Source organism: Rhipicephalus microplus, chromosome 10 (assembly GCF_043290135.1).
Source record: "Rhipicephalus microplus isolate Deutch F79 chromosome 10, USDA_Rmic, whole genome shotgun sequence".
Lineage (NCBI taxonomy): Eukaryota > Metazoa > Arthropoda > Arachnida > Ixodida > Ixodidae > Rhipicephalus > Rhipicephalus microplus.
Genome location: NC_134709.1, coordinates 28,304,061 through 28,549,880, shown reverse-complemented (window position 1 = coordinate 28,549,880; position 245,820 = coordinate 28,304,061). Strand labels below are relative to the sequence as shown.

At 45.7% G+C, this 245,820-nt stretch overlaps 7 protein-coding genes across 31 annotated transcripts; 5 read left to right on the top strand and 2 right to left on the bottom strand.

Annotated features, from left to right (window-relative positions):
• Positions 1–866: 866 nt before the first annotated feature.
• On the bottom strand, positions 867–3,266 carry LOC119181761 (endothelin-converting enzyme 2). The gene has a single exon (XM_037433003.2). It carries the CDS (start codon positions 3,264–3,266, stop codon positions 867–869), a length of 2,400 nt encoding a protein of 799 aa, XP_037288900.2.
• Positions 3,267–6,602: 3,336 nt separating this feature from the next.
• Positions 6,603–27,001, top strand: LOC119180863 (caspase-3). The gene is made up of 7 exons (XM_037432003.2): positions 6,603–6,764; positions 14,582–14,624; positions 16,562–16,676; positions 18,439–18,586; positions 20,395–20,570; positions 25,385–25,508; positions 26,608–27,001. The coding sequence occupies exons 1-7, from the start codon at positions 6,719–6,721 to the stop codon at positions 26,859–26,861; spliced, it is 906 nt and encodes a 301-aa protein (XP_037287900.2). The 5' UTR covers positions 6,603–6,718; the 3' UTR covers positions 26,862–27,001.
• Positions 27,002–44,148: 17,147 nt separating this feature from the next.
• Positions 44,149–58,169, top strand: LOC119181367 (uncharacterized). The gene is made up of 3 exons (XM_037432588.2): positions 44,149–45,238; positions 48,254–48,560; positions 49,914–58,169. The coding sequence occupies exons 1-3, from the start codon at positions 44,357–44,359 to the stop codon at positions 55,976–55,978; spliced, it is 7,254 nt and encodes a 2,417-aa protein (XP_037288485.2). The 5' UTR covers positions 44,149–44,356; the 3' UTR covers positions 55,979–58,169.
• Positions 58,170–62,333: 4,164 nt separating this feature from the next.
• LOC119181057 (uncharacterized) lies at positions 62,334–114,382 on the top strand. 9 transcript variants are annotated; one of them, XM_075875319.1, is made up of 7 exons: positions 62,334–64,088; positions 103,007–103,066; positions 103,333–103,401; positions 104,377–104,468; positions 109,076–109,896; positions 112,072–112,467; positions 113,354–114,382. In XM_075875319.1, the coding sequence occupies exons 1-5, from the start codon at positions 62,727–62,729 to the stop codon at positions 109,146–109,148; spliced, it is 1,656 nt and encodes a 551-aa protein (XP_075731434.1). In that variant the 5' UTR covers positions 62,334–62,726; the 3' UTR covers positions 109,149–109,896; positions 112,072–112,467; positions 113,354–114,382. The 9 variants fall into 9 exon arrangements, with proteins under 9 accessions (XP_075731434.1, XP_075731435.1, XP_075731433.1 ...); XM_075875320.1 differs by having other exon boundaries at positions 103,342–103,401; positions 112,072–114,382; XM_075875318.1 differs by having other exon boundaries at positions 112,072–114,382.
• On the bottom strand, positions 81,236–100,815 carry LOC119180697 (uncharacterized). 7 transcript variants are annotated; one of them, XM_075875330.1, is made up of 8 exons: positions 99,308–99,527; positions 98,767–98,917; positions 97,473–97,532; positions 96,885–96,944; positions 96,524–96,583; positions 94,090–94,220; positions 89,614–90,484; positions 81,236–83,899 (listed from the first exon to the last, which is right to left on the bottom strand). In XM_075875330.1, the coding sequence occupies exons 2-8, from the start codon at positions 98,776–98,778 to the stop codon at positions 83,816–83,818; spliced, it is 1,278 nt and encodes a 425-aa protein (XP_075731445.1). In that variant the 5' UTR covers positions 98,779–98,917; positions 99,308–99,527; the 3' UTR covers positions 81,236–83,815. The 7 variants fall into 7 exon arrangements, with proteins under 7 accessions (XP_075731445.1, XP_075731442.1, XP_075731441.1 ...); XM_075875327.1 differs by having other exon boundaries at positions 96,524–96,579; positions 96,881–96,944; positions 99,233–99,525; XM_075875326.1 differs by having other exon boundaries at positions 96,524–96,579; positions 96,881–96,944; positions 99,308–99,525.
• A 2,340-nt stretch (positions 114,383–116,722) lies between the features above and the next one.
• On the top strand, positions 116,723–168,879 carry LOC119181760 (dynamin-binding protein). 2 transcript variants are annotated; one of them, XM_037433002.2, is made up of 23 exons: positions 116,723–117,227; positions 120,989–121,166; positions 123,868–124,126; positions 125,560–126,196; positions 128,357–128,718; positions 129,728–129,759; positions 130,086–130,220; positions 132,828–132,948; positions 134,250–134,370; positions 135,069–135,195; positions 136,042–136,133; positions 136,297–136,446; positions 137,286–137,391; positions 138,553–138,686; positions 141,156–141,260; positions 142,467–142,598; positions 145,137–145,298; positions 145,915–146,097; positions 148,177–148,413; positions 150,931–151,120; positions 154,186–154,393; positions 160,894–161,515; positions 162,229–168,879. In XM_037433002.2, the coding sequence occupies exons 1-23, from the start codon at positions 117,138–117,140 to the stop codon at positions 162,412–162,414; spliced, it is 4,569 nt and encodes a 1,522-aa protein (XP_037288899.2). In that variant the 5' UTR covers positions 116,723–117,137; the 3' UTR covers positions 162,415–168,879. The 2 variants fall into 2 exon arrangements, with proteins under 2 accessions (XP_037288899.2, XP_075731430.1); XM_075875315.1 differs by lacking the exon at positions 116,723–117,227 and adding an exon at positions 117,601–117,990.
• A 426-nt stretch (positions 168,880–169,305) lies between these two features.
• LOC119180681 (lysine-specific demethylase 4A) lies at positions 169,306–243,031 on the top strand. Of its 10 annotated transcripts, XR_012886488.1 has the most exons (21): positions 169,306–169,462; positions 173,895–174,093; positions 175,002–175,177; positions 175,373–175,496; positions 176,501–176,839; positions 179,762–179,899; positions 182,434–182,612; positions 191,952–192,255; positions 192,617–192,778; positions 195,369–195,521; positions 200,126–200,288; positions 205,923–206,191; positions 206,868–207,066; positions 210,094–210,170; positions 210,889–211,053; positions 213,140–213,391; positions 215,400–215,573; positions 220,056–220,193; positions 225,232–225,324; positions 231,285–231,360; positions 239,824–239,959. XR_012886488.1 is itself a non-coding variant. In XM_037431803.2 (20 exons), the coding sequence occupies exons 2-20, from the start codon at positions 173,920–173,922 to the stop codon at positions 240,101–240,103; spliced, it is 3,492 nt and encodes a 1,163-aa protein (XP_037287700.1). In that variant the 5' UTR covers positions 169,306–169,462; positions 173,895–173,919; the 3' UTR covers positions 240,104–243,031. The 10 variants fall into 10 exon arrangements, 9 of the variants coding, with proteins under 9 accessions (XP_037287700.1, XP_075731431.1, XP_037287699.1 ...); XM_037431803.2 differs by lacking the exon at positions 231,285–231,360 and having other exon boundaries at positions 213,140–213,346; positions 220,074–220,193; positions 225,232–225,320; positions 239,824–243,031; XM_075875316.1 differs by lacking the exon at positions 231,285–231,360 and having other exon boundaries at positions 213,140–213,346; positions 225,232–225,320; positions 239,824–243,031.
• Positions 243,032–245,820: the final 2,789 nt, after the last annotated feature.

Genomic DNA, 245,820 nt, shown 5'->3' with positions numbered 1-245,820 from the left:
CATGTGGTGGTTTTGGGACGTGAAACCCCACATATCAATCAATCAATATTATTAACAAATGTGCAAGTTGCGAGAACTGGCTACGATGGTGAACTGCTGTTATAGATGGCTCGTCTCATCTGAAACCATTTTAAGAATGCGTGGCACGTGGCTAACCTTCCTTGAAGCCATACAGATGGTCTCTTTTAGAAAGCCAACTCCAGTAGATTGTCATCTATCTTGCCTTATGATCGAGCTTTGTAACATGACTCTTACTCCTAACAAATTGCGCAGCAGGAGAAGGCACCAAGACAACGGAGCTGAGAGTCCGTCTGTAACTTCGTGTCCTTGAGCTTTTCACTCAAGGTCACGCTCCCATGAGAGTAATAAGACTTCCGCTTTCGTAAACAGCTTTTCATTTACTACTGGCCACGTTTACTTAGCGTAACAATAACATTCGTGCGAGCCCCGCCGAGGTGGTCTAGTGGCTAAGGCACTCGGCTACTGACCCGCAGGTCGCGGGATCGAATCCCTGCTGTGGTGGCTGCATTTTTATTGAAGGCGAAAATGCTGTCGGCCCGTGTGCTCAGATTTGGGTGCACGTTAAAAAACCACGGGTGGTCAAAATTTCCGGAGCCATCCACTATGGCGTTACTCATAATCAACATTCATGCGAATTCGATCGCGCGAACAAGCGTTCTTCTTTATTAACTTATTAACGCCTCATTATTATACCGGCAGATAGTGCCCATGAGATTTCTGTTGAGACTGTTTTCTGAACCATAAAGAAAAATTCAATCGTAGACCACGGTGCTAAGTAATGTTCAGAACATGTGCAATCCCAAGGGTGTCGGCTGCGGGGATAATTCGTCATCGCCATCGACCCCTTATTTATGACGCGTCGTCGGCACCAGCGGCCGCAAAGATGCCGCCGTGACGGCGACATGCTCCGGCCTTGTCCCTTCGAAGAAGCGGCAACGCTTCGAGGGATTCATGGCCGACGCGACGGGACAAGTGAATGCCGCGGCGAACACCGGAAAGTTCTTCAGCGGCAGAGTGCAGGACATTCGCTGCCTGTCCGTAGGCTCGCGGGCGCACGACGCCTGGCAGAAGGACACGAAGAAGGCCTGGTCTTCCGAGAGTCCCAAGAACGTCTGCGGTCTCCGTTTTAGGAATCCCCGTCGGTTGTTGCCTTCGCTTATGGATCGCGTCGCGTTGAAGGCTGCGTACGCTATCTCGACAGCCGCCAGGCCTTCGAAGTACGAGTCGACTCTGTCGGCGCCGGCCGCGTGGCATACCGTCCGTCGCTCATACTCCTGGTACGACGCCTTGCCCCACCAGAGGCCGGAAGTCGAACCACGCCCGTCCACGAGTACGCCACGTGGGTCAAATGCCCTAGACAGGGCTGCGGCGTACTGTGCACCCAAGGCCCCCATGTTAACGGCGCGACCTCCGCCCTCGACGAAGAGCGGGCTGCGCAGACCGTGTAGCGAGACCGCAAGCATGTTCGGGAAGTAGTGATACCTGAAGAGGGCCCGCTGCTGAGATTGCGTGTCTTCGGAATAGAATAAGAAGGCGTCCTCTTCGGTTCCCCTTTGACGGCTCTTCATTCCAATCAGCGAACGGCGCGCCTTCATGACGTCAAGCCAGTAGCGAAGCATGGTGACGCCGACGCCGCCGGGTTCCGGGAACTGCTTCAAGACTTCGTCCACAACGGATTCGTTGAGGTAGGCGTCCGGTGGCCACAGGGTAATGTTAACGCGACGCAGCTTATCGACGGCTGCCGCTCGGCTCTCGCGGTCTATCCAGGGAGATTTGACGAATAGGTCGATGGCCGTCTGAGTGACGGTCATGAGGATATTGTCCACCGCGGAGTGAACTGACGCCGGGTAATTGACCAGTACGTATCCGGACAAGAAGGCGAGACCGAAGGCCCTCTGCGCCGCCCAGAAACAGTCGGCACGCCGGTTCTCGGCCGGCGACTGAGTTTTCGCGACGGGTCGACCTGGTAGCGCTGGGTCCGCCATCCAGCCGAGAAGCTGCACCAGACACCAAGCAAATTGGTACAGCAGTGTGTCGGCGGAAAAGAAGCCAAGAAGATTGTCGACGGCCTGCAGTAACCTGACGTTGGTGGCGAGCACGCCGTCCGCATCGGTCAGCCTGATGCCACTGAGTTTTCTCAGGTGCCAGTTAAGCAGCGTCAACCACTGAGCGGTGGTCAGGTGAGGCGTGGCCAGCTTTTGAATTTGCTTCAGTGGGAATGCCATCTCGATCTGGCCGCCGTTCGCCGAGTCGGACAGTGCGTTGGCGATGGCCGACTCGTCACGGCGTAGGTCTTCGACGTCCTTGTCGCTGATGGCAACGAAGTTGTTCGTTCTCAGGGCGTCGTAAAACCGACGCACGCGGGCCTTGTACTCTCTGCGGGACACCGTGGCGTCGAGAGCCTTCTTCCAGCCGCTGGAGACGATGCCGCGGCTGATTCTCAGGAGACGGCGGGCGACCTTGCTTCTGGGTGTGGCCTGGGCGAAAGGGGGCGAGATCCGCACCGTGAACCACAGGCCGAGGTTCCAGTTGAGCTCGAGGTCTAGAAGAACGTCCAAAGGCTCATGCGCTGCGGGCGCTGAGGTCGCCCTATCAGGCCACGACAGCGACCGGTTGGCGAGGAACTCTCTGAGCATCACGACGTCGGCCGCGACGTCGCCGCCGCGCTGCAGGCAGAAGTGGTACGCACGTTCTGCTCGATTGCGTTCTTGTCCGGGATGACCGGTCGGGAGTGCTGTTGCCCTGCCGTTGGGCAATATTGTCGCCATTCCCGCCTGATCGTACGACGTCGTCGCTGACGTGGCCGGTGTTTCGAGGTACCGGATGAAGTCTAGCTGCGCTACGTCCAGAAGGTCGCGAAGAGCAGTTTGCGCCGCGCTAACGCGCGGCTGCCAGGCGCCGCAAGCGAAGCGGTAGAAGTCGTCGCAAGGGGAAGTGCTCCGGTTCAGCGAGTCCCTGAGCCTGCGGAAGTGGGCCAGGCACAGCTGTGACTGGCATGTGTTCCATGAGCCACGACCCACGTCACCGAGGGTGTCGCGGTTGTTCAGTCGGTAGCGCAGCACCGACAGGCCGACTGTGATGGCGCTCAGTGTTAGCACCACACCCAGGAAGGATGACGCCAGGGGACCGAGGCCTCCTCCACGCTCGGGTCCGTCTTCCTCGTTGGATACAGTTTCGAAGTGGGGGCCACGACGCCTCGTTTTCTGCTGCATGGCTGGCTGGTTGGTTGCTTGCTTCCTCAACATCTTGGCTGGCGCAACCCAATCCGGGGGATAGCTACAGCTGGTCGGGAACGCGCGTGCCCTCGGAGCTCGTGATCCGCACTTGCGTTAACAAGTCTGCTTGCTTGTACCTCTGCTTTGGTTCGTACACACTATGGGGGATAGGGTAATAAACTTTTGGTTGAATATTGGGGAAAACCTTTAAGTTCAGAATGAAAATTTTAAAAGTGAATTAATCAGTCACTTAGAGAATATGAACAAAATGAAGATTGGTAGGGTTACGTACGAATGAAGCATAGAACTATTAATGGAAGCGAAAAAAATTAATGAGAAATTAAAAGTGCTCAATATTGATTGGAAACAACCCATAGGTATGACCTAGCAAGTAATTCTTCTTGTGTCTCTAGGAAATTGCAGATGGCTACGTAAACGTTCCTGTTGCTGTGGCCCACAGAAGTCTGAAGGGAAAGAATATTTTCAGAATCTAACTTAATCTACTGAATGAAATTTCGAATTCTTAAGTGGCTTGTGAAACGTCGGTAAGTAAAATGTGATCGACGTCTTCAGGCTCTTGGCATTAAAAGCGAAGGGAAGATGGCACCTGACGAGCCTATATAAATAAAAATTATAAAAGTTAGGAGGCGGAATCCGACATCGAAATTTTGTGAATATCCAATTTTCAAGTGGGGCACAATTTATCCTTGATTTATTGGCGTACATGACAAATGCCCACATTAAAGCATATTGATGAAGAATATACGTAAAAATTATATATACAGCAATAAAAATATAAGGTACGGTTATATATTCTAGTAACGTCTCTACTGCCCTTGCAAAGTCATATAAGAAGGGAACACAAGAGCGCCAAACATCGACAAATATGGCGTACAAATCGGGGAAATTTTACTACTCGCCACTGCTCCACCAATGTTTAGAGAAATTGAGACTACGGCAAGAAGATGCATGCTGCGCGTTGGTTTAAACGAACAAGCAGCATGCATCTTCTTGCATAGTCTGTTTGTCTCCTCAAGTTCTCTCACGGATTACCCATGCGGCAAGCCAGACAATGCGATGCATCCTGCGGCAAAAAAAAAAAAATTCCGCCATATCCACGAAGTGAATGATGATGAGTGGGCGAAGCTCCGGAGGTAAACCTGGTAAACCATGAATCCTCTGTACATTTTGCCCACTCGATTTTATTACATCGCTCCCCCTAGCGTACGTCGCCGCACTAAATCGAACGATTGCCTTCAACCAATGACACGGGCCATATGTGACATCATTCCTATTTTATAAGATCTCGCGTCTTTCATAACTACAGGTACCGCTTTCTAGTTTATAACATCTTGCATCTTTTCATCATCAGCTACAAGTACCACCATCTAGTAAACACTACAAGAACTAAACGAGAAATGGCTACATACAGGAGACGGTACCGCCATCTAGTGAACACTGCAAGAACTAAACTGGAGGTGGCTACATACAGGGGACGGTACCGCCATCTAGTGAACACAGCAAGAACTAAACTAGAGGTGGCTACATACAGGCTGCAGGGGACGCACAGCCCACGCCCTAAGGAGCTTCGCCCCTAAAAAGGCATATGTCGCTCAAATGGAAAACATCGAAAGAGCCTAATCAAAACTCAAAAAGAAATTTCTGTACATTTCGTCAATACTCTACGTCACCCAGGCCTGCTGACCAGCACGTCGCGAGATCGAATTTGGGCTACGGTGGCTGCATTTTCGATGGAGGCGAAAATGCTGTAGGCCCGTGTGCTCAGATTTGGGCGCACGTTAAAGAACCCCGGGTGGTCGAAATTTCCGGAGCCCTCCACTGCGGCGTTTCTCATAATCATACGGCGTTTTCGGGACATTAAACACCACATATCATTATATCTGCGTCACATCTGTGCCGTGCGCCACACAGCTTCGCTGGTCATCTATTTTCACAGGATGGAACGCCTCATGATTTTTCGTTTACTAGTACAAGCTGAAGTAACGTAGTTAACCCATAATGAAATGCGAGCTCATTGCACTCTGGGGCACTGGCAAAGGGTTGCGAGTAGTTCCATATGGAATAAAAAAAATGGCAGCATATCCACGGAGTGAATGATGGAGAGTGGGGCGAAGAATTCGTCCGTCCAGTCGTTCTTGCTTCCTCCGTCCGTCCATGCGTCCGTCAGTGTGACCGTCCATGCGTTCATCAGCCCGTCCGTGCGTGCGTCTGTTCGTGCGTCCGTCCCTGCGTTCGTCCATGCAGCCGCCCCTTCGTCCGTTCGTGCGTCCATCCATGCATCTGTCTATGTGTCCGTTCGTCCATCTATTCAACACTCCAAGTACCACCATCTCGCATCTTTTCATCATATATTCCCCATATAGAAGCACCGCCATCCAGCGGACATTCCAAGGACTAAACGAGAGGTGGCACACGCACACTTTCTTACGGCTTGCGCTTCGGGTCCACTTCCCAGCTTTAACCACCTCGAGTTCATGGTATATACTAGTTCACTGTATTCATGGCACTGCGGCCGAACGCTCGCTAAACCTTTCGAAAACCAAGGAGGTTACGCCCAGCGAGTATGACGTAGCAAACTTTTTCAGTCAGATAGTGCTCAATGGACATGTCAATGGCTGCTAATGGGAAATGAGAAACGGAGAATTCGGCTTTTACTTTCTTACGGCTTGCGCTTCGTATCTACTTCCCATTTTTAACCACCTCGAGTTCATTCATGGTATGTACAAGTTCATTGTATTCATGGCACTGCGGCTCAACGCTCGCTAAACCTTTCTAAAGCTAAGGAGGTTACACCCAGCGAGTATAACGTAGCAACCCTTTCTTGTCAGATAGTGCTCAATGTACATGCCAATGGCTGCTAATGGTGATCGCAGCCTGCGCTTTAACTAAAAGCCAAATGCTCCTGTCTCTCATTCCCCATTATCAGCCATTGACATGTACATTGAGCACTATTTTTTATTGTTCAACAACGCACAAAAGATGTCTCTCACCGGCACCACCTTGGAGGTCAAAATGTTATACTTGTTACATACTACGGGGGACGAACGGGTGCCGCTATAAGGAGTTTTGCCCTTAATAATGCAAGTAAAGATTTTAAGCTGCCGCCTCATTGTGGCTTCTCATACACGCTCGATATTGGCAGAACCACTTCAGTGTCCCAGTAATTTATCCCGTAGACTGTTTCTTGGCATGTTCAATGCTTCTGTACGTCCGACGCGGAGTTGAATTAGTCCGACCCGCAAAAATTTCGTTCCTTCAGTAACTTTTGTGCAAAACGAAACCGAGACACGAAGGCGAAACTGAAACTTGTGGGGGCGCTGCGGTTTTCAGCGGCGTTTTCTGTTTGGCGTTTGTGTTTTTTTGTGTGGCGAGGTGATTCATCGTGTACCGAGAAAGTTTGAACTCTGTACAGGAGGTCAAACATTGTTGATCAAGTTTTCCTGCTCTTCAAGTATCGCACAATGTCCGGCATGAGTGGGGACGACTTGCAAGCGCGCGACCGAATAGGTATGGCAATTGTCGCAAGTTAATGACGATAATGTCGAGCTTCGTTGTGGAAACCTTCACGTCAGCGTCCGTTGTTCAGGCGTAGCGCCATGTGCATTTGTTTGTGGGTCTCTGTTATGTGTAAATGGTAACCGTGTACGAATGCAGTTATGTGTAATGTACTTACGGTCTGCACTGCGGAGACTCCAAGAACACTGCATCGAAGACGGAAGTACGAGTGCCCAAATACGTGCACCCCACTCCTCCACAGTATGATCAGTAATGGCAAATGGGGGCCATCCCTGCGTCACAAAAATTATGACGATTTACAGCGTAGTGTGTATACATAAGCGTGCGTATGGTTCCCCTTGAGGTGAGGGGGGGGGGGGGGGGCAAATGTTCGTCACAGTGCTTCCTCCCTGTTATGTCAATGTATGGGACTGACTTTGCATCCCCTCTTCCCCCCGTGTGTGGGCACGTTTGTGAGTGTGTACCTTGCAACTGTACTTGTATTAGTTGCCAAGGAAGCGTACAAAACCCCCATGATCTGTTTTCTCGAAACCACCATAAAATTACCTCTCTCTCTCGTTAACCTATGTGATATAGCGTAGTAGAAGAGTAAAATAATGACCCCGCATCACGGAATGCAAATTAAGTCACTAGTGAGTCATTTAAAGGTTCCAACCTGTTGAAGAGGTTGTTGTTGTTGTTGCCCCTTCGCACTGGCACATACCCACTATGGGGGATTGGCCATGAAATCTAGAAGTATCCTATATGAGATATATTAAAATGTTTATCCTTAATGAAAAAACTAATGATGTAATAGAAAATAATAATTAACTAAAAAGGAATATTAAACTAAACAAATAATTGAAGATCGAATCAAGAAGAGAAAAGGTGAGGTAATACTACAGTGGAAGACAGAAATTTTGAGTAGACCAGACAATCGAGCTTATCTCACCCGGTCACAATCAAATGAATATGCAAATTTCATTCAAAATTAGACAAGTGTCTTCAGAAATATATTTAAGCAGGCATTATTATGACATGCGCTTTGATTCTCGAATGAAATTGCATACAGCATCGAATACGCTCCTGTGGCAATGTCCCAAGCTAAAGGCACCGAAACTTAGAACATTATCTGCAGTTAAATTTAAACCTACTGCTTGAAACGGAACAATTAAAAGTCTTTTCCTAATTAATGAATAGTTTTTACATGTTATAAAGTAATGCTCTATTGTTTCCGTTTCTTCACAGAATGGACACAGGGGGGATATCGCCAGACCAGCTCTGTGCAAGTAAAAGTTTAATGGAGGGACACGACATCGAAATTTGGTTAAAATAACTTCTAACTTTTTAGATTGACTCCACTGAGGTTTCCAGGGGTATGTTAGGTGCTGATAGTCCGTATATTTAGTAATATTTTCCATAATATCCGTATAAATAGCCCATTTTCTATATCTGATCGACACTATGTGTTCCGATTCTGGTAGTACCGAGATCACAGGGCCATCAAGTGTGGCTCGAGATAGTGAATCGGCTATTTCATTCAACCGTATGCCACAGTGTCCCGGGACCCAGACTAACTTCAGGAACTTCACATGAGGTGGAACTAATGTTTGTAATGTCGCTAGAGCTCTTGATTGTTCTGAAGCTGTGAGAGTAGTACACAGCGAAAGAGAATCAGTAATTATCATTGCACTCTCTTCGTTTGAAGGAAGTTTTCGTAGCGCTAAAATAATAGCCAGGAGCTCAGCTTCGAAAACCGGAGTGAAGTCTGGTAGTCTTACCGAGAATGACCAACCGAGGTAATCTGAGACGATTCCTACTGCTGCCTTTTCTTTATTCACAGAAGCGTCTGTGGCTATTATGTTCTTTATTTCCGCATGAGCTATGTAGTCTTCTAACCTGTCATTTAAGTAACTCGAAGATTGAAACTTAGATAGTGGGGGAAAAATTTCATCACATTCTATCGTAATATTGTGATTTAATGCTTTGGTTCCAATTACCGATCTGATATCCACCTTTATGCTTTCAAGTTTCTTTTGTACAAAAATAATCTGGGGAGTACGAAAGCGTGGCCAGTGAGCGAGGAAGAAGGCGTCGGGGTCACTAATAAAGGCATATGCAGACCGTCTCGCTGATAAGCCGTAAAATTTCAAGTATGTTTGTACTGTTAAGATACGGAATCGGCAAAGAATAGTTGGTATGCGAGCTTCCTGATATAGTACATTAATAGCGACATACCTGGGGAGTCGCAAACACAACCGTAACGCTTCTCGCTCTAATAGAAGTAACGGTTTAATTTTGTACGTAGGGCCACCCGAAAATAATATACACCCAAATTCGAGTATTGGGCGCATGTACATTTTATATATCATTAATAAGGTGTGTCTACGTAACCCATATTTTCTGTTGCTCAACCTTCGCAATAAGCCTGAAGCTCGTTGTGCCTTTGCCACGTTATAGTCTATGTGAGGGCTCCAGTTAAGTTTCTCGTTATAAATAATGCCCAAATATTTGATAGACTCTACTTGTGGAATCGGTTCCTGATTATAAAGTACTGAAATTTGAATAGAATCTGCTATAGGGAACACCAGGAGCGCACTTTTACTGATGTTTAGAGACAATGAAATTGAATGCAGCCAAATTTCAAGAGAATACATGTACTTTTGCAATTTTTGATGCAAAGTATAAATGTCACTGTCTGCAACGAAAAATGCAATGTCGTCTGCATAAATGTAGACAGTGATATCTCGTTCAATGGGAATTGAGCTCATCAACACATTGAATAACAGCGGAGATAGGACCGCCCCTTGAGGTACTCCACGTTGCTGTTTGAATTTAGATGAGTGACATCCATCCTTTGCACAATAAAATTCTCTCGATTTTAGAAACTCTGCTACCCAATCAACAATATATCGCGGAAAGTCACATTCGTGTAAAGAATTCAATAAAATTGAGTGCTCAACGCTATCATAAGCTTTAGCTATGTCTAGTGTTACTAGTACCGCGTATTGTCGTCTTTTTCGGGCAAGCTGTATTCGGCTCTCTAAGTCGGCATGAGCACACCAAATTGAGCATTCGCTACGAAAACCTATTTGAAATGGTTTCAATATTAGCTTGTCAGCCATCCAAACTTTTATTCTATTATTGAGAACTCTCTCTATAATTTTGATCAGGTGAGATGTTAGAGAGATTGGTCTGATGTTGTCAATGTTAAAACCTGACCCTTGTTTTTTTAATATGGGAATCACTCTAGCTATTTTCCAGTCATGTGGTATCCAGGCATTGCTTAAGGAATAGTTTATAAGGTTGAGGACGTCGCCGGGTGATATCTGGAATAAAATTTTAATCATAGGAACTGTTATACCGTCAGGACCAGGAGCCGAAGAGGGTAAGTTTCTAATTACGCTTGACATTTCGGACAATGTCACTTTTTCGTAGTCAGTCTTTATAGAGGACTTTTGCCAGTTGATTGTCAAAGTCGACGAAAATCTGTTAGCTAAACCTCTTCCGATTGCCTCTAACGAATTAGTCATTTCTTCCGTCGATAACCTGTCATAATCAGAGTTAGCTAGAGACGGCAGAATTTTGCGCGATCTCATATATCGGAATAACGCTTTCTTATTTCTAGGTTTGGAAAGAAAGTCGAAATGTTTTTTGTCATAGTCTTCTTTAGCTTTAGCCACGGTGCGTTTAAATGTAGCAGCAATAAACTTGTAATCTGCCCAATTTTTGGGGGACTGATTATGAATTAGCTGCTTCCAAGCCGCTTGTCGTCGTCTATGATCACGAGAGCACTCAGAATTCCACCACTGACTACAAGGTTTTCTCGTATCAGACTCAATAGAAAATTCTGCTTTTTTGAACGTTCTTTTAATTACCGCACTTAATTTCATGGCTTTATTTTCATCGTTGTCTTCAGTGGGGGTAGTCAAAGCAACTTCTAGGTCATTTTTAAATTTGGAATAATTGATAAAGGTTCGAGCTTGGGAGTAAGATGGAATAATGGGGCAAGAAATTTCAAACAGTACTGGTAAGTGGTCACTGTTGGTGGCGCAGTCTAGAGTAGTCCAAGATACGCTAGAAATACCCGAGCTTATAAAACTCAAATCTAAGGCAGAGCGGGATCGGTCTCGGATAAATGTGGGAGTTCTAGCGTTGAGGCATGATAAATTATGGTCTATAGACCAGTCCCACAAGCGTTGTCCACATTGATCAGTCCTAAAACCCCAACTAGTGTGGTGAGAATTAAAATCTCCAACCATAATTTTTTCTGTGCACCACGAACTAACAGCCATGTCTAAACATCGCGTGTCCTGTACACCCAGAGGAAAGTAAAGATTTACCAGAGAGAAGGGAGAGCATCCAGGCAAGGTGATGTCTAAAGCGAAAATTTCACATTCGGGGGATATACTTTTGTACGAAGTTTTGATCTTTGAACTAATTTTATTATTGACAAAGAACGCTAAACCTCCACCTTTGGATGGGCGATCCAGGCGAAAAGACCGGAAATTAGGTAGGTAAAACGAATTATGTGCTGACAGCCACGTTTCTTGCAGTGCAATAATGTCTGGATTGAATTTACAAGATAAATACAATAAATCTGTACTAGCTGAATGAATAGATCGGCAGTTCCAATGAAGAATTTTGATAGAACCTATCATTTTGACAGAATTGTTTCGGCAACTACCTTATCTAAAATGCTGTCTTTAAGAAAATCGCTCTTCGATAGGTTCTCCTTCTGGTATTTTTTGTTTTTTGAATGTTTTGAAGAGCCAGTATTTTTGGAGACAGGGGATCGAGTGCGCTTTAGGGATTTGATGTCCATGTCCATATCATCATAATCCTGATCATCCTCTAGTATGTCTTCACCTATCCTCTGGTTGTCTGTACAAGAGGGCCCTGCAGCCTGTACCCCTGAAGGAGATGACTCTGCGTCTGCTTCACTTGGTGGGAGAGTTACGTTGTCTTGGGAAGTATCCTTCATATCTCTTGGTGTCCCATATATTTGCGTCAACTGAGTGGCTACAATATGAGATAAGGAGTCACAAAGGGTGGTGGCCAGGCGATCTATAGCTTTCTCCATCGCTTTTTCAATCATGTCTGCAATGGACACTGAAAGAGAAGCTTCTAAAGTTGCATTATGTCGGGCTGCAACACCAGCATATCCCTGGGTTCTTGCCTGAATTTCAGCGATGGCGTCTTTTCGTGAACAGCGTCTGCGATCAACAATTTCCATAATTTGAGTCTCCCGCGCTTTGGCTGAGCAATTAGCGTTATCTGCGGAGTGCTGCTCATGACAAAGACAACACTTTTCTTCAGTACAATTGCATTCATTTGCAGTATGTGCCTCACCACATTTTCGGCATCTGGGAGCTGACCTACATCCTTTTAAAGTGTGTCCATAGCGCCAACATTTCTGACACTGGAGGGGACGAGGTGACAGTTGTTCGACTCTGAATATTAAAGGCCACGCCTTGATTTCAGTGGGGCGAATCGACCCGGCAAATGTGACAATTACAGACTCAGTAGGGATCTTTGTCTGTTCTACAACTCGTGAGCATCTATAAACTGCAATAGCACCTGCCTCAGAGAACATCTCTAGGACCTCAGCTGGAGTCATGTTGATGTCTACGCCTCGGACAATACCTCTGACGCATGCTAGGTGAGGAGGAATGAAGGCGCTCACCGGATTGGTAGCGAACATCGAGCATTTAAGTAAGTCTTTGACACAGAGCTGGTCAGGAGAAAAGCAGACAATGCCTCCCTTGCCAAACTGTCGGACCTCTGTGATGGTGTGATAGTGAGTTGTCGCTGCTTTGAGTTCCGACTGGATCACTTTAGGGTTTTTCATCTTAATGACTCCGTCGTTGCTTGGGACTAGGGCCACAGGAACGGAAGCGACGCCATTGCGTAGGAACTGGTCCACTGGTAGCTCCTGCGGTGAAAGAGAAGCAGACCAGAGATAAGTCCCTGGTCCAGGCGAAGAAAGCGGCATCTGTCTGGATTGACTAGCCAGAAGGGTACTAGCTAATCAATGCTAAGGTTTTAGATACGCCTATCCAAGAAGAAATTCAATAGAGGCTACTCAGATTTCAGCCAAACCCCCAGAGCAAGCAAGCGTGCGAGCGCACAAGATGGCGGAAGAGGCTCGGGTTTCGGCCATAATTCTTCGTCGTCAGCCACTGCATCAACAAAGTGCACATAATGCTTTGCGGATGTGTAGTGGGTACCACGCTTCTGTGCAGAATGGCAAATAATGTCTCACTGCGGGCTTCCCAACTTGAGAGAAATCATCATTTATGGCGTAGTCGGTACCATGTCACAAGATAATTTACTATGGGCCCTGGAAACATCTCTCTAGGGTCCATAGTAAACTCTCTTTACTCATAAGTCACCTTATGATTATACACTCTTATATTCCCTAGATGATTGAATAATAACTTCTTTTCGTCAAAATTTGAAATTCCTTTTTCCCCATTACAATAACTGCTGGGTTAACGGCCAATCCCCCGTGGTGGGTATGAGCTAAAGCATATAGGAACAAGCAATCAAGAAAGCTAACATCTCTCTTCCAGCTTTTACTGTGACCGTGCTGCACTTTCTGTGCAGGCCTGGCATTGTAATCAGAGGCAAGAGCTGTGGGGGGAGGGGGGGTGCTTCGATCACTTTCTTCCTCCTCCCAAACTCTTTCACAGAAGGTCCTTCATAAACATATCTTACCTGTGTCGCATCCTTCATAAAAATGTCCTGACTTGATTGCAATCACTGATAACTCATACTTGAATATAGCATATAGAAAGGCTCCACTTAGTGCACAGATCATGGGATATAAACAATGAAGGACATTGACAGAATGGTCAAAATAGCTCATCTCTACTAATGCTCTCATGAGTTGACTCTCCCATATCAGGCTATGAGTCTGAGTGAGTAGCTGAGTAATATCAATTTGAGTTCTATTGAGAAGTTCAGCGAGTCCATATTTGAAGGAAATTTTTGCGAGTCTGAGGCCAAGTAAGCCTTTAGGGCAAAATATATTTCTTCAGTAAGTCTGAGTGAGCTCCATCATTTCTTCTGACTCATCCTGTCAGCTGCCTTCTTCTTTTAGTGCGGTTTATGTGTGTGTGTGTGCATGTGCGTGTGTGTGTTTTGCTTGTTTTGCTCTCTTCTCGCTTTCTTTGTGCAAACATAATTTCTCTTGCTTTATGTGGGGATCAAGTGCGCCCATGCTTCTTTTGTGTTCAAAATATCCTTTCAGATACCCTATGAAGTCTATTTACCTAAGTGGACCATGACAGTCACCACATGCATTGTCATGAACGAAGTCTAGATCCTAGAACAGTAGATGGCTGCAATTTCTTGCCTCATAATGTGGAGTTACTTCGTTTAGAGGAGTAGTTCATGCATTTTTACATGCGTTCATGTGGTTTCTGTTTTTTTTTTCCTGTTCATGTTTGCTTCTATTCGTTTTCATGATCTTAATTTACTGTTCTTCTTTGTACTGTTTCTATATTTAGATACTTAGTTGTTTAGCATTGGTGTTGTTATCTGCATTCACTTCTGTTGAATAAATAAGTAATATTTGTGCCATTTAACCTTGTTCATCATTTGTGATGTCATGTTTGGCTTTGGTAAATTTTCACATGTAATACCACAACCTCCGATGGCGCTACCTATCAAAAACTACTTACACCTTACGAAGGTTCTGAAATAAAGTACAGGTTTTACACAAGTAAACGCCGTACTTTTCTATTTTTAAACTTTGTATTACAACTTGCAACGTCTGCATAAACACTTTCATGTTTCTCTTTCTTATGTTCTTTTTCTTCTAGGCAGTACTAACAGTGAAGTTGATGCTAGGAGCATTTTTGGGGGGTGAGTGACATTCTGACATTTATTTATTTGTTGGTTTATTTGTAGGTCTGCTTTGTTTTCTTTATTGTATCAAGAGGGCTGAAAAAGCCTTTTTAATGGGCCTGCAAAAACAAATCAAGGAATTAGCCACACAAATACAATTAAAAAGACTGGCAAGACAGAATGTGTGATTAGATCCTAGTAGGAAGGAAAATATAAAATTGAAATATAGTGAAAGATTTCAGCATCCTTTTTGTGATGTGAGTAGAATTTATATAGGGTATTTAAAGTGTTCAAAAGTTAGAAAAACTGGTAAGTGGCACAGCCTTGCGGAAAAGCCTTGAAACTGTAAGTATGGAGTTGATCACTTTGCTTTACGTGTTCACGTAGTCTGATGCTGTCATGTGTGCCATAATTAGTTCTAAAAAATTAGGGTATATTTATTATTATCTGTTCCAGCACTATTTTGTGCTGCCGAGGTAAAAAATGTTGCATAGTGTCAAGCGGCCCTGCCTTAGCAGCAGCCAGTTGAATGTGCCGAGCGGTGGCACATGTGCACAAAGTGCGCGCATGCGCAGCAAACCACCACACTTGAACGCGAACTGCTTTCACTTTCACTGTTTGTAGTATGGGTTGTCACTTGTGTTTATGACTTTATATTCGCCTCTGATAGAAAAATTCTTATTAGTACAAGTATTTCATGGCATGTTCCAAGTTACCATTCCACGATTAGGCACTCTCACCAGTAAGCTTTCCATTTCGCTAAAGAAACTGTTCGCCATAACAATGGTTTGTTGGTCCCCCTAAGATGCTTCACTGTGCACAGTGACATTAAAAAAATTCAAATACGAGCTTTTCTGCAGGAGTTACGTTAAAAAATTCAAATGCGAGCTTTTCTGTAGCACTGCATGGACACAAATTTTTCCAGCTTGTTTCATGACGCGTATGGATATACACGCAATGCATAACTTGACCTTGATACTTGAGTTTCATGGTTGCTTTAACTTAAGCCGCACTGATGAACTATGGTTTTTCTGCACCAAGGTGGTAAAGGCGCGTTTACGCTAGAGCAACACGACACTGACACGACCGCAACGAAAACACGAGGCAGACGCAAATCGTCGGCTGACTAATCGCCCGCCAACGAAGTCACCAGGCCCTATGGTCACACTAGGCTGACGACCACGATGCCTCAAAAGACAGCATGTCGTCGTAGTGTGACGTAATGACAGACCGAAAATACCAGCAAAACGCTTCGGCAGACCTGTCGTCTGAATGTCGTTGAAAAAATTCGCCCATGTGTTTGCGTCAAACGACCACGAAGGGGTAAAATCTTGGAAGAAATAACAATGCCCCCTTCTAAACGTTTGAATAGAAATCTTGCGCAGCCCACGGAAGTCTTTTCTTCACTTCCCTTTTGTGTTTCTGTGCCATGGCCAGAAAGGGACAAGGGCAGAGCAGGGAGCATGACTGAAACTGAGGTACAAGTGTGCAAGTTCAGTCAGTGTCGCTGCGTGTGCCTCCAGTGTGACTGCAGAATTGGCCAACGAAAGGCTGTGAGCATGACAAGGCGCGGACAGAGTCTTCCAGAGATCATCGGCAGACTGTTTGTGTCATTGCAGTGTAAAAATAACGACAACAAGACAAAAGACACTCCCGAAGACAGTCGGCAGACCACAATCGGTGTCGTGTCTCTCTAGTGTAAATGCACCTTAACTCTTATAAGAAAATGAGGTTTGATGAACCAGTTATAGGGCCAAAAATGAGATTAGGTCTAACGTCAGTTCTGAAGCTGAGACACCATATTGCGGCTCAGATTTTAGAAATTTAATGTTGGACCCTAGTAGTGCTCCTACCGATAAAACTCGAGTAGAGATTTGCAAAAAAGTGGAAGATTCCTGATCTTAGAAAGTTTGAACAGTTAGTAACATTAAAAACTGTGACTGTCTCATTTCAAGGATCTTCGGTAAGCAGTCCGCATCCCCCTATCCTGTGTTGCCCACATCGCTGGAAGCGGAAGAGTACAACATGTCACACAAGAGACGGGGCAAGTGTGTGATCTTCAATAACAGGGTGAGCGCAGAGTTCGGTAGCCTCCTCGTGGGCAACAGACCGCCGTTGCGTCATTCGGCTAATGTCAAACTCTTGACTATCGTGATAAATCGAGAATTTTTCTCCCCAAAATGTTTTCAGTCGTTCATAGACGGTCTTTGTTCCTGTTTTTTTTAAAGATGGCTTTCTGGATGACAGGTGTTGCAAAAGCATGTGTGTTATTGTCCCTCCTCCGGAAAAAAAATTTTAAGGGCTTGCTTCAGTGGTTCACTTTACCATAAGCTGTGAAGATTTCGGTGCCAATTGAGAAAAAGCTCATTTGCCATTGGCCAAATGCAAAACCAACCAGTTAACATGACCGAGGAAAAATTTGTTGTTTTGGGGTAGTTCGGGAAATAATCTTTTTCCTGCCCCAGAAATTAATTGAGGCTAAAGCGTAGGGTGTCAAATGATAGAAGAAAATTGATTTTTCAGAGAGTTTGTTCCAAACAGATTTGTTTTGAATATTATGAAAAACTTATCAAAACAAAGAAAAATTAAACAAAAAGGAAAAAATTCGTAAGAACATCCATGCTACTCCGCCGCTAAGGATAAGCATAAAAAAAATAAAACGGGATACCCATTTTGAACACAGCCTTTGTAATAGTGGAAAAAAAATATTGTAAATGTAAGCTTTCAAGTACAAAAGTTACATTCGTACAAAAATGTTATCACCACTGCCTATCATGCCACCATGTGGAGCAGTTTCCCAATGCGGGGACCCGGAGGTGGGCTCACTGTGCATTGGCTTTTAAAAAATATGCATCCATATACACCCATTTGTATGGTTACATGTCTTTCTCACAATTTCTGTGGTGAAAAACAATGTCGAAAAGCCTCCATGTGGCACTATGGAGTGCTAGGTGAAGGTCCACTCCAAGCCGTCTTCATTGAGAGTACTCTGCTCTTTATGCAGCCAACACTAATCGGCTCAGCCTGAAAAAAAAGTTGACACCTTGCGGATAAGAGCTGTGACCTTTAGTATGCACCGGATATACTTACAAACAGCCTAAGGAGAGAGGGAAACCTGTTGGCGGACACCTGCGTATGTTGTGGGGCCATTTCACGCAGATCTGCCGTCCATACTCAACTCTTTTTCGTGTATGTACTGCCATCATCACCCAGAAATCGATGCTCGGATTCATCGAAGTCCATCACAATTCACTGTTTTTGTTAAGCCACCACTAGAGACGTCGACGCCCGAACCGAAATCACGAGTTCTCGCCTTCCGGACTGTGAAGGAGCTTGTAAAAAAATTTTGAATCGCAGAAAAATGAAGCTCCAAACTAAAACTGATGCATAAAATGCGGCATCTTTTACCCTATGAATAGCATTAGCTGTGCACACATGACCAGTTCATCAAAATATAAGCCTAAGGTAATCGTTAGCATGCTAACAATGGGAATAGGCACGGTCACTAAAGCGTTAAGGAACTGTTATTGCATGTAAACTGTAATTCTATCTAAGTTATATCTAAGTACTTGTGGAACCAAGATGGTAATTAAAAACTTCAAAATCCCATAGGTTACATTGATGTAAGAGCCCTGGAATTTTGCAGTGTCATTAAAGAAACTCGGTGTTTACATTTTTCAGAAACCAGCTTTTATGACAAACTAATGAAAGTAGAAATTATAATGGGTGGTCTGCCAGTTCAACATTATTATTTTTGCTTTTGCCTTGTTTCTTCAAAAGTCGTGATCAAGTCTTCCGAGTCTCACGTAACTTTCTGCAATAATTCGTGCAGAATTTCGAAATCCACACCAAGCTGAGTGAGCGAAGGGGCACGGACATGGACGCCGAAAACCTTCGGAGCTGCTTCCGTCACTTGGGTTTCGAGACGGTCGTGTACACTGATCTGTCGTGCAAAAAAACGCAGGAAACTCTAGAGATCCGTAAGTTGCCGCTACCGTACATTGCCTCAGTGCTATGGTAGCGTGGTAATGGTCAGCTGCCATTGTACATTGCAGTGTGCATTATGTATAGGAATCATGGATAGATGATATTGGTGCCCTTTCCATTGTTACTCGTGTAACTGATAATGACATTTCAATTTCACTCATGAAATTTTGGAATTCTCCTACTGTACAAGATTGTTTTATTGGCTTTGATCTTTTGCTGCTTATACAGTTACAGTGGCAATCATTTACAATTGAACCCGTGTATAGCGAACGATCATAAAAAAGTTTATATATATATATATATGTATATATGTATCTATGTATAAATATATATATATATAGTCCAGTAGATCCTCCGTGAGCGGTCACAACGTGGTTTATTTCTACGTTTCGGCCTAGAGTCTGGCCTTTATCAGGATTAAAGGTACAGTTTGTTGGTGCTCAGCTTTATACAATCTCAAATCAGAGGGAAAGGAAAGAAGAAAAAAAAGAAAAGAAAGGAAAAAAGAGAAAAAGAATATAAGGTGGACTCCCCTCGGGTGCCCCCCTTCCACTCTTCCTTCCACTTCCCCCTTCATCTCTGTCCCCTTTCTCCCCTTCACCTTTCTGATGTCAGCTGTCTGTATGCTTCCTTTCACTAACGCATTCTTCCCTACCAGACGGCGCCTCCTGGCACTGGCGGTTCGGTGTGGGGGCAAAAAAGAGCTTTTTTAGGAAGTTTTAAGCCTTTAACTACTCGGCGCTCCGTCAACATTTCGTCGTAGAAAGAGGGGTGCCGCGTATTGCGGCAGAGGCTGGTAAGCGGGCGCAATGCGAATTCCTTGCCCGCTTCTGAATTACGCGTGCAGGGGGGGCCTCTCGACTGTGCACAGGGTTGCTGTTGGGCATGTCATGTGTATATATATATATATATATATATATATATATATATATATATATATATATATATATATATATATACGCGCACACATACACAGGTGATTCAATATATAAAATACTTTGTATATCAAAAAATATATATAAGGGAGTTTTGCAGCTGTTTGATATGCACAATAATTATGTGTGGATTCCATATCTGCAGGTTCGGCTGTATTGTTGCAGCCACACTGTGATGGGAGTGCTTCAAATCGATCCAGAATAGTTACTTCTTTCTGTATGATGTTTCTTATAGGTCAATTGCGACATACTCTGTCGGTCATGGTTAACTACAGAAACACTGTCACAGTTGGCCAGTCTCTCGATATTTAGGTTCCTCCAAAATAATGTAAGCTCCTTCCACATTTTTTTTTTATCCTTTCGTGAGCACAGCACCTTGCTACAAGTTTCTGGAGACATTCTTTTTTATTTTTATTATATTCGTTGTCTTCATGCATGAAATACAAGCAAGTTCCGTTTATTGCATGCTTGCATGTTTCTCTGTTTACATGATGTCGAGGTAACGGTATTACACACGTGAAATAATTAAACAAGCCTACTGTTGGCCAAAAAAGACAACCTCAAACATTTGTTTAAACATTAGAAATATTCAACATTCTATTTGATATTCAGAGCCTGTATTTCTCACTACCTACGTTGAATATTATTGGGAAATTCTACTGTGTGATCCTCAGGTGGATGCCTTTTTCTCACAAGACCACTGTTTCTGTTCCTGCTGACATTTAGCTTTCAAGATAATTTTGTGACACTTTCTTCTTACACCGCGGCAGCCTATGTTTTCGCACATTTCGTACAATCTCTAAATGTGAAGTGGCAGTTAGAAAGTCCGACGAGAGCTACCAATTTGATTTCACGAATTTTCACAGTTGGAAAGCAAGACTACTCGGACGACGACTGCTTTGTGTGCTGCTTCTTGACGCACGGCGAAACCGACGTTCTTTACGGAACGGATGGAAAGTTTCCTGTCAGCGCCGTTATGGAGCCCTTTCACGGTGATGTCTGTTCCAGCCTGCTCGGCAAACCAAAGCTATTCTTTATTCAGGTTCGTGCCTCTCTTGTGTCCTTTACTTTTTTGGATGAGTCACTGACGCCAATTTGTGAAGGTAGTTCACTCTGCCATACAAATTTCTTGTAAACTGAGATGGCTCTGCCGAAGCTTGAAGCTCAGAAAATGCTCATTTCAGCTAATGCTTGTTAATTTGATGCTCGTTAATTTGGGAAATTGTATAATTCAGATGTGTTCTCTTGCCCCAACCATCATATGCATTATTATGTCATCACACTCCCTCTTATTCAGTCATATTCTGTCACAACCCAGTTAATACGGACAAACCTCAAGAGTACAGTTGACTCTCGTTAAAACTCTAAAAGACCTCTAAATATTGCTTGAATCATCAAGAAGTTTGAATTATCAGAAGTTCTCAGATATATGACTGTGGGTGAGGTGACACCACGCATTATGATTAGGCATTGATTTTACCAAATATGAAAGCTTTTTAAGCGTTTTTTAACCCTAACTACACGCAATGAACAGAAAGCAGAGGTGCAAGGTTTGCAAGTTTATTGGCCATTTACTGCTGATGAGACGTTTTGAAGAAATCACGAATTTCCAACTGCTTCTTTGCTGTATGTGCCTTCAGCACAAAGCCCTCTGTACCAGTTGAGAAGCATCACGGTTTACCGTGCGCATGCTTCGTCTTTAACATTTGTTTACAAGCAAAGCCTTTTTTTTTCTTGAAAGCCTGAGGCATCTATTTTTCATTTTTATACTGTTAGGATTATAAAAGCATGCAAATTTTTAAATAGTAGTGAGAAAGCAGCAGATATTTTTCAGTATAAAACAGCAAAAAGTTTGAATTCACCGAATGGTAGTGTTTGAATTAAGAGGCCTTTGAATGCATTGAAAGAATAGGAGACCAACCGTAAAATTGAACTTTGTTTAAATTAACAGAAAGTATAAATTATCAGAGTTTGAAATATGGCGAGTCTACTTCACACAAGGAGCGTAAAGCACCACAATTGCGTGACGCGTAGGAACGAGAACGGCATTCGTACAGCTGGAACGGCTGCGAGCTTTCTGAAAGGCTTCGTTGCCATTTGTAATCGCTGTGTTCATGCCTAATAAGTAGAGACCAGGTTTGAGGCACATGGCCGTTTTGTTCCTTGCATTTCTGTCGCCCTATTTTGATGTATGAGCTTGAACTAGAGGTTAAGAAGGACTTTTATAGGGTTTTTCTAGTGCCTGCAAATTGCTCATTTTCATGTTTGTGCCTAAATGCCTATGAGTGCCTATATATGTCTATTTTCAAGATCTGTGCATAAATGAATGCTGCCTAAATGCCTATGAGTGCCTATATATGTCTATTTTCAAGATCTGTGCATAAATGAATGCTATTGAACCCCAAATTTCACTTTTGAGTAAAGTTTGAGACAGCTAATCATGTTACCAGGCAACATGAACTTTTTGGAACTCTACAATTTTCAACCTGGTCCTCTAGTTTAACCAACTTCCTGAAAACAACCACTAGTAGTAGTGAAAGAAGGAAAGTGCATATTTAAGGGCTCAAAGGGAGACGCGGGTCGAAAAGTCGCGGTTTTCCGGAAAATGTTTGCATTCTTTTTTTCCGGTCGTATTGGAATTTTTTTACTAGAATTTTTTATTTCTAAAAATATCAAGTTGAAATTCACACGAGAAAAGATCTAAAAATGCTTCAAGTGGGGAGCGGTGACGTGAGAAATGCGTGAAAGTCGCCCAAAATGGCGTAGTTCGCGTTGTCCTGTCGCGAAAACGACGCGCTGGCCGCCATTTTCAGTTGTGCACGCATGCTACAAAGGCCTTCCCCTTCACAATCCACTAGTAGCCAGTCTCGTATCTTCATGAAGAATAAACAAAAAACAAGAAAAGAAATGCATATGCCACGTGTTTTGAATATCGCGGCAAGCAGCGCGAGGCTGCCATTGGTCGGCGGTGCGCACCGTCTCCTCCCCCTCCTATCTTTCCGGCAAAAGACCGAAGCCTCGGAACTTGCAATCGAGTTGTTCGGTGCTTTTTTTGAGTTTTGGGTCATGGCAAGCGCCAAGAAGCGCACTCTAGATAATCGAAAGTTGAGAACTCGCCCCAAGTGCCGAGGGAAACGGCATCGGTTGTTTCACAAAGTGACAGCAAACGCCAATGTGACCGCCGATCAACGCCCCAGCGCTCTGACTTCGAATAGGCCTAACACTGACACCAAACCTCGCGGCGACAGTGGTTGTGAAATAGCCGCTACCGTGGAATTCGTCAGTGCATCCGAAATGAAGAGTGGATTCTTCTAGAGTGAACGTAGACCAGCAGATGCTGCTTCTGCCAACAAGCTGCTTTGCGAAATCGATGCGCTGACTGCCCTTGTGACCGCTGCGCAATGCCCAACCTGCCGCGAACGGAATCTCGGCAGCCGAGAGGTAGCTGGAAAGCGCAAAGGGCTTTTGGCATTCCTCAAACTGTGCTGTGAAAGTACCGATTGCACTTTCATTCACGCACGCTTCGAGACGTACTACTTTGGCCAGGGACCAAGGGACGAGCGCTCGTTTCGACAGCGGCAGCTCGCGTGATAGCTCTGCTGTAAACGTGAAGGCAGTTCTGGCAGCACGCCCTATAGGCGCAGGCCATGGCCAACTTTCACAATTTTGTGCGATTCTTGGTCTTCGGAGCATTCAGTGCAAGCTGCTTTTCATTGTACCCCAATTCGATGCAAAAAAGATGGTTTCTCAATAAACGCCAACTTTCCAAACTTTCAAACTTGTTTTTCTCATTTTCATTTTTTTTTTACAATTTCACAATTTCCGGGCAGCATTTTAGACACTTATACTTATTGTATAGTAACGAAACTTGGCACACAGATTCTTCAACACATGCAGAATGCAAATACATACTTGAAATCGCAATTCCTACCAGCATTAGTTGTTAATATATTAGGTTATTGTTTTAAGGGACATTGAAAATAATTAGTCATTCAATACGATTTTTTTTCTTGGTTCCAATATTTCTGTGACATATCTGAATAGATATTTGCACTTCACAATCTACCAAGAGTCAAATAAGATCAGGCACAATGCTTTTACTGAAAGTTAAGTGCATAAAAAAGTACCCACACAAGATGTAACTTTTTACTATTGTGCATGGCATAACTCAATGACTATAGCAGCTACACAAAAAATGATTGCATATTTGAAATCTCCATGAAAGACTATATTAACAAAATTTTGAAGTGTAGATGACTAGAAATAAAAAAAAAGTTCTCTCGAGGAGCATTTCCCCTTAAATTTACACATAAGGGCCCCATAAATTTACACTTCTTTCCTTCATTCATTGTGAGGGTCTTGTTCTGGCAGACTTAATGCCTTCAAGTAATATGCGAGAAATTATTGGTGAGTTGTCGGCTCGTAATAACATCACATGCTACGTGATGCTAACAAGCAATTAGAGTGTTCCACACTCGCCACAATGGCAACACGCGGCTGGTGGCAAGTTATCTTTTCATCACTTTTCTTTCTTACCATTTATATTACAATTTCTTCTGATAACGTCCCCTATACTTTTCTTGGCATTATTGTGTGCTAGTTCTCATTAATGTCATCACGCGGCAAGAATTCACTGGAACCACGAAAAAGAGGAGGAAGAAGGGGCGGTGGCGTGCGAGCAGTTGTAGGGCTGATCGTTTTGTCCATTGCGCTAGACAACAAATCTCTAATCTTTTCATCTTGTAAACCCATCGCATGGTTACAATATTGTGTCTAACTAAGAAAAGGAGCCCCAAATTTACACTTCTTCTCTTAGTTGTGATATTGTCTGGTGCCAAAACATTCGAAATTGTAAATTGTGCATCACCAACGGAGCCACGGAGCAAGCAGCTTGGGATTAGAAGCTCATACTATATAGACATCAGGGTGCACTATGAACTGAAACCAGCTCCGAAAAACAGTGCAATTACTTTTTCATGGTGCACTCAGGCTTACCTGTACATTTTCTAGGCTCTCTACAGCTTGGCCTTTCATTTAACAGTATGAAAAATTGAAGATCTTTATGTCTGTACTTATTTAAAATCAAATATACACAGCATTTCTTTAGCTAGTCCAACTTGTTTTCTAGTGCCATTCGCATTGACAGGACTGACACTAGTCAATTTCTATTTTATTTTTTTCTCCTAAGTCTTAAAGCATTGATATTACTGAAGGCATAAAAGTGATAAATAAGCTTGGGTGTGTGTACGATCATAGCAAGGTATATAATTCGTAATGCAATGCAACTTTACTATGAAATCATGAGTTTGCAAAGTCGCAAAGTCTTCTGAACACAGAAAGATGTTGTGCTGTAATATCTATGTTAGCGGCCCTTGTATTTCAGCAGACTGAGCTGTGACACTTCTAGCTTTGGTAGATACCAGGAGTGGCCTTTTCGCTCTAGATGGTGAATAACAACTACAGTTAGGCTATAGATGTACGAAGAAGTACTAGTCGACAACATGCTTATATTTCTAATTGTACAGATCTTTTGTTGTGTCATAGTTGTAAAATGCAATTTCTATATGTTGCAAATTTTTTTATTTTGGTACTAGTGTCTCCTCTACTACAACGATATTTTATCTGAGGACATTTTCAATAAGCCTAGCTTCTGTATTAACAGTATGCAAGATACTTGCAATAAAATGTATGTGTCAACTGGTCAGTTTTTCTACAGAGTTGTTGGGCCAATTCACCGGGGCTGTTTAAGTGAAGCCTTTATGGAATTTTCAGGTTGTCACCAACTGTGCTAACCTTTGCGGTAAACCCCAAGCAGGAAGGTAAAACACTGTGCTCATTGCGTTGAGGGTATTTCAGGCGTGTCGGGGAGACAGACTCGACTCGGGCACCCAGGCAGTTCTGGACACTGCAGACTCTCCTAACCGGATATACCGTATTCCCACTCAAGCTGACATTCTGGCCGCCTACTCCACAGTGCCAGGTAGGTTATCAAAGAACTGTGCGGCATTTCACAGCACTGTCATCAAGTGTAGCATAGGTATGGACAAAAGAGTAGATCGTTGTCGTTAACCTATCTCACCTAATTATGGTTACAAATATATGGACTGAAACAGACTGAAACCCAAGCACGCTCATGCACACCCTTTCATCTTTCTTGTCAATGTCATTTCAGCAATATAAGTTAGCGCAACATAAGATAGATTGCACAATAGCGTGGAATCTATCTTACTATGTGTTACTTGACTTCACTCCTATGAATACCAAATGTGCGTGCACATGAATCTATGTTGCCTGTGTGTGACCTCTATATTATTTTGTCATTCTTACTATCAATACCTTCCACAAAAATATTTCATTTAAGCATGTCTTAAGGAAACCTACCACAATGTACTTGTTACTTCGACAAAGTCTGGTCTACTTGACGAAACATTTGTGAAGAAATACAATGCCGGACCAATGAAAGTCGTATTTTCTTTCTTGTTCCTTATTTTATTGGGCTCCGCATTATTTTTATCCCACTATTAGATGCAAAGCAGCTCTTTGACACACATGTGTAATGTCGTACATGGGTCCGTACGAATGTGCCGTAACGTGTTCCCCTCGCCACAGGTGTTGGAGCGGTGCTAAGTAGGTCACACCGTAGCTACATGTTGTCATTATGCTTCCTTCGCACGCTTCCCTCGCAGGTGGGCGCTGACGTCACTTTCTCACCCACAGCACACTTCTCTCTCGCTTCACCCTCTCCACTGCCCCCAACGCTTGACCGCACATCGAGTGGAAACACTCTTTCGGCTCATTTATCTGCGATGAAACTTGCATAAAACACAACGTGCCTCCCGGGTCTTTGTGTTTCAAACAAACGCTTACTAGAGTAAATGCTACACCAAGTTTCGTTTCAAACCGTTCTTCTAGCACTCGCGTCGACGCCCGTTTCAACCGGGTCAACGCCGTGCGCACCGCTGCTGCTTCGCATCCCATCATGGTGCTCTTCAGGGAGATGATCCACAATTTTTTATATATGCAGACAGTTTGTGTGTGTGTGTCTCTGGCTGACAGTGCTTTTCCTTCTTGTGTTGTAGGCTTCTACTCGTGGCGTAACACGATGCAAGGCTCCTGGTTCATTCAGGCCCTCTGCTCGGTGCTCCGACAGCGGGCACACATTGCGGATCTGCTCTCAATGCTGACAGTGGTGTGCCGCCGCGTGGCTTTGGACTACGAGTCGTACACGCCGAACGACCTCCATATGCATCGCAAGAAGCAGGTTCCCTTCATCACCTCCACACTGACCCGGCAGGTCTACTTAAGGGCGAAACCAGGAGCTGCATACTCCTAGCCACTGTGCGAACCAAGTCAAGCATTGTAATAGATTTTTTTTCTAAATTGGGGTACTGACACAAAAGTTTTGGCCTCGTGCTTTTTTGCTGCAATGTATTGCTGGAGGCCTGTTAGTCATAACGTGGTACATCGTTTGCTGTAGCGTGCTACAGATCATTAATGACGGGCTCCTCACTACAGACCCGTCTCAGTTCCTGTTTGAGAGCTCCAAAAACGACAAGCAGCTGAGTTCAACTATCACCACCTAGATTGTGCAACTGTCAACCATGTCAGCACACAGAACTGTGGCACACTTCCGCACGGTCCGCATCAAGAAGTCCTTTTGAACAGGAAATGGGACTGCAGTGTTGCCAGAGAGAAAACTCAATGTGTGCACCACCGCCACATACTCGCGAGCAGCTGCCGATTGATGGGCTGCTGGTACAAGCGCCGCAAAAGAAAAATGGCGGCTATGACTTCATCATAACTTGTTGCAGCGTGGTCACGTGAGCGAAGTAAGGGAGTCGCTAACGGTCACTTTTGAGGGTGTCAACAGCACGAGCCACTCGATCGCTCACGCAAACTTCAGAATTAATTTACAGTGCCTTCTAAGCTATGTTCGCTGTTAATATTTTGCAGATGATAAATGCATGTTCACAGTAATCGATGCCACAAGATATCTCGGCCATGAAATTTTGTGTCAGTACCCCTTTAGCCTAAGAATAAGTGTAAGTTCTGCCCACAGGACTGTGGCATGCCTTTCCTTCACGCTTCAAAAACTTTCACATCAGCCAGTTTTCGTTCCAACCATCTGCACTTTTTTTTTGGCTATACAACGTCATTACCTTATAAAACATTAGGTCTGGCTGAGCAGCAATGTCAGAATCGCTTATGAAATTTACCAAATCCTTCAAGTTTCTGACCTAAAACGAGAGACATAAACATCTGTCTGTAGGGGAAAGTCAGCTGCAGTGAAAGCTCGTTGATTTGAATTTCGTGATGCCAGAAGGAAATATCCAAATTAACCTGATGCTGAATTATCAAAATTATCAAGAAAACATAAACAAATGTCTGTTACAGCAATACACTTTCATATTCTTGATGAGTATGGTATAACCCTGCTATTTATTATCTCTAATAGCAGTATAAGTGCCAAAATTTTATTCATCCTGCAACTCGTTTTTAATGCAACAATAGTTCCAGGTTGTGATGTTTAATTAGCCCAAAGAATGCTCGGTACGTTAGTCTTATTACATACTGCTACCACCACTGCCTGTACGTGGCAATGGTTCCTTTGCAGATAAAGTTACTAGCAGCTGGTCGTTCATTCATTACTATGCAGCAAGAGTTTATGTTTGAGTTTTGTAACATTGTGTGGGCATTGCATCAAGTTAAAGTGACGCTGCTAAGTGCCGGATCCACACGTTGTGAGATCTGGAGGTGGTACTCGCCACCACGCTCTTGGAGTGAACAAGCATAGTAGACACGGTGCAATACGCTTGAGGGTGCGAAGCATGAAAGATGTCCTCACTTCACGCTCTGTAGTATTGATTCTCTTTTTTGGTGTTTATCTCACGATAATGTCCAAAAAATCCCGTAGTAGAATTGGGAAGTTTCCCGGGGTCTAACGAGAGTGCATCTGTAGATCGGGACGCAGATATCTGGAAATCGCCACCACATCCGCCCCGACCACAGCTGATGGCCTGCTAACCCTAACGCTGGTTCAGCAACAGCCGGGCAAGCGGCGAGATGCTACAGCTTGGAGCGTCTCGAGCCGGCCCAAGACATGGATGACACAACGTGGATGGAGACGCGGTGACTGAAACAACTAGCGCCTGTGCAGACAACGATGCTAGCACATCAATGGAACTTACCAATGCCAATGGCCATGCCTCGGTGAGTGACAATTTACCCGATCCTACCGACGCCGATGAAGCGGACTGGCAGCTCAGCCAAAGGCTTCAGCAACGCAAGAAACATGCCCAGGGACGCCAAAACCTTGCCACGCTTTAGGCCCAGCAGAAACAAATGCTAAACAGTAAGAAGCTGGGACCGCGAGTACAGGAACTCCCTCCGCTGCCTAAGGATCATTATAAAATTGTCATACGCCCACACCAAGGCCTGCCGTTGAAAGTGATCGCTGCTCCTGAACTCGCAAGAGCAATTATCGAAACCTGCGCCCAACAGTTCACGTACGAGAAATTCATTTTGCATTTCAACCGAGGGTCCAAATATTTCCATACTATCGACTAAGTTTTCCGAAGTGGCCGAACTCGTTCGGAAGCTTCAACAACTTGTCATCAATGGCAGACCGCACCTGGTGTGGACCTATGTGACTACGGAAGAAGAGGCACTCCGTGGAGTTGTGCATGGTATTCAACCCAATAAGTCTATGGAAACTCTAATGGCCCATCTTCGCATACGCACTCAAGGTGTTGAACTTGTGCAAGCCAGAATGATAGGCAACACCAAGAGTGCAGCTCTCACTTTCTATGGGGACAAGCTTCCGTGAACTGTCTATTTTTATGGAGGTGAACTTATTCGCCATCCATTTCGTGCTACTTTACAAGTTTGCAAAGTCTGCAGGGAAAAGGGACACCGTGCAGTCGTTTGCCATTACCTGATACCGTTTACCTGATAAACCCATTTGCAAACTTTGTGGCACACACAATCCTACCTCCGGACATCCTTTCCAACTGATTTGCGCCTCATGCGGGGAAGCTCATCCTATTGGGGATTCTGCGTGCTTCAAGAGACTTAAGCCAGTGCTTAAGCCGACTTAAGCCGAGCACAAGTACTTGTGCTCGGCTGAGGTGAATGTCGGTCCAAGTGCACCTGTGTTCCTGACTGCTTAGCCTTGCCTGCAGATGCAGAAAGTTCGTCTAACACTACATTGCGTAGCTGTGTGGCATCGCTGGTAATGTCTAATACCTCAGGTTCTGTACTAGTCTGTACTGTTTGTTCAATCTGACTTGAAAGAATTTGCACCAGACAGTCGGAAAGGTTAGATATGAGTTTATCCACTGCCTTACTCACTGCCTTTTCCACAGCAGTTTCAATAGCCTGCGACAGGTTTGAGTCCATACTGGAAGTGCAGCGCGCTGTAATACCAGAGTATCCAAAAGCCCTGTCTCTAACTATGTCAATGGCTTCCCTTTGAGAACAGTGGCGGCGGTCAATAACTTTTAGGATTTGAACCTCCCGGGAACGAGCGGAACAGTCAGAGTTGTCGGCGCAGTGACTGCCCCCACAGAGACAACACTTTTCCGCTGTTGCAGTACACTTGCTTGAAGGATGGCTCTCTCTGCAGGTGCTACAACGAGCGTTAGATTTACATCCTCCCACACTGTGGCCGAATCTCCAGCAGTTCTTGCACTGAATCGGACGAGAAGCGAGGGGTTCTACTCGGAAGATCAGTGGCCATAATTTTATTTCTGGCGGTCATATTGTGCCCGGAAATGTCGCAATGACAGATTCGGTTGGTACCCTCTTTTTGTCGACTAGGCGATTACACCGGTAAATTGAAATTACGCCTGCTCCAGAGAGCCTGTCTAGGGTCTCAGCTGGACTCAGCTTGGAGTCGACTCCCCGTACAAGGCCTTTGGTACATGCAAGGTGAGGCGGAATAAAAGCGCTCACCGGGGTAGCAGCAAAGGAGGTGCATTTGAGAAGATCCTGCACGCAGGTCTGATCCGGCTACCTACGCACGATACCTCCTCGCCTAAATGGGCGCACATCTGTGAGGGCCTGGAAATGGTTTGAAGTTGTCTTAAGTTCCATTTGAACCGCCTGAGGGTTTGTAAGTCTGATGAAGCCTCCATTTGTAGGTACCACTGCCACGGGAATGCTGTCGATACCACTGCGGAAAAAGGAGCCTAGCGGTAATTGATTAGACGGCAGGGACGCTGACCAGGCGGATCGCGCCTGGCCAGGAGAAGTAGTCGACTTGAGCACTAGAGATATGGTTAGACTCAGAAACAGATAAACTATAGAATCGGACTTTAAGACAGAAAGTTAAAACCACTCAATCCTCAGACAAGAACACCCCAGCAGGTTGAGCACGGGCAAGCTTGAAGGCGAGACTAGAACGGTCTTGCGAAGGATCTTGCCACGACAGAAAAGCACCGAACACCTTCGATTCTTCTTGTTCATTGCCAAGCTCGAGTACTTAGTGGCTGAGCCCCACTACCGCCCGCTGCTGAAGAGGATACAGATGAAGGAGTGACACGGCGTGGAATTTTTAAGAAACAAAGATTGGATTGCCGCATCAAGGCACCTCCCCATAAGGACCTCAATATACATTAAGCTTGGGACTAGTGCCGCCTGCAGACTAATTCATTCCCAAATTTGCACCAGCTTCACATGATGTACCCGACAAGATATCCCAATGCATTCCCGTAGTGTGGAGATAATCCTACACTAACACATATTACCTACAGCTGTCCAGAGCGACCTGTCACAGTCCACATAGGACATATGCAACCAATACATACGTGATCGTGGGAGGCGCGACTCGCTGAACGGACCCTGGGAAGCACACTAGCGACCCTTGGTCAGGCCCGCCGAGCCGCTGTAGCCAGTGGAGCCTTAAAAGAAGGGCCCCACCCGCGATGAATCACTTTTTTTTTATTATTAAATGTTGTTTCTTCTCTCTCTCAGTAGACACGGTCGAAACAAACCAAACAACACATGTTTTTTGGTTACTTTTTTGATCGGTGATATCGTTCGCCGAATTATTATAAATCGGTGATCAACACGCTAAGACATCCTTTCACAATATTACCATACACTCCAGAACATGACAAACACAATAACACACCCAAGGCGGCGTCGCCAACGCTTGACTAACCTTGAGGGCACCCAACGCGCAACCCACCGTGCCACGCACCGTGGACCCACACTGGAGACAACAGTTGGCGGTAACCGCCACGCGCAGAAAAGACCAGCTTATTTCTCGATCGCCGCTACCAAGGCTTGTCGTCGCCGGCGCTATACCATGATGATGATGATAGTGGTGATTAACGCTTGCGAACAAAACGCCACCAACCACCCAGTAGTTGTAACCCGAAATGCGGCTTTTGGGTGAAACACGTGCACCACATAGTGCAAACAACTTTACAGGGGGTGTCAGCACCCCCACATCCCGTCAACCTTAATTCGAACCATATTCCGAAAAACAAAGAAATCAGCTACACAAGCTCTAACAGGAACAAATGACAACACATGTTCCTTCATAATTTCCGTGCACCACGACACCGCTGCTGGTCGACACTGCTGCACTGTCCGGCTTGACGGCTTCACCTCAGTACCGGTCTCGCAACAGCAACGTTGCCGTCGGCCCGATGATTTATCACTCGCGCCGACGTTGTTTCTGGTGTTTTGGAATGTATGCAGCGGGAGGGGTAACGCTGCGTAGATTCCAAAACACTAAACAGAAACAATGGAACAGGGCCTAGGGAAGAAAGCTTCGGTGTACTGCTAGCTAATACCTCGGTGGCCGCCACCCAGCTCAAAAATAAAACAAAGGTCACTTTTCCTAATTCATGCATCGCGAGATAAAAAGTAAGGGAAGCAGAATGCAACACCTAGTTGTGCCACGTGTGACAGGCAGCTGCGCAGAGCCTTAGACCTAATGAGTCGCTCGACAACAACTGGTATCCACCCAGCACCCAGCCTAGGCTCAGAAGAGGCAGCCGCAATTAGACATCCACTCTGTGAGGTGGGTCTATCGCTCGCCGCACAAAACAGCTTACCGAGCGATCGGCGTCCACCGTCCCGGGCGGTGTCGCGACGCCCCGGCGTCGAGCCGCAATACGAGACAGCAATGACGCCTGGCTCCCTGAGCCCAAAAGAGATAGAAGAAGCTATTTACAGAAAATCGAACTCCTCAGTTCCGTACTCGGGCAGTTCGAGCCTGGCCTACAATCCATGTGCTCTAAGCGTTGCTCACCCCAGGATGTAGACTGCATGGCTCTCGTCCCACCTCAACAACGTTCTTGAAAACTAACAACAACAAAAACAAACACTTGCGAGCAAAAAAAAAATTAAAAACTCTAAGTGTCGACAAGTTCAAACATTTCACAACAACCGATCCCCTCGCTCTCAACAAAGCACACCGCTGACGCTAGCAATGAGAAGTACCCCTAGGCCTACTCTATCTTGGCTCTAACAAAAGTTTGTACCGAACCGCGAAAACTGTCGTCCGATGCTCCAAGAGCTCCACGTTGGGCAGCCAGTTTTCATTTGTTTATTTATGTCTATGTTTATATAACTACTTTTTGATTGTAGATATCGTCCGCCGAATTATACATCAGTGATCGACACGCTAGGACATCCTTACACATTATTTAACAACATGACAAACAAGGCGGTGTCGCTAACGCCTGACTCACCACGTGGGCCCGCCGCAGGCGGCTCGCGGTGTTGTTCACGGCAGACCCACCACGTGAGACAACCGTTCGCGCTAAACGCCACCAGCCGAAGAGGCTCGCTCAACTTTCGCGCCCGCCGCCAAGGCTTGCATTCCACCATTTGTCACCGCCGCCGCTACCACTTTACTAACCATGATGATGATGATAGTGGTGATCACCGCTCGCAAAGACAACGCCACTTATCGTTCAATAGTTATCATCCCCGAAATACGACTTCTGTGCGAGACATGCGTGCCGCGTAGTGCAGACAATTTTACAGGAAGTGTCAGCACCCTCACAAGGTACACAAAGCTGCAGTCACTAACTGACGAAGATAGCAATGCAGACAGCGCAAAATTATTGCAATTGTCTGTGAACACCTTCGGTCTTTAGCGGCGCGCCTGTGGAGCACTTTGCACTCAGTACTCTAGGAGGATTGTTCGGATTAACCTTGTTGCGGCCAAACATGACTGAACTAACGAGAGAATGATGCCAATAAACAATGAATATGGCTGGTGGGATGAGGGAACAGGCTTGAATTATCAGGTCTTTTTAATTGACAAAAGTCAAACTAACGAGCTTTTACTATATTTGAAACACGGGAGACTAGCTTGAAGTCTCGAAAATGAGTAAGCACTGTTTAATGGAGCATTTACATGAAGTCATTCTTAGGGAAAAACAGCCATGGCTATTGGTGAAGCTGACAGTGTCTTTTAGATTGTTACCTGGCATTGCTGTGTTTATGAAGTGTTCATTCTGCTCAAAAATCTTTTGTAAAGCCGTCCTGGTGGTGCGGCGGTTAGGCTGCTCGACCACCAACCTGAAGGTCGCGGTCTTAATGCTGGCTGGGGTGGTCGCATTTTGATGGAGATGCGAATTAACAGAAAAACTTGTATGTAAATTTAGCTGTGCCTTAAAGAGCGTCAAGTGGACAAATTTCCTGGGCCCTCCACTGTGCCTTGCCTCATAATCGTATTGTGGTATTGGCATCTAGAACTCCACATCTTATTATTATGTTATTATATTTGGTAAGGGGCCATCAGCTAGCTTTAAAAATGTTTTAGTGCAGAGATATCTGAAAAGGACCCAATATAAATGGTGTTTGACTATGCATTTTGTGTAGCGTGGGACAAGCTTGAACAAGATGGACACTACTCACGGATTCAAATAGGACTATTTAGGGCTAAATAATTCACATACTTTCATTTCCTTCATATTCACTTGAGCTCATAATTTCTACTTGAGCACGTAGGTCACGGCCAACATTATCTTTAAAGACCAGATTTGTAGCGACCTGGTCGGGTCTTTTCAAGCAACGGCACATTCCAGTCGTTATACTGAAAATTTTGATGTCTTATTTGGATCTGTGAGTACTGTACATTAGGTGAGTGGGACCCACAGCGTAGTTTTTATAGTTGTATTGCTTGGACTAAATGTTGAAGTGCATCTAGCCTATCTGTTGTAGGAACAGTATTTGCGGGAGAGGTGATGGCTAATTTTTACAAGGGGAACTGCCATAGTGTGTGAAGCATTTCATGGAATGCAGCACAGACACAGGATAATGCTAAATTACCCTTAGCTCAATGTATTGGCTACACAAACCACATAGTAACTGATAGCTTTAATTAAAATCAGTGAACACTTATTTAGAGGCAGAAAGATGCATGGGCATTTTTTACATTAAAGTTTACTATATTTAAGTTTAACTGCATACTGTTTAGGTATTCAGGCCTGTATACATTTTACTATCTTGTCGTGTTGATTGCAGCCTTACTATGCATACATTTAAGTGTATCCTGGCTGCAAAGTGTATTTTTTCATTGCACCATCAACTGTGCTTTTCAGTATCCTTTTCTGCGAGTTAAAACACTGTCATGCCCGTGCAGTCAGTGACGAGCCGACACACAAGCATACTTCAAATTTATTCTATTTTTAAACGAAAAGTACACTGCTTCCTTGAAACTAGGTGGCAGCATCTTTCAGTCCATTGTCCATCTCCCGGTAGAGTCAGTGTAGCATTGGCAAGAGAGGGGGTCCTCTGATTGCCCACTGTTGCAGTGTTTTTTGGAACGCTCTTCATAAGGTACACATTCGCTACAGCTGGGTATGCCAATTATTTTTTAACTGCTGTGCGATGTGGCCTTGGTGGCGCTACGAGGTCTATTGTACACTGCAATATCTGATATTCCAACATTCTCAATGCGCCCCATCGTCACGTGTGCCGTCTAATACTTTGACCCCGGTTACACAATAGAGGATGCCTTGCGTCTACACGGAGCTCTGTTATTTCTCTATGATGCCTACCTATACACAACCGACGCATGCTCTTTTTGCAAAATGAGTTCGCGTCTTTACCTTGAAGCCACAAGCATTGATATCAGAGTGTACCTATTTTTACAGAGTGTGCAGATTTCCAGTGTACTTTGTCTTATGTCATACTGCAAATGTTTGATTTGGATGTTTTATAAGTAAATGTTGTATTTACGAAAGCTTGAATGAATCCATGCAGGAGTCTTCATCTTGCTACATGTGTTAGTCAGCGGAAGCTGGCGATTAGACTAGCCTGAGCAACAGACTGGAAGTTCCTTCCGTAATAATCACAAATGCGTGCCACACATTCGACACCCATACGTAACAAGATGAAGCCAGAGCACTCTCAGCTCAATGATGTCACTCCTAGAGGCTGTCTCTGTTTTAAGTGGCGTAACTGATTGGTTTAACCTACAACATAAAACTACATTAGGTGTAAAGTAAGACAAATCTGTGCTTCTTCGTGGGTTTTTATGGCATTAAATGTGTTGGAGAAGATGAAATCTTGATGTGGTGTTACTGCAACTGAGATTACAGTTTTCTTAAAATATGGCCCCTCTTGAAATTTTCATTACTGTTACTTGTAGCACCATCATTCTCTAATGCATGTGATTTTTCGCGATTCCTAGTTTGATCTCTCTCTTTCTCATGGTCGGTCATGAGAAGTCAGTGCATTTTGTATGAAGTTTAAATGCAGCTACAGGCAATTTAAACAGGAATACTACAGAAAAAAATATGCGATTTTGTAACTTGGCTGAATTATTAACCAATGTATTACGCTCCAAAAACAGTTTCCCGATGTTATGAAAGCTTTTTGGATACAACTCGAGTAGGCTACTCGCACCATTTATTCATACCTGTCAGCTCTCCCGAATCGTCCCGGAGACTCCCGAATATTGACCTAAACTCCCGATTGTATGAATTAGAGATGTGCACAGGCTCCGGGCAGCCCGACGTCTTTTCACCTCTGGCCCGGGCCGGGCTCGGGCTTCCTTGTTGAATTATAGGGCGGGGCTCGAGCCTGATGAAAAGCCCGAATCAAGCCAAAAATATACATGATGTGCCGAAATTTTAAGTATTTGTTTTGTCATAGTTTTCATAGTTGGAGTGTATGTGGGTTAATTAGCTAAAATTCACGGCTTTTAACACAAAGGGCTGAGGGAACAGCGCAGATATGTACTAGAAGTAAAAGAACTGGCGAACATTTTGTAAATGTTTTGTTCTTTATCGTATACATGTCGTATACAAAAAATATTTGTCGTATAAGGAAAAGAAGTTACAGGGATGTACAGCAGGCTTTTTTCTTAATAAATGCTTTTTTTTTTTTTTTTGCTATGTGCTTTATTGCATCGTTCATCGGGTCGGGCCAGGCCGGGCCGGGCCTTGGGTATGAGACGCCGGTCCGGGCCTGGGCGGCCCGTCCTCTGTACATCATCGGGCCGAGCTGGCCCGCCTCCGACAAACATCGGGCCCGGGCGGGGCTGCGAAACTGCGGCTTGTACAGATCTCTAGTACGAATCGTATCTGGAATCTCCTGAAAAGTGGCCGCCACAGCTGAGACATTTTTTTTTAATCGCACGTGTACGTCGGCCTTTCCTGCTGTGACAGTTACGATGCTGGCGAAGAGCATTCACCATTACACTTCTAGTTCACTGTTATGGTACCGCAAAGTACCGCTAAGCATATTCTAGACACTATAGTGACACGCATCTGTGTGAAGGCTGGCGGCCATGAGACACGCTAGGCCTACTCTGCTTGCCTAGGCGTCAATTCTGTTTGTTATGGGGGGTCGCGAGTTTTCTCCGAGTTAAGGTGAAAGGTCGATGGCGGTGTGAAAAGAAAAGTAGCATTTCCAAGTGTTCCTAGACTTCTACGCAGTGTAGTTTTCATGCTCTGTGACTTCGCAGAAAGATGACAAGTATGTTTACTGTACCACGCGCGCCTGTAATGTAAGTGTTTCGCAGGGCGGCAAGGCTAAGATAAAGTTGCACATCGCTTCACAGAAGCATCAGAGCAACGTTCGTGCTGCGGAAAGGCAAGGCAACATCAGGAGTTTCTTCTAAAAGGGTGCGAAGACAGTGCGATTCGCATAGAATGCCTATATGTTTGCGGGATTTCTTAGTGAACACAACTTGCCGCTCTAGATGCTTGATCACGCAGGACCGTTGCTCTGTAAAATGTAGCCAAATTGGGAGTACGTCAATTGGTACGGGTGCGGACGTGTGAGAACTGTCATCATCAGGGAAACGACTGCAGATGTTGAAAACACAATGGTGGCAACCCTGAAATCCATGCTGTTGCAATCCCAGAGGGGATAGAAGCAACGACAACGGGTCAGAAGTCTTTTATTCTCAGTAATTCCCAGTATAATGCCCCTCGCCCCCCGCTGTGGACTCCCAAATTTTCAAGCTCCTAGGTTAACAGGTATGATGATTCAAGCAGAGAACCTCTCATCAAAACAAAAGAGTGCGGTCATATTACAGCAAAAGCTGTTATGAGATCATAACAAAAGCAGATTCCAGCATTGTATTCGTCCGCCGCCGGTGTCTCGCACAAAATAAGAAAACTAAACATATTAAAAATATTTATGACAGAATTGTAATCGAATCTAGGCACACCGCGTGGCCCAGTACTCTAGCACTGAGCTGCACCAGTGCTTGAAATTCCATTTCAAATTGCCCCTATGCAGGCTGCATGCTTTAGAACAGTGAAGCGTTTTAGAACAGCGAAGCAACAATCGGGCATCACACAATTTGAATTGCGTAATCAGTAGGAAATGACTGGTCATGACATGAATAACATGACACTTCTTTCGTGCACGTTTTGAAACCCTTTTTCACGATCACGTGCGCTTACCATCACAGCCTATGGAATGCGGGTAAGTGTGAGTGCAAACCGCTGGTTGCATGGCCAAATCTCCTGTGGTAGGTGGGAGCCACATATAAAGGAACAAGCAAGTAAGCAAGCTTCTCCCACCATCTAGCTGCTTCCGGCATCGATGCCCACATTGCAATGTCTGGGACAATTTGAGGTGGACATTTTGAGGAACTGCACTAGAACTCTACTTTTCGCTACCCTCACCAGTATCATCAACGTCGACTGACACCAAAGAAGGAAACATCAGACAAACACCGCGAAAACGCGTTATGTAGTTCGGTCTTAGTGATGCCACCGCATGTTATACGAACACCTGTGACACAGCTACTATGGAATGCTAGCCTCGCTGAAGCAAGGCGGACTCGCATACGTGCCTGCCAACTGAAATAGCATGCTGCTGTGCGTGCGAGAAACGCTGAAGCTCAACGCACATTCGACCGTGTTCACTACATTTCGTGTGGTTCCTAAATAGCTTCACATTGTATAACAGTTCGATGTGTTGTTATCGTATTCATTGCTTCAGCCTTGTGCCAAAACTGTGAGTTTTTTAACGAAGATACTTTACTAAAATTGCATTTGCACAGTTACTTTCTTGCTCAATTTTTTTTCACTAAAACTGCTGGTAGTCGAATTTCGGGCTCATACATTTCACTTGGAATGACCCATAGCTGAATGAAACGAGAAGTCGTATTACTTGGGCTGTCACTATTATGGGTTACACATCCTTTTACAGCAAAGTCATCTTAGTCTATTAACTTTTTGACTTCCACAATAAACCATTACGTACTACTACTGATAGAGTCTGACATGTGTCATTTCGTTGTAGTAGTACTAATAGTAGTAGGTGTCGCGTGACCAAAGGGCATATAAGCATAGAATTCCCTAAAAGGAACTAGGGGCGTCCCTGGCGCTGCGATTGTTCAATGACCATGGGAATGATGGGCAGTACACGAATTTGCCTAGTCTACGTACTTGTGGGAGGGGAATCCCACTTGAGGCTTCTTTTAATGCTGTGTTTCGGTTTTGTTTTCAAGGAAAGAACGAACCCTTTTTAACTTTGTGACCCAATCCCGGCTGCGGCGGCTGCATTTCCGATGGAGGCGGAAATGTTGTAGGCCCGTGTGCTCAGATTTAGGTGCACGTTAAAGAACCCCAGGTGGTCTAAATTTCCGGAGCCCTCCACTACGGCGTCTCTCATAATCATATAGTGGTTTTGGGACGTTAAACCCCACATATCAATCGTAACTTTGTGACCCGATTTGAAATGGTAAGCCTAAATGATTAAGGTGGTGAAGCGCAACTGCTGAATATTTGCCGATTGTTGTTTCGTGACGAAGCAGCTTCGAGCCATGTGAAGGCAAAAGGAGCGTAAAGTATGAGGACTAGGCAAATCGGTGTACTACCCGTAATGCTCATGCTCGCTGAAGTGTCATGCGTTGCAGCTCCCATAAACACTAGTGTCAGAGTTCCCTCTATACTTGTAAGAATGCAGCTAAGCAGCTGAGATGGAAAGGGCAGAAGACTCTGGGATGGTGAGGTAAGAAAGGCCAGGTGTGTGTGTGTGCTTTGAGGGGAGGGGGTGTATTGTTAGAGAGCTAGGGGCTTGTATGTATTGTCCCTAAAATTTTGAAGGGACTTCAAGGTGCATGATTGTCATAGACACTAGTGTCAGAGTTCCCTCTATGCTTATAAGAATGCAGCTAAGCAGCTGAGAGGGAAAGGGCAGAAGACTTTGGGAGAGTGAGGTAAGAAATAAAGGCCAAATGTGTGTGTGTGTGTGTGCACTTTAAGGAGGGGGGTGGAGAGCTAGGCGCATGTATTGACCCTAAAATTTTGAAGGGACTTCAAGGCCCATGATTGTCGTACTAGCTAAAGGGAAAAAAACACAAGCGCCTGCCACGTAACGAAAACGCCAGCGAGCGGCGCCTAGCAAAGGTGTGGTAAATATGTGCTTCGAGAAGTTGGCATTCGCCGAAATGGTTCGTACCAAGGAGGTTATAGTATAATTAACCTCCTCGAACCTCCTTGGCCCGTACTCGTGATGATAGACGCAGGAGTGGATGCAAGGGTTGAGGCCGCGTTCTATCACTACCTATGCGGCGGCACTAGAGTGTACTAGAACTTTTGAGTGGCGCGACAGAAACGCTTTCCTCTTGCTTTCTCCATCCCCAACTTGTGGCGAAAGTAGCGGCGGCGCTGCCATCGCCCAATCTACCACAGGCTGGCTCGGCGGCATGGCCGGCATCTCGGTTTTACTCGCGAAATGACGAAGTAGCGTCTAAACAATTGTTAGGCGCTAGGTTGCACAACTGGATATCCGCGTGTGCAACAAAGTCGGAAGTTATCACTTTTCAAGGCCCCGAAAGACGAAGAACGACGACTGCTTAGGGAGCGGAACCTCCATCGGCTTGACAAGCCGCTTGACGCCGATTGTGCTGTGTGCGATTTACATTTCAAACCGCATTTCATTGTTAGAGACTACGTACACGTTATCAATGATGTTCAAGTCCGAATTCCTACGGGAACGCTGGCACTTGCCCCTGATGCAGTCCCGACGATCTTGCCCAACCTGCCTGCACATTTGACGCTCAAAACTCCGGCTCCGCGGACCCAAACAAAGCGGTGTCATCAGTGTGTGCCGGCTGAGAATGACGACAGAAAACGGCGACGCATTAGCACTCCTGCACAGCTCCTTGTGGATATCAACGGTGCAACTTCTGCATATGGCGACGAAGCTGACGAGGAAAGCTCAAGTCCCTCGTCTGACGCGGTTGTCACTCTCGGTGACCTTCGTGGTCTTGTCCTACCATCAAAGTCATGGGCGCTGCACGAGTTTCCTGGATTTGCCGGCGTGTGGTACGTAGCGGGCTCACTGAATTCTAGCACTCGTGAACTTTGCATTAAACGAGCCGTATACTTCACCTGTGCAGACAATGGAATCGTGCAATGTGAAGCGTTCGTGCAAGAGAAACTAATCTGCAAGTCCAGTTTAGTAACTGTTCGAGAAGCCTCAGATGCTCTGCAGCTTGTTGCAAGCGTCCCACTCTGATGCTGATGACCTTTGATGGATGGCGCTTACCCACAAAGGGGGATGGGCCAAGAACCGGGCGGCTCTGTTGTGGAGCAGCAGAAACTTCATTTTTGCCACCATCGGACCTTACCCATGGTCTACACGCGCAAATGAAGTCAAGATGAGAAATCTTCTACAGTGTCAAAAGCGCACAGAAGCACCTAAAACTGAGTAGGCTATAAATTGCTACAGTGGCGTAAAAAGGATGTCATTTTTCGTGCATATTTTCTTACACTCTTAATTTTTTGACGGTACACCAAGAAGAAAAACAATTTTTCCTAGAAGAGGCTTGTAAGCGAGAGAACGTGCCAATAATGACGCGAAATCTCAAAATAAATCTTTGATCTTGAATCTTCTTGTAATAAACCTGTGATGGTAAATTTAGCAGCATTAGGGATCTCGGTGCATAATTCATCGATCTAAGCCAATTCATTGTTGCACTTCAGTGTCCCTTCAAACGATCTTTCGACCATAACATCTTTTTTTTTAATGCATTTTGGAAAGACAACCTTAACTCTGTCGTTCTGATTGCTTTGCTTTATGTTATCTTTTGTATCCTGGCTCTATATTTTACGTTCTTTACAATTTACCTAATTGCAAATGTATTGTTTTATAAATATGTAAACCTTGCATTTTATGTTATCAATTATGATTAACATTAGTTACGACTCTGCTTTGCAGTGTTGTTCCGTTTTTTAAACTCTCAAAATCTTCCACTACTATGTTTCACCTAAGACATTCTTTTGCAGTATTACATCTTTGCATTTCTGTGGGTCCTACAACAATGAATCTATTCCCATATTTCAAAACCAAAGGAAAGTTTGGAAAAACTCTGCTGTTCTTCAAATAATATCAATAAAGCCTACTTTTTTTGTCGTGTGTGCACGCAGCCACAAGCAATGAGCCTTTTATTTGAGTCCAGCTTTGGGGTTTTACGTGGAATGGACCAAGAGTTCTTCGTTTTGTGTGCACCATATTCCTTTTTTTGGGGGGGGGGGGGGCAGGGGCGGCGCCAGGGGGGGCAAGGGGGGGCTGGAGCCCCCCCAAAATTCTCGCCTGCCCCCCCTATGCCCACCCAAGTGCCCGGAAGCATATATTGAAAACCTAGTAGGAGCAGAGCTAGAGCTTGCCCCCCCGGAGGAACTCACTTTTCGTGGTTGCCCCCCCCCAGTAAAAACATCCTGGCGCCGCCCCTGGGGGGGGGGGGGGGGCGCTTCCGGTGTGTACCGGCCAGCTGGTTTCTCGTCTAAAATGTGTACACTTTCAAAATTTAAAAAAAAACGCGCTCGTTATATTGTACAATGTGCTATGCTGCTCCGGGCTGCAGTGCGGTCAGCAGCAACTTCAATAACAATAATGTCAAATAACCTTTATTTGCGCGAAAAAGGGGAGGTATGTGAATAAGAAAAAAAAAAAGAGGGAGATCATCTTCACACTAGGCGCGACAGAGAGGTACCAACACGTACGCGGAACGCCTGCCAGCCATCCGCCCTGGTAGATTGGTCGACGCCAGCGCCACCGCATCATTCCACGCCGAAACGGCCGCTCCCAGGCAGCTGCTCGCGCCACTCAAAAGCTTCTAGTACACTCTAGCGGCACTGTGCGGCGGGGACCGTCATGCGCAGCCGCACTTGCAATGCCATTTGCGTTCCAACGCGCATTTTCGGCGAGTCATGATACAGGTCCGCCCTGGAATGCTACCGGGATTTTCCTGTAACGTATGTTGCCATCGAGGCGCCCTGCCTTCGCCCCTGGAAAAGAACCCTGTTCTCGAAAGAGACGGCAGCCTCGCCGTCCTGTACACTTGGTCCTATTGCGGGGAACCAGACATCGCTTCATAAAATTATATTTGTAGGAAACTTCATGAAACCGGGGGAACTTGCTCGATTTTTTTTTTCATCGTTTTTAACCACCGGTGGCACATGCCCGCTCTCTCGGGCTCATATCCGCATGTCCACATGTTACGGTTTGTTTATGCGTGATGAACCTGTGTCGTTTTTATCTATGCTTGTTATGCCAAAGGGCAGCCTTTCGAATTAAAAAAAAAAAAGTGTTCGCTAGAAGGACGGGTGGACAGACACACTGACGGACGCTCTTAGCGGCGCATGGACGGACGGGCGAATTTACGAACGCTTCGCCTTAATCATCATCATTAATTAGGCGGATATGCTGTGATTTTTTCAATTTTTTCGAGTATTCTATTCACACTTATATGATGCACGCAACACTGAATTATTTTTTTTTTCTTCTATGTTTATTTTCTCGTGATGTACGAGCGTGAATGATAACATTGAGACATTTCAGACTGTTTTTATAATAGTCGCAAATTTTCAAAACAGCTTTTTTTTTTCCACAAACGAATAAAATTAACTCTTCAGCCTCTTTCAGTCTGTTCGTAATGCTAAATGTTGTTTGTAATGCTAAAATTAAAACTTTCCCTTCATTTTGGAACTCATTCGGCCCTGAAAAGTGATAGAGATAATATACTGCAAAAAGTAGAGTCGTTTTTATACTGCCCGACAAATCTTTTTGTCTTTTTTGGTACGTCTACCAAAGACCTATTTCACGTTGTCGGGAATCGACATCGCCATCGACATCAAGTAGGTGTTCTTCACGGTCCGTGGTGTTCTCATTTCTCTATGGTGTTCTGTAGTTTTTTGTTACGAAAAAAAAAAAAGAAAAGCGTGAAAAATGTGCAGCGCCGTGATGGAGCACGCGGTAACACGTTCGGATACGTGCTGTGTGGCATGACTGGCCTACCGAAGTGTTTTCCCCACTGAACTTCAGTGACAGCGTCCGCGGCGCAGAGAGCTTAAAATTCGCGGATCCTTACGCGGCGTCGTCGCTATGTCGGACGCCCCGAACAAAGCCGCGACGCGACTGATGAAGTGGCGCGACAGCGCCCGCCGCCAACTGTCTACCGCCTCGTGTTGCAAGGATCTCGCCAGCGCCTTGCAGTTCGTTCTTCGCAACGCGGGAAAAACCCTCAGGGCCGTGTTACGTTCGCCCGACGACGATCGACTGTCCCGGGACTTGAACGACGTCCTGTGCCATGTGTCGTCTCACCTTTACCTACGTTCGCGTTCCTTGCTGGCCGGTCGGATCGGCGACCGTTTCGACTACTGGGCACACCAGTGCGCCGTGCTCTCGTACCTGTTAGACCTGTCGCTTATTCGCGACGAGCCCGGCACCCTCACCAAGATATGCTTCGTCCTGTCGAAGAACAAGCACGCGGTTTGGGACGTGCTCGTCCAGACGTCGGCGGTCGCCTCGGCGACCGAACCGCAGTCGAATCTGGTGGACTTGTTTCGTCGGCTCGCGGCCTACTGCCCGCGCACGTGCACCAGCGCCGCGCTGTACTTCAAGTTCGTCGTGTGCGCCGCGTGCCTCGCGAGGCGGCTACCCGAGCGTGGTTGGAAGACCGTCAAGCCGGTCGTCCTTTCCATCGAGCCCGCGGAGTTCGAGTTCGAGCAGTGGTTCTCTTCGCAGTCCGCGCTGGTCGCGCTGCTGCCTCAGTCCGAGGTGCCGACGTGTCGCCGAAAAGTGATTGCGCGGCTCTGCAAGAGTGCGTCGGACCCTGCCGAGCTTCTGGGGGCCTGTCGGGCCCTGGAGGAGTGTGGCGGTGGCATCAGGACGACTTGCGATGCCGCGGCGGCCTCCGAAGAGGACATGTTCCTGATCGCGGACGAGGAGGTTCAAGAGCCCGAACAGGACGCGAGGACTGCCGAGGTGTGTGCACTGTCTGTTCGATTGATTTAGATCGAATTCACTGACCATGGCATAGAGATGTCGCTTCGCGGTTTATAGTGGAGTAGAGTAGCCCCTCGAAACCCTGGCACACACTCACGCCGGAGGGATTGGCCGTCAAGCGGGTATTCTTCAAAGAAAATTATTAATATGTATGCTGTATTTGGTCTTTAATGAGGAGAAATAAAACAAAATTAAAAATATAAAAAAATTGATTAATAGGCAAGCACGAACATTAGTAATGAAGTGAATGATTTGAACCAGGAAATAAATTGGTATGGAAAAGCAGAAAAAAAAAAGAAGTCGAGATTGATTCGATAACCTTAATCTGTTCGAACCACCCAAAGAAGCTCACTAATTCGTACAGTAGAACATGACGATCGTGTTTTGCGAATGTTACAGTGCCGCGCACTGCTCAGACCTTCCGTTTCAAGGTACCATTCCAGTGCCTATTTCCTACGCCAGTCCAAACCTCATGTCTTCAGTGGTGAAGTCCTGCCCGTGAGCTATATCACGTGCTACTGAGCTTCTCGATTCAACCATTGCACTACCAAAAAGTGCTTTAACCCTATGGTGATGCAGTTTCCGCACAGTCTGCATTTTCATTTTCCTGTGCAGCCTTCTGTCGTTTCGTAGAGCTCGGAGACTAACGGAAGATGTGGTATTGTCATAACGAAGGCCTCCAAGACGAGTCTCATTACTCTGACGGCCAGGGAAAGGGTGCTTGTCCAACCGATACCTTGTACTCCTCTCACCGCTCCTCCTCCCTGGGCTGCTATGAGACGTGCACATATGGGGAAAGCCTTGCTCTGTCGTTGGTTGCACGCTGGCCACACAGTCGCTGATGTTGCGTTTTGTTGGTGAAGTGGGTGTAGTCACTATAAAAGGCTACCCCTATCCCTCTCCACTGCGAGAGAAGGGTGTGAAGGACGAGCAAGAAACCAGAAACAGCCGCAATGGGTCGTTCTAGACTCTGTAATTTTCTTATTGTAGCTCTTATTTGCTAAGTTGTTGCAGTACCATGTTCACATCATAAAAGTGCGCAGTTATTTTTTTTTTCATTGGAAATTTCGAACGACAAGGTTGGCTATTGGCTATTTTAACACACTATAGCAAGGAGTCTTCAACCTTCCCATTACAGTATTTAAGGGACAAAGCCCTGAAAGTACATTAGGAAGACGGCACCTGAAGTAACTTCGCACAGTGTGGGGCATCAATTGTTGCAGTTTAAAATGCATGTTGGAGGATAAAATTTATGAAGACTCAGTCATGCAACGGTTTATTGCTGTGAGTTCATGCAAGTCATTAAGGGAGGATGAATTCATTTTGATTGTGGACATGTATGCTTGGGAAATGACCTCAAAATGCTCACGTTAACACTAGGGTTTGCAGGTGGGCCAGTTGGTTTATGAACGTTGTGGCAAAGCAGTGCAAATGACAGGACAAACAATATAGATGACACAGTGCTGTGTCCTGTATATTCTTCATCCCATTATTTGTACTGCTTTGCCACAATGCTCACATGTTGTCTTTATAGCGATGTGGCCTTACTGTGTCATATCTAATCATGGGACGCTAAGCATTCTTGGTTAAGTGCGGTATCTCAAAGTAACTGACTTGGATGGCTGGCTATAATTAGTGCCATGCTTGTGAATACTCTAGACATGTGACATACTAGAACGTGTTATTGGGATGGTTGGTTCATAATAAAGAAATATTAAAGAGACACTAAAGGCAACTATCAAGTTAACATTGGTTGCTGAAGTAGGGGTCCAGAAACCTCGTAGTGTCATTTCTGTGTCAAGGAAAGGCTTGTTTTGAAATGAAATAATGTTTTAGTGGTCTGCATCGCGTTGTCACACTTCAAATTACCCGCCTCAAGAAGCGGTCCGACTCGCCTCACTGTTGCCGTGCACAACATTGCCCAACTTTACTGCGCGGTCGCCGACACTAGTAGACACGAAAGCAGCGGCAGCCATGGCAGCAACAACGACCATTGATCAATTTTCTGCCATTAGCTCCGAGATTGCAGACGTGCTTTGGTTCATCTGCACCCCACTAGATGGCACGACCTGTGCAGTGTGACCACGCGAAAAATTGAATTTTTGAACCACTTGTGCCATTCGCCATAGTAATGTCCGGCGGTTCTTTCTTTCATGAATCAAACAGAAACGAACAAGCTGCTTTTTATTGCGTCTCTTGATGCATGGAAGGCTCTTTATTTGGTGCAGCTAGATCGATTACTAGTGATTAATTGTAGGTGGTTCGTCTAGCGTCATCGGTATCATTTTGAGAATGTCCTACTGCGGTGCATGTGTTCTTGTGCATTTCCCTTAATTTCTCGGTAAGTAGGGCACTGCTTATGATAATATTGTCATTTTAGATGTCATACATTGAGCTTTCACTCTAGCGTAAACTGCTATCTGACTTTAGTGTCTCTTTAAGAGCCCAATTGTTCTATGCTTCTTTGTTCTCTGCGGAAGGAGACATGTGACATGTCCTTCTGCAAAATAGAGGAGCATACAACATAGGACAATACCATTAGGAAGACACGAGACTCGCCAACTGAGGTTATTGTCAACATACAGCACCTTTCAAAACAGGACAAGGAAGTTGCGCACGCCACATTATGCATAAAATGTGCGGTGTAGTTTGCGATCGAAATAAACTTCAGCTGCGAGTTAGTGATTACCATGCACCTTCAGCATCTCTTGTGTCTAATGTTGTTATCGGCGCTTCGTAATCACGGGCCAACTGTCTTAGCAACACAACTGCCCAAAGCTTACCCATGCATGTATTAGAACACTGGTAAAGTCTAGTTAGCTATCCTGTCTTGTCTGAAAGCGGTGCTTCAATTAACCACTCTTTAAATATATTGTCTAGCTTTTGTAGTGTAGCCTGCTGTGCATGAAATTGAATTTAAGACACAATGTTTCCAGCAGTAGTCATATCTTTTTGCTCAGCTTGGCCAGTTCCAGTGTTTTTTGTTGGTTTCAGGTCGAGGATGAGCAGCTGCATGCAATTCTGGATGCAACGCTGAGCCGTCTGCAGTTGAACATCGCCACACCCCGCAAGAGTGACGTCGAGTCCAACTCTGAGTTCATCAGTGAGGTCAGCAACTCTCCACTGAACACGAGAGCATTCTTGGACAGGCTTCTTTGCAACAGTGCTGGTGATACTGGTGATGAAGTCTTGAAAAATGCCGAATCCCCTACGAAGAAACTCGGCAGTGGACGACAAGAATTGGATAAAGGGGCCAACAACAGTGCAGAAAACGAAGATGCTGTGGCGACACGGCCAAAAGGTGATGCACATTTCCATACATCTGTCATTGCTTCACTTCTGTGTGCTGTTTATTATACCTAAAAAGCTTATGCAAGAAACTACATTTCTCTAAATCTTGTAAGGTGTTATTTCAGTTCGAAATTTGTGACAGCAAGGTTTAGTTGTGACAAAATTAAAATTGCTCTTGAGCAAATAGACTTGTGCTTCATGTGGGGTGGTATTTCTTGCATTGCAGAAGTTTAATGCTAGCTTTTAACGGAGAAAGTTTTACAATTGACTGCTGAAATTAGTAAGGTCATTGCCACTATATAGTAAGGAGTCTTCATTGTCGCCCTACAATGTATGGCCACTGCAGGACAAAGGCTTTTCTCAATCATCTCCACTTTACCCTATATTGTCTGAAATCATTCTGTTTAATCACCACACCAAAGCGTTTGCGGAACAATGTTATACTGACTATGAATTCATCTATGTGATACAGCTCTCTTACGGCATGTTATCTCTGACATCGTGTATTTACTTCTGAGTTTATTGAATGTGCAATCCAGATTATTATGTATTAGTTTGAAATACTTTCACGTGATTTATTTCGTTCCACTCTGCATTACAGAGACTGTGGTATACATGTAGCATAGAGTTTCATTCAGTAATACCTAGAGGCGACTTTGGCACTGATGTTTTCGCGAGCTCCTTCAGCGGCGCTTATGCCCCCAAGGGAATGGTGGGAAGTACAGGCTTTGAATCTGCTTTGAAAAGATTGCGTTCTTGAGATTCGCAACGCTTGTTTGCCGAGTGTAAAACAAAGGGGTTTGAAGTTTTATCCTATTGAATCTTGCTTCATTCTTTTGTGCGTATAACTTACTGCATGAATTTTTCGTAACCATAAGGTAGAAGTGAAACTTAGCAAGTTTAACCACCTGGTTATTCATTACTCTGCCATTGCATTCTGGATTTTTTATCAAAATGTAATGGACTATTTTTTACAACACTTGAAAAGAAGCACGCTTTTTTTCCCTTGAAAGTATGCATTATTTATTTATTGGAATAACAGTACAGTATTAAGTATGAAACACTTGACATTTCTTCTGCTGCGATGCCAGGTGTGTCTGTCCATGGGGTCTGCCCCCGATGACCTCTCGTTTTGTAGTGAAGTTGAGTCACTGGAACGTTACAATGCCTCTACTTAGCTTCGCTGTCATTTTTCAGTCAATTTAAAAGATTTTTGGCAAGATGCGCTTATGAAATATCCTGAACTGGCTTGGGACGTTACATCTATATGCAGTGGTTATATACTGAACCTTTAGACTGTGAGTTTTTTTAAAGCATGTTGCTAAAGCCAAAAGTTGACAGCACATTGCCATTTGCTACGCAGATTATGAACATGCAAGTGGGGCTGAAGAAGTGTCAGAAGGTGAAGACAGAGCTGGAAATTGTGCAGATGAGACAACTGCAGCATCACGTCGCCGAAAGAACCGCAAGAAGCGGAAGAAGGCTCGCAAAGCTCGGGCCTTGCGCAAACGGGGTGGAACTGGTGAAATGAATGACAAGCTGACTGCATTAAAAATTCCAAAAGAATCTGCTGCTTCTGAAGTTTCTCTGCACAAGGAAGTTCAGCAAAAGACTTGTGTATCTTCTCAAGGAAATGCACTTCACCATCATGCGCATGGACAGCGTTCGATTTCAGTTGCACAAAATTCAGATTCTTTGGCCATGCTAAGTGGCAATAGGCATGGAATGCAGAAAACGAAGCAAGGCGGTGTCAACAAACCTCAAGAAAAGTCATGTAAGCACATTGATGCTAAAGTTGATGATGAAGCAATGTTGAGCTCTATAAAGGGGCCTCCATGTCCTTCAAGTTCACAAGACGAGCCAGTTGGGATTTCTGTAAAAAAAACTTTGTCACAGTGTTACAAGACTAGCAAGGCAACATTGCTTGTAGACGCTGGTGATCCGATCAGCTCCCCGGAATCTACAACAGGCTCAATTTTGCCTCAAGATCTGCCATCTCCACAGTTGTATATGTGTCCGGAGCTCAGCAGTTCCATGGACTTTTCAACACTAGGCTCTTCAACAGGAAAGTCATGCAGTGAGCAGGAATCGTCTTCATATTCGGATGTGCAAGATCATGATGACCACAGTGACCACGAAGAAATGTTGCCCGAGCACTGTGATTCCAAAACCAGTGCCAAAACATTTTCGACAAAGGGCAGAAGGAAAAACAGCGGACAAATTGATGATTCCGCTGAAGCTCTCTCAAGTTCGTCAGGTGATGAGGCTGTTGCGAAAACTAGTAGACAGGCAATGTCTGGCGATACTGCCGAACCTTTTTCGAGTGTGTCTGATGCTGAGGTTGTTGCAGAAAATGGTGGGCGGGATCTGCCTGAAGATGCAGCTGTAACTCTCTCAAAATTAAATTTGGAGTCTTCCGGGCAGCACCTTTCACATACACCTTTTGAGGTTGAAGATGTGGCCGTTGTGAGTACTGTGAAGAAAGCACATGGGAGCCAAATAGTTTCCTCCGAGTCTACGGGTCAAGAATGCAGAGCTAAGCTCTGGGCGCTTGAAGCTGAACCAGCACGAGCTGTGAGAAAGGCACGTAGTAGTCGAATTTTCATTTCCTCCGGGTCTTCTGATGAAGATCACAGTGCTCAGCACTTGCCATTAAAAAAAGCAGAGCCGGCTGTTGAAGAAGGCCTTGTTGAAGACTTAGAACAGGTGGAGTCTTCCGACAAAGAGGACATTGTCGAGCGTTCGGCATCACAAGAAGTCAAGTCCTCTGAAAAACGCAGCGTTGAGCACTCAACACAACAGGACTACAACCGAGCGAGAACTGTAAAGAGCAGAACTTCCATTTCATCCAAATCTTCTGATGGAGATCGCAGTGTTGAGCCCTCTCCACTGCATAAAGCCGAGTCATCCGATGAAGAGGGCATAGTTGGTCACTCAGCACAAAAAGCCGAGTTTTCTGATCAAAATAGCAGTTCTGAGCACACAGCCCCACGAAAAGCCAAGTCTTTCAAAAAGCGCTGCATTGAGCAATCGGCGCGACGGAAACTGAAGCCAGGAAGAACTGTTAAGGGGGCACGTAGGCGCAGACCATTAATTTCCTCCGAGTCTTCCTCCGATGAAGAGGGTGGCGTTAGGAAATCAGCACCAAAAGAACCCAGGTCTGCTGAAAAGCACTTCGTTGAACTCTCAGAACAAGGAGAAGACTGTCTAGTGAGAACCCTTCTGCAACCCTCTAGCAGCAGAACACTAATTTCCTCTGAGTCTTCTGCTGAAGATCACAGTGTTGACCGATCACCATTACAAAAGGCCGAGTCTGCCTCGGATGAAGAGGGCGGCGTTGGGCAATCAGCACCACAAGAACCCAGGTCTGCTGAAAAGCACTTCATTGAACACTCAGAACAAAGAGAAGACGGTCTAGTGAGAACCCTTCTGCAACCCTTTAGCAGCAGAACACTAATTTCCTCTGAGTCTTCTGGTGACGATCACTGTGTTGACTACTCACCACTACAAAAAGCCCAGTCTTCTGATGGAGAGGGCAGTACTGAGCACTCAGCACTACGGCAAGTCAAGCCAGCAAAAACTGTACGGAAGGCATGTAGGAGCAAAACTGTAATTCCCTCTGAGTCTTCGGATGAAGACCACTGCGCTGAGCAGTCGCTGCAACGAAAGCCAGAGTCTTCCAACAAAGAAAATGGTGCCAAGCGCTCAGCACCACAACAAGCAGAGCTTCCTGATCGTGCTAATGCTTTAAGACACCCAGTGCAACGAACTAAATCATGCGATGTGTGTGTGAGTGCGAAGCACTCGGCAACACAAGAATGTTCCCACCAGAACAGCAGTGCTAAAGACTCGGCACTGCAGAAAGCCGATTCTTCTGATGGAGAGGGCAGGGTCGATCACCCAGCTCCGCAAGATGCCGAGCTTTCTGATAAATGTAGCGTTGAGCATCCTACACTGCCAGACACTGTACAATGTGCACAGTTCTCAGATTTTGCTGATGAAATCCCATGTGGACAGCAGTCACCTGATGCTTCGTCGCTGCTAAACATGCACCTCTCCCCTCCTGAATCTCCGGTAACGGAGGCCAATCACCTGGCTGCTGAATCTGATGCTGATACCTTAGAGCTACAATCCAACGATGTAGGGCTTGCGTCTTGCTGGCAACGAGCTGCTCGCCTGTCACAAGCCACAACTGTTTCAGTTTCGTCCCAGAGGCGATCGCCGTCACCTTTCTCGAAACTCAAAGAAATGGTGCTGTCCTTTGAAGACGATTCTGATGATGAAACAGATCCCGTGGATTTCAGAAGGAAGACGCTTTCTTCAGCTTTGCCGCAGTCGTCTTTTAAGGTTCCGCTTGTCAAAAAAAGTACTTCCGTTCGTAAGTCTGTTAAATCAAAAGGTCAGGGTGGTCGCCGAAGCTTGGATGAGAGGAACGGCCCCGGCAAGAGCCAACCTGCCCGACGTAAAGGGTGTTCTCGCGGTTCACCCTCTTTGCTAGTCAAACAGAGAGTGGTGTCTGACAAAGAACAAGTTTCAATGTCTGACTCTGATTGCGCAGATGCGGCCACAAGTGACGTGGCCAGTGCGAGCTTCAATGCTGATGGTACAAGGTTGATGAACGTGTCAGCGGCAAAGACTGAAGATCTCAGTCCTAGCAAGAAAAAGGCAAGCACCCGTCGTGACAGCCCTCGAACATCATTGCCCACGAATAAGACCTCGAAGCTGCCAGAAGCAAACGAAACATCAGAATCTGAGAGAAATGGTGCTTCAAGATTGGACTCTGATGAATTTCAAAGAGATGAAAATGAACCACTTGAGGCTGAAAAAGACACCAGAAAAAGCCCAAAGATGGAGAAGATGATGGCTGGTAGAACTCCATTTGTATATAGAAGAAAGGACACACCTCGTCCACAGCCTTTGACTTCAAATCTCGCCCTTTGTGGAAAGGAAGCACTAAAGTTATCTTTGAGCCAGAAGTCTGATGGTACAAGTGTCAGCGTAAATGAAGAGAGTGTGAATAGCGAGCATTCAAGGCAAAACATAGTTGATGCTAGGCAGCCGCTGGGATCTGCAGTATCCACCAGGAGGCAAAGCACAAGGAGTTGTGCTAGAAGTCTGGTATTTGCGGAGCAAGAAGTTTGTGAATTCTCTGTCGACGCTTCTAGAGATGTAAATGCCCAGACCGTGCAAAGCAGAAGTGTAGCAACAAGTCTGTCAATGGAAGTGCAAAGGCAGGATTATTCAAACAATGCAAATTTAACTCCGGAAAAGTCATGTGCTCCTGCGAAGCTTCGTTCCAGTGGGCGCCTCTCCCGTAGGTTAGAGTCACCCACAAAACAAGGCAGTTCAAGTGATAATGGAATCGCACAGAAGTCACCGGCAAAAGAGGCAACCTTGTCCGTTATCAAGCAAAAGTCTGGAATAGAGATGGCGAATGTAAGCACTATCAGCACAAGACAGATGGCTTCTGGTAGTGGGCACAGTAGTTCGTCAACAATGAGAGGTGAATCCCCCGCCTCTGGCATAAACGAAGCGGGGCAAACCAAGCATGGAGTCTTGACTCGGAGTGCACGTAGGCAGTTGTCTTTAGCAATGGATAATACCTCCCCATTAAAAGAAGGCAGAACAACATTGCAGTCAAGGGTCGTGGGACCTGACGTCCAGTCAGGCGGCAAGCCTGGCACGAATGAAGCAAAGAAAAGTGGGCTACGTGAAGGTATCGAATCACCACCATTGAAGGTTAGGCGAAAGGTATTACAGGAAAGCGTAAATAATGGTGACTCTGTCGGGTGCCTTTCACCTACGCAAGATGAAGAAGCCATAACTGAGAAAGAGTGTGGGAGTGGGAACAAGGGAGAAGGCAGTCCATCCGTAACAGTGCGTCGCTTGCAAAGTAATGAAACAGAATCGGCAGCCACTCATAGGGGCAATCAGAGCATGCCCAGAACTCGCTCTGTATCTGCTTCACTTTCAGGCAGGAAAGAGGTGCAGGCAACAAGCACTGGGTGTGATGTTTCACATTCTAGTAAGCAACAGCTAGAAGAGTCAATCACTGCCCGCGTTGCAGGTTCGTGTAGGACGCCGTCAAGAACACCTCCCAAGCGCAGAGGAGTCGGCGAAGCTAGTGCGAATGTGACGCCAGGCCCAGAAACTGCAGAACACGATTTGTCTGAGACAAATGACAATCTCGGTGGTTTGACGCAGGTGCCCCTGCTCAGAAATGTCAATGCTTTACCCAACTCCTTAAGTTCTGATAAAGAGGGGGACCTTGTTCAAGCCGCTATGCGGCGAATGCAATCATTGCGAAGAGTGCCTTCGCGAAGGTGTTCCCAACATAATACGAAAGAGGATTCCATCATTGACTTTGATACAGCAGTTCTTTCCTTTTCGGACTCTGACAATGATGACTCTTCCTACGAAGCACCTTCAGCGAACTTCGATGCCAGCATTGCACACTTAAGAAAGCTCAAGGTGCCTCTTTATGAATCGCAAGAACGACAGTCAAGACCGCCAAGTGCTGCTTCAAGCTATAAGGTTGTAAACACCAGCACAGGGAAGACCAGTAGGCTCTCGTTGACTGCAATACGAGCTTCGCAGTCCGACAACAGTGCGAGCACTCAGTCACCTCCTTTCAGCCCAATGCCAACTACATCTAGCGAAATAGTAGACACACAGAGCCCCACATCCAACTTCTGCACATGTCAGTCGCCATCCAGACACACAAGGACTTATGACTGTGGGCTGATTGATGCAGCAATGGAAAAGCAAGCAGGAAATACACAGAGTGTATCTGACAGCAATGTTGATGCACCATCAGTGTCGGAGCATCCTCAAGCGCCAATGCAAACAGCAATGTCTGTCGAAACTCCAGTTATGAGGCGCTCTACTCGTGTCAGAGTGAAACGGGACACACCGGCGCTGACCACTCGTACAAGCTGCTCAATGAATGAAAAGCCTGCAGCAGCCATGCACTCGAGTTACCTGAAAAAGGACTTGGATGTTGTCACCGAAGAGCAGACTTTGCTGGCCACCAAAAGGAACAAGAATTCAAGAATGAGCTTTTCATTGAAGACACACGTAGAGTTGTCTGACGAGAGGTCAAGCGCAGCCGAACAGGAATCTGCGACGGACAAGGCGTCGAGCGCCGTCTGCTCAACATGCCGTCGCTCTGTGAATGCTCCCAGCACTCAGGACAGCGGCACCATGACAGATGACAGCTTCCTTCACGACGAGGATGCTTTTTCGGACTCGCCTCGGTATTCCAAACGTAGGAAGACCGGTGGCCACAATGCGTCAGCATCGCAGCCAAAGGCTGTAGCTTCCAGGTCATCTCGCAGGCATGGTGCAGCAAGTCAAGAGGCGAGTGTTCCTACGAGGCGCAGCTTGCGTTTAACCACACGTATGTCGCGCAGACTGAGTTACACCTGAAGCACTGCCGTCTGTGCTGAGGAAATATTTTAATCGATAAATTATGTTTGTGGTTTCGGTGTTGCTGGTGCGACCTTGTTAATGGCATTCACAGCACGATAGAATGGCATTGGCGTAGCTTATATAATTGAAAGGGTGGGACCTTGTGCCAGTAAATTTTATATCGCCTAATTGTTTTTCCAACTACGGGTGACAAACAGTTCATCTTTGAGTGTTTTATGTGATTTTCGTTTTGCGATAGTTATTTGTGAAGCAGCAGTTTACAGTAGCAGGGCAACTGTTTTCACAGTACGGTCTCTACTGAAGCAAGTGTAGTTTACCAGATATGTCCTGGGTGTCGTGTACTTGGAGTTCTTTCATATATGTATGCACATGCATTAATCTTGGTAATTCATGTAAACATAGGCAAAGCACTAAACGAGCTTCTCGTAGAGACCTTGTTGGATTCGGTATTCTTCATGTTTAGTTGTAATGTTGTCTGGTTTTCAGGACCTGACAAAAGTTTTAACATCTGTTTATGTTTTCATCGTGGTAAGGCATTAAGCGCTCAACGTTCAAGAAGCAGTTTGCATTTTATGACACTGGGAACAATGTTATAACTTCTGGGATATTTTCATGCACCACAGGTCCCCCTGGAAACTGAGTGCGAGTTGTCACGGGCAGTATCTTAGATTCACAAGCAGAGAAATTTTCCATTTCTTCCAACTAACGCACATCAGGTGTTCAGAAGAAATTTATTTCGGGAAGGGTGGGGGTGTTGGCCGAGATTTATACATCTTTGCTGGTGAGTGTATACATCCATGCATAATGTAAAAACTTTAGTAAGTGAACTTCAATTCCTGCCCCCCAAGTCCCCTTCTGGCTATGCAAATGATGGAGGAGCTCATTCTTTATTTGAACTCTCTTTGCAATGTGCCTTCTGCGGGTCTAGTTAAGTCAATCGACCAGATAGAGCAAAGCCTGAGGTGTTGAGAACAAAACGGTTGGTTCGTGTGTGTTAAGACATCAAATGTGCACTGCAAAGCTGAAATCGTACATGCACAAGTGGTGGCCTACCATTTACCCTAAATGTGCAAGTGTTAGCCTAGTAGTGTAAGCATTCCGCTGCTACTCAGGTGGGCACACTTACGACAGCAAGCATTTTTTTCTTAATCCCGGCATTGGCACCAGTACATGCTCGTTCCTGATCAGGTGTAAATTTGAATAGAGCTCCATGCTTCTCCAGTGCACTAAATATGCTCTCTCGGCGCTTTGGCTGGTATAGCAACCAGTCATAAGCTTGAATGTTCATTAGAGGATTAAACTAGCTTATATGTCTGGGCCTACCCATACGTACACAGCTACTTTTGAAAGCGAATGCATATTGCCTAGCGAACAGCTACATTAGAAAGCTGAAAAGTTGCACTCACAAAACAACTTCTCATTCTGTTCTTGTTTGCTTTCTGGGGAATAGGGCTAAACAAGTCCATTTATAGAAACCTTAGTGTAGTGTTCTTGTCAAAGTGTGTGCTTTCGTTACGTAGAGGCTTTTATGGATACGGTTCTGCTATAACTTGCTGGAGAAGCATGTTTGTAGGATTTCTTATGTGCACACGTTTTTGATGGTTATGCATTGAGTATTACCATTGTGACATGCGACTTCGAATTTATTCATATTAATTTTCACACTCCATGCCAAAACCCATAATGGTACTTTATCTTTGCGTAGGACAACGCAAAAATATTAATAACATTCATCATATTTTTTTTCTTGTAGATGTTGATTTTTTTTCCTTTTAATGTTGTTGAGGTGTCCTTGTTGACACAATGATCATGTGTGCTACACATTTCTGACAAATTTTTTGGTGCTGTACACTTCGTTTATGCCATGTTTTCCTATCTTCCTGCAATTTGAACAACAGATTTGTTAATGTTCATGTTTATATATGTGCATCGTCATATACAGACCATTTTCACTATGTTGCTGGCGTGAAGCTCACCCAACGCTCTGTTTCTGTGATTCTATGTTATGTCTTAAAGCTAACAATGTTTGTTCACGCTGTCACGCTTAAATGTGTACATTTCTCGGCGTGTCATCTTTCGTCATTTATTCCTGTTATTCATGTATAGAGTGCCGCCCCATTGTTAGTCACATTAAAGTTTTCATATGGCAGTGTTTGCGAGAGTTTAATAAAAAAGTAGGACGCCACAATTCTTGAGATCTGGCTTTTTCTCATTGCTCTATACTACAGTGATGGAAGTGCTGCTCCAATTGCTCCAAAAGAGTAATGCTGCTCCGTGCTACTCCAAAGTGCAATATTTATTAGATACTGCTCCAAACCTGCTCGAAAGTATGTTGGCAAACAAAAAACAGTGAAGTTGAACCATGGGACCACCCAGTGAGTTTAAGCGAAACCAAAAGCAAGCTTTATACACACTATCATCCTAGTGTGTAACTCAGTGGCGCAAATCCAGAAAAATTTCTAGGAATGGCACATAACAGGCCATGGCAGCCAATTCGTATTTTTAATATGGGTTGTACCTGTATTTATGTAATAATTAGGCCATGCTTCCAAATAGAATTTAAAAAGAAACAGCATGGGGTCCGAGCTCGAGAAATCGCATCGTTCTATTCGGTCTCTCCTACTCACCTTTTTGCGATTTTCATAGTCCACAGTTGAGGGGCATTTAACACAGGTGCACAGTAAAAGATAGGTTTTTAAAAAGTTGATTGCACTATACTTAGCTGTTAACTCAATTATATCACGTGCTAAAGCTAAATCTCAAGGGAGACACTAGCAAGGGCTGTGCTCCCCTGAACCTAAAAATGTCAGGACTACCTCTACCCCCTCCCCTCAGGATTTACGCTAATGAAGCGACTATACTGCTTGTATACTAGCTGCATACTAGCATACGGCATGCTTAATAATAAATATAAATATTTATTAGATGATTAAGTGATGTTTTGGATTTCAGGAGTCGTTAGAAACATGCATCTGCTCCGAAGACACTTAAGGCTTTTGCAAAGCACTACTACTGCTCCAGAATCTGCTCCAAAAAGCAATATGTTGCTTCCATCACTGATAATATATAATCAATGTGAACCAAGAAAAATGAAGACACAAAATTGACACAGTTCTAGGTCTCTTCAATGCTTTAAAATTTTTTAATAAAAATTGTGAACATATATAACAGGTTTAGAAAGGCATAGAAATACTACATTGCAACAGTAATGGCATCACAACGAAATCATAGCACGCACGACTAAAAGAATTTCATTCAATTTTGAGGATCGCAGAAGGCGGCTTATGCATTCACTTAGATGAGTGACATGTGCCACCTGCAGAAAATACCGTATTCACTCAAATGTAATGAGTTTTTTTTTTTTTTTCTGAAATTTTGATACCTAATGTCGACCCTCTCGTTGCAATAGGACAGAAATTTCATTTCTTTCTTTCTTAACGCAATGAAAAGTTGCCCCTCGTGTACAATTGAGGTGGCGTCACAATTGAGTAAATAAGGTATGTGTCGACAAACCACGTGCTCTGCATCTAGCCACTGTGGGACTCTGATATTTAGAATGACTCCGCTACCGTCATGTTTTGATGTGTGCCGTGACAAGCGGAAGTGAAATGAAATCTCTCGCTGTATCTGCTGCAGACGTAGTGAATGCAGTTGGGTCATATGATTCATTGCCATTGTATCAGCATGATTTTCATAGATGCCCGTACGATAAAACTACTTGAGGGATGTTGCACTGATAAGGTTGAACTCTGATAGTTGCACGAAAACCTTGAAAAGGCATTTCTCTCTATGTCCAAGTTTGCATGCCCAATTTTTTTACGTGCCAAACTAGATGAGCTTGCTGCAATTCCAAGCTTTAAGAAAGCTGACGTGCTTCATTTGAAGGACTGTACGGTATATATTACAGGGATGAAAATTCCTTAAAACAAGGGGTGTCACTGAGTCAACGTTTCCAAGTATGGATCTTATCTTAAGCTAGGTAACCACTACCTACCTCAGTGTGTGTATGCATAAGTACACTCAAGTGTGAGAAGAGAGGGCAGGTGGGAAAACAGGTGAGGCAGGGTGGGGGATATAAGGGTGCGTATTGACATAAGCTGGCTTGCCGAATTGGGTGAGTAAAGTGCAAGTGTCATTAAAAGGACATAAACAGAAGGGTCAGAAAGGGGCGGGTGCAGATGTGTCATTTTTTGCGCGTCAGGTGAGTAGATGATGAGGGGCATTCAATTTTCAGTGGCACGCTAATGTGCAACTTGCCGGACACAAATAAATTTTTGCACCCACTTCAACACGATACACTTCTTTAGCAAGCATTGCAATAACCTCTTGGCTCATTCGTCGTCATCAGTGTATCGCTCATTTGTGGATCGATCTGATGCTAGCTGTGTTAAGTCAGTGGATATCGGTGACACTGCATTGCGACATTATTTTCAATGAAAAAAGGTGTTGCGATAACTTTTGCATTGATGTATAACGGAGGAATGAAACAGAACAATGGCCTGATGTTTTGTTGATGGAGCCAAAAGGGAAAAAAGTGTCGGCCACAAATGCCTCATCAACCAATAATTTACTGTTGGCATCATGGTGGGCAGTATCAACGCAAGTTATGCAGAAAATCGTGTCATGATGTCATCATATGACGTCCCCATTGCCAATATTTCACGCTTAGTCCCAAACACGATGGCCTGCAGCAGTGTCCGAAAAATTGGCCAAATATGCTTATAGCCTTGTTACTGATAGTCTTTTGGTACTGGTCTCATGTTTAAATCTCCTGTGGAAAACTTGCAACAGGACTTCTTAGGTTGGTATTGTTTGGCAAGGACTACAGCTTACTTGCCCTTTTACTGGTAGTGTTTTAGTTCAGGTCTCCCGTTAAACTTTCTTACAAATATACAACAGGACTTTAAAGGGGCCATGCACGTATACGCTTTTTGAGCATGGTGAGAAAACGCTGCCTATCAGTAGTCGAGGCTCGTGACAGCATGCGAGCCATACATTATAGCGCAGGACGTGGCCTGGTATTTATCATTAATGTTCAAATCATCTATATAAATTGCTCTTTCGTTCTATGTAATGATGCAGCCTACTTATATAATGACGTCATGCCATATCCCCAAGTTCACGATCATTGGCTGATTTCTACATCGTGAGCACGGCCGCCTGGACCGTGAGCACCTTAGTTGACAAGTCCACCGCGGGAGGCCGCCACGTGCGCGTTTTTGCAAGCGTTTGTGATCGCGCTGAAAGTTAAAGCGCGCCTTCCAAAAAAAAAAACGAATGAAGTGGGTAGAATTACGACGGGTGCGTTGATAGATTGATATAGGGGTTTAACGTCCCAAAGCCACCATATGACGGAGGACTCTGTAAGCCCCGCCGCGGCGGTGTAGTGGCTAATGCACTCGGCTGCTGACCCGCAGGTAACGGGATCGAATCCCGGCTGCATTTTCGATGGAGGCGGAAATTCCGTAGGCCCGTGTGCTCAGATTTGGGCGCACGTTAAAGAACCCCAGGTGGTCGAAATTTCCGGAGTCCTGCGCTACGGCGTCTCTCATAATCATGTGGTGCCTTTGGGACGTTAAACCCCGCATACCAATCAATCGAAGGACTCTGTAAATTTTGACCACCTGGGATTCTTTAAAGTAGGCCCAAGTCGGTGCACACGGGCCCGAGGCATTTTCGCCTTCATCTAAAACGCAGCCGCGATTCGATCCCGTTACTGCGGGTCAGCAGCCTAGTACCTAAGCCACTAGACCATCGCGGCGGGGCACGAGAGCACGAACTATAGCGAACACCGAACGTTATTATAAAAAAAATCAACAGGCATTCTTGACGGGCCCCTAATCAACCTCTGAAAAAAATAAAAAAAAAGATCGAGTGCGTTCTTCTCTACTGGTGCTCATCGTCTTCCTGGCCCACTTCGCGACGCAGAACAGTTATTCACCTGACGGTACATATACTTTAGATTGATAATATCACTTTTACATTGTCTCCTACACCACTCTGCCACACAGCCACCCACCTGTTCTTTCTTGTCTCGCATGACTATCAACTAATTTCACTTCATCGCAGTAAGAACCCCCCCCCCCCCCCCCCCAAAGTCTGCGTCAGCGCACAGCCCCGCCCACCACCTGTCCTCACTTCAGTGCTCGTAGTCTACTAGACTACCTCCTATCGCCAATTAGAACAAATGACTGAAACAATTGTGAGCAAGCATTAACAATATTTAATGCTACGAAAATTCGTCTTTTAGTGAAAACAACAAAAAAGTCATGCCCACGCCCCCCTCTCCAAAAAAGCTACTATAAGTGGTGACCGCCCCCCCCCCCCCCCCAAAGATAAATGAGTGGCTGGATCCGCCCCTGCTTCATTTTGCATGTTTCCGACCTGCGTAAGCGGAGATTACCACGAGCGCGAAATCCTGATATACTCAACGCTCAGTGCGACATTGTGCACGTGCTTTTAAGAAATAAGTGGCGAGGAGGTAATATATCGCTTGTAGGAAGGGTAGCAAAGGCGAGAAAGAAACCGCTCCCTTGTCTTAGCGCGGTGGTTTGGGGTCTGTCAAATGTGTTCAAACGCCACGTCACAAGTTATTTGCTGGCAACGTGGCATCACAGCCCTCGCTGTAGTGGTGTGAGACGACACAGCGCGTTCATATGCGGAGCGATCCGGCCGCAACGCGGTCGTGCCGGCAATTAATTTCACTCTCGATCGAGCTTGGTTCATCATCCCAGGTACACACGCGATGTCGTCGTACGGGCTGCCCACTAACGCGGGTGACGAGGTGCTCAGATGCAAGATAGCCGAAGTGGGAGACAACTTGCATTCGCTGGACATATCCAACTGCATCGTAGCGATACCAGCATTCCTGCTGTCGGTCGCATCCGACCTAAGTAACCTCCAAGCAATTTCGTGCGTTGCATGCCCTCTGAAGGTGAGCCTCCTTCTGGACCGGCTGCTCTGGTCGTTCGAGAACGTCACGCAGCTGGAGTTCTCGCTCGTTGACGGCAAGGACGATACGAAGGAAGAACTCACCAAGATTCAGTGCTTGGCAAGCGTGCACACGGGTAAGGAAACCAATATCCGCAAGATGTACGTCGAGGTGTCGGACAAACACAACATCAGGCTGCTGATGCGGTTCCTGGAATACTGTCCGCTCCTGAAGGAACTGCACGTTCACTTTGTGCACGAAGTCAGTCCGGACTGGTGCGCGTTGGTGTGCGCGAGCATCGCCAGGGACTTGCCCGGTTCTGGGACGTTGACGGTCACCTGCGAGGCCCCGTTCACGGCGTACTCAGACCTAAGGCAGCCGGTCGACTTGCGTTATTGCATCAAACTTCACGGTACTGTGGTGTTCCGGAAGAATCTGCGGGCCTTGAACTTCGCCCAGCTGCGAGATCTGGCTTTGTCACCCGATAAGACGCTCCCGCTTGAACCAGTCGTCCTCGTGGCTGTCGACTCTGCAGAACTCGGTTTCCTCATTGGCATCCTTCAGCACAACTGGAGCCACTTACGGAGCCTGTGCTTCCTGCTGTACGCCGGAAACATCGACCAATCCGCGTACCCGACCGTCCGCCCTATGCACGACTCGGCCTTGCGCCAATTTTTCGCCAGGCTTCTCAACCTCGTGGAGCTCAACGTCAGCTCCCTCCACTTCGGTGAAGGCGTCGACTTCACAACCCTCCTGGCTGCGCCAGCTATGCAGCGCCTCCGAGCGCTGTCCCTGCCACCCTGTGGTCTGCGATCCGAAGGCGCTGTGCGCCGGCTGGCCCTCAAGCTCGGAGGCGTGGAAGATTTGGACATCCGACTCAACATGGATGGCCGACACAAGAAATGCCCTTCCTGCGCCAACGAGCTCGCCATCGAACCCACTGATGCGAGCGCGTTTTCCACCGGGATCGGCCGTCTTACGCTAAGCAACGTGCGTAACCTGGTTTCTTTGAACTTTCTGGCGCATTTCAAGATGGCCCACTTACGGTTCATCGACGACTCCAACGTACCGCGCTTCGGCTATAAGGCTCTCTCAACGGCTTTACGCACCTGCGAAGCCCTCCGCTCTCTTGTCATCAGGATGTCTCTCATAGAATTCTGCGCGCCGTCTTTCGAGGTACGTACCTTCGATAGCAATCTACCTACCATTGACACTTCATTTAATCTGACACTAAAGAGTAATTCTTTAGTATTAAAGAATTACACTTATTTCGCAACACCAAAAACGCCAAGCTTGCCATGAAAATAAGCTTAATACGAAAAAAAAAAAGACGTATGGACTCCGACACCGCTACAAATTTCCCACACCAGTGGCCGTGACGTTCAAAGACCTTCCCGACTTCTATCCAGTGCTACGTATAGCTCCTCGTCAGTAACAGGAATGCAGCTTAACATACCAAGTTTAAGCAAGCTTCGTTGACTATGTGGGATATAACTACGGCACACTTTGGAATACATTGCGTCACCATAGAAGAGTTAGTCGTTTTTTTTTTTTTTGTAATCTATTAAATACGAAGCACCTCTTAGCGAACTTCGGCGACTTTGAGCATATCTATCTATCTATTAGTATGTCTGTCTAGTCGCCTACGACCTTTATTTAGCTCTCCTGCCCATTTCGATAATATATCGATACCAAAGTTGGTATGGCATATTATGACTGACGAGCATAAGTGACTAGTCGTAACATGAAAATCATGACATGTATGTCATTAGGGAGTTTAAAAATACCGTTTGCAGGCGCTGCGGGCGCCATATGAGTTTTAGAAAAGCGTTTGCCTTGCTGCGAACCGCAACGCACGATCGCAGCGACACCGTAGCCTCGAAACCAGCGCTTGCGGGCCGCCATCACCGCACGCAATTTCAGATGTTTTTTGCGTGCGGTCCGCGAACGCCGACTCGCGTTACGACGCATGCGCAGTGGCAGCGACCGCACCGCAAGGGCTCGCGGTGCGCTATTCTAAAACTCCCTATTTACATTTCATGGTCTTGCTGCGCTTGCGGTGGTTTCGTTCGCATGAAATATTGCAAAACTGGCATGGTATGACATGACTGCATGGCGAATATAAGTGACAGGCCCTAACGTGGAAATCATGACATGCAAGGCATGCCTACACGCCACGATCATGGTGCACTGGCGGTCGTTTCGCTAGCTTCACATGTACCAAATTTGCTATATCCTCTTCAGACCCCGCGTACCTTAAAATGCACATTTGTTTCAACCTCAATTTTGAAATTCGCGCCACATCTGTAGCAAAAAATGCATGTGCGATCGCATCGCCCATCATGTGCTGCCATCTGGTGAAAAATACAGGAGGCATAGCACAGAGGGAGCCGAGTTCTGCGCTGTCAAACATGGCGTCTTTCTCGACTTCGACATTCTACTCGCGGCGTCCAAGTAAGTTGCATTATACTCACTACTGGTCATGTATTGATTTGTAAATATTGTTATAATCTGGTTGTTAAGTGCTGAGGAATAATTCCTGCATGGTGCGCAACATTAAAGACCTATATTTTTGTTTCCACAAGCTGTCTTGTTGAAGCGTACATTACAATGCACACTCGGTCTCAATGCCTATGTATGCCAGCGTGTGCATCTAATGTTTTCATGCGTTTGATTACTCTTTGGCGTAATACTTCGGCTTTTATTTCACATAGGACTCAGTGATAAAGAAGCAGAGCGGGTCCTGGATGCAATAGCCAGCAACGACACTTCAGACATACAATTGTCCGATGATGAAGTAGATGACCCCTCTTTTGTTGTCGGTGATGCCGCGTTGGTGATGCAGTGCTCCGATGGTAAGCGATACACTAACCATTTTTATAGGTGTACCAAAGTTGTTCATTTTGACTGATGGGGAGCATTCTTTACAGATGTATTCAGTGAGGAGGAAGAAGAGCAGAATTCGAGCAGTACGCGCTCTCGAGACGCTACGTGGAGAGGAGGAGTCTCATTTGACTCGGCCATCAGCGACGTGCGGTGTGCACCGGACACGTCACCCGATGTCAGACAGCATTGGCGGCCAAGTGACTATTTCCGACAATACTTGTCAGACGCCGCGTTTGAAACTATGCAGGAAAAGACAGCTGTCGCGTTCCACCTAAAGAGGGGAAAATTTTTAATTCCTCATGTTCCGAAATGCAGAATTTTCTGGGTGCGACGTTGATGATGAGCTGTCTTGGCTACCCGCAGATGCGTCTCTATTGGGCATGGGGCACAAGGGTGCCTGCCATTGCCGACGTCCTCACCCGAGACCGGTTTTTCACGCTTCGCAGCAACTTCAAAGTTGTTAATGATCTTGACTATACCGAACCAGACCAAAAGAACGATCGTCTCTGGAAGGTCCGACCGATCTTAAACGAGGTCCAGGCAGCATGCCGCAAGCTCCCAAGACCACCTTCCGTGTGTATTGATGAACAAATAATACCATTTACAGGCGTCACTACACTGAAGCAGTATGTGCCTGGAAAGCCTCACCCTACAGGCTTGAAAAACTTCGTGATTGCCAGCCCCAGTGGACTCGTCTTGGATTTCGACATTTACCAGGGGAAAACTTTCCTCAAGATTGGCAATAGCCCGGACCTTGGGCTCGGGCCAAATGTTGTGCAAGTCTTTGCAAAAACACTGCCTAGTGGGACATCGCTCTTTTTTGACCGATATTTTACGACATTGCCACTTATTGAACAGCTTGGAAAACTGAATCTTCGAGGAACGGGTATGATTATGAAAAATCGTGTACCCAAAACAGCAAATCTCGAGGACGTCAAATGGCTATCCAAGCGAGGTAGAGGAACGAGTTCACAAACCGTGAATGTCTCCACGGGTACCTGCTTAGTGAATGGCTGGACAACAAGGTCATCACATTTGCCTCAAATCACGTTGGTGAGGAACCATTTGGGCAGTGCAGCAGATGGTCCAAAAAGGAGAAGGTGTACCAAGACGTTCCTCGCCCTGCCGTGGTGGAGGAGCACAACCGCAACATGGGCGGAGTGGACATGTCAGACAGGATGCTAAGCCTGTATCCCACGACACAGCGTACAAAAAGTGGACTGTCAGGACCATGATTTTTATTTGTGATCTTGCAGCTGTGAACTCTTGGCTGCAGTACAAAGAAGACTCTGCTCTTCTTCATGTGCCAAAGAAAAACATCCTTGGACTGCTCGAATTCAAGATGTCGCTTGCACACTACCTGTTGTCAAAAACCAGGTGTAGCGAAGAATCTGGAGATTATGAGCCTCCATGCAAAGTGCTGAAAGCTAAGGTTGTGCCCCTGCCTCCTGAGCCGAAAAAAAAAAGAGAGAGAGAAAATTTTTTTATTGCGGAAAGGCAGGGAGGTTAACCAGAAAACATATCCGGTTTGCTACCCTGCACTGGGGAAAGGGTAAGGGGAAAGGGAGGAAGAGAAGCACAAACACACATACACACACTCGCACACAGTAGTGTCACAATCGTTCTACGAGGCGGGTCGCTCGCAGAAACTTCATCAGCGCCTTCGTTGCTTTCTGGCGTGAAGCTCGATCTTTCCGACATTCCAAGATTGACTGCTCAGAAAATGGCTGGTCGTCGAGGCGAGCAAACACTGCTGAGAGGGACTGTCGCTGAGAGCTGTACTGGGGGCACTGACATAAAATATGTTCAATTGTTTCGTCATTGTCGCAATGGTCGCATGTAGCGCTGTCTCTCATTCCGATGCGGCAGGCAAAAGCGTTCGTGAAAGACACCCCAAGCCACATACGGCAGAGAAGGGTCGTCTCGGATCGGGGTAGGCCAGATGGAATAGTAAGTCGTAGGCATGGGTCCAGGCGGTGAAGACGGGTGTGGAGAAAACCGGGCGTATTCCGCATAGACCTTGCGACATCCTGCGCAAGCGTATTAATCTTTGCTGCTGCGTCGCTTCTTGATAGTGGAATGGGTTCCATCACTCCATTTTCGTGAGCATTCTTAGCTGCATTGTCGGCATGCTCGTTACCGATGATGCCGCAATGGCCTGGTAACCACTGAAAAGATATGTCATGTCCTTCGTCTATTAGGTGATGGTACAGTTGTCGTATTTCGAGCGCCAATTGATCTTGAGGTCCACGACGTAGAGTATTGTGTAGACATTGGAGAGCTGGTTTCGAATCAGTAAAAATGCTCCATTTTTGTGGTGTCTCTTGGTCAATCCTGCGGAGTGCGCTGCGGAGTGCCGCGAGCTCCACGGCTGTCGATGTCGTCTTGTGTGACGTTCTGAACTGGATGGTTTCGCCTCTTGCTGGGAAGATCACAGCTCCTGCAGATCCTCCAACAGTTGTCGAGCCATCCGTGTAAAGTTTGACATGATCTTTGTATTCTTCGTGTAGCATGAGTAGAATCATCTGCTTTAAAGCTGGCGCCGAGAGCTCCGCCTTCTTGCGAATCCCCGGCACTGTCAAGCGCAGTTTTGGTCGGTCCAAGCACCAAGGAGGTGTTAGTATCCGTTCCGGAGGTGTGTAGACTGTTGGAAGGCACTCACGGAAAGTCAATACTCTCTTACAGAAGGAGGCACTCGGTCGATCTTCTGGAAGCGAAGCTAGGTGGTGGGCAGGGGCGCGAGCAAGGTGTCTAATATGAGCTCTAAGCACCTCCAAAGTAATGTGCACTGTGGCCGGATAATCTTTGGCGATTGCGATGGTTTCCGCTGTTGATGTACAGCGTGGTAATCCAAGACAAACTCTGAGTGCCTGGCCCTGGGCGTTTTCTATTGTGCGTATACTGCTTTTGCAAGCGTTCGTCAGAACCGGCAGGCTATACCGCAGGTACCCCAGAAACAGCGTTTTATACAAATGCAACATCGCGTGCACTGATGTGCCCCACGTTTTGCCTCCGAGGAACTTGAAAAGTTGTGCGATGGCCGTTAGGCGCTTCTTTAGAGTGGCCACATGGGGACTCCAGCAGAGATTTCGATCGATCGTGACCCCCAAAAACCTGTGGGTCCTGGCGTAGCAGACACTGTGTCCATTGATGGCGATGGGATATGACGTCATTGCCTTCCGCGTGAACGCGACCAGCGCCGATTTCTCAGGAGAAATCTCGAGGCCTTGTTCTCTAAGGTACGCCGATATTGAATTCGCTGCTTTCTGGAGTCTCGCACGTACCTGAGGACGTGTTACACCTGATGTCCAGGCACAAATATCATCTGCATAGAGAGATATCTGCACGGAATCTGGTATGCGTTCAACGAGACCGATCAGAACCAGGTTGAACAGTGTGGGGCTCAATACACCACCTTGAGGAACACCACGGTGTGTATAATGTTCAGAAGTCGGCCCATCATCAGTTTGCATAAACACTGATCTCATATGTAGGTAGCATTGGATCCAGCGGTACACTCGCCCACCCAAACCAACTGACTCGAGGGCGCCAAGTATGGCTTCGTGAGAAACATTGTCATATGCTCCTTTGACATCTAAAAATAGTGCGACAGATAACCGTCTGCTCATTTTCTGGTGTTGTACGTAGGTCACCAGGTCAATGACATTGTCAATGGAGCTCCGAAGACGACGAAAACCGGCCATGGCGTCTGGATATATTCTATGGCGTTCTAGGAACCACTCGAGTCTGGCAAGGATCATTCGCTCCATCAGCTTCCCTACGCAACTAGCCAGCGCTATTGGGCGGTATGATGTCAGCTCTAGAGGCGATTTTCCAGGTTTGAGAAGTGCAACCAACCGGCTTGTTTTCCACTCTCTGGGGACCGTTCCATCTCTCCAAGACTCATTGAATACTTCCAGCAAAGCACTTCGTGCTCGATCACCGAGATTGCATAATAGGCGGTATGATATGCCATCCGGCCCAGGCGATGACAATCGATTGCATGAAGCAAGGGCCACATTCAGTTCTTCCATTGAAAAAGGCAGGTCCAGGTGCGGGTCAAGGGAATGTGGCGTGTAATGAGCAGTAAGGGCTTCTGTGCAATTTGGTGGGCCCGCAATCTTCCTACAAAAATCTTCCGCTACCTCGATATCCCTTCTATTTTGGAAGAGGGCCAAGGCTTTAAACGGAAAACGTTGTTGGGGAAATGTGCGTAGGCCTCGCACTGTTCGCCATATTTGAGAAAGCGGTTTGCGAGGGTCTAGACTCGCGCAAAATTTCGCCCACCGTTGAAACTCCAGTTTGTCTATACGACGCTGGGTCTTCTTTTGCATGCGCCTGGCCATCCGTAGATCTTGAATGGATTTTGTGCGTCGATATCTACGCTCCGCACGCCGACGAGTCGCACGGAGTCGCTCTAACTCCATGTCCGTTTCTGAGGGCCTTGAAGAATATGCCAGCGTGCGCATCGCACTCTGCGCTGCTTGTTTGATCGCTTGCTCAATGTCAGAGGTTAAGCCTTTTTCACAAGCGTGTTCAATGTTGGTTTTGAAAGCTGAAAGATCGATCTTCCGTACGGTTTTCGGCGGGTGGTCGCTAGCAAAGCCTTCGATGGTGAGATAACTGGGGATGTGATCGCTACCATGTGTCTCGATGTCTAAAAACCACTTAACGCTTGTGGCGAAGCGACGTGACACGAACGTCAAGTCCAAACAGCTGCTGTACGTTGATCCTCGCAGAAATGTAGGGCTCCCATCATTAAGTAGAGACAGTTCATGAGTCGATACAAATGAAGCCAGCCTCCGGCCCGTGGTATTGACTTTTGAACTTCCCCAGATTGGGTGGTGGGCGTTGAAGTCTCCTATAATTATCCACGGATCCGGGACGCTCGAAAGAATGTCATCCAGTCTTTGGCAATCAAAACGGGCTGAGGGAGATAAGTAGACACCTATTAATGTGAAGGTGAGGGTTTTCTGCTTCACAGTCAGGCAAACATATTGGTTCTCATCATGAGGCGACACAGGTTGAATGATGTAGGTAAGCTCCCGACGAATATACACAATGACCTTGCTGCTTTCGTTTCGGGTTTTGGACGGGATTGATTCGTAGCCAGATAGCCTGATCGGGTTTGATAATTTCGGTTCACATATTACGATGATTGGGAAAAGGTTAGAAAACACGTACTGACGAAAATCGGAAATCCGTGATCTAAGTCCTCTTGCGTTCCACTGGATGACTGATGCTTCTCTGACGTCTTTGCGGAACGATTGTTGATCTCCTGCCATGACTCTACGCGAGGGAGGCGAGGACTGGGCTCAGCGCGTCCAACAACTGTAACCCGCTTCGAGCGGTTGGAGTTCCCAGGCTTCTTAGTATGTCTGCCATGACAGCGACGAGGGATCGTAACATCGGGATGATCTGTCGATCGACCCTTGACACATCCTCAACGGAAGTAGACTCGGTGGAAGGTGTAGGGCGGCGAGGCCTCGCAGGAGGCTCCTTTGCAGGCTGTGTACGCGGAAGCGTAGGCCACTCATCCGCAGCTGTGAGCTTCTCCACTTCTTTTCGCTTCGTGCTTACTACTTCACTCGTGCTCGGAGGAAATGGGTTATGCGCAACACTCTGTCCTCCACGCCTCCGTCGGCGACTACGTCGCCGCCGAACCCTTTCAGCAGCCTCTCTGTGGGTTGAATTGTCCCTAACCATTTGTTTGATAATGGCGATTTCCTTCTTAATCCGAGGGCATTCCTTGGATGCAGCGTCATGCGGACCATCACAGTTTCTGCACTTCAGACTTGTTGCCCGACATGCGTCTGCAGTGTGCGGCTCAGCGCATCGGGGGCATACTGTGGTGTTTGTACATACACTCTTGATGTGACCAATTTTCATGCAGTTATGGCACTGGAGTGGTTTAGGGACAAATGGTCGAACAGGATGTCGGAAGTGTCCCACTTTGACATGCGACGGAATGGAATCTCCTTTGAACATTATCTTTACACATCGGGTGTTTCCGAGGCGAAGTACATTCGCGATGAGAACTCCTTCGTTCGCTGGTTTTATGAGAGTTGGGAGGTCCGAGTTTGCTATGGCCAAATCAATGTCGTAGATTACTCCCGCCGTGCAGTCACCGTCCATTGGAATAACCGGTCGTACTTTGATGCCTCCCAAATCTGATACTCTGCGAAGCTTGTCTATGGCGCTGGCAGTCATTGTGTCCACAGCTAGAATATTCTTCCGCGTGTTCACCCGGATATCCTTAATGTCGTTTGGTGCTACCCCCTCAAAGTACATAGAGAGAGCTTGCCTGTTTACTGCTCGAAGGCTGATGGTGGAGTCCTCGGGCATGAAGAGGATGGTGTGCGGCCAGCATTCTCCTTTTGACTGAGACGTTAGTGTCCCTGCTGGTGAAGACGACTTGATACTTCTTCTTTTGGCCTTCCTGCTTCTCACGGTCTCGAAGTCGTCATCCGACGAGTCGTCGCCAGTGGCCGAGTACAGTTCTGTGTCCTCGCTGGTGCTCGAACAGGTGCTTCGTTTCCGCGACGAGCTTGCCAAAAGTGGTCTATGGTCGGACATAGCCGCAGAAGGCTCCACGTCCACAGCCATGATGCAGTGACTATCACCGTTGGCCTCACTGGTTCTGGGCCAGGCGCGCTGATTTACCGAGGAGCTCGCCATAGCAGACCTCTGGCTGGGCGGACCAGTGGATGACTCCGCGTCCGTCGCCTTGGGGCAGGGAGCAGCGTCTCCCGTAGAAAGCGAAAAACTTGATAACAATGCTCGGAGCCGAAAGCAGAAGCGTTCTATCTCCTGAGCCGAAAAGAACAACTAAAGCAGACCAGATGCCAGAACTGGTGAACCAAGGATCGTCATCGAGGTGCCGAAACCCAGGATGTTCACAGCGAACAAAGTTTCGATGCACAACATGTAACATCTTTCTCTGCATTACAACCGTGCGGAACTGCTACAAGCAATTTCACACGAAATGATGGCGCTTTTGGTAGCAGCAGTAAATTTCAGATAAAAGTGAATTTTGACACTTTCTTATGTGCTGAGACCCAGTGTGCATTATAATGTACATCCTGGTGTGTGAAATCTGTTCATGCTAAAGTTGCAATAATTTTCTGGGGCAATAAAGTATATGTAGATGTTCCAAAAATGTGTTTTGATTTCACCTGTGTGGCGAAAAATTCACTCGGGTCTGAAGAGGATATACGGGAAGTGAATGGATGACGAAGAAATATGACTGGTGCGAACATCAAAATCATCAGATGTGTGTCATGTAAGAACAGTGGCGGATCCAGCCACTAATTTTAGGGGGGGGGGGGGGGGGGGTGTCGCGTAAAATAATACGAGAGAGGGGACGTGATCATGAGTATTTTGTTTTTACTAGGAGAAAGACCCCTTCATAGCATAAATACTGTTAATATGTGCTCACGTTGGCTTTACTCATTTGTCTTAATTGGTGATAGGAGGTGGACTACGAGCACTGAAGCGAGTGTGGGGGCGCTGACAGATTGGGGAGGGGATCGCCCCTACCACCCCCTTCCCTTTGGATCCGCCAATGTGTAAGAACATGACTACATGCCATGCTCGTGGCCGTTTCGCTAGCTTCACGCATACCAAATTTTACGTGAATGGACGATGAAGGTAATTATAACACGTCCAAACATGATAATCATGACAAGCGTGTCATGTAAAACATTACTACAAGCTACACTCGTAGGGTGCTCGCGGCCGTTTAGCTAGATCCACATATACCGAATTTAATATTACGTGGCGTGAATGGACGACGAAGGTAAATGGCACGTCCTAACATGATAATCATGACATGGACGTCATGTGCGGCATAATTGAAATCGGCCTCGTAACGTTGTGCCGATTTTAAAGTGACATGTTAACCTTCCTCATTCGTGCTTCGCATATCATCGATTCCCACTGTCACGTGGGATCTGCGATTTTTTTTTTCAAACTAATATCAATGACGAAGCTAAGGTAAATTTGATATGCTGTGCATGAAGCTTGATGGCCGGTGATTGTCACGACGACTTGGATAACGTTTCTCGTTTGATTCTTTGGTATAATAAAAAAAAACATGATTTAACACGGACACGTAGGCGGAAATCTTGGAAGTGCACGATGCAGTGAGATATTCGAACTGCATGCAGCGATAACTAAATGAGTGCTATTGAGTGTTGATCGAAAGATCTTTTGCGACAATGAAACATTTTAGCCATATAGCACACGCGCCGAATAGCAGTTCAGAAAGCTGGTCCATTGTTACACTTTGCAGACCTTGTTAAGCCCTGTGAGCGCTCTGGAACGCGTGTGCCTCCTCACCAAGAACAAGCTGAGGGCATCGTATGCGGAGGCGGTCGTGGAAGCCATGGCCAGCCAACTGCCATCCATCTTCTACTTGCACATCCACTACGTAGATGTTGAAACAGGCTCCAAAACCAGCACGACCTGGATTCGCCTGCCCGAAGGTGAAACGGAGGGCCGGCCAAGTAAAGGAAAAGTGATGTCAGGGAAGCCTTGCATCATGTGCTCGACCCAGACATTCGTAGCACTCGCAAAGCCTCGCTACAGGGAACTGCAGGAAATTGAACAGCGGCTACGGCGTTTTTGAAGTGGCCACTGCAGGAACTCAGCCTTGTATAGAGGCAATTGGATGATCTTCGATAGCTGCGAGTCATAGTACTGCATTTGTATGTCCTCCATTCGGAAGAGTTGCGTGCGACAATTTTAGTCGTTACAATTCGAACACAACGATTAGTCTTAAACTGCCTACTATAGATTTTTTTTATGCTGCTAACAAATTTTATTTCTCTTCCTGACTCTGGTCTTCATGTTACTAAAGGACACCTGCTGGTGCCTGCTTAACGTATCCACAGCTTCTGACACTATGACCCAAACGTGTTGGCGATTTTATAAGCAGCTTTCACGTGTCAACAATTTTTAGAACATTTAAATACGTTTACGACTTAGCAGTTCTTCTTGACGATCTAACTAACAATTGTGACTTCACTTTTACAATCCACTGTATACGTTATGTTTTTAAAGCCATCTGACATCCCATGCGTGTAACCTTTAATTAAAGAATAATAATCGGCTTTCGGACTACGCTCAAACTGCTGGTTGGGTGAGTTGGTTGTAGATTTACCAGCGCAAAGAAAGACGGAACATTCAGGAAGGACACACAAATACAGCGGACTACGTCTTCAGTTTTTTTTTTTTTCCCCGAAACCACGTGTAATGTTTGAATCCACGGCGTCGTAGCCACTACTTTTTTGTTCGGCACACTTTAATCTCATGAAGAACGTTATTGTGGTTTCTTTCACCAATTCCCTTCTAATTGCAAGAGTAATGTGAAAGATAAAAAAAAACGTGTTCGCACGTGTAGCCTCATTCTTGGTTTAGACGCTGGATTACTGGGTTAAACGCCCGCCATCGAATCACGTGGACCGAGATGGCGTGGGTTAGACTCACAGCAACAAAGCTTTTTTGTTTGTTTTTTAATGCGAAGCGGCTCTTTGACTAACCAGTGTAACGCGCACAGATTTCGCCGACAAGACGGCGACGAACGATATCGTGACGTAATGGCGCGACTAGATTCGGCTGCAACAACGCATGCGCAGCACACGCTGGCGGCCGGCTTCCGCGTTTCATTTGCTGTCCGTAATGCTGTGCATTTTGTAGACGGAACATATTCGGCGCCATGGCTGGCTGGCTGCGGTGTTCAGGCGTGGGGCGTGAGCTATGGTAGTACACATAGTCGCGTTCCAATTTATTTTCTTGTGTGACCATTATACCTGGACTTCTGGAACTACTTACAAGGAACCACGTCACCTTGAAATCATCGAGTACCCCTGCAATCTTCGTCTTTGCCATCGAAAAATGGTGAGAATGCTGAATTCCAATTTCTTTCTCGTCTGGCTTAAGTTTTCGTGGTTGTAGCGGTGCCCCTGCATAGCATGTGGATGTATGAAGGTGTGGATCTTCCTTGAATGAAGCCATCTGGCAGTTTGCGCCTGTCTTAGTCTGTCTCTTCCCGTGTGTTGCGCCCTTACGATGGTTTCTATGTCAGAACACAAACACCTGAACTGTATTTGATACACGTTCCACGAAAGGGCGATTAGTTTAAGGAATTTGTATCAATAATCTGAAGTAGCTTTGTTTGATGTTACATTAGCATTTTGTCCTGTCCCCCCTTTAAAGAACAGCACTGCTGACATTCTGGAAGATAGAAGTACAGCGCTGGCACAGAGTATACCGAAGCGCTCGAAGTTTCTGCCACTCTTGGCGATCCTTGAGTTTGTCCGCAGTCTCAGCGTAAGCATGGTGTCGCACAACTTCTTTTACGTATATTGCCCACATATTTTCACAAATGCTCGAGCTTGCCGGAAGAGCATTGCGATCCGGCGGTTTTCTTTCTGTATGCTCGTTCATAATAGCTTTTTGCAGTGTGCACTTGCGCCGCTGGAACTCAAAATATGTGTTTGGGAAAACCCCCAGCGACTAATCAACGATCTTGAAAACATAACATACTTCGAAATTAATTCGTGAATCCGGTGGAGTACAACTGCCACGTTGAAGCACACGGCTTCCCTACTGCCGTGGGCGTATACGGCAGACGACATGTGCTAAATCGCCGATCACCTGACACAATGCGCGCGACGGTAGAATTCTCGCAGCCCGGCCGCCCTGCACACAAGTGATTGCTGGGAGCCGAGAAAGCCATGCGCTCCTGTGTTCACTCTCAAGAAGATTGCGACTGTACTATCGGCATCAAGTGAAACGCGAACAGCGGAGCGCGTGGCACAAGCCTTATCAATCGCATAGCATAATGCACGCAGTCCACCAGTCATTCACACAGACAGACCCGCACGTCCGGTGTGGCAGCACTGCGCGATAGTGCAATATTTCTGCGTGTGTTCCAGGTGTATGGTATTTTAAAGGAACAAAATTTTCAAAAAATACAGAGGTTAAACTACTGCAGCCGAAGGCGAGTATTTTAGCACGGTTTGTCATCACGGAGTCAATCATCACGGAATGCCTGGGAAATTATATTTATAGTAGACAAAGGTCAGTTCATAATGCTGGCAATCTCACGCTGTTTCACTTCGTGCCGGTAAAGCGAAACAATTTGCGCGCTCTCTTCTGAAGAAACACTCGGCATTTCCAGTTAAAATGAAGCCTTTTCGGGTCGTTCTCTGAAAGAAGGGTGTAGGTGAAAGCAGCGCTGACGAACGAGATACGACAATCGTTTGGAAATCATCCGCAAATCGATTATATTTATGTTTTATCTTGCCAAGACACTGATTGCACTGCGACGCTGAAGTGAAAGCAAGGAATTGTGAGTGATACGATCAAAAGCGCTTGGCTCGCCCACGATTGCCACCATTATTACCATACAAAAATCAGGGCAGAAACGGTAACTCACTCTAGGGGGATCACGCAGTGCTGCCAAACCGGATGTGCGCGTCTGTCAATGGTGATGACTGGACGGCCAACACGTACTATACTGTTTCTAATGCTTGAAACGCGCGCTCTGCTGTTCGGGTTTCACTTGACGCCGATAGTACACTGTCGTCCTCCCTTATGAAAGGGAACACGCGAACACGTGGCCTGCGCTCTGCGGCGGTAAAGTCCCTAGATGAAACAAGTTATTTTGGGCCGCCTCAGCATTGTTGGTACCGACCGCATGGGATACTAAGAAAATGGAACGCTCGCTGAACACAGTGACACGCTGAAGTGTCCGTTCCCTTTTTGGCACGTTTTCAAAGAACGCTCCCTGGGCGCTTACATAATCAGCCGTGACCCCCCTGCTCACAATTAAAAAAGAAAATGGCATGCACGTGAAAGTCCGGTTTTGCTACATGCTACGCACTGGAAGACTCGGTTTTGCTGCGCCTACTCGCTAGACTGTGTGTTCTGGCGCTACCATCAGATCTCGTAAACTACACTTCGCGATACAATCCTGGAGGTGAGTCGGCGGCGCTGGTAGCCATGACCAAGTTTCAAAACTTTTCTGCCTGCTGGCATAGCGAAACACGTGATATTTTTACGAGCTGCATGGCAGCTGACGAATAATACAAATAATCCAGTCTACCAAAACAGGACCCTCAAAATGAACAAAAGAACAGGAAATTAAAGGGTTCGTTTTTATTTGTTGGGTACTTAAAACATTATCTAGAACAAATTAATTAGACCCACGAAATAGGCAGCAGCTATCTGAAGAGTCATAAACGTAGAGGTAGAATTAATTTCAGACCAATATTCTGACACATTAGTGTTGGCGCACATGGATGCAGCACTGAAGAAACTCATTCCAACAGAATCATTGAACCGCTGGTGAATGTAAACATGACAAAAAAAGTATCCCATGTAGCAGCACAAATAAAACGGGCAAACTGACGCATTAAAAACAAATAGTGCCATGAGCGCCCACAAGCGTTCAAATGGCAAACAAGCCGAGATGCTTCGTGGCAAAACGGCGCAGTGACGACGGGACGAAGAATATATAGGACACAGTACCGACTATCAACTGATTTCTTTATTAGAAATGCAGAAAGGCGCACGCGCTTAAATGGCAACGGAATACATGTGCGGCAACGGTTACCGCAGAACCTAAGTGCATCATCGCAACACATTGGTGTCACCCATTGAGCACGTCACCTTTACAACTCTTCGAACGATGGCTGCGATTAATTAAAGAACTTTGTAATCGGAGAAGCAAGACGGCCCTTCGCGTTTAATGTATGTGCAGGCGTGAGCAAATGTGTGCAGACCACGGGATCACGTGCCAGAATAGGATACATCGATGTGCGTGCACCTCTGCTTGCGCTCTCCGCCCTGTGAGGACCTTCATCTGCCATGCAGTCAGCCGCGCACAGCGAGGCACCTATTCTACATGGCAGAATAGTCAATGCATATAGGTAGTGACGCTGCGGCAGAATGGGGCGCGCGCACATCGACACATCCTAGGGCGAATAGAGATACTGTATATGCTACCTTTAGCACTAACTCAAAGGGCGAATAGAAATACTGTATATGCTATGCGCGTAGGGAGCATATACAGTAACTGTAGCACTAGTAGCAGCAGAGCGAAAGTAGCGAGAACCACAACAACAACGGCCATTGAACAATTTTCTGCTTGCTTAGTTAAACTGAGCCCAGCTAGATGGCGCCACCTATCCAACCTGTATGCGTGCAACATGTATGCATACAACTTGGGTGAACCGTGTGTACCGACTAGAAAAGAAGTATGTACGTACCATTCACAGAGCAGGTACAGGCGGAAACTCCAAGACATTCGAGCTGCGTGAACGGGTACGCGACAAGGAGGATGAGCTGTGCACACGCAATGAGTGGAAAAGCTACCCTCGAACTGCATCGCCACAGTAAAAGCCCAATAGGCTCAGTTCGCCTGTACGACAACAGCACCGGGAGTTCGCTTCTGTTCGAGGCACGAGCTGGCGCGCTTCAAACCCTTACGTGCAAGAAAATGATTGGCAGGGTGCTGTGTCACGGCTGTGGAAGTGTGGACAGATAGGACTCCCGCGCACCGACTCATTGCGAACCGCGTTGGGATTTGCGGAGGAAGATGGAGAGACAGGCAGTGAGAGTGTCGCCACAGAACACCTATACACTGCTATTGAACGCTGGAGGGCAGTGGTTGTGGCACAGTGGTCAAGAACACACGGTGGCGCAGCGTATAATGACTAGATACAGGCAGTGCACTGTCAAAGCGCGGTTGTCTTAGCAAACACAAACTGAGCGCGCCCTTGTGCTTTACTCTAATGTCCCCCACCCTTTTCTGTTTGTTCGATTTTCTTCCCTTTTGCTAGGCACGTGGCCAATATGCGACACTTATTGTCACATTCTGCAAAGTAGCGAATGACCTCTTCCGCATATCCAAGGCAACACGCCCACGTACCTGTACACTTTATCATGGATGATAATGATGAATTGTCGCCAAACTCTTTGTAATAGGTGGAAAGCCTTAAATGAACCACTCATTGTGCCATTTGCCTGATGCGATTCTACTTTTTTGCCATGCAATTCTGCAAATGTTGATACGCTTCCGGTAAATTACACTTGTACAGGTTTTGATTACTTTCAGCTCTCGCAAATGCTGAAACTGCTGCTGGGGTGTTGAAAGTGGCTAGCTGTAGTCAGCCTCCGTCAACGTTCCAGTGAAGATATGTAGAGTTGGAAGTTAGCGCTCGTGTCCTTCTTGTCTCTGTGTCGTCGTTTTGTTCTCGCGCTATAACTATCGTCATGCCATACCAACTAGCCCAAGCTGCCACACTTCTAAGGGGATATGTAGCTCACAAGTGATAAGGTGACCGCACCATCCATGCCATATAAGTTTCCTAAAATTTACTAGAGGGGACACCGACACTGCGATTGTACAGGGGCCATGGGAATCATGGGTATCACATAGATTTGCCTATTCTTCATGCTTGCGGGTGACGAACACACTTGTGGCTTCGTTTATTGCTGCGTTTCAGTTTTATCTAGAAGGACAGAAGGAACCCTTTTGAACTTTGTGACCTGATTTGAAATGGTAAGCCTAAAAGATTAAGGTGGTGAAATGCAACTGTTGAACATTTTCCGATTGTTGTTTTGTGACAAAACAGCTTCAAGCCACGTGAAGCCAGAACGAATATAAAGTACGAAGACTAGGCAAATTCATGTCATATCCATAATTACCATGCTCGCTGAAGCGCTATACGTTACAGCATTCAGACTCACAAAGCCCCTAGAACTTCGAAAAGTAGCGACAATTTCCTCCTTCGCTCTCGTTCCTCTTCAGTCTCCTCTCCTTCACACTCTTTTCGAACGTGGCACCACCTACGTTGCTCTTGCATAACAGACGACCTTTCTAAAAGTGAACGGTGCTTGCCAGGCAGCATGCTGTAAGCATTCGCACTAGCCGTCTCGCTCTTGGTATCTTTTGTTTTTTAGTTATATGTTGTTCAGGAGATGTTAGCGCTTTTATATAGTGCCACACAGTCCTTTTCGCAAACAGAATTTGCGAAAAATTGCAGCAATTAAAGAACTTCATAAAAGAGCACCAAGGGAGTGTTCATGTATCGTTTTGTAGAGAATACTATTTCTCTCCAATACCTTGTGCAAATTCGTTAGCTGCACTTTTTTGCTGTTTTGATAACTAATCCTAAAGCTATATACACGCGCGTAACGCTGGTTCATGACACTGCTGCAGTGCCGCATATGGTATACAATTAATTACGCAACCTTTGCCTATTTCGTATCTGCCAATCTTGCAACGGCTGATTGTAAAAAAAAAAAAAGAAACACCTATGAGACCTTCTGAAACTCTTGCATTGTCTGCGTGATCCTCGTGAGGTGATGATGCACTGGAGTTACCAGTATGCATGAGAGGTGCCCGCCATGAAGGATTCGTTGGGTATCATCATCATCATCATTTATTTTCCCTTAAAGGCCCCTGTTGGGGTATTACATAGGGGGGGGGGGGGTAACATAGAAAGTTAGACATGAGACTTGTCGGGTCACAAATTTGAAACACACATCCCAGTGAAATAGATTACCTGTCTATGGTGCAAAATAAAAATATTACAATTTAACAGTGTAAGAGCATAATGAATATTACAGTGCGAGGTAATAAGTAAGCAACTGCTTAAACACAATGGGTTTACGCTCGGTGACAACACTATCCGGCAATATATTCCACTCTGTAACGGCGATCAGCAAAAAAGATTGATTGAAAGAAGACGTTGAACCATGCAACCGCTGGATGCTGCAAGAATTAAAAAGGCGACGAGATGTACGGTGTGGGGGGTTTAGGAGTTTACCACGAAGTTGAGGGACGTTGTAATAGAGCCTATGGAACAAGCACAGCATTACAATCTTGCGTCGGACTGACAATGACTTGAGTCGCAGGGATGACTTTATGGCACTGATGCTAAGTATAGCTAATGTCGCTCCACGAGTCTCTTTATGTATAATTTTGTATAGGGCAAAACAACAGGCGTATTTGGGACGTGTTTTCCCCACAAAACAATGACGGGCATCTGGATCACTCGCTTTTTTTTTTTCACAAGATCTCTGCGCTAGCTTTTTCGTGTGGGCTCTTTAATAATCTTGCAAAACAAAAAAGCGTATTTTGGGGTGTGTTTCTATCCCGATACAAAAGAGCCATCAATCTCGCGTGTTTTTCCTTCCATTATCGTCGGGCGCGCCATACTAGCAAGTCGTAAGTTGCACGCGTGCTATTAGCTTGAAAAAGACATTTTGGGTGGGAAAGTGACGAGTGCCGAGTTACCACGAAAGGAAACGCTATATAGCCAGATGACTGTCGTTCACGAGGAGCAAATAAGACTCCACGAAGGGTGCCAAATGTGCAAGAAACACATGGGCAATAAGTGTTGGTGGTATTATGATAGTTGAAGAGTGGAGACTTCGATTTACCTGCTAAATGCAGTCAAGTTTCGTGAACTTTGTTAGATAAGCTACAACTGCGAAATCATTTCGCTCACGCAAGCTTACGTTAAACTTTTGCTGAGAACATTACTTTCGGTCTGCCACCAGGTTAGAGCACACATACGACCTGACACCTGTATTGCGTTCACTCGTCGTGATGGAGTTGAAAAGAATAAGACACGTCATGTTATTCATGAATGAATACAAAAGCTGGAAGTATGCCATTTATTACCCAGTACTTCCCAATATCCCAATTCGGCATATCCAAGCCTTTCATCACAACTTGTTGCGCTGGCCGAACGGAATTGTAAACAACTTTTTGCCATTGCGTGAATTGTTGAGGCATTCGAATGTGCAGCAGCAGCGCATGGCAACCGACACTGAAGTTCGCTTTGTGCACTAAGTATCTTTGAACACAACGCAAGTTGAATGACAAGCACGCATCCATGAAGCACGGGTGAAAGCACACGCGCTGCCCGCTAGCACGTCCACTTTCCCGCACCCCAGAGCAAAGATGGCAGCCTCGGGCGATTGTAAACAGAGGAAACCTCCTCGCGGTCCCACGTGAGAGCAGTTGGTCAATGTTGACGCGGTGGCGGCCTCAGAGAGATCAGGGGAGAGACAAAAGAGAGGAAGTGCGCGGTTAACCACGTACGTCATTACTTTGCGAGGTTCTAGGGGCTTTATAGACACTAGCACCAGAGTTCCTTCTAGTGTATATTTAGGTAACTCTATGATCTGTACTACTGCCGACACATCGGGCACTTAGTCGATTTCTTATCCGGGTGAGTGGAGCACTGTTTGTTAACAATCCCAATGTATAAAACGTTCACAGCAGGCATAACACTTGCATGACCTCTATTTACTGTGCATTCCCATGTGATCACCCTGCCGCGGTGGTCTAGTGGCTAAGGTACTCGGCTGCCGCTGACCCGCATGTCGCGGGATCGAATCCCGGCTGTGGCGGCTGCATTTCCAGTGGAGGCGGAAATGTTGTAGGCCCGTGTGCTCAGATTTGGGTGCACGTTAAGGAACCCCAGGTGGTCGAAATCTCCGAAGCCCTCTACTACGGCGTTTCTTATAATCATATGGTGGTTTTGGGACGTTAAACCCCGCATATCAATCAATCCCCATGTGAAACTGGAGTGACATCATCGCTAATCACCCGGCAACAGCAGCACTGCAATAGCTTCTAAGACTGGTGGCAATGCTTATGCACAGCCAGGTTTCCCAGAAGGGACATTTGTTTCTGCACACAGAATCGGGAAACTGATTTTTGCCGAAGCATGCATGCTCAAAGTGCCATTACCTTCACCAGTAGTAGGTTGAGCTGAATGCGATTACAAGGATTGTGTCTTTGGGTACTCCTGGGTTCAAAGTGGAGCCGACTTGCTTGTCACTCACTCACACCTCTAAAAAAAAAACATTGTTCTTTGTCTCTAAGTGCTCATCCCATTGCGTCTTCGCATGGGTATGCTAGCACTATGTCGCATATGGGTGAATAAGTGTCGCCACAGTCTCCTTACACACAGGGGTTATACACAGGGCTATGGCGCCCCACAATGCTTCACAGCTGCTTGTTCGTCGACTGCTGCTTCAGCTGGTCCTTTTTCATTCATGTCGTGATTCGCCTGGAAAATATTGGGGACAATAATACAGCAAAGCCATCAAGCGATAACGGTTTCATTGCTTGAAGGCCTGTTTTCAAGGCATAAAGGCAGTATGCGGCAAAAGAGCACCGAGACAAAATGCTGAATAACCAAATTTAGTGTGGCATGTTGCTAGCTTCAAGCCATATCTTAATTTAAAAGAACAAAAGTGTTTTTACAAGTTGTAAACAAGACACTGCTCTAGTCGCACAACAAAAGCACATTTGCTACAACTTAGTATTTATGTGACAGATATAGTGCATTAACATTCCCATTTCATTTAAAGCACATTGACGTTCTTATAGACACTAGCAAAGGCAGCTGAAAACGCACGAGAAAGAACGCAAGTTGACGCCCCACATTCGTTTCTACTTTTAAATGTTAAAACACCAAAAGACAGCAGAGCTGAGGGGAAGCCTCAGTGATGGAGGGCAAGGTACCGTATTTTCCGGAGTATGACATGCGGTTCTTTCCTGAACTTTTCCACGGTGTGTCTTATGCAAACGTGCAAAATATATATATATTTTCTCCCTTTCACATTGTAAATAAAATTTCCTTTTATTTTTAACTGTGGCAATGACTGTGAGGTCGTTAAGCAAGCAATTGAAGTAGGCACATGAAGATTCAGGTTCCAAAACAGCGAAAACGACTAGAAAAAAAGAAAAAGTTGCGATTGTTGTGCTTTGCATGAGTTACCAAATTTTCAACCAATAAATTTAAAATTAACAAGCGATGATGCTTTTTTATTACACTATATTATTGTTATTATTTTGCCCTTTAGCGTGTTTTAAGACCGTTTATTGTAGTCAAGGGCCGACAGCGAAGGTGCTGTTGCACTAGCGAGGCCATAGTAAAAAAAATCCACGTCGATGCCGAGGCGAGCCTAGCCGAGTCAAGCCATTCTTCTCTGCGTGGTCGCGTCAGTGAACACTTGGTCACGTGGTGTAAGCTGTGGCGGTTGAGTAGCCTTCTCCACTTTGTCCGATTCATTTGTACGCCTCGGCAATCACGGAAAAGCTACATATCACAGTTCAAGTTCACAGTAATTGAGTTCACACTTAAAAATGGTAACCGTGCTGCTGGACGACGCTTTGGCGCAAGTGGAAAGATGGTGCGCGATTGGCGTAAGTCGGAACAAGCTTAGCGCTATGAGAAGCGCGAAGACAGCTGAGGATTGAAAGCCTGATGGTCCAAACTTGAGGCCTGCCTGCACACTTGGGGTACTAAATCAACGTGCTGAAGGGAGGGGACTGTCTCTTGTGCAGTTGCCCCTCAAAGTGCGCACATGGGCGCAGGAGATGGGAGCTGTTGGTTTTGGTGATGGTCCCTCTTGGCGCTTTAGATTTATGTCACAAGACGAGCGCTCAAAAAGGGCGCGCCGCCAAATTCTCGCGACAAGGCGCCATAGAGATGCCTTAAGGTCAACGATAAAAAAAAAGCGAAAACAAGCATCCAAAGACTCCCCGGGCGCGCGTCCCTCTCCCCTCGGAAGCGTAGGTTCGCCGTCTACACTCCTCGCATCGGCGGCCCGAGCAAGCCCTAGAACGTTCTCGATGGAAAGGGGCGTGGTGATGCAGGGTTGCGTCATCTTTCGCGGACAGCCCTCGTACCGTCTCGCCCTTCCCCCAGCCTTCGCTGCGCATCCCGCCGACGAAATGATGAGAATTTTCTGGAATCTCGCGCGGAAGGTATTTAACCGAGCAGCAGAGATGGGAGATCAGGAGAAGAAGGAAGTTAGCGCCAGAGTGCGTAGGGTATCCCGCCGTGTCTGTCGGTGAAGGTTTTGTCCTTAGTGACAAAGCAGGAGAAGCAGAAAGTATGCGCCAGAGTGCATAGGGTGTTCCGCCTTGTGGGCGAAGCCTTTTGTTTTCCGTGACAAAGAGGAGAAGAAGAGGATTTCCACCTGAGGGGTGAAGACTCGAGCTACAGGCAAGAGTGTGTGTCTACCGCTATCGAGCGAAGACGCGTGGCAACAGCTGCAAGTGGGAAGGCCGACGTGTTTCCGGCGAAGAAGTTTGAAGCTTGGAGAGCGGCCAATTGAAGACGCGAGGTTTCCTGGAAGAGAAACTTCGGGGGCAGCGGAACGACAACAACGCTGGACTTTGAGTGAGTGATTCTCGGAAGAGTATCATCCAGACTTTTGTTCCAAGGACTTTGGACTGAATAAGTTTCCTAACTCTTTAGTCTTTAAGTGTCTTAGTTGTTCGATGCATGCGACTGCATTGTAGTGCGTATTGTTGTCTGTGTCCGTTGTTTCGAGTGTGGCTGATTGTACTGTGTAGTACATTGTTTGATTGGTGACATATTGTATTCAACTATTGTCGAGTGTGCATACTTGTGTATCGTTTTGATCTGCCATAACTGAGAATATAATTTTGTTTTTTTTATCAACTCTCGGCTCTGACTTGTTCTTTGGGCCACAGCCGGCGTCCGCTGGCGCGCCAAAAGGGACCACTTCTAAATTGTCCACGCTTTCGTGGTGCGGTTCGGGGGGCCGATACTTCAGCCCTTGGAATTAGCCCGGCGAGCGCATTCCTAATTAACGGGACCCGTGACATATGAGGTGCAACTGTTTGAGCATCAGAGCGTGCACAACACTGTCAAAAGCTACCCAAACCTGGAGAAGTTCGAAGCGTCCGTGAAGAAGCAAATGGACGAAACCGAGATTCAGAAGACCACAGTAAACGTGGACGAAATTCCATTGACGTTTGCCATTCTGGTCGGACGAATTGTTACGCAGAAGGGTGAAAAGCCAGTGCTGCTTCGAACAACCGGCCACGAAGAATCGCATTTTACGGTCGTCCTGGCTTGCTGCGCTGATGGAACCAAACTTCCACCAACGCTTACATCTAAGCGAAAGTACACTGCCGAACGAGAGCTTCCCTTCTGGTTTTATCATCCAGGCAAACGAAAACGAATACTTGGATGAAAGCATGATGACAGTTTGGCTTGAAAAATGTTTGGTCAAACGACCAGACGGCTTCTTCCTAGTGAAGACATTAAAACATTAAACATTAAAAAGGTGAAGGCTGTAAACTGTTTGCCTGCAAACAAACCAGGCGGTATGACAAAGCTTCTGTAATCCGTGGATATCTGTCTGCCACAGCTTCAAAGCTGTTCTCCACCGTTTGTGGAAAAGCTGGATTATCGACGGCGGCTACACATTTACAGCCACTGGACGCATGAGAAATGCAACATTTGGCGAGGTGGCCAAGTGGGTCGACGAAGCGTGCGATACCGTGTCTGTGTCCACAATAGCTGCAGGCTTTCAAAAAGCTGGCCTTGTTGTGCCTGCGCCTGCCGGGGATTATGACAGCAGCGACTCGGATGATGACAATGATGTCCCTGCGACCCTGCCCAGTGAATTGGTTGAACTGTTCAACAGCCCATCGGAGGATGAGGCCTTTGATGGTTTTTAGATAATGTGCAGTAAATCATTTTTTTTTCCCTGCTTACAAGCACTCGTTACATTTTTGCCATAACCTGTGCCACATTTACTAACGCGTTAGGGGAACGCGAGTGATCGGGAATGGTTAAGTACAATGCATCTAAAATTGAGCGCAAGCCAAATCATGCTTAGTTGGCCTGATCGTGCAGAAAAGAGGCGCATCTTATACTGAGGTGCGAGTTGGATATGATTTTTTTTGTGAAAACGTGCGAAAATAGTGGCGCGCGTCTTACACCAAGATATGACTTATAATCCGGAAAATGCGGTATTTAAAGCTAGGACGTCATCACTAACATCGCAAAACTCGTATTTAGTGTGGCTGCACAGTGCACTGCTGCTCCTGACCTCCGTTCACCGTACTCCTCTCCCCTCTTCATGTCTCCAACCTCCAACTCGCTTCCACATAACTTTGCTATACATCCCTCACCGTTGCATCACTCCACCTCCATCTCTATTACCCTCTCCTAGCATGGTCAGGAATGGTGATCTCTGGCTAAGGCATTTGACTGCTGACCTGCAGGTCAAGAGATCGAATCCCAGCAGTGGAAGCCGCATTTTCGATGGAGACTAAAATGCTTGAGGCCTGTGTGCTTTGATTTAGGTGCCTGTTAAAGAATCCCAGGTGATCAAAATTTCCAGAGCCCTTCACTATGGCGTGTTTTATGAAAACATTTGGTGCTTTTGGGACATTAAACCCCAACATTTATTATTATGGTTATGTCATGATTCACCCTCTCCACTCATCCTTACCCTCACACCACTACTTGCCCTTGCTTCACTCCACCAAACATATGGCTATGCTGTGCTTTTAACTTTTTCCCTGCTCCTTTCACTCGCCCTCATTTCCCTTTCCCACTTCTTGCTGTACTACATGGCTATGCAATGCTTTACCCCCCCTCCATCCTCCTCTCCTTAGGTGTCATTCTCCATCGGGCTGAGGCATATGTTGTGGGACACCTGCATGCCGCAACTTTTGTGCAACTCTGGTATACCTAGATGAAGCTGCACGCTCGGAACAAGCGACATGTTTAAGCGCACATCAAAAAGCGCAAACAGTAAAATCCCAAGCATGCACCCCCTTACAGTGAAGGGTGAAGAGAAAGAGGGAGGGCTTGCTCGGTCATGGATCAAAATTCAACATTGCGGTGAAAGAGCCGCTAAAAATAAAGGATGGGCACCCGTGCTTCTAATGCTGTGCTTTCTTAAATAGACATGCATTCACTCTTTTCATCTGCCCTTGTCAGGCGAATAAAAAGTGATAATGATGGGAGGGGAGAAGGGGGCACATATTGGAAATTCCCCTAAGAAGGGAAAGGGGCGCTTGCTTGGCTAGGGGTGCTTGCTCGTGACTTGATGGTACGCAATTTTAAAGGCCAACTGCAACAAAATTTGGCACTCCACAAAAAATCAATATATAGGTAGTCTAGCTAGAGGTAGTGCTGCCTGCCGAATGTCGCCTTCGAGATACAAGCGCTTACCTTAGAAAAAAACTTGCAAACGACGATGTCTTTGAAACTGAAACTAGAAAAAACGAAGCCATTACCGCTGACCGGAAGTGACGTGAACGACAGAAAAATCGTCTGCTCCACGCTCCTCGAGCACGCACATCGCGGACGCGCTCCCTGGTGTGTGTTTTTTCTATGTTAAATTAAAGGAGCTGCGTGAACGTGCCTCTTATCGAACGCCGATCCTGGCTTCCCACTGATGGGTTTGCAGTGTGACCCCCGTATTCAGAAACGCTGCTCGACTTGAACTTGACTTGCCATCAAATTCAATGCAGCACGAACGCGTTTTGAACACGCTGTCTTTAGGCAGTGCCAAGACAGCACAGACCCATTTGAAACGCACTGCATTGAAAAGGTTTCAACACAGGACAGAGCATTCCAGCGGCAGGGAAAATTGCTCACAAGAAGCGACGCGGCGACGTTCTGTAGTAATCGTCATATCCAATTTCGTCCAATTTGCCTGGGCACTCCGCTAGAGCTCCACGTCATCTGCTTGCTGGGAATTAAAGCACCAATTATAAATTAAATACGCAACTGCTAAATTTTTTGCTGTCGTTATCGTAACTTACTATATACATACTACACACTTAGGGCAGTTTCCGCCCAAGTAAAGTTTCGTTGCAGTTGGCCTTTAAACAAGCCATTTAATCAGTGCCAGCATGGCTGCAACAATGCCCTTTTGAAATCCAAGGAAACAACTTCTGTTAAGTTTGAATCGCAACATTATTAATAAAAGCACTTACAGGATGCAATGAAGTCAAGTTGTTACTTGGCATGGTAATCTCCACCCTGTTGACTGAGCTTGCTGTTGTAATCTTGGCTCTATCGTGGATACTGCGCATGTGCCTGTTGAGGTCTCCACTCCTGGCGAACTGTCTCGCGCACTCGGGACACTTGTGCGGCTTTTCACCCGTGTGAGTTAACATGTGCACATCCAGGTCACATTTATATTTGAATCCGGCCGGGCATAGGTGGCACGGGTGTGGCTTATCCGTCGCGTGCCACTTCATATGTGTCAGCAGGAGCGTTACCTTGGTGAAGTTCTTGCCACATTCCACGCAGTGCCACATGTCTACTCCGCTTGTGTGCAACTGCACGTGTCGGTCTAAAGTCTCCTTCTTGCAGAATTTGGACGGGCACATCGGACACTCATAGGGTATCACACCTGTATGGCTACGTTCATGTCTAGCGAGCTTGGCCTTGTAAGCAAACTTGAGCCCACAGGTGAGGCAAGTGTATGCTCTGTCGTCCGTGTGGTCGAAACGGTGTTTCGCAAGACCTGACTTTTGAGAAAAGCCTTGGCCGCAAATGGAACAGAGGTACGGCTTCTCGCCTGTGTGGGTACGCTTGTGCTGCTCAAGAGTCCCCTTCCGAGCAAACTTGCGGCCGCAGATGGAACAGAGGTACGGCTTCTCACCCGTATGGATACGCTCGTGCACGTTAAGAGATGCCTTCCTACCAAACATGAGGCCGCAGACAGGGCAGACAAATGGCCTCTCGCCTGTGTGCACACTCCAATGGCTCTTCAAGTAATCTCTCCTGGCAAAGCACTGACCGCATATCTCGCACTCAAAGCGCCTTTTCGGAGGTGATACTGTCGCTCCTTCAGAGTTCCTGAACATTGAAGAAAAAAAAAAAGAAGGAAATGGAAAAGATTATCATGAAGTCATTTCAGTGAAAACTGCATAATGTTGGCACAAGAAAACGTACATGGAATGATGCCCCAGTTTCACCTGAAAGGTGAAACACTCAGTGATAATCTATATATAACTAAAGATGCAAAGAAAGAAAAAAAAAGGGAAAACAATTTTTTTTTTCGGCACAGATAGAAAAATTGGTCGAAATTTCTGTAGGATAAAACGCACAGAAATAAACCTTAGGCAACACCCAGCGTGGAATGTGAAACTAAAATGTCGCACATGACACCAAAACACCAAACGTGACTGACCACTTGCCATCGACATCACATATAGTCAGCTGTAGCGTCAGCCTAGCTTGAGCCTATTGGCGACTCTAACTAAGCACTCGCTACTTAGTGGCTGCGCCTGGAAACGGCGCTAACCAGGTCAACCTTGAAAAGATATATGTTACCACGTTGCGCACGTTGAGGAGCGACCATAAAGTTCCTTTATTTTTAGCCTGCCCCATACGTGAGCTCGAAAAGGAAGAAAACAGTGTTCAAAGACCATCGAAGTGTGCTGCAATGGGTGGCATCGCGGTGGAAAGACGGCAATGTATGGGTCTATCACTTCCCGAAGGTTGCAGACGACGCGCGACAGAAAACGACAGAATTGGGAAACTGACGCATTGGAAAGCAGGTGACGGACACTACAGTAGTTTGTTCTAATCAATTCACTCGTGACGACTTATTTCTCCTCAGTGAGTATACTGTTACGTAGTGTGTGTGCATTCTTATCAATATTCGGGCTTTTCTAAGCACGGAGCTTAGTTTGTTTATATTCGCAAGCCCTATAGAAAATTTGCTGCGTCACATGTGTGTGTATTTTTCGCATGTGCTCACTTTCTTTGCAGGCCGTAGGGATACCCATTCTCAAACTAAGCTGCGGTCGTTTTTTTATTTTGCATGTGCGCACACACACACACACACACGCACATATATATATGCACACACACACACACACAGATATATGTGCACACACACACACATATATGTGCACACAAAAAAGCACGAAGGTCATGTGTGCTTGTGCGTATATATATTATGTGCGTGCATTGGTAGCGTGGGTAGTGTGGGTGCATATATCTGCTTTGAATATAAACTGCTGCCCACACAAACAAGTGAATCATAGGAAGCACACAATCTTGTTCATTAAGAATGTAATAACATGTATTGGCGAAAGAAAAGAATGGAGCACTACTATTACAATTGAAACTATGATTTGCCTTATCTCAGGACACACTGGCCCAGACATAACCCCTGAACTGCATGCAATCAAGTGAACTGCATGCTTATTCAGCTTTTGACAAGACAATGGAACTCAATGAGATACACGCTATCAGCAGCACGAGTCGCAGCATAGTTACCTCAAGAACTGCTAAGGTTTTGCCTCTAGCAGTGTAGCAACACAGCGCAAAAGTGCTAGCACCTTTCAAAAAGGCCTGCTACACATGAGCATTTGCCTTCAGCTTGAATTAAATCTGATGCAGTTTGCCAAAAAGGCTTGATGCTTGTGCGCACAGCGCAACTATTTCCGCTGTTTTGCCAGTGAAATCCTTTATGCCGATAAGAATGATGTGGTCCGTGGCCACCCTTTCGCTTTCGACGAAGCAACGCGATTCGACACCAAAATCAACAAACTTCAGCACAGCGCCAACCGAAAGTGTCGCGTTGACCCCGTTTAGCGTATACATTTTTGTTTTTCTGGAAAGTGTTGCCAGCACACGGGGCGTTTTCTGGAGTTGCGAATAGCATAGCTTCGTTGTTCGGATGTGGCTCATGTTGTGGTCGATGTCTGAAGTTCTGGTGCCCGTTATCGTTCAGTTTTGACTTTCCCTCGTACACTTCTGCGACCTGTGGCAGAAGTCCACATTTAAAGCCGGGTGCAAGCATATTCTGCAATGGTTGGGCCCATTTCCGCCATGTGGATGCACTTCACGGTTGGCGAGACCGTAGGCAAGAAACAGGGACTTGCTGTCTGTAAGAACTGCAAGAATAGCTACGCTTTCCAGAATGCGACACCTTAACACGACGAAGAAAGCCACAAATGAGGCCAATGATACTGACTCTGAATAAGTAAAGTGAGCTTAATTTTTTTACCATCTCGATCAATTTTTCCATATTCGAAGCCACGGCGAAACAGACATTTCTGGATTTTTCGTTCCAACTGCCTTAACAACTGTAGGAAGCCACACCCACTCACAGAGAACTAAATTAGTTTGCAGTGATGCTTCTGGCCCACCTTCGATCAGTTAAATCAGGTATTCGTTTGTGAAAGGATACAAAGCATTTCATTTGTGTTATTTACATAATGAAAGGTATTGCTCGTGATACTAGGCAATAAAGTATTGCCTTATGATAAAAAAATTTGTTTTTTTTTATATTTCCATAATTTTGGAAAGAAACATGACAAAGAAACAGGTTCTTTTTTACAATCTCTCAAAATTTCTGGAAATTTTGCTATCTCTACACGTAACAGCTACAGAGTGCCATAGTATTATTGGCTCCGTATATTGGAGTACATATTCACATAGTAATTATATCAAATAGCACCGTTTCTACGCACATAGATAATAACACGCCGCACTAAATCATGGCTAACACTGATTTTACAACTCCGGCACAATGAACAGCACGAACTCAAAATTTAGGTTTGTGCACATATCCGAATTCTTTGAATTGAATGAATACTACAGTTTCCGAATTCACTTCAATACAAACTTACATTAGTGAAAATTTTGACGTGAGATGAACAACTATATATATTTTCGTATGCACGTGACCCCCTGTAAAGGTGGTCTCGCTGCACTAGAAGGTTAATTGAACAGATTACCTTCACATCGAAGGTGCCAGTGCAAACCTTTACACAAAGCTGCCAGCCAACTGCGCTCCCTGAAACCATTGAAACTAAGCAAACGACTTGCTTAAGAGTGCAGACGTAACAATTTTTTTTTTATGACCTGAGCAGCTCAACTCTGAATTTTAACATTCCATGCCACACATACTACAGGACGACATATGATACCCAAGCTTTCGGCCAGAATCTCTTCGCCCCCTTCCTTCGCCTGGTATATTGCAGCATCTCTGCAGCTACAGCGGACCAGCATCTGTTAAGCCTTGCAGCAACCAGAACACGTTTTTTTTTTGTAGAGGTACAGTGCAGGGACTATCCCAAGGGTCTAATTATCTTTCCTGTCTATAGCCACGTTTTTTCTGTGCTGTTAACCGTAACTAAATTTACAACCCACAGTTTCTTTACTGTGACCTGTAACTATGCACAAGAGCATTTTAATTGTCAATGAAATGCGACAGAATACATGAATTTAAATGTGCGCCCTCGAGTTCAGGTGCGCAAATGCGTTACCAGTGGTCCACTACAGCAAGTGAGTGACACGCAACGATGTGAAGCGGGTGAATTGCTTCATTGTAAGTACTGGAAGTACACATGCAATACTCAAGGCTGGTTATCATAGTTAATAATTAAACGCATTGCATCACCCACCACACAAAAAGTACTTTCTGTAGAACAGCCACAGCTCACCTTTTGTTCCCATCGATTGCAGCTGCACTGGCTGAATCTTCAGTGTTGTTTGTCAATGTGGTTATGGAGTCATTCATAGGAAGCAGGACTGGATGCTCAAGGGATTCATTCGTATTGGTGTAAAGAGGGTCCTGTGAACCATCATATTTTATTTTGGCGATTGAGTGTGGTCGTGTTCTATATGATACTACAGGTTTCTTAGTTTGCATGGCACCAAACACTTTTCCTGCTTTTTAACCTATAGCTTTGTGCTACAATAACCTCCTGTCCCTACAATGTCAAAGCATCTAATCATCATTAAACAGTGAAAAGTAAAATACAGGCACCCAGAAGAGGCACATAAAAACCTATAAAACAAGCGCCAACTATCAAATGACCTAAGTGAAAAGATACAGAACCCATGAAATGTTTGGTCACCATTGCCAACACAGTAAAAAGAAAAGAAAAAGGTGAATATACAAAATGTGCATCACCCGTTCATGAGGTCTCTTCATGTATTAAACAACGAATGTGCAGTTTCTGACGTTTAAAAGTGCTTCCGCTGGTGTTTGTTCACATCCGCTTCCATTCACGTTCACTTCCGCTGGTGTTTGTTTGCCTTGTGAAACCAAATAACGCACTGCATATATGAACAGAGATGAATGACACGAGAACACAAAACGAACACGAACAAAAGTGATTAAATAAAAGTATTTAGCGTGCAAGGTCCTTGTTCGTTTCGTGTTTTTGCATGATTTATTTCTGTTCATCCATGCAGCGCGTAGTTTCGCTTCACAATGCACTTTCTGCTAGCTAATAAAATAGATTGCACACTTGCACATTTACCTTTCAGTACTGCATTTCTGTGGGCACCAATTATTTCTTACTTCACTCAGTTTCTATTTTCTGACATGTCACATTCCTCTGAACAGCTTACTTTCTTTCCACCGAATAAAACTTCTCTTTTTATGATCGCGCAATGAAAAAGACACAAGCAGTAGAGTGGAGGACACATCTAGTGCAAACATTCAACTAAATTTATTGCATTACTGAACCTGCTTATACATGCTGACAAGTGTAGACTATGCATGCATGTACATAGCTATATATTGCTGCAATATGAATTGTGCATGTGCGTACATGGAAAAAAACAAGTTAAGAGTTAGATGATGCCGCCGCCGAGAACAACAATTGGTTGTCCGTGAGAGCCAACAAAGGTGAACACACTTGTTGCACAATTTAAAGTAACTGAAGACTTAGCGATTTCATGGATACGCCTTTTTCCTGATATGGGACATAATTGTGAAGCGATCGAATGCTGTTTGACAGCCACAATCCCAACAATGAACTGTGAAAAAAACTGTCGGTGCCATTTCTTAGTCATTGTACCATTCACTTAGCTGGTCTTATTAAGGCACCACTGGTTTGTCCAATGTATTGCTTCCCACACGAAAGTGAGAGACTGTACAGAACACTGCCACTACACTCAGCGAACCTGTTTTTAGGGCCGCTTAATGCACTTCCCCAGCGGGATTGCATTTGGATCAGTCGTCTTGCATATTTTTCCGAACTCCGAACTTGTTGGGAACAGAACACATTAACATTCGCTTTCTGAGTTATTTTTTTCAGGTGATAGAATATGATACCCCGGGCATGTAAAGTAGAACACCTACTTTAGGTGTTTGCTGGAATTCCGGCTTCACGGAGGCTTTTGCACACGGGGTAGCACTTCTTTCAAAATCTGTTCTGCGACAGACACCATCACTAGTTTGAGATACCCTGCCAAAGGACAAACATTTAGTTTGGTGCTCAAAACTTGCACCCACCAGCAAAATTATCTTGGGACAATCTTGAAGCACAAACTGGTGACAGCCTGCTTAAAAAGCTTGTAATATGCAGACACATGTGGCAAAAGCGGCTTCTTCGCTCGCGACCACTTTCTGCGGTGGCGTCCGTTGTGAGAGCGTGCAATCTAGCGGTGCAATCTAGCGGCACAGAGTGTGCAATCTAGCGGCACTTCTTTAACGACCATGACTGGTTACTTTGTTTGCTAATGAATGACGCCCAGAACAAACAGCTTTCTTTATATGCCGGTTGATGGTGATGTTGGCAGGTGCGGTAGTGCGCAGGCTATGCGCTTGCATGTTTCCTTTCATAAAAAAAGAACCCTGTACACGCATGCACAGTCTATATTGCACCGGTATATAAAGATGTCCAGTGGCACAATTATTTTGTTGAAAGTTTGTGTTGGGTGTGTCTTATTCTTTGTTGTCCATATCCTTTTCCTGTTGCACAATGGTTTGAAGTGATGGATAGTGACAAACCAGGCCAGGACGCTGCTCTCAATAAAACTACCCCACATTATATCACTTGGCACAAGATGTGCTTGAATGCACCAGGACATTGTCATACATCTCTTGAAAAACCAGTAATAGAAAGAGAAAAATGCACTTACAGGATGTGGAATAGATGGGGGGCTACTCGGCTCTATCTTGACGCCTACACCTGTAACTTCCTAAAAAAAAAAAAAAAGACTTTGTAAATATACATTCCTGAACTGAGTTGGGAATGAACCAATACATTGAGCCACACGTTCATGTTGAGAAGACAACCTCATTCTCTGCCCTACTTCATTTAACCACACCAGCGTGAACCCGTTCAGATTATGAATGGTAAGAAGCCGAGAGAGTACACCAAATGCCAACAACTGTGGAGCAGCACCAGTGTATCTCTAGCTGTTTTTTCAGCTGATGAACTTCATAATATCACTAACAATGAAAGCACCGATTCAAAATGAAACAATTCACTGGACTTGCCGAAGGCAGCATGATTTCAGGGATACTCGGCTCCACCTCGATGTCCACATGTGCCGTGCCCTGAAAAAGTTTTTAGGCACATTTTAAACCTGAGCTGGGGAAAAAAACCACATACCTTTAATTACATGCTCATGCTGAAAAAAATAGTTTCGTTATAAAGGACTCGCAGACTGAAACATTAAAATTCGGGGCTATGTAATGAACATAGTTCGCTTCCAGCATCTATAGTTTGTGTCATATTAATTTTGACTTGGAATGATTACCTCGAAGCCAACATTAACTTCAGCAGCCAGATTTGCAGTGACATAATGTGGTTGCAGCAGTTGTTAAAATGGGGGGGGGGGGGGGGAGAGAAAGAATGTTTTATTTCAATTCGTGAATACTGTAATCTGTGTTTATAAAAGCATAATAGTGTGAACCCCTTCAGACTGTTAACATTATGAAGCTGAAAATATTCCTTGTTGGTGACAAAATAAGGAGTTACAATGTTGGACCATGTCTGGCAGCCCTATTGACCAACAATTATTGCAATAGCAGGTGCTGACATTAAAAAAGGAAATCGGAATAGAAAAATTGCGCTTCACCCACCGAAGGTATCAAGGATGGAAGTCTGCTTGGCTCTGCTGTGACCCGAACACTCGTCATGTTCTAGAAAAAAAGATTTTTTAAATATATATATATATAGTTCTGAGCTGAGTTGGGGAATGAGTACACTGAACAATGCGTGCACGTTGATCATTTCACATCCAAGTTCGTCTAAGTGAACTCCCTCAACAGTTTATACTTGGTAACTTTTAACATTTCAGTTTGATGCTTAGTTCCGTTGCAGAGAAAACAAAATTAGATCTAAGGGGAGCACAAGTATACTTGATGGTCATTGCACTGCAATATTTTCATCAAGTTTAAACTAGTAGATGGTATTTTGAGTCATCGAATGCAGGTGTCATTACAACTGTGAACCAATGTTGAAGTCAAGTGAAATCACTCTGAATGGGTAGGCATAACTTGTCAAAGGATTCCATAACCTCCATTGCTCTAAAATTCTGTAAGATTTTATAAGAGGACACAATTCTTGGCCAATCCCCCCATGAGCCACAAGAGAAGGTGAACAAGAACAAGCAGCAGTCAATTATGAAGAGCATTAGGATTACCAGTTTACAATTGAAAGTAGACTGCCTTGAGTACCACTTATTAAACTTGGGTTTGTTTTTTTAAGCGCTCCATATTACCCTTCTACGCGGACCTGTTCAGTAACCTCAACTTATGCGAAAATCGTGTCCAACATACAGATAAAAAAATCCGGTGCCGATGGAGAACAAGCACTAGCAGATCCCACAGTAGTTTTACCACAACCACATTTTGCTTGATCTTACCCACTACAGGGGATTGGCCAAGAAGCCTGAACAAAACACAGTGCTCAATTTTTCGCGTCTTTTCGTGTTTTTTTTTTTGTGTGTGAAGCATTTCTTTGCCTACTGCAGACACTTCCAGCGTCTATCAACGTATCTATATATCTATCTACCTGCCTACGTGTGAATGCTCTCCTGATCACCCCCTTAAGTTAGGGTAAACCAAAACAAGTATGATAGGGTAAGATGGTTAGACAAATATGACTCGCTGGTCATGACATGAATAATGTCACAATGCCGTCACGTACGTCATCACTCTTTCTGGCAGGCGAATGGCACATGCCCGCATGCGGGTATGTGTCACAGTAATACGGGTATGCGCCACAGGTGATTGACAGGAACGGCGAGAACAGACATGGGCAGTTTCAATGAGTGAGCGTTAAAAAAAAAAAAAAGCTGACATCGGCAGCTTTTTGTGCTTGCAGTGCTGGCTATCTAATTTTATGAACAATACATTTGCAATCCTACGGTACCGCTGTTGTCATGTCGGGTTGACGCCATCCGCTGAAGTTTATTTATGTAGCAGTATCCAGTGCTGCCATCCTCGCAAGCCCCAGTGCTTCATGTCAGCATACCGCTTCTGGTGTTGTTAATAATCATGTTGCTGTTGGCTTCGTCAGGCAACTGTAAACAAATAGTTGTATAAAACATATGCGGCTGTTTAAGGTGTGTCTTTGACTTGCATTTGCGCATATCTTTCACGCCACTTCCTAAAGTCTGGCTAAATAATAATTAAAAAATACAGCACAGTCATTTTCCATCCGCATGCCAAGGTACGTGGAATCTACCGATTTTTTTTAGCTTTCCTTTAGAGCCGGACTCGTCTCTTCAACTTTTGGCGTACGCGCAAAGGTAACGCTGTTAGTCTTCCCTCGATGTGCAGTTAGTTGCAAGCTTTTCATTTTGCACACTTAACAACTTCGATTGAAATTCACTTACGAGAAACTCGTTTTTGCCTGTTGACAGCATTGGAGCGGTCTGCATCGTAAACTACCTTATATAAATAATACTTACGGTAATTGTAAAGCGTCCAAAACTACTACAGTGACACGCACTTTGGTATACATACAATGCAAATCGGAATAAATTCTCTTCACGTCGAACACTTTGAACCTCTCCACTTGGAACGAAACTAAACAAACCAACTTGATTATGGTATCTAGCCACCCTAATTATGGTGTAGCCACAGAACACCTGGAGTTGGCCTGCCTTCAGTTTTAAGCAAGCTCCGCGCGGTGGCGCTCGCGACTGACACGATTAAGGAAGTTAGCAGCAAGATAAAATTTGAGAAACGATTGAGAGAAATGGGGGAAGAGCGTTGGGCTAGGAAGGTTTTCAGCTACTTGTACATGAAGAATGTCGATACAAAATGGAGGAAGCGAACCAGGAAGTTGACTGGTAAATACTTAGAAAACAGCAGGTCGCCAAACCAAAAAGAACTATCGGTTAAGAAGAAAGTGAAGGAAACGGAGACTGACATGTGGAGAATGGGCATGATTGAGAAGTCCGCACTAGAGAACTATCGAACTTTTAAGCAGGAAATTGCCAAGGAAAGGATCTATGATAATACTCGGGGTAGTTCTCTACTGTTTGAGGCCAGGACGGGAGTACTGCGAACCAAGACATATCGGGCCAAATACGAAGGGGTAGACACAGTATGCAGTGCGTGTGGAGAGGAAGAAGAAACTGCCGAACACTTGTTAATGTTCTGTAAAGGGCTTCACCCTATAGTTCAGGATGATGGCGCAGAGTTTTTCAAAGCACTGGGGTTTAGGGACCGGGAGGGCAAAATAAACATTAAGCGGGTAGACTTAACCAGAAGGAGGTTATCTGATTGGTGGCTAAAGTCAAGACACGAGTGAAAATTAAACTCTTCACTGCAAAGTACGAATCCTCAAACTCACTTTTTAAGGAAAAAAAAAATATAGTTTTTAGTTCATTAGGTATTACGGCTTGGTGGCGCTAGCCACTGCCCGATCTAAAGGGTAGAGCCATATCTATCCATCCATCTATCTATTACCACGGCGATGGGCGGTACCAGTTTAGAGTTTTTCATCGGCGGCCCATAGGGGTGCGTCAGTCGAGAGTTGTTTGAGACCTGCAACTGTGCACCACTGTTTCGGAGGCTATGCAAAGTGTCGCGTTGTTGCACCATCCGCCACAGGTGACGCTAGCGACCGAGAACATTTTCAAAATGAAAGAGAAAGGGTATGGCAGTTGTTTTTTTTCTCATGCGGCAGGCATCTTCCTAGAGGAGGCGTTGGTTCAGCCCACCTTTTTTCTTCCTCCGTGGTTCAGCCAGATCAACGGCTTGTTCTGATCTGGAGTGGATTCTGAACGTAACCGACTAATACGTATTTGTCGCATAAAATTATTTAGGCATATTTTTATTAGGTATTTAAATATTTACGAAGCGCGTATGCAATCTATGATGCAACTACTTGTAAAATCAAGTTCATAACAACAGGAGTAGAACTGTGATGGTCACTTGACATGCGAACCTGCAACCATAGGTTCCTCTATGGCTGGGCCCACTTCCTCCGTTCCAGCAGGAGTGCTACGCTGGAACGGCGCGCATCGAGAATCCGTGAGGACGACTCAACGTTAGAACTGGTAGGTGTTCTGTGGTACTAGTTCACTGTAGTTCGAAGCGTTGAAGCCGACTGTAGCGTTAACGACCGGCTGACAGGACATTGCGAATCGGAAAAAGTGTAGCGGTGAGACGCAAGTACCATGTCGCTAAACTGAAAGAGGCCATGGTTTAGGAATGTCACCCTGATCTGACTTAGTACGCGCTAACGTTTCTAACGTTGGTACGCGCACCGATTTGAATAGCGTCCCGTAATGATGTTCTACCGCCACGGAACACCTACATCCTGCCATTCTACCGGCACTGTATACCGTGACTTCAGATTTGACTTCATCAACCCCAAAGCGTGCTCTTGCGAATGCGTACCGTAACGTACGTCACAGCGACTATGAAGCCATTCTGAAGTGACCTAGGCTACAGTACATCGTGAAGCACCCGAGATCCTGCGTTCACGACCATGGAACGCAGCAGTGTTTTTTGTGTGCTCCGTTTCTTTAAAGACGATAGTCTTTCTTGGGGACCGTCGACGCAAAAATTTGGTCTGTCTGTCTGTCTGTAAATTTGTCTGTTTGTCCACTCCTAACGGCACTGGGTACTAGAAACTGATGAATAGATGGATTGATGTGGCTGTACCATTTAGATCGGGCGGCGGCTAACGCCCCCCAGCCGTAATATTTAGTGAACCACCAACTAGATTTATCTTTTTTTCTCTCCTTTAAATAGTGAAGTATAGGGCTGGTACATTGCAGTGAATGGTTTAATTTTCACTCGTGCCTTTTCTTTAGCCACCAATCAGATAACCTCCTTCTAGTTAATTCTACCTGCTTAGTCTATTTTGCCCTCCCTGTCTCTAAACCCCAGTGCTTTGAAAAACTCTGCGCCATCATCCTGAAATATCCTGCGGACGGCCGACCCCATCCGCAGCGCCCACCAGTGTTGCTCAAGCTTTCGCGTTCGTACTTGTGCAATTGTCAATTAATAAGCAATTATTGCGCATGTCTGAGGCAACATAACAACACGTATATATTCCGCATATGCATCTTTTACTAGAAAAAGCCTACATAAGTAATACTAAGGACCGTAGCGCTTATCATGCTGTGCAGACCCTGCAACGCTTGCTCGAAAAGGTGAGTGTTTCAAATGCTTTGCTAAAACGAGACGGTAGGCCCGTGTGCTCAAATTTGGATGCACGTTAAAGAACCCCAGGTGGTCAAAATCTCCGGAGCCCCTACGCTTCGGCGTCTCTCTTAATCATATGGTGGTTTTGGGACGTTAAACCCCACATATCAATAAATCAATTAAAACGAGACGGTGGTGGCACCTACCCGTCGTCTTGCGTTCTACACCTTATCACCTCTGAGACGGGCACGCACACCCTTCTCAGAGGCACGCACTTCGTTTTTCAAGAAAACTGCCAGATGGCGGTCATGTCTCACGTGTGACGTGACTTGATGTGTTCGTTCACCTTCGCTGCAGGCTCGACGCACTCTAACGCAGCGCCTTCAGAATACCATTCACTGATTTTCTTGCGCAGACCATCAAATAAATTATTCACTCTCTCCACACGCAAGACTATCGTCTTTCGAGGACATTTGCAGATTACATGCAGACACGGGGGCCAATTTTTTTTTACCTCTATATCTTTCAGTCCCTCATTCCCCTTCCCCCAAAGTATGATAGCAAAACGGACGCGCGTCTCGTTGACCTCCTGCCTTTTGTTTCTTTTACTCTTCCTTCCTCCTCAAGTGACCATGAGTAATGCAATAAATTGTCTATCACAGCCGTCATCCGTCTTCGCGACGCAGTGGCCTTGGTTTTTTTTATGTTGATTCTCCTATATCATAACTACAATTCATTAATATTTGTTGGTAGATAAACTGAGACCAGTCACGGTTGTAACTTGTGGCAAAATAGAGGAGGCACTACAGTGCTTGTACATGCTCGTTTGGTGGCAGCTAGGATCCTTTCAGATGGCAACACGATTGGGTACACGCTTATCGGTAAGGAAAAGTGAACTTTTATGAGGACTCCCCTCAGCATGAAAGTGTGTTCTTCAGAGTACACAGTTTTCTCCTATGCGGCACAAAAAAAAAAATTATGAATTAACTTTTTTTTTTTTTCAGAGAATGAATGGTGTTTGCATCAAGGCAGAGCGTAGTAACCCTGAACCCATGCTACTTTTTGTAAGTAAAGTAAATTTTGAGTATTTGGTCTGTGGTTTTATGTTCACAATAATGTGATGCTTGTGAGTTGATATGATAGGCGGAGGCCAGCAGTATACTTGTTTGTGCGGTGGCAACCAAGATTCTTTTTACAGTTGACATTGTGTAGTGTTTCACTCTAGTATACACAAAATTTAACCTTGATGGAGATGGAGACTTTTCTCGGGCATGTGCGTATTGTTTAGAGTGTGCAGTTCTTTCCCGATTCGACTTGGAAATGAATAAAGCTGTTGCAGGTCAGTACGGATCTTGATGTCAAGAGAGAGCCGAGTAGCCCTGAATCCAAGCTACACGATGTGAGTTAAGTCTGCTTTTATAGCTAAGCTGCTGACCCATATGCGGAGAATTCTCATATTCCCAGAGGAGGGTGGAGCACCCAACTTCCACATCTCTCTCTCTCTCTCTCTCTCTCTCTCTCTCTCTCTCTCTATATATATATATATATATATATATATATATATATATATATATATATATATATATATATATATATATATATATATATATATATATATACACACACACACACACACACACACACACACACACACACACACACACACACACACACACACTGCGAGTAATAATTCAATGGGCCAGTTAGTCTTCGTGAAGGTATGGGATAAGGCACAACGGGAGCGTTGTCAACAAGGATAAATATATTTATTTCCCTGCAGTTTCAGGAGGGGTCCTCTCTTCATCAAGGGATGGGCTGAACTAACATAGGCGTTCAATTGAACGTCTATGTTAGTATCATATATAGCAATGAGCGACAGAACAGGCAACACTCGTACTTAGGGCAAGCTGATCTTTATCTCGGCCTGATTCCGTGATAGCCGTGATTCGATCCCGCGACCTGCGGGTCAGCAGTCGAGTACCTTAGCCACTAGACCACCGTGGCGGGGCTTTCCACATTAATATACTTTGACGTAAAAAAATGCAATGGCTTGTTGCATTTCTTGATGCCGAACTTGAACTTCGCCTCGTGTCGGGCGTCACGCAGTCAGCCATTCACATCTGTTTAGATATTGTGGTTACTGTTTTACCGTCAATTCAAGCACAATTGACCATGTTCACTATATTAAACATGGTTTCTAAATATCCTAGCCTTACTTCGTGTAAGACTGGATGTGTTGCTATCGTATTCATTTTTTCGGCCTTGTGCCGAAACTGTGACTTCCTTGTTCTATACACTCCTGTCTGTGACCATATGTGAAAGCCTAGATATTCTTCTAAATATCAAATAATACCTAATTCTTTTTTTTTTATAGAAGCATGTTGACCCCAATGAAGAGCCAGCTGAGGCTGCACTTGGCAGTGACTACAATGAAGCTACGAAAGACATCATGAATGACCGCCTAGGGTAAGACTTGAACCCAATGAAGAACAATTGAAAGCTATGTTTGTATTTCCAGTACGGTGAATCTTAAATTTATTCTAATGTTAATTATTGCCTACAAATTAGCAATACATTTACCTTCATGCAAGCCTCTTGTTTACATTTTCTAGACTGTACTTCAAATTGTCTATGGCCTAGGTTCGCTTACTTGCTGCTCAAGCTTTTGAGGAGACTAAGAACCACATTTTAATAAGGCCCGGCAACACTTTGTCTAATAACCATCGTGTCTTCACTAAAAGAGTTTGTTGCCTCACAAATCGACTTTATAAAAAAAGTGTCAGAATCCATCAAGTATGAGAGAATTTACAGATTTGTTGCACATCGTGATTACCATCTCTCATCTCTAGTACAGACGAATGCACCGTTTTTCTTCAAAGGCGCTGCCTAATTTAAATACGATTGCAAGCCCAGGATGCTCAAATCAGCCAATGGTCGTGTATTTGGGTCTGTGATGCAGTCATTTCGGTATATGGCTTCATTTGTGAAAGAAAATTATTTCTAGCTTACTGTGAAAATTATTTGTAAATTTCAGGTTGCATGCTCCACTGTAATGCTTGGCTCGCGTATTCTCGCAAGCCCCGACTACTGATTACCAGCGTTTTTTGACCATGCTGAAAGAAATTACATTTTGTATTGTGCTGCCATTAGTAAAGCCCAAGACCTATATGTGACCAAAAGGAATACTGATAAGTTGTATGTTTCTTCTGCAACTGAATCAGTGGTCAGCATTCATTTTCCTGCATCTATAAAATTCCTTGAAGGAAAATGTGCCATCTGTTTCTAATTCTGTAATTGTCTCGGTAAGGTATAGCAAGCCTATAAGACGCAGTGGCCTAACAAGCTACCCAGATTAGGTAAGCTGTGAGGTGGAGTCTCTTCATGTAAGATTAGTGGGGAGAGAGTGTTTTTTCTTTGTCTCTAAAATGGCCAGAAATACCTTTACTGTATTGTCAGGAAACACTGCGAATCAATAGTCAAGGCTCCTAAGAACGTCCAAGCCAGACATTGTAGCATTGCAAGCAGCCTGGAATTTACAAATAATTCTCGAAGTTGGCTAGAAATTGCTGTCTCTTCTTTCTACAAATGACGCCACATACTGAAATGACTGCTGCATAAACCCGAATTCACGGCCATTGGCTGATTTGAGGATCATAAGCTGCATAGTTCAAGCGGCTTCCACAGGAGGTCGCCACATTCCCATGCGCAATTACGCGAAAGGTAAGTTGTGTGCTGTAAAAATAAATAGTGCTCAAGCTCATGATGTGCACTAGAGGGAACCTCTTTCTCTCGTGCCACCCTTCCTTGCGTAGCTTCCAGCAATCGTCCGGACGAGAGAAGACAGAAAGTAATTACAGCAAGGTGCAAATCTCTGTAACCCTGCTTGTTCGTGACAGATTGTAAAGTTTTTTTTTGTAGCAGTTGAACCGGGAGACAATAAACATCTTTAATAAAGCTATTCGATGGTTACTTGGAAAAGTGCTGCTGGGCTCTTTCAGGGCATTGCTTGGAGCACAAACTCATTGTAATATATATCCATTAATTTTTGCTGGTATTAGTCATAATAATTGGGGCTAATGGGTTTCAAGTTATCATGATTGTGATGCTTTTGATAAGGCAGTTATACTGAGACCTACAATGTGCCTTTTTGTTTGGTGGCAACCAAGATATCAAAAGACCAGTCTCAATGAAATACGGGAAATTTCGTATAGTTGCTGGATTAGTGTGGCTGGCATTGGTTCTACTTCTCGTATTTTTATAACTCGCGACGGAAAACAAATAAATGGTGGTGATCTCAATCTGAGTGTAAGCTTTACATTTCTGCACGGCTCACACTTGCTTTTTCAGAGTGTGTTAAGTAGTAAACATTGTTTGGGTGCTATCACCCACCGTAAAGTCATTTGTGCCTTGTGGTGCACAAGTGTGTCACAGATAGGCGGCATTTAGGTTTAACATCTGCCGAGTGGTTGGTGGCACAGGGCACGAGCTGGTTCTCTATCACTGTAATCGAGGTTAGCGCGGTCGTGCTAGCTGTGCGGCCCGGCAGTGAGGCTGTTATTATTATTGTTAGTATTACTACGCGGTTTGTATATGCAAAAAACACAAGACACAGATGAAATAGGGCTGACAACTGCCACTTATAAGGGCACGACGCCTGCCTGCTCCTTCAGAAAGGGGAGGCATAGAGGAAAGGAAGGCAGGAGAGAAGAAAAAAAAAAAAAACACGTGAGCACAATTTAGTAGTCGCATAAAAAAAAAAACCCTACAAGCACGAGGTCAAGTCGGTTAGTTTTTTCAAAAAAGGTAGCGGGGTTTGATGGGCCTAGTAGTACATTCTTCTGAGAGCAACCTTGAGGCTAGGCAGCCACATAGAGAACATTAGCGAGTCTCTTTCGCGTGTGGTAGCTGCCGCGAATGGACATCTCCCGTGGCGGGTTCATGGGGAAGATGTCATGGGTTGTCTCCCGTGGATCCCTCATGATGAGTCGACCGTCGGCGACGCCGCAATCGCGGTACCTTGTAATGTTATTTTCTTGAGTGTGATATTGGAATATTGCATGAGGTTGTTTTTAGTGTGTCACTAGTGACATATTTGATTCGGCTGGCGATATTGTTTGTGTAAACTGTAGTTGAATAAATGTGCACAAATGCTTGACGTGGTTCGACCGCGTCAACGGTGTGCATGTTTTCCGGTAGCGTGGTGCTCTCGCCTGGGACCCCACAATACGTATCCAAATTCACACACACAGTACCTTGTATGTATTTTTATAATAATGAGCAACAAAATGTTTTAAAGAAATGCAGAAGAAGTCACAGCTACCCCGCTGCGGTGGTCTAGTGGCTAAGTTACTGGGCCGCTGACCCGCAGGTCGCGGGATTGAATCCCGGCTGCGGCGGCTGCATTTCCGATGGAGGCGGAAATGTTTTAGGCCCTTGTGCTCAGATTTGGGCGCACGTTAAAGAACCCCAGGTGGTCGAAATTTCCGGAGGCCTCCCCTACGGTGTCTCTCATAATCATATGGTGGTTTTGGGACGTTAAACTCCACATACCAACCAAAAGGTCACAGCTTTGCCGCAAAGGTGAAGCAATGAACCCGATAGCAACAAATTGGAAGGTCACGCGCGGAATGGCAAGCAGATCGAAACGTGCCCCGCGTTTCTCACACACAAATGACGCACGAAACAGGTACAGATAAACGCGAATAAGTATCTCAGTTCTTAATTCGATGTGTCTGAAAAGCGCTCTCTTTTTGCAAACGGAGACTGTGCTTTGATTACAGCGACCTTTGTGTGCCTGGTAACTACTACAGAATTGTTCTCATGAAAATCCAAGGCCAGCCAAGATGTATTACGATCCTCCCCACCGTGAGATTAGGGTGCGCGAGTGAGCGTCGACCCTTTCCTCTTCGCAATGCAAAGTACGCGTGGTAGATGAGTGCATGCGCTGCCGAGTCGTGACGATGTGGCGACGCGGGCTCATTGCGCCATCTTGCTGGTAATGCTGAAAACACGATAGTTCCCCCCACAGATGCCCGTCAGCAGCGGTAAGTGTAGATATAGATAGCTTGCCGTTTGAACATTAAAGGGCGTGCCTCTCCGTGGCTAGGTGGTTAACGCCTTGCACTTACGGCTCAGAGGTCCCAAGTTCAATTCCGTGCACCGGAGTCTTTTTCTGGATTATTTTTCTTTCTTCCATTTACATATATATAGATACGTATACAGATACAGTGAGTGACAACGATGCTCGCGGCTAAATCCAGCCGAGAGTGTCCATATAATTGCTATCGCAATAATAAACAGTAGTTTTCAGCATACTGGCGGCCACATTATATGCTTTCTTTTTCTGTTTTATTATCGTATTTTGAGCACAGACTATGTAGATTATCATGTAAACCTAGCCCATGGTTCATACACAGATGTTAATTAGTATGTATATACGAACCATTCTAATCATCATCATCATCGTTAGTCACACGAGCTGCGTCGCTTTAGCCTAGCATGATGGCATTAATAGATAGCTTTGCTACTGCCATACCAGAGGTTGTCTTATCGACTAAAATCAGTAGTCGTGCTGAATGGAGCGACGCGATAGTTCACGGCAGCCGTCCTATCCAGTAGGGTGCATGGGCCCCCGAGATACTATTTGAGGGAATTTTTCACAGCGCCCAGGTGTACGAACAGGTGCCCACATAATTTATTTATTTATTTATTTCTCTTTAAGTTGGGGTAAGAAAGGAATAGTCGATTCATAGCAGTACGCATCACACATTTTGCCATACATCTTCTATATATCACCATGCCCACTCTTGCTTTATTATGAGTGACATGAAAGCTGCTGATGAAGATGTATAAGTCGCTGAAGTTAGATAATTTTTCTTTAGCTAGACTTGCTCTCCCTGTGTCCCATCTGAATTGCCGCAGCGCTAACACAGCTGAAAGGCGACCGTCTTCCTCATGCTGTTTTTCATGGTATCGTTTTGAATCTATGCCAGTGTTGTCAAACAGCTATGAAGCAAGTCCATGGTCACTTCACTTTATTATTGTTATTCAGTTGTGTATTTGTTCATGTCCAGAATCCCGGAAGATGCTGCAGAATCGTCGAGAAAAAAACCTCCAAGGCAGTGCGAACGTGTCTTACAGGTGTGACGTGTGTGGACGGTGCTTCACGAACAAATACGCTTTCAAAAGTCATCAGACAGTGCACTCGAGCGAAAGGCAGCACCAGTGCAAAACGTGCGGGCGGTCCTTTGCGAGGAGCCGGGGCCTTAAAAGTCACCAGATGGTGCACACAGGTGAAAGGCCACATGCCTGCCCAGTCTGTGGTCAAACGTTTGCCAAGAGTTCAACCCTGAAAGAACAGCACAGGGCCCTCCACACAAACGAAAAGCCCTATGCTTGCGTGGTCTGCAGTAAGAAGTTTGCTGCGAGCTCAAGTCTTTACAAACACAGGCGTGTGCATACGAATGAAGCCCCGTGTACATATGCGTGCGAGATTTGCCCTTCCAAATTTTGCCAAAAGCTATCCCTGATGAAGCACAAGCCGCTACATGCAAGCGGAGTGTTGGTGGGCATCTGCACAGAATGCGGCAAAAACTTCAAGAGCACGAAATCTCTGGTGCACCACTTCAAATGGCACAACACGGAGAAGGTGCACGCATGCCAACTGTGCCCAGCCAGGTTCACGCGAAAATTTGTTCTGGAGAGGCATTTATTGACGCACAAAGGTGAAAAGCCTTACAAGTGTAGTGCGTGTAGGAGAAACTATTCTAGTAACACAAATCTCACTAGACACATCCAACGTGTGCACACAGATACAGTTGGGGCCACCATGTTCAGCACTGACCGCAGGGTGGAGATTATCACACCAGATAACCCCTTCGCCACAGAGCCTCAGGTGAGTGCATTGCAACGTGAGAACGTGCATTTTTCTGTTGTTCACTCTGCAACATTAATCGGATATGAATGGCTTTGTGTTTCTACGAGGCATTGCTCTTGTCTTGTTACTCTTGATCTCTAACATTTTTATATTGTCGCATGAGAGTATGGTGGGTTTGAGAAATACGACGCAATCGTTTCCCACGTCCCGTGCTTTAAGGTGATTCAGTATGGCTGCTAAATACTTTGCGCTTCATGCGTGCCAGCAGCGGTGTTGTTGTCTAGTAGTTGGGATAGCACGATGTGTTTCCAAGTTGCCAAACACACCCACTTTAGCAGCTTAGTAAAAAGCCATGACACTGTGTTTGTTTGTTTGTTCGATTTGATGATACGTTAATACAGATCTTGATCTGCATGAAATGCAGAAACATTATTATACTGAGATGTGAATGCACACGAAAGAACACCGGATGGTCAGAAACATTTACATGCCACCTAATCGCACAGTTGTTTTTACATGTAGTATAACCTCAAAATTTAATTTTTGTTCGACAACATAAGTTCATGAAAAGGCGAGGAATCGTGCTTTCATGTTGTGCATAGTGTGCCATCTCTGCGAATAAGTCAGATGTTCATCAAAAGACAGATTGCTGTGCACCGAATTGGGAGGACCAGTGCATTCTGCGTGCCAAATCTGTCATGTAAATGCCTACAACACAGTGAATGTGTTTGATGTACAAATGGGGCAGATTTTTTATTTTTTTTATTACCACGTCATAAAGGTTAGTTCGGGCACTTCCGTAAAGGCACGGCTCGTATTCAATGATCTGTCATGTTAAGTGATAAGTTTGGTTGCCAATCAAAATATTGTTCGGGCACTTTTTGACCACTTCTGGCCCATATGCTATTAAAGGGACCAGCAACAAGCCTGGATGTTTCGTTATATCCTGGTGAAGATTGGAGTATTCTTAATTATAATTACAGAATCGGGTATTTTTTTGCAATTTGAATAGTATTAGTATATTTTGAGACAGCACATGAAAGTCCCAAAGATGGCATGTCATGCTGCTGGTGAAAAAGCCTAAGCGTTCTGCAAAGTATTTTTTCAGAGTGCTGTACGTAATCTGCTTTCACTTTGGCACACTACAATTTGTGCTTAAAATTTGCGCCTGCACATAGAAACAAGCCATGAAACAATCTTTAAAACTATGCGTGCTCTCCCGGTGGACATCGCCCTGCTGCGGTGGTCTAGTGGCCAAGGTACTCGGCTGCTGACCAGCAGGTCGCGGGATCAAATCCAACTGCAGCGGCAGCATTTTTGATGGAGGCAGAAACGGTGTAGGCCTCAGATCTGGGTGCATGTTAAAGAACCCCAGCTGGTCCAAATTTTCCAAATTTCTGGAGCCCTCCACTACGTCTCCCATAATCATATCGTGGTTTTGAGATGTTAAACCCCACATATCAATCAGTCAATCATTCCGGCGGACAGTGGTGTGCGGCAGTAAAAAGAATAGGCCACGATGATATGTGCCTTCACTGTACCCAATTGGACTGCACATGACTGTGGCCAGAAAGTAGAGGAAGAAGTGGAGAGCTGCTTCAGCAAGACAGTGACCGTTTCTTAATTTCGACAAGATAGCCCTCAATAAATAGTTTTCTCCAGACAACCTGAATTGCTGTTAGGCATTCTCACTTTTTTTTATACTTATGATGAGGATAAAGGAGTTGACGCACGCTAAGGAGCGACGCTGCCTTTGCGGCAACTAGTGGAACCGGAAATGTGTGTCGACGTAAGGGTATGAGTGCTGTTGAAATGCACGCGCAGCCAACCCCATTATGTGAATAAGAGAGTCAGCAACACAGGCTTTATGAGCAGTCTTACTTCACTTGTTCTGTATTCTTCATGGCCAGTGTATGGTCGTTATCATGCTCACTTAGTAGTGTTTAGAGCATATGCTGCTATATGACTTCATATGCGCAGCATATCAAGAATGAGGATCTGGAATGTTTCACAGAACTTTCTGCATAACCATTCAATGATTAGACACAGACCAATCCGGTTTCTGTTGCTCAAGAGACCGATACCATAAAGTTGGGTTGTCAGTTTCGCCAAAAGCCATGCTTCAGTTTTTTTTTCAATTCGATTCACATCACTTCATAGGTTTCGTGCAATGTTTTGTGCATTCTTTTGCAGGAGGACTCTGGCATAAATGAAACAGGACCATGTGCAGCAGCATTTGGCAACAAAACCTCAGTTGTGCCACACACGAGCAGGACTGAAATCTCGGTAGAAATCAAGGATGGTGGAGCAGGATGAGCTTGTTGTACAAGGAGACGTGACGGCGGCTGACAAGGCCGTGCCGTCGTCTTGGCTTTTTTTTTGGACGCGAGCGTACAAGCAGTTGCAACTGTGGCGTCCAGCCAGGTCAGGAGCTGGTGCGTTCTTACCACCTAGTGGCACGCGAATCACGAGCCATGTGGCTCTCTTCGTATTTTGCGCAGCAGCTGGCCAAGAGTGATGCGACGCTACATCGGCTCACTGGACTCCGGCGAAAAGTGAATAAAGAAGAAATCATTGCACCTGCTTCCTGTAAGGCAGATCACTGTTTCTTCCAGTAGAAATGTTCATCTTCCAAGCAGTGCACTGTTTGGTGCATCCAGCATGTGTTCTACAATTTAAATTGTTGCTACATTGGTTCATACTTATGAAAAGGAAAGAAGACAACAACCTGTTCGTAGCACGAAGCCACAAGGATGTCCGTACGAATTTCTCAGAGAAAAGCCTCTTAGTAGCCAAAAAATTCGTCCTTGTCTGGGGTTCGCACCTGGGACCAACGCTTATCTGTGGCGGTCGCTCTGCCGATTGAGCTAACCATAAAGCTAGCAATTGATAGCGTGAAGGCGAATGCATCGACGACTCGAAGCACAGGACACAAGTAATGCAAATGAGTTCAATATGAGGAATTCATGTTGTCTGAATATATCAGAGGCTATATCGAGAGAGCTGGTCACCTTTCGCAGCTCTCGAACTAACTGCCTGCGTGGTGTCTGTATATACAAGCAATTTATCGAGTAACAGAAAATCCACCTTGGATATCATGACTGTTAACCCGTCCCGTATTACTGAGATTTTTGGAAATACGTAAATGTATCTGCACAACTAACAAAGAAAGAACAGAAGCACTGTGCAAAAAAGAAAAGAAAAATCCTGATAAAAGTTTAAAGTTGCTTAACATACACACTCAGAGAAAAGGCAATCTGATTTCATGATGCATTAGTTGAGGCATGCTTATACAGGCGTGACTATGACAAGCCATTTTGGCCACTTCTGCAATATTCTTGCTGGGTTGATCGCTGCTTTTAACAAGAACCTCACTATACTATAGTATGAACTGAGGTATTACCACTACCCTTACAATGCATGCACACAAATGTTTATTGTATCCACTTGCTACATTCAAACATTACTTCCACAGGTGCATACCATTGGACAAACTGAAGTTGAGACACTGACTGGTGCTTTGTGGCATTTTTATGCCACGGCCCTCACAAAAAATCACGCCAACAATCCGCGCGCGTACTACGTGGACGTGGCGAAGTATCCTCACCGGCCAAACACGTACGCAGCAGCAGTCATCGCAGCAGACACTGGAGTACTCACAACGTCGGGAAGCATACGGTGCAAGTCGCCCACGCAAGCCGAGGAGTTTGCAATCGCACTGGCACTAGCGATCCCGGATGGCCGCACTGTCCTCAGTGACTCAAAGACGGCAATAGTCAACTTTGCTACAAACAACGTCCATGGAACCACTGCAAGAGTATGTTCAACTATAGCAAGACCGGAAACCAACATTGCCGTCAAGTGGTTCCCTGCGCACGCCGGGGAGCTGGACGTGGGCCCGAACCGCAACGAGGAGGCAGATACGGATGCACACGCGCTAAGTAGCCGCGGGTCTCTGTCAACGCATTCCTTGGAGCCGCAACGACCCGATGCCGAAGACGGAGAGTATTTTATCACAACCTACGCCGACGTTCTGCAGTGGTACAGAACGAGCAGACGCCTCTACCCACCGCCTCACCGAGACCTACAACGCAGAGAAGCAGCCACACTACGGCAGCTGCAAGTACAAGCAATATGGACCCCCGTCTGGGCAAAGCACGTTTGCCCGGAGGTTTACACCACTGATGTATGCCAACACTGCAAGAAGGCGCGAGCCATCCAGAGACACCTCCTTTGGGACTGTGCACCACCGCCGGGTAACCAAGAAGTAATGCCAACTGCCATAAGCAGCAAAATCATCAGCCGAGAGCCAGGCAATCAAAGAGACGTCGTCCAGCACGTGCTTAGCATCCTGGAACGCCAGCGGCCGAAAGCGGCACCCCCACGGGTTTGACGCGAGTAGGTTGCTGCTCCGGGACGTCCGAGCACGCTAGTGTCTCGCTTTAATCCCCCTACCCCTTCCCCCTTTATGCCGGATCGTCAATAAAGTTGTTTCACTCACTCATGCTGAGCAGAAAACTAATTCATTCCCGAGAGAGGCTCTTCTATGCTGTAGTAACAACCTGCCAAAGTGCCCTGACTGATAGATTGCATTTTTTCAGTTACACAGATTGAACAACTGAAAGCCTCGTACATTGAAGCTGTGTACGGCTAGGGAAAATCTGTAGACCATAAGCAAGAATGTTTGTACATGCCACACATATTGGGTAAAAATCATCACGCACCCCAGTGCACTTTCTTAAAAATGAAGGAAACATCCATGCTGCAAATGACAGTTCATGTCATGCATAAAAACTTACCGCATACAATAAGCCAGACCAGGTGATGTATGTCAGTGAACAGAGAAGGCACAAAAAGACACACTGTTCAAATAGAAGTATTCAGAGTTACATACTTTAAATTCAAAAGGAACTTTCTGAACAGAGATTTCAGATTAGTGTGGCAGGATGTGTAATAATTGGCTATGGTTCAAAATTCCGTGTCTTGTGCTGAATAGCTTTGCCGGTAATCCATCTTTATCAAGCAGAATGGCTCACAACTTATTAACCGTGCACTAAAATAGATTCATTATTACTTTTGCCGATTTATTAGCTTCAGTAAATATGTTTGTTTTAAAGCGAAAGCCTTCAGAGGAGATGTTTGCACGCCCCTCTGTGAGATTTGCGAGATGCGTCCAGAAATTGCTAATGAAACAGCCGCAGAGGAGTGCCCACGCGAAAGTGCAGGTGAACCCCACCCCTTGTTTTCCCGTGCACAGAAGAACTCGCACAGGTGTTCTGCGCAAGTGTATCTCGCATACTAAGAAGTGGCATGCGAATGAGACAACTGCGAGGGGAGAGCAAGCCACATGCTCCGTGCAGGAATCCTGCAGTTGATTCCACATTCTATGGCATGCTGTGAATAGAAAGGCAGCCATGGGGGGTCTGCAGGTGGTGCAGGTGCGATGCACAAAAGGAGGAATGGTATGTCGTCATTGTGTGCCCTTCCACAGAGTGGCTCCTGTCTCGTTAGAGGCTTAAGCTTGATGGGTTACTGACATACAGCCCAGCTTTCGCTCATTAACTGTAAAGCTGTTCCAGCTTGCCATTTCTTTGCTGCACAAAGCTGGTGGAAAAAGCCAAGCTAAGAAAGGAGGAAAGTTGGGTATAGATACGCAATTCAACGGTATAGGATGGGTAGAGGAGAGTAAATGCATAGTAAGTCGTAGTGTAGTATAGCAAGATGATGGGAAAGGCAAAGCACGGGTGGGGATCCACGATAAGGGGAAGCATAGCAATGTACAGTATACTATAGTAATGGGGTGGGAAACGGAAGTGAGGATGAGGGAAAAAAGAATGGGAAATGGTGCAGAGCAAGGATGTCTGTAATATAGTACAGCACATAGGAAAGTGAAACGAGTGAGAAGAGAGGAAAAAGAGGGTAAAGTGCAGCACAGCCACGTACAGTGCGTATTGTGTATCCAATGGAGGTAAGGAAAATAAAGGTGAGGAGGAGGGAAAAGGGTAAAGCATAGTACAGCAAGAAGTGCAAAGTGTGAGGAGGAAAAGAGCACGAGAGAGGGTAAAGCATAGCTGTACATAGCATAGCAGATTGGTAGGATAGGAAAGCGAGTGCGAGGAGGAGGGGAGACTAGAGTATATATCTATGTATAGGTATAGTACTATAGCAAGACACCTGAGAGAAAAATGAGATAAAAAAATATGGGAGAGGATAGCACAGTATAGCCATGTCCAGTGTCGTGTATAAAGTGCACGGAAAAGGGGAGTGAAAATCTGAAGGAGAGGAGAGGGTGAAACACGCATAAAGGAGTGCCGAAGGTGAGTGAGAAGCAATGACGTGAGGTGAGAGAGAGAGAAGGTAGGGTACAGTTCGGTTTAGTGAAGGCGTCTAGGAGGCTGCTGGTATGCTGGCGAAGGCAACCTGGTCGCTTGTTTCCCCAGTCTTCGCATCAGCTGGTGTATTTCCCCAATCGGCCCAATGTGCTTGTGTTTCGAGAGTGCAACACCTGCGGATTTAATTCCACAGTTGGCGCTAAAGTAAGCAATTGTGGCCACTACCACAGATAAACAATTATTGGGCCGCAATCGCTTTCTACTAAAGCTACAGTGTACTAGTACTAAAGCTTAAAGGGCAAATGATTAGTTGGCTTAGAGTAAGAGAGTAAAACTCACTTGGCAGTGCTTACATTTTTCAAATGCCTGAAGCTCCAGCCTAAATTGGGCATCATAATAAAACGAGCCAAACCATTTTTAGTGCTTCCAGTACGTTTTGTCAGAAACGATCACGAGGGAGCGCAGCAGTCGCCGCGTGTTTGTTTTGATTTTCATTGCAGTCCGCATTTTACGATGCGTACGTTTCATCGATGGCGCGCTTGTTATGCTGTAGTGGCGATCTGGATTTACTGAAGCATTGGAGGCATGCGCACGTAAAGAGGCCGCGAATGGAAATCTTATCTCCAGTCTGGTACGAGAAAAAAACGACCAGCCAGCGCGTTGTTTGACCGCGTTCCGTGGTTGCCGCGACCCCTCTAAGCTTCGTCTCCGTCGCTAGTTTCTGAACCTGACGGCCGACCAACTGAAAAAACGCGGCTGCCGTCTCGTTACGGCGCGTGTATTTGCTGCTTCGTCGATTGTTGAGCATCGGAGGCCCGCTCAGACAGCTGTCAAGCGTGATACGAGTGTGTGTGTGCGCGTGTATGCGTCGCCTGTGAGAAATTTCGGCTGGAATGCGGCGTCCGCCGCTGCGTTGAGCGATACGTGATGGAGCCTGGCTCTGTTGTGAAGGCGTTGTACGACTTCAACTCTGGTCTCGAAGGGGAACTCTCCATAAAGAACGGAGACTTGATTCAGGTGAGTGCACGCTGCTCGAACCTGCCTCGTACGATTGTTCTAATCTTCCTTTTTTTGGTATCTTGCGCTCATTGTAATGGTACACCCGCGGACTCGATGGCAGTTTCGCCTATCGCGTCGTAGATTTAAAATTTTTGCTTCTGCGCGTTCTATCTTTTACTGCGACGGCGCTTATTAGACCAGAGATAATTCGTCATCACCGACCTTTTGTGCCTTGTGAACAAGGTAAATGAAACGGGTTGAGAGAAAAAAAAAAAAAATCTGACAGTTTCGCTTACCGTTTCGAAACGTTTATATTTAATCGTGCTCAGCTTCTGAAGCAATGCGAAAACTTATCGCGGTTTCGCGCTTGTTTTGATGTTAGGGTCGCATGCTTGATAAGTAGAAAAAGTCGGTAGCTGTGTGAAGGGGAGTGTCGTCGATTTGGAAAACAACGAGCGAAACACGAAACCTCGTAGTACTACTTGATTTAATTGTTTCGCTCGTTTGTTTTCACGACCGTTCGGTATCTTTAAAACCTTCCGAGCGCCTGGCCGGCAAAGCGTTTGCGTAATAGCGCACTCTTTTCCGGGTTTGTTGGTCGTATTTTTTCCTCGCGACTCTAAAACGGGACGTGCACTGCACACGAGACGCCGCGAACCACAACGAAAACGTTTGGTCCGCGCAAACCGGCACAAACCAGCGTTTGAGCTTTAGTGAGCGCCGCTGCCTGTGACCGCGATGCCTTCTTGACGATGCATATAAAGCAACGCCTGACCGAAAGGTATGAGTGGGCCCGTGTGCCTTTCACGTATATGTGGAGTTTTCGCGCCTTTGTTGGAACGCCATTGCAGGATGATTGCCCTGTTGTGGCGGCCGCGTAGCATTTAGAGCAAAGGCCAAGGTCTCAAAGCGAGCACACTTGTGAAAAACGTGCCTTTAATCAGTAACCAACAAAACGCCGAGCCAAGCACCAGTGGATTAAAGGAGCTTTAAAGGACAGTTGTCTTTTTGACTATTTGTAAATTCATGCCTGGTGTACTTTATTAGGAAATTTGGGAGATTTTATTACCAGGATCGAATGAAGTCGCTTGTGAGGCTTGCTTTTCACCGCATTCACAAATGAAGTTTATATGCTTTGAAATTGAATTGATAAATGGAAAAGGGTGCGAGTCCTATACACTCAAAGCTATATATGGTATCACAACGTAATGACATGCATGTTCCGTCTTCGAAGTAGGTTATATAGTGCCATTATGTCCCACCATTCTTTCTTATCCTTTCATTTTGATTGCAGACATATATGTTATCCACGTTTTTACCAAAGCCTTATTGTATGATGAGAAGCATCAAGAACAAACGGGAGTTGTTGGATGCGCACCTACGAATTTACAGTTACGAAGTGAAAAGACAGTTATGAGAAACCTCTTGCACTCGAAGGTGCCCCACGAGATTACTGTAACCGAGAAAACGGTGAGGGTGAAAGGACACGATATACTTGCAGCTTCATTAACGCACGCACCAAAAAAAAAATTACTTGTGGCAAACAAAATTAATTAAGTAACATGTCAAGGCATTAGTTACATATGTTATGTGCATGCATTATAACTGTCCATAAACTATATCAGTTCTAAGAAGAAAGTAAAGCTGTTTTAAATTCTGTCTGTTCCCCAAAGCTTCACGAGCTTAAAATTATTTCTAGGTTTCTATTAATCTAGCTCAGATTTGGGGAAAGGATAGGGTCGGTGGATTACACATGTGATTCATTGAGTGGGCAGTCGTTATTTTATTAAAATATCGAACAGGAGATTTGGTTGAGAAGGACATTCAAGGGGAAGAAAATACAGTGAGAATACAGCCAGAAATTATGTAGTATGATGAGGGAGTGAATGAAATTTATTTTGGAGACGAAGCTGTTTGATAACTGGAAGTGCCATGATTTTTAGGTAACAGTAGGTTTGTGGAACTGGCAGCGTCCCGTAAGTTTACGGATACGACGCATGTAGCCGAGAGCTGTGGATGCTCCTTCTGAAGCCTGTGCATGCAGTTCGTCTTCTCTTGTGAGCCTGCATTGCGGTGCTGGGTATAGTCCTACTCGTATTTATTGAATAATTGTATAGTATATTTTTATAGCTGGTCTTTCGTCCTGCTCTAATGGTAGATGTCATCCTAGTGATACGACATTGAGGAACTAGACAGAGGTAATCGGCATCTTTGTTATGCTGTTGGCACGAATATGACTGTTAGGGATGATTATTTCTTGTCCGACATGACATTGTGAGAGTAGCTACCAGTGCAGACTTTTCTATACAAGCCCTTTAAGTGTGAAGCGTGAAGGAACGTCTATAATTATGTCAAACCTACGAAAACCTAATTCGCAGTCACTCGATGTTCTGATGCAAGAAAAAAAATGGGGTGGCGGTGCGTTGATGTGCACATCTTTCAGTGAGCTATCTTCTGAGTGTAATTAAACGTCTATTTATTGCAAATTTATTTCTGTTATATTTTTGCATAAATGGAATTTAATATTGGGCTTTAATAATAGTTGAGGTTTAACTTCCAATTGAGGCTTTACTATTGGTCGTAATACTATTTACTATTGGTCATATTCATTCCGAGCAAAGAACAATATCCTTTTGTTATCGCTGCTGGAACATGATTCATCAAACAACTTGTTCAGCATGGTAGCATCTTCAATAAGGTGATTGTCTGCAGCAATAGGCGTAGAAGGGACGTTAAATATTGTGCTGATTCTCAAAAGGTTCAATAAGTCCTCCGATAAAATGCTTTTTAACGGCCATCATTTGGCAGAAATGGCGAAAAAAAAAAGCTGCATTTACAAAATAGGACATCTGACATGGGTGATTGACTGCAGGAGTGTAACTGTACTTTGTTTATATGTCATGTCCTTTGATATGGAAGGTAGCACAACTTCTTGCATTAGATTAGTTTGCTCCAAGAAAAAGTTCAATCATTTTACCATGTAATCATGTGACTTTCTTTTTGGTTTTTAGGCCGAATAATAAATGAAAATGCTTTGTGTCCTAAAAATAAACAAACATCTTTATTGATACGGTTGTGAATAGGTTGTTTTGAATCGCTTAGTGTTTTTTTTCCTGACATGACAGCACATTGCAGTGCTATTGCACTCTGCATGTGCTGTGGTGGGGAATGTGACCTTCAAAACGTGCCAAGTGCTAGTCACCTGCGGTCGTTTATTTAGGTTAGACCATGTTATAGTGGACCTTGTTTAAAGTTAGATTATGTTTAGCATTGAGTGACACAGTGCAAGTGCGGAATACAGCAATTCAACAGCAGTACGTCATACTTTGCATTGGCCTGATGACACCTGACGATAAACGGCAGTGCGATGATTTCCGAACCTTCTTGCAGCCCTGTCTTGGCACTGGCAGCCATCACCATGAGACGCTGAGTACTGTTAAAGAAACTTGTACATGTGCCCTTAAGGGCTTTCTGCAATACGCCTTGGGGGAAGCTGTCCATTCGTAGGAAAGCTGTTTGCAAAAGTCCATCGACGCTCAAGGGATATTCATTGCAGACATTGGACGCTTTTTAGCAATATGTCTAATAATTATATTTTTCTTAAACATTTCCTGATACCTTTCCTACAAAGGCTGTATCTTTTAAGACCCAAAGGAAGCCGAATTGTGCTTGTTGGAACATAGTGTATGGTACCGTTCATCGCGCCTGTGTGATGTGACCTGCCTTTGACCTTCTGGACTGCCATCCTTCCTCAACAGGCTTTGCTTGTCTCTGTGCAGGTTGTGGCCGCTGTCGACAGGCACTGGACGCTAGGCAACTTGCGCGGCCAGCAGGGAAAATTTCCGTCCGCGTTCGTGGTCGAAGTCAAGGTGCCACAGTTGTCACCTGGACAGGAGCTGTTCGCGGCCACCGCGGATTTCTCGTCAGATGTGCCGGGAGACTTGAGTTTCCAATGTGGTGAGCGTACTGTAGAAAGAATGTGGAGGAAGTGAACCTCAAGCGACCTTGGAAATCACAGCAGCACGAAATACGGGGAAAAGTGTACCTGCTCAATCAGTATTTTTTTTTTGACACACTACCTTTAAGATCGAACGCTATGCACTCAAACCTCATTATAACAAAGTTGCATTTTACAAGAAAGTAAGTTCATTATATCCAAAAATTCACTTTAAAAATCACTTTCCAGTTTCTCAACAAATGATGCTACAGGCTCGAAAATTGCTACGTCACGGGCCTAAGCATTGCCATTAGCTGATTAGAGCATAGTACGCTCCAAAGTTACTGGGGCTGCCGCAGGAGGCTGCGACCTGTCCGCATGCACACTCGACCCACTGAAAACGTGTGTATCTGAAGGAAAAAAATAGAAAAAAAAACAGGAAAGACAGAGAGAATAAATGCTTAGTGTCATGAGGAGAGTGTGATCTATTTTCTTACTCCTTGCCATTCCTCCCTGTTTAGCTTCCAGCACTTTCGTCGGGATGATAGAATAGCAAAAGCAATAGCAGCATGCGACAGATTTTTGTAACTCCGCTCGTACTGGATGAATTCAGAGAAATTTTCGCGGTAGTCAATTCATGAGGCAATAAGCTTCTTTACTGAATCCGTTCTATGGCTACTTGTAAAAGTGTTGAGGGGCCCCTTAAAGCTTCTTCTGTGTCCATGCCTTCTGCCCATTTTATCACCATCATCAGCCTGAATGTGCCCACTGCAGGGCAAATGCCCCTCCCATTTTCCACCAACAGTAAAAATGTTGGGCCTCTCTCAGCAGAGTCGCACAATATGCAAAATATCTATGCACAATGCATTGTTGAGCTTCTGTATGGGAACTGTACTTGTTGATATGAGCCTGCATGCCCAGGCTGGAAAAAATAAATGTACGTATTGTTTCAAGGTGTATGTGATGTTCATAATTTTGCTCGTAGCTGCTTGCAAAGACGTACTTATACTTTTTTAAACATATGAGGCGTAACGGTGCATGTTGTCGTCGTGCACGTTTCACAATGCACTGGGCAGTGCACACCGGAAAAACAGAAAAAAATGAGAGAGAGAGCTACAGTTGTCACATTGTTAATAGAGCAGTTCGCTGACCTTGTTGCTGTGCTAGTGTTTTCGCAGTAGTAATTGAAAGCTCTCGTGACGTCATTCAGTCGTGGCATGGTAGGCCTTTGGAATGTGCAGTCATCACACTACAAAGTTTTTTTTTTTTTTTTTGTAAGTACAGAGGATTTAGTAATGTCTTGCACAATCATTTAATCAGCCTGGTGACACTTACCAAACCATGCTTGCTAAAGAACAGATACAATAGTCATTCCAATGTGTATTCTGCTTTCGTTCGACCCAGCCTAAAGCAGGAGTATAGAGAGAGAAGTTTTAAGCGAATGGTTGTTAGTGCATTGTGGTTCTGACAGTGAAGAGTTGGGCTAGCAAGTGATCTATAACTTGCTGCACCAAAAGGCGGCAATGCCACCTTGAAAGAAAATGCCGACATGGACGCAAGTTGTCGTGTTCTCTTCCTTTGTTATGTCAGTGTTTGCACATTTTATCTTTTATGATGAATCCTTACCAACTACTAGCTTGAAGCCACCTTGACGCTCTCACACTAGCCCAGCGTTATGTTTACATTAACCTAATTTACTTTTAAACAGTACAACTGTTGCATTCTAAGAGTGAAGGACTCCACACAGCTAGCTTCGTGAAATGGTGCTGCTACGAAATTTACTAAAACACAAGAAATTGATTTGGACTCTATGACATTGTGTACATATATATCCCTGATGATGTTTTAGCAGCTAATTCAATGAATGGGAGCTTAGCCACTAGTAATGGGAAGCAAGGCTTTTTTTTGCCATCTAAACTTACTTATAGTTATACCTTGGCATATCTATTTTTTTAGTATTGCTCGTCTAAAACAACTGAATTGATATAATGTGGAGATTTCTTGGGGACAATTTATGTGTACCTTCGGTGATGCGAGTCACTGCACGGACTGACGACCAATTTCTCTGAAGCCACTTTTTTACGATGCAATGGACGCTCTCCCTCGGTAGAGGTTAAACCTGCAGTGGTTAATTTGAAAAGTGTGGGGATATTACATAGGCAGAATTTTTCGAACTGAGAAGCCTCTAAAAATTTAGAGTCCCTTCTCCAGCAAAGCTGAGAAGTGATAGCGATGCCACTTGCTCTTCTTGCAAACTGCTCATTATTTTTGACGTTCTGCATTCACAGGAGTGCACGCAACTGTGTTTAACCCCCTTTATTTTGATGTTGTCAACCATGTTTAAATACGAAAAGCGGGTAGAATAAGTTTTCTGAATGCTCATTGTCACGTAAAGTCTTTTTATCGCCCCTGCCCTTCTGCTGCATGGGGCACCAGAAGTCATTTCTCGTGACTTAAGTTAAACAATAAAAGTGTAAATTCACATGTAACGAGAAAAATACTGCTAATTTCAGCCGATACTTTCAACAGTTTTTCCACTGTTGAGCTCATCTCTATTCACATTTGGAGCGGTTATCTATCCCTTTAACAACTAAGGTTTGCACGCAGTATATTTGCATCTTTGTTGATTAGCTCAAGTGTAAATTTGGCTTGACTCAAAGTCTTCTAAGTGAATATCACCATCACCGGTTTGTCCGAATATCGATCACGTCGCGGTGACAGGGGACCTGATTGTCGGACTGGTCCCGGTGGATGCAAACTGGTGGAGAGGCCAGCTGGATGGGCGCGAGGGAATCTTCCCACTCTCACATGCCTGGATGTTGGACGGGGCAAGCCTCCGCCGCTCCAGCCAGGGCTCACGGGAGGTCAACCTCTGGGCTCGCGTGCTCCAGAATCTGACCGCGCAGCTCGACGACGAGATTAGCCTGCGCAGTGGTGACCTCGTGCACATCCAACGCATCATCGACAAAGACTGGTTCTGGTCAGTAGTCCCCTCTATAGCAAGCAACACTTGCTAGCTTCACAACCAAGCAACTTAGCGTGCAACCAAACGAATCCGGCATACATTTAGATGCCGGGGAAAGCGCAGGCATTTGGAGGTTGTGGGTTCAGATGCCACAAAAAAAAAGGGGGGGTGATCTGTCGAACACTTTTAATTAATATTAGTCCTCATCATTATTTCTATACTGCGGTGAAAAACAACAATTAGGCACCTCTGCACTTTACCTGGCCTAGGTGTTCGTCGGATTCGTTTGGTTGTGTCTATCAAAGAAACGAACCCCCTGAAAAAATTCTTTTGGCGACACCACGCGTGATAGTGACATTTGATACAGTGCGTAACATGCCTTGAAAATGTGCAGCTCTCACTGTTGGCGCATGGGGAAAACTATTTGCACTTGTCAGAAACTAATGAGATGCATTGTTTAGTATGACAGAGTGCCTGTTGGATCGTACACGGAACCACACCACATATGCTGTACTTAAACATATCTCATTCTCACTATTGTTTTTGAAATTTTTTGTCTCGCTATTGTGAATTATGGCAGTTTCTGTTCTCATAATTCTCAAAATTATTGAAATTGTTGGCCTTTCTATTGGGCAGTCTTCTTGGTTCTCAGCCATCATTGAGTTATTCTGGAAGTAGAAATGTGGTCAGTTTGTCTTTTGTTTAACTCTCACAATTTGTATGCATGTTATTTCTTCAGAGGTGAATGCCACATATAGTTCATACTACCTTGTACAGGGATGTTGAATCCTTTGCTGTGAAGAGAGGCGTCTTACTAGAGCAGTCGATATGCAAGATACAGGCAGGAATGGGGGAAATTAAAATTGAACTGCATGAAGTCACGAATGATCTTTGGTTTCAATGAGATTATAGTTAAGCTTAAAACCAATTTCATAATTGGGATTCAAGCTGTGCACGTGCCATTCGCGTTGGGGCTTGGGACACCTGAAATTGTATTTTAGACCTTCAGTTCAGTTGTGTTATCAAATTTTCCCATTGGCCTAGAGGGCTGCTGTGGTCTTTCTGCCACCATAGTAAAATTTGACTAAATGAAGGATTTTGACGGTGTCCATAAATAGCTCATCTCATCCCTGTTAATGGCGTCTGCTCAGAGTGCCAGAGTTTGGTTCAGGTGGAAGCATTTGTAAGCCATAAAATACTAGTTCTTTAGCTTTTTGTTTTGTAATAGCATTAAGTTCTCATTAGCTTTGTGTTCCAGCACGTCACACAATCAATAAAGAAGCAAACATGTCCTCGGTCTAGCCAGTATGTCATTTTTTCTAGTTATTGCAGTCATTGGTGTCCTACCTTACCATTACTGCCATAGTTTGCATTTATTTGGTGAAGTCACGGTCATGGCTTGATTCCTTACCACTGAATCCTTTTTCCCTTCTCCCTTCTGTAAACAGGGGCGAATGCAATGGTCGGTCTGGCAAGTTTCCCCGAAACTTTGTCACGCTTCTCTCCGACGAGGAGGAGACAGCCGCACTGGCAAAAGCATCCCAGATGTCCGCGCCAACCTGCACGAACGGATACTTGCCGCAGAGTTCCTCGGGTCCATCGAAACCGCAGCGCTCTTTTGACTCTGGCGAAGCCTGTGCCACCGGGGATGTTAACGGGGTAGCCGTGAATAGGGTGCCAGCAGCGTCTGACGTCGGCGGTTACCACAGCCTCAACTCCGGTCTGGCACCCTATGCGCGCTCCAAGTTTACGTTCGAGGCCCAGTACCCCAACGAGTTGTCGTTTCATGAGGGAGAGCTCGTGACGCTCATCCGCCACGTTGACGACGAGTGGACGGAAGGCGAGCTTAACGGCAGAGTCGGGCTGTTTCCGACGGAGTACGTGGACATCATCGTCGACTGCGCCGACCAAGCAGTGAATGCATCGACTGCCCCGTGCAGTGTGTCAACGGGTGAAGCCAGCGCTTCGGGTGCTTGCTTTGGACGGGCCCTGTTTGACTTTCCGGCGACTGTTGAAGGCGACCTAGCGCTGACTGCAGGCGAGGTGGTCGTGCTACTTGGCAAAATCAACAGTGACTGGTATCAGGTAAACAGAATGATGTTGATGTTTTGTATGTTAATAGTGTGATAGCTTTGAATACTTCAGAAACTCCTCTTTTGGCATTAGAAATTTGGCAGCTGCCTAAATATATGAACTTGTAGTTCTTATTATACAATTGAACCTCTTTTTAAGAGGCATGCTCCTGGCAGCAATTTTGTCTTTTATATGAGGTGTCTCCTATGGGCGGGATACCTCGTATGCATTTTCTTATCAACTCGTATTTTACTGTAGGCACACTGTGGTGATGTGGCGGCCTTACTGCCACACAGCAGCAGCCGGACACGAAGCAAGTTCTGGTGGTTCGTGCATCGCTCGTGCTGCTGCTCGTTGCGGCGTACACACTGCTGCTTTGCGGCAGTAAGGCTGCCACTTTTGGTGTCTCTTACACCCATTTGTCTCTTATATCAGTGTCTCTTGTAAAGGGCTTTGACTGTGTTGGTGAAAAATATTTGTGTAGCTGAGCAAGTTAATTTCATGGTTGGTGTTATATGTTTAAGGCAAAAAAAAAAAAATCCGAGGTTTGTCAGATTTGTCGCACATTAGGCGTGCTGCATATACAATGACCACAGTTTCTGCAGTAGTTCTGTATAAACTTGCACTTGAGAAAAGGGTGTTGTTTTTTTACTTTACTATAGAGGCAGGTTGGGTTAGTGGGAATGGTGTGCACAGCATGTTGCCTTTGAATGCATAACATTGGGAAGGGATATGATGACATTATTGCTATCATCAATCACATTCTACAGAGTACATGAAATGGAAGGTCTGGGCAAAAAAAAAAAAAGAGGTCACAGCTTTGCGCAAAGGTGAAGCAATGAACGTGATAGCAACAAACTGGAAGGTCACGCGCAGAATGTCAAGCAGATCGAAACGTGCCCTGCGTTTCTCACGCACAAATGATGCACAAAACGTACTCACAGGTACAGACGAACGCGAATAAGCGTCTCGATTCTTACTTCGCCGTGTCTGAAAAGCGCGCCATTTTCCCAAACGGAGGCTGTGCAGCGATTGTTGTGACCTTTGCGTGCCCCGTAACTACAAAAGAATTGTCCGAGTGCAAACCCAATGCCAGCCAAGACTTATAATTCTCCCCCACCGGTAGATAAGGGTGTGCGAGAGGTTTCTCCGCGGGCCAAAGTACGCGTGAGGGATGAGAGCAGCCACAAGCTCATTGTGCCATTTTGCTGATAATGCTGAAAATACGATAGTTCTCCGCCGACATGCCCACCAACAGCATTAAGTTGTAGATATAAATAGCTTGCCGTTTAAGCGTCGAGGAAGTACTTCTCGATAGCTCAGTGGTTTACGCATCGCATTCACGATGCAGAAATCGCTCGTTCGATTCCACGCGCCGGAGTATTTTTTCTGGATTTTTTCTTTTTTGCGTTTTCTTATATACAGATATGTATACATATATGCTGCATGACATCGACGCCGATGCCAGCGGCAAAGTTCAGCCGAGAGTGTCCATATAATTGCTATCACAATAAAAGGTACATTGTCTAGAGCCGCTGTTTAAGTCTTATATTTCACTTCTGATATTCTTGTTTGGAAGCACGCCTGTAAGATGCTGAACTTAATAAAGAGAGAACTCTTTATTCAGGTTAGTTGGGTGGCACCATCATCAATTTCATTGTGCTCATCAAGAAAACATCCAAACATTTGTAGGAGCAGTGTTTTTTTTGCTGCATACTAGTTGTTATAGTGCTTAGCACCCTTTCACCCTAATGGCCTGGTCCGCCTAATCTATTCTGAAATGAGGAACCACCCAAGGAGTTCAGCAGCAAATGCCATTGGTATGATCAAGCAGCCTCTCAAGCATCAGCCCTTTGTGGGATCATTCGATTAATTGGCCTCTGGCAAGAGAAATACGGTATGGCTCATGCCAACTGTTCTAGGTTGTGAAGTAGAGATGAGAGCTTTAATGTTTTTGTCATTGTGGTTTAGCACGGCTGCTTGTATAACTCTGCCGCATGGTTCGGCAAATATATGTGTAGTGCCCTGTGGTGTCAAATGCTGGCTTAAAAGTGGTCCATGGGTAGTTTGTAAGTGTATAGTAGAGAAAGCAGGTGACCAGTGCAGGAAGTTCGAATAAACAGAGCTGAATCGACAACACTCGATCACAGAGGTGTGCCATTGTCTCAACAGGCGAGGTCCCGTGATGGGCGTACGGGAATCTGCCCAGCATCTTTCGTCGAGGAGATGGTGAGGTCGCCTACGTTAGAAGCTGCCGAAGTCGGCCTGCGGAAGATGGGAAGATTCAACTCCGCTCCGATATGTCGTGCTGGAGAGCCGCGGAGGAAGACGCTGCCGCCATGGAACAGCCTCGCAGAAGAAGCCTCGCCGCCGCCAGAAGTAGCAGACGGCCACGGGCCGCATAGCCTGCCCGTCTCTTCCTCCACTGAAGGAAGCAAGAGTCTCGGAACGCCTGCTCTCGTCTCCGATGCCTCTGCCCCTCCACTGAGGCGTGCAAACACCCTAACCAGTTCGGACAGTGCAGCTTTCAAAAGGTGTCTGCCATCTTTTTACCCACTGTGGTAGCATTGCAGCTATTATGCAGCCAAGATGAGTGAGTGTGTGAGCTCATCTACCTGTCACAGTGGCTGCATGTGTGTGTGTGTGGGGGGGGGGGGATGCAGAAACGCGAGGGTGCTCAGATTTTGTTGCATGTTAAAAAACTCCAAGTGCTCCAATTGAATATGTTGGCGATCCCTCGACAACCTTCCCCATGACTATATTAGTGCAATAATGTATGTGTACCTAGACATTGCTAAATGCAACTTAGAAGTGAACTGCTAGGAAATTCGAGCAGCATGTTTTTTTTTTTTCAAAGATGGTATAACCTCCATACAAATTCTCAAGTTTGAAAGATGATTAGATTTGTCTCGTAAAGCTTCTGAAACTTGGACGTTTTTTGTAGAAACTGAAAGAAACAATGCCTTTATGGCTTGCTAGAGATAACACAGACTCTACAAAAATAGGAACCAGTGTTGTGTCTGGGCATGGCCTCAGGGATCAGGCTATTTACTCTGCATGCCAATTATCTCTGAGGGTGGGATATCTGTTGTATCTGTTAACTACCACAGGCCTGTTTTATGTGTGGATTAGCTGCTGCTTAAAAATTGTCCGTAAGAAAAGACACAACCACGAGAACACCCCATGTGAAATGTGTATTTATTTTTCAATTGTTCGGTTCATGTGTATGTTCGAACATCACCTGCTAGTTGACTTGAATGTGTGATAAGGCCATAGCAGTTCGTTTTTGCCACATTGCACTTGACTTGGGACAACACTCTTAAAATAACCATGGGGGATCTACAGTCTTCATGGCTTTTAGTTATAGAGTCCACTGTATCTGTATTTTGTTTGTTACATATTAAAGTTCATTCGAGTGCTGTAAGCTGTAGAAGTATTAAAAAATATATATATACTACTTTTAAAGTAGCAAAGAGAAATGTTTCATTTGATGTAAACAGTGAATTGTTCCTGTACTGTTATTTACTTATTTTTCTTTTGCAGGGAAGTTGCCAGTTTTCATGAAGTCAAAGCAGGTGAGCATATAGGCTTTCCGATACACAATTTCTCGTGTAGGAAATGAATGTTTCCCACAATTATGTATTCAACGGCAGTAATGCATTCTTTATATGAAGAGTTTGAAACATGATTGTGACTGTGCTTGCATGAACTGTTATAGGTCGATAATTATTTGTTCTGGAAAGTCTGTTCCTTCTGGGGTAATTCAACTGATTGACCGATTGATTGACTGAAATAACCTTAATGTGTTAACTTCAACGTGATAATTCGGTTGCCCCTGAATTATTTGTGCTCCTCTCAACTGTCCTCTTTTTCTTCATCTTCTTGCTTTTTTTACTTTCAGTGACTCGTAAAGCGCCCGTGCCAACGCGTCCGCCACCGGCTGTGCCCTCGAAATCGTCCACGAGCGTGACTTCGCTGCCAAACAGGTCGGCACCCCCTATTCCGCTCGCCTCACCGGACCCTTGGGCAGCTTCAGGTGAGCTATGCATCGTGGATATGATTGCACTCGTCGTACACCGAGCCTGTAGTGTGTAGTGAAGTGATGTTCTTTAAGGCATTTGTCAGGCCAAATATCTGCCATGGATCTTTTTCGGTTCTGAAAAGCGCTGCAAAGAACTGGAGTCCGTGGCCTCGAAAGTTGTCCACCACGTGTTGGTAGATGATCTCGGGGGGATGATCTCGGGGGGATGATCTCGGGTAGATGATCTCGGGATTCACAGGCTAGGTGTCACTTAGGTTCGGTCGTATCGCCGTGATGTCACTCCCAAGAAGTGTGATGCATTCCGTCACCACAATCACGCGTGCGCAGACCATGTAATAGTTCTCCAATAATAGACTAGAGGGAAATCTGGCGCTAGTGTTTATGTAAGCTGCAGCGCATGGTGCTTCAGCAAGCGGGGGAATGATGGGTAAGGCGTTGCTTCAGGCTAGTTGATAATCTGTAATTACAAGCTGAAGTACAAAAAGCATGAAGCTTTTGACACAAAAACGATGGGCACAAGCGCCTGCGCCTGTGGTGTTGCCTTTTTTGTACTGTAAAAAGTTACTCGCTGTAAAGCTTGCCCCGATGGGCAGAACATGGATTTGTCTAAGCCTCATTCTTTCGGCTCCACTTGGGCCTGTGCGACTTGAAACTACTTCGTAACTAGATGAAGTTCAGCAGTGCCACTTCACCACTTTAATCTCTTTATGCTCACCGATCTGAATCGATTCATGAGTTCTTAATGATCCATTCCTTTATTATTCGTAACAAATTTCGAAACATTATAAACAAAGCCACAAGTGCGTTCGAAGCCACAAGCACGAAGATTAGGCAAGTTCGTGTACTGCAAATCATTTTCATGGTGACTGAATGACCGCAATGCCAGAGTTCCCTCTAATCAATATTGTAGAAAGCTCTACTGCGTCGTCTACTCGCCCAGAAAAGGTCTGTTGAATATAATTATCAAATCGAGAAAACCAAAGCAGAACAAATGGTGTAACAGTAAGATAACTGGATAAATGAATTCCTCACTAACCGCATGCAATCAGTGTTTACAAATGATAGTTTGTCTGTCCCTCTTCCGGTAACATCGGGTGTACCGCAGGGCTCTGTGCTTGGTCCTCTTTTATTTCTAATTTACATTAATGACCTTCCGATGCGCGTATCTTCAAATTGCCGCATGATTGCTGACGACTGTGTCATTTATCGTACTGTCACTGACCCTTCTGACCAAATGTTATTACAAGAAGATCTCAACCATATCTTACAGTGGTGTGATGACTGGTTAATGACCTTAAACCCTACTAAATGCAAACTAATCTCATTCACTCACCGTCTAAACCGTCTTCGCTTTTCCTATAACATAGCTAATGTCCCTGTCGAATCAGTAACCACTTACAAATACCTTGGAGTCACTCTATCCTACAATTTGTCATGGAACACTCACATTAATAAAATCGTATCACCATCTAACAGAACCCTGGGCTTCTTAAAACGCCACTTACGCAGCGCTCCGTGTCATGTAAAACTACTTGCTTATACATCATTAGTTAGATCTAAGTTAGAATATGCATCTCCCATTTGGAACCCACCTGAAGTTGGTCTTACAAATTTCCTTGAATCCATTCAAAATCGTGCAGCTAGATTTATTCATGCTTCGTACTCATACGACATCGGTGTTTCATCCCTCAAAGCCGCGTGTAACTTATCCCCTTTATCATGTCGCCGACGCATCGCAACCCTCTCATTATTTCACAAGTTTTCTCACTCTCCACTTAACCGCCCTCCTTACATTATCCCTGCAGCTCATATATCTCGTCGAACTGGCCATGCGCTTCAAGTTTTTCGCCCGCGTGCCCATACTAAAACATTTTCTGCTTCTTTTTTTCCCAGAGCAGCAAAAAACTGGAATGGCCTTTCCCACGATATCGCCACAATCACCTCTTATCAAGCTTCATGCATAATATTTCAAATGTAACTTCACATTTATCATTGTGACAAAAATATAGATTGTATGTTATTCACCCCTTATGTAATACCCTCTCGGGGGTCTTTAAGGAAATAAAAATGAAATGAAATGAAATATAGCAAAGACTACAGGCACAGTGCCAAAGACGATGGACAATTTAAAGAGGAAAATTATGCAATGAGAGCTCTCTTATACACCCAGTTGTAGCACTGTTTGTTCTGTTCCTTTATGCATGAAGCAGCCCACTTTAGGGCCCTCCTGTGAAAGACTAAAATGTTTAGCAGTATGCTGAATATACAGACAAGATGTTTGGTGTGATGCACCACTGGAGTGAGAGAGAGAACAGCTTTGTTAAGCAAGAAAACAAACAAACAAGCAAACCCTAGTCTTGGCCCACTAAAAAACCAAGGCACTGGAGCCCCAGTTTGAGTCCACTAAAAGAGTATAGCATGAGGTGATTGGCCCACGGACTCAAGCAATTGGCCTATGGAAACTCATAAGCTTGAAAACAAAGGGCGAGAATATCGTTCCAATGGGGTGTGCATGCAGCTAAAGCTTTATAACTGAGCATGATCCACTTATTGTTCTAAAGTGGTGCATGTGCCGGAAGCAATATTTATTTAAACATGCAGATGCATTGCCTGCACCAGAAGCTGCAACACACGGCCAGGTCGATGGGTTGTCGTCACAGCCAGCCTCTACGAGCCAAAGAGGAACAGTTAGCGACTCAGCAGCCAAGGATGAGGAAAAGCGGTTAGTCGTTTGTTTTGCCGGTCTTTCTGCTTACTTGCTATGCAAGATGCAGAAATGGTACGGGAGAGACACTTGCGCATGGGTTCGCGGAGTGAGATACGACAGGAGTGCTGACTCCGCCAATGGACAATGCATTCGCTTGTTACAAACCGTGCAATGTGGATGCAGTGGTGTCATTTCTTCGCTCTTTCCTTGCGCTCCTATTCAGGCTTTTAAACATGCTTTCTCCTTCCCTTGCACTACTCATAATGCCTAGCACCATCTTTAGAGGTGCACAGAAATCTTTCAACAATCTGCTCTCATGAGAGCTTTTAAACATGCTTTTTCCTTACCTTGCACTTCTCATAATGCCTAACACCATCTTTAGAGGTGCACAGAAATCTTTCAACAATCTGTTATCATGAGAGCTTGCGCTGAGTGCCGGAAGTTGGTGGTAACAGCGGTGGAGAGCGGCTAGTGGGAAGCAGATGTCAAAACAGGTCGGCAAGCAGACACAGGAAGAGGGAGAAGCACAACTGTGCGCCGTTGCTGTAGCGATAGCAGAGAACCACCTGCCTGCAGCTCCGCTTGAGGCAGGCCCATAGCAAGGGGGGGGGGGGGGTCTTTGGGGCCCATGTCGCCTTTGAAATTTCTATGGAGGAGGGTGTTTTAGGAAAAAAAAAAGATAAATATAGGTTTTTTCAAGGTCTTCAACAAGTGGCTCCCCCCTGACAAAAAAGTACTTGCTACGGGTTTGGCTTGAGGACTGGTGTCTCCTCTGCAGCTTTTCTTCATTTGTACTGCCACTTGGCGAACACACTGGGAACTGGCATTGCAAAATGTGTCTCTTCCAGACAAGCAGAGTTGGCGCTGCTGGCTTACTCCATGGCAAAGACAAAAGAGATGGTAAAATGGCCTGTTACGTGAATTCTTATTCTTCGACTATGCTCCTAGTATGTGACAATTTTGTCATGGTGGATACAACCAGATGAATACAGCAGCCAGTAAAGCCAAGGAAAGGTAGGGTACAATATTTGTTGTAAATCTGAGGCGAACTGAAATGAACGAAAGGTCACTCTTTTGGTCAACGGGGCCCATTACCCACAGCCTTAAAAAAAATATATTGCATTATAATAACTACAAAGTTAAAAACTAGAACTAATGTTACCTATGCGGTCCTTGTCTTGATTGTCTGGAGGATTTATCTGGTTGCAGCTAACATTGAAACAGGCCCCTCAAGCATTTCCCTTCTTTTAATTCTATCACATTCAGACGTTTGAAAAGCACAATGCAGCTGCAATTCTTTGAAACCCCATTTTCAGGCGCAAGCTGAGGGACCACCGGCAGTGTGTGCTGACCGAGCTGCTCCAGACAGAACGGGACTACATTAGGGCGCTTCAAGTTTGCTGTGACGTCTATCTGAATGACGTCTCTCGGAGCAGGGTGCGTTATTTTGCCCTTTCATTCTTGTAAGTCACTGTGCATGGTAAAAGCCCAGTACAGACTTCAGAAGGGTAACAAAATGCGCTCCGAAGAAAGGAAAGTGCAGTTATGGAATGACAGAAGATGAGATGGTGTGATGAGTTGAGGAATTTCACAGTCATACTAGGATGATATCTGCTGACTCGAGACTGGGGCGATTGGAGATTGTTTGAATAAACCTTTGTGTTGTGTTCGACATAAGGGTAATGACTCTGGTGCAAAATACTAACATGGTCTTGTTGGTGAAATGCCTCCTTGTACACTTTTCGCTGAGGTATATGAACAGTCATTACGGTTGAACCCCTTTATAAGAGACGGGCACCAGGTAGCAGTTATTGTCTCTTATATGGGGTGTCTTTTATAAGCAGAGTACCGTGTATGCATTTTCTTGTCGACCCCCTATTTTAACACAGGCACTTTGGTGTCTCTTATACCCAATTGTCTGTTGCATCACTGTCTACCACTGTATATCAGTGTTGCAAACGTCAAAGCAATGAGACTTTTCCTGGAAGTTGAATGAGCACGTTCAGCTTAGTGGATACACTGGTCATGAAAACTATGTTGCTCCCCTATCTTCCCGCACTGTCTTTCGCTTCGAACCCTGCCACGATTCTTTGCACGAATGTATCCGAGCGTCTCTTTCTTGTCACCTTTTGCAGATGCAAAGCTTGGACATCGATGCTGTTACGCTGTTCGGGAACATCGACGAGGTGATTTCCGTCTCGTCACAGCTGCTCAGTGCCCTGGAAAAGGAGCTGGTGAAGCCGGAGTGCTCGCAACTGATTGGTGAGCAACAGAAGGGAAAATACCAAGTCCAACTTGTCGCGTGGTTTTTCGAGGACATACACAAACAAACCCAGGTGAATTGGGTGGCGTGGATGGACACACATGAAGAAGAGGCGAACAGTTTTATTAGCTTACTTTCTCATCTACTTACTTTTTACAGGCTATTTGTTATACTTATTAGATGACACTACGATCATTCGTGATATCCAGTAAGTTGCCGTATGTCGGATGATCTGCACTCGTCTTTATGTTTGTTTGTAAGGAAGCGCCGAAACGTACAAAATGGCAAGTGAAAAATTGACTTATATAATATAAGTTAAGCAAGTAGCAGAATCAGAAGCTGTAAAACTTGTTATAGCTATGCGATGTCATTTAGCAGATATAGAAGGAAATTGCGATGTCTGTTTTTCACTTTAGTCCTTTGCACAGCGTTTTTTATTGACATGTGCCATCTGGCAGCCAACCACCTCAAAGGTTTGTGAGCTTATGTGTTCCAACAAACTCCTCATAACTTTTGCAAGTGATGAGAAGTCGCTGAATGGGACAACAGTATCCCCTATGTTGGCTTCCAACAATACTCCTTGTTCACCGACTTCTCTTCAGGCCTCCATTTTTTCCTGATCTCCTGTCTTGTGTACGTAACCGCTGTAATGTAAGTCGTAAAAGTAATGATCTGTTGGGGAAGTTAATTTTTGGAGAAACGCGAAACAATTCAAAATCAAACCCAGTTTGTTTCCTTTCGAGCTTTTTTTTTTTTTGCATTGCTCTCCATCTGTGTTTGTCATGCTTGGCTGTCTATTCAAATGCTGTTTGTGCTTGAGTCGTTAAAACATTTTGTCTATGCAGGCACATGTTTCGTGAATGTGGCCGACGAGCTTAAGGAGGTCTACGGCCACTACTGTCGCAACCACGATGACGTCAGCGGTCTTTGGACGAAGGTATGACCATAGTTGTTCAAAGGCTCCTTTGTGCACAAGTTCTTTGCAGAGAATATTTTCAAGTAAGAGGACAGCATGTAGAACAAAGAGGAAAGTGCTCAAATGTTTGCTTGAAGGCATTATTTGTGTATTCATTTCTCTTTCCACCTGTTGGGTCTCACAGTACATGGAGAACACGCGAGCAGCTCAGTTCCTCCAGGCAGGTGTGGAGCGCATGCAGCAAGAGACCAACTGCTTCGACCTGCCCTCCGTGCTCATCCGTCCTGTGCAGCGCATACTCAAGTATCCACTCCTCATCAATGAGTTGGACAAGGCAAGTCACTGTCGACCTGTTTCGAGTGGCTATGTCATTATCATTTATTCTAGCGCACAAGAGTAGAAGCTTTGTGCTTCTGCACCTTAACTAAGTCATTTATTTCTTATGTTTTAATCAATCAATTACAATCAATCAACCCACTGTGAGACACGTGGCCATAATGCAGCTCTAAAATGCTCATGATGGTAAGTGCATATGTGGCTAGTGGTTCGAGCAGAACTCGCCTGATCCTGACCTGTGCTACTGAGTGGTGCCATTGCAAACTCCCACAGTCGGTTTCCTTTGTCATATTGTACGTTGGTTGTAGTCCAGAACTTGTATCTATGTCTCGTTATTGTGTCTCTTTTTTATCGTTTGGGTAGTCTTGGCAGCTTGTAAGTTGTAACTTGTGCCATAGTGAAAAAAAAAGTGTGTTTTCGCTGGTAGGTGACCAGCATTAGGACCTTTCTGCTGATTGGTTAGCAATAACATGTTGCCTATGGGTTCTCGTAGCTCTAAACTTGCTGACCAGATCATGTGGTGCATATGCCAGATTAGTAGTGGTCGTGGCATTATTTTTTTTTTAGCGAAAGGGTCTGGCATTGCTAGTTATATATTTGGCTGTTTTCCTTGGCATTGTTGCCCTGTTTTTTTTCCATTTCTTACCATCGTACTTTCCACTAACAGTGCAAAAGACTAGCTGCAGTGGTCCCTCAAGGCGCCATTATTTTTAGCAGAAGCTGTGAAACTGCTTTGTTGTTTTGTCACTGGTAGAGAGCAACTCTCAGTCCCAAGCAAAGCATTACGTAATTTCCTTTCTGATGCGCTTGTTTTTTTTTTTTACGCGATGAAAACAGTCTACAGAGACTGGCCACCCCGACAAAGTGATGCTAGCTCAAGCCATGGCAAAGATGTCCGATGTTGCAACCTCCATCAACGAGTTCAAGCGGAGGAAAGACCTCGGTAATTGAACTTTCCACAATTCCTTCATGCACTTCATGCACTTTCTGGTTGCTGGTAACAGCATGAATCAACATGCCCAAAAAACAGCAGTTGCTGATAATTGCTGTACTTTTGACTTCCATCTCAGTCAAACCACTTGTTTTAAATTAGTAGGATATCTTTATTAAAAAGAGTTGTTTAAAGGGCTAATTTATGCTCGGTTAATTTTAACTTCCAGGTCATTCAAACTGATGCCCTGTTCCCTGCACAGCCCTGGGTATGGGGAAAAACTTCCAATACAGTAGGCTCCTTTTAAACGAAATTTGAAGGGATCAAGAAAGTGTGTTTCCTTTAAAAGGAGTTTCTTTTATTGAGAGATAAACGGGGGTACAATATTCAAGTAGGAAACCAAATATAATAGTGACAGTTGTTCCATTTAAGCAGCAATTTCATTTAAGAGAGTTTCGTTTAATGGGAGTCTACTGTACTTTTTGAACACCGGTATCCATAGCGGATGATGCGAACTTGGAGCTCCTAGTTTTCATTGCTTCATACAAGATTTGGCCCAAAGTGATCGCAAAGTGTTGTGAAGCGAAGTTTACTGAAGATGCAAAATGACGATATAGCGGCATTTCTCGGCATATGAGAATTTGGGCACTGCTCTGCAGCTCTTCGGCAACCTGAAAATGATGCTCATGAGGCCACAATAGAAAAAAAATGTAAACTAATGCAAAGTACTGAATAATTTTGATTGATTTAACTCTGCCATGTAAATAAACGTATTTCGGAGCATAAATAGTGTCGTATATGTCAAATTAAGGCTCGCTGATTGCATGTGGGTACTTGTTTCTGGCGTATCACTGATTGATCAGACCATTATATTCACTGTTTGAGCTCTAGGAACTTAATTTATGAATTCGCCTGCCACAAACATGTAGTCGCAATAAGAAGTCGAGCGTTGGTTTCTTTGAGTTTTGCTCGTGCTGTAGAGTCCGATGTCCATTCATTCAAGCCCTGCTACTTGTAACTGTGCTTAATTTGAGCGATTTTATAGTCTCTTTCGAGTTTGAATAAATCTTTTCTTATAGTTTATTTTTGCATTCTTATACTTTAGGAATTGATGAAACTTGAGTGATTTCTCCATTCTTAAGTGTTGTTATATTTTTTCTTTCACGCATTCAGTGTCCAAGTACAAGAAGGACCCTTCGGAGTCCACCTTGTCTCGGAGGCTGGCCAAACTGAACCTGCACTCTGTCCTCAAGAAGTCGTCCAGGTTTGGCGTCCGCTTGTCGTCCACCTTTGGCCTCACGTCCGTGGTGAGCACAGTCCGCCGTGCTGTCAGAAGTTTGCTCTCGATTTGCTGTGTGGCTTATGGAGATTCGAAGTCGTGCAAGTAGACTCTACAGAACCTGGAAAACATGTTCTTCTTAAGGGGAGACGCTACCTTTTAAACGATGTCTTTATTTCTTAATTGATTTTGATGAAATTTGGCGAGATTATGTATATTTGCATGCTGTTTTCATGTATGCAATTACTTTTCTAAGTGTAGTTTTTAAAATATAAAATATTTCATTTGTTTCAGGGGAGTGATATTTTTCTAAACTGGGAGAGCTACAAAGTAAATCGGCACATCACAGAAATCTGGAATCGAAGCTGATTGCAGTGCAACAAAAATAGATGTTTGGAACCATTTGAACAAACTTTATGGTACATTGAACATTTTGTGAGTGAGTCACTTTCTAGCTAGCAGTTCACTGGAAAGCGTTCGACATTGTAACTTTTCCTGTAATGGATGTAGAACATTCATTTTTGTTGTGCTGTCATCAGCTCTGATTTCAGGTTATATCATGATATGCTGTGTAATGATGAATGTAGTGGGTCATGCATAGCTCGGAAAACACATCGTCAGTGCTAAGCACGAGACTCTCGCATCGGACGTTATCGCTGCTTTCGCTGGCTAGGCCTACGCTTCTACCTAGTTTCAAATAACAGTTCTGACTGTCACAGTTCTTTATTATAGCTGATTTACTTTCTAACTCGCTTAGTTTGGAGAAAAAAACTTGCTCCTCTAAAAGCACATGAAATATGGTGTATTTTAAAAACTATACGTTACACAAGAAAAATTATTACATACATGAAATCAGTGCACAAGTATGCAAAAACTAATCTAATTTTATCAAAATTCACCTTTAAAAATATTTATTTTTAAAAGAAATTTTAATTGCCATGTCCCCCCTAACAGGTGTTTTGTTTACTGAGAGAGGAAGAGGGGTGCAAATACAAGAACAAAACACTTGGTTTTTAAGCAGTTCCTCCATTTAAGTGGCAATTCAGTTTGAGAGGTCCCTGTTGATGGATAGCTTACTGCATTTGAGAAGTGTAGAACCTGTATACCCACGACGGCATGCACGGCTGGAGGAAATAATGGCCGTAACCCTTATGCACGAGCGACATAAAAAATTTACCATTGCCCAAGCTGTCGCATATTAAACCAAGCCCCGCTTACGTGATTGCTTTGGCAGCAAATTTCTAGTGTCGCTGGAGTAAACGCGGATACTCTGTATTGAAACTGACACGATGCCAATAGTAACTAATGTAAGGCAATACGATTTGTTGTGCCAAGCGACATTAGCCCTGTAATGCCCACTGTATCATGTTTGGTACATTGCATTTAATATAATGCCTCAATAACGCTACTAAAAGATACTATAGGTGTCACAATAACCAGCTATTGCAGATTTGACATGCTATGAAGAAGGTACAGTGACTTGCATATTATATGATAGTAATTGTTTCCAATACACTAATTAGGTTATGTCTCAAACATAATTTCTTTCATATTTTTCTTAAAATGAACTGTACAAGAAGAGTAAGAACATTCAGCGTTTCCTCACAATTATTCTGAAGGCATAACTGTTTCTGGGCATTACAGGGTGAAATATTTATAGAATATTTTCATTAAAGGGGCCATGACAACCCATTTTCAATTATAATCTGTATTGTGGAGTTTAATTACTGTGCATTCACAAATAAGCTAGTGAAGTTTTAGCGCATTTGGTCAAGCACTTACATTATAATTGAATATTTTTATAAACACGTCAGTGGCCTTAGAGCAGGGCAACTGTGGCACACTATCGAGCTGTGTTGGAAAAAGCAGCTAGCTGTGCGAGCATCTGCCTTTCAGCGAACGGTATTGATCTGCCGTCAGCTGTGCATGAAATAAGGTATTTCGGCTTTCTTCACTTCGATGCTAAAATTGCATGTTTGCAGTGGTCGGAACAATGGTGGAAGACGACAGCTCTGCTGCACGTGACGTCACAGGTGCTGTGGCGACGTGTCAGTTGCCGCTTGTGGCGGTCGGTGGTACAACTTCTAGGCAACGTCTAGATTTGCGAAACGGAGCGATTCACTTGGCAATTGGTCACGTGACAATCGCTTCCTTTGCTCGATTTTGTCGCGTGTTTTTTTTTTTGTGAGTGTGATGAGTTTTTGCTTGCAGGGCTTTGTGGCAGGACATTAGATAGCCTGTCATGTCCTTGACGTTTGTGCACACCTCTGCAGACATGATACGTAAAAATGATGATGTCGTCTTATATATAGCAAGTTTCCTGATATCATTCTGTACGCCAGAAACCAAAAGTGACGGTCATTTTTATAGTGCTTATTATATTACTAAATACTTACCTTATTGCTTGTCATTGCTTTTGAAATGAGCCCCTTAAGTACAGTGGTCCACATATTTATCTTCAGGAATTAACATCTGTCTTGTTTACAATTTTTTGCAGGAAAAAGATGAAGCCTTCGAGCGTGCTGAACGGGAATTCCGTGTACTGGAGAAGGCGCTGAAGCTCTTTCTCAAGAACCTCGCTGTGTTCTGCGACCAGATGAAAGTGAGTCGATTGCCGTTTTAAAAGCTGCTGTGTTGACTGTGGTTTTATAAAGTGACCTAGACAACACCTACGGGGCATGCAGTGTGCTTAAAAAAAAATCGTAGTGCAGCGCTTGGTGCCTCACAGTGTATCATAGTGTTGGATCATGTTGTTATAAATTGAATTAGGAATGTTTGTGGGTGCTGTTTCTCCTTGCTATCTCTTGTGCTGTAGCATCACTTTTTCTGTTGACTTGCATTCTTAGGCAGCAGGATTTAGTGCTAGTAGACAATGTTGAGATGCTTATTGACATGCGGTGGCGACTCAGTTGCTACTGTATTCTACCCGCTAGCACGAAGTCGTGCGTTCACTTCCTGGCCACCACAGCTGCATTTATTGTGAAGGTAGAACTTTCTGCAACCATCCTCTTGATAAAAAAAAATTAAAATTTGTGTCTGCTTCCACTCATGTCAATGGACAACCTCTATACAGTCAAACCGCTTTATAAGAGACATTGTTGAATAGACAGATGGGTCTTAGAGACACCAGTATTCCTAAAATGGAGTAAGGGTTGATAAGAAAATGTATACGTGGTACACTCTTTACAGGAGATGCTTTGTAGTATAATATACAAGAATTGCTGCCCAGTTCATGTCTCGCATATAGGGTTTCAAATGTATAACTCGATATGCGTTTGGTTGTGCTTGCTTTAGGTGCAATAGCATCTTTGTGACATATATGGACTAGTGTAGAGTACCAGGGCTGATGTACAGTGCTGTCCACTGTTAAAGAGAACACTAAAGAGAACCTGTAATATTGCGGGCCTCAGAACTGCAAGTATATGTGGAAACATTGTTCTTACCCAGCAGTAGTCTATCAAAAGAAGTCAGGACATTCAACCAACAGTAGTCATGTGCAAATTTAAGCCACTATGTTTTTGCCCGAGAGTGAAATCCAGATACAGTGCACACAAAAGTGTTTCTTTTAACTGTGAACCCGTCTGTACATAGGAGGATGAAGGAATATCAGAAAGAGTAGGATGACGGATCGTCTCACCACCAGTAGTGTTAATGATCTATTCTGTTAATTATTGTACCAAGGTATAACACCAGTTGTGTGATTGCTTTGTTGCATATCATTAACCTCTCTGTGTTGTGCAGGAGAATAGCAGCAACCTATTGTCACTGCGTTCGCTTAACACAGTTCATTGGTCCCGTTCACGTGCAGCAAACGGTGCACGTCTCGCTGCAACTGTCCGAGGACCTGGTTCAGTACTACCACGACCGAAAGTCGCTGCCCGAGGTGGAACGCTATCGAGCGGTCCAGCATACCATCTGCGCCCAGCACTGGCACGAATTTGTGAGTCTTAGTGGCGTTCGCAGTCATTCATGAGCACTGAAAGCAGCCAGGGAGTTAAATGTGGGTATCGAGGCTTCAGCCTTTGTACCTGTCGCATATTCGTCATTAGTTTGTACTATATTTACATGATTGTGGGTCGACCCATTTTGTTTTGATTTGAAGCCTTAAGTTGGGTGATTGACCTTGAATCTAAAATTAATTTCGGTTTTGAAGTATTTCTTAAAATGATTCCCGCATGTTCCCGCAAAACTACTCTTTCTGTGCAGCATTCAAGCACTGCCGTGAAGCCACATTGGCACACTGGAAGTAGATTTTTCTTCGGAGATATCACGAATAAATTTTTTAATAAAATGTGCTCGTGCCGCCCCCCCCCCCCCCTCTTTTTTTTCTTTTGCCATGCAATTTAAGGGGGCTCGACCTACATATGAGTTGGCTTACAATCTTGTAATTACAGTACTCATTGCATGCATACCTTTTGCAGTGTCCTTATGATTATGTCACCGTTTTGTTATTCATTCCTTTAATCGCTAACGCTAAGGTGATGGCTAGCTGAGGACGAAGTCATACCTAGCAAGCATGAGGGGACCACATTTGAATTGCGAGTGAAAAGCAGCAAAAGAGTTCTCGTATGCTTTGGCCTTTACGCAAAACAATGCCACATGGTTCAAATCAATCTGAAGTAGCTCTCCGATCCACCTTTACATACAGCGCATTATGACGGTTTCTTTTCTGTGAGACTTGAAACCGGATCAACAAATCTGTCTGCTGCAATCAGACAAGTGCCGATTGCAAGTACGGTGGTCATAACTAGAGAAAATTCCCGAATTACAGTGCTGTTGAGATACACCCCGATTCATCCTGTTTTTACAGACCAGACAGTTGGTCACGTGATGAGCAGTGCTTTGCTAACTTTGCAGCAACTTATTCACACGACGTCGCTGTTGACATTGTAGCAAGTAACTAACATTGCAGCAAGCTATCACCGAATCGTCGAAACGAACTGTCGATAACAAGATTAACTGCAAAATGCGGCTGCCGTCTCGCTGTTCACATGAGAAGTCACTGTACAAAAGGTAGCCTATATCTTGCGTTCCTTGAAGTTCGCGCGGATAACAAGTGAAGAGAGTATCGGGGGTGCTACCGTGTTGCGGAAATCATCACAATCTTTTCTGAGCAACAAGCTATTTTTTCTGGTTTTCTAGAAACCTGCGATGTGATGTGACAACAGCAAATCCTGTTGTCGTTGCTCGAAAATCCCGTGCATGTGGTTGGGCCTTGAAGTTTTGTATTTGAAGGAAGCAACCGTCGGTTGGCGCGGACAGTTTCGTGACCTTTGCTCGCTGTGTGCTTGTCAGCTGTGATGTCTCTACACTCGCATCGTTTGTGAACCCCGCTCTGGCGCATAGATAATGGAAGAAGATTGGGGACGCGCCGCACACATATAGAAATAAAAACAATATGGTGCGTGGCAGTGGGTGAAGAAAAGGGGGGGAGCGAGCCACGATTGGTTGGCATAATAATAAAAAACGGAAGAGATTCAACAGGCAAGGTGGTGTCAGGTGTCAGTTTGTGGGGACGACAGCGGATGAATGTAGGGGGTGCGTTTGTTATGCAGGGAAAAAAAATCTGAATTTCGGCGACTGAAGTTGGAGGTGCATCCTTCTTGCGAGTGCGTTCATTTCGCGAGTAAATGTGGTACTTGCAAGCATTGGTTGGCAAAACTTGTGGAGCCGACCCAGACTCACTGATGAAATATATTTTGCGCTTAGGGATAACTCGAATCGAGACTCACCAAAATTTTACTGAGCCGAACTCACTCAGACTAGCCGCACTTGGGAAAATTTTGTTTAAGCAGACTCACTCGAACTCTCCAAAAAATTAATGATCCAGACTCACTCAGACTCATGGTGCCACCCGAGTCTAGGTGAGTCAGAGTGAGTCTGTTAGCTTAGAATTAGCTTTTTCAACCATAGTGCGCTTTAACACCAGTATCTCACGTAATAGGCGGTCATCTTGGCACCTTTTGATATAGTACTGTCAAATAGGATTTGCGAGTTCTCGCAAACCATTAAGGGCATTTTTCTTGAAAGACAGCTTCCCTGGAAGAATTAGCAAGGCGGCCCTCCTACGTAATGCACACCTATGATCAATAAATATTGAATTGGTGTATGAACGACACTGTTTTGGAATACGTGTAACGTGAATCCAAGTAAGGCTGTTTTAACGCTGAAGATGAGCGGATCGGATCGTTGTTCGGCAGAAAAAATGTAAAACTCACTCAGACTCATTCAAGAAATATGTCTTGCTCTTTTGACTCAGTTCTACTTGGAACTCACGCAAAACTCTCTTTAACCGGACTCGCCCGAATTCAAACTCGCCAAAACAATACTCACCCGGACCCACTACCGACTCAAAGTCGCGGCCCGATCTGAGCAAGTCTGAGTGAGCCGACTTATCAATGAGTTCGCCGACCCATGCTTGCCAGCGACATTTTGAGCCGCGAGCAGCGCTTTTGCCTCGCTCCTTGCGACAAACCAGGCAACGGCGGTGGAGCGGGACGTGGAGGGCGTGCTCAAGCAGCTGCTGCAGATGTTTGTGGGTCCCAACAAGCTGATCACCAAGCGGCAGCACAAGCTGCTCGACTACGTGGCCAGCAAGAGTCGCCTGGAGAAGAACCGAGACTTCACCAAGCAGAAGGCGGTGAGCCGAGTTTCTGCAGCCTCCCCGTCCGTGCCTTGTTTTTTCTTGAGTGTATTTTTCATTGAGATTATTTAGACACAGTGTCTAGGTCGAAAGGACTAAAGGCAGATGAAATCTGCCTCCATCCATTCATACATACTTAACCTCAGGATCAATGACAGAACAATTTCAGTTGTAGGAAACCCAATAATAAATAGTAGCAAAGGAGCACAAAAGATTAACGAAAATGCTATCAAACAATAAGAAAAATAGTTAGAAAAAAGCAGACTATATAACTAACAGATGTCTTAAATTATATATGTCAAATACGTCGTGATGGAACAGCAATAACTCAGGAAGAGAAAAAAGCACCAACGGAACAAAAAAAAAAAAAAGTCATGGATGAGTGATGAAGACATTTATCACATATTGATGTGATGTTGGTATGTGTTTTGCTGCGTTAAGCACATTCCGATCTTTGGCATGCTGTCTTTTAACTTGCGTGTACTGACAAATTTTGGTTGGGAAAGCTAATACCTTAACGAAGGTACTAAACCACGAAAGAACACTCAACAGAGACAGAGAGGGCTCGGAACTGAAATAAAACAACTCGCACTCACTGACTGTCCCACCGCAGCTCTCGGACGAACAACAGCTGGCCAAGAACACGTACAACGCGCTCAACGCGCAGCTTCTGGACGAGCTACCCAAGCTGTGCGGCATTTCGCGGGAGGTGCTGCAGTCGTGCGTGCAGGAGTTCCTGCGAGCCCGCAAGACCTTCATCGGCCGCACAACTCGTGAGATGCTCACCCTCATGGAAGTGAGTGTGCCGTCCTCTGGTGGGAGGTTTCAAGAGGGTTCGGGGTAGGGTTTCGTATGGCATTATAGCCATGAAATACTAATTACTTCTAGGGCTTTTACGTGTCGAGATCACAATGTGGTTACGAGGCATGCTGCATCGAAGGGTTCTGGATATTTGAACCGCCTGGGGCTTTTCGCACTTCAACCTAGGCACATGAGCCTCTGGAATTTTCTCCTCCATCGAAAATGCGACCACTGCATCTGGGACGGAACCTGCATCTGTCGGGTCAGCAGTGAGCATTGCACCGATGCGGTGGCTAACTTGAGAACCGATTTCTACAGGAAAGCTAGAGGAGGGGAATTGGGAGAGTAGTACTGTTCAAAACAGCATCTGAATGTTTTCGCATGGTGATGAGGATAAATACAGCCATCAATGAAGAATACAGCAGCCGGAGATGTATGAGGAAGTACCTCGTCATTGTTGAATAAGGGGCCCTGCATAAGCAAGTAGAATAAAAGCTCGTTGGTTCGATGCCTGTTAATTTGGAAAATTGTATAGTTCAGACATGTGCTTTAGTTTTGGCCAGCATACGCATAGTTTAGTGGCATCAAACTCTCTGTAGTTCAGTAATGCTTGGCCGCAGTCCAGTTAATTCAGACGATCCTCGGAGCGTGCCACGAGGAAAGTGCCGCAAATGTGTGACGCAAAAGAGTGAAATCGGTGTTTGCAGATAATTGAATCAAGGCAGCGCAGTCTACATTGCTGTTGTCAGTGCAAAGCATATGGTAATGACAGTAATGATGGTAACAATGTTTAGCGGAAGTACATTTTGGGTTAGTGAAGGAAGTGCTCCTGAGCCACGGCCACATTCTGAACAAAATCACGAGTGGCTAAAATTATGGCTTTTGCACCGTTGTTATGCAAAGTAAGAACATGTACTTATGTGTTCATCAAAAAAAAAAATGGAAGCGTATTGATGTAATGAACATTTGTTTATTGTTTTCTTGATGCTTTTGGTAATTTATAATTCAGTTAATTTGGACATTTTTTTGCCGTGTCAAATTCGAAAACAATTAGCTTTTACTGAATTAGTCAAACGCGATGATATCAGTGAGTGCACCTCTACCCTAGGTGGTCACAATCTGATTAGTGGCTAAAACCGATCGCTTATATACAGATGAGTTCTAGTACGCCCCAGCAATTTTTCATGGTATTTCACATGCATCGTCCCCAGTTGTGGCAGTTTGCAAGATCGGCACTGTGACAACAAATGTCGCCCGGGCTTTCTGAACTCATGATCGCACAGATAAGGCTGATACTTAGCCATCTCTAAGCTGGGTAAAGTCATATGCACCTGATCGCGCACGCACGTCTCGCGAATTAGCTGCAGCTAGATTTAACAACCACTGCAAGAGAGGCGGCGCTGTGCTTTGCGTGGGGTAGGGTTAGCCCGGTGGTGCCGGCAGGGTCGCCTGACTGAAGAGAGGTTAAGCCGGTGCACAGGGAACAGCAGTGGCACCCTTTTGGGGGTTCGGCAGCGTGCATAGTCAGACGTGCATTGTTGGGGGGAGGTCCATGGGGACAATGCCACGTGTTGATTCTTCTGGATCTCTCGGGGGGAGACGGATGTCGGCGACGCCGCATATGAATACATTGGATGCGTTTTGTTGTTTGTGCATTGTGTTTGCATATTGTATAATGTTATTTAGCAATTTGCAAGTAATGTAATAAATTTGGCTGGAGAACTTGTTGATGTAAGAGCAGTTCATAAATGTATACACGTTTGGTCGCTTGATCGCTTGACTGTCTTCATATGTTCTATGAGCGAGGCTCATCTGCAAACCCAACAGCAAACAGTGTAGCATACGGTGCTCATGAGCATTCTCCTGGTGCCTGCTCATCATGTTGTAAATCTCATTACTTTTTGCCTATATTAGGTGCTGCCATGTTCAGAGGTCATCGCTCATGCTGCATGAAAAAAAATTGCTAAGGTGTACACCACTGTGTCATTGCTGATGCTTGCGTTCAGAGCTTATAGGCTAAAAGCTCGCACTTTCATTGAAATATTCTTATGAGGCTTTCCTTTACCCCCTCAAGCTTCCCATGATGCTCAGCGCCAAAGGCAATAGCAATGTGCTGGAGAACTTCCGCATCAAGCATACGCTGGTGCTCAAGAGCCTCGCGGAGGAGCCCAGCGCGAGCGAGACCAACCTGTTCTCCGGCCTCCTGGCCAAGGCCGAGGGGGGAGGCACCCTGTCCCGCAGTGCCGGGGCCAAGATGGCTGCCCGCCTGGGGCTTGGCTCTTCCACGACCGCAACCATTCCTGGCAAACTGGTGAGCTGGTCGAACGTTTGAAGATCCCTGAAGGAAATGCTAGCCCTTTCTTTACTAAAAGTTCTGCGCATAAGGAGAGTGAGGTATTCCTCAAATGGAAAAGAAAACAACACAGTTCTGCCCGAACTGCAAAGTGAGGTGTCATTTATGTGCAGGCAGACACGACTGAATTCTGGCTTTTACGATACTGTTGTGAGGAACAGTGCAAACAAGAGTGAACACGGTGGTGCATTTTGTTGCCTCCCACTTCTCTGACGAAATGCGAACTCTGACATCCATCTCAACTCTCTCGCACTTTGTACCTTCTGTAGCATTCTGTCACCATTTTAGGATGATGTAAGTTGTGTTAGAGGGCAACACTAGGCAGAATTTTAAAGGGGAGCTTCATCTCATGTCAGTTATCCTATGGTACTTAGCCGCTTTCCTTGCGATGTTAAACATAGATGTATATTGTAGTTTCTATGTGTTTTTGATGAGTTGCTTGTAGCTGGGGATCTCAAGTCAGTATTTCTTGTTCAACCATGCTTAAAAAAAAAAAAAAAAATGGCAGATCCCACGTACAGAGGAAATCGATGATATGCGAAGCACGAATGAGGAAAGATGATAGGTCACTTCGAAATCAGCACAACGTTACGAGACGGAGGTAAGTTATGCCGTACATGACTTCCATGTCGTGATTATCATGTTTGGACATTTCATTTACCTTCGTCATCTATTAATGTCACCTGATACCAACTTTGATATATATGGAGCTAGCGAAACGGCCGTGAGAGTGCTATGAGCGTAGCATGTAGTCATGTTTTACATGACATCCATATTATGATTATCGTGTTTGGACGTGTCATTTACATTCGTCATTCATTCATGTCGCGTAATACCATAGTTGGTATATGTGAAGCTAGTGAAACGGCTGCGAGAATGCTATGAGCGTAGCATGTAGTCATGCTTTACACGAAACGCATCTCATGATTATCAGGTTTTTACCTCCGTCATCTATTCACTTCCCGTGATATGAAATTCGGTACATTTGGAGCTAGCGAAACGGCGGCGAGCGCGTCGTGAAGGGCCCAATATACTCCGACGCAAGGTAGACGTGAGTGCAGGCTAGGCGCAGCGACGCCACGCTAGCGAAACGCGACAGGCGCGACCAGCGTCTGTTGGCGCGGCCCAGTGGGGACCGGCATGATACGTGACATGCTGCATTTCGCACCGACGACGTTACTTGGACCACACAGCGTGTGCCTCTCTTTGTGACGGAGGGACGCAGTGTGCGCTCAAATGCGCATGCATCAAAGCAACGCAGCACGTGCCTGCGAGTATATGGCAGGCAGATCTACAATGGAGGCTAGTGGACAGAACCACTGATCTCTAATAGGGGGATATCGGTGCCTAGCGTGGCATTGCTAGTGTGACGCAATGAAATGAACGCCGGCACACACGCGCATCGGGTCTCGTCGAAGTGTATTGGCGCCTTGAGTGTGGCATGTAGTCATGTTCTTACATGACACGCATCTCATGATTATCATGTTTGCACCAGTCACATACCTTCGTCATCCATTCATGTGATGTAATACCAAATTTGGCATATGTGAAGCTAGCGAATCGGCCACGAACGCATCACCAGTTTGGGACGTAGTCATGTTTTTACCTGACATGTTCTCAAGATTACCATGTTTGTACCAGTCGCATACCTTCGCCATCCACTCACGTACCGTAATACCGAATTTGGTACATGTGAAGCTAGCTAAATGGCCGCGAGTGCATCATGAGCGTGGTATGTAGTCATGTGGTTACATGACATGCATCTCATGATTATCATGTTTGCACCAGTCACATACCTTCATCATCCAATCACGTCCTGTCATACGAAATTTGGTATATGCAAAGCTAGCGAAACGGCCGCGAGCACATCATGAGTGTGACATGTAGTCATGTTCTTACATGACACGCATGTCATGATATTCATAATAGGGTCTGCAGCTTGTGTTTGTTATGCAGCCATGTCATACCATACCAGTTTCGCAACATGGCATATGAACGAAACCACCGCAAGAGCTGCAGGACCACGAAATGTAAATCATGACATTCATGATATCAATGTCATGATTTTCATGTTATGACTAGTCAGTTATGTTCATCATACAGTCATGTTATGTCACATCAAGTTTGGCATTGATACCATTATCCAAACGGCCAGGACAGCTAAAAGCTGTAAGTGGCTAGATAGTATAGATGGATACGCTCAAAGTTGCCGAAGTTCGCCAAGAAATGCTTCGCATTTAAAAGCATGTCACAGTCCGAATATTTACCTTGTTTTGTGTTGCTACTCTGATCTCACTAGTGATGCTTCTGCCTGTCATACAGTGTTAGCCAACATCGTTAGCCGGAAACTAGTCTATGTACCTGGAAAATAAAATAACTAAAAGCCAAAAAAATTTTGATTGTCTGTTTGTTTGTCGCCTTAAGGCAACACTTGCATGTGAAGTGGTAACCTTGTTTGCTTGCCGTTTTCTGCAGGAACCTCAGACTGACATGCAGCGAGTGTTCTTGCGCTCCAGTTACCCCATGGAGTTCCTCTACATGGTTGCAGAGGACTACGCCTCCTCTGACATTTTGGACATCAATCTTCGCGCTGGCGACATTGTTGGTGTGGTCAAACAGCAAGATCCCATGGGCAACCCTGAGCGGTGGTTTGTTGACAATGGAGGTGAGTGTATTGATTGATTTATTGATTAAGCAAGGGACAAGTGATTGATTGATCAGGCATATTTGTGAACACAATTATGTCAGCGCATGTAGAAGTTGTAGTAAGCCACCTCACTCCCTTGCCCGGAAACACAAATCTTGTAGCTAATATTATCACCTGTTTTAGTTTTTTGAACATGTATACCTCTTGAATGCACAATGTGTAGTAATGATGCATAAAGAATGAGCTGTACCTGAGCTTTCATATCAAAATTCCGAAATTTCTAAAGAAAATTTGTCATCTAGGGAAAAAAAAAAAGAACTAACTTAGCATTTCTGTTTGTTCATGCAATGCACTGGTAATATATCAGAACCATTATGTCCCAACCACTGCAGTTTTGTGATATGCATGCAACAAACATAATGCATTTTTTAATCCTTTAGCAGTCATCTTTTTAACATCAGTGTGCAGTTATGAACGTGTCCTCTGTATAGGATTCACCATTAAAATGCTAAATGTTGACTAAAATTTACTAAGTATGCTAATTGCAAATCTTTGATCAGAAGTTTCACTAATCTTTTTTTTAGAAGGATGGGAATCCATCACATTAAACGAAAAATCCGGGTAAGTTGTATTAGGCACAGCGACACTGTATGAAAAGAGCCGTCAATAAGCTGTTTAAATTGACTGCTGTCTGCTCTTACTTTTCTTAATTGTCAATCTCTCTTCTAACAGGGCTGTCGAGCAAATTGTAGCAGCAATTTTCAATGTTCTCTGTCTCAGCCTGTCTGCTCATATGTTGGCATTTGAAAATGGTGGTATGTGACAATTCTTGACATGCTTTGCTTGGCCACTGAACGAGACGGTGAAATTAAAGGGACGCTAAAAAGAAAACCATTTTTTCTTGTGTTAGTACAGTTAAACCTAGATATAATGAAGTTGACAAATTCCCGAAAAAATTTGTTATAGAAAGGATTTCGTTATACGCAGGTTCGGTATGAAGATTGGGAAAATAAATGCACAAATTATACAAAAGTGGAACTAAAGGCAGCGCTCACCCAAAACCATTATTTTAGTGGTAAAAGCTGTTCTGCAGACACTCTCTATGGGTTTGGCCATCGCCGCCATGTTCCATAACAAGTCCAAATTGATAACATGCCCCTGTGCATTGCATGGTAACTTTTACAAGCAGGTAAAAGTGCGCGAGCGCTGCTGAAGCAGAGATAAAATAAGTCAGCCGATTTCTATTGTTTGGAGGGCGCATACAATAACATCGCCCTGCATGTTAGACCTGCTGTCAAATGCTTAAACAGAAAGGAAACCGCCTGTTTTGAATGGGCATAATAAAACCCTTAGGGGGAGGGGTGGCTTGTGTAGCAGCAGTGAAGTTTGATTTTAAGGGTGCTGTTCGCCGGCACGTGTGCTATATCAACAAGCGTCAGTGCGCTTTTAACGAGAAGGGACTCCTCTGTGAACAGAGCACTTCTCTCTGAAGCAGCCGTATTTACTTACACCACCATTTTGTTGAAGTTCCGCAATATCGTTTCCGAAAGAGTTGTCTGCCAGTTGGAATTAGTTTTGGTTTTGGAAAACTTTATCTTGAAAGTCCGAAGGCGTGCGCACTTGCACACGGTGGGTTGCTCCCGTGATGAAACAGTAAGGCCGAGATCTAGCGCCGCATCGTGGGCCCTTTGTACAGCCCAAAGTTGCGATGTTATATCCGAACTCCAGTGAGCGGAGTCCCACTTTCTGGACAATGCTGTATCGGTGCCGCGTACCGAAGGGCACTTCCAGATCATGTGATGTAAGGTGGCTAAACCACGACATTTAGTACACCAGTTGGTTAAATAAACCTCAGGGTAAAGCTTGTTGAGAAAACAGGGTTAGCGTACGTTAGTTTTACTTTGTAAAACATTAAAATTTGTTGCTATCTGTCACATTCACTGCATTGTAATCAACGCGCCATCGTGTTGGCAGAGCTAATCAGCTAATCGCGAAGGCTATGGTCCCGAGAACTCGCGGCGCAAGAGGGAAACGTGTCACGAATCGATCTCCTAAGATCCGTTGTTGTCACCTTGGTCTCCGAGAGTTCCCATCAGCACTTAATCTGAGAACTACTCTGTAGAACTACTCTGTAGTAACGACACATTAAAAAATATATATATAGCAAAGCTCAACGTCGTCGAGGGCCACTCCACAAACGCGCAGTGCGCTTGCGCGCGACGTCGAAAACGAAGAGTGAATGGCACGGAAACCGCTGAAAACTATTCAGTAAAGTGCTCTCCAAATGCAGCATGGCCCCACATATGTGACGCTAATTAAAAGGGGGGCACTGCCAATGCAAAAGTACTTTTTTTTTTTGGTTTGCAGAGAAAGGGAGGGAACCTCCGGGGATGTGCCTGTGACAGCAAGAACGTTGGCAATGCCGTCTCGAGGGGTGCAAGCACGCTTGCCCGCCTTGCGCACACTTAAGCGTAATAACGAGTATTTGCTCTTGCCAAAGAGTCGCTGGGCCATGTGCGCCTCGCCACCACTTGGCGCTTCGTCAATGGTGGGGCAACTGCGGAAGATGCAAGCTGGTGCCAAAATGACAAAATTCAGGGCAAATAATCACAAATAAATGTGCTTCTATGGAGTAACCACGGAAATTGGTTAGTGAGAAAACATGCTAAAAGGAGGCACAGCTGGCAATGCCACCTTGAAATTCTCACAACAGTTGCCATCACGTCATACACTTCGAAGGCATATACTAAGGCTCAATAGGCTCCTCTCATTAAATATGAAGTACATTATCTTTTTAAAGGGCCAGAGACTTAACATGCCAGGTTTCAGAAAACCTTGCTGAGCCAGCGTATGTAGCGGCTTGAGCCAATGTTACCTAAATGTGAAAAATACGCATTGAAATTGATGACGTCGTGTGCGGGGAGATTTTTGCGTGAAACTAAATATTAACTTTGACCTCGATTCTCTCCTCTATTGTTAAAGCTACAGCGGGGAAATATTTAAAAATCCCTCATTCTAGATGGGTTCATTGTCTGATTTGTCTCACTTTAGCGTTCCTGTAAACTGATTGACTGGCTTTGCAGCGACCAAGGGGTTTGTGGCAGCCAAGTTCTTGCGACCAGCGCATCAGCCACAGAGGCGACCTGATTCCCAGCTGCGCATCTCCCCACAGCCACCCGCAGCGGGTGGATACGACCCACCGCCCCCGTACAGTGCCACCGACCCCTTGAGGCCACGAACACCGATGCAGGTGTCGCGAGCAAGTCCGAGTCCGCAGCCTGCAGAGCAAAGGTGGGTGTTGAGTGCTAGTACGAGATATGCGGATGTTGCAGACTTCCTTAGTGGACCTACCTTACAACAAATTTTCATGTCGCTGCCACAATGTCGGCTGCTTTTCTATCTTTAGTGGGATGAATTACAAGTACAGTCGACTCCTGTTAATCAAAGAGCACAGGAACTGCAAAAAAACTTCGAATAAAACGAACTTCCATTTAAGCAAAATGCACAGAACTGCACTTTTATTTCATCAAGCCTGATTTTCCCTTAAGAAGTAGTTCATCATCTTCTTCTCTTTTTCTCTGTGGCTAGCAAGTTTTCAGAGCACTACACGTCGAAGTACTTCTTTAGCATAAAATAGAGGTGTTGTACGTCGAGAAAGGCTCAGACGCAGCTTGGAAAAATGTGCTTTATCAGGCAGGTCTGGCTAATGGCGAGCGGCGTGCGCGAGCTACTACTACAGCCACCGATCATCATCGTCTTCTTCATTACCAGCAGAGCGTCCGTTATTCAGATTCATTACAACTACTTCCCGCGAAATAAGGAGCCATCCTGGCGACCTATGGACAAGTAAACACGGGAGGGTCGTAGCAGGGCTTAAGTCTCGAGTCGTGGACAATTTCCTGGCCACGACGACGTTGGTCAGAAGATGGTTCCAGTGGCTCGATGAGGTAATCCACCGGTGACGTTTTTTGTAGCAAACGATATGGGCCGTGATACTTGGGGACCAACTTGGTAGAAAGGCCAGGTGTAGCAGAAGGGACATGCAGCCAGACGAGTGAACCTGGATCGTAGGAAGTAGTGTTATTTGATGCGTCATGGTGGTGCGTTTGGCGTCCTTGATCTTGGGTTGTGAATGATCTTGCCAGTTGGCAGCACTCTTCATCGTATGTAGCGGCTTGATTCAAAGTCGTGGACTCTGAGGAGTCAGGTTTGTACGAAAGAATGGTGTCCATAGTGCAAGAAGGTTCGCGTCCGTAAAGGAGGAAAAAAGGAGAGAACCCAGCAGTGCTTTGAATGGCGGTAACATAGGCGAACATGATAAACGGGAGCACTCGGTCCCGATTGGAGTGGTCTGACGAGATATACATAGACAGCATGTCACCAAGGGTGCGGTTGAAGCGCTCTGTCATTCCATTGGTCTGGGGATGATAGGCGCTTGTAGTGCGGTGAACGACGTGGCACTCACACAGCAATGCTGTGATGACGTCTGACAAGTATATGCGACCACGATCACTCAGTAACTCCCGAGGTACTCCATGACGTAATGCGATGTTGTGAAGAACGAAAGTCGCAACGTCTTTTGCTGTAGACGACGGTCTTTTGCTGTAGACGACGGAAGGAATGAAGTTTCGGTATACCGCGTGAGATGGTCGACGGCAATTATGATCCAGCAGTTACCGTCAACAGTGTTGGGAAGGGGACCATAGATATTGATGCCGACGCGGTCGAATAGTCGGGATGGGCATGGTAAAGGTAACAAGGTACCGCTGGCGTGATAAGGGGGAGTTTTTCGTCTCTGGCATGTCGAGCAGGCCCGAACGTATTGTCGTATAAAACGGTACCTGCCACGCCAGTAATATCGGAGACGTATGCGAGAATAAGTCTTCATGAAACCTGCGTGGCCACATTGAGGGTCGTCATGAAACGTGGAACAAATTTCGGATCTCAGATGACGTGGAATCACGAGTAGCCACTGACGTCCACCGAGTGCGTAGTTGCGTCGGTACAGCACGTCGTCGCGAGTGGTGAAGTGCTCGACTTGCCGACGCAACGTGTGAGAAGGGGGAGAATCCGTCCGCCCAGCCAGGATGTCTAGAATTGAAGCAACCCAAGGGTGCTTGCGTTGCTCAGATGGCATGTCGGCGATGGTGACGGCAGGGGCATCACAGATGAGACTTTTGCAGCACTCCGGGTCAGGGGCGAACGGGATAGGGCGTCTGCGTCCGAATGTTTCCGGCCGGAGCGATAGACCACGCTAATATTATATTCTTGGAGGCATAATGCCCATCGGGCGAGGCGACCGCTTGGATCCTTCAGTGACGACAACCAGCAGAGGGCGTGGTGGTCAGTCACGATGTCAAAAGGGCGCCCGTACACGTAAGGTCGAAATTTCTCTATCGCCCAAATAATGGCGAGGCATTCCTTTTCAGTGATGGAATAGTTGATTTCGGCTTTGCTAAGAGTTCAGCTTGCGTAGGCAACCACGTACTCTTGAAAGCCGTCTTTCTGCTGTGCAAGAATAGTGCCTAGCCCGACACCACTAGCGTCGGTGTGGATCTCTGTAGGTGCCGATGGGTCGTAGTGTCGCAGAATAGGCGGCGACGTGAGGAGGCGGCACAGTTCATTGAAAGAATCGTCACAGGTAACAGACCAGGCTGAAAGGTCTCTAGAGCCGGCGAGGAGCTTGGTCAAAAGAGCGATGATCGTCGCGAAATTGTGGACGAAGCGCCGGAAGTAAGAGCAAAGGCCTATGAAGCTTCGGAGCTCTTTCATGGTGGTCGGTTTGGGAAACGCTGAAACGGCTGTAAGTTTGGCAGGGTCAGGAAGAATGCCGTCTTTTGAAACCACGTGGCCAAGGGTCGTAAGCTTTCGAGCGGCGAAATGGCACTTTTTCAGATTCAATTGCAGCCCCGCGGCAGAAATACACGCGAGGACTTTCTCGAGGCGGGTTAAATGGGTTGTGAAATCAATTGAAAAGACGACAATGTCATCTAAATAACAAAGGCAAACGTTCCATTTGAGGCCTCGAAGGATAGAGTCTATCATTCGTTCGAAAGTAGCTGGCGCGTTGCAGAGGCCGAAGGGCTTGACTGTGAATTCGTAAAGCCCGTCGGGCGTGATGAAAGCTGTTTTTTCGCGATCGGCCTCTGCCATGGGTACCTGCCAGTATCCAGAGCGTAGATCTAAAAGAAGAGAAAAATTCGGCTCCCTGTAGGCAGTCCAAGGCATCGTCAATGCGTGGCAGCGGATAGACATCCTTGCGCGTGATTCGGTTGAGACGTCGGTAGTCCACGCAAAACCTGATGGATCCGTCCTTCTTCTTCACCAACACAACTGGAGAGGCCCAGGGACTGCTTGACGGTTCGATTATGGCACGTGTCAGCATGTCGTCAACCTGTTCATTGATGGCACGGCGTTCGGTAGTTGACACATGATATGGACGCTGCCGTAATGGCGTCTCTTGACCAGTATCTATACGGTGAACAACAGATGACGCTCGACCTAAGGAAGGCTGATTGTGGTCAAACGAGGCTCGGAAACGCTGGAGGAGCTTGATCAGCTGTTCCTGCTGCCCAGGCGTGAGGTTGCAATTAATGGACTTGCGGAATACATCCATGGGTTCATTAGCATCAGTTGCGGATGTAATGGCACAAGTTGGTAAAAATGGCTTGTCTGGATAGATCGGGTCTTCGAAAATACAATTTAAGGTCTCGAGACTTCCCAGACACTCGCCGCGTAGCAGGATGTACGGACAAGCAGAAACGTTGCACGCATAAAGTACCGCCGAACCATTGGAAAAGTTGATGACGGCAAACGGGAGGACGATGGTTCGGTGGTGCACATTAGCTATAGTTGGTTGGAACAGGAGCGTCGAGTTAGCGGCAGCAGGGGAAAACACAGGCTCTAGGACGGCAGACAACGGCGCGATGCGGACGTCAGCTGCGGCAAACACTTTCGAGGGACTGTGGTGGTCGATATCAAGGCACGGATTCGTCAACGTGAGTTCAGCACGAGCGCAGTCGATGAGGGCCTGATGGGAAGAAAGGAAATCCCATCCTAGTATGACGTCGTAAGATGAACGTGGGAGAACAACTAAGTTGACGGCGTACCAAACATCTTGAATATGAACGCGTGCTGTGCACTGAGCCGTCGGCGCGGTGAAACTGGAGGCGGCTGTACACAGAGCAAGATTCGTAAGCGGCGTTGTAACTTTTCTCAAATCACGACACAGTTTTTTCACTAATTACAGTAACGACGACGCCTGTGTCGACAAGTGCATGTACAGCAACACCTTCTACTAGCACATCAATTTTGTTGGCCAGACAAAGAAGAGGTCTTGGAGAGTTTGACGACAACGCTGTTGTCGCCTCCGGAACTGCGACTGTCAGTTTTCCTCTCGAGCGGGGCTCGTGCGCCGAAGCATCGGGGAGACAGATCGACGACGGGGTGGTAATGACCGGCGAGAATCGACAGGGCGTCGTGGGGACAATAAGTCGGCGATAGGAGAAGATGGTCGGTGGGGATTCTGGGCAGCCTGGTGATTTGCAGAATTCCCATGGTCTGGAGGCTGGAAGTTGCGACGGCGACAGTAGCGTGCTATATGTCCCTCGAAACCGCATGCAAAACAGATGGGTCGATTATCCAAAGCGCGCCATGGGTTAACGACAGAAGGTGCAGGGAACGAAACAGGATGGGGTGCCGTGTATGTAGGCAGCGTCGTAGGGTAGGAGGACCTGGTGCCCCGGTATGCGCCAGAGACAGGTAGAGCTGGGGGTCTGGCAACGACGGCAGCGTAGGTCAGCGGCGTAGGGACAGATGGCGATGGAGGCAGTGCCTGCGTGACCTGTGTCTCAATGACCTGGCGTAGACTTGGGTCTAACGAGGTCACTGGCTCGGATGCTTCGGCCACACAAGAAAGCTGACGCGCAACTTCTTCACGAATGAATTGTTTGATGTGAGGCAGTAAGACAGTGTGATCAGCAGCGACGTCGTGCACGAGGGCGGAAACATCAGCCATATCTTCAGCGGCCCTGCGCATCGAGACACGCTGCTTACGCAGCTGGACAACATCGGTGACGGTCTGTGGATTCCTAGCGACGAGCATCTGGAAAGTATCGTCGTCAACTCCTTTGATGATGTGCTTGATTTTGTCGCGTTCGGTTAAAGATTCATCGACGCGCTTGCAAAGAGACAAGACATCTTCAATGTAACTCTTAAAGGTTTCGTCCTTGCGCTGGACTCGACTACAAAGACGCTGTTCCGCGCGAAGCCTGCGCACGGCGGGACGACCGAAGACCGCGGCGATGCTGGTCTTGAAGGCGGACCAGTTGGTGATTTCACCTTTGTGGTTCTTGAACCAGAGGCTGGCCACATCAGCAAGGTAAAAGCGCACGTTTGTGAGCTGGTCGCAGGTGTTCCGCTTGTTGGAAGCGCTTACGATTTCGTACTCGACGAGCCAGTCCTCGACGTCTTGTTCGTCGTTGCTGCGAAAAATTGGTGGGTCGCGTTGCCGAGGCACGCCAGTACAGTAGACTGTCGTTGGTAAGGCAGCTTGAGAAGGGCCAGGAGCAGTCATGGTGAACAGTGAGGGTAGCGTCCGATTGCGAAGTTCCAGGTTGATCGGAACCCCGGCTCCTCCATCACTTAAATTAGAGGCGTTGTACGTCGAGAAAGGTTCAGACGCAGCTTTGCAAAATGTGCTTTATCAGGCAGGTCTGGCTAATGGCGAGCGGCGTGCGCGAGCTACTACTACAGCCACCGATTATCATCGTCTTCTTCATTACCAGCAGAGCGTCTGTTATTCAGATTCATTACAAGCATTTCCTTCAATAAAACATAAAAAACCGCTGCTTGAGAGCAAGACTTGCAACAGCATCGGTAGCCTTCGGTGGTGGTTCGTTTCTGAATTTGTCGTCTACGTCCACTAGCCGAACTATCCGCACAATTCTGCTGTCCATTAGTGGATCGTACGTATCAACATTGCTGTCCACGGCGACGAATTCTTCAAAACGGACATCACTAACAATGGCCCCAAAATGACCGTCGTCGAGTTAACCTGTTCGCACTTGACGAAATTTGAGGGCGTGTTATGCGTTTATCGCTCGCATTGTTAGCGAGCGATAAACGCATGTCACGTTTCTTCGTGAGCCAAATGCGCTGTCAGCCTGTCACACTTATATGTGACAAATCCGGTGTTTTTGCCGATGCCACCCAACAAACGTGCCGATGCGGTGGTGCTACCATCTAAACCGTGATGCCGCCGGCGATCAATCGTGAAAAAGTGCTGCATCTCCGGCGCGTTGTTGCTGACACCTCCTTCTCTAGCCGCAGCAGCTATAGCGTAGTTTCGCGATCGTTGCAGCATATTGTAATAATGGCTCCAGAATCGGCGCACACATGCATTGCGAAATAGCAGTTTTTGCGGGGATCTATAACCTCTGCAGCTTAGGTTATAGATCTGTCAAACAGCAGTGAATCCGATGACGACGACCATTTGTCAGACCTCTCAGAAAAGTTGACCTTACGATTCCACGTATAGGTTGACCCCCAAACTTTGGAAGGCCATTTTACGAAGAAAACTTCAACTTATAATCGGCAATATATGGTATCTCAGTCTTCATGTCTGATTGCAGGAGCAGCGTGATACCCGCAAAAAACATAATCGTCGGCATCCCTTCTAGCTGTACTGTCATGCTGTTCCTTTTGGGTTCACATAAACAATTATGACAAACATCTGCCACATTTTGCCACTGTTGGTTGTCCTCAAAGTGTGCCTTCATCGTAAAATGCAGGAAACCGCACACGTACGCCGAGATATCAAGGCCGCTGACGCCAAGTGCAGGTCAAGCCACAATTTCCTCACCAAGTCACCTGCCAAGCCAGGCCATGAACCAGAGTGGCTACCATCAAGGGTACTCCAGTTCCTTGGCTCCACCGTCGGCCACTGATGTTCAAGATAAGACGGCATTTGGCGGAATGCCGCTGTCTTCACTGGTTCCTTCATCCGCCGATCCACGTCGAAGCTCGCTAGGGCTGAGCACAGGGAGTCATGGCAGGCCCGACAATGCTAGCACAACGACAATGTCTAGAAACGCAGAAAAAGGCAGTGGTGTGACGGCCTACAACTACTCTTTTGCAACCGGCCAGACAGCGCGTCACACCTATGAGGAGATTCCAGAAGAGAAGGGCCCTTCCATCGGGTCGCCGATCCGGGAACCGGAGACCACGGGCTCCCGCTATGCGAACCTCGAGTTTGACCCACTTTCCGACGGAGGAACCAGGCCGTCGAGTGTCGCGCCTTCCCTGCAGAAACGAAGCGACGCAGCGGAGACGAAAGCGGAAGTGGGCTCACGCTACGGAAACCTCGATGCTTTGGAAGGATCCGCAGCGAGCAACCCTCCAATCACCAATGAGGTGAGACCATTTTTTATTTATTGTGGAGCTATTCTAAAGTCTCAGCCCTTCCTGCATGTCAAACTCGCATCACCGCATCACCTCCTCTCCTCGTCGGGTGTGCCTATTTCACTGCAATTGCACTGCTTCAGTTCAGTTTAGTTTTGTTTTACCCTTGCATTACCTGGTGTTTTGCAATGCCTGTTGCCATGGCTATTGGCTCTTTTTCTTTTACCATTTGTATACGTGATCTTGCACAAGCCGTTCATCTTTAGTTCAGAGTCATTAGGAAGCATTCATGGAATAGGGTTGAAAGTTGGGCCATTTTATCTCGGCGCAGTTTAATTGCCTTCAAGCATATAAGAAAAGTGCTCGTTAGATGCGCCACTCTGGCTCTTACCTATTGAACAGTACCTTCCTAGGCCTTTGCTGGCCCACATTCTGTCATTAGGTATGATTTCGGATACAAAATGCTCGCCAAGGCATTGCAAAACAACACAGACCAGACATCATTGCTTCTGTATAGCCACCGCTTACTAATTTTGCCCAGTGTTGGCAGATTGATGGGATGGCGTCACCCAATGTTGATGAAAAAAGACTGTTGGCTAGCCGTAGCTTATAACACCATAATTGTCTTCAGTAAATCTCGATACAGTGGTTTAGCTCTCTTGCGATGTCTTGTGAACGGAATATGCAAAATCTGCCAACCAGTGATTTCTTTTTTTTTCATGCAGTACTACTACGCACTGTATCCGTTTACGGCAGCCGGCCCTCACCAGCTCAGCGTGGCTCAGGGGCAGGTGTTGCTGGTGATCCACCAGTGTGATCTGCACGCCAACCCCGAGTGGTGGTTCGTCCAGGATCGTCATGGAAACCAGGGATATGTGCCCGGAAACTACTTGTACCGCTACACCCTGTAGTGTTGATTGGTGTGAGAAGTTAACCGAGCATTTGCTAGCCTCCTATCCCGGTCGAATCACACTGGTGCTGATATGAACTGTGCCCGTGATGACACTTCATTCAGTTTTGAAAGAACAACCTCATGGACTGCATCCAATTTCTGCTGCAGCTAATTCCCAAGCCTCGGCTGTTTTTGGTGGTTGCATACCACTACAGCGTGTGACGCCCGAGCCATTCTGTCGATGTCCACAAATGTTTACCTGTCTGCGAAACCACACAAGAGTACATGTGTTATAGTCTTACACAACTAATCAACAAGTAGAAATGAGGCAACAGGGGTTCATAAGTGATCTGGAACTTCTGGTGCAACGCTTTTCCAACATAGTCATCAACGACTGACCTTTGCTTCACCGATACAAGTTTTTCCATTTCCCTGGTGATCCAAGTCTCTCATTGTGTGGCCCACTTCAAGAGGCTCCAATTCAGCTGTAGCAACTGACACTTACTTGTTGACAATAGACGTTTGTCTGAATGCAGTCCTGGTGATAATGACTGCATGCTCATTTGCCGATAATTTGCTTGTCGTAAGCATAAGAATGTCAAATTGTGTGTGTGCACAGCTACCTCATGCCGTTAAAGTCACCGGGTCGCACACTGCTGCATACGACGGTGACGCATGTGGCAGCTTTCAAAATTTGATTGCAGCTCATCGACAGCCTCATCTGCCACTGCCCATGGATTCTTTCTATGCTCGGCTTGTTGCCATTTATTGCTTCTGACGAAGCTCGCACACTTTATTCACATGTTTCTTTCTTTCTTCTTGTTGTTTCATTTTTTGTTGTAGACAGCTGTGGCATACCGCAGTGAACGAATTTTCAATGGTAACTTGTTTGCTGTTATTGGCTGCTCAAGTAATAAGGGATCCTTTCTGCGTTACGAAAAATGATTTTGAATTGTCATTTGTGTTTCAAGCCGCTCTTTAAAAATTGGGAAGTTATGAAAGAGCCTTTACGTACAAAGTGACAAGGTAGACACACTGCAATTGGGTGCTGTCCAGCAGCTACTGCTATCTTGTGTTATACCAAGATGTTTCTTTCACAATAACGTTGAGGTAACACCTTTTTTTCACCACTGTACTGCCTGCTCAATTTGTGCTGTGTTACTCACCAATTCAACGGTTTCATTTATTGGTGAACGGCTATGAGTCATTCATCTGATTTCAAAGCTTCATCTGATTGTCGGACAAATGCTATTTCTTGTCTCATACTTTGATACAAAGTATTATTGCAGGGCTTGATGCTAAGCTGACATCAGTGCTTAGGTATTTTCCGCACAAGTTGATCCATACCTGATTCTCGTTCTCTTCAGGTATCGATATTGAACATGCACTGGTGCTTTCTGGCAAAAAGGAGGGATTTCAGAGAAGCTGGAGCCACTGCTGGTTCTGCAGTTTTGTCGAGTGCAGTCGGTTTTATATGGAGTTATTTGGGCTGAGAGGCTTAACTGCAGGAAGACGCATAGAAACGCCTATAGCTTTGGCACTGATCATTGTCATTCTCGAAGCAGATGCAAGGTCAACTGAAGTTTCTAAGACACTGATGGAAAACATAGTTCCAGAGGCTGCAGGGTAAACAATGAAATGTTACTTTACGCATTTGACTCAGCTGTTATTACACCCATAACATGTATAGCCACGAGTTCAAATCGCAGAGTAAGTTGATGGTGCAGTGTGCCAATGGCAAGGTCGGTTGAAGCAAGGTGCTAATCTTTAAGCTAGTGTCATTGCATGCTCACCTAATTAGGGAAAGTGATGTGTCGCTCAGAACAAGTAGGCGATGGGACACTGCAGGGCCCATGCTTGATTTATTGTTTGGATCGATCTGTAAGCTGCAGTACAGTTGCTTCAGTTTACAGTGGCTTCAGGTCAAGTATAGGCTGTAGAAATTATGTAGCCTACCAGCAAAGCTTAGAAGGAAAGGGGGAGGGTCGAAATTGTCACGTTTTCATGAGCAGTGGAGGCTACAGTTTTTTTCGTAGAAAAAAATTGCCAACATTTATTGAAGCTATGAGGGCGGAATCAGTGGCTCAGTCCGAGCTGGTTGGTACGATGAGCTAAGTGAGCGCTCTGCATGTAATCTTGTTCCTGTCTTACCGGTTTCACTACGAGTGATATTTGCAGCCCCACATCTACTCTCATAGTGCCTGCTCAACTGGAGACATTAAGTAGCACAAGACATTTGGTACTTCAGTGTGCACAGAACAATGTAATAGATTGCTTAATTGGTATGGAATAATAAATTGCTGCAGGGGAGCGAGAGTTCAAGCACCTCTTGGCATACTTGCCGAGTCGCTGTGGTTTCTAACCATCTGTAGTGCAGCTTGCCATCGATGCTGGTGTTAAAGCAAAAGGGAACGGTCATATTAAATGTAAACGACGTGTTTTCCTTCAAATAAGCCTCGCCTGTAAATCAAGACTTTGAATTATGTGAGTCTCTAGCTATGCTATTTCAGCAACAAGGTGTGTAAAGTGATCCCTAAGTCTACTTAGAGCATCTTTGATGATGTATAGAAGGTAGCTACGGTGGCGTCATTGGTGGTGCAAAGTGTACTTGATTGTTCTTTTTCTGTTATGTTATTGTTCTTGCTTGTGATATCATTGGCAGCAGGTTTTGTGTGGAGTTTCCTAAAATTAACTAGAAGGGACTCTGGCGCTGCGATCGTTCGGCAGCCATGGGAAGGATGAGTAGTACACGGATTTGCCTAGTCTTCGTTCTTGTGGGTAATGAATCGTACTTGTGGCTTCATTTATTGCCGTTTTTCGGTTTGTTTCGAAGAAAAGAACAAGCCCTTTTGAACCTCATGACCCGATTTGAAATGGTAAACTTAAAAGAATAAGGTGGTGAAGTGCAACAGCTGAACATTTGCCAATTTTCGTTTCGCGAGAAAACAGCTCTAAGCCGGACAAACACACACTGAGCCAGAAGTACGAAGATTAGACAAATCCGTGTACTACCCATTATTACCATGCTCGCTGATGCGCCATGCGTTGCAGCTCCCATAGACACTAGCGCCAGAGTTCCCTTCTAGTGCATATTTAGGAAACTCTATGAGGTTTTGAGTCAGTTCTTTTACTACATTATGAAACTTTCAGGATGAGTAGTTGTGATTGCATGGTCTATTTGTACCCGAGCACCGGGGCACTATTATGCCAAATGCCAGGAGAACATCAGAATTACGTTCACCAGCTCACACACATCTAGGACTGTGGCTGCAGTCATTCCATGGTCGGTTTGTACTTGAAAGCGTGTTTGGTTGTTTGTTGGACATCGTGCACTGTACAGACTCTAATAGAGCATAGAAGTTTGTCACCACTTCCTTTGATAAGTTGTTTGTAGGCACATCTTTTTTTTTTTCTTTTCAGCACTATATATTATCTTGGCCATGGCAGTTCAAACGAAAAATCTTAGTGCTCTTTCAGTGCGGCAACCTATTGCATTGCACATAGTAAACTAAGCAATGAAATACATACCATAGTTTTATTTTTATTAATGGTAATACAAAGTCAGATTATTGTTAGCGCGGTTTTTGAAGTTTCTGTGTTTCTGTAAATGTGGCTTTAGAATGCTATTTTGTTGGCATTCTTTTCGGCGCTGTTTCTACAACGCTTACAATCAAGACTGAAATCAAAGTTGCTGATGAGAACAAGTTCCTTCGTTAGCAATCTACGATTGCTGCGCTTCGTGACCAGCCCAAAATAATATTTCGTTCAGTGTGGTCATTACGACGTAACCATAGGATATGGGATTTTATGTAGATATAGTTGTACAGCTAACTCAATTGTAATTAGTATAGGCCATTTAGATGGCCTCTTGTTCCAAAACACTAGTTCATTAACGTACCTGTAGTCTTGTGGTTATTTTGTCAGAATAGTGTTCACTTGCGTGGCGGTCGAATTTGTGACAGTGCTAGCGGATACATCAGTTACTCTTTCTTTAGAAAACACAATTGATATTATAAGTTGTATAAAAAAGTGCAGGGAGCATTATTCATGCGCTACAGGATTTGCACGTTTTCTTCAAGTTTACAAAACATGTAGTCGCGTGACAACGCAGTCAAAATACATCGCGACGCAGACAAATTCAAAGTGATGATCTGGTGGCATGTGACATTCTGCATTTTTTTATCTTTTCACATTTTTCTCTTCGCATTGTCGCAATAGTTTTATTAACAAGGTCTTCATGACAAGAGCAGCTGTAGTTACACAAGTCATGTCGACAGCTGTGAGGGATGATTAAGGTAGCTCATAATAATCTGTGCAAGGCACGATATAAGCCAAGATGTGGAAATGGCTTTGTACATGTAAGGCACAGGACATTCTAGACAGATGCACATCATCCTTAGTATATCTGCGTGTTTCATTTTGTTTGTGGATTAGTGTTTATTTTAAGCTGCCAAGTTCAGTTTCACACTGCTATTTTTTGCGACAACCGAATTTTTTGCAAAGCATTTGCAACCAGGGTCATGTTTTATGTGTCATTGAACAGAATCTTTTCAAACAAATCCTTCCATTATAAAGTGTACTGAAAATCTAGCCTGACTGATGTTGGCTCTTGGGTGAATGCACTAAAGGTCTGTAGCTAGACAGAAGACTCGTCCTTCCTTACAGATATGATAGCACAAATGTTTCAACACGTGTGTTTTTGTTGCAGCTTCTTTCGTGCTAAACATAGAGATATTTTGTGATTTACCACAAAACTTATATTCAACTGTAGGGAGAGCTTGAGCAGCTGAAAGCAAGTGGAAATTTTCTGTACGACCTCTAGAAGCTCTTTTTTTACTTCCCAACAGTATAAAGCCGCTTGTGCTGTGTATTGGCACTTGTTGATGCTTAAACCCTGGTTTCACCTCTCCTTGAAATCTATGATGCAGTTGGCCTTTCCATAACTTTTTTTTTCTTCACGAAATCTTTGGCCTCTCAATAGTTTTTCTGTCATGCAAGTTAATTGTGAGGTGATTAACATGTGGCAGCTTTGTATCTAGAGTTGTGCATTCTGTGTAAGGGCAGCCCACAAAATGTGTTATTATAACCTTATCATCGTCAATCATTCCATTTTAGTCAACATCGTTGTAACCAGGGTGCGCCATACCTGTGTCCAGTTCTAGTTTAAAAAAAAAAATGTGCCTGTATGCAGCGCTGTTCAGGGTGTGATAAACTCACCCGAGTTTGTTTTGTTATTTACCTCAATACTCGCATCTAGTTTTCTTTTTAGGGGTGCCGAAGCTTATATTTACGTTCAATGCCTTGGGCACACTATGTGCACTTGATGTGCAGCATTTGTTCAGGCACGAACTTGTGTGTGCTTTATAGTCCGCTGTCTGTATAGCTTGTTTGATGGTAGTTAATTATCATCAAGGCACAACAGTTCAACACCCACATTGGCCAGTCCCGCCTTGTGTGCCCGAGGTACTAGTTTTTCTCAGTGAGGTGACTGTGCTGCGTAACTTGCTAATTCGTGTGTGAATTTTATTTGGCAATATTCGAAACATTTTGAAATGTATGTTTTGGTTAATGGCATCGAATTTTATGCATTAGGCATTGTATGAAAATATTAGCAATATGGTACACAAAATTTCGTTTACTGCTGTGCTGCTCCAATTAATGGTGCCAAATCTATGAGCGATTAATGTGAGGGCTCATTATAAAAACTTTATTACATGCTCCAACCTAAAGTGGCAGTGCCTGTGCTTGAAGCTTGTCCGTACATGTATTTCCGAACGGGGCTTGTTGCACATGCCTGCAAAATGTACGACTTACACTTAGGTTACGTATTTACTTCCTCTATTACTGTGATACTGGTACCATACCAGTTGTGTACTTCCTTGCGTCAAAATATGGCATTACACGGCTTCAAAGTGATTATATGTAACGATTTATGCAGGGATCTGCCCGCGTGTAACTGTACAATCTTGTATGTGAATGTACCTGCAGCCTAATGCCACTTTGGTTCGAGGTCAATGCAAATAGATTTTGTTTTGTGTACTTTGCAAGAGCTTCAGAGCACGTCGGTTGATTTTTTTGAGAATGCAACGAGTTGATGGCTTTCCCGTCGTTGAAATCCCCGTGAAAGTCACTATCGTTATTGAGCGAGTTAGGAAGTGTGCACAGCTTGTAGTACTTATACTGTTATGTGGTTAACCGTTTTATAATTCTATTTGTAGCACTTGTTAAATGCTCCGTTCATCGTCATCAGCGCAGAGTGATCGATTTATTCGCGTCACTCTTCACCCTGTACTTGTCATTCCTGCGTTAATTTGTTCCCCCTCGTCAACTTTGTTGCGTTTGTTCGGCTGACATTGTTTTACTACCTTTGTTCAGAGATATTTCAATCAGTGCGCTAGAATGTGAATGCGGGTGGTTGTTTACGCGCTGTATGTAACGTCGATCTGACCCACTGATATTTAATAAAGAATGTTTTGGAAAAAAATACAGCGAAACTGCTGAGTTCGTCTGCTACTTGGTTATCGCTAATGCGCGGCACGCTTGAAACTACGGCGTCGTTGGTGCGCGATACGCAAACGTGAACGCAAAGAATGCTCTCTCATTCGTGCAGTACAGTCAGGTTTAGGAGTTGTAAGCAGCTATTTGTAGAATTTACACTCACGACCACGCATTAATTCTAGCGTCTTTTTGCAGAGGTGTGGGAGTGGATCTGTGTATAACTCCGCCAGAACGCTTTTCATGCCACCCGGTTTAGTAAAAAATAGTTGTTATTGTATCTTTTTACCGTCGTAATAAACCTAATTAGCTCGTTTATTTTCTTTAAATATATCGAAACTGTTTCAGATGTCATTTTTTGCCGGTAGGTAAATGTAACTTAAGAACTATTTTTTCGGACGCGCAATATTTTGAAGGCGTGCTCAGTCTTCTCCAACATGGTGGTTTTCTTCGGTGCCAGACGTGCGTCTACGGTAAAAGCCCCATGTCCGGAAACGATGACTCGTTTGTGAAACAATCGTCCGAGTGAAGAAACATCACGCGGACTACTGCACAGCGACGTGAACCTCAAGGTCTGTGTTACCTTTGAAACCTCCGTACGCCTCGTATCACGATTTCGCGACTTCGGTGGTGTCTCTAGGCCTAGCAGTTGCATTACTAGCCAGTCGGTGTTCCTCGTAGCGGCGGACCGCTTTTGCCGTTTGGGAACGTTCACTTTTCTAGCTCCGCGGCGTTTTGTTGCTAACCGGTGTTGAAAAAGTGTCTCGACTGCATTTTTTGAAAGCTCGGTTTGCAGGCTGCTCAGAGCAACTGCTCGATCGCGCTGTGCCTCAAAACGATGCTCCTTGGCTTCGTCGTCTTCGCGCAGCCAACTAGTGCTCGTGCAACTGTTAGTAAGTTCGACACAAACTTTATTCGCCGCTGTAAATGTGTCTTGAAGCTATTTCGGAGATTTTCTTCGGCACAGCGGTGCGAGAAGTCGTCCGAAAACGCGATCCCTGTGAACAGCTGAGACTCGGTTATCGCGAGAGACGCGCTGCGGTCGGTCGAGGGATTCGGTCGGATTCGGCGTCGCATTGCTACGGAACATCCGGAGCCATTCAACGATCATATTACGTATCGATAGGTGACGGTCATTCTTTATCGCGGCGTGTATTCCTTTTTCTATCTGTCTGTTTTCGATTTCCTGGGCCGCTATCGTTCGGGGCCCCAAAACCTGCCCCAGTGAAACCGAGAAAAGCGAAGAGAAGGCCGCAGTGGGAGGGTATGGGGGGGGTGGTCGGTCGGTCGGGCATGCATGGCTTGCATCGGCCATTTTGTGTTTGTTTGATGTGTGTGTGTGTGTGTTTTTTTTGTTCGTTTAGGTTGCGTGGTACTTGTATTCACTGTTAATCATGTACTACGTTTTGTTTTTTTACGTCGCGTGCGGAATCTCACTACCGCGCGAAAACAAAAACAAAAAAAAAACATCGTGTCGAACTGCAGACGCGTCTACCAACACGGAGAGGCGAGGAGGGGCTCCACATGAGTCCACAATCGTTTTGTATTTACTGCCTCCATCTCAGTTGGCTTCATTTGCTCTGTAAAGCTTTTCGGAGCTACGGGGGGTGCATGAACAAGGGGTTGTTTTTTTTGTGTGTGTGTGTGTGTGGGTTCGTCTCTCGTGCCGGTATTGTGAGGTGTTGGTGGGGATCGGTCGCCTTTGCGGTTTTTTTGTTTGTTTGTTATAAAAGCCTCGCCGTAAACTCCCGAACGCCGCCAGAGCTGTATGTTTTGTGAGTGTGTGTGTGTGTCTGAAGCGTGGTTTTAAAGAGCCGTCCCCGTTTTTAGCAATGTGGTTAGCGCAGCATTTTAAGTATGTGTATTATAAAACGGGCGAGGGGGGGGGGGGGCAGACCGTGGTGCTTCGCAGTTTACGCCGTGTTTTCGTCCTTTTTAGACTAAATAGCTCGCGCGTTCGTTCTGCTTTGAAGCTGCTTTTAGTTGTAACGTGGCGTCTTGGTGACAGATTTACTGCTTCCGCGTGGCAGGCGAGAGCGACGCACGGGTACCGTGTCACTTGAAGTTTAGCACCACTTTTTTTTTTCTTTTTTCGGGCTGGGTGCCGAAGGGACCAGGCAGTCGATTATCAGTATTACGTTCTAAATTACTTCGTAGTCCTAGGAAAGTACTGCTATTTGATTGGGTGAAGAACAAGAAAAAGAAAGCTAAAAGCTGGAATGCTCAGACATCGTCGTTCTCTCAAATATTTTTTTGTTCTTTGATAAAGAAAGAAAACGACTAAATAAAGCGTGATCTAACCCAGGTAAAAGCCTTACGAACATTGTAGCATTGATTAGCCCGTGTTTCTATTGTGTCTATCTGCGCTTTTCTTTAGTGTGTGGTTAGGCGATATTTTACACACTTGTGAAAACGTTATTTGTTTGACGGTCTCATTTCTGCTGTTTGCTGCTCTGAGCGGGGCGGTCTCTCGCGGTGCAGGCGCCTCAGCATCTCTCTCCCGCGGATAAATCCCGACGACGCGGGTGTTTTGCGGGCTCGCGCAGACGAATTTGCCCCCTTCGGAGACGCCAAACGTGCACCCTGGTCGGCTTGTGTGTATCAAACGTGGGACCTGCGTGACATCAAAGCGAGACGACGGCAGGGTGGTCTTTTAGATCTGCTACGAAGTTTAAAAAAAAAAAAATGGCTGAGGTTGAACTGTGGTAAAATCCGCAGTTAGCGCGAGCGAAAGGTGCATCGCACGGCGTTGAGGAACGCTTGGAGAGGCTGAGAGACGACCGAATGCGGCATGGTGAAGGAAAGAGTGAATCGAGCGAGGGCCTATCCAGCGCGCGCGACTCCGCTAGCGTAGATTCGCGAACGACTGCAACCTCGCAGCTTAATTTCGTCTTCCGAGTGGTTTAGGTTCCCTTTAAACTGTCGCCTGGTCACGTGGTACCGCAGTGACGCCGCGGCTCTGTGTGACGTCACGCCTGCCGCTCCAGCGGCTCAAGGTCATAGCTACACGATGAATGACCTTAGGAGACATGGAGTAGTCGCTCTGATTTCGTGTTGTGTAATTGTTGTGCTCCAAAATAGTGTCATCTGTACACCGACTAGACCCTCGAACAGTGTTTTCTTTGTATTTTACATTAGTATGTTCAATTAGCTTGGTGACTCGCTGCCATCGTGCTCTTGGCATCTACTGCAGCTCATGTTTTCATTCTGCATCTGTTCGAGCAACATTCTCTGTTAGAACATGTGTAAGCTCCACAACCTATATTGCATACACAGCTGCTTTATTTGGACCACGTATCTACACATTTTTGATTGAGGGAAATTATGTGAAGGGTCTAATTTGTAAGGTTATGACAGTATAGCCGTGGCCACATCTGTGTTGAGCACACGAGGAGCCGGTTTTCAGTCTGCGGGGCGAAACCATGTCAGAGCCCGAAACTGCCTCGATGTTTTGCCCCTCAGAGCGTAAAGCGGCTCCTCGCATGCTCTACACAGATGTGGTTGCAGGTGTACAGCTTCGCACGGAATGCAAAAAAATAAAATGCTATCTAATCTGGTTTGCGTGTCTTGACAAACTAAGAATCTCTGCCTTCATTACAGTCAAAGCTGGCATTTAATAAAAGTATAATGAGCAATACCTAATTCTTGTGAAATGAGAGCTTCAGTTAATGGCTTGCATGTTTGAGCAACTTCAGTGCTATACCACGGTTATAAATCGACATCTATTACCTAAGTACATTATTATATAGAAAATGTTCTGGTTGGCATTTACTTAGAATTATTCCACCGTGAAATTTCCCTCCGGGCGGCCCGGCAAGGCGAGGCGATCATTTCGGAGTGGGGGGATCCTCTTCATTTACAAAGACATTCTTCGTCACTACAGGAACGTTTGTCGCACTCGGAGCGCCCCACCGCCATCTTTCTCGCAGGAGGAGGCAGTAGTGTTACGCCAGCTACAGACATTTCCCAATCTAGTATCACTTCATAAATTCTACCCACAGTGCTATGCAGACCGTTGCCCCGGCTGTGGAAACTTGCCCACGACCTTCCATGTCTCGATCGAGTGCGCTGCAAACATCTTTCCTCCCTTTCCTGCTTTCCTTCACCCTTTACGTAACTAGGAACTGTGGGATGATGCTCTTCGCAATGGTCCTCCGAGCTCTGATATAGTGGGCCCAGCTCGTCGCTAAAGTTGTCCTAAAGACCCCGGACTAGGGGTTCCTCCCACACCCTCATTCTCCATGCTTTTGTGAATAAAGACGTTTCTCTCTCCCTCCACACGTGAAAGTGAAAACCTGCAGACTTCGAATAACTTGCAACAGCCCTACCATGTTAGTCCTTTTAAACCCTTCTCACCCCACTCTGCCTGCCTGCTTATGTTCCCATCCACCTCTTTCCCATTGGGGATGGGGGAGAGTGTTGCCCGTTCATAAAATCACTGCTACTGATAGCAGTTTCTGTCTAGAGTAATGTTCCTTTGTTAAAATGTTTGTTCCAGGCATTCTTAATTTGGCCACTGCTAATCACTCAAAACATTCGTCAGCCTTGTAATAGGTGACCTGACCGAGAAAAGGATATAGGATCCTGGGGAGGAGGAGTAAATGCATGCATGTTACTGCAGCAGATAGAGAACATACATAAAACACACTACAACACTAAATAAAGTGTTTCAATGAGAGTAGAAGTCCGGAATCACTTTTATTGCATGAAATACATAGGCACTTCTTGTCCACAGTCCAAGAGCATATCTGAGGTCAAGATGTAAGCCTTTGGCAACTAACTGTTCAGATTAGGTGTTGAGGCCTGTCTTTTATACATGAAATAATGGGCTGGAGAAGATGAGCGGGCCCTGTTTTCTTGTGCATTGAGCATGCTACTCAGGAACGATTTTACTCCTTAGAGTTTACAGGGATCATATTTATGCGAGCATGGGATCGCGAGTGCTTATACATCTTGTCTGTTTGGGTGGTTGAGTGATCGTTACCCGTTGTGATCAACGTCCAGGAGGGGGGCGGTGAGTAGCATCAGAATGCTGTGCACCATGGAGAAGCCGAGTGTTGGTGGTGGTGCCACGGGGGGCACATGCACCTCGAGTGTGCCCAAGATCATGGTGTTCCGGCCCACCCTGGAAGAGATGCAGGACTTCTCCAAGTACCTCGAGCACATGGAGTCCATGGGAGCCCACAAGGCGGGGCTGGCCAAGGTGGGTGCTGAACTGTAGTGCCTTGATTGGTAGGCTGCAGGGGATAGTGTGCCTGAGCCAGAGGGTTTGTCCATAAAGCAATGACTAGGTCTAGAAAAATAAAATAGATATATTCGGTAGATATTACCAAAGTTCGTCAAAATTGTCACCTTGGGTGTCGACAACCCGCTTCCATAGGGATTATCTCGCTGCAAAGGCAGTCAGCTGCGGTGACCTCTTTCAAAGACATTGTGTCTGTTAAATGGTGGGAACATCGTTGAAACAGATATTTTTCAGGCTTCCCTTGAGCTTTTGGACCAAAAAAGAAGCCTGAAGGGCTTAGGTCAGGGCTGTATCATGGTCACATCAGCCCTGATGTGAGCCCAGCAGTCACCCTACTGTTTTCGAAGCTCAAGAGAAGCCTGAAAGGTCACAATCTTGACGGTGCTCTCGCAGTCCAGTGGACTCTCTATGAAAGGGAGCTGGAAGGAAGGCCTTGCGGGGTGGTAATTGAGTTAAAAGCGGTGTACCACTGCCCAAGAGACCATTTGCAAGAAATTCAGTATGCACTGACCGGGTCAGTACCTTTTACCAGACCCAGTCTCACTACTTTACAGAGAGATCCTGTGCCTGAGTGAATTTCCCTAATTCAGAACTGAAAACGCCGTTCGTAACATGAAAAAAGACATGAAGTAGTTGAAATGAGGAATCCTTCTGGAACCAGCATTTCCCCTTGTAACGCCTCTAGTAATTACGATCTGCCCATCACTTCACATCGATATCTTCATTGGTCCCTGTTTGACTGCATGGTGGTTGCAATCGTCTAACCCTACCTACAACCCTCAATTTTCTCCACGACTACTCTCTTGTTTGTATTCCTTACGATGATCAAGCGCTGCTTCTGACTGAACTTTGTGTTGCTTGCATAGATCATCCCACCCAAGGAGTGGATCCCCCGTAAAGGAGGCTACGACGACATCGATATGGAGATCCCATCGCCCATCTCACAAGTGGTGTCCGGGGGCCAGGGCCTCTACCAGCAGTACAACATCCAGAAAAAGTCCATGAGTGTCAAGGATTTCAGGCGCGTCGCCCAAAGTGACCGGTGAGTGTTTATGATTGGGGCTTGTCATGGCCCTCTACGTCAAAGTGAGGGCCTCGTATAAATGCTACCCTAATATCATTGCTGCATCATCGGTGATTCTAATTCTTTCATCAGTTTCTTCATTGGCTCAATCGATGAGAGTGTGGGAGTTTACATGTTATGTGACTTTGCATGGTTTGCCCATTTCCTGTGCAGTTTCAGCACTCCCCCTCACTTTGACTATGAGGACTTGGAGCGCAAGTATTGGAAGAACATTGCCTTCAACCCTCCAATCTACGGTGCGGATGTGTCAGGATCACTGTATGACCCAGGTGTTAAGGTGAGCCGCTGTGTTGTAGTTAAAAACCTCTTTCTCTTTTATTTATTGTCAAAGATTAAGTGAAAGGCTTTGTTTTTTATTGACTAACTACTTTTATCCTCACTCTGAACTGTCCCAAATAAAGTTAATTGCACTTCCTTCATACCACTGATTTCCACACGCAATATCCGATAGAAAAATATTGTTTGAGCGCACTTTAGTGATCCCCGATGTCGTGAACTGTTCCTGCAACTGCCCTTTGTCATACAGTCGAACCCCTTCATAAGCGACACTGATATAAAAGACAAATGGGTATAGGAGACGCTTGTGTGCCCACAGTAACATACTGGTTGATTCGAAAATGCATACGAGGTACCCTGCTTATAAGAGACATCTCATATAAAATACAAGAATTGCTGCCTGAAGACATTGCCGTGACGCGGGGGTTCAATCGTATTGTGGTGTTTTGTAGCTTAAATCATATACTCTTATGATTTAGCTCTTGGCAGCCATTTGAAACACACTTGCATTTTGTAATACAAACTTGTGTTGGATGCTTTAAGATACATTTATTATATCTAATGTTCACTATAAGTGCATTTTCATCACATGGTATCGCAGGGAAGTTTTTTTGAAGTTTTTCATTATATACAGTAATTTGTTTACTCTGTAACTGGAAAATTAAATGGCATTGCTGCTCAAATTGAGCAACTACTTCTAGTTCGATCGTTTTCATCCTGAATAATGCTACTCTGGTCATTTCTCATAAATGAAACTGCTGTTAAATGGGACATATTTCGTTGGTCCCTTCAGGTTCTGTTTGAAATGTTTACAGTGTTGACGCTAGACTGTGTCTAAAATGGGAAGATCTATAACTGGCATGATTGTTAATGCAAAGTTCACCAGCTGCAGTCTCTTTAGAGAATGTGTGTTGACGAAACTAAAAAAATATACTGGAATGTCGCAGTGCTTTCCATTTGCCTTGGGGCCTTCATGAATTCTGTCTTGACGTGCCGGCATTGCAGGAGTTCAACATCAATCACTTGAACACCATTCTGGACCTGGTGGGCCAGGACTATGGCATCAAGATTGAAGGGGTCAACACGGCCTACCTTTACTTTGGCATGTGGAAGACCACGTTTGCCTGGCACACCGAGGACATGGACCTGTACTCCATCAATTACCTCCACTTCGGGGCCCCCAAGTCGTGGTATTGCGTGCCCCCCGAGCACGGGCGCCGGCTCGAGCGCCTCGCGGCGGGCTTTTTCCACAACACGGCTCAGGAGTGCTCTGCTTTTCTGCGGCACAAGATGACCGTCATCTCTCCCCAGGTCCTGCGCCAGTACTCGATACCTTACAACAAGGTGAGCCTATTATTGCATAATTTAGGGCGTGGCACTCTCCGCTCCTTGTGGAGACTGTTTACAGTCACCGACTAATTTTTCGGACCTGGTGGGGACCGAAAAAAAGTCAGAAAAATCGAGCAGTGCAAAAAATTTGTTTTTGTCAGAAATATTAACTTTATTGCATCAGGCAGACTTTAAAAAAGTCCATGATTCTGCCTTGCCTCATACTACGCTTGGAATCAATTTGGTTCGCCTGTATTTGCGCCAAGGGACATCGTCACCGCGGTGGCGATCTCCGCTACCGACGGCTGCGGGCGATCGTCATAATCATTCGAACCGCTCTCCGGCTGTGGCATAACCTGGCGAAGAATTTCTTCACCTGTGGGCTCTGCGCACGAAATTGTGATCGTTCCCACGAGCGAAAAACGTCATCGTGTCGGGCACATTCACTATTCTAGGGACCATACTACAATCATACATTCACTTCACCACTGCGCAGTTCCGCCTCCTCTCTGTACTGTGCGATGACGACAGTGCTGACCACTATGGCTGACCGAAGACGAAAAAATGGTCCTGTGCCACGTTTTCTAAAACAGACACGTCCTCCAAAACTTGAAATATGACGTTCGCTTTCCAATCTTGGAGGCAGAAAAGCCATTTTAAAGTTAAGCCACTGAGCTTAGTCAATTCAGCGGAAAATCTAACATGGCCGCATCCGTAATGTTCCGTGGCACGGCTGAAAACAAGCGATTTAGTTCGAAAAATCCAACTTTCAGGGTCGAATATGTCCAAAAAATTGGTCGAAAAAATGCGTTAGCCCTATACAACCCTGACTGTGCACTTTTTAAGTTCAAAACATCACACAAGTCTGAATTTTTAGAGTCAGAAAAATCGGTGGGCGACTGTATTAGACGCTGGCATAACGGTCGAATCGTAGCTCAACCAACGGCTCAATTAGTCAACTGAGAGCACAAGCAGTGTCCACGGGCAATGTATGATAAAAACAGACCCATGCAATAGCGTTTGACAAGATGTGCCATGATTGTGTATCACTTCGCTAAAAACTTGAGTTGAAATATAAGCTCCACCCACCATACCGCGTAGCGCCTGCCCTTCACTTTGAAAGACAGTGAAAGACAGTCATGTTGGCTGGAATATGTTCGAACCAAAAGTACCATAAAAACTGAAATATAGGTCGAACTTTCTTTTTTTTTTTTTTTTCAAAAAGACGCAATGAAAAGTCAACCTTTGTCTTATAGGCAGCTGAAGTCCCTCCATTGCCATGATGAGCACCAACAGCGGTGCCGTTGGGCAAGGCTAGGCAAGGCCTACAGTGTTCTAGCAATGCCATTTTGCCTAGGTTATCCGCTGTCAGTCTGCTGTTTTCTTTTTTCCATGTCCTTCAGAAATGAGGGGTAGTTGACGGCAGTTTACGATGGGCTTTAAGAAAAGAGTTATCGAGTATGCCGAAGCGCACGGAAATCTGGCGGCACGACAGGAATTCGGTGTATCGGAGAAAAGCGTCTGATATTGGAGGAGCCAAGAGCATCACTTCACATCTTGCAGCGGTAACAAAAAAAATGCTTCAGTTTCGTGGATGGAACTGGGAACGCTATTCGCCGAGTTCTTCAGGGAGCTCTGTGCAAGGTTTCTACCCATTACGGAGTGCATCCTCGTGAAAGCTATCGAGGTAGCGCGCGACTGGGCTCACGAGAGCTCAATTCATGAGCTTGCCATCATGGGTGGGCCGATTTATGAAGCGGAAGGGCTTTGCGCTGAAGCGGCGTGCTTCCGTCATTCCGTAAACGCTGCATCAGTAGCACATTGGATGGTATGGCGAACGATGCACTCTGGGACATTACTAGCGAAAAACGGACGTCGTTGAACTCAAGTTCGGATGAGTCTGAGTGAAAGCACTTTCTGGCCTTTGGCTACGTAAAATAAGTGTCCAAATAAAAAGAAATGTCAGCACAGTGCATGCGATTGTGCCGCATATTTACCAAGGTAAGGGTGCGCCGCAATTTTTTTTAATTTTGTTTTTCAGCGATTCAAAGTTTGGGGAGGTCAAGCTATATTCCGGTTTTTACTGTACTTTTTCTTGGCTGATGTAAATAGAACGCACTGGCTTAAAGGCTCATCATTACCACCATCATTACCACGTACATCATGGCGCTTTACTGAGTTGTAATGTTCAGAGTTTCAAACGAAATTTGCCCATACATTCAACTTTTCGACTTTGAACAAGTGATACAAACTTGTATCTGTATGGGAAAGTCAAATAATTGGAACTTTCTAGAGGTGCTTGAGCTCAAGAAAGTAAGTGCTATTAAACATTCTCTCTCTCTGAAAGTGGGGGAGGGGAGGACCAGCAATGACTTGGTTCAAGCTGGCATTTTTTCTGAGGTTGTAGTAGAGTGTTCGGACATCAACTGTTTTGGGCTTCCGTGGCAGAAGCTGTTATCCAAGCTTTACAGCAATGATTTCTCGGGTGTGCAGACCTTAGTGTTCAGGGATCAAACCATCTGGGCTGAGCGGTATTCTTGGTGTTGGAGAGTGAATTTGCCATGCAAGTTCTGCAGCACTGTGCAAACCTGCAGAAATTTTTCGGAAGCTAAAAAAAAAGTGCCATGCAATAGAGAAAGGTTTTTCAGAGGAATGTATTTGTACTAAGGGAGGTATTGAAGCCAGGACTTTGCTGGTATACTATCGGTTTGCAAGTGCATATAAACCTCGTAGAATACTTGTTTCATGCTACCTTGAGTTGATTTCTTGCATGATCAGAATTGAAAGCTTCAATTACGCAGTTTCCATTGGCAGATGAAAAAAAAACATACTGTGATCTAGAAGAGAAGTGTGTGATTTGATTGCTCTTTTGTTGAGAACGCAGTTGGTGGGATTGTTTGAAAACTGTCATCATTTTTTGTTTTTTTCAATGTGTAGATAACCCAGGAGGCCGGCGAGTTCATGATCACTTTTCCCTACGGCTACCATGCCGGCTTCAATCACGGTTTCAACTGCGCCGAGTCCACTAACTTTGCCCTGCCTCGTTGGGTTGAGTACGGCAAGCGTGCCTCACAGGTGAGCTGGCAACATTTCAAATTCATTGTGTTTCGTGTAGGGCCTGTGGACAAAAAAGAGCATGTGAAGTGAGCTTATGCTGACGTTTTTCTTGCTATAGTGACTACAAGCAGAATTTGCTGCCTCACACGTGGAATGAAAAGTAAATAAAAAAGAAAAATTCCATTTGTTCTATACTCTATACTAATGTAGCGGGTCATGTAAAAGAAAAAAAAAAAGATAGAAGATAGAGCAGAGTGGGTACAGGAGCTAACGGGTGTTAAGGACATTTATTTAAAATCAGTAAATAAGTGGGCATGAACAACTCATGTAGCGTGAAGGCAAGATAACTGCTTGTCATTATGAGGAACATATTGAACTCCAAAACATAAGGCAAGCATGCGAGTGAGCGGACTGGATTGATTGGTGAAACACGGGACAGGCCTTTGCCTCATAGTGGCCACAGTCAGGCCAATGGAGAGGATTACTATAGTGAAAAGCCTGTTGATTCCCACAAAAACTATGTGGCTCAAAGATAACACTGGGGGTGGGTCCGTTTGACATCTTTCATTGAGCTTTCTTCTTGCCAAACAGTTGGTGAAAACAGTTTCAAGATGTGTGCAGTACGTGCATGGTGCTGTTTCAAACACCGGTATGAGGAATCGTTGAAGTTAAGGGGGGACGCGGCCTTTGAAAACGGAAAAAAATCGCGAAAAAGTAGATTTTTGGGAACCACATATTTGGGCAGTATGTGTCATAAATTACCTTTTCTGTAAATATTGTCTAACTCATCGCGAAACTGTTTGAAATAAAGTTTACAACAAGCCGCCGCAGCCCTCGAGCGACACGGGAGCACTCAAAGTAGCCCAACTTGGCGCGATCGCAGTTTCTCGACCGCTTGACGGAGCTCCACAATTTTGGTGTTGTTTTGTTTGTGAATTCTCGCACTTTCTTTTCCTGCCACCTGCGGCGACAGCGGCAGCACAGGAGAGGAGCAAGCTGCTCATGATAGGAGAGTTCGCGAGAGCTTTGAAGTTTCCCGCTGCAGAAACGCGCCACTGGGATTGGGCGGTGCGCGCTGTTCTCAAGGACGAGTGGGACTCTTCAACTGCGATTGGCTGCTGCGTGCAATGACGTAGTACTCTTGCACATAATGCGGCTCTCCTTCGTCTGCTGCTCCTCCATCCGCGGCGTTCTGCTTGGTATCGTTTATCATTGCAGCCGATCGCATACTCTCCGCGTTTCAACCGCTTTTACGAAATGATTTTCAAACGTCTTGAGAGATGATTTTCAACTCTCTTTACGAGACCGTTCTTGCATTCGCTCGCGATGCGCTGAACGACAAGGAAGGCGCAACATGTGTTTGGTGCAAGGAAGCATCTATGAAGGTTGTCCGCATGGCGAGGCTCTCCGCTCGCATGTGGGCCGACAGTAATCGCGCCGACAGTACATGTGGAGCAGCTTCTTCATCTAAGCAAAAGCGTGGTTGCATCGACGCACCTAGACATGGGACTCTTGCTCCACCGGTGCAAAAATTTGATGTTGCAAGTGGGCCTGGTGTCTCCCGCTCATCGCCAGGGGCTTCCACATCCTCTCTTTCGTAGGCCTCCGAGAGTGCGATCGCGTCGTCAACTGTGCACTTGCGAACACGTTTTTTGACGTGCGAAGAGGCGGCAAATCAACAACGCGCTGCTGTTCAAAGAGAACTCGGCGCTATGCCAGCGACGAAGTGGAAATTTCAGGCGATGGAGCACGACCTGGCCATTCAACGGGCAGCCGAGAAAGATTCATTGCACTTGTAGAAGGCTAAGAATAAATCTTTGGAGAAGACGGAAAGGTAGCGAAGAAAAAGTGTTTCCCGCCTTTCCTCCAGTTATGCTGCGGGGTTGTATTAGATTCGCATATTTGCCCCAAAACTTTCAAATGTCGTTCTCTCAAAATGACTTTTTTGGCTAGTGAGGCTGCTTGTTCCAGCCATATCTGGGGAACCACTCATCCTATTTTCATAAGTCAATTTTTTTATTATGTATGTGAATAAATTTCTCAGGGGGAGACAAGCCCATTTTTTTCAATATATTGTGTCTGTTATTTATGATACCTAATTAAAATTTGATTGTTAATATCCCAATCATCAACACTAAATTTAATGGTCTGCTAAAGCTTTTCATTAAGGAAATTCAATAAAAGAGCTCCGTTACCCCCTGAGATAATAATCTGAGAATTATCATTGTTATATTTTATAGTTCGAGCACCTTTTGAAAGTTCTCCAGGCCTTGAATAAGAGAACCATGAGCACTATTCTGACATACTGCTATAACTGGAGAACCAGTGAACATAACTTAATGAAATTTTGTAGTAGTTCTAATGCTTTACTGTTAGTCTATTCTGAAAATTTTATCGAGATATCTCAATAAACTAGAAAGGTGGTATCTGATGGTAGCCTCCCTTAATCACATTTGAAGGCTGGGCTTGGCATTAATGGTTTTGGGCACCACTATGACTCAGGAGTGCTTTCAAGAACTTTTTGCCGAGACCCGTGGCTTTGTCGTTTGCAGTGCCTGTGTCGGAATGACTGCGTGAAGATCAGCATGGACGTGTTTGTGAAGAAGTTCCAGCCTGATAGATACGAGCTGTGGCTGGCCGGCCAGGATGTGGGCTGCCACCCTGAGGATCCCTCGAGCCGGGTGCCTGCCCGGGCGCCCACCCACATTGAGATGGCCATGCTGCGTTCCATGTGAGCATACTTCGCACTCATTGCACCACCAACAGTCTCTCCCACACTATTGTCGTGCAGGCAATTTTAATCGCAATCAAGGCCAAGCGGGATTATGCCTGAAACCAGATCAGGTGCTACACGGTCATCGCGATCAGGCCGGGTTGGAATCAAGACGATCGCAATTTGGCTCTCAGATTGGGATTTGACTGATGTATGAAACGCACTCAATCCAGATCAGTTCAGACCATGTTGAGCCTAATCAGGTCAGTTCAGACTGTTGAGTCCAATCAAGGAATTTGATCTGGATCAGCTGTGATTGCGACCAAAAGTGCCTGTGATTGTGAAAGGACAGCTATAATGACTAACACGCAAGAAAAATAAAACTTGTTAATCACGCCAGCTAATCGGAAACGTGAAATGGCGCACTTAAAAAGCGCCTTGGCCACGTCGCCCAATGGAAGACTCGGGCGGCGCACTTGAAATGCGCGCGTGCTGAGTGAGAGCCGATCGGCTACTCCGGAACCACCTTCAAAAAAACTCTTGACAGCAGCCATTCTGCTTGAGCGATGCCATTTTGAGATAATGCAAATTGCGCACAAAGGAAACGGCTTCAAATCTAGCTCAAGATGGCAGCACTTGGCCCGCTACAACGCTCCTGGAGTGCTTTGAAGGCCCATTTTATCGTATTTCCCAGCCGAATTCAGCATTAGTAATTTGAGAGTAGGTGCTCAGAGGTACGAATGGCCTGAAAATGAGTTTTGCGAAAGATCCGTTTTTTTCCCGGCCATTTTCGATTGTTCTAAAACCCGCGTCCCGGTCCTTCCCGGTCAACTTCTTTCTAGACTTTTGGCTTTCACCACCAAGTCAAGCATTCGGCAGGGGCCGCGAATTGCCATTATAAAACGTTGCCACCACAACACTCAAAATCAGCGTTGGAAACGCGTGCAGAATCAAGCTACTGTGCATTGCCGGGCTAGTTGATTTATCGTGCTATGTTTCAACAGCGCGACTGGACCCAAAGAGAACAGAACAGGCAAACACACACACAGTGCTTAATGTGTGTTTGAGCATCCAGTTGCTCATTTCTAACTTCAACCAGACTACAACCCAGCGCACGGCTGAAGCACTCAACACATCACAAGAAAAGACATAGTTAGCCAATGCGATCGTGATTCCCTGGAATTGACTAAACTAGATGGCTGCTTAATGAACTGTGCCCGCTGTGGGCAGTGGCAATGGCAACAACAGCACGAACCGACAGCTGTCTTGGCGATCTTTGCACATGAAGAATACCCCATTTCATTGAAAAATTACGGTTTCCACAAAGGTCTCCACTGAAAAATAATTTCTAATTAACCAACATTGCGGGTTTTTAAGATGGAATTATGGAGCATTTTCTTCTATAAACGTGCATGCAAAATTGATGGGACCACTCGTTGACTTTTGGTTAATCGAAAATTCCAAATAAATGACTACAAGTTATCGGGAGCCGACTGTAAAAGCTTCGCTTAGGGGGTAGCATTGTATTTCTTTTCTTTTTACCCGAAACTTGTATTCATTGAGATATCGTGGATACGAAAGAAGTGGTTCAAGTTATCTAATTGTAACAATAAGATGTTAACGAAATATCCATTAATTGGCTAACATACTTTATTTCAAACAATTGTGGGTTTAAAGATTGTTATGCAGGAAACTAATGTTTAAGACTCAAGGAGAACAATGGTTTTGCGATGGGTAGCAAGGCACCAAAAGTGATATTGACACGAGGCGTGTCTATTTAAAATCTATATTTAAACTGATGCGTATGGCGTCGGCTAAGATGGAAGCAGCACGCACAACCAACAGACCACTTCCTCGTTATCGTCTTCTGACTGCTAATACGTCAGCTACGTAGCATTACCCCCCCCCCGGCGGTAAAAGCGCCGTCTCGGTGCACATTAACTACGGTCTTCAGTAGGCAGGTGGTAAGGTTTTAGCCTGCTGACGTGCACAACATCACTGGGTGTGGTTGCAGGCAGGCTTGTGGTCTCAGATGCAGGAATGATCTCATAGGTGACGTCGGTTACCTGGCGGATAATACGGTAAGGACCCATGTAGCGAGACAATAACTTCTCTGATAAGCCAACTCGACGAACTGGGCACCACAGAACAAGAGAACCGGGTGAGAAGTGAACGTCAGCATGCCGGCTGTCGTAGATGGCTTTCTGGGTGGCTTGCGAAGCCGAAAGTCTAGAGCGGGCGATCTGACGTGCGTGGTCGGCACGAGCAATAGCGTCGCGTGCATATTCGGTTGACGGCGTTGTAGTGGTTCGAAGTAAGGTGTCGAGTGGTAACGTCGGATCACGGCCATAAAGCAAATAAAAGGGTGAATAACCAGTGGTGTCGTGGCGCGAAGAATTGTACGCGAAGGTCACGTGAGGTAGCGCCAGGTCCCAGTCATGGTGGTCGGAGGACACATACATCGCGAGCATGTCTGTTAGAGTCCGATTTAGCCGTTCGGTAAGGCCATTTGTTTGGGGATGGTAGGAAGTGGTCAGCTTGTAGTGCGTCGAAAAAGAGCGCAGAAGATAGTCGATCACACGGGACAGAAATGCACGGCCACGATCTGTGAGTAATTGGCGAGGAGCGCCATGGTGTAGGATGACGTCGTGGAGCAAAAAGTCCGCAACGTCAGTAGCGGTGCTGGTGGGGAGCGCTCGAGTGATGGCATACCTAGTCGCGTAGTCTATAGCAACGGCGACCCACTTGTTGCCCGATTTCGACTCGGGGGAAAAGGACCGAGAAGATCTATACCAACACGGAAGAAAGGTTCGGTTGGGATGGAGATCGGTTGAAGAAGTCCAGCCGGGGGCACAGTAGGTCGCTTCCTACGTTGGCATTTATCGCAGGAGGACACGTAACGGCGAACGGACCGGGCGAGACCGCGGCAAAAGAAGCGGCGATGCACGCGGTCGTACGTCCGAGGTACACCCAGATGACCAGCAGTTGGTTCACCGTGAAGCTCGTGCAGCACGGTTGAACGCAAATTTTTCAGCACGACAAGAAGGAGCTCAGGGCCATCTGGCTGGAGGCTACGACGGTACAGCGTGCCATTCAGGAGGACGTACATGCGAAGTGACGTGTCGTTCGGAGCAGATTCGAGACGGTCAATAAGTTGTCGCAGAGAAGCATCGCGACGTTGTTCATCACGTATCTGAAGAAACTGGGACATTGACATGACGCTAAGGCTAGGCTCGATGTCTGGTTTGTCGGGCTGATCAACAGGGTAGCGGGATAAGCAATCGGCGTCCAGATGGAGACGTCCAGACTTATAAGCAACCGAGTAGGAATACTCCTGTAGGCGTAATGCCCAACGACCAAGTCGTCCAGTGGGGTCCTTCAGAGAAGAAAGCCAACACAGCGCGTGATGATCTGTGATGACGCGGAAAGGGCGGCCATACAAGTAAGGACGGAATTTCGAAACTGCCCAAACAAGAGCGAGACATTCTCGTTCTGTTATAGAATAATTGCGTTCAGACTTAGAAAGCAGACGGCTTGCGTACGCGATTACACGGTCGTTGCCCCGCTGAATTTGCGCCAAAACTGCACCAATTCCGTGACCACTCGCGTCTGTTCGCACTTCTGTGGGAGCATCGGGGTCGAAAGGGGCAAGAATAGGAGGTGTCGTTAGAGCAGTGATTAGCTGAGAGAAGGCGTCAGCTTGAGGAGGGCCCCAAGAAAATGGGACGTCTTGTTTGAGAAGGTCAGTGAGTGGCCGGGCGAGTGCCGCAAAGTTTTTCACGAACCGGCAAAAGTAGGAGCAGAGGCCGGCAGCGTCAACAAGGTGACCCAATACGGTAATCTGACGAAGACCGAAGTGACACTTGGAGGAATTGAGCTGCAGGCCGGCCCGTCGAAATATGGATAGAATGGTTGAAAGGCGTTCAAGGTGGGTTGCAAAAGTAGGTGAGAAAATGATCACGTCGTCCAGGTAACACAAACATGTCGACCATTTAAATCCTTGTAGGAGCGTGTCCATCATTCTCTCGAAGGTCGCTGGAGCGTTGCAGAGCCCGAATGGCATGACCTTGAATTGGTAAAGACATTCAGGGGTAACGAAGGCGGTCTTTTCTCGATCCATTTCATCTACAGCCATTTGCCAGTAGCCAGATCGGAGGTCGAGAGATGAAAAGAAGGTGGCGCCATGGAGGCAATGAAGGGCATCGTCAATGCGTGGTAGAGGGTACACGTCTTTTTTGGTAATTTTGTTGAGGTGGCGATAATCAACGCAGAAACGCCATGAGCCGTCTTTCTTTTTTACTAATACCATGGGAGATGCCCAAGGGCTCGTTGATGGTTCAATTACGTTTTTCGTAAGCATTTTGGCCACTTCTTTCTGAATCACTTCTCGCTCTGACGCTGACACGTGGTACGGTCGACGGTGAATGGGTGCAGAGTCACCAGTGTTGATTCGGTGAGTGACAATTTTAGTCTGGCCCAAGGGACGATCGTCAGTGTCGAAAATGTCACTGTATGAGGCCAAAACTTGGCAGAGGGCATCGGCCTGGTGAGGCGACAGCTCCGATCCATTCATGTTTCGAAAAATAGCATCGTCTGATCTGGGTGACCGTGAGACTGCGCTTCGATCAAGAGCAGATACAGCGACAACACTGACATCGTCCTCTGTTATGGCAGTTAGCTGGGCTAGAGACATCTGGCAGGGCAACACTTGAGGGGTAAAACCAAAGTTAAGGAGCGGAAGTAACACTCAGTTATCTGCTATGGTCGCGACGGTATAGGGCACAGTAACATTGCGCGTCAGCCGAACGTCAGTAATTGGCGTAACGATATAATCACCGTCAGGAACAGGAGGGGTCGATGACAAAGACACGTACGTGACGGCTCGAGGTGGCAGGCGAACGAAAGTGGTTGGGCTCAAGCGGCTGGTGGGCTTTGCAGAGTAGTCGGCAAAGATTGGTAGATCAAGGCTGAGGGTACCAGACGAACAATCAATTAAGGCCGAGTGTGCCGAAAGGAAATCGAGGTCATGAGGGCAGCAGGCTAGCACGGCAAAAAGGACCACGGCGTGACGACCGGCAATGCTGACACGAGCAGTGCACATTCCGATTACTGGTACAGTACCATCATCGGCAACACGTATTGCCTGCGTCGCAGGTGGCGTCATAGTCTTTTGTAAGCGGCAGCGTAGAGAAGCGCTCATAATAGACAGGTGCGCACCTGTGTCAATGAGGGTGGTCACAGGAACATGGTCGACTTGTACTTCAAGCAGGCTATGGTGCGTGGGAAGCGTCAGTAGAGGATTTTCGGCCGTCATTGGTATTGCAGCTTCACCTCTATAAGCTGCAATATCTAGTTTTCCTGCTGCGGTCGTCCAGAGAAGCTCTGCGAGGAAAAGCGCCGAGGTGGCGGAGAGCGGGATTGGCGACGTAGCGGCGACGGGGAGCGAGAACTGCGGCGACCGGACGAAGGGGCGTCAGGGTAGCGGCGACCGGGCAAAGGGGCGTCAGTGGAAGGCTCGTAAGATGACGAATAGAAATTGAAGGGTGCGGCGACTGAACGTTGAGGGGTCGTCGGATGCATGAGCGCCGAGGTAGAGAAAGTCTGACGTGGTTGGTTTGACCAATGGCAGCGGCAATAGCGAAAAACGTGCCCAGGCTGGTGGCAGGAAAAACAAATAGGCTGGTCGTCGGGTGTTCGCCATTCCGAAGGGTTACGGAAGGGCATTGTTGGAGGTGAACGGCGAGCGTGTCCTCGGGAGTAGGACGGGGCTTCAGGGCGAGTCAAGGGACATGCTGATGGAAGTCCGAGATTCGCAAACTCCTGCCTCACCACAGCTTGTATTAACCCCACTGACGGCTGTTGTTGGTCAGAGGCGAGCGTTGCGAAAACAGGTGGCTCAAGAGGAGCCGGACAGGCGGCTTCGATTTCCCGACGAACAATGCGTGTGACGTTGTCATACGTGGGGGACTGGCGGGCGGCTTCACACGATGAGGTCGCGGCCATGTTGGGCAGCCGGGTGAATCGCTGAGTAATACGGCGGCTCTTAGCTTCTTCGAACCGCCGGCACTCTTTAATGATGGCGTCGACGGTGGCAACGTTGTTGTAAACTAGAAGATTAAATGCGTCGTCTGCTATGTCTTTCAGCACATGGGCCACTTTCTCCGACTCACTCATGTGCTCGTCAATCTGGCAGCACAAGGCGATGACGTCGTGAATGTACGCGACGTACGACTCCGTCGACGTCTGTGCACGAGCCGCCAGTTAATTCCGCGCTGTGATCTGCCGCCCAACGGTGTCGCCAAAAAGGTCGCGGATCTTCTCTTTAAAGAAAGAAGTCCCAGCTCGTAATCTCCGCTTCGTGCGTCTCGAACCACACTCGCGGTGGGCCATCGAGGTAAAAAAGCACATTGGCAAGCTTAAGAGTCGGGTCCCACCTATAGCTTGCGCTGACCCGTTCGTACCGGTTGATCCATTTGTCGACGTCAACGCCATCCTGATCGGAAAATACACCGGGATCACGAGCAGGAGGTAGAACGACGTATGTAGAAGTCACGGTAGGGGCAGGTGGCGAAGACGATGGTTGTTCAACCTGTGACATGGTTGAACCTATGATGATGCGGCCGTTGCGGAGCTTCGTGATGAAGACAGGGAAGTACCCAGCACGTCCACCAAAAGATGTTACGTGAAAATGACACGAGGCATGTCTATTTAAAATCTATATTTAAACTGATGCGTTTTGTATGCGTATGAAACGTATGCGTATGAAGACCGTAGTTAATGTGCTCCGAGACGGCGCTTTTACCGCCGGGGGGGGTAATGCTACGTAGCTGACGTATCAGCAGTCAGAAGACGATAACGAGGAAGTGGTCTGTTGGTTGTGCGCGCTGCTTCCATCTTAGCCGACGCCATACGCATCAGTTTAAATATAGATTTTAAATAGACACGCCTCGTGTCATTTTCACGTAACAATATTCTCTTGAGAAAGGCTTGTGTCACACTGCCTCAGGCTTTCAAGTTTTAATGTACACTCAAACCTCGTTATAACGAAGTTCATGGGGAGCCACAATACTTTTGTTATATCCATTATTTCATTACATTGATTATGACAGTTTGTGGCAATGTATGCTCAGATGGGCGCACACCTATAAATGCATGCAAAGAAGGAAACCGCCTCCTGGCCCGATGTACCACTACATGACCACGCGTGCCATGGAAAATAAACTCTGTCGAATCTCATGGAGTCGAACTTTCGGGTAATTTGAACTCGCGCTGAGGTACCGTCAAAGCTATGTGTATTCCAATGGGCGAAAACTCTCTGCAATTCGGACACGCAAGCACTTGCGACGGTTAACTCGAACATACTGCGCTCTGAAAATGCTCTCAGCACCATGCCCGATCCCGCGGCGGCACCTCTCAACGCTGCGCATTGAGAAGTGCCGTAATGAAACAGGATATAATGGCATAATGGATATAAGGAAGTAAATGAAATTCCCCTTGAAAGCTTCATTGAGAACCATGCATTTTAAACCTCGTAACAAAGTAAAATTGAGCGGTACATGGATGTAACGAACTAAATTAGTCTATCAAAGAAAAACGGACCGTAGTATGTTAAGTATATCGTTTTCTGTGAAGTTTGACGCTCGTTCGGCACGGCTCTTTCAAAACTCCTGCGCCGACTTTACAGCCACGCCCCACGTGGCCGAGAGAGCAGTCTTCCTTACTCATGCAGCGGGAAGGATTGAGGACACGGTGCAAAGCGATTTCCCTATCACGACGGCAACGACTTCATCTCCGCTGCTACCATTGCTGCTATTCTCTGCACCGAGAAAGTAGGACTCTCTGGGCGCGGCCTTGAAAGGGAAAGGGTCTGTATATACGTGCAGAAACTGAAAAAAGAGAAGCGTGGACTTAGTGTGGCACAAGCCGACACCCCCGGGGGTGTTGCACAGGCGCGTCGCAGATCGGCATTTCAGAGAGAGCAAATAATCCGCCACAGCCTTTTCTTCCCTTTTCCTTCTTCGCGCGCAGCGTGGAGAGGTGCCGCCGCAGGATTGGGCGTGGTGCTGAGAGCATTTTCGGAGCGCAGTATGTTCGAATTAACCGTCGCAAGTGCTTGTGCGTTTGAATTACAGGGCGTTTTCGCTCATTGGAATACGCATAGCTTTGACGGGACCTCAGCGTGAGTTTGAATTACCCGAAAGTTCGAATGAATCAGATTCGACTGAGTTTATTTTCCGTCGCACGCGTGGTCGTGTCGCAGTACATTACGCCGCGAGGCAGTTTTCTTCTTTGCATGCTTATAGGTGTGCACCCATTTGAGCATACATTGCCACAAACTGTTATAATCGATATAATGAACTAATGGATATAACGAAATTATTGTGGCTCCCCTTCAACTTCGTTATGAAGAGGTTTGAGTGTATGTCAATATCAGTGTATGTCAAACTATTTTTTTTTTTTTGTCACTTTTTGATCCCAAAGACCAGTCTGCCCCCTTAAGAAAATCAATTTCGAAGGGCATCTTTCTACCGATAAATAAAGTCCGAAGATTGCCTGCGTGTGACAACGAAACCTAATAGTGAAGGACCACGAGATTAAGTAGAATTCCTTTGTGCGCAACTGTGCTGTGCGTGTGGTAATTTGTTGCCTTGTGGTGTCCTGCTTTTATTATGAACGGTGACAAGTGAAAGTAATTTTACACAGTGAAAACAGCTGCAGCATGTCTTATGCATGTGCAAGCCTGTCACTGCGAGTGCGACAAAAGCAGGTGATCAGGAAAGTTATCGACCAGGGAAATTTCCACGGATCGAAAACGTGAAAATATCAGCTTTTCGGCCAGCAGAAGCTACTCTGCGTGGATAGAGCTTGACTAAATAACAATCCCAGTATGTACACACGGGATCGAGGCATACGTCAGAGTGCAAGAACTTGCAGGAGAATGAATTTTTTATTCTAAGAAGACATCCTGTCTCACTCTCTACTTTTCCAGTCGTGAACCTAGTGCAACACATGTTCGTATTTAGCACTCGTGAATATTTGGTCGACATTTGATCAGAGTAAAATGTGTTTTTTTTTTTTTTTTTCGGGCGAAATCTGAAAATCATAGTAAAACTGTGTCGAATAACCAAGGGTTTTAATACGTCATGTCAATTGGTATTTTGCCAAGACCAAACTGATTCTTCGTAAAATGTGGGTCGTCGCGACACCGGGGGACGTATAATTGAAAGTTCCACATTAGTGACACATTTTCGGTACTTGTCTGGGCCACCGCAAATTAGTCGGAGTCTTGGTTTTTGCGGCTTAGCAGCGACGAATAAATTTGGTAGTACAGCTCACCGTGTTGGCCATGTTGCCCAGGATCAAGTCCAAATCAAAGCGCCACCCTGTGCTGTCCAAACACTGTCTCGTGCCCGAGGAGGATGCCGGTGACACTGACGGCACTGAGATCTACGACCCCGAGGACGACGAAGACACCAAGAAGCAGCGGCGGCCGTCCAAGGGGTCGCTCTCCAAGCGCAAAGGCCCGCCCAAGGGGGCAGCACAGGGTCGCGACAAGAAGCGGCCTCGCAAGCCTCGCACCAACAGCACCAACGATGGCGATGCCTGTCCCATTAAAGGGCCGGCAAGCAGAAACCCCGCCCAGTACACTAGCTTGATGCAGGTGAGCAATTACTGGGGACTGGGTAGTTTGTGTTCTGTGTCGACGTTTAAGGCAGCAGGAGTTGCAATGTGCAATTGTTGTGCATGCGTCGTGTTTCAGAGCTAGAGCGTAGAGAAAACGGCACCCTGGTGATAGAGGGACAGCCACTCACTGTAGTCAGCGACGTTCTATGCTTGCCTTTGCTTACAGCACGCTTTGCAGTCACAGCTTTCTGATGCCTCGTCTCTGGTACAATTTATGGAATCAAGCCAAGGAAGTTATATGCCACTGTCTGCTTCTGATAACGCTTCGCACGATGCGGACTGAACTGAGATGCTTTTGCGGTAGCGCACAGAGGAACCGTGGCGTTCTCACTGTGTAGGAGCTGAGCATAGTGGTGGAGCCTCTGGCATACAAGGGGCCTCCGAAACTGGAGCCCCTGAAGGCGTCCCCTGCCGAGGCTCCCTCTCAGTCGGAGCCAACGCAGCTGCCCGCCGAACGCTGTGAGGATGTGTACCAGCACACTGCTGAGCTGCCCGCATTGGTGAGTTCCGTTGGAGGACTCGGTTGACGGCGATGATCGGTGGTCCGGTATTTGTAGGCAATAGAGATGAAGCATGGATGGGATTGGGCGAGTGAAATTTTGTTTTTGCCTGAAACACCACCACAAATGACCCTGATTGAAAGATGCAATACTGCGTAAGTCGGTGCTTTAGCTTGGACCAGCGAGAACATTGGAGAACACTTGATTCACATTCAAGGCCATTCATTATCTCGCGATCTCAACTTTGTTTTTTATTCTTGTTTTTTGTAAGTTGCTCTCTCTCGAGAGTGCCATTTGGTGTGCTTCTTGAGAGAATAATTAGCAAGCATTGGCCAAATAATCACTTCTACCTTTGGTCGATGGGGGGGGACAGAGTGACTGTTCTTCCCCTAGTTGGACTATCTGATACCTTAATGTACATGAATGCAGCATTGTAGTTAGTGCACTGTAGTGTCTGCTTGTTACACATAAGGTCAGCGGCATTGTGTTTGTAGATGTGCAATGAAACAGCCACTTATGCATCATGCTATAACACCTTAATCTGCTGCGGCAGTAGTGCACTGCTTTGGCCACTGCAGTATCTAGGCCGCTATTGACCTCCGTTGTAGATGCACCTGTCATGAGGGAACCATGCGACACATTGGTCATGTGTGGTCGACCTCCTTGGACAATGGAACATAGGCTTGTCCTTGCAGATAAGTGTAGCTCTGGGTCGGCTATGGCTGAATGCTAGCGCAATGTGTGCAATGTAGCTGCGTTTTTGTTTTGCTAGGGCCTTTGGTGAAATTTAGTTTAGTTGTCTATTGGCGTCTTCTTTTGTTATCCTATGCCTGCTGTGCTGACCTCAGTGCTTCATCATGTACAGTACGTTGTCGAATTCCTCGACCTAGCCCAGATATTTTAAGCATCAGCATGGAGAACTTCTCTTCTATGTGCACCATCGCTAATGCTAATCTTGGCGGCAATGCCCCCGTTGGCTACTGGAGAAGACGGAAAAACTTAGATGCAAGGCAGGTGGAGAGCCACAAAACTGGCTGCATATCATTTAGATGCAGCTTTTGCCATGGTTTGCTACAAAAATTGCTTCAGGAAGCTTAGTTGCTAGTCTACATCAGTTGCCAGTACAGTAAAAGTACCTAAATATGGATTTCATGGGGCTGGAAAAAATGTCTGAATTAAGCAAATGCCAAATAATCGAAAGTCTCAGGAAAACAATAAATAAGTGGTTATTATATTTTCCTCTTAAATATGTATATTTAGTACTTATTACACACAATAGGAGTGTAAAAGCCATAATTCTTGTCATTCGTGACTTTGTTCTCAATGCGACAGGAGCTCAAGGTCTCGTGTCATTAGCAGAAACGTGCAGATCCCTGATTAGTTACAGCCACCACCAACATAAATCATGCACACATGGCGCTTTTTGGGGGGGGGGGGGGGGGTCGCGGGGGGGGGGGGAGTTGTTGGTGGCGAGTCCTTCATCCATATCCAATGTAGCAAGTGAGTTTTATGCCTGCATATAGACTGCGACTAACACTCGAAAGCTTTCACCACGTTTGCGTTTGAATTTTCTGACATTGCTGTCAATGCCTTGATTCAAAATGAAGCTGAAATGAACCTGGTTCTCCAATGAATAATCATGGACGGTGACCATGCCTATCTGAAGGCACGCGGTGTTTGCGAATGCTGTCTTTTTTTACTCTTATATTTTTTTGTGTTGCTCCGAAGATTGTACACATTAGCAGGTTTGCAACCAAACATGAAGAAAGTATGAAAAAGTTTGATATCATTAAGTAATGCAAGCAATTCCTGGTATCTGAGAACATGTACAAACTATCCAATTTTCCAAATTAACTAGGGTTGCATTATTATGCTTTTACTGTACTGTAGTGTTGAGCCAATGTGGGAATGAGATGTACATAAGATTTGTCCAGGCTTCGAATGGCTCCGTGATCAATACAGATTTTTAAGCATAAAATCATCTTAAACAACATAATTCGGTACAAGTGCAACAACTTGCAATGGTTGTGGGTGTCTGTGGGTACTCATTGTAGTGTATCATTAGACTTTAAAAAAGCTACAATCGCCTGGAATTTCAGGTGAAGTTCAGTCGGTAACTTCTCTAAAACTTGTGATGGCACAGGCATCAAGATTGGTTGCATTCATGTAACACCCCACATTCGCATGGCAGCTGAGTGATTACAATTCCAGAGGTTTCTCAGTACTTTTTGTCGAACGCTGATGGCCCTAGGCACTTGGTGTTTGAATATCTATTGGATATCAGCCGGGCTGCCCCAACCATTGACTTCTTCAAAGGCTAATGTCATCTGCTTCGTAACAGTTGGATTTCATAACATGTGCTGATTATGGCACATTTAAAGCTGTAAAAATGGCGGCATCTGCGCGTATTCAGAGTGAAAACAAAAATCAAGCAGCCCACGTTAAAGTTGAAGGATTCTTCTGAGGGCCCTGCAGCGTGTGCCTTGTTAGAGAAACGTGTGAGGAGGCGCTGTATGCGTAGAATACCAGAGCAAACGGCAGATCCAAAGCAACGTGGTTGACTCCTGGTGCTGTTGTGGCTTTACCACAGAGCCTGGGACCGGGGGGTAGTCTGGGCGACCAGTGGTCCCTGATGACTCCGGTGGAGGCACTTGTTCCCGCACCAACGCCCTCTCCCAACCATTTGGCACCGCTTCTTCCTCCTTCCCCGCCAGAGGAGACCAGTGCGCTTCCTTTCTCGAAGGTGGGCCTCTCCCCTGTACACCACCGCACCTCGGCGCCCTTTGGGAAACACAGCCACACACCCTCCTTTCACTTCTACGTGCAAATCGATTCTTACTAGCCACTGTTCTTTCTACGGCCTATGTTTCTCTTGGCACCCTTTAAACTGGCATGCTGTCTGTACTGCACTCGTTGATTTGTGCATGATTCCTAACGGTTCCAGTAATCCTCTACCACTGTGTGTCACTGATCTCTTGGCACTTTGTTATAACTCTTTATGGCCTCCGAGATGGCAAACGTGTTGCCTGTATCTTGGAGGCTTAGTCAGAAACTGTTGGGACGCAGTAGTGAAGCTGGAAAGGAAATGTGGAGCTTGCCCCGCCGCGGTGGTCTAGTGGCTAAGGTACTCGGCTGCTGACTTGCAGGTCGTGGGTTCGATTCCCGGCTGCGGCGGCTGCATTTCCGATGAAGGCGGAAATGTTGTAGGCCCGTGTACTCAGATTTGGGTGCACGTTAAAGAACCCCAGGTGGTCAAAATTTCCGGAGCCCTCCACTACGGCGTCTCTCATAATCAAATGGTGGTTTTGGGACGTTAAACCCCACAAATCAAATCAATCAAATGTGGAGCTTGTTAATTTTCGCAGCAGAGTAACCAAAGCCAGAATGCTATTCTAAGATAATAAGGCAGCAGGGGAGGCTAGTTGGTACATCTTCATGGTTGTGATGGACTCACTGCAAGGCAAGGGAAAAAGAAACAGACTTCACGGAGGGACGCGCAAACGAACTACTATATTTTGGTTGTGAGCAGCCTTATGTACCAGGAAAAAAAGAAGAGGGGAGGGAAATTCAGTTATAGAAAACAGAATACGAAATGGAAAACATATCTGGGTGTCAAACAATTTCACTGAAGCCTGTGAAGAATTACATATGCAGCGAAACGGTTTCCTTGAAAAAGCAAATTTTTTTTTTATGCGAAAAATTCTCGGATGACTGAATGCCGCTGCGACACCGTTGGCTTGGGCATGATGACCAAAAAGGCCGAATTGTAGGGGTTAGCTAGTCCTTGAGCTCCCTTTCGTGGCCCTCGTTGCATGTCGCCGTGCAAAGGGTTGACCAGTTGGGTGAGCCAGGACGCTGCCTCGATGCACAGAAATCGGGAAGCGGACTTTCACAAGTTTGGTCTGACCTCGACAAGGTGTCGTTTGCATCAGCAGTCATTTTGTGCCAGAAGAGCTCAGGACTGCATTAGACGATGCTCTCCTGTGTAAATGTACTTGGGAGGGGGTTTTGGTGCATGCATGTGCTACTTCGAATTCGCATGCATTAGTTCATTTCTTTTTCAGTAAGTCAGTCAGTCAACAAAGATTATTTAGGGTCTAAGGAACTACGCAGTCCTAGTTGCGGGCTGTGCCCACGTAGAGACCGGAAAAGTGTGGTCTTGAGCCTGTTTGCCAGCCTTTTGGACAGCTCTTCGTTTTTCCTAGAGATCGCTGCTTTTGAGTGCTTGCTCCCTGTCCTCTTGTTTATTAATAAAACTAATAATTGAAACTATCGCTGCACGACCAAATGCACTTTGTCACGTGTATCGAAACCCTGCTATCACTTTTGGCCCATGTTGATTGGTTTATCTTGGGCTCGCTGCATTGATCACTGACCAAACGGCTTTGAAAAAGGCTTCGAAACAGACTTGAAGAAAGCAATGGCAATTATCTGGTAAAGATATTCAGTTACGTGTGTTAAATATTGTCATGTTTGCATTGAGCATTGTCATTTAATAATTTGAAACTGTGGGGCACATCCACTTGCCTGCCTGTTTCGTGTGTCGTGCTAGAGCCCACCACCTTCCAATTTTCGCTTAGAGCATTATCAATGCCTGCATGCTCACTTGTCTGTGCTGTCCTTTCCGTCTCCCTGACAGACAGCTTGCCCTTTCTCCAGCGCATTGGGAAGTATTAGCTCGTGTGCATATTGCTGCTTACCAAGCGCTAGAACCCTGGCAAGAGAAATGGCAGTTTCGGTACCGAAGTGATGTTCTGGGAGAACATCACTTTTCTTGCAAATGCTTGTTGCATGACTTTTTGTTTACGGAAAAAAGCTGCCTTGTAAAAATATTTGCGGTAGCTGACGTCATTGTGCCCGTATTCAAGTTGCATGTACTCTAGTGGGCGCAATCTCCCAAAAAATGTAAGCTCAGCCCACAGAACTGCTGTACGCTTCCCGCTCACTGGTGAAAGACAGTTGTGCTGGCTGGTTTACGCTTGAACCGTAAGTATATTTTCGGCTAGTGTAAGTAATGGGTATATTAGCACCTAAAACATTACACTTGGCTGAGAAGCGATGTCATCATTACTGTGCGAATTAATCGGGACATTCCAAGTTTTTGCCACTAAACCAGCAGCAGATTTGTGTGTGTATGGGAAAGTCAATTATCTGAAACACTTGTGATGCTCGATGTCGTGAAAGTGGGTTGGTGTTATTGGAGGGAGCGTTTATGCAAATTCTCTCTGTGGTCAGAACTTACATTTTTTTATTAAGTTGCAACCAGCTCTTCTTTTTCATTGCATTGGAAGTTGTGGGCATTCCTCTTGCGATCACTGTAACAAGATGTCTGTGTAGCGCGGTACTGCTGCTCAAATCTGTTTGTGGTATTCAACGTGTAAAGGTGTTCATAACGAGGACCTAAAGCTCTCCTTTGTGTTCAGTGTGTGATATAGTAAGTGGTGCATGCTGCTTTGAAAGACAATTTGATAGTTGTGACAGGCAAGTGAGAAACTGTCGCCACCAAGAAAAAAAAAATACAGGAAAACCTCTTTAATTCGAAGTCACTGGGAGCATAAGAAATCTTCGAATTAAGTGGGTTTTCGAATTAACAGAACTTGAAATTATTCAAAGTAATCGGAGATGGTTTTTCGCTGCTCCAATGGTCACGTTCTCCAGCAATACCAGGTCACAATTTCGCCACAAAGTGGCCTCGTTGCTGCCAACAACGAGAGAGGGGGAACCCTCGTCATGATTTAACCGAAATGTGCACCTGCGAAAAACAAGACATCTTCACTGCAACACAGCAGTAACACGCGGGCAGCATGTTGTCTGCCTCTTGCTGCGTCAACACGTCATGATGCGATCATTCGCCACTTCCTTCTTGTAAAATAAAGAGTTTGATAATGGACAGTGTGACAAAACTGGTGATGTAGTTTGGCTGGAAAATATAATCATTGAAGCTTTCAAACAGTTTTCGGAGTAGGCGTTGCAGACAAGAACTCTGCCAGCAGTGCAAGTGTGAAAATTGCAGGAGCAACTGGCACTTGGAGGTTCACGAACATTGCGAATTCCGCCACACTGTCCTTCATAATTTTTATTTATATTCCCTGAAAGAATGGGTAAATCATGACGCTCTGATATTGCAAGATGCATGCAACATACTGCCCGCGTGTACTCCCTGTGTTGCAGGGAAGCATGTCTTTTTTTTTTTTTCGCACGCTCATATTTTAGTTAATCATGCAACCGGTTTTTCTTTTTTACAATTTTGTTTTTCGAGTGGAAGTATCAAGGTTAGCGTGCTTCAGCAGCCACTCATTAGTAACGCCACAGTACATTGCATAGTGGCTCTTAAGGGCTGTCGTTTCTACGGTTTTGCAGCTGATATCGGGATTGCATAGTGGCTCTTAAGGGCTGTCGTTTCTATGGTTTCGTGGCTGATATCAGAAATTGGCACACTGCACCCAGAGTTTTCGTATTAACCGGACTGGTGCTAACTGCCACTTCAAATTATTCACTGAAACTTGCGTTGCAAAATATGGGATTGGGAAAATACTACAAATTGAGCAGGATTTCGAAATAACAGAGTTTGAATCAATAAGGTTTTACTGTACATGTTGTGTTGGAAGGTATTGGAAACTTTTTGTGTTAACGTGGAGCTGCTTCGTATAAGTGGATAAGAGATGTAAATGTGGCGAAGTTTGACATTGTCCAGGATACAGTTAAAAAAAAAAAAAAACTGCCGATTCATCTGACCTCTTTTGCTGCCATCATTTTGCTTTTGTGTGATGGATGATTGCCTTGTTAATTTACTTGGTCTTGCTCATCACCTTGCTGAATTTCCGGGCAGTCATGGGTTTATAAACAGAGCAATATAGTTGAGTATGTATGTAGATTCATAATTGCTGCAACTTGTTTTACCTATTTAAACAGTATTTTGCTGAAATTCAACCATGTGATAATGTCAGAAAGCTCTTAATTAAAAGCCAGAAAGATGTAAGGTTAATCAATGCCTTGTCTATTGCTCCTATGCTGCCCTAGCAACCATCATACCCATTATTGCAGCTTAACTACCAAGGTATACCTGTGGAATTTTGACGATGTTTAATTGCAAAACCACCAGTGCTCTTGCATTTAGGTATTCATTGAAGAAAACCAAGTGGTCGTAAATGAAGTCACAATTCCCCCAGTACATCGTGCTCTGTCATTTTACCCTGGTTCTAGCCTGTATAAACCTGTGCTTCTTTACTAACGCCAGTGCCAGAGTTCACTGCAGTAAATTTCGTAGGGAGCTCTGCAGTGCAGAATAGCAACATTCCAGGCTACAAATGCAGACAGACTTTGTTGGTTTCGTTGTTCCGACTCCAGGTGGCTAATGAGAAGGAGGAGGAGGTGACACGCACCCCCGGCATGCCGCGCAAGCTGTGCCTGAGCACGGCCGTGCGACGCCAACCCCTACACCCTGCACCCAAGAAGCACAAGTCGCATCCGGCACTCATCAAGGGCCCCGGGGAAGACAGCAGTGACGAAGGTGAGTCATAGTCATGGTGTAAAAGAAAAAAAATTTATAATTCATGTGTGGAACTTTCGCCCAACAGCGCGTTCACAGAATGTTGGCTCTTTCCTCCTCTCAGCCCCCACGCAACTGCGGCCGGCGCGTGTACTACAAAAGACGAGCTGCGGGCGTAGCGGTTGTAGCAACTTTGCGCACGCAAGAACTTGGCATTAGAAGCAAAAGTTTTTTTTGCTGCTGAGCCAAAGGTTGTAGGTTTGATCCCCGACATGGCAGTTGCATATTGAAGAAGCGAAGTTCTAAAGACCTGCGATGTCAAGAGTACTGTGTGATGTCAGGAGTCCAAAATTTTGCAGCTTTCCAATTCGGCGTGCCTCATAATCATATCCTGGAGTTAGCAAATAAAATCTCAAACATTATTGTATTGTCTACGTGACCTGGTAATTGAGCAGGAAGTGTTTGTAAGCAAGGCAGACAAGCTGGGTGGGAATGATATCATGCCAAGCGCTCGTTGTAAACTTGCTTTAGTGTCCTTTGTTAGCAGTCTGGTGAAGGCAGGAGCCAGGGTGTGATGACCGAAAAGGCCGAATTGTAGAGGTTTGCTCGTCCTCGAACTCCCTTCCTGAGCCCTGTTGCATTTCACAATGCACCGTGTGGTACCGGCTAGGTGAGCTTGGACACAGCCTTGATGCACACAAATCGGGAAGCGTACTTTCACAAGTAGGGTCTGACCCTGGCACCTGGTCTTGACACACATAGGAACCCTTTTTCTATCCAATTCCAAAATACCTACTCTGAAAACCATGCATAAGTGCTTCAAAAGATTTGTTTTGCCCTCCTAGGTGGCAGAAATTATTCTTGGAATTGCGAGAAAACGACGATTTTCAAAAAATTATGCCTTCGTGATAGTGTGGCTGGGAGCTGGCCGTTTGGTCACATCAGAAAGAGCATTTTTCCGTGTTCAAATCCCCACTTCAGCTGGCTTCTTTGTTCAGACAAAAATGCGCAAAAAGGAAATGCTTGAGGAATTTTACGTTGCCTGAGGAGGAATTTTACGTTGACGAATTTTAATTGAGGAATTTTACGTTGAGCAATTTATGTTGCCTCGGCTCACCTCGCCACAGGCCCAATGCTCGATCCGGGACATCGCCGTCTGCTGCTTATGCGTCGTGAGCACACGGCTGTTTAAAATCTCTACATGATGTGTTCACATCTTGACAATCACTTAGCATATACAGTTAAACCTGGATATAACGAAATTTACAAATTTCTGGAAAAATTCATTATGAGGAAAGTTTTGTTATATGCAGGTTCCGTACGAAAATTTGGAAAATAAGCGTGCAAATATTAATAAAAGAGGGACCGAAGGCAGAGCAAACCAAAAACGCTTATTTTACTGTAAAAAATTGCGTTATTATTGCGATAACAATTATATGGGCACTCGTGGTGGGTTTTGCCGTCGCTGCCAACTTCCGCAATAGGTCCAAATTGATAATACATATGCCCCCGCGCATCATAACTTTCACAGGCGGGCGAAAGCGCGCGAGCGCTGCAGAAGCAGAGATCAAATGAGTCGGCCTATCTTTATTGCCTGAAAAGTGTATAACATCTCCCGCGTGTTGTTAGAACTGCCGTCGAATGCTCAAACAGGAAATAAACCACCTGTCTTGAACGAGCATGAAACAATGCGGGTAGGGGGGGGGGGCATCGCTTGAGTAGCAATAATGAACTTTGCTTTTAAGGGTGGTCGCAATCGCTGGGGCGCTTGCTATCTCGGCGAGTATCAGTATGTTTTCAACGCGGAGGGACTGTGTGAAAAAAGCACTTTTTCCTGGAGCGACGGTATTTACTCACTCCTGCATTTTGTAGGTGTTCCGCGATATCGGATCCAAAAAAGTTGGCTGCCAGCCTTACTTCTTATAACATTACAATTTTTTGCTATCACGTTCATTGTATTGCATTCAACGCGTGGTCGTGTTGCCAGAACTAATCGGCTAATCGCAAAAGCTACCAGCCTGCGAACTCTTGGCGCTGCGCAAAACGGAAGCGTGTGACGAGTCCACCTTTTCAAGACCCTTCGTCACCGTTGTCTCGGAGAGTTTCAATCGGGGCTAATCTGGCATCCCCTCGGTGGTGAGGACACGGTTGTTCGAAATTAAGAAAAGTCACAGTTCTGCCGCAAGGACGAAGCAATGAATGTAATTACGCTTAGAACGGCAAGCAGATTTAAACGTGCAGCGCGCTGCTCCTGCACAAATGATGCACGAAAACAACATACACAGGACAATAGCAAACTAGCAGTGTTTATCGCTCGACACTTAATGCACTGTTTAAACAAGAACGAGGCAGAAAACTTAATAAGTGAGAACTAACAAGTGCGTCAGTTGTTACTTCGCTGTGTTTAAAAAGCGCACTGCTTTCGCAAACGATGCCTGTCCAGCGAGCCAAGTGATCTTTGTGTACCCGGCAACTAAATGCAATCGTTTCGGTCAACGTTGAAAGGGCGCTATTTACCCCACCGAAGGGTAAGCGCAAGTGTATTTACCCCCCCCCCCCCCTATTCGTGGGGCAAAATACGCGTGATGAGCTGGGCGCCTAGCGCGGGTGGCTTTGTTTTTGGGTTTTCATTACATATGCGTCAACATATACGATGAATGATGGCTGCAAAAAACCAGCCGAGACTGTCCATATACATAATTGCTATTGCAATGAAAAAGAAAAGCAATTAAAGCTGAACATCGTCGGGGGGGCCACATCATTCGTGTGCAATGCACGCGTGCACGGCGTGAAAAATGAAGAGCGAAGGACACGGACACGGATATCGCGGAAAACTATTCGGTAAAGCCCCCTCTATATGCAGTGCAGCCGCGCACATGTGACGCTACCTAAAGGCGTGGCACTGTCAATGTGCAAAAGCTTTTTTTTTTTTTTTAAGTAGGGTGAGGTAGAACGGCGGCAACCCAGGCTCACGGGGTGCAGACGCACCTGTCCCCCTCATGCCGACGTGGCGCTGCGTTCCCGCCGCCGCCGCTCTACGTTTGGTCGGCAGCGAAGCAGCTGCGGAAGATGCATGCTCTTACCAAAAATACAAAATGCGGAGCAAAATTCTTAGATTTTCCATGGGGCAAATTTGTTATATCAAGGTTGTCTCCCACTGTTACTTTGTTACACAGAGGTTGCAAATGTATGTGCTTCTGTGGATCGACGGCCGTGAATAGAAAAACTTCGTTATATCGAGGAATTCGTTATATGGAGCTTTATTATAAACAGGTTTAACTGTAATTACACTTTTGTTAAAAGCTGTAAGTGGATGATCAATCAGATGGCTATGGTGTGCCGTCCTTGTAGACCGTGCACCGCGCCCTTGGAGTCATTTTTAGACCCAACTCCGCTGACGGTGAGACGAACCTCGGGCTTTGAGTAAGAACAAAGCGCTAATGCGTTAGTTGCAACGTGCTTCTTTGCAAGCAACGATGCCCATCCTCGCAACATCGGATGGGCATTTTATGCAGGCAGCGGATCCCACAATCAAGCTCATGAGACCTACCCTCCCTTCACTGCCAAGGATTGCTCAACACAGGGGCTAGCAGTTTCGTGCGTCGGCACTCGAAAATGTGATACCAAGCACAGCATGCGCCCATTTTTCGTCATTGTAGCTACACATTTCATGCGTCATCACCGAACGCCGTCAAGCACATCACGCGCCGGCTGCACTGTCTCTGTGGCCGCGCTATAATATGGAGTACTGTCAATAAGTTCTAGTGATATGATTTAGATGAGCTTGGAGCCATACTTTGTATCGCCGCGAGCATCTATGAATGTTTTGAAACAATTGAAGCTTTTAAGAAGAATGGCTATTTGGGCTAGTTGGTTTGAATTCATGGTAATAAGGGCTACAGCGCGAGCACGAAGGTGCTAGAAGAAACAGACAAAAAGCGAGGCACGGAAAGCAAAGAGGACAACACGAGCGCTGTACTTAAAACAGGGCACCCAATTGGATTATGATCCTTGAGGTATCTGACAACTTCTTGCGAATTACGGACGTGGTAGGGGTCATTCAAAACTAAACTAGATAGATGTTTCAGCGCTCGTGTTGTCCTCTTTGCTTTCCGTGTCTCGCCTTTCGTCTGTTTCTTCTAGCACCTTCGTGCTCGCGCTGCAGCCCTTATTACCATAAAGCTTTGTAGATTAGTGTTTCTACGACCGGCCGTATGATGATGCATTTCACGGTTAGAGTGGCAAAAGAACATGTATGAAGCAGGGGTACGAATTTTTATCTACCGACTCGCGTCTATCAATATCAATAAACTTCTTAAAAACATTCCTGTACCACATGTTTCCTGCCCATAACTGTTCGTTATTTGGAAAGAAGGCATAGGCTGTCATGGTGCGAGTCATTTTCTGATGCCGTGAACCTGTCTCTGTATAAAGATCGTTCAGTAATTATTTGTAATTAAGAAGTACTTAATTACAGTAATGACAGCTTGAACACAAGAAAAATATGTAATCATTTCAGCATATGGCCTTATTCAGTTACAGTCTTTTCTGTCAAGGGCAACAAAGGCACATTGGACAGAATTCATATGTCTGAGAAGTCAAATACCACTAGACAAACCAAAGATCACAATTTTTAGGTGTTTTAGAGACGTAAAGAGAAGGTGAAACTTGTGAGGTAGTTTTCTCAATTCTATATTTTTGGCATTATGCTCAGCTCGTGGAGCAAATATCTTGGCAACCACTTCAAAGATTTTGATTACGTTCGTTTTGCGACGCTCCTTAACTGTGCTTGAATTTTTTTTTTTTTTTTTTTTCATTTTACTCTTTCGTAGGGCTTCTTGTTTGTGGTGCGAGTGTGCTCATTGCAGTGACGCTGGAGAAAAAACTACAAGCTCTAGTGTTGCAAAAAATATATATATATATATTTTGAAAATACAGCCCGCTTCAACATGCATTTAGCTGTGCATACAGTAATTACCAACTATTTAGGTCATTTTATGAATCCTCCAGCCCTTCCATAAGGTTCAATCCAGAAATAATTTGTCTCTCATCAAGTTTTTGTGTTATCGCCTTGAAATTTTTATGAAAGCACTCTGAGGCCATTCTTAGTGTCTGTGCCAATTCTTATCAAGATCCCACCAGAAACAATAAAGTTTGTTCCCAAAGGCACCTCCACCTTCAATGGTGAAGAGTCAGTGGCCAGTAATGTCAACATTGGCCGGGGGCGTGACAAAGGTCGACAGTGTTCATTTTGGTGCAGTCTGGTGTTCGTCCTGTCACTTTTCTCGTGTCCGTTGTGTTGACATTTTGGCAAGTGCCCTATGCCTGTGTAATAATTTGCCACTAATGGTCGCAATATGATAAACACAATATGCTGTGCGGCGTGCTGGAGTACCGTGTGTTCTGCAGATAGAATTATTTTGAGTGCTCCACACTAGAGCACGTGTCATAATCATCACAATTTTAGCTCGGCAAAGCTCTAGCTACTATTAAATATTGGGTCATGTTAATGTAACACAGCCTGTGCATTAACGAAAAATCTAGTCTAGATCTTTGGATCAGTTCAGATAATCTTTGGTAAAAGGAATCTGGGCATTTTGCCATCTACGGGAAATATGTGGTGAATGGGGAATTCCTTCTGTTGTTGCCTTCCAGGGTGGTCTTCCGGAGGGGACACTTCTGGGTCAAAGGCCAACAGCAGCAGCAGCAGCAGTGCGGCCGCAACCACAATGAGTGGTGGCAACAACAACAACAACAATGGCAACGGCAGTCTCGGGGCGAGGGAGCCCGGCAGCTGGGCAGCGCCGTACATGGACCTGTGGAGCTTCCGACCGGCCAATCTGTATGCCGAGCGACAGCTCAACCGGTACTCCTCCACCCTCGAGCCGCACTGTGCCCTCTGCCTGCTCTTCCGACCAATCCAGGTGGGGTGATAGGTTTATTATTAGAGCCGCAAGTGAAGGTCCGACTTGCAGTTTTCGTATTTCACAAGATCTTCTGTTACTGAGTGGGGAGGAGGGCTTTCTGGCACAGGAGCTCTTCAAACTTGCTCAGTCGATAGCTCTCTTTGAATACAGTGGGATCTATCGCTATTGATTAAAAATAAAAATCTAAAAAAGGCCAAGAAGACATTTTCAAATTTTAAGGCAGCTTTGGCCACCTTTTTTTTGTTATTTTATTTTAACCATGTTTTTTGTTGTCTCTAAACTTTATTTTCATGACAAGAAGCATTTTTGGTATGGTATTATAGCATTGTTAATTTGCTACACAAATTATCCTTCTGCCTGCTGTTGCTTTGATGTGAAGGTGCCCTATTACGTTTCATGTGGTTCAGCTACCTTTTCTGGTGGGCAAGTGTTCACCTTTCTGGTGGGCAAGTGTTCACCACGTGATGATCCCTGTGCCCTTGGATTCTCGCTGTGAAGCATTTATTTATAGCGCCTTTACTGGGGTGCTTGCTTATGAAATGTAATGGTAGAGAAAAGTTCACCCACATGAGACCTTTTCTGGGAATGTGACCTTGCTCCAGCTGATTCTATGTTAGGTGGTTTGAAGAAACGAGTGGTGATTGTTTCGTGCATTTCTTCTCCTGCCGTTCAGTATTCACGCGAGGAAACGCCCAGAGAGCAGCCGACAGTGCCGGAGTCTAGTGCCGTGTGGATGCCCGCAGTGTGCTTCGTAAACGGTGGCCTGGACGTGGTGACCAGTGCCGAAGTGGGCATGCCAGAGATTCCCGACACCGACGTCAAGTCGAGCGAGCTGCTCATTTGTACCTCCTGTTCAGTCTGTGTTCACAAACGTGAGTCATGCTACATCTCTCAGAACTGTGCTCTGTTCCATGCATCGGGTGCAATGTCATGGAATCTTCCGGCGGTGAGACTTCTTGCAACAGACGCACCCGCATCAAGAAATACGTTCACTAGCCATTTATTTAGGCTGTTTTGGAATTGCTGAAAAATCTTAAGAATTGAGAGCCTGAAAAAAAAAAAATCACACGAGGATTCACCAGAAAAAAAGGCACTTCTATTGGCCTAGTGGCCAGAAAGACTTTGTCAGTGTCAGTGTGCGTCTGTACACATGGATGCTTACTCACGACCAAGTCGGGCTATATTTTAGCCATGGTCTGGCCATCGTTGCTGCAGGTTGATGATAGCACTATAGTTGAACCTCGCTGCAACGAACACCTGTTCAACAAAATTTCTGGTACAACGAAAAATTCTGTTTCCCGTCAGCAGTTCATAGGCGTCCGCGCATAAATATTCTTGGCACAACGGACACTTTTCCTTGTGCCCTTCCGCTTAAATGAAATGTGACGATGCAATTCCAGGCTCAGATGTTGAATGCCATGTAGTAAACGCGATCTTGAACATGTGAATTTTCATAACATAAAAATATGTTTATGAAGTCTGAAAGAAGCGTTGGCACCGCCAGAGACCGCCACTGTTTAGTAAGCATGGTGGCTGCCATTGCTTCATAGCGTTGGCAATAACGCTGCCCTGCTTTTGCCACTGGCTTGCGTTGGAGTTGAGACAGTGCGAAGCTGAAGCTCAGTCGCTCAGTTCATTAAGGGGGGACACAGGTTTTGAAGATAATGTGGCATCGTTAATGGTTGGCAACTGTTCAATGCTATGATCACTTCTGACGTGACTATCGTTTTTCCTTTTATTTATTTGTTTTTATTTTTTTAGATCAAGTAGCAATGAATGCTTTGTGCCTTAGAAATAAAACATGCCCTGTTATTTGTATTGTTGTCAATAGGTTATTTCAGATCGCACAGCATCTTCTTCTTTTTGTATGTGGCCTTTGCAATCAGTTCTGGTAACGTGTAGCCAGAGCCTATCGAAGGGGCCATGACAAAATCTAGTTTTAATACATGCACTGACATCAACATTTTGCTGGCCGAACTCTTTGCAAACAGGAGTGTACGATCTTTAGATACCGTATTTACTCGATTCTACCGCGCCCTCGATTGTAACGCGCACCCGATTTCCACCGCGAAAAAAAAAAAAAAAAAACGTAAGGCATCGATTGCAACGCGCACCCATTTTTCTCGCTGGCCTGCACGATCACACCACTCGAAACAAAAAAACGACTTCTTTTGGGAGCGTCTTCCATTTAAATATGAGGTACGGGCGAAGCTTGTGCCCATCTGACGTGTAACAGAGCATTGCCGTCACTGTAGTTTTACTGTGGACCGATGTCAGCACGCGAACTTGCTTCGCCCCCTTCTTCTCGACGGTTGTGGTGCCAGGCATGTCGAAGTAAAGAGGCGTCTGATCGGCATTCCCAATTTGCCCAAGCATGTAGCCGTTGTTGCGCCGCAAGTTTAGAACGAACCTCTGAAAACTGTGAAGCTTTTCATCGTACTCCTCCGCAAAACTTTTCGCATATGCATGTACCCCTTCGGAGGGAAAAGCCTTTCCTCTTCATAAAGTTAGTTAGCCAGCACCTGCTCGCTTTAAACTGGCTCCGCATTAGACCTTTTTCTAAGACCAATTGCATAGCCCGCACTTGGAGCAGTTCTGTCGTCACGGGCCGCTGTGCCGCTCGCTGCTCAAACACATACTCGCCAAGCAGCTCTTTAATTTGCGGAAACCGACCCTGCTGTGGTCCACTGAAGTCTTTGCGTGAAGCTTTGCTGTCGACAATCTTCTGCTTTTGTTTCCGCCGGTCCCGCACGCACGTTTCGGGAACTCCGAACGACCGCGATGCGGCCCGATTTCCGTCCGTTTCTGCACACGCGATGACTTTTCTTTTAAAAGCGGCATCGTGGTGCACTCGAGTTTTTGGAGTCGGCCCTTCCACGCCGTCGATGCTAATGCACTACTAGATGAACTCCTCAGCACACGTACGAAGTGCCGCACATGGGAAACACATAGGCAGAAATGGCCGACGCGCCATGCCGACGCACATAGGGGGCGGCCATTTTGAATTTGCCGATGGCAATAGATTGACCGTAATTTTTTTGTTCGTACTCGATTCTAACGCGCATGCGATTTATGAACTGGCTTAACCGGAAAAAAGGTGCGCGTTAGATTCGAGTAATTACGGTAGGTATGGTGACTCTTCTCGTAGTGTCTGTGAGTTATGATCACAGAGTGTGAAGTTCAGAGTATTGTACAACACTAGATCATATGCTTTCTGAAAGATTGCGGCTGTCTTGTAAAGCAGCGTTTACTCACGTATGACAACCATTTGGTTTTTGGTAGCACTGCGGATCACGAGAAAACTCTGGAGGAAAACTTGTTGTTACAAATTTAGTCTGCGACAGTGTTCTTCGCGATACGGATATCAGTGAGGGCAGAATTGCAACAAGGTTAATTCCTTTTCGCCCACCTTGTGTATGGGGTGAAGCTGCTTTTTGGGGGAATAAATAAAAAAGTGCAATTTTTAATCTTCATAACTTTTGTGCTATAAAAGCTGAAACCATGAACTTACACTCTCTGAGCTGCTTTATTAAAAATGAGATCAAGTGAAGTTTTCATATACGCTCAAAGTTCATTATAACAAAGTTTAATCTTGCACAAAAATAAGTTTCCAGAAATTCGTTACAGAAGCATATTTCTAACATTATACCTTATACAAGACTAGTTCTTCATTTTGTTATAACCAATATTTCATTATATCCAGGTTTGTTATATAAAGGTATGACCACTTGGAAAATAAATGGTATTGTGTACTTTGCCGTTGTAGTGATTGTGCCAGTTGTTGCAAGCATCAAGAAATGAAACCTGGTTCTGAAATTCGCTCATTCTCAAGGTTGTAGAATATTACAGTTCTCACGCATAAAACAACTTTTTTTGTCTGTCTGCCCATCTTCTGTCAGACTGTTATGGTGTCACGGTTCCTGTCATCAAGGAAACTTGGAAGTGCGACCGATGCGCTGTGCAGCCTATCAGTGTGGTAAGCTTTATCCTCACATGTACACTTGTTTCCCTAGAATTGGCTACTACTAATAGTCTGTTTGCAGTTTATAAATGGCCTCCTCCTGTACACGAGCATTTTGTAGCTTCGTTATTTTTGCTATAAAATTCTTATTTTGAAAGAGCCTTTTCCAAGCAAGAAGTGCTTCCATGGGTTTCGACCTTCATTACAAGGGGTGGGTTTATTAGTGTTTGAGGGTTTGTCAGAGTTGATCACGTCTCGGTGAACCTACCGCCCCATTTAGTCATAAACATGGAAAGTGTGTCCATGCTTCTTGATTGTTCGTCGTTTATGTACTGGAAAAACTATCGGGGTGTGCCTTATTGGGATAGACTGTTAGATATGGGAATCTGTCAGCTACATTTTTTTTGTCTTCAGTTGCTTCTGTTAGTCGCTTCAGGCTTCCCTCTCTGTCATGGCACCACCTCCCGCATATGGCTTTTAAGCACCCACATGCAGTCTCATGGTCACTGTTGGTGGACACTTCTGGCATTACCCAACAAAAAAAGTCAACAGCTCGCTTTGAATTGTCGTTGTTGAACTCTGCCATGAACTGACTTCACTGCAATCGCGCACGCGCTGCCTTTTTTTGTCTCGGCATTCCTAATGCTGACGCATTAAAAGACAATCGCCTAGTAAGAGCATTTCGCAGCAACCTGTACTCCCCAATACATGTTTCTCTTCTGTTTTCCCGCAGGAGTGTTGCCTGTGCTCCTTGCGTGGGGGTGCCCTGAAACAGACAACTCACGGGCGCTGGGTGCACCTGCTGTGTGCCCTGCTGGTGCCTGAGGTTCACCTGATCGACCAGCGTGCTCGTTCTCCCGTGGACGTTCTCCGAGTCACACCGCAGAGGGCCCGTCTGGTGAGTTGGAAGTTGTGTTTTATGACATGCATCGGTGGCTGCGCTGTGTGGTCGATGCAGAGGGTTCATTCGGTTGTACTCGCACTTGAGCGGAGTTTGATTTGGCGGACAGGCGCTACAATGAAGGACATCACACTACACTGTGTTTGTAGAAGTCAAAGAAGCCACCTCTAGACTCATTATTTCAAATTAGGTGCTACTGCACCTCTTTGGCAGGTGATTTTGCTCAAGTTCATGGAGCTCTTAACAGCCAACATAATTAATTGATCAGGCTTGCGGCAGGAACAAGCATCGACGTATTCATGTGAGCAGTGAGCCATAATGTCTAAATGTTTAACGCTATTTCTGTGTTTCAAAACACCTTTATTTACATGGAATAGTCAATGCAAAACAATAGAATTCAATCAACCAAAGGAACAAGCAGGATTTCGAACAGGCTACTCAACAAATGACCACATTCATACTATCAATCAGGTAATAGAGAAATGCTCAGAATATAACCAACCACTATACACAGCCTTCATAGATTACGAGAAGGCATTTGATTCAGTAGAAATATCAGCCGTCATGCAAACACTGCGGAATCAGGGCGTAGATGAAGTATATATAAACATTCTGGAAGAAATCTACAGGGGATCAACTGCTACCATAGTGCTTCATAAAGAAAGCAACAGAATACCAATCAAGAAGGGTGTAAGGCAGGGGGACACAATTTCCCTAATGCTATTTACCGCGTGCTTACAGGAGGTTTTCAGAAGCCTAGAATGGGAACAGTTAGGGATAAGAGTCAATGGAGAATGCCTTAGTAACCTGCGCTTTGCCGATGACATTGCATTGCTGAGTAACTCGGGGGACGAATTGCAACTCATGATTACGGAGTTAGACAAGGAGAGCAGAAAGGTGGGTCTTAAAATTAATCTGCAGAAAACGAAAGTAATGTACAACAACCTCGGCAAGGAGCAGCGCTTCGAGATAGGTAATAGTGCACTTGAAGTTGTAAAAGACTATGTCTACTTAGGGCAGGTAATAACCGTAGAGCCGAACCACGAGATTGAAGTAACTAGAAGAATAAGAATGGGGTGGAGTACATTTGGCAAGCACTCTCAAATTATGACAGGTAGATTGCCACTATCCCTCAAGAGGAAGGTATATAACAGCTGTATCTTGCCGGTACTTAGCTACGGAGCAGAAACCTGGAGACTTACAAAGAGGGTTCAGCTTAAATTGAGGACGACGCAGCGAGCAATGGAAAGAAAAATGGTAGGTGTAACCTTAAGAGACAAGAAGAGAGCAGAGTGGATTAGGGAAAAAACGGGGGTTAAGGATATCATAGCTGAAATCAAGAAGAAGAAATGGACATGGGCAGGGCATGTAGCGCGTAGGCAGGATAACCGCTGGTCATTAAGGGTAACTGACTGGATTCCCAGAGAAGGGAAGCGGGTTAGGGGGAGACAGAAGGTTAGGTGGGCAGATGAGATTAAGAAGTTTGCGGGTATAAATTGGCAGCAGCAAGCACAGGACCGGGTTAACTGGTGGAACATGTGAGAGGTCTTTGTCCTGCAGTGGACGTAGTCAGGCTGATGATGATGATGATGAGTCAATGCAATCACAGTAAAAAGTAAACAGCAACTTGCATTTGCTTGCGTTTTCTCTGTTGCAACTCTATAGGCATTAATCGCAGCTTGACCTCAAGCACCAGCCCATTGTGTGAATTCTTATCTGCTGAGGAATGCTGCTTTTCCTTTCTGTTCTGTTTTTTTTTGCGCCTCTAGTAAGTGTGGTTTGATTCGGTTCTGCAACACGTTGTGGGCACTCTGGGCCAACTGTTTCGAGGAGTGAGAAAAACCAGGTGCTCCCAGTTCGAATTCATCGTGGATACCGAGGTGCTCTAAATATTGAAAGTTTTTTTTCTCATAGAAAGAGGGCTGTTCCGGATTGAGGGCATCAGCTCAAACTAATTGTAAGTTCGAATGAACTAATCTTGAATTTATGAGCCTCTACTGTACTATACAAATTGGTCGTCTCTCTAAACCGCGGGAGTGCTGTGCGCCATCCCCTCATGAACCCGTGTTCCTGCTCTTCCCAGCGCTGCACATACTGCCACAAGCTACGGGACCGGCTCGGCTGTCCCCTGGAGTTTGGCGCCTGCATCCAGTGCACGTCGGGCAAGTGCACGACGGCGTTCCACGTGACGTGCGCTCACGCGGCGGGTGTCTCGTTCTTCACCTCGGACTGGCCGCTGCCCATTTTCATCAAGTGCATCAAGCACGGTTCGACCCAGGGCGACACCAAGGTCAGGGAGGACACCACTCGTTCACCACTTGTCACACCACGGGAGGTAGCGTGTGCTGTGGTCCAGCAGTATTTGCACTCAGCATGCTAGGTTCCTTCAAAACAGCAACACACCGCGGTTATGGGGCTCAGCGGCTTTCAATTTTTTCATGTCTTCCAGGTTTTGCTGCAAATGCAGTTGAACTCCTTTGTAAAAGACACTAATTTAAGAAACAAATGGGTATAAGAGACATTAGTGTGCCTCCAGTAAAATACGGGTAAAGAAAGTGCATACTTGGTGCCCTGCGTACAGTCCAACCTCGATATATCGAACGGCGCGACGATCGCGAAATAGTTCGATATATCCAGAATTCGATATAAAAAAATCACGAAAAAAATGCGTCAACAGCTTGCTGAAAGCGACCAACGAACCGTTCAAGCGTGGTGCAGTAAATACTCACTTAAAGATTCAAACATAGTATTTATTGTGTTGGTTTAAAGTATTGAAAAAGAGTAGCCTGCTTTTTGTTGGCCATGGCGTGTTTGACGACTGCGTCCTCAATATAGTCCACGCGATCCATAAGTGATAGGCCGGTGCCTTCAATCGCGCCGCAGTGGCGGCGCACAAGGGCCAAGGCAGCTACGACCTCAGCTGATGTCGGGAGCGGGGCACCATCAGCGCTTGTGGGATCCACTTCGGCAGAGTCTTCATTTGGCTGCTCAGCAGTAGCTTCGGCGACAATCTCCACATCCGTGAGCTCCGCCTTTCGGAGTTAGGCCTGTCGCGCACCACAGCGCGCGACAGGCCTAACTCCGAACGCACGAACACTGCGAGCACAACGACCGATGCCTGCCGATGCTACGAGGGAGGAGCTTGCAACAAGTGCGCAGTGTGCCGTTAACACCATAGAGACAAGCTGCAAGGCTGCGGCGCGAGCCCGGGTGTAAAGCGCGCACATGGCGCGCCCATGCCAGCTCGCCTGACTGCTTTCCCTTTCCCGGCGGCAGCGCGGGCCGCGTCCGAGACAGTCGTCTGCGTCCTTTCCCTCCTATACTTTCCTCCTCAATCTTTACCTCCCACTCCCGCTTCCCCCGCGCGAAGCCGTGTCGGTGCCTTCGTATTGAAAGAAAATGAGAGCTTCGCACTTTTCTCTTCACTTTCCTCACTCAGGAACCTCTACCGCAAGGCTGCGGCGCGCGTACGCCGCTACGTTAAAGTGATGCTCTCGGCGCCATCGATGTGTGCAGCATTCGTAAACGCCCGCCGCTCTACCGCTACTTTCGAGAGTTGCGGAAAGCTCGCCGCCTGTCAATGGAGCGCGGGCGGTTTGGGGTGGCTGAGTTCGATATATCCATTATATGTCAAACTTTGTTCGAAATAAAAAAAATCAATAATACATGCGATTTCCCGCGTGATATAGGAACCATTCGATATAGGCAATAATTCGATATATCCGTGTTCGATATATTGAGGTTTGACTGTATTATAAGAGGCATCTCGTGTAAGACACGAGAATTGCTGCCCAGAGCATGCCTCTTATAAAAGGGTTAACTGTAATAGTCTGTGTGAAGCGTTTCTGTCAGCATAACCAAGCCTTGGGAAGACATCATTACATGGCACGTTTTTGCATGCTTATTCAGCGTTGGAGAAAATCTTACTGAAGCATTGAGCCATTCGTGGGCAATCATCATCATCATTTATCAGCACTTAAAGGCCCTAAACAGGGCATTACATAGGGGGCGGGATTGGGGGGGGGGGTTCAGAGTTCACAGGACAAAGGACAAATGATTGGACTAACTTTGAATACAACACCCTTCATAAATGCAGCAAATACTAAACACATCAGTACGAATGATTGCTGAAAAAAAAAAAAAAGCGTAGACACAAGAATGTGAGGGAGCTAAAATTTAAAGCCTAGGGCAATTGCAAAGCTATTACAACATAGGGCAATTACTTATAGCAATTACAAACAATTCAAACTGGCATATATGAACAATTGTAGCAGTTACAAAAATGCATAAATATGCGGGCAATATTTCAAGTGTCCTTGACGGGCTTACTGTTTTCACTGCAGCGCGCTCCGGCCGAGCCCCTTCCTCCTGTGGAGCCCGGCAGCCGTGTGGTGGCCAAGCACAAAAACGGCCGCTACTACTGGGGACGGGTGCAGGAGTGCCGCAGAGAGGACCTGTACTCGGTCGTCTTTGAAGACAACTCCTCGTGCGATAACCTACGGCCAGTGGACATAGTGGTAAGTGTGCAACCATTTGGGCACATGCCAGGAGGCAGCGCCTACATTTTTGAGGTTCATCGATGGGAGAAACTGTCATCCATGTGTTTTAAGGGGAGACGCTCCTCGAAAGCACTTTTTTTTTGTTATTCAACTTAGAGCTTCAGAAATTGGACCACTGATGCAGTTTTTCCTCCTGATTCCAAATCTGTAATCAGTTTTTACATAAGTGCAATAGTTTGGGAGTTGTGTTTCAAGTAATGGTGAAACTTGATAAGTTTTCCGGGAACTTTCGCGCATACTAAATGTTCATGCAGAGAGTTGTTCAATGGCTCCTTTTGCTCCCTATTAGCCATAGAGTGCCGATATCTAGCTAGAAATTGTGCTCCAACTTTGAAACTATGAAAAAAACATCTGTGTAGCAAACTACCCTTTTTTTTCCACTCGACCACCATTAAATTTATTAATAGATATTTACAGCTGATAGGTTGTGCTGATTCAAGTAGATATCGGCACCCTACGCACTCTCCTCAATGTGTGTGCCAAATTTCGTCGTCGTATGACCATTCTAAGTGCCCGAAACACTTCCCGCAAAAAATGCAAATTGGCCAAAATTGCGAAATGAGAAAAACGCGTTTGAAAGTTTGAAAGTCTGTATTTACAAAAATGAAAAACGCAGTAGCACGAAACTTGTGCTGAACACATACACACATGTCCAGAGGGAATATCAGTTGTCTAAAACTCTCCAGCACCGTAGGTTTTCCCTTCCCGGCTGGTGCGGCAGGACTCTTCCACCCGGGCCCTCTTGGCTGCACTGCGACGGTGTGCCCTCGCCTCAGCGGTCTGACGCACATTCATCTTGTGCATGCGCATGCTGTCTCGGCGGTCGCTGAGGGTAACCAGGGCCTCCGAAGGAAGCACCCCAAGCTCTTCCAGCACCTTTTCAAAGCTCGCGTGGCCCCGGTTGAACCACAGGACTGCAATGGCTGTGGCTGTTTCCACAGCAGTCCGGGAAGCAAACCGGGTCTTTGGACACAGCAGCCATATTTTGCTGTTCAGGGACTCGGCCGCGTTCTGTGTCTTGCCGTGGAGGCACCGGGCAAGCAGCTTCGCATCTGTGAGACGCTTGTAGATTGGGAGGACTGCCAAACCCTGGGCCTTGGTCAGGAGGGGGGTGTGGCACGGTGCAGGCTGGCCCTGCGCCTCAGCACGTCGGTGCTTGCACCACGAGTCTGGGCCTGCAGGACAGAACTTGTGACTTCCAGCACCGTCTGTTGAGCACGAGTGCAAACATGAGGCCCATATGGCAGTGTACATCTTGTGGACATTTCCCCGATTGTTCACAATGGCCACCTGAAAGTAAGTTTGAAGCTTCTGGATGGTGGTCTCCTTCAGCTTCTCCCCTCGTGGAAGTGGCGTTGGCAGCTTCCGCAGGCCGGTGCCCAGACGTTTCGCCACGTGGTTGGTGCACTCCTCTTTTTCAATTGGAGTGTCAGGGTACACGTTGGCATCACAGACCCCGTTGTAGGCCTTGCTGTCTCCATGGCTTAGGAAGATGGTGAACCGCAGGGGTGTCTCATAGTCCACAGTCCTCTGCCAAATGCGCACTGCAGCTTCGGCCTCCATGGCATGCGAAGAACAGTCGCAATTCTTCTCACAAACGGGATGATGAAACGCCTGCCATGTTTCTTCATCGCCTCCCATGTCGTTATGCAAACTGCACGCCAGGCAGAAGTTGGAAAGCACTTCATAGTCCAGGCACAAACCAGTGTCCAAGGACACTACAGTTCCCACACCATTGTGGCTTTTGTGGCCTCTTTTTTGCCATGTGCCGTCAAACATGACTGGCACGTCACTGTTACCAGCCACCTCTTTGGTGACGCTGCGTGCCCTTTGCATGTTTTCACAGACAGCCTTCACTGCCGCACTGTGAATCTTTTTGCCGATAGCATGGAAGGTCTTATGGTGCATAGGGTTTGGCAATCCAACTACTGCACAAAATCGTGAAAGTTGCTCATGCCCGATACCGACGGCACGCGCTGCAAGCACCACTTTCAGGTTCACGGCAAAGGCGTCACGCGAACTCCCGCTGTCGTAGCTTCTGCTTGCACCGCGGCCGCCATCTGACGCGACCCGCTTCGACGAGTACGCGGACGAAAGGATGCTCTCCGAGCACTCCGCATTCTCGCAGTGTAGCTCCAGAAACGCCGAAAGGCCTTTCCGCTTTTTATTCGGTGCCCGAACTGCGAGTTTACTCTCGTGACAAACGGGGCATGCCGCGCCTGCGACGACGGCCGTCAATGCACCCAACTCGCACAGCACTACGCTTTCGGCACGATCGGCATTCGGCCTGACGTCGTTTTCGAATAACGCGATCTTTTTCTGCGATGCACTCACAAAATTCACTGCAGCGTTGATCTCGTCGTCGCAGTTGCCATGGTCGACGTTGCCGTGGTCGATGTTAGGCCTACCGGCCGCTGGCCCGTCGCGGACATTTTCGTTGGCGGTGGCTTTCTTGTACGTCCTCCGCCGCTTCCCTCTGAACTTGTTCTTACTTCTGTATTTCCGATGGTCGGCAACGGCCTTTTTCGGGCTTGCCATCGCACGAAAACAGCGAAAAATAACTCCGGAAAACAGTGAAGCGAACTACGGCAAGAAAACACGGGTGCTGTCAGCCAATGGCGGCCCTGCGTTAGTGGCGCGCGGTTTGAAACGGCGGGAAAAGACTGTTTTTGTTGCTTTTTTTTTAGATTTTTCGTGAACGTACGAGACTTCAAGAACCGGGATCGTGGAGAGTAAGGACAACTCTACACGAGCCAGCGGCCGCAATATGGCGGACAGCTCTCTTCGCGGCCCCGCGAGCACGCGAACAGCAGCCCGTTTTGTGTAAATTTCGTGATGCCGCGCGTCACTGCCGCTCACTCAGACGCGTTTTTCACTGACTTCTGATGCTTATTTCGCTGTGATATTTTCAGATGTCAAAATATAATGTATAAAGATGATAAAGCAACAAAAAACAGAAAAGGTGAAATTTGGAAAAAAAACGCGACTTTTCGACCCGCGTCTCCCCTTAAGCTCAAGTCCCACTAAGAGTTTGCACGGATTTACCGTAAACAAAAAACTATGCGAAATTTGTCATTGTTCAAGATTTGAACCTGGGAACACTACCTTTCTGGGCACATTGCTGCAAATAGCAAATCACATACCGTATTTACTCTATTCTAACACGCCTTCGATTGTAACGCGCACCAGGTTATCGCGACGAAAAAAAAAAGTAAGACATCGATTGCAACGCGCACCCATTTTTCTCGTTGGCCCGCACGATCACACCACTCGGGAAAACGACTCCTTTCGGGAGCATCTTCCGTTTAAATATGAGGTACGGGGGAAGCTTGTGTCTATCTGACGTGCAACGGAGCATCGCTGTCACTCTAGTTTTACTGTGGCTCGATGTCAGCACGCGAACTTGCTTCGACCCCTTCTTCTCGACGGTTGTGGTGCTAGACATGTCAAAGTAAACAGGCGTCTGATCGGCATTCCCGATTTGCCCAAGCAGGTAGCCGTTGTTGTGCCGCAAGTTTATGACGAACCTCTGAAAAGTGAAGCTTTTTATCGTACTCCACCGAAAACTTTTCCCATTTGCCCATTCGCCTTCGGAGGGAAAAGCCGTTCCTCTTCATAAAGTTAGTATCCAGCACCTGCTCGCTTTAAACTGGCTCCGCATTAGCCCTTTTTCTAAGGCTAACAGCATAGCCTGCACTTGGAGCAGTTCTGTCGTCACGGGCCGCTGTGCCGCTCGCTGCTCAAGCACATACACGGTGAGCAGCTTTTCAATTTGTGGAAACCGATCCTGCTGTGGTCCAGTGAAGCCTTTATATTTGCTGTCGACAATCTTCTGCTTTTGTTTACGCCAGTCCCGCACGCACATTTCGGGAACTCCGAACGACCACGATGCGGCCCGATTTCCGTTCGTTTCGGCACACGCGATGACTTTTCTTTTAAAAGCGGCGTCGTGGTGCACTCGTCGAGTTTTTGGAGTCGGCCCTTCTATGCCGTCAATGCTAATGCACACCAAGATTACGAACTCCTCAGAACATGTACGAAGTGCCCCACATGTGAAAGACATAGGCAGAAATGGCCGACGCGCTATGCTGACGCACATAGGGGGTGGCCATTTCGGAAATGCCGATGGCAATAGAATGACCGTGTTCTTTTTTTTCGTACTTGATTCTAACGCGCATGCGATTTATAAACTCGCTTAACCGGAAAAAAGGTGTGCGTTAGATTCGAGTAATTACGGTAAGTCTGGAAAGTAAACAAAAAGGGAAAATTATTTTGCTGGTTCTGATTCCTCCATCCGAATGGGAACACAAGTCAACACAGGGTGTCCAAGGTAGCAGTGACGGGAACTCTTGCTGTGTGTTCGCAGACGATGTGGCCTCCTCATTACCGAATTGTTCTGATGCTGTCACTGTTTGTTTCTCTCTTGTGATTTTGTGATAGCAATGGGACGTCTTTCAGGACCGGGACTGCATGCAAGCAGGACCACCAAACCTTGGCGACATAGTTCAGGTGAACTGGACGGACGGCAAGCTCTATCACGCTGTGTTCAAGGGACACAAAACGGTCAACCTGTACACGGTAAAGAAAGTTGTGTTTTCTCGCATTGCAGGAAGATTGTGCCGCTTGAATATTACCGTATTTACTCGCATAATCCTCGCATTTTCTTTAGCGGAATACCGATGAAAAGTGGGGGGGTGCAAGAATTCTGTGGGGAAAACTTTTCACGAAAACGTACGGAGCGAAAAAGAAAACGAATTTGCTGCAAGTCGTAATTCTCACACCTTAAGCTAACAGCAAGCTTCGAAAAGTACTAGTTATAACTTACAGCAACAATAAAAGCACTGTTACAACACATGGAGAGATTTATTTGAGACTCAAAAAGTGCAAGCTAATAGTCGAGAATTAGAATACCATACGCAAAGCTTGTGGACGTTACGGGCGTAGCGGTAGCGTTCGTCACTGAACAAGAACCCTCAAACGGTAAGCGTAGGATGTCAGTATTAGGCTGATGGCTATTTAAGGGGGGACGCGGGGATCAAATCGCGAAATTCTCGCAAAAAAACGAATTTTGGATAAGGGCAGATTTGGATTCTGCATCACCATTTCTATCATATCTAAAAATATTTCCGCCGAAAACGATCTCAAAGTAAGCTTAAAAAATGTTTTTCTGACCGCGGATCGCAAAAAGCTGGCTGAAATCTGCGCGAAAATGGCCCATTTCTGAGCGCGATACTTCCGCGCCTTCGCCGCCGCTCGCGGAAAGCTTGGTGTCACTGGAAAGCTTGCTTCACCGCCGTACTTCTCCCGGTGAAACCACGACTCTACGAGCTAAGATAAACGCACAAACAGAAAAAATGCGAAGGCATCCGCGACGCCTTAGACGCGCACCCATTGGTCGCTCCTGTCACGTGGTACTGAGCGCGCTCTGTGAGTGGCTGCTGGGACGCGCTTGCTTGCGCTGGTCGTCTGCTCCGTGCACGCACGTCTGCTACGCACACGCTGGCGCACTATAGTTTGCGAATCCCCTGCCGATACGCCGATACGGTCGCCGATACGCCAACTCTTCTCTAGTGCGAGGCTTAGCGCCCGCAATGGATCGTCGCGTGGACCGGAAGCGCAGGACGAAGTACCGGACGAAGTACGCTTACGGGAAGCGTAAACGCAAGCCTCCTGTTGGGAAAACGAAGCAGTCAGCAGCGATTGAATCAGACGAACCGAGTACCGCGTCGCCACCAAGCTACGTGTCGTCGGAAGCCGACACCTGCTCGCTGCCGATGCTCGGCAGTGAGGCCTATGACGCGGGGCCGTCAACTAGCCGCGACGTTGCGGTGCGGCCCGAACGCGAAAGAAGTTTCGTTTTCGCTGCGGCGGGTGACGATGCGGTGCCGGCTGTTCAAAGTGACGGTAAATCGACGCCTGGCAGTGACACTGTAGACCCGGGGCCATCAACTAGCCGCGGCATCACGGTGCGGTGTGAACGCGAGAAAAGTTTCGTTTTCGCGGCGGCGGACGACGACGTGGTGCCAGCTGTCCAGGATGTCGGCGATCGTTTGCCTCAGCGGAAGCGCACCGTTCAAATACACCTGGAACCTCGTTTCGTGTCCTCGGAAGGCGCCGAGAAGCAAGCCAGCAGTGTCCGCGATGCACTTCGCGAGGTGTCGGCAACGGAGCGGAAGTTCGGGTTCGCGCAGCAAACGGAGCAAACATCGGCAACAAAAGAGGATGAGTTCACCCTAATTCAGGTTTCTGCCATGAATTCCCTAATAGGACCTGCACTCTGCCCAAAATGTTGTAAGAAGACTTTGTCAGTGCAGCATGGGACAAAATTGGGCCTGGCAGTAAAACTGGTACTTTTGTGTGCTTCCTGTGGCCCTATTCATTCACCTTGGTCATCCAGTAGAAAATCCGAAGGAAGGGCTTTTGAAAAAAACCTATCAGGAACACCTAAAAAAAACATTCAAACCAGGAGCAGAGGAAGCTGCACAAAACATCTTTGCAGATGCTGTGCTTGCGGTAAAAGACGTGTACAGTAAGATGCAGCCATCAAGCCCAAACAACATCACAGTTGTGTATGACGGCACGTGGCTTACAAGAGGCCACAGCTCACACATTGGGGTAGGATGTGTTATTGAGTTTTACACGGGGCTTGTGCTGGATTGCACAGTCCTTTCCTACTTCTGTCTTGGGTGTTGTCAACAACCAGCAGAGAGCGACCCCAACTTCGTCACTTGGGCTGAGAAACATCAATGTCAGAAGAATACTGATGTTGGCTCCGGACAGATGGAAGTGGAGGCTGCTCTGACACTTTTCAGGCGCTCTGTCAGCAGGTATGGCCTCCGCTACACCAACATTATATGTGATGGTGACAGCCGAACCTATCTTGCTCTGTGCAAAGATGAGGTGTACGGCTTCATACCGCTGACCAAAGAAGACTGCGTGAACCATGTGCAGAAGAGAATGGGCACCGCTCTCCGCACACTGGTGACAAGAGCTAAGAAAGGGGAGCCATTGGGTGGGAGAGGTGGACTGACGCAGGAGTTGATTAAAAAACTGACCAGCTACTACGGGTTAGCCTTGCGAAAACACACAAGTGTCCCTGACATGCAAAGGGCCGTGATCGCCACTTTTTATCACGTCACGTCCACCGACGACGAGCCTCACCATGAGCTCTGCCCACCTGGCCCTGATAGCTGGTGCAAACATCGTTCAGCACAGGCCAAAATGGAGCCAGCACCACCTCACAGGTATAACCTGTCGAAACGTGTAGCGGAGGCTCTGCTGCCTGTATACCAACGTCTCTCTGACCCGCAACTGTTGGAGCGATGCAAAGGCAACAAAACTCAGAATGCGGCGGAAAGCTTGCATTCAGTTATTTGGTCCCTGACTTCAAAGGACCAACACGCTTCAAAAAGACCAGCAAAGAAAACGAAAAGCACGCAGTGCAGAAAAAATGAAAGAGAAAGGACGTAAGAAGACCCTCGCAAGCAAAGACACAAAGTATTACAGTCCCGGGGCATTTTGATGGACCTTTACTGACTGTTCAACTTTAACGCCAGTTTTCTCAGAAACGTGTTTTGACCCCACTGTCCAGCTTGCCACGATGCTTGCATGACTATGGCTTGACGGATTTTTATGTGGTTTTTTGCATTGTGTTCCTCAGTGAATTTTCTATGTCGTGACGTTTTCATATTTGTTAATTACTACCTCAGTATTTTTACTCCTAAGCTAATTTCACATTATGATAACGACCACATTTACAAGCATGTATACAATGTTCTCTGTAAAATAAAAACAGAGTCATAAAAATATTTGCAGAATGTCACGACATCAACCATCCCAATGGCTAAAATATAAGAGCAACTATAGGCTTCTACCATGTTTTTTTGTCACACCAGGCTTTGGGCAAGTTTGGTAGTACACTGATGGATAAAAAAATTTATAATGCCAGAACTACTGGAGATAGCTGAATGAAACTTTGTCATTTATCATTTAGCGCAGTTTCCAGTAAGCATGCCAAATTTCATTGCTCTACGACAAAAACTAAAGAATTTCACTTTCGATCCCCACCTCCCCCCTTAACAGAATCGTCGGCAGTTTTTCCTTCTGGAGAAGTAAAGTTTACCATCGATCCCAGTCTTAGGCAAACGGCAGGCCCAACGTGTCTTGGCGGCTTTCAGCCGCCGTCACCAGTAGCAATCACAAAACTCGTCGACTCTGAAGGGCCTACCAGCGGCCCTGTTGCCGTTATTTAGTGCATGATCTATCACTTTCAACTTGAAAACAGCCGCGTGGTTTCAGTATCGCCCCTAACGTGACAAGACCGACACAACATACAAAACACGCCGTGATGCGCAGTTGTCACTTTGGCTTGGCTTGGATTAGATTGAATCTCCGTGAATCTCCATGCGCGCTATCATCATCAATGGCGGGAACGAGCAGACGACATTATTGCAGCAATTTTCGGGGGTGCGATACTTACTCGATGAAAAAAAGAAATCGTGTTTTTGTTGGGTGATGTGGGGGGTGCGAGAATCATGCGAGTGCGAGGATTACGCGAGTAATTACGGTATTAATCATCATCATCATCATCAGCCTGACTACGTCCACTGCAGGAGAAAGGTCTCTCCCATGTTCCGCCAGTTAACCCGGTCCTGTGCCTGCTGCTGCCAATTTATAGCCGCAAACTTCTTAATCTCATCTGCCCACCTAACCTTCTGTCTCCCCCTAACCCGCTCCCCTTCTCTGGGAATCCAGTTAGTTACCCTTAATGACCAGCGGTTATCCTGTCTACGCGCTACATGTCCGGCCCATGTCCATTTCCTCTTCTTGATTTCAACTATGATATCCTTAACCCCTGTTTGTTCCCTAATTCAATCTGCTCTCTTCTTGTCTCTTCAGGTTACACCTACCATTTTCTTTGCATTGCTCTCAGTGTGATCGCGAGTGTGCAGGCACATGGCAAAATTATGTGGCGGGCACGGTAACTACGAAGCAGATGGTACTCAAATAAGCCTGTGGCAGAATGCTTGGGTATATGGCATCATTTGTAGAAGGAGGAGGAAGCAATATTGAAAGGTACTTACAGGATTAATTGTAAATTCTAGGCTGCGTGCAGCGCTATAACATTTCGCTCACCTGGATTTCAGAGCCCCTACTACTGATCGGCTGCGTTTTCTGACCCTGCTCAAAAATGTTGGGGGACCCCTTTAACGGCAGGTGAAGCCAGTCTTTGTGTTCTCCCGTGCTACATTTTACCAGCTGCTGTGTTGTTTTTTGGCTGCTCACAGCATAGCTTCAATAGGACCCAATGTATTGGGTGGCCTGTCGTTACGTCACTTAGGATCATTCCCATATGATGACTTGCAAAATGGGGCCCCAAAGCTGGAACAGGGGGTCATGGAGAGTAGCCATGTCACACTTGGCAGGGTCTGGCGTGGGTTGACTGTTGGATTTGTTGCACAGTGTTCTGTAGGAATCACCTTTGTTTCATTTTCAATTGTTGCCAGCAATAGCGAGGCATTTGAAAACTGTGTTCGCTACTTGAAGATGGTGTTATTTGACATTGTGTGAAATGCACCCGTAACGAAAGCAGTGATATCTCGCTCCACGTGCACAGGTGGTGTTTGAGGACGAATCCGAGCGGACAGCCAAGCGCGAGGACATCTATGTCGAAGGAGAAGAGCTCCCGAAGCGGGTCAAGTCTAGGTTGGTACGTATTTGGGACTGCGGAACGCTACCCCACCACTGAGGCCGTGCCCTCCCTCTGCCTGGCACTGGTCCTGAAGGGTTCCTGGTGGCACTGAGTTTTTACCTCAAAAAGACGGGCACGTGGAAAGCGGGAACTAAGTTGCGGATTGCTTTCAAATAGGTGGTGGAACTACCTGTAGGCTTAGCGCTATTGTTTCTACTTCTGCTCATTAAGATCATGGCCCAAATAGATTGTGCAGAGGCTATTGCTGCGACTCCAGCGTGCAAACTGATTTTGCGTAGCATTGCTTTTTTTTTTTCACCCTTTTTGTCGTTAAGGCTCAAAGGGTTAAACAGCTAAGGTTAAGTGGCTTCAGGTGCGTACACATGCAGCAAAAATGGCAGCAGTGCTCCCTTTGTAGCACCTACGAGCAGTCATATTTCATTATTTTATGAAGCAGTGTGGGTCGCAGATCTCATACCCCAGTTATAGTTCCTTCAAAGCATGGAAGTCCATCCAGTGATTGCTGGACAACATTAGGGCCGGGTTGATTGGCGAAAAATGGAGGGTCCTTGCCATGCAGTGGGTGTAGTCAGGCTGATGGTGGGATTCTTGGTTGACGTGCGCTTTGAAGGGCTTGTTAAACGACACATCTAGAGGTTTCGATATTGACGCCGTTCCATCGGGTATAATAAATAAGTCGGTGTCGTTACGTAAAAGACGGTCCTTCACTTCCTCACTTGTGTGGCCGTGGAACGAGGAAAAAACGAGCATGGGCCTCTCTGCGAGCATCGCATCGTGCCTCTTCACTCAACCCGTCTTGACGCAGTCTATGAACAAGTCACTGTTGATCTACGCGTTCTCGTGTGCGCGCACCACCACATCGGCAGGCAAAGGAATCTTCGGAAGCCTTTTTCTTTTCAAGGTGATGTACGGTCGCAGCTTCGTGCCGTCGGCGAGGGCACAAAGCAAGTCTGTGCAGCGCAGTTTCATGTTCCTGCCGGTCAACACGCTCACCGAACTGCTACCTGCAGTAATGGAAGTGCCGCTTCAATTGCTTCAAACAGCCCCAAAAGAGATATGCTGCTCTAAACATCAATTTTTCATAGTAATTGCTCCAAACCTGCCCCAAAGTGGCACTGAGAGAACGAGAAGGACAAACTTTAACTGTTGAACCAGCTCATACCTAAGTCCTTAAAAAACTGAAAAGAATCTGTTCGAAGAATCTCCCAGTACAGTCACCGACGAATCTTTCAGACTTAAAAAAAAAACGGACTTGTTGGACGTTACAAATGAACCGTGAAGGTTCCGGTTGCACTTATGCATTTTCGTGACCTATTTTTGCGGACGAATTTATGTACCAAAGTTTGATTTTCTGGACTAAATCGGCCGTTTTGAGCGATGCCGCTCGATTTTGAAAGCTGCCGTGTCGGATTTTTTTTGTTGAATTGGTCGAGTCTGGCTTGCAGTGGCTAGATGTGTGGCCTCCAAGATTAGGAGTGCGCACAGTTTTCCCGTTTCGGGGGCCTCGTCAGATCTTTCTTGGCTAGCAAAACTGCAAAACCTTTTTCTTTTTTTCATTTCAGTGAGCCTCATCATCATTATTAATACGCCTGTAGGTTGTTTTTCATTTCTGGGCGTTTGTTTTTCTGGTTGTCGTTGCGCACATGGTCGTGTCATTTTTGTGCCGATTGTGTTTTGAGCCATTGTGCGGATCACATGCTAGCTGCTGTTTGCGGTGGCCCAGTAGCACTCCGTGGTCACACCCGGGTTCGATCGCGGCCGCGGCGGTAGTGTTTTGATGGTGGCGAAACGCTAAAGGCCCACGTACTGTGTGATGTCGGCGCAGCCAAGAGAAGCCCAGACTGCGTTGTGTGTTACACCGAACAGGCGGGAGGTTGCATGCATCCTTTCGCGGCCGGCATCAAGTTTTGTTTTGCGTGGTTCCATGTAGCCACCAACTTTGCCACCAGCAACGTTACCGTAGCTCGAATAAAAACCAAGTTTGCTTGTCCCCAAGAATAGCATGGAGCATGGCGTTATTGGGGATTTTTCTTTAGGCTTTTCTTATCGGAATAAACTTCATTTTCACGGCATGACCTTTTTTTTTTTTTCGGAGTACTTTGCGGTTCCCGTCAGGTCTGAAAAAATAGGACGGCTACTGCATGCTATTCTAGTGCGCGTCATTAAAGCAAGCCCTTCCTTCTTCAGAGTTGTGAGGTGATAGAGGAAGAGCGGACAAGCATGCGTAGTAAGGGTGATCACCCCGCACACCGGATAGAGCTCGACTTGAGCTGCTTCGCATCTTCGCATGAAATTAATGGCTCTTATCTCATTTTGTGACAACAACTGGCATATTGAGCATATAGCTCATTTGGCTGTTTTTTTGTTTTTTTTTCAACTAGACTTGCAGGATGGTATGGCGAAATTTGAAACTTTTATTTCATATCGATTATCTAGTGCTTATTTGGCAACAGTTATATTATGGGGCTGTGGTTACTTCTAAAATGTGGGGCTCACCTCTACCGGTTTGATTTGATTTCTGCTACAAATACTAGTATTTTAATTATATAGCTCATTTCACAGCACATTTTCGATAACCAGCCAATTTTTTCACTTATTTTCTTTTTGAAATTTACATTAATTGTTGTCTTTTAAGTATATAATATAATGAATAACACTACTTTCGATCGTGCTTTGGCTCTAAAACAGTTCATTTCCTGCTACAAAGCTCCGAAAAAAAAAAAAAAAAAAGTCACTTCCATCACTGGTTTTCTCAATCGTTGTGTTCAATGGCATTTCAAAATAAACCAGAGCTTCATCGGCATTGCCGGTTCACAAGAAAATGTAATCGTGCTGCTTTCTCAAGCCAGTTACACATCTCTGGTCCTTGAGCAGCTTTACCTCGTAAGAAGACGGCAAGCCCTGACATATTGTAGTCCATTTTCTGACAGAGCCCTTGGCGCTTCATAAAGCGGTGCAGCCATCCACGGTTCGCACGGAACCCATGAGGTAGATCTACCTTCCTCGACAGTCTTCGCGCTTTCACTTGGGCCATATCAGTCGATAAGGCGTCACCCCTGCTTCTCACATCTTCGATGAACTTTACTAGCTCCGCCTCCAGCTCAGGGTAGGCGCCGGTCTTGAGGCCACGAAATTATTTACAGTCGCGGCACCCGACTTGTAGGTTGTCCTTCTTCTTTTTCTACAGTCGCACGCAGGACTCGTCCACATCGTGCAGTCTTCCCGCTTCGCGACTTCTGAATTCCTCGACGACGGTGATGATCTCTTAGCCTTTGCTGTGTGGTGAAGGACTGTCGCCGGACGCTACTCATGGTGACACACAGATCGACTTAGTCTTGGCGAACGGTTCGAGATGTAGAGAATGGGTGACACCAGCGAGGCAACGAGTGCTTACACTCGGTGACAGCTCTGTGGAAGCAACAGAACTGAAATGCGTGCCTGCTATACCGTGCCAAACAGTAGTACTTGATTTACTGATAATATCTGATTTGTCTCGCTGAAATAAATACAGCTTGATTTTTCATGGAACCCAAATGGTTGTACAAAGTTGTAGGTAAGATACGGGTATTGTTCACTTTGCAAAAATGCCTTCCCTTTCTTTTCATTTCTCAGATAGCACCACCTTTTCGGCAAGCCCTTTGCCAAAGTAAACATGGCGTTTGTCACGTAGGGGCATGTGGAGGGTGCTGGAGGGTCACTCTGCGGTGGCAAACATTAAAAAATATATACTTGTAATGTGACAGTAAGGTTTACACTGAACAATCGAATTGTCTCTCCCAAATGTTTTTCTAAACACTCCAACGATGCAAGCAAGGGAAACAGAGATTACCTGCAAGCTGCCATACTGTGATGTTATGTTTGGGTTCAGGATTCGCTCCAGAAAGAATGATGCAGCACGCAAGTGGACAAACACACGTAGGACATCTTTACACACACGACAGGACTCAACAAATATTAAAGTTACATTTGACATAAGGGGTGCTACGCGAAATAGTCAAGCAGTAGCGTACAGTTTTTTGTCGGAGCCGATGAGGTCGCCAAGTCGAAGACATCGTGCGTAAACCGTCTGTCCGATGCCGTAGCTCGGTTCTTGGTCTGGCCGCGTGAAGTCCCGGAGGTCCACTCCGCGGCAGTTGATGCCGGGACGATGCGCCCAAGGGACCCGCTCCACGGTGGGCGCCCTCGGCCTGTGCGTGCTCGTGGGCCGAACCCTGAGTGTGCCCGTCTGCACACAGCGTCAAGGCCTTGGCCCGGCCTCGTGCACGTTCCCTGGCCCGATCTCCTCGTAGCGGAACAGGCGGGAGCGCTCTAAGTCGAGGCAGCAGGAGGTAGGGCTCCGGGTTCTTCGATGGACCGGACGCCCAGCGAAGGATAGCCCAGCCTTGGAATTCCGGCCCTCGCGCACGGCCCATGCACTGGTCACGCCGTCTCGAGGCACGCCGCGCACACGATCGCCGTCCTCTTCGCCACCGCACGGCACATACGCAGTTCGCCACCGCACGGCGCACACATTCAAAAGGATCGACGCACAAGTCGCCACCGCACGGCGCACTGTTTTGTTTTTTGTATATTTTAACCCCGCGCGCCATATATTATAACACATACTACTTGCGGAGCAACACGAATTTGCAGAAACCGCCTCCGTATCCCTTTCTACACTGTTGATTGGCTTCACAGCACAACACGCATTGCTGTGAAGCAGTACTGTGACAAAAACTTCTTGTATTATTTGCACCCCCACTTCGCCCCTGGAATTTTCGCGTTTTTGGTGCGGGTACCTACTTTGGTACCATAGTAGTGGCAAGGTGATTTGTCTGTCCAAAAAGACCCACTTGCCGTGGCTGTAGCTGCTGAACCATGCTGGTTGTTTATGAACTGTTCATTGAGTGGTCAGTTTGCACGCTGGGCAGCGGCACACTCCTGCTTGCAGTCTTTTAGTCTTCTTCACTCCATGAAGTATGTGCGGCTTCTGGTAATAGCCGCGTTTTCTAACTGTAATAACCACCACTGTCGTTATACCTTCGGGTGGAAAACAGCCATTTGACTGGGAGTATTCACATGACGTCAAGGATGTTATATTGTCGTCCTAGTCACAGCCTCAAAAATGTTGACAAGCAGCGTTGCCATGCTAGTAAATATTTCACTAGTTCTAATGTTTTGTCGACAGCGACGTGATAGCGACAGTAATAGTTCATCTTTTGTTGATTTTGCATGAGATAGTGTTGCTTATCTCTAATATATGTGTAGCATAGTCGTGAGGAACGTTAAACATATTCTAGTTAATTTTTGCAAGTTGCCTTTATAAAATATCGGATACAATAGCCATCTCCATACTGTAGGCAGTATTGAGCAATAATTCAGGCAAGTCTTCTAGACTATTAGTAGAACCTTGTTAGTTCATATTGTAAGGGTCCCAGCAATTTTTTTTTTTTTTTAGAAAAATGGAGCATCATTGAATATAGCAGCTGGTGATATTAGCCACTTTTCTGGGCTGATACTTTACCGTGCATTTAGGGGGGTGGGGGGGATCGATTATATAGTGCAAGAGAGATCGTAGGTGGTATAAGAGCTTTTGAATTGTCAAGATTCTGTTGTAAATCTTGTGAAGCATGCGGTATTTTTGGTAGGGTATACAGTTGAATTTCACTTAACTCAAACCTAAATATAACAAAGTTGCATATTACAGCAAAATAAGTTTGTTAGATTCAAAAATTTTGTTATAACGGTATATTTTCAACCCCATGTTCATTACAAGACTTTTTTAGTTTACTTCGTTATAGCTGATATTTTCTTATATCCAGTTTTCTCGGTATCAGTATATAATGGCATTCGAGTAATTTCCGGTATTGTTACTGCATTTCCGGTATTGTTACTGCATGGCTACCATGACTTGCTCCATAGGCCTTAAATGGGAGTACTACTATTGTACTTAATCTTTTTCGTTTAAATTTCCACAGAGGATTTTTAGCGGATTCTAAGGGATTTTGGATTCTGTTTTAGCAGAATCCTATCGGGAGGCATCAGTGACTTCAGGTGAGTGGATAGAGGTAATACTAGGCACATAGCGTTTCACTGCACTACTTGTGCAGCATTGTGACAGTTTCATTGACGTCAGTGCATACCACTAGTTGAAAGGCACCCCACCCAAGAGCAACAGGGAAACAGTTTTAGCCTGGTGTGTGTCACGTTATGCCTTTTCACATAGCTGTAATGCTGGGATGGTATTTTGTACCAGTTCACTTAGTAAGGGGAGGGGGGGGGGACTGTCCTTTTTGGCTTGTGCCGATCGGTTAAGAGATCTCGGATGGCAATTGCTGCTGGTCCACAGGCTCTCGAGGCATAGCCAATCGGAGAAGCTGAGATGAACTTCATCATCATCAGGCTGACTTCGTCCACTGCAGGACAAAGGCCTCTCCCATGTTTTGCCAGTTAACCCAGTCTTGTGCTTGCTGCTGCCAATTTATACCCACAAATTTCTTAATCTCATCTTCCCACCTAACCCTCTGTCTCCTCCTAACTCGCTTGCCTTCTCTGGGAATCCAGTTAGTTACCCTTAATGACCAGCGGTTATCCTGTCTACGCGCTACATGGCCGGCCCATGTCCATTTCCTCTCGTTGCTTTCAACTATGATATTCTTAACCCCCGTTTGTTCCCTAATCCACTCTGCTCTCTTCTTGTCTCTTAAGGTTACACCTACCATTTTTCTTTCCATTGCTCGCTGCGTCGTCCTAAATTTAAGCTGAACCCTCTTTGTAAGTCTCCAGGTTTCTGCTATGTAGCTAAGTACCGGCAAGACACAACTGTTATATACCTTCCTCTTGAGGGATAGTGGCAATCTACCTGTCATAATTTGAGAATGCTTGTCAAATGTGCTCCACCCCATTCTTATTCTTCTAGTTACTTCAATCTCGTTGTTTGGCTCCACGGTTATTACCTTCCCTAAGTAGACAGTTTTTTACAACTTGAAATGTACTATTACCTATCTCGAAGCGCTGCTCTCTTCCGAGGTGGTTGTACATCACTTTCGTTTTCCGCAGATTAATTTTAAGACCCACCTTTCTGCTCTCCTTGTCTAACTCCGTAATCATGAGTTGCAATTCGTCCCCTGAGTTACTCAGCAATGCAATGTCATCGGCGAAGCGCCGGTTACTAAGGTACTCTCCAATAACTCTCATCCCTAACTGTTCCCATTCTAGGCCCCTGAAAACCTCCTGCAAGCACCTGTAAACAGCATTGGGGAGATTGTGTCCCCCTGCCTTACACCCTTTTTGATTGGTATTCTGTTGCTTTTTTTATGAAGCACTATGGTAGCAGTTGATCCCCTGTACATTTCTTCCAGGATGTTTATATATACTTCATCGACGCCCTGACTCAGCAGTGTCTGCATGACAGCTGATATTTCTACTGAATCAAACGCCTTCTCGTAATCTATGAAGGCTATGTATAGTGGTTGGTTATATTCTGAGCATTTTTCTATTACCTGATTGATAGTATGAATGTGGTCAATTGTTGAGTAGCCTGTTCGAAATCCTGCTTGTTCCTTTGGTTGATTGAATTCTGATGTTTTCTTTACTCTGTTAGCAATTACCTTTGTAAATAGCTTGTATACTACAGAGAGCGAGCTTATCGGCCTGTAATTCTTCAAGTCTTTGTCATCTCCTTTCTTATGCATTAAGATGATGTTGACATTCTTCCAAGACACTGGTACTCTTACCGTCAGGAGACACCTCATAAACAGGGTGGCTAATTTTCCCAACACAATCTGTCTTCCATTTTTCAGCAGATCTGATGTTATCTGATCCTCACCAGCAGCTTTGCCTCTTTGCATGCTCTCCAAAGCTTTTCTGACTTCTATCATTACTGGTGGGGTGTCATCTGGGTTACTGCTAGTTCTTATAGTATTAAGGTCGAGGTTGTCGCGGCTACTGTACAGATATCTGTAAAACTCCTCCGCTGTTTTAACTATCCTATCCATATTGGTAGTTATTTTGCCTTCTTTGTCCTTTAGTGCATACATCCGATTTTTGCCTATCCCAAGTTTCCTTGTCACTGCTTTGACGCTTCCTTCATTTTTCAGAGCGTGTTAAGTTCTCTCCATGTTATACCTTCTTACATTGGATACCTTACGCCTATTAATCAACTTCGAAAGCTCTGCCAGTTCTATTTTGTCTGTTGTACTTGAGACTTTCATGATTTGTCGCTTCTTAGTGAGATTCTTTGTTTCCCGGGAAAGCTTGCCTGTGTCCTGTCTAACTACCCTGCCTCCAACTTCCACTGCACACTCGGTAATGATACTTGTCAGGTTATCATTCATTGTATCTTCGCTAAGGTTGGTTTCCTCACTAAGAGCTGAGTACCTCTTCTGACGAGAGACTCTGAATTCATGTACTTTCCCTCTCAGTGCTAGCTCATTGATTGGCTTCTTGCGGATCAATTTCTGTCGTTCAACAGAAACTGATACGAGTTGTCTCCGAGTTGTCTGAGATGAACTTATCTACCCCCTAACCTCATTACAACGTACAGGGATAAAATGAAATATGGGTTATAACAAAGAAAACGAAATAGTCTTGTAATAGCATTACAAATAATCTTTGTACTGCATTTTCAAATATAACAAACTCTGTTTTTGTAATATTCAGATTCATTGTAATGAGGTTTGAGTGTACTTACTAGTGGGCTCATATGAAACACCACCCCCAAGGGCTCAGTCTAGTATGATAGCGCAGCTTCGTATCTGTCGAAGCTGTGAAGGTTGCATTTCGAACCACACTGATTGGAATGCTTAATTTGTTATAGAGCACACTGAAGTGGCGACCAGACATTCAAAAAAATGGCATGGTATGGTCAGACGCAAACGGGTGTTGCATTCACTGTAATGCTAGCGCATTTTAAAGCATTGACAGTGACAAGAGCAACACGATGGCAATCCTGGCCCTTCTTCCTTTCGCAAATTAAAGTTGCCTGGTGCATGATCCTCTTAACATGAAAGATAATACTATTGAATGAAGATCCAACTGCGAACATCATTTCTGACTTTTAATTTTACAATTCACAAGTTTTCAATGTATAGGTAGTACGAAACAATTGGTGTGGCAAACAGCATGCTACCGGATGCCACCTTTCTGATCTCTTACAACTGGTCTTGCTATGAGGCGTGAATCGATCAGCATCACTTTGTCTTGTCCTGTCACTTCACATGACTGGAATGCGTCGGCCAGCTTCTCTCTGAAAATGGGCTGGTGGTAATTTCTTTCTTTTCTCTGTTTTGTTTTCTCCCTCATATGCTGATGTCATGAAAAGATCAAGCTGGGCAACGGCTGTGTGAATGGGGCTGTATGTGTGCACGCCAGGCTAACACTCTTTTATCTGCGGCACAGTTTATATCAGAGAGCGTAACATTTTTCTGCGTGTCTCAGCGTGCACTTACGCCTTTTCTGGGCTGCAAAGGTTGGGGGATCGCTCGGTGCATGGGGCACGATTTGGTGGCTTCTCTCTGGGGCTGCACTTGACGGCGGCTGTGCGCAGTAACTTTCACCGACGAGAGACGCACAGTCCCTGGGGGAGGGGGGGGGGGTTGTGCCCAAGTGGTGGGGTGTTCCGCTTTTTATTCAGAGTGTGTGCGTGCCTGTGTGTGCCTGCATTTGTCAGTTGGGTAGTGAATGTTGCTAGAAGTGCACATTTGTAGTTTGCAGTTGCTTTAGAACGGGGGTCTCAAACACGTGTCATGCGGCCTGGGACCTGCACATTGCTATGTTTGTCCCGTGTTTGTTTTTCATAAGTACCGTATTTACTCGATTCTACCGCGCCCTCGATTGTAACGCGCACCCGATTTCCACCGCGAAAAAAAAAAACGTAAGACATCGATTGCAACGCGCACCCATTTTTTCTCGCTGGCCCGCACGATCACACCACTCGAAAAAACGACTCCTTTCGGGAGCGTCTTCCATTTAAATATGAGGTACGGGCGAAGCTTGTGCCCATCTGACGTGTAACAGAGCATTGCCGTCACTGTAGTTTTACCGTGGACCGATGTCAGCACGCGAACTTGCTTCGCCCCCTTCTTCTCGACGGTTGTGGTGCCAGGCATGTCGAAGTAAAGAGGCGCCTGATCGGCATTCCTGATTTGCCCAAGCAGGTAGTCGTTGTTGCACCGCAAGTTTAGGACGAACCTCTGAAAACTGTGAAACTTTTCATCGTACTCCTCCGCAAAACTTTTCGCATATGCATGTTCCCCTTCGGAAGGAAAAGCCTTTCCTCTTCATAAAGTTAGTTAGCCAGCACCTGCTCGCTTAAAACTGGCTCCGCATTAGACATTTTTCTAAGACTAATTGCACAGCCCGCACTTGGAGCAGTTCTGCCGTCACGGGCCGCTGTGCTGCTCGCTGCTAAAGCACATACTCGCCGAGCAGCTCTTTAATTTGCGGAAACCGACCCTGCTGTGGTCCACTGAAGCCTTTGCGTAAAGCTTTGCCGTCGAAAATCTTCTGCTTTTGTTTCCGCCGGTCCCGCACGCACGTTTCGGGAACTCCGAACGACCGCGATGCGGCCCGATTTCCGTCCGTTTCTGCACACACGATGACTTTTCTTTTAAAAGCGGCATCATGGTGCACTCGAGTTTTTGGAGTCGGCCATTCCACGCCGTCGATGCTAATGCACTACTAGATCACGAATTCCTCAGCACACGTACGAAGTACCGCACATGAGAAACACATAGGCAGAAATGGACGACGCGCCATGCCGACGCACGTAGGGGGCGGCCATTTTAGATTTGCCGATGGCAATAGATTGGCCGTAATTTTTTGTTCGTACTCGATTCTAACGCGCATGCGATTTATGAACTCGCTTAACCGGAAAAAAGGTGCGCGTTAGATTCGAGTAATTACGGTATGTCATGTGCATGAGCGACACGGGAACAGTTGGTCTAAAGCACTGTCATCGCGAGACGCTCGTGTGGTCACCATGCATGACCTTGAAACAAAAACGGTACTTCAGATTTGGCATCCAGGTTTCACCCATTTTGTCGATCGGTATCGACATTTCTTGTTTGAATCCTGGCCCCAAATCTTCTCCAGAAATGACCCGTATGTGAGATATGTTTTTTTCAATTCAGTGGTAGCATTTGCTGACAATGTAAAACTTAACACCAAGGCTCTCCCTCGCACCCTTTCGCTCTTAACTTCTTCCCTAACCCAGCCCCTGTGCGATTGAATTCTGTGACTGCAGCCTGCTGCATGGGACAAGTTTGAGACCCCTGTATTGGAAGGGTCCAGAGCACCTTTCCGAGTTTATAACTGAACAAGGTACACAAAATTGTTTCTAAAAACATATTTGCTGTTGTCAGACCTTTTCTTAATGAATTATGCGCGAGTATTTAACCGAAATATGTAAGAGGTTCAATTTTTTTCAAATAGGGTAGGTTACTGGTGCACTTGTGGCTGTAACTGATCTGTATGATGGTAAAGCAGTTATTGTTAATCTTTAGTGCCATCACAAAGGTAAGATGCTGAAGAATGCTTGCACTTAAGAGCCTGGCAAAAGGTTACTCTGCAGCAGCAGCAACAGCTTGCTTATTTACACTTGTTTTTAAATGCTGATAGTGGCATTTTATTATGTATACTGTATGCTACGGGTTATTGTGCATGCCTGTTTCTTCCAGCATAATTCACAGTGAGTTATTTCAGACGAAAAAACGTTCCTGTATCGGTGAATAAAAGCAGTACACTCTAACCTCGATATGACGAGCACGGTTGTAACGAAATATCGGTTGCAACGAAGTTGATGTACAATAGTCTAGCAACAGATGCAATGTTAAAAATTACCCTGATAATGAATTTTTGGATATAACACTTATTTCTGTGTGAGATGTAACTTCGTTGTAATGAGGTTTCAATGTAGTAGCATTTATGAATGCTTCCATAAAATGCAGCTTTGTGCTCTACTTTGCCTCAGAGTGTGGCTTTTGTCACCTCATTAACTGGAACTAACAGACAATAATTCATGATGTAATAAATGTGAAGAAAGTAGAGTAGATCAAAAGATAACGTTCCACTGGGCGGGACCGAACTTGCGGCCTTCGAATAACGCTTCTGATGCTCTGCCAACTGAGCTGCTGGGGCCTTCGTTCGATCGTCCACTTCATGGGGTACTGTATATGTGCATTTACAACTGGGAGTATCCAAGACAACAAGTGTCGCTGGTTAAGTCCCTAGCAGCAGCAAGCTATTTTTTCGTCCACTTTTCTTTATTGATGTTAGCATTATGATTACTGCGCACAACATTCCCTATACCTTCCTTAACTTCCTTGTCTGATAGATGTGATTAGTTTTGTGTGGAGCAAAGAAAAAAACTAGCCCTTTGAAATTTACCTTCCTTTGTTCTTGCCATTTTGTCGCTCACGAAAGCTGTGCATGTGAACCATTCCTTCGATCAGTTATAGCCTAAGAGAAATTAAAGCTTCATTCTCAATTATTGGTCTTCTAACCAAGAAGAAACCTATATTTATTTCCTATGTAACCTCTTCCTAATGTTAGGTAGATGCGAATTACTACCTTTCATGATTCACCAGGCATCGCTGCAGTGCCCCGACAGTATAGAATGCCATTGGGTGCACCAACGTGCGAGAACAGAGGCTGCACTTACCACTTCGATGTTGGATGTGTCGGCTGAAAGGATACTTGGCTGAGTGTGTGGAACTTGATCTGGTGCCAGTCTTGGTTTGTACAGTTTGTGCGTCACGTTTGGTCCATCTTGACAAGCCTCCGCACTGCCGAGAGTGCATAAGCTATCACGATCGTGTTCGTCCGCTTCAAGTTGCATGGAGCTGAGTGTAGTGACTCTCCGCCCCGGCACTCAGAATTTGTACCTTTGGTAACAGCTGCGAGCATCGCGTTGCGGTAAGCTGAAGTTGGGAAGTTATCTCTCTCTTTCTCTCTGGCACATCTGATCCTTGTTGTCTGGCCTTTTGGTTTGCAGCACTCAAAACGAGCTGCACCAGCATTTCACTTCAGCTAATAAATTCATCATCAGAATATGTGTGCTCTCACCAAGTTGCTCGCAGAAGCACCCTCAACAAGGCCACAGGGCTAGTAACACTATGGTTTTTCTTGGTGGCAGCTCTCAAATGGCATCTGAACTGACAATTCGTACGCCTGGTGGTTTCTGCTAGTACGCAAGTCCACAATCGAACACCTGGTATGCTTTTGCGCCGCCTTTATGCCAGCCGAGCGAGGGAGCTATGTATCCCAGGTGGTGCCTTGCTGTAAATCTCTTCTCTGAATGGTAATGACTTTTTTCTTCTCTTTCGGCTCTAGTTTTTGAAATGGCTATTCTTGCCAGCTGTGGCGCTTCTTCTTCTGTTCCAAATGTAGTAGATTTCACTGAGGCTTTCCTTCATCGATGTTCTGGAGCTAGGCTTTTTATGCAGGCTGGAATGCCGTTGCAGTTGGCTTGTAAAGGTGCTCACTTGATTGGATATAAAAATACTAAGTTGTCCCAATGCTGCTGCAGTTTGCTAGTGTGCTGTCTCGTAATTTCCACGATATTGAACCCCGTCGCTCGTATTGAACCCCATCCTTTGCGGCAAAGCAAGACAGTGATGCGTAGAGTTTCTCACAAAAATACCTAGAGAGAAATCTGGCCCTAGTGAGCTGCTGGATGCAAGGGAATGACTACGTGAGCTTCGAACTTGACTTGGATTTGTATCGTTCACGTAGTGCCCGGACACCTCGAAGATGCACCTGGCTTTAACGCTTTCCCTGTGTCAAAATGACTGAAACAGCACATAATAAGCTGTCTATTTTTGTCATTGCACAGGACCGTGTTTTGTTTAACACTGGAAACTTCTGTCTTGATGTACAATGTTACGAAGCGTAAAAAGTAACCAACGACTGCTAATCTTGGCAGACAGACGACAAAGCGAGCGTTCCCTTTCCACTTCATGTCTTCTCTTTTGCTGTTTGGCTGTGCCATCAAGGTAAGTGGGCATTTATTTTAGAATATTACACACGTAAACGAGATTAGCTTATAACAGCTTTGTTTTAGAGAAGCTCTATTTGCGCTAAGCGTTTATACGCTTCCGAGACGAAACCTCGCTCCACACCATCCAACACAAGCCTCGCAGACACGCATATTATAATTCCAAGCGCTCCCAATGGCTCCCCTTGAAAAATTTTCATCGACGGTGGCGCCAGATTTCTCTAGGTATTTTTGCTCGAAACCCTATGGAGTGATATACGTCACAGAGCAAGTTGATCCAGAGCAGCCAGCCTAAGCATCGGCAGGCTCCTGGCTGACCTTAGCAAAACGGGACTTCAGCTGATGGACTTCTGCTGGTGGAATTTGTTTTTCTCGTCTGCACCCGGTTCCGAACTATCTTATTTCGCTAGAAGGCCTTTGCGCACTTTTGGCCTAGCCCAAGCACTGTTGCATTAATTAACTGTGCTAATCTGATCTGCTTTCTTGCACGACAATCGTCACCGGCTCCTGCCCACCTGCAGTCTGAAGCGACCGAAAGGCAGCACATTGACTTGTTCCAAGAACAGCCGGTGGAAGGTCGTCGCCGCCGGGCCCTCAACGTACGCTACATCGACGACGACATCCTGCTTCTCTGATGAAAGAGGTAGTACGTCGTCGTCATCGTCATCCGCATCACCCGAGCAGCAGCAACAGCCACTTCGCTGCCCGCCCCTTTACCTGCGGCGGGAGAGTACGCCACCGCTAGCCACTGTAGCCAATGCGGTTGCCACAGCGCCCGTCCTGCAGATGTCCTGTCGGTGATGACAACGCGGCAATGAGTGTGTTGGCCGAGAACACTGGGAGCCATTGAGGCCTGAACAAAAAGACAGTGTTGTCATTGTGTGTGCGTGCGTGTGTGCGTAGCTGTGAACTTTGCAATTGCATAATGAACGGTAGTGTTGGGTTTCAGCTCTGGACATTAAGTGCAACCCCGTTACAGCGAGATATAGGTCATTTAAAGGCACAGCATCATAGCTACAGTGTTCAAACACAATGTATTAGTGTATGTGCCTGCTCACAGCACCTATGTTGATGAGCCAAATGAACCAGTCTCTCTAATGATCTGTGAATCGCAGTTATTGCCCACTTGTGCGATCCTGTGCGGTGTGCTTGTTTTGCCGCATTCGCACTCGTCTATAGGAGTATGTCAAGGGCATGTGCCAGCACTGTATAAATTTGGCTCCTCCCATGACACAGTGCATTACCTTATTATACTAGTGCTAGCGTGTGTCCTAGTTGATTGTCATTGGCAAGGACACCTTGTAGTTGAAGTATGCAGAAAGTAGCACATTGCCCATAGAGTCTGCCGAGCTTTTTGCCCGGTAGCCTCGATGAAAACAATGACCCACCCAGATGTTCACCAGGGCTGTAGTTGGCGTGTGCGCATCCCTGAAAATGTCCTCATGGTGCATGAGAACTGGAATTAAATTGATGGTCATCAATTTTCGGTTCCGTGTTCCATCAGCGTAGAGATATGTCATTTTGATTACTTTCTAGTGTCAGCAACTCTTACTACTGACATTTGAAAATATCTGTTAATCAATCTGTTATAGTAGAAATATGTCCCGCGCATTGGCAGCCCCGTGGTTCTCAGAACCACGGTTATGTCCACACGAGCAAACATCTTCATAACCATAATGGCGCTCTGCACGCCATGTTTGTGGTGGCAATATTTGGCTGAATGATTTTATTTGTTCACTTAAGGTTTTTCTTTAGTTCGTTGTAAACTTTAGCAGGGCTGTTTAGTAGTACATTAAAAACTGCAATGTTTTGCAATGTCAGAACAAATATGGGGGATAATCAGGCATTCTGTGTCGACAATTTTCATGGCTTAACTATCGGTGCAGACTATCGCTGTGTGTAGCTGCTAATGCTACTACACTAATTATTTTTGGTGTGCATTCTGTTGGACAGCATGACTATTAGTCTAAAGTGAACTTTAAATTTTTGGAATTCTCTCAGCCAACATTTACTCTGAGTGTTTGCTTAGCCAACTGTCGTTCCCGGCTTCGGCCTGATATGCCCAAAGCTCATCCTCTCTGTCCAACTTGCTTTGAACTGTCCGATTCTTTCCTCTTCCAAGCTATGTTAGGCCAGGTGATGCGATGTTGCCATTTGTCACACAACTCTCACAACCTCGTTCTACAATATAACAGTGCTCATTGCTGCCACAAGTGCTGTTGGCAAATTTGGCCGTAAATTTGATGGCAGCACAGCTCATTATGATAAACCACCATTTAAGGGATCCTCTGCCATCTCTCACGCCGTGTCAGTGCAGAACGAGTCTGCAAACTCCCGTTTATGTCTGTACGTAGGAAAGCAGGTTGTGTCCCTTCAAAGAAACCTTAACCCACTAAAACGTTGACCCGTATGGGTAAACGTTTTAGTGTAATTTCACCTTGTTGCCGTGGTTTTCAGATGTCTCTTCATCATCGGGAGATTTCACTTGTGCGGGACAAGTTGCGGCAAAGTGCAGCATTTGGTCAAAACTGATGACATTTGCCAAATTGCGTGCAATCTTTCATATTTACTAGATTCTTGAATGCGTCGTTTTGTTTGATCTCATCGTTAGAAGTCTGACGGCATATGTTTTTTGTTATTTGGCTTTCAGTCAGTTTTTGTTGTTAATTTTAAATTTTCTTTGTTGTCGAAAACATAACTGTGTGGGGTTTGTTTATCTCTGCATATTCATGAAGACATGCTTCTTTCATTGCCTTGTGTCGTTGAGCATGTGTCTGTCCCTATTGGAACTTGGAAGCCTTGCTATGTGTTCGTGCTTTCTGTGTTCTAGCACGAATCTGTTTTTCTTTTACGGGTCTCTGCTTTGTCTTGTTTTACGGCGGTAATCACGCAGTCTCCTTCACTCTATCCCTCATCTTCTTTGTTTTCAGCAGTAAAGTTACTGTTGGGATTTTACTGTGCATTTCTAAAAGGGTGGGCAAAATTGGCTGTTGTTATCTGTGCACGGTTATTTTCTTCTTCATAAAATGGCATCCCACATACCACTGCTGTAATGCATTTTACTCTTGGCTGCTAGCAGGTAGCTGGAATGAGTACCTTATCCTGCGTACTTTTGCGCACTTCGATGCACCATTACGTTTGTTTGCTCTCTTGAGCCACGCGTAGCATATTTTAATGTGCCGTAGAAACACGACGGCATACACAACGCGTAAGGTTTTGTTTGGTAAAAGGGGTGGGTGAAGTGGCCTATGTTCTAAGCTCGATAAGTGTCCTATGTTCTAAGCTCGATTAGTGTACCACTTTATTTCGTTGTGTAAATAATTTTTCCTCCTTTCGATTTTTTCTTTACATGGCAGAGTACTTGTGGTGTTCACAAATTTTCTCCCATGCTAAATTGTGCGTGTGCGTATGAAATGTGTGGTATTTAAACGGTGTTCGGTCAACAAGCACATGTACAGAAGCATATTTCATGTGTAGAAGAAGAATCGTATTCACAAAAGCCATGACACAAGTCCAGAGCCACGACATTGCGAGATCAGAAAGTTTACACGCAGGACAGGCATCCTGTTTACCTAGCGGACATTCATGTATAATGTTTTGCATCTCTGTCACCTCCTGTAGTTAGAGCAAAGACTTTATTTCATGTTTGATGACAGATTATTTATGAACACCTGCCTATTTTGGCCTGTATTATTGCTTGCCAGCCAAATAAAAGTCGTGTTGTACATAGCATTGTCTTATGTTTCGAGTTGCTGTAAAGAATGCTGTATAGAATGAATGGTTAACCTTTCTCGGCAAAGAAGAGAAGGCTACCGACCCCAAGTGGGCGTGCGCCACCACTGAAGAATATAATCCCATGATTGCGTACGTTTTTTTTTTTTTTTGTGAGAAAATCATTTTTAAAAAATTGCATGATGTTCTACGAGATGGTCTTTATAAAGACACGCATGCACCAAAAAGGTTTTTTTTTTTTTCTTTGCGCAGTCAGTGATGATTTTGCACGTGTGAAAACGTCGCAACTTTTACATGCACCCGACAGTCAAAATGGCGTCTTCGTCTTTAGGTGAGCGCTCGTCGCACGCCCCCTATCAGCTACTCGGACAACTCGACGAAGAAGCTTGTGACGAATTTCACTTGCACAGGTCTTGCCAAAAGCAGACATAAATGGTAAGCAATGTTATTCGCACGCGGCCGTCGTTCGAAACGCGAGCTGAGCCGGACTGATTAGCGGATGAGTACATGTGCGGCAGCTCCACACCCGCAGCTTTCCCTTTGTTGCCAAGAAAAGCTGTCAGTGCCATTTGCTGAAGAATGAAACTGGATTTTGGTGCTGTCAATAGCGGGTGAGGGAGGGGGAATCTCAAACGTCTAGAATTTTTTTTCATTTTTTTAGTTTTATGTTGTGTTACGCAGACAAGCACGCACGAACGTACAGAAAGAGTAGTGTCGCCAGCCCCCCCCCCCCCCCCCCCCCGGTCTGCGAAAGACGCCCCTTTGTGTTATCGTTAGTGAAGTTCACTCTAAACATAGGAAGAAAAAACGTAGGGCCCTGATGGCGCTAACACTGTGGTGAGGGATAGGAGAATCGGTCCCCGAGTTGAACGAACAATGAAGTTCGTTGGGTATCGAGACTCAGCAACACGTTTCGTTTCTGCGTCGCGCGCGCGTATCAATAATTTCGTGCCCGGATTACCAAACGTAGGTAAGCAGAGACGAAGCCGAGTGTTGCGATGCCAACCAACTAAATGTAATGTAAAATTTAGCTAAATGTTGTAATGTGTATGTACACAGAAGTGCGTGCTCTCTGCAGCCCCTGTTTTTGCTCCTCGCAAGATGGCTGCCGGCTGGTTTCCCTCGACATATGGCTGTACCCGTCACTCAAAAAAAAAAAAAAGTTTTATAGTCTTGATGGCTTTCAGCACCTAAGGTTGTTCTCCGCTGCCTCCGATATTGGAGGAATTTCAAAATTTGTGCACCTCGCGTCGTTTTGCAGAGCCTCGGGCATTGAAATTACGCTTCAGCGAGAAATGACGTCATGTTGACGCCATAAACTTTGGCTATCCGTGGCGTCATAACTTTCGTGTAGAAGTGCTGTTGAGCCCCGGTTCTCGTCTTCCCGTGTATTCGATTCGCCTTACCTAGAAATGTTGGCCAGACTTGGCGAAAGACCATGTCAAAGATCGATCGATCCGCATGTTCAGCTGCGAAAGCATATGTGACTGAGCTAATTATGCGCACAAAGTACGTCCACGGTTTAATTAAGCAGTGGTTAGATAGCGTGGCAATGCGTGTAAAATCCAAAACGTAAAAATTCGTTATCTGGTGTCGAAGTTGCCCTTTAATTGTGTTCTTCTTAAATGACTTTTTTTTCCTTATATATATATATATTCGTTTCATCAGTTTTCAGAGCTGTGCTCGGAACAAAAACGATAGCCCTGTTTTTCTTTCCTTTCCTTTTTCAACGCGTTGATAAACCTTCTCCGCCGGGTATCATCCGATTGCGATGGTCAAACAAGGAGAGCATGTCAAACGCACTACTCGGGGCAGTGCATATCTTCCAAAACGCATCTTCCAAAGTGCTAGGAAAACTCTATGGAATGATGGATTTATAAAATTACTTTTGCAGTTACACGCAAAGTTTTTGACGTTCGAGTGGTTCTTGCACAAATATCCTGCACCCAAGGAGGTTATACTAAATCTTCTGGAGTGGCGGTCCCGCATACCCGCCCATGTCTCGAAGTGAAGCCGCGGCGGCCATATTGCTCAGAGCAGAAGGAGGCGGCGCCTGTTTTGAAGCGCCGTGATGCTTGCCGTGCGTTTCGTTATTGCTACAAAAGCACCTGTTTGATATTTTTAGTAGGCGAACGAACGTAGAAAGGGCTTTAATGCACATCTGCTTTAATTTTTCTTGGACATTTGGCGTTTCAAGCGTGTAAAAAAAAAAAAAAAACACGCCAGACCTGCAAGGAACGCGCAGAACAGTCACAGCGAAAGCTGGGAGAGTGGTCTTTCAAAGCCTTCTCTAAAAACTCTTTGGGATGCTACAAGAGCATTGCTGGGTACCCACAGTGCCATAAATAATCATAAATTTTCTGTAGTAGGCCAGCATTCACTATGCTATCCTTCGTCATTCATTGGAGAATCGTACGCGGTATTCGCTACACACTTGTTTGAAGTTTAGTGCATCTTTTTATGCAGTGGCTGATGACGATGAAGAAATATGCGTGAAGTGGTTATGCACCACAGTTAATAGGTGATCAAGAACAAGTTTTTTAATGGATGGGAGCGCTGGACGACCAAGTCGTCACGAAATTCGCATTGTGTGATGCCTCGCTGTTCCTTGATGGTCTAAAACGCTTTATTACTCATATTAATGCGACTCGTTTCCAGACATCAAGCCTGCCTAAAACCAGTTTAGAAACAATTTTCAGCGCTGGCGCGGCTCAGTAGTAGAATGCTGGGTTGGCACGCAGCGGACCCGGATTGGACTCTCATTGTGTCATTGATATTTTTAACTT

Bases quoted from the DNA above. Each gene is read 5' to 3' on its own strand.
- LOC119180863 (XM_037432003.2), top strand. From the start codon at position 6,719: ATGTCCGGCATGAGTGGGGACGACTTGCAAGCGCGCGACCGAATAG. The intron at 6,765-14,581 runs GTATGGCAATTG...TTTTTCTTCTAG, and splicing joins GCAAGCGCGCGACCGAATAG to GCAGTACTAACAGTGAAGTT. The intron at 14,625-16,561 runs GTGAGTGACATT...TCTCATTTCAAG, and splicing joins GCTAGGAGCATTTTTGGGGG to GATCTTCGGTAAGCAGTCCG.
- LOC119181367 (XM_037432588.2), top strand. From the start codon at position 44,357: ATGTCGGACGCCCCGAACAAAGCCGCGACGCGACTGATGAAGTGGCGC. The intron at 45,239-48,253 runs GTGTGTGCACTG...TGTTGGTTTCAG, and splicing joins AGGACGCGAGGACTGCCGAG to GTCGAGGATGAGCAGCTGCA. The intron at 48,561-49,913 runs GTGATGCACATT...TTTGCTACGCAG, and splicing joins TGTGGCGACACGGCCAAAAG to ATTATGAACATGCAAGTGGG.
- LOC119181760 (XM_037433002.2), top strand. From the start codon at position 117,138: ATGGAGCCTGGCTCTGTTGTGAAGGCGTTGTACGACTTCAACTCTGGT. The intron at 141,261-142,466 runs GTGAGTCGATTG...GTTCACGTGCAG, and splicing joins TGTTCTGCGACCAGATGAAA to CAAACGGTGCACGTCTCGCT. The intron at 151,121-154,185 runs GTGAGTGTATTG...CTGGCTTTGCAG, and splicing joins GTGGTTTGTTGACAATGGAG to CGACCAAGGGGTTTGTGGCA.
- LOC119180681 (XM_037431801.2), top strand. From the start codon at position 173,920: ATGCTGTGCACCATGGAGAAGCCGAGTGTTGGTGGTGGTGCCACGGGG. The intron at 174,094-175,001 runs GTGGGTGCTGAA...TTGCTTGCATAG, and splicing joins ACAAGGCGGGGCTGGCCAAG to ATCATCCCACCCAAGGAGTG. The intron at 215,574-220,055 runs GTAAGTGTGCAA...ATTTTGTGATAG, and splicing joins TACGGCCAGTGGACATAGTG to CAATGGGACGTCTTTCAGGA.
- LOC119181057 (XM_037432235.2), top strand. From the start codon at position 62,727: ATGTCGTCGTACGGGCTGCCCACTAACGCGGGTGACGAGGTGCTCAGA. The intron at 64,089-74,091 runs GTACGTACCTTC...TACACTTTGCAG, and splicing joins TCTGCGCGCCGTCTTTCGAG to ACCTTGTTAAGCCCTGTGAG.
- LOC119180697 (XM_075875330.1), bottom strand. The intron at 96,945-97,472 runs GTGGGTGAAGCG...AAACTTTTTCAG, and splicing joins TTCCATCCTTGATACCTTCG to GGCACGGCACATGTGGACAT. The intron at 83,900-89,613 runs GTAAGTGCTTTT...AATATTTTCCAG, and splicing joins ACTTGACTTCATTGCATCCT to GCGAATCACGACATGAATGA.
- LOC119181761 (XM_037433003.2), bottom strand. From the start codon at position 3,266: ATGTTGAGGAAGCAAGCAACCAACCAGCCAGCCATGCAGCAGAAAACG.